At 40.4% G+C, this 218039-nt stretch overlaps 3 protein-coding genes across 20 annotated transcripts; 1 reads left to right on the top strand and 2 right to left on the bottom strand.

The window, feature by feature from the left end:
* Positions 1-39627: 39627 nt before the first annotated feature.
* Positions 39628-159626, top strand: LHCGR (luteinizing hormone/choriogonadotropin receptor). Of its 12 annotated transcripts, none has more exons than XM_023251666.2 (11): positions 39630-39824; positions 58668-58739; positions 60670-60744; positions 63692-63766; positions 65857-65931; positions 66020-66097; positions 75565-75633; positions 80672-80746; positions 84549-84734; positions 88007-88087; positions 93227-95512. In XM_023251666.2, exons 1-11 carry the CDS (start codon positions 39661-39663, stop codon positions 94377-94379), a joined length of 2103 nt encoding a protein of 700 aa, XP_023107434.1. In that variant the 5' UTR covers positions 39630-39660; the 3' UTR covers positions 94380-95512. The 12 variants fall into 12 exon arrangements, with proteins under 12 accessions (XP_023107435.1, XP_023107434.1, XP_044910122.1 ...); XM_045054187.1 differs by lacking the exon at positions 93227-95512 and adding an exon at positions 136907-137454 and having other exon boundaries at positions 39634-39824; XM_023251668.2 differs by lacking the exon at positions 93227-95512 and adding an exon at positions 156737-159626 and having other exon boundaries at positions 39635-39824.
* On the bottom strand, positions 102589-145172 carry GTF2A1L (general transcription factor IIA subunit 1 like). 3 transcript variants are annotated; one of them, XM_011281028.3, is made up of 9 exons: positions 145031-145172; positions 142630-142731; positions 142114-142237; positions 133992-134047; positions 131657-131741; positions 129193-129779; positions 110702-110962; positions 109897-109986; positions 102589-102853 (listed from the first exon to the last, which is right to left on the bottom strand). In XM_011281028.3, exons 1-9 carry the CDS (start codon positions 145049-145051, stop codon positions 102746-102748), a joined length of 1434 nt encoding a protein of 477 aa, XP_011279330.1. In that variant the 5' UTR covers positions 145052-145172; the 3' UTR covers positions 102589-102745. The 3 variants fall into 3 exon arrangements, with proteins under 3 accessions (XP_011279330.1, XP_044910128.1, XP_044910127.1); XM_045054192.1 differs by lacking the exon at positions 102589-102853 and adding an exon at positions 108409-108542; XM_045054193.1 differs by lacking the exons at positions 142114-142237; positions 142630-142731; positions 145031-145172 and adding an exon at positions 141830-141888.
* A 2016-nt stretch (positions 159627-161642) lies between the features above and the next one.
* On the bottom strand, positions 161643-212493 carry STON1 (stonin 1). 5 transcript variants are annotated; one of them, XM_003983974.6, is made up of 4 exons: positions 212404-212493; positions 174852-176826; positions 167002-167204; positions 161643-164681 (listed from the first exon to the last, which is right to left on the bottom strand). In XM_003983974.6, exons 2-4 carry the CDS (start codon positions 176779-176781, stop codon positions 164607-164609), a joined length of 2208 nt encoding a protein of 735 aa, XP_003984023.3. In that variant the 5' UTR covers positions 176782-176826; positions 212404-212493; the 3' UTR covers positions 161643-164606. The 5 variants fall into 5 exon arrangements, with proteins under 5 accessions (XP_003984023.3, XP_019682718.3, XP_019682719.3 ...); XM_019827159.3 differs by lacking the exon at positions 212404-212493 and adding an exon at positions 203002-203572; XM_019827160.3 differs by lacking the exon at positions 212404-212493 and adding an exon at positions 196040-196401.
* Positions 212494-218039: the final 5546 nt, after the last annotated feature.

The raw sequence follows: 218039 nt of genomic DNA, 5'->3' as shown, positions 1-218039 counted from the left end.
AAGGAGGGAAGAATTCCTCCAAAAGCTGACAGGACAGAGACAAAGCAGGCAACCCCAAGAAAGAGGTTTGCTCTACTCATCCCTCGCCACCTCCACTTCTCTTTTAATGATCAGTTTGCCCTCTCTCCTTGGGTATTCACAGTTCCCTTAAAGAGGTCGATCCTATGATGCCCACGGCATCTCCACTTGCAAAAAAGAGGAGACCAATTAGCACCACTGTGAGAAGAAATGTGGAGTTATTTCACAATCACCCCACTTTCACCCACTGAAGGACTCCCATGTCTCCGACCCTAAATACCTACAGGGTGTGGGCTACTTCTCTCCACTAGAAAAATAAGGACACTCTTTCAAAAATGCTAGTTAAGAAACAACAGAGAAACCACAAGAAAAATACCTTCCTGTCTTCCCCCAACTTTGTTTTAGAAGAAACAGGGTGCAAAAAAACCTTGTTTTCAGTCACCAGGGTTTCATAGTTTGACACAAATATTTTTGTTTTCTTTTCTCCTTCCTGTTACCCTATTATTTTCTGTTTCTTGATAGACTACTGTAATGAGTGAAACAAACTACACACTCTGAGGATATAGTCCTCACAAGACTACTCTCACTTCAGACTCCAGTCACCAGTTTGGAGGTCTCCAAGGCCACCTTCACTTCACACCAGCTGACTACAGATTCAAGGGATTCCCACAACCACTCTCAGGTTTGATAATTTGCTAGAATGACTCATAGAATTCAGGAAAGTGCTGTACCTATGACTGCAGTTTTATTACAGCAAAAAGATACAAATTAGAACCCACTAAAGGAAGGAAAGGAGGGAATAACCTCTGGGAAAGTTCCTGTTATCCTCAGAACTGGCACTAATATGTGGCAATTCACATAGAGTATTGCTAACCAGGGAAGTTCACCCAAGCTTTGGCATCCAGAGGTGTTTGTTTGTTTGTTTGTTTGGGGGGGGGGTTGTTGTTTTTAAGCTTTCATTATGTAGGCATGATTGATTAAATCATTATCCTCTTGACTGAACTCAATTTCTAGCCTCACTCCCCTCCCTGGAGGTCAGGCTGACATTACCTACCTCAAAATCCCAACCCTAATCACATGTTTGGTCTTTCTGGTGTGGCCAAAAGCCCCTATCCTGAGTCATCGTTAGCACAAACTATTAGGGGCCCAACATGAATAGCAGACTCCCCTATCATTCTGTAAATTCCAAGGATTTAGAGGTCACCTTGCAGGAGTAAGGACAAAGGCCATATCTCTCTTTGGGTAAATTTAATTCTTCACTGCAAAATTACCTTTTCCCCCAAAATGGGTCTGAAATGCATTAAAAAGGTACAAGTCACCAAGAGTAGATGCAAAGCACAACTGCATAACGCAGTTTAAGATTGTGATAAATGTCAAACATCCATTGAAAAAGTATATGGCTCCAGTGCTTAAGAAGGATTCCAGGAGAGGAAAGTGACCTGCTTTGATTAACTGTATATTTGGCTTTTCAAAAACAGAGCTTCAGCACTGACCTCCCAGATTAGTTGGGAAGGATGAGGGTAGTAAAGGAAAGAAACACGTGTTGTTACCTTGAAACCAAATGGTCTTAACTAAAAACTGATAAATGTCTCCTAAAATATTCAAGGATTTTCTCCTTTTTCTCTGGCAAAAAAAGTAGTAAATATGAAAAATCAAATTATGTGCCCCTTGCAATGGCAATAAAGAGAGATTCCAGATGTGTGCTGCTAGGTCTTGGAAACTACTGGTTTATAGCTCTGTCCTGTGCCTGAGCCACCCATCACAGCCTCATCTCCCCAGTTCTTCCCCTGTATGATGATCCCACAGAAGTATGTGAAAGTTCTTGCCATGACAGATACCCAAATTAGACTCTTGTGAGAAATTCAGCAGCACTGAGGAATGCTGTTTCAATGATTTTGAAAGCATAGTCTTTCTGGTTTGTTTTTAAAGAAAAGTAATGATTCCCCCAACCCTACTTTCCTAGACATATTCCTTGAGTTTCCCAAAATTTCAATTCAACTAAGTTTATATTATGCTCCTAGCATTCTTTAAAAAATAGTAGGGAATCATATAGGAAAGAAGATATGGTCACCACCCACAGGAATTTCCTAATCCAGCTCAAGAAATAATACTAACGTATATAAATCCTGTATCAAAAAGGTAGATAACATAATGAGTAGTACCTTAGGAATTCCAGGTGCAAAAAAATTGATGTTCAACTGATTCTGGAGAAAGGCTTCTCAAAGGATGTAAAATTTAAATTAAGCTTTGAGAAATAACAGGACTCTCAGCCTGTGGGATATGGGAGGAGAGGCATTCTAGAAAGATGAGCTAGTACAAGGGAGAGTGTAGACACAAGAAAGAGAAAAATTGTTGATTATTTGGGAAGGTTTTTGGGGTGTAGCCCGATAAAAAAGTATAAAGGATTGTCCCTGTCCCTGAGGACACTGAAGTCTATAGTGTTTTTTTTTAATATTCAGATTGATATAGAGAAAAAGGATTTTTAACTAGTTTTCTTATTACTAAAATGCACCTGCAAATGCTTATGTGATAGAAAAACAATGAGCAAATATTTGAATAGGTATTTGAATAGGACTATATCTGGCCATTCTATTATGGAGGAAAATTATTTCTTAGAGTAAGTATATTCCTTAATTAGGTGTTAGCTCAGAATATACTTTTCTGACCCCAAGTTCCTGCTGTGAAATACAATACTGGGTGAAATTCAAACACAAAACCAGGTATTCACAAGGCAAATGACATTACAGGAAAAACAACTCACAAGGAGAATTTTAATGCAACAAATGTCCTTCAAAGTTCCTGTTACATTGAGTATAGGCCAACAACTCAAACTAACATTGTTCTGATGTAACAAGTCAGAGATGGCCAGAGAATACACTGGGTGGCAGAATTGGAATTCAAAGTAAAATATAAGATTGTATGATAAGATCATAAGATTGTAGGATGGCCTCAACATAACCATATATATTTCAACATAAATAAACCCAACTTTCAAGCGTAAGATGTAAAGGATATGGCTTGATAACTAACAGCATAAATTAGGAGTCACAAATATAATGTGGCTACCTCTAAAGAAAGCAAAAGAAACTTAGGCTGTAGTAACAGCAAGTCAGTGCCTAGAGCAGGTATGGGATGGTCTGATCCATTCTGCACAGGTAGCACTACCTAGCGTCACCACATACTTTAAACAGGGGTATGGAGATCCAAAGGTGAGTACAAGAACAATCCATGAGAGTTAACCTGAAAAGTATCAGCCTAGGGAAAAGAGAGACATAATGGTTGACTTCAAATAACTGAAGGGCTATTCCAAGCAGAGGCATTAGATTGGTTTCATGCTGTGCAGCTCCCAAACTTTCCAAACCAAAAATCAGGACATATGACAAGATGAAGAATACCCGTGCCACTTCCAAATATGAGAGACATTCTAGGGCACGTGGTTTGAATACTAGAAATTGAAAACTTCCAAGACTTTGTGATGTTTTATAAAAGCAATACATGTTTGAAATCAGATATTATGTTCTAGAAAATCTCAGGCTTATAGTTGCAGAATATAATTACAATGAATGAGTATAAATTCTAGGATGATAAATTCCAGCTCAGTACGAAGGAAAAAAATTTAACAGAATGAGTTAACCAAAGACTAAATATTCTACCTCAGGAGGCAGAGATTTTTGCAATAAATATTTGTGGTGAACTTTTTGTGTAACAACCACTACCCTGCCTTTAAGACATTCAAGGTCTAGGGTGGAAGCCAAGCAAGAGAATAGGCAACTATATACTCAGGGTGAAAAATTGTTTAATAGAGATAAGAAATATGTAGGACAGAAGTCTGGGGAATGGAAGGTAGAGGGAGCCACATCTGAGTTTAATCTCAAGTGTTAGTTGCAGAATGAAGAATCAATTAGACTGTGATCACCCAGAAATCAGAGCTACACATGGAGCACAATGCAAGAAAGAAAGCAATGACCAGAACTAGGGAAGAAGTAGTGGGAATAAGTAATAGTGGATAGATTTAAGAATCACTAAGGAAGTAGAATAAATAGGCCTTAGGTTGCTAAATAATCAGGAAGGGTGTCATTAATAGCTGGTTTCCTTGCAAGATGGTAGTACCAATCCCTAAGACAGAGAAAAACAATAATAAGTTTTACTGAAGATAAATTCAGTCCTGAAATGGTTGAATTTGAGAATAGATATAAAAAGCAACCATATGCAGATGTCAAGCAGGCAGCTGAATATGTGGTCTAGACTTCAAGAAAGGAACTAGAATACTGCACATCCCTCCCATCTTGGCTAAAATGAGTGACTATTACTTTTTTATCAATGACAGATTCATTATCTCTCCAATCAGTCATCCCTATAAATGAGATTTATTGAAATACTCTACCAGAATATTTCAGGGGAGGCCAAGATGGCAGAGCAGCACAGAAGTTTTCTGCTTCTCTTATCCCTGAAATGCAGCTAGATCAGCACCAAACCATTTTGCACACCTAGAAAATTAATCTGAGGATTAACACAATAATCTGAATAACTTGAGTCACAGAACTTGGCAGGTACACTGCGCAGAGAAGTGAACTGGGGGAAACAGAAGTTACAGAGGGTAGAGAGTTGTTTTTGCTTCTGGAGACACGATGGAGACAGCGGGGAGAGTACAGGAAAAGCACTCCCCCAAAAGAAGCTGGAATGAAACAGAAAGAGTGGAAACACCCATAAGGGACCAAACAAGAAAGAGAGAAAGGAGAAAGGAGAGGGTTTAAATACCATTAGGACTCTATAAATGGGGGAGTGCAGAGTCTGAAACTCCACAATTTGATACCTAGTGGAGCTCTGGTGGGAGGGTGAATCCCCAGAGCAGTGAGGTCCAATGGATCCTTGGGCCACACGGGGGGAGGCAGTTCACCTGCTGAGAGGACATTTGGTATAGGCCATTCGGCCTCTCCACAGGCAAAGGTCCCAGCAGACCCTGGAGAACTGCCACATTTGCTGATGTTGAAACAAGGACGTTAGGTGACAGTGAAGACTGGCGCCAGACGTGTGTTGTGATTTACCATAATCCCCGAAACACCACTGCTACATGATCACGTGAACTTTTTCTGGGGCAGGCCAGCACCTAGCCATTGTTCAGTGAGAACCTCCCCCAGAGGTTCGGAGCGGATCCAAGTCGCAGGACCCTCAGAGGTGAGGAGTTTGGAAACACAGCCCCACCTGAGATAAAATTCAGGAGGAAAATGACACCTGGCAGGCTAACAGCTTGGACGCAGACAGGGAGTGGAGGGAAGCGGGAGACAAAGGAGGGGTGCTTGATTGCCAGTAGGTGAGAGCACAGAGTTCTGATGCTAGAGACTGGGAAGGTGAATGACACCATTTTCACCTCACCCATGCATGAGCATACACACCTACACATGCCACAATGATCCACTCCAGTAAGCTAAGCAGCACCATCTAGTGGAGAACATAGACATTACACCAAGCCCCATCCAACTGCACCCACCAAGCTCTAGAGGACTACCACAAGGCTCTCCACCTGCTTAGTTTTTGGACTATAAAGTGCTTCATAATTTAACTTCTAGGGGAAACTGGATGTAATTTCATTCATATTTCATTCTGTTCGTTGGTCCACCTATTCAATTTTTTTTCTTTTTCTTTTCTTATTCTTTGAATACAGAAAGAGAAAAAAATTTTTTTTATTTTGTTTTTGCAAAAAATATTTTTGATTATTTTTTTCTACTATATTTTTTATTTTCATAATTTTTATTCTATTTTACTTTCTTCATTTCATTTTATTCTATTATATTCATTTTTAAATTTTTAAACATTTTCCTACCTTTTCCCCTTTTTTTTTTGTCTTTTATTTCTTTCCCTTCTTCTCTATGCTATCAAGCTTCCTTCAACAACCAGACCAAAACACACATAGGATATAGCTTCCTTTATTTGATTTTTTTGTGTCGTTTTAATTTTTAATTTTTAATTTTTATTTTTTATTTTATTAATTCATTTTCTTCTTCCAAAATGATGAAATGAAGGAACTCACCCCAAAAGAAAGAACAGGAATAAATGATAGCCAGAGAATTATCAACACAGTTATAAGCAAGATGTCTGAATCAGAATTTAGAATCACAATAATAAAAATACTAGCTGGGGTTGAAAATAAGCACAGAATCTATTTCTACGAGATAAAAGAAGTAAAATCTAGTTAGGACGAAATTAAAAATGCTATAACTGAGATGCAATCTCAAATGGTTAACATGGTGGCAAGGATGGATGAGGCAGAGCAGCAAATCAGTGATATAGAAGACAAACTTGAAGAGAATACTGAAGCAAAAGAAAAAGAGGGAAACTAAGGCAAACGAGCATGATATAAGAATTGGAGAACTCAACAACTCATTAAAAAGTATAACATTCAAGGGGCACCTGGGGAGCTCAGTCAGTTAAGCATATGACTTCAGCTCAGGTCATGATCTCACAGTTTCTGGGTTCAAGCCCCACATACGGCTCTTTGCTGACAGCTTAAGAGCCTGGAGTCTGCTTTGGATTCTGTGTCTCCCGCTCTTTCTGCTCCTTCCCCCTCACATGCTCTCTCTCTCTCTCTCTCTCTCTCTCTCTCTCTCTAATAAATAAACATTAAAAATAAAAATTAAAAAAAAAAGGAATAACATCTAAATCATAGGAGTCCCCGAAGATGGAGAGAGAAAAAAGGGGTAGAAGGTTTATGTGAGCAAATCATAGTGGAAAACTTTCCTAGCCTAGGGAAAGACACAGACAACAAAATCTAGGAAGCACAGAGAACTCCCATTAGATTCAACAAAAAACTGACCACCAACAAAGGATATCATAGTCAAATTCACAAAATACACAGATAAGGAAAGAATAATAAAGCAGCAACGGAAAAAGAGTCCTTAACCTACAAGGGAAGACAGATCAGGTTTGTGGCAGACCTATCCACAGAAACTTGGCAGGCCAGAAAGGAGTGGCAGGATATATTCAATGTGCTGAATCGGAAAAATATGCAGTCAAGAATTCTTTACCCATCAAGGTTCTCACTCAGAATAGAAGGAGAGATACAGAGTTTCCCAGACAAAGCAAAACTAAAGGAGTTAATGACCACTAAACCAACCCTGTAAGAAATTTTAAGGGGGACTCTCTGAGGGGAGAAAAGATAAAATAAAGCAAAAAAGACCAAAAGCAAAAAAGACTAGAAAGGACCAGAGAACACTACCAGAAACCACCTCTACAACACAAGGGCAATACAACACAAGGGCAATAAATCCATATCTTTCAATACTCACTCTAAATGTCAATGGACTAAACACTCCAATCAAAAGACATGGGTAACAGAATGAATAAGAAAACAAGATTCGTCTATATGCTGTTTACAAGAGACCCATTTTAGACCTAAAGACACCTTCAGATTGAAAATAAGGTGATCGCTGGGGCTCCTGGGCCAGTTAAGTGTCTGAGTTCAGCTCAGGTCATGATCTCATGGTTTGTGGGTTCAAGCCCCACATCAGGCTCTGTGCTGACACCTCAGAGCCTGGAGTCTTCATTAGATTCTGTGTCTCCCTCTCTCTCTGATCTTTCCCTGCTTATGTTCTGTCTCTTTCTCAAAAATAGATAAACATTGGGCGCCTGGGTGGCGCAGTCGGTTAAGCGTCCGACTTCAGCCAGGTCACAATCTCGCAGTCCGTGAGTTCGAGCCCCGCGTCAGGCTCTGGGCTGATGGCTCGGAGCCTGGAGCCTGTTTCCAATTCTGTGTCTCCCTCTCTCTCTGCCCCTCGCCCGTTCATGCTCTGTCTCTCTCTGTCCCAAAAATAAATAAACGTTGAAAAAAAAATTTAAAAAAAATAGATAAACATTAAAAAAAAATTTAAAGAAAGTAAGGGGATGGAGACCATCTATCATGCTAATGGTCACCAAAAGAAAGCTGAAGTAGCCATACTTGTATCAGATAATCTACATTTTAAAATAAAGACTGTAACAAGAGATGAAGAAGGGCATTATATCATAATTAAGGCATCTATCCACGAAGAAGGCCTAACAAATGTAAACATTTATGCCCCCAATGTGAAAGTGCAAAATCTATACATTCATTAACCACAAACAGAAAGAAACTCACTGACAATAGTACCATAATAGTAGAGGACATCAACATCCCACTTATAGCAATGGACAGATCATCTAAATAGAGAATTAACAAGGAAATAATGGCTTTGAATGATACACTGGACTGAATGGACTTAACAGATATATTAGAACTTTTCATCCTAAAGCAGCAGAATGCACATTCTTCCCCAGTGAGTATGGAACATTCTCCAGAATAGATCACATACTGGGACACAAATCAGCTCTCAACAAGTACAAGAAGATCGAGATCACACTGTGCATATTTACAGATCACAACGGTATGAAACTTGAAATCAACCACAAGAAAAAATTTGGAAAGACAACAAATACTTGGAGACTAAAGAACATCTCACTACAGAATGAATGGGTTAACCAAGAAGTCAAGGAGGAAATTAAAGAGTATATGGAAACCAATGAAAATTATAACACCACAGCCCAAAACCTCTAGGACACACCAAAGGTGTGGTGTGTATAGGGAAGTGTATAGCAATCCAGGCCTTCCTAAAGAAGGAAGAAAGGTCTCAGATAAACAACCGAACAATACATCTTAAAGAGCTGGAAAAAGAACAGCAAATAAAGCCCAAAACTAGCAGAAGATGGGAAATAATAAAGATCAGAGCAGAAATCAATGCTATTGAAATAAAAAAAAACAACAGTAGAACAGATCAATGAAACCAGGAGCTGATTCTTTGAAAGAATTAACAAAACTTATAAACCCTAGCCAGTTTGATCAAAAAGAAAAAGGAAAGGAAAAGAACCCAAATAAATAAAATCAAGAATGAAAGAGGAGAGATCACAACCAACACTACAGAAATACAAACAATAATAAGAGAATGTTATGAACAATTATATGCCAAAAAATTGGGCAATCTGGAAGAAATGGGACAATTCTTAGAAACATATAAACTACCAAAACTGAAACCGGAAGAAATAGAAAATTTGAACAGACTCATAACCAGCAAAGAAATTGAATTAGTAATCAAAAATCTCCCAAAAAACAAGAGTCCAGGGCCAGATAGATTTCCAGGGGAAAACTTTTTTTTTTTTTTAGTTTAGTTTTTGAGAGAGAGAGGGAGAGAGAGTGGGAGTGGGGGAGGTAAAAAGGGACAGCAAGAATCCCAAGCAGGCTTCACACTGTCAGTGCAGAGTTTGATGTGGAGCTCGAATTCATGAACCATAAGATCATGACATGAGCCAAAATGAAAAGTCAGACGCTTAACCAACTGAGCCACTCAGGTGTATCACACCAAACATTTAAAGAAGAGTCAACACCTATTATTTTGAAGCTGTTCCAAAATATAGAAATGGAAGGAAAGGAAGGACAACTTCCAAACTCATTCTATGAGGCCAGCATACCTTGATTCCAAAACCAGACAAAGACCCCACTAAAAAAGAGAACTACAGACCAATTTCCCTAATGAATATGGATGCAAAAATTCTCAACAAGATACTAGCCAACCGGATCCAATAATACATTAAAAGACTTATTCACTACAACCAAGTGGGATTTATACGTGGGATGCAGGGCTGGTTCAATATCCACAAATCAATGTGATATATCAAATTAATAAAAAAAAAAAAGCACAAGAACCACAGGATCCTCTCAACAGATGCAGAGAAAGCATTTGACAAAATATAGCATCTTTTCTTATTAAAAACCCTCAAGAAAGTAGGGATAGAAGGATCATACCTCGAGACCAAAAAACCATATAGAAAGACCCACTGCTAATATCATTCTCAATGGGGAAAAACTGAGAACTTTTGCCCTAAGGTCAGAAACACAACAGGGATGTCCACTCTCACCACTGTTATTCAACACAGTATTGGAAGACCTAGCCTCAGCAATCAGACAACACAAAGTCATATAAGGAACTTTAATTGGCAAGGAAGAAATCAAACTTTCACTCTTCACAGATGACATGATACTCTATACGGAAACCCCCAAATATTCCACCAAAAATCTGCTAGAACTGATCCATGAATTCAGCAAAGTCACAAGATATAAAATCAATGCACAAAAATCAGTTTCATTTCTATACACCAATTATGAAGCAACAGAAAGAGAATCAAGGAATCGATCCCATTTATAATTGGACCAAAAACCATAAAATACCTAGGAATAAACCCAACCAAAGAGGTGAAAAATCTATACACTGAACACTATAGAAAGTTTATGAAAGAAATTGGAGAGAACAAAAAAAAATTGAAAAACATTCTATGCTCCTGGATTGGAAGAACAAATATTGTTAATATGTCAATACTACCCAAAGCACTCTACATATACAATGCACTCCCTATCAGAATAACTCCACATTCTTCACAGAGCTGGAACAAACAATCCTAAAATTTGTATGGAACCAGAAAAGACCCCGAATAGCAAAAGCAATCTTGAAAAAGAAAACCAAAGCTGGAGGCATCACAATCCAGGACTTCAAGATGTATTAAAAGTTGTAATCATCAAGACAGTATGGTACGGGCACAAAAACAGACACTCAATGGAACAAAATAGAGAACTCAGAAATTGACCCACAAACGTATGGCCAACTAATCTTTGACAAAGCAGGAAAGAATATCCAATGGAATAAAGACAGTCTCTTCAGCAAATAGTGCTAGGAAAACTGGCCAGTGACATGCAGAAAAATGAACCTGGACCACTTTTTTACACCATATACAAAAATAAACTCAAAATGGATGAAAGACCTAAACGTAAGACAGGAAGCCATCAAAATCCTAGAGGAGAAAGCAGGTAAAAACCTCCTTGACCTCGGCCGCAGCAACTTCTTACTGAACATGTCTCTGGAAGCAAGAAAAACAAAAGCAAAAATGAACTATTGTGACCTCATCAAGATAAAAAGGTTCTGCACAGAGAAGGAAACAATCAGAAAAACTAAACAGCAACAAACGGAATGGGAGAAGACATTTGCAAATGACATATCAGATAAAAGTTTAGTATCCAAAATCTATACAGAACTTCTCAAACTGAACACCCAAAAAACAAATAATCCAATGAAGAAATGGGCAAAAGACATGACTAGACACTTCTCCAAAGACATCCAGGTGGCTAACAGACACATGAAAAAAATGCTCGACATCCCTCATCATCAGGGAAATACAAATCAAAACCACAATAAGATACCACCTCACACCAGGCAGAATGGCTAACATTAACAACTCAGGCAACAACAGATGTTGGTGAGGATGTGGAGAAAGAGGAACCCTTTTGCACTGCTGGTGGGAATGCAAACTGGTGCAGCCACTCTGGAAAACAGTGCGAAGTTTCCTCAAAAAATTAAAAATAGAACTACCCTATGACCCAGCAATTGCACTACTAGGTATTTATCCAAGGGATACAGGTGTGCTGTTTCAAAGGGGCACATCACCCCAATGTTTATAGAAGCACTATCCATAATAGCTAAAGTATGGAAAGAGCCCAAATGTCCATTGACAGATGAATGGATAAAGAAGATGTGGTATATATATACAATGGAGTATTACTCACCAATCAAAAAGAATGAAATCTTGTCATTTGCAACAACATGGATGGAACTAGAGGGTATCATGCTAAGCAAAATTAGTCAGTCAGAGAAAGACAAATATCATATGACTTCACTCATATATGAAATTTAAGATACAAAACAGATGAACCATAAGGGAAGGAAAGCAAGAATAATATAAAACAGGGAGGGGGACAAAATATTAGATACTTAAATATAAAGAACAAACTGAGGGTGCTGTAGGACTTATGGTAGGGACATGGGCTAAATGGGCAGGGGGCATTAAGAAAGACACTCGTTGGGATGAGCATTGGGTGTTATTCATAGGGGATGAATCACTGGATTCTACACCTGAAATCATTATTGCATTACATGCTAACTAACTTGGATGTAAAATTAAAAAAGAAATGAATAAATCAATCAATAAATAAAAAATAAATAAAATGAATACTTCAATTTGTCATAAAACTTTAAATATAATCTCACAATTTTTCTCATTCCAGGAACATGTAATTTCTTAAGTAAAATTACTAGCATACTTGTCATGCTTAATTCCAGAATTGCGTATAGCTACACTGACTAATACAGTAGCCACTAGGTATATGTCTATCAAGCACCTGAAATGTGATATAAGTGTAAAATATACCATAGACTTCAAAGACTTAGTGCAAAACAAGGTATGTATAATATCTCATTAATAATTTTTATAGGTGGTAATGACAGTATTTTGGATATACTTGTTTAGAACATATTATTAAAATAATTTCACATTTTTTAATGTGGCTAATAGAAAATTTTGAATTACATGTGTGGTTCACAATTATATTTCTATTGGACAGTGCTGATCTATGTAATGCAATTAAATAAGTGGGTAAAGATTGTCTTGGGGCTCCTGGGTGGCTCAGTTGGTTGAGTGACTGACTTCGGCTCAGGTCATGATCTCACAGTTTGTGAGTTCGAGCCCTGCATCGGGCTCTGTGCTGACAGCTCAGAGCCTGGAGCCTACTTCAGATTCTATGTCTCCCCCTCTCTCTACCCCTCCCCTGCTCACACTCTGTGTCTATCTGTCTCTCAATAATAAATAAACATTAAAAAAATTTTTTTTAAAGATTGTCTTAACACTTCATACATACATTACTGAAAGTTTTTTGGTTTTTTTTTTTTTTTTTTTACAAAGATCATGCTGTAGGCTACTTTGTGCCTTCCATACTGGCAAACTATTGCTGGCACATCTTTGATATTTAAAAAGTACTTCTTAACTGTTAAAAAAATTAAAAAGAAAGAAATGGTCTATCATACAATTACCATCCCTTTCTGATAGTATCCTATCTAGAGCAAACTCCACTTCCTTAGACCTTCCCTCAAATTACCCAGCTGAAGTGCATATCTTATAATAGATACATTCTAACGCTCCCTTACAGGGGCAGTCAGTGGTTTCTCCAAGGTATGTGTTCACCTTTACTGCAACTTATTCAACTACAGGGGTGTTCCTAGTGGTTTAGGATGGACAATATTGACATTTCCATAAAGAGACATAAATACATAGCCTTTCAACAAAACGCTTTGTGCCTCTGACTAAATCTGAGGTCTGGAAATGTATACTGTGTTTCCTTTATTAAATGTTTCCTTTTATTTCAAAAAAGTGGGAAAATATTATCATTTATAATGGTTACATTGTGCCTTGGTGCAAAACATGTCAAATGATTGGCAAAATGAATTTTTGAAATGAGTCTTATTTACTCATGACTCATTGGTGGATTAAATCCATATATGTGACTGATTAATCTCCTTCCTGAATGAAAATTTTAACTAATAGTTTATTATATGCTTAGAAATTGACTTAGTGATTAATCTGAGAATCTTCTTGAGGTACATGACATTGATAAATAAAGTTAGTGAGAAAAAAGAAAGGAGCTACAAAGGAAAGTTAAGAATATCTTGTCTTAGTTCTGGTGGGTGGTTTAAACAACAAATACTTATTTCTCACAGTTCTGGATCTCCAAGACCGAAGTGCCTTCAGATTCAGTGTCCGACAGAAGCCTGCTTATTGGTTTGTGGACAGCCATATTCTTTTTATGTCCTCACATGGCTTTTCCTTGGTATGTGCATGTGGAGAAAGAGAGCTCTCTCTTGTATCTTCCTCTTTTTATAAGGGCATTAGGCCCATTATGAGGGACTACTCTTCGAACTAATCTAACCCTACTTAGCTCCTAAAGGCCCCACCTCCAAATGTCATCATGTTAGGGATTAGGATTTCAACCTATGATTTGGGAGAGACATAAATATTCAGGCCATACCATAGCTCATAAAACATAAACAAAAAGACAAATCAATAAAAACTAAGAGATTTAAGACGTCCAGCATCCCAAACTAGGAATTGTGAATAAAGCAATAGAGAAAATACTGGGAGGGAAATTATCAAAGAAAAAAAATACAAGAATTTATAACATGTATTATAGAAGGAAAGGAGTCTCCACATTAAAAAGTATAAAGGCCCAATATAATGACAAAAAATATTCATACCAAGGACATTACTGTGAAACTTCAGAATCCAGAGGATAAAGAAAAGATCCCAGGAAGAAAGAACAAATGATGTGTGAATAATTGAGAATAAGAATGGCATCAGACTTCTCAACAGCAATACTATCAACAAGAAGATAGTGAGGTAAGTCTTCAAAATAATCAAAGAAAATAATGTCCAATTTATAATTCTATACCCAGCCAAACTTTGATCAAGAGTAAAGGTAGAAATGTTTCCTTACATTCAAGGTCTCAAAAAATAGACCTCCTAAGCACACCTCTCAAAAACCACTAGAGGATAAGTTCCTGAAAAACAGAAAAGTTACTATTAAAAAAAAAAGGAGAATATGTGGAAGCCATAGACTGGGGACTCAGGGCAAGAGAGGTAGATAGAATCCACAATATGATAGGAGAGTAAGTCCCAAGACAGGAGTTGAGCAGCCATTTTAGATGGCAACAAGTCCAGTTAAAGCAGAAGCATAAAAGGCTCTGAGAGGGAGGTTTCCAAAAGAAAATAAAACTTCTAGATCTTCTGTCAGGTTTATGGTGTGAAAAACTGGATTGAGAGTAACTTTACAGAGCTATTGAAGGATATGAGAAGACTTAGCAAAAGATACCAGAAAGCTAAGGAAAATTAAAAAAAAAAAAAAAACTACAGGAAAACCAAAAGTTGAACAAGAAAGGAAAGGCATTCCTAACATAATGCTTGGCTGAAAAACTGAACAATGTCACATAGTTATCAATTATGAAAATAATGAATATGAATGGTATCAAATTATGGTAAAATTATATTGGGAACATACAGGGAGATGAAATAGGTATGAGTGATGGATGATTATATCAGACATCCTCTCCTGTGTAGCAAACAACCCCAACACTTAGTGAGTTAAAGTAACTACAATTTTATTTGATTATGAGTCTGTAGATTAACAATTTGGACCTGGCACAAATAAGCAGTTCTTCACTCATATAACCGCTGTTATCTGGGAACTCAACTAGCCTAGAATATCCAGGATTGCCTCACACTCCTGTTTGAGGACTGGTGCTGGCTGCCTGCTGCCGAAAGGCCTAGGGACCTCCACTGGGACACCTCATCTGTGCTTCAGGTGGCCTATCACCCTCCAGGAGGTTAGATCCTGCTAGTTTGCCTGAGAACTTCAGGGCAGTTTTTCAAGAGGGTGAGAGCGAAGGTGCAAAGCTTCTTGAAGTCTAGGCCTATAAATCCCACAGCATCACTGCCAGCATGACTGTTGGTCAAAATAAATCATATGGCCAGCCCAGATTCAAATGGTAGGGAAATAGACCCTACCTCTTGATAGAAGGAGCTACAAAGACACAATGTTAAGGGGTGTATTCTTCTACAGACTATATGGTCAAAATACTGGTGATCTGTTTTAACTGCAAACCTGACTGCATTTTTTTGTTGCTGTTTTTCTAAAGGGTGGAATACAAACTTCCCTCATCTTCTAGGATGGTTTGAAGGGCAAACTCTCTTGCTACCAGGAAAAAAATACCAGTTTCGAATGATTTGGGCTTTGGGCTTCTGGGGTCTATTGTGAATGAACAGCAGGATAACTGGTTTTGGGGTCAAGGAGGTAGAACAAGAAAAGGAGAGAGGAGTATCTCTGAGAAAAATCAAAAGAGAGGTGATTTTCCCCAAACTAAATAAAGGTGAGGAGTTAGTGAATTTTGCTCCCTCCTCATCTAATTAGCCTATTACCTCTGCCCCCATCCACGATGGTACATAACCTCCAAGACAGGTGTGGCCCTCAATGCTGTATGGGGAAGTGGAGAGAAAGCCCGCATCCTTGTGTTCAGATTCAAGAGAGGAAAACTGAGCTTTCTGGAAACCTGTTCTGGGACACAGATGACACCTCTGTTACCTAGGTTGAAATACTGGGCCATAATAAAATAATCTCAGCAAAATTTGATGTGTTTTGTAAAATGTGATGCTATTGATTTGGGAAAACAAAGGCAACTTTGGCATCTATAAAGCTGAACTTTTTTATTCTACCAAAATACCCATTCTTTGTTGATAGCTGGCAAAAAAAATTTCTTCTAACTGTGACCCTTCCTCAGAGACGTGAACCGTATCATTTTATAAATAGAGAAGAGTAAGAAAACAGCAGACAAACACAGTAATTATTCTTATTTTTCAACCCCTTACACTCACAGCCGCATTCGTCTATATTACTAACAGCAAGCAAATGTAATTGTGGATAGTGTGAGACAGAAGAAATAACTATTTAGATGCCATTTTTCTAGCCTTTCTCTGTGGACACTGACCTACCCCTCAAATGACCTTATATCTCCTGGTTCCCCTTACCCAGAAGTCTCAGGGGCAGCCTTGGCCTCTGACCCAAGCAGGCTCTGACCCCAGATCACTCTGAGGTCTTGGAAACTGTGTGTTTCCATGGCAACCAGCCACCATTAGAGAGCCTGCCTCTTTGGAAAGCATTTTATAGCTCCTTTCTGGAGGAATAGGAAAGAAAAAAAGGAAAGGAGAGGAGAAAGAGAAGCAGGAGAGAGATGACAAGGGAGAAGAGAGGAGGGGTATAGCACCAGAATGGCACTGGGGAGGAGGTGAAAACCCATTAAATAGGAACTAAGGCATCAAACAGCCTAAGTATGTAAACGTTTTTCACATTCAGAAAGACTCTGAGGGACCTTTCTGTTATGATTATTTTCTTTTTCTTTCTTTATTTCTCTCTCTTTTTCACCCTGAATTTCCCAGCACCCTGGCTTTTCTCGGTATGTTTTATCTACACAAAAGTTTGCCTTGGAATGTCAATCAACCAGCACTCTCAACATTTTTAACATTTAATATATAAAAATGAGCAGGGGGTCAACCACAACTGGATGAAATCACTAATCATTACAGTGCTCAAATTGCAGCCCCCTGGTGTATGGAAAATTACTTTTTGCTGTGGCTGAACGTGTGAAGGGTGCATCCAGAGCGTTCCTATGAAAAGGAAGTACAGATATTCATAGCACAATCTCACCAGCAATTTTAAAAAACTGGAATGGATCTTCAAAATTTTGCAGAAATAATATACACGTACACACACACACACACACCACAAACACCACAAATACACACACATACACACACTGTGCACGCACGCGCATGCCCACACACGCGCGCGCACGCGGAATTTGTCCTCCAAGCAGTTTTCCCTCTGTTTCTTAATAACACTCACTCTCCCTCTTTTTTGATTTATTGAAAGTGACACATCTTTGCTCCAAAGTTCTTTAGTTCTTTGCTTCCACTTACAAGCAATTACTTCAAAAACTGTATAAAAATTGCAATCAAATATTCTCAATTCTTGAGAATCTGTTACATCTCTTCTGAGGGAAGGTCAGAGAATAGGGGAGTAGAAAACCATACTGGCATTCTCTTCAGAAAAATCTGTGCTAAACAGCATGAGGTGAGAAATAGGCACCTTACATGTTGTAACAGTTAATATTCGTTTCACTTGTGTCCCTTGCAATTTCCAAAGAAACAGTGAGATATTTCTCAGCTATCTTATGTTTGGTTTTAACATAGAAATCTGAAGACATCTGATTTAATGATAAAAGCAAACAATTTTGGACCAAATTAACTGGCCAGGCTATGCTCTACTTCCACACCTTTCAAAAAAAGTGTTGAAAGAAATGTAAAAGAGAAAGAGAGAGCCAGTCCCGTGTGCATCTGCCCCCGCCCCCAGCCTGCACACAGCCCACCAGGGAAATCAGAAATCAGTGAATCCCACAGGGAGAGCATGTAGGGCAGTGGGAGATAAGCATGAGAAAGAGGAGGAAGGCAAGTCCTCCCAGAGTCTGAGGAGGGCAGAAATAAGAAGGGAGGGAGGGAAGGTGGGAAAGAGCTGGTAAAGACAGAGGTGAGTGAAGAAAGAAAAAGAATGGAGTTTTTGAAGGGAGGGAAGGGGGACAGGAGAGAGGAGAAAGGGAAGGAACAAAGGGTGAAAGCAAGTAAGCAAATATTAGTACATGGAAACAGAAATAATCAGAGGAGAAATGATAGATGAAATTGGTAGATAACATCAAATTTCTGACACACCCACACATGCCAATAAGACCCTGCTCTCATGGAAGATGGTGGGTGTAGGAGCCTTCCTTCTGTCGGTCCCTTTGAATACTTGAGCCATGACCCCTGAGGATGATCTGATTAATGAGTGTGGCAGGACCTCACTGCATCTTAATGATTTAGGATTTTCCTTTCACTTCCTGTATGTGGTTATGGATCTTTTATCTGCTTTATCTGTGGAGCCTAATGAATTCCTGCTAAGTCTTTATAGCAGCTGTCCCTTCCACTTAAATCTTCCCCCAATCCTATTTACCAGAGTTTATAGTTCAGAGTGTCCTGTGCTAAATTGTTTGTGTTTTTACAACCATCACTAAATGCTGACTCTGGAAAGTGGTTAAGTTGCTACAAGAAGAATCTTTGGGTAAGGAGTAAATGGAGCCTGATGGATAGGTAGTGCTCCCTTTCCTCTTCCACCTGCTCCATCTGCCGGTCTGTAAGTAGAGATTCAGCATTCACTGAGGGGGCTTCCTAGAATTCACATTTCCCTAAGGTTTGGAGGTTAGGGACATCAGGAGATGGACTGGCAGTCTGGAAGCCTAAATTTGTCCCAGCCATGCCATGACTAAGCAGGTGAGCTTCAGCAAATCATTTGAGTCCTGAGCCATGGTTTTCTCATCTGTGTATTGGGATTAGTCTACCTCCCTCCTCCACACAGAGTTGGGAAAGGATCCTAGTATAATTGCTGAATGATAAAAAGGGAGGTATGGTTGCTGCCGAGGTGATACTAAAATATTGAAGATAAAGAGGAACAGGTAAGCTGGAGCCAGGTAAGAGAGGCCTTGAATCTGTGCTTCCCAATTCCTCGCCTATAAAGTGGGTAGCAATTATGCCAGTTCTCTTCATAAGCAGGCTGAGAGGCTCTTTAGCTCTTTGGATTAAAAAGTGCTAAGAAATCCAGGATTGTGCCCCTGCTCTAATCATCCATACCCTTCCTGCAAACCCAGTCCTTCAATATGTTATCTCCTGAATTCTCTTAGTTCTGCATATGGTCCTATCTCTGTTATGGCTAAGTAGCCCCAAGGAAATCTCTGACTCCTCCTTGTGCTTCTCATCAGAAGATATTCTGAATCGTTTTATCATGAAATTCAGGATCCTTAGAGAATGATGTCGAACACACCTCTGTCAGACAGGTTTGCTACAAAAACACAGACCTATTAAGACAAAACAGCAACATTTGGGGAGACTGCTCTGCTTGGTGAGCTGCCTTTCCTGAGTCTGTTTCTTTCCATTGTTTCTTTCCATTCCTGATCCTTAGAGAATGATGTCGAACACACCTCTGTCAGACAGGTTTGCTACAAAAACACAGACCTATTAAGACAAAACAGCAACATTTGGGGAGACTGCTCTGCTTGGTGAGCTGCCTTTCCTGAGTCTGTTTCTTTCCATTGCTGCCTTCAGAGATGGTAAAGTTCTCAACTCTGGTGACCGTTTTTAGGCATTCCACCAAATAGTGCAATTTTCAGACAGGAAAGATAGCCTGATAATGTGAGTTGTAACATACTACCAAGATAATTCAAGTATCTTACCAGGTCTGTGTGTTTAGGTTCAAACCCACTAGGTAAAATTTCAGGAACACTGGACCCCTAATATTTTGTTGCTCAATTTTTAAATGCTAAAGTTAATACAGTTTCTGGAATACAGGGGCCTACAAAAAATATCCACTGATATGGAATGAAGGTATGATTGATTGAACTAATTACATAGAATAACATGCAAATACCACAAAGAATAGTAACTCATTAAACATTCTTACTGGTCTTTAATGCCTTATTGTGAAAGCAATTTTTAATGGGGGAAAAATGGAAAGGAAATAAACAACAATTATGGAGTGTGTACTATATGTTTAGTGCTGTGCTAGGCTTGTTACACATATATTTATGTAGGATTAATATGTTTAATCCTCACAATTACCCAGAAGATCATCAATACAATGCCTATTTTACATTTGAAATGAGACTGAGAGAGTTCACATGACTTGTCTACAAAGTTGGTAGAAATGGGAAAAGTTGAGTAAAGGGTAGCCAAGAAACACTGAAAAGGGCGATGAGCTGGAGCCCTATCTTATAGCACTTACAAAAATAAATTAAAGACTTAAATATAAAACATGAAACTGTAAAACTACTGGAAAAAAATTAAAAAGCTCCTTAATTCATTCTCAGCAATGATTTTTTGGATATGACACCAAAAACACAAGCAACAAAAGCAAAAAATAAATAAATGGGACCACACCAAACTGAAAGCTTCTGTAAGGCAAGAGAATCAACAAAATGAAAAGGCAATCTACTGGATGGGAGAAAAAAATTGCAAATGATGTCTCTCAGAAGGGGTTAATATTTGTAATATATAAGGAACTCATATAACCCATAACAAATAATAACAATTTGATTTAAAACTGGGCAAGGAACTGAATAGACATTTTTCCAAAGAAGACATACAAATGGTCAACATGTACATAAAAGGGTGCTCAACGTCGCTAATCATTAGGAAATGCAAATTAAAGCTGGGAGTTATCACCTCACACCTGATAAAAAGGCTATTTTTATTTATTTTTTTAAAATGAAGGGGATAGACAAGTTCTTTTTTTTTTTAAGTTTATTTATTTATTTTGAGGGGGTGGCAGAGAGAGAGGGAGAGAGAGAATTCCAAGCAGGCTCTGTGCTGTCAGCACACAGCCCATATCAGGGCTTGAACTCACGAATTGTGAGATCATGACCTGAGCTGAAATCAAGAGTTGGCTGCTTAGCTGACTGAGCTACCAAGACACCCCTAAAATGGCTATTTTTAAAAAAGATACGAGAAACAAAAACACTAATTCAAAAAGATAGCTACATTCCCTTGTTAATAACAGCTTTATAATAACTAAGACATGGAAACTAAGTGTCCATCAATAAATGAATGGATAAAGCAATTGTAGTATATATATATACACATATATATATACATATATATACATATATATACATATATATACACACACACATATATATACATATACATACATATATATATATATATATATATATATATATATACACACACATAGGAATATTATTCAGCCATAAAGAATAAGGTATTGTGCTAAGTGAAGTAAGTCATACAGAGAAAGACAAATACTATCTGACCTCACTTACACATGGAATCCAAGAAAAACTGAATTCACAGAAACAGAGAGTTGAATGGTAGTGGTCAGGGACTGAGGAATGGATGCTGGAGTCACCAGAGCACCTTCCCAGGAATTAAAAAAGAGGGCAGTAGAAAGGGAACAATTGAAGGTAAGAAACAGAGGACACTTGGCAGCTCTTTCTAAAAGATCTACCAGATAATTTAAGGGGAAAGCTACCTTACAACACTTAAAATAGAATTTAACTTGCAATCATTTCATTTTCTACAAAACACATATTTCTAAAACTAAAGTATTCCAGCACTGAACAGTTTGATATCTTAGCTGGTGACAGAAGAGAAGCATGGCCAAAAATTCGGAAATATTCTTCTGTCAAGAGTCTTACTGTCCTGCTAGGATCTGCTATTTAATGTGTGAGTTAGTTCTGAGTATTTTATCTCATGTAAAAGTGCAGACCAGTAAGTAATGACTGATGGTGACCTGATTCAGAGAAGTCTTCACTGAGGCATTTCTATCAAGTCTTATCAGAATTTTTAAAAGTCATGTGACTATCAGAGAGAGAATAAAAGTTGAATGAAACAGCTAATATCTGAGTGAGAAAAATGAAAAGTTTTTATTGAAGCATGAGGCTTGGAAATCTCCACTCCCCATCCTTATTTAGAGAGACAAAGACAAAATATACACATGTTCCTGTTCAAATATGGCCAATAATTTAATCGCTTTAATCTTACTGTGGAACCACAGATTACTATCTTAAATATTTGGGGCTCCAACTTTCATTAATTTAAGCCCCGTGTTTTCATTTGGACATTTACTTTTAATCAGTCTCTGCAATTGAGGCTGATTACCTTGAGTATTAGTAATAAGAATCAACTTGCTAATGACTTCTTTTCCCTCTTAAATTGCAGGATTAAGCACAGCCATTTAATCATATTCATTAGCATTTTTTTCACTGGAGAAACTAAATCAAATGCAAATACAAGAGCTCATTTTTCCATGCATATCCACACAAGCTTGTCAATAAATTTTTCTATTCTTTTTGGTCTTCCACTTTTATCTCCAGGGTCGAAAGCCACTTACTTGCTCTCCAAAATGTACTCGAAGCATCAAGTCAGATAATCATCAGGGAGAGTGAAGGCTGGAGCATTTATACCATCATAATCATCATTAATTATAGCAACAGCTGCTGTTGAACACTCATGAGCCAGGCACTGTTTACAAACTCCATATACATCTCAGATCAAATCTAAGAGGTAGGTACGCAAAGTATTTCCATTTGGCAGATAAGGAAATTGAGACTTAGAGAGGTTGGATAAGGAGCAAATATCAGAGCTCTGGTCTCTCTGACTGCAAAGATGGTGCTCTTAATCACTGGACTGCCCCCACTCACTCATAAAACACTCACATTAAGTCACAGGATCCCTAGCTGTAAGCCCTTCAGAAAGGAAATGCCCCAGGCCAAAAAGTGTCTTGGACTAAATTAAGAAAGTGGATGCCATTCTAAATCCACCCATAGTCAGTTGGGCAGCAGGTGGGAATAAGGGCACCTGAGACATGATTCACATAGCATACAATTCACCCTTTTAAACTGTATAATTTTATGGGTTTCAGTATATTCAAAAAGTAATAAAATCATCACCACAATCTAATTTTAGAACATTTTCATCACCCCCAACCAAAGAAAACCCTGTACACATTAGCAGTCACTCCCTATTCCTCCCTCTCTCAGCCCCCAGCAATTACTAACCTCCTTTGTGTCTTTATGGATTTGCCACTCCGATCATTTCATATAAATGGAATAAATCCACACAGGGTCTTCTGTGACTGGCTTCTCTCACTTTGCACAGCATTTCCAAGTTTTATCTGTTCTGTCGCATGATTCCATACCTCATTACTTTGTATTGCTACATGATATTCCATTAAATGGATATACCACATTCTGTTTATCCCCTCAACAGTTCATAGAAAGTTGAGTTATTTCCACTTTTTAGCTAGTATGAATAATGCTGCTACGAACACGCATGTACAAGTTGGTGCCCAACTCTTTGGGCATTTGCATCTTTGTCCTGGCTCCACTCCTGGCCAGATAAATGGGCCTGCAATAACAGGTCTCAGGCTCCCCTAGCACTGATGTTTTCACGCTGTACTTTTTCAAGGAAACAAGTTCACCCTCCTTGCAGATCTTTCTACCCCCAAGCTCTTTCCAACTCTATCTAATTCTCCAAATATTTTGACACTAACTTCTACTTTTCTGGGCATTGATATTCATGGTGTTGATTCCATGCTCAACAGCCTTGGCTAAGGCCTTGCCACTGAAGGGGTGACATCCTCATCCTGCCTCACCAGCTACACTCACTCCCTTCTATCTTTTGTCCTGGCATCTGCACCAGAGGCCCCTGCCTCTTCACACCACTCATTTCTACCTTCATCCAGTCTCTGCCCACCAGGAGTCTCCTAACACATCTCTCTACCATCACATGCCCAGCTCTTCATTCATCCAGCAAACACTGCTGGATTTCTGTTAAGTACCTAGGCATTGGAGACATCAGAAGATGAACTGGAAAAGATCCCTGGTCTTGCAGAGTCCATATCCAGATCTGAGTGCAGCAGGGAAGGAGGGGGTTGGTTGGAGAGAGTGAATAGACATGTTAACAGACAATAAAGAAACAATGTAGTTATGCAGAAATGACCTATTTGTCCAGTTCTACCAGTGACTCATTCAGTCTTTACAGAGTTTTTTTTTTCTCACTCTAGATGAAATATTTGATTTTTGTGTGTGTGTGTACAGAGAATGCAAAAAAAAAAAATGGTTATTAAGCCCCACTTGCCCCAAGCAGTGGCTGAGGCTGGAGGGTAGGATGCATTCTCGGATTGCCCTGGACAGCCACATCTGCACCCTGTCAGTATTATCAAAATTGCCATGACAATGACCCAAGGGTTCTTCCTTGGATAAACCCTGTAAACATTCAGCTGATTTCAGCCAGACCCAACTGCATGCCCTTGAGGTTTGCATGTTGTAAAAAGAAGGGGGCAGGGAGACCTGAAGCAAGAGAGAAGAGGCCAGTGGAGGCTGCTCAACCTTGTAATAATATTCAGCTTAAACATGCAGGAAACTCACTGCTTACCTCCCTTTAAACATGTTGCAGTAGAACTGTAGGAAGTTCAGAGCACACTGCAAGTGTCTCAAAGTCTCATAACTTTTCCTCACTATTGACCACAGGAGGGTACACCTGTGCAGAACAAATGAATGCATATTTAATTCCCTAAGAGTTCTTATTCGGACAGCTTGGCCTTTGCTAGATTGTGATGTCATTTAGTTTTCAGAGTCCTGGCTTCTACTCACTCAAACCTCCCCTTCCCACCTTGCTCTCTGATTCAAATTGAAGATCAACTTCCCTTGTCCTACAGATGGACCCACTGAGGCCCAGAAAATAAAGAGACTAGATACTCATCACTTAAGATATTGTAGATGAAATGCCTTTGTCAGAAGAAGCCTGCACTAGATGACCTTTAATTCTGTCCCAACACAAAGGCTCTACAATTCTAAGACTTGTCACAAAGGAACCCAGCTATTTAGAGATAAGGCCTGGACCAGAACCCAGGCCTATTCCCTGCCAGTCTAGAAGCCACTGGAGGATGAACCCCTGTTCGTCTTTGCTGATGAATACACTACCAGTTTGGATTTTTCAGCTCAGATCTTAAACATCTGTTAAGTACCATGTAAACATTACCCTCATAATTTTCACAGAAGAGGAGGAGATGGGTGGAAGGGTGAAGAAGGAATAGAGCAAAACATGTGAAACTCTCTTCTTGCAACTGAGATTTCCCTTCAAAGCTGAAAATACAAACACATTTTGCGAATCATGTTCCACTTTTTAACAAAAGGCAAGTGCCCTGTAAAAGGATTTTACTTTGAATTCTTATAAAGGGAACAATCTTTGTTGTAAAGTGAATGGCCACTCCTTAATATGTTAATGTAGGATATTTCAATTTTGATTAAAGTTCTATCTGGATTCTGGTGGTCATTTTACAGATACTAACACCAAGCTCCAAAATGGAGTTATGTCTAATCCAAGAATATCCTGGAACAAACTCTGCACTGACATGACTCTCAAATCCCTTCCTCAACCACCCAACCTCACAGGGAACTTCATCTGATCTCTTCACCTTGCCTACGTCAAAGCCCAGAGCTCCAAGTTGGCCATAACTTGAGGTGTTTTAAGCAAGGCTTTCAAACAACCTTGTGCTGGATACTGGCATGGAAGAATAGGCCCATGTCCCTGACATACAAAGCCAATCTGAGTTCCCCTAATCCCGAAGCAATCCCCTGCCTGCTGGGTCTTATTGCTTAAAAGGAACATAAGCTCCTGTGACACTGACCTGGACAAGTGCTGTGTATTTGAGAAGACAGGGAAAAAGGACAAGCAGAAAACATCTTTAAGCGCATTATCAGCCTGCTTGATTTCTGCAAACTGCTCCAGTCAGCCTGACCCCCATCTCTGCAAGAGGGACCCTTGAGACCACGGGCTGGCAAAGCATGGCTCCCTGGGAAGTGGTGAGATGCAGGAACAAACTGTTCCTTTTCTCAGAACAAGCAACCGAGCACACTCACCCTTACTGGAACAAAAAACATTAAATTATTTTTTTCCTCCCACTTTCCTTTAATGTTACAACCACTGAATTCATGCTGTTATTGACCAGGCCACTCATTTGCCAATTAAGCACATGTGGCAGCTCTTAAAATGTTGTTAGATGCTGATGACTATCTCTTATAAAGGTATCTTATTTTCTCCAAGCTATTGGAGTCTTCTCTCTCCAAGTTGGCTGTATTCTCTTGGAAGACTCAGGCAAAGTTCCTATGTCTTTGCTTTACCCACAGAGTCTTGCTAATGTTTGGGATAGAATTGGCACTCAATACACTTGTTAATCTCTGGGTGAGAATTTTTTAAGGGCTTATAGCCATTATGAATCTCAAGTCTACAAACTAAGGATACCAAAAAAAACCTACTTCTTTATTTTTATTAAATCAAATTAATTTCCATTTTGACTTCTCATCCTCCTAGACTTGCAAGAATTTCGATCTCAGGCATTACCAGGGTCTCCTTCCTCCTCAGCGTCTCTCCAGAATCTAGTATCCTTCCATGGTGCTCAGAAAATCAGGGTAAGGGCCTCTCGACCTCTATCATCATGTTCACTGCTGATCTCCACAGTGAACTATGAAGTCTGGTATCTCTGCTTCAATGACCAGCCAAAAATAAAGGAATTTTGCCTTTGAGAGATAAGGGGTCTAAAGCTAGGCTCTGAAGGTTGATCATTCACCCTCCCTTGAAATCTTGCCACTGCTTTGGGCAAGGTGCTCTCATGCTGCTGAGCCCGAGTCCTCACAGGGCTTTCTCACTGCCTTCCCCCAGTCCTGGTGTCTTGTTGGAGTTCCAGAGAAATCACCTTTCCATTCCTCTTGCTCTTGAGGGCATTCCTCAGTCTCTTCAGTGGGGTCACCAAGGTCAGTCGGGGCAGTCTCTTATTCAGTCCACAATTAGGAAGTCAATCTGTTTACTAAAAGGAGGAAGCAGACCTTTCCACTTTGGGGCAATGGAACAAAGGACAGAAAAGACCATGTATGGAAAGAAAAATAGAGATACTTTGCATATGATTGGGTTCTTTAATTGTAAGCAATTGAAACTGACTCTAAAAAAATACAGACAGAATAATAATAATAATTTGTTGGGACAACAGACATTGGGTAATGTCCTAGAACTGAAGAAAGATCTGAACGAGCAGTCCTCAAGAAGGACAGGAAAGGAACAGTTCCAAGAATTTCAGTCAGTATCTCACAGATGAAAGAAGAATGACTCAGCTCCAGCCACCACTCGCCACTGAAGACTAAACTCCCAGGGAAGAGTCTGATGGAGCTAACCCAGGTCATGTGCTTGCCACCTCTTGGATAAGAGAGTTGAAGGCCAAAGAGTACTTAGACCAATAGGTTAACCAAACACATTAAAGAGGGGACAGAGGGTTCCCCTAAAAGAAAGCAGATTGCTGGTACCAATGGAACAAACACTAAGTTTGCAAGATGACCAGTGACCACCATAGACAGAAGAAACCCTTTCCAAGTAACAAGCTGCCAGGGGCAGGGCATCGTGTGTGGAGGAGAGCAAAACATCCTCACCATAATAATGACATCTGATACTTAAAATGAACCTGCAGATGCAAAAACCAAGAGCTGGATGAAGAAAAATAGTACAAATATTAATATGAGGAAATAATCACCCCACACCATACTGGTAGGAAGAGATAAGAATAAGCCACATCCTGTAGGATCAGGCTATTTGGAAACAGTTGGAAAAGAAATTTACAGAACAGACCAAAAAGAGTACTATTTTCTTAAGAATAAATATTTTATCATTTATCTTGAAAGAAACAACTTGAAATTTATTCAAGAATATCACTCCAAAAACATATGTCATTGCTATATAAAAGTATGTCTAGGCTACCCATGTAGAAAAATACACATAATTCTCAATTATATGTGAGTTCATCTATTGTCAACTAATTTCTTTATGGTCTTCACAATGTCCTCAGTTAAAGAATCCATCCTGCTATTACTAAATATTGATACCCTGACTGGATATCATTCCAGGGAAGATTCCGAGCACCAACATGGGGAAACCAGCTAAGCATGGACACTTAGAGATGGTGTGTCAAGACTTATTTCTCTGTATGTGCACTGCGTGTGCATAAAAACTGAAATGTAGAAATTTAAAAACAAAAAAAAGCTATGTCAGGGCGGTATTTCTCAAACTAGTATCCTACATATTACCTCTCTGGGATTTTCCCGAGGGAAGGGGAAAGAACGGGGTTTTATGAATTAAAGGAAACAGAGCCTAGAAATCAGAAGTCTCCCATTAGAAGACCACTGAGATAGCTCACTGGCCAGGTCTTGAGGACCATGATAAGAAAAGTGACTGAAAACAAAACAGAAACAAAAAGCTATACAACAGCTGAGTGAGGTATCCCATATAGGAAGCAAATCATCAAAGGAGTGAATAGTAGTGACCTAGGGCCTACAGGTCATATCCCTTTGTTCAACCATAAGCTTATCTTTCCTTTTCAAGAGTAACTCATTCAGCAATGATACGGATAAATCTCAGAATAATTACGCTGAGTGAAATAACCCAGACAAAAACAAGTATATGATTCCATTTAAATAAAATTCTAGAATATGCAAACTAATTAAGAGTGACAGAAGGCAAGCCAGTGGTTCACTGGGTAGAAGAGGGTGGGGTGGGTGGAAAGCAGAGGGCTAACTTACAAAACTACAGGGAAAACTTTTGGTGGTGATGGATATGTTTGTTTTCTTCATTGTGGCGATGGTTTCACATGTAGTGATGTCAAACACATCAAACTGTACACTTTAAATATATCTATGTTCCTGTATATCAATTAGACCTTGATAAGGCTCTTTTAAAAAAAAAGAATATGTGAGCTTTAATATATAACAGAATTTCTCAGCCTCAACTATTTGGGGCCAGACAATTCTTGGGGGTGGGGGGCTGTCTTATATCATTGGTATTTGGCAGCATCCTTGGCCTCTACCCACTACTATGATAACCAAAAATTACTCCAGAAATTGCCCAGTGTCCTCTGCTGGGAAGGGAGGAAGGGGGAGAAACACCCCCAGTTGAGAACCACATGTCTGTAAGGATTCAGCAGTTTACAAAGGAGGTAAAGGAAGAGACCAACCCCAGGGAATCCATTCAGACCGAGCCATCGGTGCTGTGGGTTGCACAGAGCTGCAAGTCAGAGGGCAGAGCAGGGGTGTCTGGAAGACCGTGAGGCTCCTACTGGCAATGCTATGAGATGCCAAAGCCAGTGCTAGAGGAGCAGAGAAGCCTTGGATGATAGCAAAGACTCAATGGAAAAGTGGGAAGGATGTTAATATTAACTTGAGCTTGTTCATATTTCCCCGAGTTATTTTATTCATATTATCTTATGGGTCTTTACAAGGTGCATGCAAGGAGAAGAGAGGCGAATATTACTCTCCTCATTTTCCAGACCTAGAAAGAGTGTCCATCAGTCTCTGAGCTCCTAGGTCACTGAGCACAGTGTTAGCAAAGGAGGATTAGATGACCCCTCACCTAGTTAGAGTTGCCAGATAAAAATTCTGAAGGGCTATGATTAAGGATTCTTAATCTCTGATGGCAATCCAACAAGTAAAAGGCTGTGAAATTGCAGGTGAGGAATTTAGTTTAGAAAGTTTAGCTTAAGGAAGCATTTCTGGGGTAAGTCTTACCAGACAAGGAATGTATGATTGAGAGATGTTGAAGAACATCCTCTTCTGGTTCTTAAAAATAGGAGGAACTTACTTCACTGGGATGACTTAAAGTTACTGACAGAGGCAGAACGATAAATCAGAGGGCCCTGCCCAGCCCTTCCAGCTCTGCGCATCTTTGTACAATGTAAGAGGAGGGGAGAGAATTCAGGAGTGAGGGACTGGAGGTCGTTTGAATTGAGATGCTAGATTCATCCTCAGCATGTTTAGGAAGACATTAGATTTCAGTGCATCCAGAACCACCCCTGTTTTCTGCACTCTTTCTTCACAGATATTGAAACCTTTCCTTTGGAAAAACATAATCATTTATATGTAGTGGAAGGTCACAGTGCCCCCCCTTGAACAGAAGAAAGCATTGCTCCCCAGAAGAACTGCAGACCTGTGCAGGAGGTAGAGAGAGATTTGGGGAAGAGGCCTTCATGAACCACCCAGGTGATACCACGTATTCCACGCCTCCCACAGCTCCAAAAACCCTGTTCATCCTCATCGCAGGCTAACCATTGCAAGCAGTACAGTGCTGATCACAGCAAGAGGATTCACTTCACCACACCAACATTCTGGCTGGAACCTAGTTATCAGAATTTAATGATGCTCCTTGGGTGTGTTTATGATGGGCGAATATGTTGATGACCATGCTTTCATTTTTGGAGTGCGTTTCTTCTCAAATAGTTCAAGGAATATTCCATGTGGGCTTTTTAATATTTTAATTACATAGTAACAACTTTATGATGAAATATAAGCAGAATCATCAAAAAAGAAAAATCCCAGCCCTTTTCACCGTAAAACCTAAATGAATGTCAAGATACAATGGTCTCTCCTTCCTTTAAAACTGTACAGATATAATTTTTTGCAATTGCAGTCAATGCACCCATATTATTTTAAGATTTTACAGGGGTTCGTACATAGCAAAGCCATTCCCTCACTGTGATCTATTGAAAGTCAGCCCTCAACATGAGGGTGAAAAACAAAAAAAGACAAACAACAAAAAAAAGATTTTATTTTAGTTAACATTACAGAATCTAGATTTTTTTTTGCCTCCCTACCTCATTTACATATTTTAAAAGCCATGTGGTATTCAGTTTGTTAATACACCAGATCATTTAAACAAAGTGCCATGGTTTGGTCATTCACATTGTTTTCCATAAAAGAAAGAAAAGTCCTAATGAGAATATTGTCGCTATCTCCCAATACTTTGACCATTCATTCATTCATGGAGCAAGATGGCACAGAAAGATGGAAAAACCTTGAGTCTTTGGCAGTATCTTATTGCTGTCATACTGGCTCTGGGCTGCCTACCACCTAAATCCCTACTTCCTGAAGCCACAATAATGAAGTTTTTAGTTGCAACTAAAAGCAATCCTAACTGATATATCCCTTAACCATTTCTTTATGTCCACCTCTCCCTCCTTCCTTTGCTCAAGTCTCTGAGGGGGAGGCACTGCTCTTGCTATTGGAACTAGCCCTCTATGTGCATTCTTGGTCCCCATCCCCTCCCCTGCCTCTGCTTAGACCATGTTCATGATGTCCTTTCTTATTTGCATCCTCTATCTCTCCCTCCACTCTGGCTCCTTTTTATGTCTACTAAGGAACCTGTTAGGATCTCCCTTCCCTTTACCTAGCTCACTCCTAAAGTAATGCTCTCTTCCTCTTCTTCCTTTTGCCACCTAACTTCTTGACCAACTTGTCTGTGCACACCCAATCTCATAGTCTCTTCCATGCTGTCACCCCCAAAACTGTGGAACCAGCAATAAGTTCACCAATGACTTTCCAGTTAGCAAGTCCCACAGCCTTTTCAGTCTCTATCCTCCCCAGCTTTCTGCATATGGCCCTTCAGATCACCTTTTCCTTCTTCTTTAAACTTTCTTTGAAAGTATAAATACATTATGTAGATTTTGAAGAGAGTTATTTTAAATGATTGAAAAAAAAAATGAACACAGAACTGCACCCATCTATTTCCTTTCCTTTCCTAGAAGCCACTACAATGTAGCAAGGTCTTTTTTTAAATACACTCTCTCCACCTTCCTCCAAAAAAAGGAACCATCCAAAGTATAAAGGCAATGAGAGAGGAAATAGTTTCTGGTAGCCATGAGACAGCTCAGGCCGCCGTCTATAGGAGTGTAATTGACCAAGGGCTCCCTGCTGGGTTTTGAAACCCACCTCCACAGCTGAGTTGCCCAGGTCGTGCTTCCCCAAGACGGCTGTCAACTTATGAATGAGGATGGCATTCATAGGACCTCTACAACAGTCACCTTTGGCTACAACAGACATAGGACCTCTACAACAGTCACCTTTGGCTCACGTGTTTCTGCCAGTCTAGCTGACCAGTCTTACACTACACTATGGTCTAGGGTGCTTCCACCCAGCCTCCTTTCCTTCTCTCCCTCATTGCCATCTCTCTGCGATGCTCTCTCAGCCTTTTCTGGCTCCCTCCTCACTTTCTCTCACTCAGATGATTTCCTAACAAAATCCCTGATCGTCAGGGATCATCTTGGAATCTGCCTCTTGGAAGACCCATACTAATTCATAACTGCAGGTGAAAGATTTCAACAAATATTTGGAAGATAACAAGCAGACGGAAGAGCAGTAGCTGATGTAAGCAGTGTGACCCAAAAGCCCAGCGGGAAGGAATGCCGATAAGCATTAAGCTAATTCCACTTGTAGATCCACAGAGTCTCAGGACTTAAAAATGTAACTTATTGCAGAAGCTGAGGGGTGGCTGTGGCAGGGGGTTGGGGGGGAAAGTGGGGCTAAAACAGCTCTATTCGTAGAAAATCTATATCCAGAGAGATTAGGCCATTAGATCCTCTCCCCAACCTTGCCCACCCTCTACCGGTTAACCCATGCCCAAACTCCTGACCCATAGAAACTTATAATAACAACTATGTGTTGTTTTTAGGGTGCTTAATTTGTGGTAATTTATTATACATCAATAGAATATTAAAACAGAAAAAAAACATGTATTATTTAGAAATGAAGCCAATGCCAGGGTTTTAGGTGAAGGAAAGATGATGAGAAAGTATTCTACTTTTCAATATTAGGTATGGCTTTATATTTGGATAGTTCTAGCAGGGATATTACTTTGATGGGAAAAAATTGTTTATTTTTGAGGGAAAGAGGGGATTTGGGGGAAGGGGCAGAGAGAGAGTGGGACAGAGGATCCAAAGCAGGCTCCACATGGGGCTCAAACCCACAACCCGAGATCATGACCTGAGCCGAAGTTGGACGCTCAACCACCTGAGCCACTCAGGTGCCCCAATGCAAAAAAAAAAAAAAAAAAAATTGTTTAAGTAAAATCTTAAACATACTATTAAGTGACTATTCAGGTGGGTGCTACTACCTGAGATTGCCTAAAACTGCAAAAGTCAGTCCCATCAGAGTCTGAGGGGAAGGTGAAAGCCCAGAGCGGGAAAAACCAGACGTGGATATAAAGTGCAAAGGGTCAGAGGTGGTCTCCTAAGCTCCATAAAGAGGCAAGGGGTAGAAGGAAGACTTGGAAATCAAACCAGCGAGGAGGGCAGTTAGGATGTTTACAGAGCTACCCTGGCCACCTGAGATTCACATAACTGCTCAAAACACCAACTGGTATCTGCGACTTGCCTTATACATCGCCAGGCACACAGAGCATGGTGCTGATTTAGACGTGTGGGACTAAGACAGAAAATGACTCCATTCTTCTCTCCTCAAAGGAACATGTCTACATTATTGGACATACAATGTAAATATTGGTTTAGATCCTTTCTTATTTGACATATCCAACTCTCCTATGTTTCTAAATAAGTCAAATTATTACAAATTACTTTTTAATATTTCAGTGATTGTTTCTTTGATTAAGTGAATCATAATTTTTTTTAATCACTATAATACTGGTTAATATTCAGGCCATCTCATATAAATACTCCCATACTGAACATCTTCATTCTCATGGCATTTTTATTCTGTTCAATCATTCACTTTGGAAAAGTCTCGGGTTTAGAATCCCAGGGTTTAGGGGCATATACATATGCCTGGATCTAGATTAGAATTACCATATTGCTTCCCAAAAGGCTTAAATCATTTCAAACGAGTGAGTGTATTTGTTTTACAATTATTACTCACTTGGTGTTTCCTTTAAGTGGCCCTTCTCTTGGCTAATTTAGTGTAAGTCAGGTCATCCATAGGGTTTTAAGTTTTGTATCTTTAATTTCAAGGTAGAATAAACTTTTCTTTTGTGTTGGCCTATCATTTGTCTTACTGCTTGCATGGATGGTCTATTCCCTCTAGTCTACCTTCTGCCTGGCTGTCCTTGAACCCATCTGATGGCTCCCCTGATTCTTCCTCCCTCTGGTAGATATGCCAGGCTGCCCCACTTCTCATCCACCACTCTCTCCCTGGAGTTCATCTGCTATTCTGGAGCAGAGTTTCTCAGAGAGGGGACTGGGGTCCCTTCTCCAAAAAAAAAAAAAGTCACTTGAGACACTTTGAAAATGCATATTTCCTGTCATGATGCCAAAGGTACAGAAGCAGACTCTCCCAAAGTACACCCCCCTAAGTCTCCTTCTCAAGCAAATTCTCTAAAGTTTGAGAATCGCTGATGTAAGATCCCCAGTGTGATTCCGCCATTTCAGTTTCCCTTGCCTGGCACCAGGGCAAGTCAGCTGCCTCCTGGATCCCTCCAGTCAGATGTCCTTCAAGCTCTATATATCATCTCCAGCGCTGCCCACCCCTCATGGGCACCCTCCGAGCCTGCTGATCCCCTTTTGCTGAAATCTGTCCTTCCAGTATGTCAGCCCCACATGCACAATTCAGTACAGATGGCTACTTCCAAACTAGTCTCTGAAGGAGAATCTCCTTTTGATACAGGCCTTGCAGACCCTAGAGTAATAACTGACCTCTCTGTTTGTCCACATGCCACATGATGTCCATAAAGCATAATTCAATGTGACAGAAATTATCAGACAGATATTAGCAGCTTCAGGTTGACAGGCGGGCATCTCTAATGGAGTCCTACCAAATCTCAGCCGCCCGAGCCCCACACCGAGCCCCCTAGGGCAGGATGAATGCAGGAAGGGAAGAGAAGAGGGCTGCTGCCTCCACACAAAGAAGCCTGGAGGTTTCCTTCACTCCCCAGCCTCCAGGCTCTGTTCTGGATACATCTGAGAGCAAATCCAAGATCCTGATCCTGGCATAGGTCTGATGGGAGGAAGCTTCCTGCAGACACTCCCTGCCCTCAGTGAGGTGCCCCTAAGCTCTACACACCCAGCGTCTTCACACCACCTCGGGCCTTCAGAAACTATTCTGCAAGTATATAATCGAATGAAGATATAATGAATCAGATGAAGATATAATCGAATCAATGTGCTCCCACCCTGTGCTTTATTTTCATTTTTAAAAACAGGGTAATATTTAACCTACAGAGATATACTGATAACATTGGGATTTATAAACCCTGAATATCCACATTGAAAGATGGAGGGAGAGGGGCACCTGGGTGGCTCAGTCGGTTAAGTGTCAGACTTCCACTCAGGTCATGATCTCATGGGTTCATGGGTTTGAGCTTCGCATGGGGCTCTGTGCTGACAGCTCAGAGCCTGGAGCCTGCTTCGGATTCTGTGTCTCCTCTTTCTCTCTCTCCCTCTCTCCCTCTCTGCCCCTCCTGCTCGCTCTCTCTCTCTCTCTCTCTCTCTCTCACACACACACACACACACACACACACACACACTCTGTCTCTCTCTCCCAAAACTGGATAAGCATTAAAAAAAAAAAAAAAGATGGAGGGAGAAGAAGATGGATCCAGGCAATCTCTCCTCTCACTACTAAATCCACACATTATATCCTTCCAGTTCAGTGAGGCGGTTCTTTGCCATAAAGTCAGACACCTGAAAATTTGTGAATAAATCCTTTTTCTCAACATGGATTCCCAAGTCAGTATTCTCAAAGTGTGTCCTGAAGAAACATCTGTCCCCGTCTATACTACAGCCTCTTAGAGCTTCAGAATACATGTTAAAAGTTCTCAGAAACTGTCTAGTAAAAACTTTAACTTTTTTAACCCAATTTTTCCCAAATTTCTTCAGTTTGGACACCTTTTCCCTAAATACTGCCAATGAGCATGGCAGGCAACCAGTATCCTGTGGTGTATACATTTTGATAAATTCTACATCCATTTTTTAAAATTCAAATCCTGTTTCCTTGTTGATTTATTGCGTCATTTCAGAAAGTTTTCTCTCCTTCCTTCTGTTGGCTCTACCTAATATTTTAGCTTGAAATTTGATTTCTATACCAAGGTCACAAGTTTACTAGGAGGCCTTCTCTAAAATGGAAAGAAAATGCTTGGTGAATTATTTAGTGAAGTGCAGCTTCTCTAAAAAGAAGAATAACGTGGCTCTATGCCACTACCTCTTTGTGCACTCATTCAGCATTCATTCATTTGTTCATTCACTCCTGCCTCCAGCCCATTCCCAGAAGCACAGTGATAGATACTGTCAATGCAAAGGAGAAAAATTCACTTTGCTTGTGACGAGTCCTATGACGGAGGTAAGAACAGAAAAGCCCCATTTCTTTCCTGAGAGTGGATGGGGGAAGTAGCGAGTCAAAGAAAGGTCAGAGATAGTAGAGATTAGAAGTTTGGGTTGCAGGTAAGAGGCTCAACTCCAATGAACTTGATTCAGCAAAAGAGGGAAGTGTGGACTCATTACTTGGTAAGTCCAGGGGAGGAGCTGGCCTAAGACTATTTGCCCACATAGGTCTCTCGTCTCCATTTTTCTCCCTGTAGCTTTAGCCACTGTCAGAGAGGCATTTTTTTTCATGAGACAAGGAGGACAGCAGCCCCCAATTCATTCACATCACTTCCAGTCACATGATGACCAAAAGGGCAAAGCCCCTTCTCTAACCCTCTCTGTGGGTCAGCCTTAGAGGAGTCTCATGCCCGAGGAACGAGGAACGTCTCACCTACCACTCCCAGACCTACCCTCAGGGCCAGGGCCAGGGCCCCCATCAGCCTGCAGCTTCTAGTTAGTTCCCCCTAAGGCCACACTGGTGGTGGCACATCCAATCACATCTCTGATTCCACACCATGAAGGCAGTGAAATGGAAGACAAAATTTCCAAGCAAACTACAAGGCGGGTTGCACAAAATTTCTGAGTGTAACTTTCAGGGATCACCTTTTTTCTTCTGTTCTGTTTTGTTTTGTTCCAGGTGGTAAGGTGAGAAGCTCACAGGCGTAACTGTATTTTTCTTTTCTTACACATTTTTTTTCCCTCTGCCCTACATTCACCTTTTCTTCTGAGGGAAAGGTAAAACTACTGCTTTTAAGAGGAACAAGTATCTGTTATGGTACTTACTAACAGGACATATGTTCAAGAACCAGAAAATCTTGCCTATTCCACTTGAGGTTTTTTTTTTATTATTTTGTCCACTTCCTCCAACTCCAATCCACCACTAATACAGTAGGAGCTGTCCACAAAGTCCTTGGCATTTTAAAGCTGGAAGAGACTTGGGGTGCCTGGGTGGCTCAGTCGGTTAAGCGTCCGGCTTCAGCTCAGGTCATGATCTTGTGGTTTGGGAGTTCAAGCCCCGTGTCAGGCTCTGTGCTGACAGCTCAGAGCCTGGAGCCTATTTCAGATTCTGGGTCTCCCTTTCCCTGTCCCTCCCCCGCTCATGCTGTCTCTCTCCCAAAAATAAGTAAACATTAAAAAATTTTTTTTGTAATAAATAAAGCTAGAAGAACCTTGGGGATTGTGCACTCCAACCCCCTCTCAGATGAAGAAACTGAAGACCAAATCACACTGTCAATGACAGAACAGAAAAAAAAAAAAAAACCCAGATGTCCTGATGGCCCAGCCCCCAACGATACCCAAGCACAGAATCAAATGGTTCTTCAGGGGTGAATGGAAGCAACCATTCTTTTTACATAGCAGACATGCTTTGAAGTTAAAAAAAAAAAAAGCCACATAAGATGTAAGATTTAAAATAAATACCACTGAGGCACCTTGAGTTATTCATTCCTTCTCTCCTATAATTCAAGCTACATGGTAGAAAGGCTTGAAAAAACCTGGTGCTATTCCAACTTCCCTACCAAAATCTGATAAATTAAAAGAGGAGAGAAGATGTGACCCCAAAGTAGTCATGAGTAATCACCTGACACCTATCCAGACTGATCCAGTGTGGTTGAGAATAAATCAGGCAAGGCTATTTAAGCACTTCTCAGATGATTTACTAAACATAGGCTATAGGTCTGTACTTGGGTTTCATTTTTTCATTCTATTATTCAATAGATATCGACTGAGTACCTACCTACTAGGTGCTAGAATCTATGACATGTTCTAGCAATACTAAGATGAACAGACAGGGGGAAGGACAACTAAAGCTATATCATTACAATGTGTTATATTACAGACTATAGAATCAGGTGTCATGGGCACAGACTCAGGTTGTGTCAAAGAAGGTGTTACAGTGAAAATGACATTGAGCTAAGTCTTAAAGGACAAGCAGGGGTTTCATTAATGGAATATGCAAAAGGAAGAGAAAATCATTCCAGGCAAATGGGTAGCATATGCAGAGGTATGAAAGAGAGGTATGAAGAGAACAAGTAAGCAGTTGGAGAGAGGGGTCCAAAAAAGAAAGACAGTATTATAGACATTAGCTTTGTTTTTTGTGCCATCTAGCACAACATGGAAAAAGCCAATTTTTTTTTAATAATAATTTTTAAAAATCTACCTTCCTTGGGCCAAAAACTCACAAGAGACTGCATACTGGTGACTGAGACATCTGACCTTGAGAGCTGGTTTCAAACAAGAAAGAAGGATATCTGTTCTTTCTTTTCCTGTCTCTAGAGTCTTAGACACTTTCCAGGCTCTCAAAGTCTACCTCTTCCAGAAAGACTTCCAGGATTTCTAGAGTCTAAACAGAGTCATTGTAAGGCAGGGCACGGGGGGGGGGGGGGGGGGGGGATACAGGGGAGGGGGGAGTGCTTTAATGATGAAATTAAATAAGGGAAATTATGCATCCCATAGTTAACCGTAAAATTGTCTCCTTTCTAAATCCTTGGTATGCAGATCATACAGTAATTTTTTGCACTGGTAAAAGAAAGTGGGTGATAGACCTAAGTTCAAACAAGTTTCCACTACTTAATAACTGTGTGACTTTGGGGAAGTCGCATAACATCATTTTTCTGGTTGCAAACACCCTGCTAGTTTGTTGTGAAGCTTAGACATGACTTGAGGGAGGGCACCTGTCACAGGGTCTACCCTGTAAGGGGCCTCTCCGTGGGGCAGTCACTGTACATTATCATAGCATTTTCATTCATTCAACAAATCTTCATTAGAGACTTAACATGTAGAAGCCAGGAACAGACAAATAAATCTGAACTGGATTTTGTCCTCTAGGATGTCACAATCTATAGTGGATATATAGATATAGAACGGGCTCAAATAACTATAAGGAAGAAAGTGCTTACTACCAAGAAAAATACAGAGAAATTGCTTGGTAAGTTGAGAGGTCAGAAATTACTTGTGTGGAGAGAGCTGGTGGGGGAGAAGGGAAAAGAATTTGGGGCTGAGAAGGAAGAAGCATGTGGGCAGAGCAAAGTATCCATCTGCCCCTTTCACAGATGAAATAAGAGAAGTTCCTGGAAGTGACAAGATTCACCCAACTTCACACTCCCTTACAGCGGAACAGCAGAGTCAGGGTGAGGACTCAGAGCTCCCTACCCCTCGTCCAAAGCAGTCACCATTACCACACTACTTCCTATAATTGGGCCATTCGCAGATGTAGAGGTCAAGGCCGACCAGGGAAAGCAGCAGGGAAAGGAGGGGATGGGGTCGCAGGCCACTACCCCCAGGTTGAGGCAGAGCACAGTCTCAGCAGTGGAGGGCGGGCGGGCACGGGAGAAGGGGGAGGGCAGGCCAAGGGGCGGGGAGAGGGGCGCGGGCGGCACTCCGGGGCTGGTCAGGGCACCCGCCCAGCCGCAACAGCCCGCGCTCAGGCTCCGCCAGCCATGGGGCGGCGGTTCCACGCGCTGCGGCCGCTGCTGGCGCCGCTGTTGCTGCCGCTGCTGCTGCCGCCGCGGGCGCTTCCCCGGGCGCACTGCCCCGAGCCCTGCAGCTGCCCGCCAGACGGCGCCCTGCGCTGCCCCGGCCCACGGGCCGGCCTCACCCTACTGTGAGTACGCGGCGCCCCGCTCCGGAACCCTCGCTCGCTCCTCGCTCTGGGCCACTCAGCTTCCCTACTCTTTGGCTCCTTTAACCTGGAAGCTTGGAAAAAAAGGCTGCGCCCTGTCAAACTCCACCACCTTTTAGAGTGATGAGAATGCAAAGCTTGGGGACTGTCTCTGCCATCCCGTGCCAAGCCGCGCCTTGGGTTAGGGCCCCTCCTGCTGGCACCCCCTGCAGCCCTGGCGGCCCCAGGGCCGTGATTTCCCCCACTGGGGCTGAGGCAAGGGGCGTGGAATTGCCCAGAAGCCACAAGGGAAGGCCTGCTCCCTGCCACTGCTGGAAGTCGAAAGTGGCCTTGACCTTTGTGCTAGCCAGGTCGGTGAAGGTTACTGTGACCTCTGACACCCTGTGCTCCACTAGGAATGGGGTGCTCAGGCCCTACGGCAAGGGGTGACCTGGTCACTCGCCTGGGATTGCTGGTTCGCCCGCCGCCTCCCTAGTGTACCGCTTAGTAGGCATACGAGTCACGGCCCTACCCTTTCTCAGACGTACTTGCATTTCAATCTGCTGGTCTGATCAAGGTGTGCCTTATGTCACGCCTCCCACACGCCACCCAGCCCTCCACGTTTACAGAGCGGGTTGCAAAGGAGGTTAAAAGAATTGCATACATCAGCAAGTAGGGGCAGGAAGAGGTTTGCTGAAGTGATGGGGTGAAGAGAGGAGGGGCCTTCTGTACTAGTGTATCAGAGTGTCCCCTGTCTCCTTTCTTCGATTTAGAAAAAGTACCACACATTATATGATTCTATTATATGAAATGTCCAGACCAACAGAAAGATTAACAGCTGCTAGGTAGGGGTGAAGGCCCAGGGACTGCTAATGGCTGTGGCTTCTGGGGGTAACAAAAATTATTTAAAATTAGATTGTGGTGATGATTGCACAACTCCTCCCTAGACATACTAAAAACCATTGCACTGTATACTTTAAATGGGTGAATATTATAGTATATGAATTATATCTCAATAAAGTTGTTAAAAGAAGAAAAGGAAAGAAGAGTACCATAAAAGTAGGTTTTGGTTATGTCCTTTTTTTTTTTTTTTTAATTTTTTTTTTCAACGTTTATTTATTTTTGGGACAGAGAGAGACAGAGCATGAACGGGCAAGGGGCAGAGAGAGAGGGAGACACAGAATCAGAAGCAGGCTCCAGGCTCTGAGCCATCAGCCCAGAGCCCGACGCAGGGCTCGAACTCACGGAGCGCGAGATCGTGACCTGGCTGAAGTTGGACGCTTAACCGACTGCGCCACCCAGGCGCCCCGGTTTTGGTTATGTCCTAACCATTGGCAGTGATGGAATCTCATTCTTGGGGAAGAAAGAGGCAACCCCCCCTCCCCACTTCCATGGGCTGAAACAGTCTGTCAGGGATCCCCCCTTCCCTCCTGAGGGGCTGAGCCTCTCCCCTGAAAGAGTTAGTGGCCTACAGGGAATGTTTGCAGCTGAGAGATACAGTTTAAAGGCTGAGGGGTTTATATTAATTAGTTTCCATTAATTATCTTGTCAGCTCAATTCCCTGAAGGTGAGGACCATGCTGAAAGAATTTGTTTCAATCAATCAACAGATTCATGGAAGCTGCCTTCCTAGTCCCAGCCCTTGTCCTTCCCTGACAAACCTCCCTTCTTGCTCTTATGAATGATGGTGCCACTAACAGCCTTTCTCACTCGCTCAGTACTTATCATAGAGATTTCAAGAAACTGAGATCCAAAGACATGGAATAACTTGGCCATGGTCCCCTTTTGCTATTGAGTAGCAAAGACAGGACTTCATCTGTTAATTGTGTTTTTATATTTGCTTGTCTTTGTATTTAGGAAATTACCTTTTCCTAAATACACACACACACACACACACACACACACACACACATACATGTAAATGTACACACATAGACATACATACATATATACATTCCCAGGTCCTCTCAGATTCAGCTCTTCACTGAGCTCTCTCAACAATTCCTGCTGCCAAACCATGTTGGCCTCAGGAGACTACCTCTTCCCTGGAGAAAGCTGAAGTGGAAAGTACAAAACAAAACAAATTCTCCCACTGCCCCATAGCACAGTTTAGAGAAGCCTAGAACCCCTCAAAAAGATTTTAGGGGGTTGGGGGTAGAGGTGGGAGGCAAGCACAATAGAAGAAATGCTAGCATGCTGAAGCTGGCTAGTCCCACTCCCAAAAAGGAGCTAGTCGCCCCGGCTCTGACACCTTTGGCCATCCCTGAGGGATTCTGGAGAATCCTCAACTTCCTCCCTTCACATCCACTATCTTGGCATCCACACCAAGAGTATCTTCTAGACATTTAGACAAGTAAGGTTGGCAAGCATGCTGACCCTCACAAGGTAAGGCTTCCTGAGAATCAGTTAATTGAGAGATGACCTCCTCCTTTAGGTGAGAACCCTATGGGCACAATAAGGTGACCTCAACATCCATGTGCCAAGAGAAATACATAAGAAGGGATAGGAAGATAGTCACTTTAAGGCAGTGTTACTCAAAGTGTGGTCCTAGGCCAGCAGCGTTAGCATCACGTGGGATGTTAGACATGCATACTCTTGGGCCCCATCCCCAATCTACTGCATCAGAAGCTGTGAGGATGTAGTGCAACAGCTGGTGTTTTAACAAGATCCCCAAGTGGTCTGGTGCATGCAAATGTTTGAGAACCAAGATATTGCTCTCCATGAAGGATATAATCTTATAGAAAGCAAAAGTGTGTTTTAAACTTCCTGTGCCATATACTTCCCCTCTCCATATGCCTCCTCACACACATACATACACAAAATACCTATTTATTGCAAAAGGCACCTATGATCAAATTAAAGCCCCAAACTCTGCTACATATGGAAAATATACAGGATTGAGAAAAAGTTTTGTTTTTGTCTTCAAAGAGGAATAAGGGAAGGAATCCATGGAGAAGGACAGACTGAAGACATAAGGGAGGGGGAAGAATGATATTTGGTGAAGTAAGGTCTCAGTGAGGGTGGGAGGACAGTGTCAGTCTCAGATCATAGAAGAAGGGTTAATCCTAGGGAGAGGGATGCTTCTGAGTCCTAGGAAAGAAGACAAATGGATAAAGGTGTAACTTAACATTGAGGCAGAAGACAGGAAAAGTGAACAGCATCATACTGAAATCCTCTTGATGATGAATGAATGAAATGGTAAACACTAATCACAAGATAGAAAAAAAATGCTATGGATAACAAATTATCAGGAGTTCATAAAGAGGAGAGAGCTGAAATTATGAAATAAGGCACCCAGAGAGATGTGGTCTTGCATGAAGTCATGCACAGGGTCTGGCTCTGAAGAAAGAAGGGGAGCACTCATGTTTCTGGGGGTTGGAGGAGACAAGTACAGCACAGCATTTTAGACTTCATCATTGGCCCCTCAGTAGATGCTAACTTACATTTTAATCATTCCAGGCCTTGGTAGTCCTGCCTTGTAAGATTTCATGTAAAGTCCACTATTTGGTTTCAACAAGGGGAAAAAAAAGGAACATGGAGTGTAATTGTTTGTCATTGACAAGCCCACTGTTTGCACATTTTGAAAATGGCACAGTTCCATCATTCATATCTTTCTATACTTTCCATGTTTTATTAAAAACTGAGGTATTTAAAAACTAAAATATGATACAAAAAATAGCCTCCCACATGCTCACTCATTTTAATTGAGGGGAAAAAGGTAAAAGAAAAAAATTGATTTAAAACATTTCCTTTTCCTTGTCTTATTAGTTCCAGACAAGTGGAAGAAGAGGGGGAAAAAAATTCTCACCTTGCCCATGGTTATATAAAGATCTTTGTCTCTATGACAACAGAAAGGTTGATCTTCTTGATATGGAAACAGCTTCTAAAAAATCTGTTAGTAAGAAAATGCTAATAATAATAATGGGAATTTATTTTTTGCATGTTGTGCCTACTGAACAGAGATTAAACTTTAAGCTTTATTATAAGACACAGGCCAGAGACTTTGAAAAGATAAAATTTGCTGTATCTATCAATCCAGTGTTACAGGAAGATATTAGTCTCCTGACATTGTTCCTGAATGTCCTTCTCCCTCTCCCACCTTCAGTGAAAATCAGGGTCCAGGACAGTGTTCAATGATGCAGAGGAATTAACAGGAGGAGGGCATGGCCCCAGTCCTTGAGAAACCCACAATCTAGGTAGAAACATATGCAAGAGACCAGTGTGGGCAGAGAAAGAGGCAACAAGGGTCTAGGAATTCAGGACGTAGAGCAATTACTATGGACTGAAATGTGCAAGGGAAGGTACCATGGGCAAATGGTTATGGGGCTGAACCTTTAAGGAGAGATAAGAAGAAGAGTCTTGGTGGAAGAAACACAGATTAGAGTAGATTCAGATTCCTGGCTGGGTAGAAAAGAATAAAGTTGAATGGATCCTTCCTTGTTAAAGCCGCTCCCAGGCTTTTGGGGAATTTTTTTTTTTAAGGGAACACATACAAGTCATCAGAAATACTTACATTACCTAGAGGGTTGTGCAAAACAAAAAAAAAAATCCCAGTGTATAATTCTTGACTGATAGATTTCCCACCAGAGTCATTCTTGAACAGCTGATTACAAAGGCATTCAATAAAAATCATGACTTGGAGTCACTTCCCCATGAAGCTCTCCCCAGCGTCTCCCACTCCCATACACACATCATTTGATACGCTGTACTGACCTATATTTTTGCATATACCCTGCCATAAGGTAACCATTTATTCAAAATAAACCTCTTCGGCCAGAGCAGATATCTCAACCACAGCACACTTGACATCTGGGGCGAAATAATTACATGTTGTGGAGGGCTGTTGTGTACCCTACGGGATGCTTAGCAGCAGCCCTGGCCTCCACCCACTAGATGCCAGTAGCACTGCCCTCCCAAATTATGACCACCAAAAATGACTCTAGACATTTGCCAAATGCTCCTATGGGAGCAAAATCCACCCCCCACCCTTGGTTTTGAATCACTGTGCTAAAGTGAGAACCACTTGAAGAGGTCTTATTCAACTGGGGAATCCCCAAATTTCATGGGTATTATGGTCAAAGTGTTTCTTGAACTACTATGATATCAAACTGAGCAGACAGCTGAATAGGAACAATAAACCAATGCAAAAAAAAAAAAATGTGTATTAGTTGGGATGTACCGCATCTAAATGTCATTTTAAAAATCTCCATCCTAGAGGATGGGGAGGTGAGGAGGTGCTATGGGTAGCGGAGGGAGTTGTGTTAAATCGGCATCTATGCTACAGATTTTGCAGACCCCCAGTCTATCCTTTGAACGGGCATAGTACGCATATCAGCTTCAGAGAAGCCAGAATGGAAGCTTACCCATATTGGTATGTCCCATCCAAATTGTTTTAGTTTTTGTTATTTGTTTGTTTTAACTCACTCATTAGAGAAAAATCCATCCTTAGCCCAGGATCCATTAAAACAAACCAAAGGGAGAGACCACCACCCAGAGAGCCTGGAGTGAGACCCATGGGTTCCCAGTCCAGGGCACAGGGTAAAAGTTCACAGGACATAGAGAAGCCTACCAAGTTCTTGAAGGTACAACAGCTTGGCCCTGCCCTCAGCTTCCCTGCAGATGGGCCAGATGACAATAAACCAATCAATCAATCAATCAATCAGTCTCAGAATTCATAAAGCTCTTGTCCTACCTCCCAACGCCACTTCTCCCACACACCCAACCAAAGCAAAGGCCCAAGATAGAGGTTGATCTTGAACCTCAGTTCTGACTCAGCATTCCCAGCTATACCTTCAAGCAATTCTTAAACCTGGCTGTGCCTGTAAACAGACTCCTTGGGGGAAGCTTTGCAAGGACCAGATTTTATTAGTTTAAAAATCATCCTTCTGGGGACAGTGAATGATGGCCCCTAGCAAGACACTAAAAAAGCAAGCAACAGAGTTCCCAAAATCTCAGTGGAAATGTAGAGCCAAAAAGGTTCACACACCAATTCCTCTGGCATCAGACCCAGCTCCCCCCTTGGAAAGCAATAATTCCTTGAGGTTTTTTTCTGCCTTATTTTTTTTTTAATTTCAAAAGCAGTAAGTCCGATTAATTTAGGGCTCCATTTCTTCTCCTTCACCCCCTCTATCTTCTTCCCAAGCCTCTCAGCTTGGCTTATTTTCCATGTCTTGAACTGAGGTACAAAAGCTTTTTTTCCAAAATGTAATCTCTCATTGTAGCTGCACCAGACGGTGTCTTGGCCATGTATAACTGTGATCTTACAGATGGGATTTTAAAGCCCCGTGAGTCATGGTGATAGAGAGAGACCCTGCTGCTCACTTCCAGACCCAAAGGGGCTGGCTCCATGGGAACATATGTATTCTGTTCTGGAAGCTCCCCTTTGGTGTGCAAAAAATCATATTTAATGCAGATTTTAGCAAATTTCTCACCAGCTATTTTTTAAGAGGGGAATTAAAATAATCCCACCCACCAGACAGGTGGGCTTTCTGACTTAGTGGGTAGCTTCTAGCAGCTTCTCTACATGGTCCTCATTTACTCCTACCTTCTGCCGCACAGGGAGATGACACCCCCTCCCAGCCAGCAAACCACACACAGCTGCCCTCTGTGTGGTCATGAACCACAGCTCTTTAATGCCACTTGAGCCAAACTCAGAAAAGTCCAATTTATAAGTAAAACTCAACTTTCGGAATGAAGGGTTTGTTTTGTTTTCCCCTGCTGCCGTTACATTTCTCCTTGACTCTGATGAAATCAGGTGACTCCTGGGTTCCTAATTCTACCTCATGAGCAACAGCAGACAGCATTCCTGAGCCCACAGGGGTAGTGGCTGCTCTGGTATGACAAGGTAGGGTCCAACACAGCCCTCAAACTATGTGAATTGATCAACAGGACAAAGACCGGGCAGACCTGAGTTCTAGCACAAGGTCCCCTTTCCCTAATTTGCACTGTGGGTTCATGCTAGTGATAAAACCTCTGTGCTGTCTATAAAAGGGACATGACTGAGTGGGGCTGACTGTGGTGAAGATACACAAGATGGCAGAGCCAAAAGTACTGGGAAATAAAGGTTCCACATAACTACAAAGTATGATTGTAACAATCTGATGCTACAGAGAAGACTACAAACCCACAGCTGGTGCATGAGGTTGAACAGAAACTACCTATCATCCAAGGGGCAGGCCTGATGGAATAGTTTTCTTCCTGGGAGGTGTTAATTAGAGAAAATGACCCACTAGCTCTTCTCAACTTGGAAGGTGAATAAGTTAGAATCCCAAAATAGCAGAGCTCATTATTGCCTGGAGTCTGATAGGCTAGTCGTGTCAGGCCAGGCTGAACTGCCTTTCAAACATGCCACCTAACACCTGATTATAGGCTGTTTTCTATCATTCCACTGGATTAGTCGTGTCTCTCCAGCTAAAGCGTCTGAGCCTATTCTGGGTCTTTTCTGTTTCCCATTCCCCATCCTCAGCCTCAGGCTGACACACAGAAAACCCTGAGGTCAAACCTGTTTGCCATTGAGGAACTCCATACTGAAATGTACAGGACAACTTGTAGAATCCGTAGACACCGCCCCTGCCCTCCAAGAGCTCCCAGTCTTCAGCCATGGGAGAGAGAGGTCTAATTCTCGGATGACTGCAGGGAAATGCAGAAGGTGATAAAGTCTTGTAGGAGTTCAGAAGAAGGAGCCATCCCTTCTAGTCTGAGTAATGAAGAAACCTCAGTGGAGGCATCACTTGAGCTGTAGATCTTTACACCTTGCAGTGTACCACCTGCAAGACCACCTCTACAGTGGCAGCCAGGCCAACGTGGTCATCCCAAAAGCTCAGTCCTGGTCTTTGACACCAACTTAGGCCACTGGGGACTCATGATTAAGAGCCTTCAGCTCTCTCACTGACCACCAGCACACACCCTATGTTATGGATCCCCAATGGAACAGGATTACTTCCCCAGGAAATCTTAGGTGGGACTCTGATTAAGGTTTTTCTCATTTGTAAGTACCAGAAATCAACTCTGACATATTTAATCATGATAGAAGAACAAGGAGGTAGAAGGATATGGGCAAGATCCAGAGAGAATGTGGCATTTTAGCAGCAAGAGGTCAGTTCCCTTTTCCCAAGATTCCACCTTTACAGTGAATCAGCTCCATGGAGTCCTGCTTATGACAAGTGTTAAATTCCTAAGAAAGAGAATCTGATTGCCTCAGGCCCCACCCCTAAGGCAAGAGCATAGGGACACAGTCAATGAGACACTCCACCCAGAGGCAACCAGCCAGGAGGTGACTCTAAAGAAGGGACATTGTGGGGACACCTGAGTGGTTCCGTCAGTTGAGCATCCAACTTCGGCTCAGGTCATGATCTCACAATTCATGAGTTCGCTGCTGTCAGTGCAGAGCCCACTTCAGCTCCTCTGTTCCCCTCTCTCTCTGCCCCTCCCCTGCTTGAGCTCTCTCTCAAAAATAAATAAACATTTCAAAAAGGGGGGGGCAGTTTTGAGCCAGGCAACCACACAAATTGGTGTCCACCAGAGAGCTGAGGAGTTAGCGAAAATTAAAGGCATACATGCCAGTAATTTCAGGCACTTCAAATCCATCCTTAGATTAATTAGAAGTATGTAGTATTTTAGTTGCAACCAGCTTTTATGGGCTCATTTAAAAAAAAGAGTTTTGGGGGTGCCTGGGTGGCTCAGTCAGTTAAGGGCCGACTTTGGCTCAGGTCATGATCTCACGGTTTGTGGGTTCAAGCCCCACGTCGGGTTCTGTGCTGACAGCTCAGCGCCTGGAGCCTGCTTCCGATTCTGTGTGTCCCTGTCTCTCTCTGCCTCTCCCCCACTCGTGCATGCTCGGGCATGCTCTCTCTCACGCTCTCTCTCAAAAATAAATTATAAACATTTAAAAAAAGGTTTTTAAATGTCTAGAACAGGAGCTTGTAATGGAAGAGTTTCCTGAAGCATATCTGCATTGTCACTGTCCTGACAACATAATATTCTCTGCTTCTAAAAAATACTTTTGAGAAATCATTACAGATAATGCAGACATTCCCTGGGGAGAATTCAACATGTAGTTTTATTTATCAGAGTTAGTCTTGTCATGTTATGTTATTGCTAGAAGAATTCAGTTTAGGGGGTAAAGATTGGGTTATTTTGCTTGTGTCTTTAGAAAACTTTAAATGGGTTTTGAGTAAGGGCTTAGATGTGTTTACCATTTTCCTCTGAGGCTTTATATTTTTAATTTAGTTGTTGCACAAATGACTTGGAAAATCCATTATCTAGGGAATCTTCTTGAAAATCTTGGTTCACAGTATAATTCATAAACTCCTCACAGCTTCTTAGGTGCTCTGGAAAGTCTGTCTTGGAGGAGAGTCTCTCAGGTTGCACTTTCCAATTGGAGTGTTCCAACTGAATGAGCAAATGAGAACTCTGCAGGGTGGCTCTCTAGAGTTGCTATATATATATATATATATATATATATATATATATATATATATATATATATATTTAAACATTTATTTGTGAGAGACAGAGAGAGACAGAGTGTGAGCGGGGGAGGGGCAAAGAGAGAAGGAGACACAGAATCCAAAGCAGGCTCCAGGCTCAGAACAAGCTGTCAGCACAGAGCCCAATGCAGGGCTCGAACCCATGAACTGTGAGATCATGACCTGAGCCGAAGTTGGACCCTTAACCAACTGAGCCATTCAGGGGCCCCTAGATTTGCAATATTTAATGGAAGGTTGTTCTTTATCATTTTTTTAAAGGGCTATCAGGTGACACCTGTAAGAGATACCTGAGCCCAAAAGAAAGGTACCATGTAGGAATACCTACCATCCCTCTCAGGTGTCTTATCTATAATCAGCAGAGAGTCAAGAGTCAGGGACAAGTCACAGATATTTTATAAAGTGTGACCCATGACAAATAGAAGAGTCCATTTCAAAGTACTGAACCCACCCTACCCCACCCCCACTAATCCTCTACCCTTGACAAGGAAGTTAAAGTTGTCACTAGAAGCAACACAGGTAGCTTGAATCTTTCACATTAAGTGAATTATAAGTACTTACTGTGCTCTTATCTTGTGCTAGATGCTGTATTATAATTGTATAAACATTTCCTTATTCAGTCTCAAAAATCTCTGGGGTAGTCAGTGTCATTATTTTATAGATGTGCTATGATTTGAACCCAGGCATTCTGGCTCCAGAGTCTGTACTCTTCACTGTCCCACTGTGCTGCTTCTAAAGAGAAGGCATATGCAATTGGTGATGAAGGCATGTTCTATAAAGTATATAGCACCTGAAAGAGACCTTTAACCAAGGGTAGAATTTGACCTGCAGAGAAGGGTATATGTGCCAGATGGTGTCTGAATGTGAAACGGTGAATGAAGACAGAAGAGGGTGGGGCAAGTTCAGGAAGTACAGTAGTCTGATTTATCCAGATGGCACTGTCCAGTAAAAACATAATGCCAGTCACATGTGTAGTTTTCATTTTCTAATAGCCACACTTAAAAAGTTTTTAAATGGCACAATTTTAACAAAATGTTTCATTTAATGCAACTGTACAAAATATTATCATTTCAATATTTAATCAGCATAAAAGCTATTAAGGAGATACTTTATATTCCTTCTTCTTGCCAAGTCTTCAACATCTGGTGTATATGGTACATGTACAAATGCATCTTGATTCGAACTGTATTTCAAGCACTCAGTGGCCACTTGTGGCTGGTGGCTGCCTGATTGAACTGCACAAGTTTAGTGTACGGGTTATGTGAGAGGAATAGTGGGTGGCAAATGAAGTTTGAGGCTTTATTTGCAGGGCCTGAATGCAGGGCTGAGGCATTTGTAGATAATGGACAGGCAAAGGGGAGGCATAGAAGATTAAGTGAAAGAAGAATAACATGGTAGGAGTTATCAGGAAGATTAATCTGGCCCAGTTAGGGGAAAGCCAGGATAGGCTCAGAGGAAACCAACTCAAGCACTATGGAACAGTCTGGGGTGGAGAAAAGAATGCCCGAGAAAAGTGGCAGTGAGAAAGAAATAAAGGCTGGAAGCAAGAGACAGTATGAAGGTAGAGTCCACCAGAGACTGGGTGTTCAATGGTGGAACAGAGGAAACATTCATACAGGGTACCTGGTAAATTCTCAAATAACAGTACAAGAAAAAGAAAACTGAGTAGTCATTCTTGCTGAGGAAGACAGGGGAAAGAAAGAAAACCCACTCAGGTAGTCCCATGGAGGAACAAGAATTTGAGCAGCATCTTTGAAGTTTAAGACTGTGAGCACATCCCTCAAGAAACTGATGGTTCTATCAGAAGGCTGGGTTTTCACCAGAAACCAGAGGATTGTGTAGCAGAGTGTATCAACAAACCCCCAAAGAAACAGCACTGATGTGCTTTGGTGAAGGACACAGCACAGGAACGAAGCGACCTATGTTCTAGTCCAGATTTGCCACTGAATTGCCACGTGGTTTCAGGGAAATCATTTCAGTTTTCTTAAGATTCTTCATCCATCCAGTGAGGAGCCTTTTCACCCTGAGTACTTGAGTCTAAAACAGTGTTTAAAGGAGTAGCCAAACAATGAAAACCACCTGGATGGCTTTTTTTTTTATGTTTATTTATTTTTGAGACAGAAAGAGAGAGAGAGAGAGTGCACACAAGCAGGGGAGGGGCAGAGAGAGAGGGAGACAGAGAATCTGAAGTGGGCTCTGAGCTGTCAGCGCAGAGCCTGACTTGGGGTTCAAACTCACCAACTGTGAGATCATGACCTGAGCCAAAGTCCAATGCTTAACCGGCTGAGACACCCAGGCACCCCTGGATGTACTTTTAAGAAACATTCCAAATTTTCTGATGTAAAACTGAACAAATTGCACGTCCATCTATACTGACTTAGTATTTCAGGTAACATTGACATCTCAGCTTCCTCTAGGTAAATGCTGAAGACAAGAGGCCAATAAATGAAGACATACCCAGTAATGAAGCTACCAAGTAGATCAATGCATTTGAAAATGCAATGATTTAAAATCATTTGGAATGGGGAAAGCCATTTTTATTTCATTCCAAGATGAAAGCAGGGTTATTATAATTATTGAGCAGCTTTGAAAACAACACAGAAATTCTTAAGTCTCTATTCTATTTAGAACAAGTTCTTATGTAAAAAATACAAAAACATTAATATTCTTTTTAAATAAAGCAATGCTTCCCTCTCCCATTTCAATGAGTTCATTAGGCAAAAAGGCTTTGAGTGTCTCTGATTTCTGTCTTTTCTCCCTCCTTCTGATTTTATAGCATTTTAAAATTCAGGGTGTATAGCTCTAGCAATAAACTAATTGTCTGTGAAAGACAGATGGATGTTTGTAGCTTTCTTAAATCGATAATATAGATGGCTTTTCTAAACAATTAGGGGGAAGTGAATAAAAATATTTCACTTCTGCTGTGCTGGGCAGAAGGATAGGTAAAGGCTCTGTCTGACAAGATGACCTAGAACTCCACCCAGTCTTTGGGGAGTCCAGACTGCTGCAGGACATTTTCCCTGGCTCTCATCTTCCTCTGGCCCTGCTCAGCCTGTGTGCTTCAGAAAGTGGTCCTGCCCTGGAAACCCTTATGCAATCCAAGCTCTTAAAAACCAAGGGGAGGTGGAGAACCTACAGTCGTAATTGGCTTCATGCAATACCTATCTTTAAAAGGAGAGAGTATGTCAATTGAACTCTATTTTCCCTTCACCTAGGGAGTTTGCTATTTAAAGGTACCTTCCACGGAATCATTTTGTAGAACAAAGAATCTTTTGAAAATGCAAATGTATCCCAATTGATAGGTTTTTATAAGCAAGGATTTCTAAATCTTCTGTTTCACTGAAGGAGGACACAACCCTCCAGACTGAAATTCTCCAGCTAACTTTATTTGAGGGTTCATTAACAAGCCAGTGAGTAGACAAACGGGCTCCTACCAAGGTCATCTGTGTTACTAAACTCGGAAGAAAAAAGTCAGAGGGTGTCAAGCCCCACCCTTGAGTATTCCAGAGGCCCTAGGAACAATTAAGGAGGACCTGATAATGTGGCATTATCCCTCTTCAAGGTGACTGAGTTTATGTGAGTGCTATTTGCTTATCTGTAAACTGTCCCCTGGTGCTGATTTCTGACACAGAGTGCATTGGTGACTTGGCAACTGGGGTTGGCTGGGAAGGGGAGTGAGTCTGAAAGAGTGGATGGGAAGGAGCTCTGAAAGTGGGATGGCCCTTCTGACCAGTCCCACCTTGAGGCAAAGAGGCCAAGCCTGGACCCTGCATTGGCCAGTCACTGGATGCATGCTGCCCAGGAGAGAAAATGTGATCTTGGGTGACGTGGCAATCTTTGGCTGAGGGTAATTCCAGAGGAGCAACTCAGCCAGGAACTTCAAGCTGCCCCCTCTCCCAGCCTCTGGGGGAATAAGTGCCTCAGTCCTGAAGGGTGATTTTGGCAGCCCACCACAGCATCTTCTACGAGAACTAACCCAAATGTACTGGCAGCCTCAGCATAGAGTCTCCATCTGTGCCAGGGGCCCAGTCTGAAAGTCAGAACCTAGCAGTGAGAGATACCAGGTTGAACCTAACCAGATAGCAACTAGGAACTGTTCTGGGTTAGCAGTGGCTTCTAAGAGTCAGGAATGTAGGAATCAGGATCTGATGACTAAGGAGAAGGGTGGTCAGGGACTCCGCTTCTAGATGGACTCTGAGGAGACCAGACAGGCTGCAGGATAAGGAATCAAGGAAAAAATAAGGACCAACATGAGGTCAGGGGGAACAAATGTAACTCAAGATACTGCAGGTGTACTCCTGCCCTCTAAATATTGTTAGGTTTAGTGTAGACAATGCAGAAAGACACAGGACTTCACCAGAGTCATGATCAATCACAGGATCCCAGAACTAGAGTGAGTGCTTAGTTCCAATGCTAAAGGGTTGTAAAGAATGCTTCTATGTTAACTTTAACCCATAACCAGAAGGGTTGGGGGCTTGCAGACAGGATTCATGAATAAATGGAGTTTTCATAATGGATGAAACTAAGGCACACTTTGCCATCTTGTCTAAGTATTTGTTTCAACATCTGTGGCAGAGGTGCTTGAGCAAAATGGGATCTGGCCATAATCCAGGTGTCACCGTGTTGTATCATCCATTCATTTAAAAATCAAAATTTTAAATGGTAAAAAGAAAGACAGGAAGGAAGGAAAGAAGGAAGGAAGGAAGGAAGGAAGGAAAGGGAGAGAGAGAAAGCAAGAAAGCAAGCTGTGACATGTAAAAAATACAAGTATCTGGATTGGTCCACACATACATGAACTTCCTTCTCATTCACTATTTAGGAGGCAGAGAAAACTTTCTATCCTGCAAGTTCAACCTCACATTTGCCCAAGAAGCCTGGCTCTTTACCACCATCTGAGCTGCATCATTTGGAAGTGTCACACTCTTTGTCTGAGACAGAAAAGGCTCTGCCCCTCTTTTATTTGTCTTTGCTTTATGAATAGCTTTCATTCCCTTTTTTGACCCTGGACAGCAGAGCCGCTGAATTGTCCTTGCCTTTGGTCTTTTTTTCCCAGTTCTCTCTGGCTGCTGCTCTATATCAAATCATATTGACTAGGCCTTTCCACAAGAGTTCCTGAAGTTCACACAATTCTTGGAATACATATAGGCCTAACTTCAAACACAGAAAAAAAGAAGGAAGTGGGGAGGGAAGGGAAAAAAAGGGAACTCGATACATCAAAACAAAAAACTTTTCTTTTTTTGTCTCTCAGATGCAGACGGTTAAGTCAATCACACTTCTTCCTTCAAGCAACATTGTCACCAGTCCATTCAAAGTCACTGTTTTCAGTTATTTATTTTACCCCCTTCTCTCATTTCCTTTCAACTCGCCATAGGCAACCATCCTAATATGTGCTTAGGTGTTTTCCCTTGAAATGTCTAATGTTTAGTGTGCATGTATTTTAACTCTGCAAGTAGGATTTCGTATCATTACTTTCTTATTGCTCTCAGCACCATGATTCTAAGGTCCACACAGGCTGTTCTCTGTGCCTTTAGACTCCTGCTTCTAACTGCTTCTAACTGCTGACCTGTTAGTTAGGTATGCACTCAGTAACGGACACTCAGTTTGCATCCACACCCCGCCCCCCCCCCCACCATGCCACAGTGCCATGAAGAAAATCCCTACATAGGTTACCGTAAGTATCAGTGTCAGAATTTCTCTGGGGTGTATACAGGAATAGAACTGCAGGGTTATGGAGGCAGTTGTTCACATTGCTAAAAGTTTCTGGCCTCATAAAAGCACCCATCAGAGAAAGAAGCACCTTCAAAGGGAGTACATTCAAATGGTTATTGGCAACCACAGGCCACATGAACAAACGTTTAAATGCAGGAGACAGGCCTTTGAATGCTTAGAAACTGCTGCCAACTGAAGATGAATCAGGAATAAAGACATGACATCTACAAAATAAAAATATAAGTCAGTGGGAAAAACAGCTTTGGATTCATGGAACCACATTCTGCATCTCACTTCATGAGAACACATCTAGCTTCAAAAGCTCAGTACACCTGCGTCACCTCACCTGTCTCCCCATTCCCTGGCCCCCAGGCCCCTTCCTCCCCCCAGTCACATCCACACAGCTACCCACTGTTTGCTCAGTGGCTCCTTTCTGGTAGGAACTTTATTTTTACTCTCATCACTACTGCCTTTCCTGAGCTGCAGCATCAACGTCAACTGCAAAATTTCATCTTGCACCAGGGCTGTTCTGTAGTCACTGGGGACGGTCAGTGCATGAGCTACAGCTTCTCTCACTTCTGTCCAGCCTTTGCTCCTCATCCCTCATCCCTACATCAATCAAAAGCTCAGGCAACCTCCCTGGTCAAATCTGAGCCAAGTGCTCTCCTGGGAACCACACCATACTCCCTTTTGGATGGGGAGGCTGCCTGCTGAGAGGCTCCAGCTTCTGGCTTCCATTTGCATGAATAAACAGCTCTGAAGGGTTCGTTTTAAGCTTTTATGTAAACACTCTCCAAAATATGTTCTGCACTGCATTATCCCTAGCAATAAAGATTCTGGAATCAGAATTTGGCTGTCAGTTTTATTGATGTTGCATGGGGTACAGTAGAATACAGCTTTCTCTTCTGGAAATTTATTGACTTGGCAGGGCAGAGAGCAATAAAACTGTGTTTTTAATCAGTAAGCCAAGCGGACATGATTCCAGAAGAAATATAGGAAGCAAACATGCCATCGTAAGAAGATTTCTCCCCCAACTGTCCCTGTTCTTCTTGGATGCCCTGTTAAATAAGTTTGGGTATTGAACAATGTGCTTGGTGGGACTGTCTTCAAGAATAAAATCAGAGGACCCAGTTTGGATTACTTCCTCTAGGTTGCACCATCTCTAAGAGACTGTTGAGCAAAAGTATTTTTCTGAAATGAAATTTCTTTGCATTAGCCCCTGGAGAGGAACTGTTGGTAAGCTGTTTTGCAGGAGAAATTGTGAGAGTGTGGCATTTCTCCTCTCAAGAGAAACAAGGTCACAATGCCTGTCCCTCCACCTTGCTCAATGAGAGAGAATAGATTACCTGGGTATATATCAGAAGGAAATAAAATCATGAACTCTACGAGATCTCTGTATCCCATGTTCATTGTAGTAGTATTCATAATAGCCAAGATACGGAAACAACCTGAGGGTCCTTCAATGGATGAATGGTAAATACACACACACACACACACACACACACACACACACACAGAGAGAGAGAGGAATATTTTTCAGCCATAAAAAAGAAGGAAATCCTGCCATTTGTGACAGTATAGACCAACTTGGAGGGCACTATGCCAAGTGAAATAAGCCAGACAAAGACAAATACTGTATGATATCATTTATATGAAATCTAAAACAAAACAAACAAACAAACAAACCAAAAAAAGTCAGTTTCCTAGAAACAAAGAAGAGAATCATGGTTGCCAGGGGCTAGGGTGGGGGAAATGAAATATAAATCAAAGGGCACAAACTTTGGTGCACCAGGGTGGCTCAGTTGGTTAAGCATCTGACTACGGCTCAGGTCACGATCTCTCAGTCTGTAGGATTGAGCCCCGCATTGGGTTCTGTGCTGACAGCTCAGAGCCTGGAGCCTGCTTCAGATTCTAGGTCTCTCTCTCTCTCTCTCTCTCTGCCCTCACCCGCTTATACTCTCTCAATCTCTCCTCAAAAATACATAAACATTAAAAAAATGTTTTTCTAAAAGGACACAAACTTTGAGTTATAAGACTATGATCTGATTATCTAATGTACAGCATGGTAACTATAGTTAACAATATGGTTTTATATATATGAAAGCTGCTGACAGTAGATTTTAAGTTTTTTCACCTCCTGCCCCCCAAAAAAGAAGAGTTAACTACGTGAGGTGACAGATACGTTAATTATTTTGATCTCTGTAATGATTCCACAATGCATCTATATATCAAATCATCACATTGTACACTTTCAATATATACAATTATATTTGTCAATTATTCCTCAGTACAGTTGGGAGGTAGAAAGGGACTGGGTTAGAAATCACATACTTTGGCCCAATATCTCACCATAGAAAGAACATTTTGGGCTCAGTCTACTTGCTCGTGTTACTTTGTTTGGGCTACTGAATCTCTTTGTGATCTAGTTCTTCTGCTATCGAAGGGAAATACCCAACTCATACCATTGTGTGCCTGTAAGGTTATAGGCAGGTGTGCACAGCTCATATAGCACCTTATACCATAGCAAGTCCCTTCCAAGACTGCAAGACAGCTCACTGATTAAATGCATTCATGATGCAGAAGATGTTCTTTCCTGGCAACTAAGACAGTGTGCTTCATAGACACGTGAAAAGCAAGGCAGCATCTCCCACCTCCATTCTCATACTCCTGACATTGACTTCCCACCTGAAATGTCCTTGTCCCCTCACCTCCTCTCTGCCATTGCTTGGGCCAAAACACTCAACCATTGTAGATGCTTGATAAATATCAGTTGAACATTCATTCCTGCTTTGCAGACACTTTCTTCTGAGCTATCTGAACACGGGGTTCCTTTAGCGCACATACATCATCCTGTTCTGCTTTTGCTATTGCTGAATAATTGCTCTTTTCTCAACTTTTAGGTAACATATAACTTTTATCTCTATTCCAGGATGCTTAGATTGTTCCTCTGGATATAGGCAAGTACCTGAAGGAAATGCTCTATAGATGTTCTCCCAAAATGGCATGAGATGCCCAGGTGATTGAACCATAGCAGCCAACTGCTCTGGTTGGGAGGAAACTGAAATTGTCTACCTGGGGAAGATGGTATGGATCAAAATAGGGACATGTTCTTAGTGAATCTTTCCTTCTCCTGCCTGCCTGGTGTCCAATTGTATTTTCACCAGTAATTTCTTTACTTTACCCAAGACAGTTTCTTTTCCATCTTCCCAACCAGGCCAATGGGGCCACCCTAGAACTATTTATCAACTATTTACTTGGTGTCAAGCCCTGTTCTTTACATGGCTTATCTTGATTAATTGTAACAACCCTGTGAAGCTGGAATTATTATTCCAATTTTATAGATGAAGAAACTGAAATAGAGGGCTTGAATAACATCCTCAGGATCACCTGTGGAGATATGAACTCCGGTGTGTCTGATCCCAAAGTTGAGCATCTTAATACAAAATAAATATCTTTGATAAAGACCAAGAGTGAGTTATGGCACATGTCTTTATTGATGTAAGTTAAAATTCTCCACCTGAAACCAGTGTCTGGAACTCTGTAGACACACACACACACACACACACACACACACACACACACATATATTCATGAACTTGAAAGGTACCCAGTCTTAAATATTAAACTCTTGGCTTTCCTTTTTTCTTTTCTAGATCACTCACCTATCTCCCTATCAAACTAATCCCATCTCAAGCTTTCAGAGGACTTAATGAGGTGGTAAAAATGTAAGTAAGATACTACATACCAAAAGACATTCATAATTGGAATAATTAAAACTTTTGTAAGAGAAAACATAGTTGAAAGGGGATAATTCTTCTAGAAGAGAAATTGTGTTCAAGAAACCCCAGTATTTTTATCTTTATAATACAAATAATATCTAGGGACCTTTGAGGAAAAGTACGATTTCCAAGAGTCATTAAGTTCCAGATAATTAACCTTGCTTCAATGAACTGAATGCATTTTGATAAGTGATGATAAATTTCTCACATAGAAAAGAAAATAGATTTCAATCATAAAAATCCTCCTTCTGCTACAGCAGTTATTCCCTTGTGTCACATTTTTAGATAACACCCACACAGAAGAAAATGTGTTGGAGGTTTATTGTGCATCAGAAGACAATCTTTATACCTAAAATAGAAGATGTGTATGACAGACACACAGTATTTAGAGCTGTATTGATAAAAGGCCTTTATCAAAAGTATAAAGCAACCTGATAATACAGTGTGATCGCATATTTCTGTCAGATGTCAATTCAACCCATTCTCCCTGGCTCTCAGCTGCCAGGGCATAAGACACCATGCATGAGAGGGAACTTTCTCAGGAATCCAGTATTCCAGCATCCTCCTTAACGTTAGTCTGAGTGAAAGGACCTCAAAGTCCATTTAGTTCCTAAAGAGCATCTCTGATCTTAACAATTCACTGGGCTTTTGAAGCAGATTTACACCTGTAAAGAAGATGAAGATACGGCATCATCAATCCTAGCTCCTTGGGGAAACTTGGACTGCTCTTTAGGGTACCAATACTCAACGGGGATATTAGAAATAATTCCTCAAGACATAGATGTCAGTCTCCTTGAGCCTAACCCTTATTCTTCTGCTCCCAAGTTTAAATGTTGAGCTTTGATAACTTAATGCATTAAGACCTCCTCATGAGAAAAGTAGCCACAGCTAAATAAACAAACCATTAGGTAGGAATGAAATGAATCCGTCCAGCAACAATCCATTACTGTGTTGCTCATAAAAGACATTAACTGCCTTAGGCTCAGCCTTTCTGTGGGCTAAAGCTCTCAAGTCTGAAGGCTTCAGTGAATGTTAACCTTAGAAACACTCAAATGTACAATTTGTGAATTTGAGACCTTTTTCTCAGCTGGTAGCAAATGGTAGCTTATGGTGGAATTTTAGGGTAACATTGATATTACCTGCATGCTTGAGATGGTATATGGCAAAGCTGGGCCCTTTATGTTCATGTCTTTAAAAAAAAAAAAGCCATCCATTAATCCATTCATTCATTGATACTCTACATACCAGGCAATATCAAGTTGCCACAGATTCAGAAGTGAACAAGACATACTCCTTGTCCTCAATTTGCTAAAAGAATGAGAAGAACAGCCAAAGACATAGACACAACCTAAAAAGGACACTACGTGCGGAAGTTGACCACCTTGCAATTACCTCAGAGCAGGATTTTGGGAAAAGCGTAAAGAGTTATGAAACAATGAATGTAACCCAAATTAAAACTCACTAGAATGATGGAATTGGGAATCCAGACATCCAGATCCCGGTCCTGAGCCTTCCCATAAGCACTATTTGTCTCTCCTCTGAGTCTCAATTTCCAAAGCTGTAACACAAGGGAATCTGACTAGATTTCCTCAAAAGACCTGTCCACTTCTAACAAACTGTGACTCTTGAGTCATAAGATAAACAAGAAAAAAAAAACCTGTCACATAAACAGGGGTTACTGAAACCCGCATTTCAACAGCACCTGGGTTACAGATGTCCATCAGTGCTTCTAAAGGGAGATGGCAGCACTTGATGATAGGAGGACAACTTAAGGCATCCCACTGGAGCCCCCAGTTGTTGGGTCACACCCATAGCTTATTATTATGCAGACATGGTCATTTCTTTCATGTTTCTTCCCTTTTTTTCTCTCCCCTAGTGAAATCTCTCAGAGTGATTCTCTGGAAAAGATAGAAGCTAATGCCTTTGACAACCTCCTCAATTTGTCTGAAATGTAAGCATCAGCTAACACATAGTTTATTGCTGTACACTATTACCCTCGCTGGCTGGAGCCTACTCGGTATTTGTATTCAAGCATCCACTGCTAGGAATCCAAGAGGAAAAGACTGCAGCAATTACTAGGTCTGGGCAGGCACTAATTTCTCTCACTGCAGTGGCCTGAAGGTTGCCATGGTGACAACTGCTTCTCCCTAGGAGCTGTATAAACTCTGAAACATCAGAACACAAAGTTGGAAATTAAAATTGACATTGTGGAGTCCTGCCAAGTAGCTCTTACCTTATGGAAGGGAGGATATGAAGTACTTGGGGTAGTGGGAAAATCTGAAAGGGAGCTTAGAGATCATGAATTAGTACATTGGGGACTGTTTGGACATCTTCATTTAATCAGTAAATGATTCTTGGAAACCAACCATGTAAAAGCCCTGTGTGGGACATGTGTATGTGTTTGTTATTCTTACTGTGATGTGTTAGAATTGATTCTTAAAAAGAGTTCTTTCCAAATTATCATTTTCCTCCAATTTACAAAAAAAGATGGGTGAAGACTGGCTCAATTCAGTTTTCAGGTGATGAACCTACAACCCAAAGAGTTTAACTGACTTGTCTGATGTCACACAGCAAGTTAGTGCTAGAGCTGGGGCTAGAAATTGGTTCGTGTAACTCCTAAGCCAGGCTTCTTACTGCTACCTTGTTTGGCTCAAACCTGAGCTTGTACAAACTTCACCTGCACAGGAGTTTTGAAAGTTAAGGGAAGGGGAAGGATGTTAGCAACAAACATTTTCTGCACACTTGTGCCTGGCATTTATTTCCTCAAGGTTGTATGAATCCTCACAGCTACCCTGCAAAGTAGGGTAATTATCCCTTTTGTTCAGGGGGAGGAATGGAGGTTCAGAGGGTCAGTAATTTGACCAGTGTGGCACCGTAGACAATGGCAGAGATGAGATTCCACCCCAGCCTCTCTTTCTCCAAAGCTTATGTATTTTCCACTACACTACAAGGCCTCCCTATGAATGGTCCAATTAGCAATTATCTGAAGAGAATAATTGATTGATAAGTATGTGAGTACCCGCCACATGTCCAACCAAGGGTCACATGCTGCTGGAATACAGAGGAGGTAAAATACAAATCTTCCCCAGGAGAGGACATTATAGTCAGGGAGGTGAGCCTAACTCACCAACCAATTATGGGGAAATCTAAAATAGTGGGTATTCAAATGTAGATTTATAGTCTGGGCTTGGCTATGAAGTAGAATTGGGGGTTGGGGGAGGAGAGAGGAGGTCATTACCATTATAGATGACAGTCCTATCCCACACCTCAAAATCTGTAGTTTTAACAGACTTCCCAAGTGATACAGAAGCACAGCTTATACTGTGAACCACCAGAACAGTTAAGATAAATAAATTGCTTGTAATGCAACAGAAAGAAAAATAAAATGCTCTAACGGAAAATTTATGGACTTTTCCCAGGGAAGGCCCTGAGACTAGGATGTTAGCTCCATACAGGCTCTTTTTGTTCACAGCTGTATCCCCAGTACCTAAAACAATGCCTGACACATGTAGGTGCTTAGTAAATGTTTGTTGAATGAGTGGTTTAAGGTCAGACCACCAAAAATCTTTAAGAGATAAAAGTTCCTTCCATCCTACCCACATGGCCCATGACTGCTTGACTAAGTTGTTGTAAAAATAATTACAACAAAACATTACTCACCTCTAAAGAAATTGAATAGACATAAAAGTTGGAAACAGGCACCAATGGTGGGTAACTATAGTAAGGGGTAATGAACACTAGTCTCAGAGTCAGAAAAACTGAGTTCACTTCCAAGTTGTACTACTTCTCAACTGTGTGACTAGATACAAATCATTCAACACCCTGATTTCACCAACTATAATAATAACTGTTAACACTGGTTAACAATTACTGTTAACCAGTAATTGTGAACCAGACACACACACATTTACTCCTCAAAAACTACCCTATGAGGAAACCGAGCTTTAAATGATGTAACCAAGGTCATATAATCAGTAAAACGAAGATAAAACCAGGCTGACTCCAGAGCCCATCTACCTAACCAATACACTATATTTTCTCTATAGAACTAGAGCAATTATCATTTCTTTGAGTGGTCATTGCATGGGGAAAGAGAATCAAAGGCATTGACTGGCCTTTTATTTAATCCAAAGTAGACAGGCAACTGTGGCTACTTCTCAAAGGGTCAAAGTCACTGGAGAAGTAGGGAGAAGGGCAACCACACCACCGTGGAGTTATGGCTGTACTTACATACTGTACAAGGCCTAGCCTCATACATTATCTCTACCTATTCTATTACTCACTACGTAGCAACCTCTGAGGTAGGAAGGACGCATATTATTATTCTAGTTTTATGGAAGGGCACACTAGCTCAGGGAAGTTAGGAGGCTGGGCATCACCACACAACAAATTATTTATAGAAGGGGTATAAAATCCCCAAATCCAAGCCCCTGGATTGATCCAAAGACTGAATGCCCATCTGGATAACTGGCAGTGCACCTGACAGCCCAACACGAAGAGGACCAGTCTGCCTGTAAGGGAGAGTAGCCAATTTGCTCATCTGTCCTGGGAGTGGAATCTCCCATCACCCCCTAGTGTGTGGGCTCCACTGTAGGGCAGGACCTACTTGGCCAGGAGTCCTGGAAGTTGGTGCTGCTTCATAGAGTGGGGTGGAACAGACTGCCAGCTATGGTATTTACACCTGCCCCAGCAAGAGAGTGAGAGCAGAGCTTCCTAGCAAGAACCATTTGGGTCCCACCATGCAGTTTCCATCCCCAGGCTCTTAGGAGCTCCTCTCAAACCTATGAAAGTCACTTGATTTTTGTTGGTGCCATTTTCAGCCAGCATCCGCTGGTGACCATGGTCTTGTGCATTCCAAACAATACACATCTGTTAAACTGCTGCCTCTCTCTTTACAGACTGATCCAGAACACCAAAAACCTGGTGTACATCGAGCCTGGAGCATTTAGAAATCTGCCCCGGTTAAAATACCTGTGAGGATTTCTCCTTTTTGAGAAACTGGGAGGGAAGTTGGGCATCTGATGAAAATCAAAACAATTAAAAGATTGGAAAGAATTTTTTTAACTATATACTTAGCAGTATTTGCATGTCTGCTTTCAGCCTTCTGATTAAGATTTAATCAGCATTTCTTGTCAGCCACCAGGCTGGGTGCTTCCAAATCCGTTTAACCGGCTCCTGACCTTTTCACTCTCCAAAAAACACACGAGAAGAATATCACCCCCTTTGCAATGGTTTTCAAAACTAACAGTGGGGTTGGGGGTCATGACACTTTAGAGAAAAGGATAAATCAGAAACTCTAAGGTGAGGTGATGATGGAGAAAGAGCTCAGATGAAAGTGGAAAAGGCAATTCTAATTTGACACCCATCCCTAGTGAAGAATTATTGATTCCTTCACTTCATTTGTTCATTTATTCAATAAGTAAAAACTTTTTAAGTATTGCCTTGAAGTAGGCGTTGTGCCATGTAAATGAAATCATTATGTTCTATTCCTATTTCCCTTTAAATCTTATTAAGTCTACTAGTTACAATTATAAATTGAGTACAACTATAACCCAGCAGACTCACTGCCTTGCCTGCAAAATCAAAATTCCTGAAACTTGATACAATCTATAAATTGATCACTATGGATCTTCTCACACGCCAACCAATCACTTGTTCACACAGAAAAATTTAAAGCCCTCTAACATAGATGTTCTCTCACTCTTTTTCCTGATAAGTTAAATTTCATAAAATCTTCAGAAGATGGAAGTTCACAACCCCCACCACCTCAAAAAAAAAAAAATTGGAGAGGGAGGAAGGACATCTCTCTGGGTCTGTGTTCCATGCCATCTGTACAGTCTCGCCCTGGGGCCTCCTCCAGGGGCTGCTGCAGGCACTAGCATGGCTCCTTTGGCAGTTCGAACACTGGATGATTCCCAGCCCAGGTGTTCTGTTTTTCCAGGCCTCTGATGGTCTGCAGGAGACATAAGCATCTGCAGTATCAACCACGTTGGGAAAAACATAAGAAAATCCCAGAACCAAATTTGCCCACTATAGTCCCTTTTTTACCCCCCTGAAGAGTGATATTCCCCCAACCCCAGTACACATTGCTGTCTAAGCTGCACTGCCATCACTAGCCGTAAACAGGGCAAGGATTCAGTGCAGTCTGGAATTACAAATAAGAAGGAGAATCAGAAAGAACCAAAGAGAAACCTGGCTCCCTTTCTTCCATTGCCACCAGAGTGCCAGGCAGTTCATATCAGTTTCTTCAGTCTATGATGGGTGAATTTAAAACTTGTTTAGGGGAGGGGTGCCTGGGTGGCTCAGTCAATTAAGCATCCAAGTTTGAGCCCCGCAGCCCAAAAAAAAACTCAGGGGCAATCCAGATTCCTGGATTCCTCTAAAGAAGTCCCACTCTTGTGTAGTAAAATATCCTTCAATTTAACCTATCACTGAACCCTCTCTCTTCTTTGAAGTTTAAACAAAAGGTAGGAGGAAGAAGAGTCTTGAGTAGCTCCAATAACCAAAAGAATGTTCAATGATTTCAGTAAGTTATAAGAAAAAACTCCAGGAACCAGTAGGTAGCTAAATAAAAAACAAAGATTTTTAATAATGAGGGATATGGATCTCTCACATGGAGATTAATATTCCTAAAATCTTTGAGTTAAAACCTATTCAAAAGTAGAGCGATGCTTTCCAGAACTATCAAGAGCAAATTACCGAAAAGGAATGGAATGGAATACAATAGAAAAATGCAACTGATACAATAGGAAAAGACAGGCTGGAAACATAAATGTAAATGAAAAAGAAAATGTAAATGAAAAACATAAATGTAAAAGTATAGTCCCAGCCCCTAGATCTTTAAATAGGAGCCTTACAGCAACTTCTCCCATAGTGTTAGGGGCTTTAAAATTCTGACAACCTTCAACAGCTAAAAGTGCTACCAATAAAGTCAAACTCAATATTTTTTTAATTTAAAAATAGTCTTTGCAAAGTGCCTTTCTACTGCTTTTACCTTTATGCCTTAATAACAATCACTTTTATTCATTCTCTGCCCACATCCCCACCCTGCCCCCAATCACAGGAGCATCTGTAACACAGGCATCCAAGAGCTTCCAGATGTTACGAAGATCTTCTCCTCCGAATTTAATTTCATTCTGTAAGTACCAGGCTGATTGCTATGCATAGCAGTTTCCTATTTGAAGCTAAAATTTGGAAAGTAAATATTTCTCATTTTATTCCTCAAGGGAAATTTGTGATAACTTACACATAACCACCATACCAGGAAATGCTTTTCAAGGGATGAATAACGAATCCATAACACTGTGAGTAAACTCCCAGATTCACGTTCTGCCATACAGGCTCCTGCTATTCTCACTTCTAGCTTGAGGTAAGCTCTTTCTCATCTTTTACCACATTCCTCATTCACTGGTAAGTCTTTATGACCTAAAATGCTAAGGGTGAGAGTAGTTGCATGGGATTACAGCTGGGTCATGTGTTCACACAACAACCAACTGACCCATTCAGTTTAAAGTTAATGAGATGGACCCTGAGGACTTACAGTGACCAAATTTCCAACTGATGAAATTGTTCATCGCATCATTGGAATGCTCTAAAGCTGGGAGGAGACAGCCTGGAGGGAAATGGCTGCCCTCATGCAAAGAGCACAGAAATTTCAAGTTTCAAATGAGAAGAGTTTGGAAAGATATTCTCCAAGTAGGTAGAATAGTTGATCGAGAGAGCCTGCATTCACTCACTCACTCTCTCTCTCTTTCTCTCTCTCCAATGTTTTTACTTTGCTTCTGAGGAGCACCATCTATACCCATTCCCTACATCCCTTAATACTTGAAAATAATGTCTTTTTATTTGACAATCACGCATCAGGTTACCAGGCTCACAGGCCCTATACCTTTGATGCTCTTTCCTAAGGCATTGTTATTCAAAGTATGATTCATGGACCAGCATCTACTGCATCTTCTAAGAGCCAATTAGACATGCAGACTCTCATGACTCAGAACTACAGACTTGGAATCTGCAAGTTCCCAAGTGATATGCATGCACATAAAGTTTAAACGGCACTGCACTAAGATAACCCAACTTATTATCTTCCACTGTTCATCTGCCTGACTTCCTTCCCTCTGGGATCCCTGCCATCTTCTCCTAGGGCACTCACCTTTGCCCCACCATTCAGAAGAAGAAATCTGGGTACTACATCTCCCTTATATCCAAAGCCCAGTGACCCATATTCAATTCTTCTCCCCACATCCATATCCCTCTCACTTTTTCTGCTTTGGTTACAGCCCAAAGCAGGGCTATACTGAGTCAATAAATGAGCTTGCCCTTAAAGAAAGAGCATGCATTGGATGACCCCAAAATGAGGAGGCAGTTGTGAAGCAAGAGAAAAAACATCTCAAAGGAGTCTCTTTTATATATGGATTCTAAATATTGGTATCAATGTACATTGCATTTGTATAGAACTTTTTACTTTGTGTAGATATAATTCCACACATATAATTGTCATATTACAAAGCTGTAGCCAATGCAGCTCCAACTCAGAGTATTCAGAGTACTGCAATCAAAGAATACAGAGCAAAAGCCAAAAAAAATTTTTTTTTCAAGATAAATTCTTTATGTGCAGCCCTTGAATGCCAGGGAAGAGACAGGAGATAGGAAATCCTAGAAAATCTTCTCTATAGTCTTTCTGCTCCTCCACTTTCCTCACATACTACAGCTCTTACAGCTCTTTATAAAGTATTTCCAACTCACTGCTGAATGTATCAAGAAGTATTCATTTATCGTGTCCCCTGTGAGAGACCAACCAAAAACTGAGTGGGGAGTTACTACATGTCTCAGGATTTAGGGTCTTCCTATGTCTTTATTTAGAACACAAAAGATGTAAGATCCATGTCCCCAAGAAGCTCAGAATCTCAACTATGAGGAAAAGGAGAAAATATGGGGCAAACATGAAATAAGGAAAAAATAATACAAGCTAGTAGATATTCACTGTGAGAGTTTGTATTACACAGAAATGAGAAGTCTTGGAGAAGTCCTCTTGGGCTGGGGAAATCAGAGACAGCTGCATGGTGGAGATGAGACTTGAGTTAGACCTCATAGTATCAGTAACAATTATATGGGTAAATGTGACAATAGCAGCTAATATGTATACAGCACTTAGTAAATGCCTGCACTGTTTTTAACTACTTTTTAAAAACTCATTTGGGGCGCCTGGGTGGCTCGGTTGGTTAAGCGTCCGACTTCGGCTCAGGTCATGATCTCACGGTCCTTGAGTTCGAGCCCCGCATCGGGCTCTGTGCTGACGGCTCAGAGCCTGGAGCCTGTTTCAGATTCTGTGTCTCCCTCTCTCTCTGCCCCTCCCCTGTTCATGCTCTGTCTCTCTCTGTCTCAAAAATAAATAAACATTTAAAAAAAAATTTAAAAAAAACCTCATTTACATCTCACAACAACCCTATGAGGTAGGTGTGGAAACCAAGGCACTATGAGGTTAAGTGATTTGCCCAAGGTCAAGACTTAGACCCAGTCTGTCTTCAGAATCACAATCTTAACCATTATGTGGTCCCACATACCAAGAAAAGGGGAGCGAGTGGTCCCAGTGAAGGGATAGCATGAGCAAAAGCACGGCTGTGGAAAAAAGGAAAACAAGATGAGTCTTACTTATTGGGAATAAACGTCCAGCTAAAGAAACAGGAAATAGGTTTAGATAAATGGCAGGGGTGGAAGGGAAATTGGATTACTGAGTCTTGAAAGCTGGGATACAGGATTAAAAGCTAAGAAGTAACTCTGATAAAAGTAGTAAGAAGAAGAAACCACCCAACAGAGTAGCCTTTATTCAAACATCACAAATGTTCAAGACTCCCTTTGAGTTTGACCTAAATCTAAAAATAATCAGGAACCAATTGGCACTCCTTCCAAGTAAACATGCAGCCATTGGAATGAAGTGGAAATGGAATGAAAGGACAGAAGATGTGGAGAATGATCAACACGGAAACAAATGTTAGGATGATCCACAGGATTCTGTGAGCTCCTAGGATGGGACCACCCTACCAAACTCAAGGAACAACCAAAGATTCCTTTCACACATCACATTTCAGCATGTGCACATGAGAGCTGCACAGTATTTTTATTATGAGGCCATTAACTTATGTTAGTTATGATTTTAAGAAGAATAGTGCCTACCAGCAGGGCATAATTGCCCCACCTCTGAAGTTAATGAGGATTGCAGATCCACCTCTCCTAGGTGGCCCCAGGGGGAGGGGGCTTTGTGCTTCCATTCCTTCCTCACTCTCAGCCCTTCATCTGGAAGGGGAGCAATTAGTCATTTGCTTGGCACTTGTTCTCAGCTGAATGGGCCCTTCTGTAAGTGAAGGATCCCGTGGAGCACCCTGCTGGAAAAAGGGTATTACACTTAAAGAGGAAAGCCTTATTTTCTCAGCTATAAAGTTCAACTCCCTAATTAGAAAATAATGAAAGCAGGCCTTATCTCTTCATTATTAGTAGTATTTGAAATTTTGCTTTTTGTGGAACCTTTCCTGCCCTCCCCCTACCTAAATCTTTACCAACTGTGAGCTCATTTAATGAAAACAGAACACTTCACTTGATGCTAGAGAAGCTCAGTGGGGCTAATGCTAAAACTATGCATTATACTCTTACGTCCCTTTATAGCCACTTTGGCTTTTCATTAAATCTCCTCAAGAGGCCACCTTGAAATGTACCCCCCCGAGTGAGCAGGATTTGGCTGCATTGCACCACCTTTAAAATATTCTAGGTGACTGGTCATACCAGTCTCAAAAAAGAGACAACTTTGATTCATGTCTGAACTCTACAAAGAGAAGGAAAGGTCATGGCAACTAATTCCCTAAGGCCCTTCAGAGAAAGAATGCATGGCAAAGGATGACAAGATTCCAGGTTGCACCTGTCATAAGTCACACTCAAAAGGCTGCTGGGCGTTAAGACAGAAAACCTGGATTCTAGTCCCGGCTCTGTGTTTATGAAACTTAGTCAATTATACCACCCAGACATGCCTCTGTCTCTGTGTATCCAGTGGGATTATTAATACCTTTGGTGCAAATCCAATCGTGTCGTGTCAACTACACAGCATCGCCATGATTAAAAGCTAATATTCAGCAAGCCACTTGTTTTAGACCATCCTGTTTCATCTTTTTTTTAATATTATTTGAAAATTTTTAATGGAAAAACGGAGTCACTTTCCATTTGTCTTTCCAATGATACCCCTTTACATCTTACCTAGATTTACCACCAATTAACAGCTTGCCACGCCCACCCCATCTCTATGTATCTTAAGTATACACAACACATTTCCTTTTGGCCAAACCATCCAAAAGAAGTTTATAGATATTATGATGCTTCATACCTTAAACATTTCAGCATGTATCTCCCCAAAACAGGGACATTCTACATAAGTACACCATTATACCTAAAAAAATGAACTTGAATTTAATGGCATCCTCCAACCCATACTCCACATTCCAATGAAAAAGTCCTTTATAGATTGTTTTTAAACTCAGACTCCAATCAAAGTTTATGCATTGCATTTTCACTATTATGTCTCTTTAGTCCTCCCCACCGCACCTCCACCCCAAGATCCGCTCCCCTGCCTTCCTCTGTTCTGTATGACACCAATTCCTTGAAGGAGCCCAGGCCAGTTATCTGGATTCATTTGACTGTATTGTCAGGATTAGATTCAGGTCAACTTTTCTGCAAGAACATTGCAAAGGGCATGCTGTATCTCTCCCAGTGCATCAAACCAGAAAGCATGTTGTGCCATGCTCTTTGGCCATTTGGTTAAAGTGGTGACTGCCAGACATCTTCATTGTAAGAGCACATGTTTCCCTTTGTCATTAATAATAAAGCATGGTGGGAGACTTTGAGTTGATGCCGCTAGCCTGTTGGCCAATAACCCTTCATCTGATGGTTTCAGCATCTGCTGATTATTCAGTTATGTAGGGTATTACAAAATGGAAGTTTTAAATCTCATCATTCTTCCACATTTATTACCAATGCTCTTCCATAAAAAAAGAATCCTCTCTCTCTCAATCTCGCTCTTTTTAAATATCACTATGGAAGTAGATTTTTCAAAAATTTTATTCAATATATTATAATCCATTATAATAATAATCCACATGAACTTGGCTGAGGGCAACTTGAGGGGGAACATAACAACTCCATGCTGCCAAAACATAGGAGGTATGCCCGCTTCAGAGAGAGGGTTCCCTTGCCATTGGGAATGTGAGACCCACAGAAGGGGGGAATTCTGATGAACATTCAAAACCAGGGTCATGGCAGCATATAGAGATTGGCCTGATGACAGTGACTGGTGACAGTTATCCATACAACCACTGCCAGGACATCCACTAAAGAAGTGTCTCCATATACTTCATACACAAGAATTATTCATACATAAAAGGACTGCAGAAAAATACCACAGGGAGAAGAAAGAGGTGAATTTAGGATCCCTGTTCTTTAGGTAGGTATTTGTATAGTCATTTGATAAAAATTTGCTTATAGATGTACCACCATAGGGCATATTTTCTAAAATAGAAACCCTGAGGCCACTTTTTGAGACCCTGCAGATCTGCAAACGTAAATTAAGCTTTCTTCTTTAAAATCATCCAAAAACTAGGTGGTTATGTGATCTAAAAGGGAACTATGGAAGACCATCTAATACTGTTAAAATGCCAGAAAATGCTTTTAGAGTCCCAGGAATATTAGGAGTTTGTTTTAAGGCAGCATTCACAATTAGAGTATCATCTGTGATTAAGTTCTAAAGCCTGAATCTTATTTTGAATAAAAAGGTGACATTCTCTCTTTTTGAGTCACAATTACTGACATTTGAATAGAGAACACAGACAATGCTTTAAAGTAAGGTGCAGCTATTGTCATACAGGAGAGGGGGAGAAACCATTTCCGTGCCTGTGACTGCATCCCCAAGGCAAAGGAAGCTGTCCTCATTTAATTCTGACACCATGAAGTCTTGGGAAAAAAGTTATCTGAAGTGACTCTCCAGCTGTTTTAAGGGGCATTTTAAAGCATTGTGCAGGCCTGACAGCATGAGGCCTCCCACTCACATTTGTAACTTCTCCAAAGTAAGGAAGCCACTCTTTTAATCAAAACAAGGCGACACATTCTATCGTGCGCGACTGCTAAGAACAAAGCTGAAGAGCAACAACTAAAAAGGAAACGGTGAGCTCCATTCTCTGGGAAGTCGGGACAAGTAGGACCCAAGCTATTAAAAAAGACATGAAAAAATGTCCCAATACAAAAATGTCAATGATGCCAACACAGACCAAAGGTGTCGGCGGACCTTTGGAGAGTGAGTACATGTGGGGCAGCCCAGGCCACTAAAATGACCTCCTCCACCAGGAGCAGGAACACCTCTACCCCATTGAACAGTTCAATTAAACAGACTGCTGCATTTCACAGAAATCCTGTCCAGAGTAGGACAAGGGAAACCCCTGCCCTCTATTCTGGACAGAGAGACGGAGGCTACTACAAGATATAATAATAATAATAATAATAATAATAATAATAATAATAATAATAAATAATAATAATAATAATGGCAACACATTAAGCATTTACTGTGTTCCAGGACTTCTTTCAAAGTGTTTAACATATGTTATGCATTTTAATCCCCACAACAGTCTTTTGGGGTCAATACTATTATTATCATCCCTATTTTCAGATTTGGAAATTAAGACACAGAGAGGTGAGATGACTGAATAAAGTAACTCAGCTAATAAGTAGCGGAGCTGGGATTCAAGCCCAGGCAGTTGGATTGAATACTTGCAACCTTAACCATGAAGCTTCACTTAGAACAATGGCATTGTAAGCCCCACCAAAAAAAAAAAAAAAAAAAAAAAGTACAAAATTCTAATATATATCAAAACTAGGATAAGAACAGCACATAAAAATGACAGAGAATGGGTATCCAGACAACTGCTGGCAGCTTTGCTTTGCTCAAAACAGAGTAGGGGCTACTTTTTTTTAAATTCACTATACATGTAACTCCATCACTTAGAAGGTAGAGACAGTGGTAAGGGGACCGACTCTGGACTCAGTTCTGTCCAGCAGACCATCTGATCTGTATATGGAAATGGTGAGAGCTATATCATCCAATGCTGTAACCTAGGGCAAAGGCCCCAAAGTGGGATGCCCAAGGCTCACTGGGAGAGCTTGTTATAAAAGTGCAAATTCCTGGATACCACCACCAGATTCTGATTCCACAGATCTGCAGTGCACCTGGTCAGTAGGTCTGAGTCTGCATTTCTGGCAAGCAGCTCCGGTTGATTCTGAGTCAGGAGATGAAGGGAAATGCTTTGGCAAACATTGGCTTGGACTCCAAGAAATCCAATTTCAAAGAAGTTCTGAGAAAAGAACAATATGATTCCTTTATCTACAAGAGATTGCTATAAAGGAATTCAAACTCCCAAATGATAAACGACTGCCAAAGAATAATATTCTAAATGTAAAATAAAAAAAAAAGAATTCCAGTGGGATTGAGCTGCTAAGGAGGCAAGAAGATTGTGTGTAACTGCACAAGGCAACAGGCATAAACCAAGAAAGTACCTAGCCCCTCCAATTCTATCATATACATGAGGAAAGAAAACTACTGAAAAAAAATGGCAGCCAGTAATCCTGGCTGAGAGCTCATATGTGAAGTTGTAAATTCAGAATTCTAGAAGAAAGCACATGAGAGCAGGAGAAGCCAGAGAAGGCTCTTCCTCACGTGGAAGGGTGAGGCCACTGCCCCACCCAGCCTTTTGACTAAGCTTCTGCTAGGGAGCAAGCATTATGAGACACCCGGGGGTTTTACAAAATGAATTAAATACACTTCCCCTGTTCGATCTGAACTAAAATTAATAAGGAGACCTTATGAATTATTCTGTAATCTCTGTATTTTCTGAATTCCAGTGTTCAAACATCATGCTTCAACCCTGAGTCCTGCTTATTTATATGCTGGTTTGTCTCAGTTGTGCTGTGGATTGATGGAAAGAGACCCCCACCCCCAAATATACACCACACACACACACACACACCATAAGACAGAATTCCATGTTTGTTTTCTTTAACAAAGGCTAGAGAAACCTTGCAGTCAACAGTCATGTGGAACAGGGTTTCTCAAGTCACACCCACCAGCCCACCCATGACATGGCCATGCAACTACCAGCAACCCCTTAAAGGGAAGCTAGGGTCTTGCCAGATGCTGGAGTTTAATTTGATGTTATACTATATAGCTCTTTCTCACTTGAGTATTACATCATTGTGCATGAAGGACTTACATAAATATTTCTAAGACTGTGCCTTTCAAACTTACCCGGTTGGCTATGATTAGAAATTCACCTTACATACACCCATTTGTTCATCCAGTTCATTTAACATATACTTATTGTAATCCTCCCAAGTGCCAGGCACTACTCTAGATACAGGGGATTCTGTAAGGAACAGAACAGTTTCAAATCCTTGTGCTCATGAAGCTAACTGCTGGGGAAGGTAGATGATAAACAAGTATGTTATAATCCAGGGTCAGATGCTGATAAAGCCACAGAGGAAAAACAACTCAACAAAGGCGGATGGGAATGCAGGAATGCTGGGAGAAGGGAGGATGGTAGTTTAAATGGGCAGCCAGGAAGGGCCACACACGAACATGGTATTTAAGCATAGCCCCCCAGGAAGAGGAAGAGGGGCCGTTTGGATATCTCAGAGTAGAAAAGTAGTAGCAAGCAGTGAAACTGACATGCTGGAAATAGCCCCAGACACCATGTGCTCTGGTCCCATTTCTGCCTCTTGTGGGCTTTCGACAAGCCATTTTCCTTTCCGAGACTCTTCCCTTCTTTATAAAATAAAAGCGGGCCACTTGATCCTCTCCAAGTTTGTTGCAGGCTCCAACATTTCCCGACATCTGTCTTCTAAGGAGCCTCTTGTGTCTTACTCTGAACAGATGTAGATGTTTCTGTGTATATGTGTACGTATACTTTTAAGTATGTAACATACAAAAATGGTGGAACAAAATTCCATAAGTAGTACTACCCTAATTACATGCAACACACTCCAGTATCTTCCATTTTGCCCCATTCTGTTCTATCTCATTTTGCGAAATGCCGATTGCACCCGACTACATTGATCTCGCTATCCACTAATTCATCTTAAAGAACTGTTTACAGGCACGGAAATCTTCTTGGTTATGGAGCCAAATATGGCAGCAACCAAAACACATACTCATCCGAGAAAAGGAAAAGCTAACTCCATACCAGAGCCTTCCTCTGCCGTCTGCTTTCAGCCTCCCAGAAAGCACACATGCCCACACAGGCCTGAGGAGGCAGAGGCAAGACTTGAGCATTGGACGGTTCTGGCCACTGTTTCTGCTTCCGCCGCTGCTTTCTTTAAGCTTGAGCAGACAGCACGACGACAGTGAGACATCGCTTTCTCATCAGTAAAATAGAAATGGCAATGAGGATTAAGTCATAAAATCGATGTCGAATAGCTGGTCAAGTATCTGGCACTTAATAAACACGTAATAAATTGGTGTTGCTGCTGCCAAACTAGAGTGGTGGAGGTGAAGCCAAACTAGAGCAAGAAGAAAAAAAAGAGAAAAACCCAGCTCCCTCTCACCAGGTCCTCAGAATCTAAAACGTTAGACAGAGGTGAATGTTGCGTACGCCAGTAATTATCTTAGTAGTAAATGTCACAGAAGGAAGAATGTGTGATTCCAAAATGTGCTGCTTTCACTGCTAAATCCTCTCTCCTCTCCCTTCAGCAAACTATATGGAAATGGGTTTGAAGAAATACAAAGTCATGCCTTCAACGGGACGACGCTGATTTCCCTGTAAGTATGTGCTATTTCCCCAGCTCATGAATAAAAATGAAATATTACTCTGGCTACCAGATCACATTCAATCTTCAGCAACTAACTCAGGACAAAAATAAACTTTCAAGTGGCTAGTCCTCAGTGTTTCACGCATGTTACTAGGCAACTGGCTGGCTAGAAACCCCAGAGCACCCTGATTTCAAAGACAGATGCAGCCCGGAGACATTCAAGTTGACAGTTTGCTAAAATATTCAACACCCTACTTTTAGTTTCATCTCACAGCCTCCCTCTCTAGCCCCTTCGCTCAGGCTGATGGCATGTTAGAGTCAGCACGATTTCAGTGAAGAAATTCTTCCCCCAGCCCCCCTGCAGAGAAAACTGGCAATCCCATTTACCGGCCTAATCAGCCACAACAAGCACCCTCGCGGTCCCATCCCCCTACTGCTGGGGTGGGGCGGGTATGGGGAGCATTTTCCACAGGGTGAGGGGCCCTTCTGCTTACACCACATTGCACCCAGTCCCCAGCGTTAACAGCATTTAACTCAAGGAGAGCATCCCTACTAACTATCCTTCATTGTTTCCCACCTCTCTTTCCTTCTACGGCTTCTTTACTAAAAGAGTGGCTCATTTACAAAGCCTACTGGGGCTGGGGCCATTTGAACCCTAACAGGTAGGAGTAAGGTAACAATCACCCTACAGTTGGATATAATAAAAACTAAGCAAACTATTGAAAACTTGAGCCTGCAAAGCTCAACTGAAGCCAAAATTAAGGAAAACAAATGAAAAGACTTTTATGATACGTTGTATCAACCGTAGTCCATACCAGTGCTTCTCATACTTTAACACACACAAGAATAAGGTGCAGATTGTTAAAACACAGATTCCTAGGCCCCACCTCCAGAGACTTTGCTTCATTGGGGCTAGGGTAGAGCTTGAGAATTTGTAATTTGAGCAAGCTTCCAGGAGATGCTGAGGCTGCCAAGTTGGGTAACATAAGTCTTTACAACATACTATTTATTTTAACTATACATATTAATTAAATACTCTAGTATATTGGTACCATGCTACAGAGCTTGGTGGTTATGAGAACAGATCTAAGAGTCACTAACTGGGTCTTAAACTCCAATGCCAGTATTTATCAGCTTGATCACGAGCAAGTTACTTAACCTATCCCAGCCACAGTGTTCTCATCCATGAAATAGAGCTATTAATAGGCTTATTTTGAGGATATCCCCACCAAAATGAAAAGGTCTGTTTTGTATCCTCAGTACTTAACACAGTGCCTAGCACAGAGTGGGTGCTCATTTATCATTTATTACATTGCACAGCTAATTAATTACAAATGAATGAATGAAGGAAAAATAATTATATTTTTATGGTCTTAGCCTGAGTCTGGCACATACCAAGTGCTCAAGAAATGATAGCTTCCTATCATGGAGAAAAATTTCCCTCATTTTCTTGTTGACTTGAATCTACTGAAGAGTTCACTCTAGCCAATTGAATCTGTTTCTGCCAAATTTAAATCAGAGGCATATCCTCTCCTGGCACAGTACTTTCAGATGCCTCATGCAGTTATTCACTCAACAAGGGTTTGCCAAGCATCAGCTATGTTTGAAGGAATATGCTACATTTGGGGTGGAAATGAAAATGAGTAAGGCCTGGTGTTTGCCCCACAGGAGCTTACGGCCTAGGAAGAAGCATTGCCAGATGGTATATAAACTGTATACTAAGTAGTAACTAAAACAGAAGGCAAAGTGTGATGCCTCCCCTGAGAGAAGTAAAGTCTTCTGGGATTTCAAAGGCAGAAAAGAAGGAAATTAGAGAAAGCCTCCTGAGAGATGTAGACTCTGAGCTGGGCCTCAGTTGGACAGGTAAAGACAGAAGGAAAATGCATCCCAAGCAGAGGACAACAAAGAGAATGGCCCAGAGGGGGAAGCATGTGTTCACAGAACAGCAAACAGTACCTTTTAGAAAGAACTAGATGTGGGTTAGGGACAAAGCAGGAAGGGCCTTAGATGCCACAGTAAAGGATTAGGACTCTCTTTTATAGAAAATGAGAGGCCGTTGAAAGTTCTGGGATGGGAATGAAGTATGAGGGTGCTTAAAGAAGGTTCATCTGTTGGCAGAAAGGACAGTGGTTGGGGTGGGGGGGTTGTACAGGCTAGAGACAGATATCGGCTATCTGAATAGAGGGGGTAACTGAAGGCCTTTGTGGCTGAGGTAACCTGGATGAGGGGGCAGAGTAAGAGAACTGAATATAAAATTGGGGGACACCAAGAGAGAAGGAAGAGAAGCAGAGCAAAAGCAAACAGAGTGGGAGGAAAACCAACAGAAAACATCCTTGGGAGGTCAGAGAAAACAGGACGTCAGTCAAGAGGGCCTTCATCAGCAGTGTCCCAGCTGCATCAGGGATGCCAAAATGGGACGTGTACCTCAAAAAGTTCAACTAGTCAAGATTCTGTATCCCCCACATCTTACTGTTGCAAGAAAGAGGAAACCAAGAACACAAATCAGTTTGCCAAGAAAACAAATCAATTTCATTCATTTATTCATTCAACAAACATTAAGCATCGCCAGTATATATTAGGCACCATGTTAGGGAGCTGGGTCTGCAATGGCAGAGTGGAAAGAGTCCTTGTCCTCATGAAGCTTCTGTTCTAGCAGAAGAGACAGACAAAAAGGCAAGTAAATAAATGAACTTACTACAGATAGGAATATATACTATGAAGGAAATAACCCATTACTGAGATCTATGAGAGTACAGGGGCTGTCTGGCTTTAGGTTAGGTGTCCATGGTTAGGTGTCCTGGCCATGGATGTAGGCTATCCCTGGGCCATGAAACATAGGCTGAACCCAGAAGATGACAAAGAGTGCACTATGGCAATAGTGAGAGGAAGCGTGTCATGGGAAGGGGGAACAGGATGTGCAAAGGTCCTGAAGTGGCAAAGAAAAGTAGTTGTAAGCTCCAGGAATTAAGAGGAGGCCAGTGTGGCTGGAGGGTCATCAACAATGGGAAACCAGTATGAGACAAACCTAGAGATGGAGAGCAAGCAAACCATGCAGAACTCAGGGGCAATGGAAAAGATTCTAAATTCTCTTCTAAGGGCAAGGAGGTCCCCTGAAGGATTGAAGGGGGGAGTAGGTTTCAAAACTGTCAAGCAAAATTTTCAAAGTGTACCTTCAACCCAGTTTCTACACCTTCCTCACAAATGGGCCTGTCCAAAGTTGTTCAGAATGATGACACCAAAGCCCTACAAAGTTCTTGAATTTTCTACCTAACTAAGTTAGGACAGGGTGGAGAGACACAGCACCAGAGGGTTGCCCTCAGACGCCTCCAGGGTTCTGAGAGTCACCCCTTGTCATTCTCAGAGCACCCCACTTGTGAAAATTTTGGGTGGGGCTCGGGGGTTCTCCCACTGTGCTTCAAGAGGTTATCCTGTGTGTGCTTCTCATACCTGGAAGGCTGTGTCACTTGAGAACCTGAAAGTGACCCCTAGGAAAACGTGGTAGACGAATCTGATTTGTTTTTAACCGAGTTACATACTGCGGAGTTATCAGTACACAGAAAGATCTTTTAATAAAACACGTGAAAAGTTCTGTCATGAAATTTGAGCAATTAATTTGACCTGGCTGACATGACGATTATTTGCTCACAGAGCCCCATTTCGATGATTTATGACCATAACAGAACATAATTAAAACAAACCAAATCAGGGGAAAGAGCCATGGAGGTTTGGGAAGGAAATTTTCTTTTGATTTAGATCTTAAACAGCAATTGACTCTGACAACCTCATCTCTTTGAAAGTAGAAATACACCCAGGGGATAGGACTATGTGAGACTGACGGGTGCATTCTGATGGAAGGGCTGAGGATTTCTGAGGAGAACGCTTAGTAGAAGCATGTGGAAAACAGCCACCCAGGGAGTGAGATGCAGGGGGGGGTTGCAGTTTTTAAATGGCAGGCGTGATGTGGAGACATGCAGGAAGACAATGAAGAAGATGGAGAGCTAGGAGATGAACCAGGTAATTGCCTATGCCTCCTGCAAGGGAGGGGAGAGTGAGTGTTGGTCTATTTGTTTTGCCATGTAACACTGTTTAACAGTGATGCAGGAGAATCCTGCTATGCTTCAAATCATCACATCGACAATGGATGCATTTTCCAGAATGCCCTGAGTCACCACTCTTCTGTTGTAGAGAGAAAGTGCTCAAAAGAAGGCTGGCAAGCCTGAACCCAGGGACCCCGCTCCCAGCTCCCTCGTCCACCCAGAGAGGGGCCTGGGCTTGGAGACACCAGCATGAGGGCCCAGAGCAGGATGCTCAGCAGCACCAAGCTGAGCTATTCCTGAACAGTTCACCCTGAGCTGCTTGGAGCTCAAGGAACAGAAGCCTCGGGTAGCTACTGCGTAGCAGCGTCTGGTCGTGCCACAGCCTTAACAGCAGTGGTCCTCAACACGCACACCTGAGGACTATCATGTACCCAACATGGAACCCCGAGTGGGGCATGCTGGGTATAGGGCAAATTTTCTGCACAGGCTGTCCTTCCTCCCCTTTCCTACCCAGTGAGAATGCATATCTGAAAAGGGTAACTTTGGACCCTACTTTTTCTTTTCAAGTAAGTACTTGCAAACTTCAGCATATTGCTATTAACCAGCTCTGAGGCCTCCAAGGTCAGGGCAGCTGAGCACCTGATACAGAGCAGGCTGCGCCTCCACCCTTCAGCCTTGAACACTGGAGCAGCACTTCCATCCCCGCCCAGCTGTGCGGTAGCAAACCTTCTCGACTCCAGAACAGGAAAGGGTGAGGACTTGAAGCTGCAGGACAAAGCGTTCTACTGAGTGAGGGGGAATCTGCAGGGGAAAGGTGGGCCCAGACACACACGCGGGCAGTTTTACAATAAGCCTGGCACCAGCATGTCTTTTCCCCTTCTTCTACAATCCCCCTTTTCCCTCTACGGCTGAGCACCGCACAGGCAGGCTGCTCCAAACGTGTGCACACGCAGCGGTGACTGTTAACCCACGAAGTGCCAACCCCACTAAGAACACTGTCCTTCCCCACAGGGAGCTCAAGGAAAACACACACCTGGAGAAGATGCACAATGGAGCCTTCTGGGGGGCCACGGGGCCTAGCATCTTGTGAGTACAGTGGTGCTGCCTCCCCTCCCCACCCAGGGGTCCAGCCACACTGTCCCCAGCCCAGTTTGTGGACAGTCAGTCTCCGCATGGGAAAGGGCTGCCGTTAACCAATAACACTAACTGGGGGCACTGAAATGACAGAAATCGACGGTCTCCGTTCTAGAGGCTCAGAGTCTGAAATCAGGGTGTCGGCAGGCTCGTTCCTTCTGAGGGCTGTGAAGACAGGATCTATTCCCGGCCTCTCTCCTTGCTGCTGGTCCTTCCTTCTGGTTGTGACAACGTAACTCCAGCCTTAACAAGGCATTCTCTGTGTGTATCTACCTGCCTGTCCCTGAATTTCCCTCCTATTATAAGGACACCAGTCATCCTGGATCAGGGCCCATCCCAATGACCTCATTTTAACACGATTACCTCCGTGAAGATTTCATTTCCAAATAAGGTCACATTCTGAAATACTGGGGCATTAGGACTTCCACGTGAATTTGGGGGAGACACAATTCAGTGTGTAATACCACGTATGGAGGTCCACCTCATGTGCTAGCACAGGGAAGGCTGCCCACCTGGCATCCACTCGTGGGCATCCAGGGCCAGAGATCAGACTTTCCCGTGACACTTGTCCAAACAGAGCTGAGCTACTGTGCATCAGGCTCCCTGAGGAGGCAAACAACAGAACCAAGTTTCCTCAACTCTTGGTAGTTTTGTGTGAGGACATGCGAGAAAGTGTAAAGGAACAGGAAATTGAATCAAGAGTCTCCTGACAAAGCCTTGGAAAGCCTGAAAATCCCATAGGAAACAACTGTAGCTGTAGTCAGGCCTCGAGGAAAAAGACAACAGGGTTCCAGAGGCTCTACAACTCTAACCTGGGGTGACCTCATCTTTCTTCCACAGAGGTGCCAGGCCCTTTACTGCCTACTCTAGTATGCTGTTACTCATTCACTCAACAAACACTGATTGAACACGTCCCGTTTACCAGGCAGCATGCCAGAGAGACTGGTGAGCATAATAGCTCTGGTCCCTGCCTTTAAAGAGATTAGAGTCACCGAGGGGAGACAGCAATAAATAGGCAAACAAGCGGGTGATTTTGAAATTAGGAAAGTGCTAGAAGGAGAGTGAACAGTGTAATCCAGTTCATTTGCTTGCTTATTCATTCAGTCATTCATCCATTCATTTACCCCATAACGATTTTGTAAGTCCCTACTGTGTGCTAGGTACTGGATTAGGCAGAGAGAGAGAAACAGAGCATAAGAAAAAGATGTCTGCCTTCCCTCACAGAACGGGGGAAGACAGACGAGGATCAAATAAGTAAATAAATTATGTAGTATGCAGATGTAGGTGCTGGTTGTGAGGGAGAAAAATTCAGTTGGCTGAAGGAGGAGTTCTAGGGAGAGAGAGTTACCATTTTGAAAAGGATGGTCAGGGAACACTAACCTGAAAAGTGTCATTTAAGCAAACACCTGAAAAAAGTGAGGGAGCAAATTATGTAGGTATTGACAGGAGGGGCATTCTAGGTAGAGGGAAGGGCAAAGCAAAGGTCCAGAGGCAGGAACTTGCCTTGTGTAATGGAAGAAAAGAAAGGGGGCCAGTGTGGCAGAGCAAGCAAAGAGGAGAGTTCTAGAACATAAGGACAGAGAGGTGGCAGACAGCTGGGTCGTGAAGGGCCTTGTGACCGTTATAAGGACTTCACCTGTGTTCTGAGATGACATGAGGCTTTACAGTTTTGATCAGGGGAAGGAATGAACCAACCCAGTAATTCTTAATCCTCGAGCTCCTACCAGTATCAACTCATGATTTTGTCTACTTTCCAATTCCCACCATTATTAATCCCAACTCTATTTCTTAGTTCTTGCCCCTATCAACTCCTAAATACTTCTTAACCCTTATTTGCTACTAACTCTTGACTCTGCTTCCTACCCTGCCACTGTCAACCTCTGTGCTACTTCCTAACCCCCACTACTGTCAACCCCAGACAGCATCCAGTTCCTAGCCCACAGCACTGTCAACCCCTGACTTCACCTAATCCCCAGCTCCTGCCAGTATCCATTCTGACTCTACTTCTTAATTCCTGCAACCATCAACCCTTGACTCTGTTTACTTCCTAATTCCTGCCACAAAAAACTCCAGACCTTCTCAATTTCCTAACTTCCATCACTCTCAATCCTCACTCTCTCTCTACTCAACCTCATATTTTTGCTTCCACTACCTCATGGCTCATGCCAAGTGTTTCCTCTGCTGTGTCTCAGCTTCTGCCACCCTACCGCACAGGTCCTGTATGTCTCATGTTCAAAGTACACCAGACTCATATCGTACAGGTTGGTTGAAGACTTTGCAGTCTAGCACACCCTGTAGGCAGAGCTCTTAGAGCAAGCTGGCTACCAACCCAGCCACTAGATAGCCAAAGAGAGTTGCCTCTGGGTCAGACACAGTATATGATGAAGTTAGTGTGGTCATAAGACACCCTGCCTGCTAGTCTTTGCCTGAAGAGCTGCTTGGTCCACCTGCTTAGAAATAACTGCGAGTACTGGAGACACCGGCCCTGTCTTGGCCAGAACAGTTGGACCAGACCTAGTCTTATTTCATTAAGCAGCTGTTCTCATTACACCCTTAGAATGTAAGTGGTGTCTAGGAGAGTTCCTTCCACCCACAACCCAAAAATACTTCCCCACTGGTCTTCTACTGAGACTGAAAATATATTATCAGAAATTTTACTCCTCCATGATGAGACCTTGCCTTTTCTACAATCCTCATTTAAAATATATAACCCCGTCAAAAAAAAAAAAAAAACCCATCAGACACACACAAGTTGTGTGCTGTATCCCTAACACATTCAGGATAAGTCTATAAAGCAGGATGAGAACACTGGTTACCTAAATCAACGAGTACACAATAGCAGCAGTAATCTGAAGCCCCTGAGGTAAATTCTTCTGTCTTAACTGTTCCACCAAAGGCCCACACTAGCCATCGCTCCATGTTGTCAAGTTCATCTATCAGTCATCTATTGATCCCCTCCCATGTGCTGGGCACTAAGCATTGGGACAATTTTCTGAGGGGGACTGTGCTGCTGGAAAAGTTTCATGGGGGCATCAGCAGCAACCACTTAGGAGATGGGCAGGATTTCAAAATTTCCACGGACTCTTCTTCCTCTTCACATTTACCTTGTTCTCAGACATTCTCTCAAGTCTAGAAAAGCCAAAAAGTTTGGGACCTTGTTTACAAAACCTAAGCTTCCCACACAGTTCTGCTTGCCCGGCCAAGTGCTTGCTTGCTTGCTTTGGACTGGTGAATCCAGTTTGCCTTTAGAGAAGGTGCAGTCTGCATCCCAGGCAGATGACAGCTAAGGCCATAAGCAGCTCCTAGCAGTATAAGCAATCTGTGCTTCATGAAAACCTACCCTGTGGGGCTTGAACAAAGACGGAGGCATCTGAAGCCCTGAGTATTTCCCCCTGGGATACAGCACAAAAGCTGATGTCACTGCATGTGTCTACTGTCTCACAAAGCAAGTAGTTATTTCATGCCTGCTAAGTGGAGAGAGGGAGGAAGGAAGGGGGGTGGGGGAGAAATGCTAATGAATGTATGACAGGTGTAAGGAGTTACACTCAACCTTGAAAGGAATAATGGAGTGCATATGAGGAAAAAAACACAGCATAGATTTTGAATTTTTATCTTAATGAGAGTAACTGAATGGAGAATTAGGGGGAAGGCAAGATGGAGAAAAGATTCCTCAGAACCTAGAACAGTAGTATTGCTGAGAGGAGGTTTCATCCTATACAGTAAACAAAAAGGCTTGCTCCTTTCTATTTTTCAGGGATATTTCATCCACCAAATTGCAAGCCCTGCCTAGCTATGGGCTGGAGTCCATCCATACACTCATTGCCACATCATCCTATTCTCTAAAAAAACTGCCATCAAGGGAAAAATTCACCAACCTCCTGGATGCCACACTGACTTACCCCAGCCACTGCTGTGCTTTTAGAAACTTGCCAACAAAAGAGTAAGTAAAAAAAGAAAAAAAAAAAAAGGTAGTGCCTGCCAACCTGTGGCAGAAACAAATTTCAAAACAGTCAACTGGTCGACAGCTTCCTGCCCCTTCACTGCCTGCTCTAGATCAGCTCCAAAGCCATGGGGTCACTTTCAGAGACACAAGAAGAAAATGAGGCATCCTGTTTCTTCCCGAAAACTGATTCCAGTCAATTCACCCTGCAGCTACAAGACCTTTGTAGCCTATTCCAGGATAACTGAATTATAATAACCTTAAATTAGGCTATAATTGCAGTTGCAAAATGGAGTATGAAACTGACATCTTAAAGATCAATTAGCTCTAATCCTTATCAGAGAGCATCATTTTTAAAGAAGGAGGGAAGTAGGCTCAAGAGAGTAAATTTCACCTAATGTCTAAATCCTTAATAATAAAAAAAATGGACACAAAACTCTACAGAGGCTTTTTTTAAAGCTATTTCTCTCCCAGCAAGAAGACCATCTTTCATTTCAGAACAGAATTCTTGCTCTCTAAGGATTAGCTCAGTGCCTGAACAAAAAGGGCACAAGCTCCTGGCTGATTTGAGTCCAGTGGGGGGCATCTTACTGATTCCACTGATACATTTCAATCCAGAATGGAATGACAGGGTGTGCAGGATTTCATTCTTTTCTTAAAGATTGTTTTCCAGAATTTTTTTTTTTTTTTACTAAGATGCATAATAAGAAATACCTCTTTTTACGCTGCAAACCAGTACACGTCACATAGGTAACAAATAAAACAATACTTAACTTTTTTACATGTGTGATACACACAGATTTTTCTTATCTATTTTACTCTACTTTATTTCATGTTTGTTTGTGTTTTTAATGCTAGTCTTGTGCACTTTATTGTTTATACGACCCACCAATGGGTCACAACTCACTGTTGGGAAAACATCTGCCCTAAAGTGTTATTACACAGCCTAAGAAGATATTCTCAATTAATTAGATGAGGCACTGGAAGAGTGACACTAGGATGCTGCTGTTTTTGTGTGGAATCAACCTATTTATAATGAATCAACCAACAACATATTACTGTACATCTACTTTGTGCCTTGCAGAGGTATGTGAAGCTAGATCTGAAGCTTTTGATGTAACCAAGAAGACAAAGTACTCGGAGGGCCATGCATCATTAACTGAGCTTCAAAAAAATATTAATTGAGCACTTATCTAGTTCCAGACATTATGCAAAAGTCTGAAGATACAAAAATAAGTAAGAGCTCATTCCACCCGGGAAAATCACAAACAGCTGTGTGGTGGTAACACACAAGAGAGCCGATGTTTAAGTACAATATAGCAAATGTAATGGTAGAGCTGAGAACATAACAGAATACTCTGGGAGCACAAAGGAAGAGTTTCTAAACAGCAACAGAACTTACAGAAGATTTCCTGAGGAAATGACTTCCACTGAGTTTTGGAGAAGGGCTAAGAGGTGGCTAGGCAGGTGTGGGTAAAACCATGCTGAGAAGACAAGATAGCTCATGTGAAAGCACAAAGGCAAGAGACAAAGGATGGAAATCCCTCAGAAAAACTGGAACAAGATGACTTATGGGTACATGGAGGACACAGAGAGAGACAGGTTGTGATGGGCTCTGAGTGCTGGGCCAGGTTGTTCAGAGGATGGGGAACCACTGACGAATTCAAAGCAAAATTACTCAGATTTGCTTTTGTCAAATAACACTCCAGCAGCTCTGGAGGATGGCTTGGAGGTGAGCAAAGCTGGTGAGAGACCGATTAGGAGAACAATACAGACCCTGGTTTATGATAAGGCTGATTCTGGACACCTCAAATTTTGTGGCAAAGAGGGCACATCCCTTCTGAAATTACTGGCATATAAAAAAGCTAGTTCAGGGCTTTTTATTCTAGTACATGAAAGAGACTACCTCTGGGTAAAAAAGGTGGGGAGAGGATTATGCAGTTGTAGGCCAGTATCAAAGTGAGATAGGAATACAGTCACACAGAGGTTGTCTTGATTGGGATTACAAGCTTTAAGTGACTCCCTCTATATCCCTAAAGCTCGAAACCTTGGATGCTAGGGAGATGGGACAGCCTGAAGCTGGGCCAGTGGAATGTTTATGTAAACTCTAAGTCACCCCCCTGCCCTGCAGCTGCTGAGCCTGGATAACACACACAGCTGCCTGGGCAGATGGTCCCAAAGACCTCCTTGGTATCTATGATTAAAATTTTTAAAAAGAGTAGATGGAACTCAGTGCTATGAACTGAAGGCTAAGAACAAACACATTTCCTGTTAACTATAGATTGGTTCACACACAGTATCTCTAGGTATCAGATACAGAGCCAGCATCAAAACACACACACACACACACACACACACACACACACACACACACACACACACTTTGTCCAAATTTGAGGATTTATAAGGCTGACTCAAAATAACAAGCTGATTAATTTTTGAAAGTGAGTCCAGTAGGTCAAATAGTTCTGCTATATTATCAACCTTCCTGCTTTGCATACAAAGTTGTTTGTATAAGGAATTATCTTGTTAATGCTGGAGAAGAATAACATAGAAATCTCTAATTTCGACTGCCTCATTTCTCCTTCCTCCTTAGGGAAGGTTGGGTTTCTCACCACCTTCTCTCCCTCCATTTCTTCATCCAGTTTTCCTGTGTGCCTCCCTTTGGTTTCACCTTAGGAATATAATAAGTATAGGCCCCTTTTAATTTACTGATACTTTTTCCCTTTCCATTAGGCTAAGCTTCTTGCAATGATGGAGGAGTAGAGAACACCCACATATATTTCTGCACATAAGGAAACAAAGCAGAAAATTCACATCATCATGTCAGGTCCAGTATCTTCAAATCCTCACAGAAAATATTTCCTAGTTACAATTCAAAGCCATGAATTCTGAATGGCTATTTGTTCATCACGAGCAATGTGGTAAGGAGAGTGGGGAGGGGCAAACCCTCATAGACCATAAGGGTAGTTTTTAATAAGCATCGAAAAATCTGTGATTCAATATGACCAATTTAAGTTTTTTCATCTCTGGAGCCCACACAAAACACTTAGCATTCAGAAGCATTTTATCTAAGCTGGAAGCCCTCTAATGACAATGCCAAAGCCTTCCCTCTTTCCCGGGAAAATGTTTCAGTCAGGACAATGGTGCAGAACACGACTGGCGTAATGGGCAAAGAATTTGGATGAACAAAGCATAAATAGACATGATCATGTTTAGTTTAAAGACCAAAGGCTCAACTGCTTTTTTTTTTTAAACCTCTTTTCTTTCAGGCAGAATTTTTCATTTTCCATTTTTGAAAACTTTTCCAAACAATGTGAAAGCACAGCAAGGAGACCAAATAATGAAACACTGTAAGTATTTGCATGCAAAGAAACTCAGGAAACCATGTCTCGTTCTGTGTGCACCTTATTATCATCAGTGCCAATGCTTTTCTTTTGATAAAAGTCTTCATTGGAGGGATGTTTGCAAAGCACTTTTTAATAGATTTAAAATGGGAATTTTTTCTTTACAAGTGGCATCCAGTTGAACAGACATTTAACTGTTTAAAAAAAACTCTTTAAAAAAATGTATCTACACATTCATTCTATAATTAAATTCTCCACAAAGAAATTAAAATTTTTATTTGCAGGTATTTTGAGGTCACTTAGGGCTTGTTAAAATGACTTCATTTAAAAAAAAATGACTTCATTTTTAGGAATTTTCACTAGTCAGTGGTCAGCATTCCACAAAGATTAACTGATTGCAAACACGGCTTCTAGAAGCAGTCACTTCCCTTCAAAGAGATTCAGGCCACCTTGACTACTATGCTCTGGAGCTTAAAATTATTCAACCTCAATGCTATCACTAACATACACTGGATGGGAGATCCGTTTCTATTCTACTGACTGACTTTTTTAACATTTTTCCTGGCTGCCTTGGCATTTCACCTACCTTCAAATGTAAAAGATCATGCCTCAAAAGATACTCCCAGCGTCCCTAGGCCACATTTACTGTGATTTAGAAGTTTTATTATTCCCCCCATGTGTCCTTCAGGCTACAAAACCTGATACCTTTCTAAAACACCTTGCCATTCTCCATTCCCTCTTCTACATCTTTTTTCTTTTCTCTTGTTTTTTTTTCCCTATCAATCTGCAAGTTATGTAGAGGCAGCAGGGTGGTATGTTGGAAGGACCTTGGGCTTTGGGGCTTCTCAAAGTTGGATGTGAATCCTTGGCAGTAATGTTCCTGTAACACTGGGTATCCCTGGACAATAATTACCTTTTTTGAGACATTTTCCCTCATCTGCAAGGGACAGCAGAAATATCATTTGGCTTTCAGAGCCATAAAAGTGAAGAGAGTTGTTACAAAATGCAACAGCATCTGGGGTACATTAGAAATACCATACTCTGTATCCTTTTTTCTTTCATTTAGGTCCAACACCAACTGTCCTCCAGTGTTCTTTTTCCTCACCCTCCCTGCTCTTGTCTGGATGGTCTGTCGGTCACCTTCCATTAACTCTTTTGCAACCTGTGGCTTTTTCCTCATCAACAGGAAACGCTTCTGGCTGGAGTCATTGGTAGCCTCAAGGGGTAGTTTTGGGGACAAGAGACGTTAGCCCACTCTCAATCATCCTCATCAGCCCCACCCCAAGCCTTCCCAAAGAAGTCTACAGTCTCGAGTTTCCTATGCTAACACTGCTGTAAAACAAATCCCCTAATGTCCAGCATCCCCAAAACTATGTGAAATTAGTACGTAAACTCTAGGTAAAAAGAGTGTGCTCCCTGTGAAATCCCCTTGCCCCCTTTCCCACCACAATGCTATTCCTAAGCCCCTGGAGGTGAGAAATTCTAGAGCCAGTCACTAAGCCCTACCTACTCTCCCCAAGGTATCAGTGTCCTTGCTGTTATTTATGGCTGGTCCCTTTGTTCTCCTACAGTCCCCGTCTTTCCTCCTGTCTTTGTTCATTGGAACTGGAGTGGCCCCTCCTTCCTCTGACTCAGTGTTGTAGGCCTACCCTTCAGTACTGAAGACAGCTCCCTGCCGGGTTTTGTCAATAAGCATGAGGCTCCCCTCAGGAGCTGTCCCAGGACACAAACCTAAGTAGCAGGTAGGTATTTGGTCTGAAGGCAAATCACCAAGGAGAAAAATTGCTAGACATATGCTCAGTAGGGAAAAAAAAAAAAAAAAAAAAAAAAAAAAGAAAGAAAAGAAAAAGAAAAAAAGAAAGGACAAAGGACCAGAGGAGTGAGACAAGGAACACGTTTGACCTCTTACTGATAGAAATTTATTCAGAAATCATGGCAGAATTTTTCGAAGCTTTGAATTAGTGCTTCTGAAGTAGTTTTACTGGTAGCAGCTAAAGTAGTTTTGATAAGGGGAAAGCAGCAAAGGAAATAAGGCAGAAATAGTTGGAAAGTTTTCACCTGATTTAATAAAGGCTATTATTTTGGAGGAATCCTCCAGGGAACTTGCTTAAAACACAAGTTCCTGGGCTCTGTCCCTAGAGAATTTGATCCAGGGTTTGTAGTCAAGCCAGGAATCTGCACTTTAACAAACAGCCGGGTGATTCTGATGGAAGTGGTCCAAGGACCACACTTTGAAAAGCACTGACAGAGACAGTGACGTATAGGAAAGGCCATACACTACGGACATGAAGACCTACTGATGCCACTAGAGCCTAGTGCTGAGGGACCTTGAGCTAATCACTTGCCTTCTTTAATCTTAGTTTCCTTACTAATAAAATGAGGGGTTCGGTGAGATGTCTTTAAGAACAATTCTAATACTGGGGTGTCTGGGTGGCTTAGTCAGTTAAGTGTCCGACTTTGGCTTAGGGCATGATCTCACGGTTCATGGGTTCGAGCCCCACATTGGACTCTGTGCTGACAGTTTGGAGCCTAGAGCCTGGAGCCTGCTTCGGATTCTGTGTCTCCCTCTCAGTCTTCCCCTCTTCGCTTGTGCTCTGTGTCTCTCAAAAATAATTAAAATTTTCTTAAAAAGAACTTTTCTAATGCTAAGAAATACCCTATTTCCTTACATCATTCTTTATAACCACCACATTGTTTTAAATATTAAAAAAAACATATTCTTTTAATGGGCATGAGATGAGGACAAATGTACCCATATTTAGTAATAAAGCAGGTGAGTTTCCTGTGCAATGTTCTGTACATAGCAACAATCCTTTGCTAGTTCCAAAGTGGTTTCTAAGAATTTCTAGCCTCATCTTGGAGTCCCAGATCATGGATTTCTTTTTATTCTTTTTTTAATCTATGTTATTTCCCTTCAGTAATTGTACTGCTCAAATATGTCATTTCATCCACTCACTGAACTAGGTTCACACTTTCCTGTTCAGAACAGGAGTAGCTAAGTTTTGAGAGTAGAGAAAAATACTCTTTTAATGTATGAGGGACCCTAAGGTAAAATACTATTTGTAATGGCCCTGACAGAAAAATTATGCCCATTTCTCTAGCTAGCAAGATTATATTAGCAGACTGTGAGCAAAGAGAAAATTTGTTGAGCCTACATGCATCATACTGTACACACTCATTGTCCCTGTATCTTTTCAATTCCTCTCAGGGCCAGGATCACCCTGGTTTATTCACTCCACAAGCATTTATTGGATAGTCTGAGCCAAAACTGTGTGAGGCACTGAGAGTTCAGAAATAAATAAGACCTAGTACCCTGCCTCCCAAGCTATCAAAGAATAGCTTCACAGACTATTAAAGAAGCCACCCATCATCACACAACGGCAGTACGGTTTGATAATTACAACAGAACTTAAGTGCAGCCATGGCAGAAAGAAGAAGTGATAAACTCCTTAGGGGTGTGAAATCAAGAAAGGCTTCACAGAGGGGCTTACCTTTAAGAGTAAGAAGGAATTCACCAGAGATGAGGAGAAGGCAAGAAGAAGAAATAGCACATACAAAGACAGAAGGATGAAAGAGTAGATTCTGAGAGCCACAGTCATTTCATGTAACCAAAGGGAAGATTGCACAAGCAATCTGCAAGAGATAATTATAAGAATCCCTAACTTTTAGTGAGCACTTAATATGTGCCAAGTATTATTCTAAACATTCTGTAGGTAGTAGTATAGTTAATCCTTAGCACAACCTTCCTAAGGGAAGTATGATTAGTATCTCTATTTGGCAAATGAAGGAAGACCTTGTGGCACAGAGATGGTAAGTAAACCTCCCACCCAGGTTTACACAGCCTGTAAAGTCAGTCTTGCTCCAGAGCCCAGGTTTCAAATTGTGCAGCACTATTGCTTCTTGTAAATGAGACTGGAGGACGAGGCATAACCCAAATCATTCGAGGTTATCACAAGGAGTCTGGATTTTATCCCACAGACAACAAGAACCTAGCAAAAGTTTGAATTAATAGATCTGTACTTAAGAAGGGTCATTCTATGGGGCGCCTGGGTGGCTCAGTCAAGTTAAGCATCCGACTTCAGCTCAGGTCATGATCCTATGGTCTGTGAGTCCGAGCCCTGCATCCGGCTCTGTGCTGACAGTTCAGAGCCTGGAGCCTGCTTTGGATTCTGTGTCTCCCTCTCTCTCTACCTCCCCTCCACTTGCACTCTCTCCCTCAAAAATAAACATTAAAAAAAAGTAAAGAAAAGCCATCGTAGGAGGAAGGTACAGATGGAGCAAGAGAGGGCCAAAATTAGAGGAAAGATGCTGGGGGGAAACTAATGTAATTGTCCTACAAGAGAGGATGAAAATCTTAACATAATTATTAGCAGTGGGTTTGGGAGGAAGAGGTTAGCAGAGTTGGGATTGTTCCTTCACTAGAGTTGGAACCCCTCTTCAAACTACTCTCTGAATTTGACTCATACCCCTAAGGAGTATCTATTTTCACCATTTCTCCCTATTGTCCATATCTGTATTTGGCTTCAGCTCCTGGGTTTCTGATTGTCCATCCTTGGTTTCCACTTCTTACCTGGGCTATTTGATTAGCCAGGGACCAATGTTGAAGCTAGTCTACCCACAGCTGATAATCTTCGGCAGTGTGAGCCCTTCAGTCCCATTAGTGTTCTACCAAAGACACATGGCTTGACAGCAGTTTGGCAACTAAATGAGATAAATACCTAGGAAAATGCCAAGAAAGGGTTCTTGTAGACACAGCAAGCATATACTGTGTCTCTAAATTTGTTTTCCAAAGAAAACTCATCCGTTGTAAACAGCTTCATAAGTCTGTGCATCAACAGGAGATACATATACATATATACATATATACATATATATATATATATATAGCTTTTCATTCCCTAAAGAAATTCCTATTTCCATTCAGAATTCTAAGATAATTTAACAAATTGTTTAACAATAATTTAACAAATAAACATTATTTGTTAATAATTTAACAAACCTAAGACTGAGGCTGTTGTGGCTTTGTTCCCTTTTGTTTCATAGGCTTAAAAAAAAAACAAAACACTAAGGATGACTCATTTTTTTAAATACAAAGAATCATAGAAAATCTCAAGTTTACATTGAGACAAAATATTCTTCTTACAGTTATTCTGCCATCTTTGCTGAGAGTGAACTGAGTGCCTGGGATTATGACTATGGTTTCTGCTCACCCAAGACACTCCGATGTGCTCCCGAACCAGATGCTTTTAATCCCTGTGAAGATATTATGGGCTATGACTTCCTTAGGGTTCTGATTTGGCTTATTAATATCCTAGCCATCATGGGAAATGTGACTGTCCTCTTTGTTCTCCTGACTAGTCGTTATAAACTAACAGTGCCCCGTTTTCTCATGTGCAATCTCTCCTTTGCAGACTTTTGCATGGGGCTCTATCTGCTGCTCATTGCCTCAGTTGATTCCCAAACCAAAGGACAATATTATAATCATGCCATAGATTGGCAGACAGGGAATGGGTGTAGTGCAGCTGGCTTTTTCACTGTATTTTCAAGTGAGCTTTCTGTCTACACACTCACAGTTATCACACTAGAAAGATGGCACACTATAACCTACGCTATTCAGCTGGACCAAAAGCTGCGTTTAAGACATGCCATTCCTATTATGCTTGTAGGATGGCTCTTTTCTACTCTAGTTGCCATGTTGCCCCTTGTGGGTGTCAGCAATTATATGAAGGTCAGCATTTGTCTCCCCATGGATGTGGAAACCACTCTCTCACAAGTCTACATATTAACCATCCTGATACTCAATGTGGTGGCCTTCATCATCATTTGTGCTTGCTACATTAAAATTTATTTTGCAGTTCAAAATCCAGAGCTGATGGCTACCAACAAAGATAAAAAAATTGCTAAGAAAATGGCGGTCCTCATCTTCACTGATTTCACCTGCATGGCACCTATCTCTTTTTTTGCCATCTCAGCTGCCTTCAAAGTGCCCCTTATCACAGTAACCAATTCTAAAGTTTTACTGGTTCTTTTTTATCCTGTCAATTCTTGCGCCAATCCATTTCTGTATGCGATTTTCACAAAGGCATTCCAAAGGGATTTCTTTCTGTTGCTGAGCAAATTTGGCTGCTGTAAACATCGGGCTGAACTTTATAGAAGGAAGGATTTTTTGGCTTATACCTCTAACTGCAAAAATGGCTTCACTGGATCAAATAAGCCTTCTCAGTCCACCCTGAAGTTGTCTACATTGCACTGTCAATATACAGCTATCCCAGACAAGACTTGCTATAAAGAATGTTAACTGTTTTATCAGTAACCACATTATTGAGTAGTGCTTAAACATGTAAAAAATAATCTGTACCAGTAATTTTAACATAAACAGTTGGTGTTAGGAAACTATTTATTCTCAAGCACATTGAGCAAAAACAAGATATCTACCTAGCTCAAAGTGTTGTCCATGACCATTGCCAATCTAAAAACTACTTGTCATTGGTACATGATGACACAAAATACAAAAACTGAAAGTGTGTGGAAACATTTCTAGCAATTTTGACAGAGTAATTTAATGTCTGTTGAATCTAGTGCTTTTGAATGAGGTGGTATTTTACATATCTTTGCTTCTTTCTCATTTCACCTTTGTAGTAATTTTTACTGCAATTTATAGTACATTACAGATTTGAAATTTAAAATAACTGGTTCTTTTCCTCAGATAGTTTGAAAAACACACTGCAGAGATGCACTGTCCAATCTAGTAGCCACTAGCCATATGCAGCTAAATTAAAATTAAAATGTAATTTCTCCCATAGAATTTCTAGAAGAAACTATAGGCTGTAATTTCTTTGACATCGGCCTTAGCAATACTTTTCTAGATAGTATCCTCGGGCAAGGAGAGCAAAAGTAAAAATATATGCAAATGATATATCTGATAAGGCATCAATATCCAAATATATATATATATATAAAGAAGTCAACATCAAAAAAATCAAATAATCTGATTTTAAAATGGGCAGAGAACCTGAATACACATTTTTCCAAAGAAGATAAAACAGATGGCCAACAGACACATGAATAAATGTTCAATATCACGAATCATAAGGGAAATGCAAATTAAAACCACAGTGGGATACCACCTTACACATGTGAGAATGGCTACATTCAAAAAGACAAGACATAACAAGTGTTGGCGAGGATGTGGAGAAAAGGGAAACCTTGTCCACTGTTGGTAGGAAGGTAAATTGGTGCAACCACTGTGTAAAACAGTATGGGGCTCCTCAAAAAATTCAAAATAGAAATCCCATCCAACCCAATAATTCAACTTCTAGGTATTTATCCAAAAAAAAAAAAAAACACACACTAATTTGAAAAGATATATGACCCCTTTGTTTATTGAAGCATTATTTACAATAACCAAGCTATAGAACCAACCCAAGCATCCACAGACAGATGAATGGATAAAAAAGATTTGGAAAATACACACACACAGTGAAATACTACTCAACCGTAAAAAAGAATGAAGTTTTGTCATCCATGAATGGATGGACCTAGACATGGACCAAAAAGGTACTATGCTAAGTGAAATGAGTCAGACAGAGAAAAGAAATACTATATGACTTCACTTACGTGTGGACTCTAAAAATCAAAACAAACTGAAGAAACTTCCTCATAAATACAAAGAACAAATTGGTTGTTGCCAGAGGGGAGAAGGGTGGCAAAATAAGCAAAATAGGTAAAGAGGATAAAATGGTACACATTTCCAGTTATAAAATAAATAGGTCACAGGCATAGAAAAGTACAGCATAGAGAATAGAGTCAATAATATTGTAATAACTTTGTATGATGATAGATGGTAACTACACTTACCTGGTAAGCATTTTGTAATTTATATAACTGTGAAATCACTATGATTTACACCTGAAACTAATATAATGTTATAGGGTCAACTTTACTTCAATTAAAAATTTTTAAAAAATGTTTAAAAACTTTGTGTGATACTATAATGGTGTATACAGGTCATTATACATTTATCCAAATCCATAGAATGAATGCCAGGAGTGAACTCTTATGTAAATTATGGACTCCGATGAGTCAAAAGAGGTTCACCAATTGTAGGGTATGTGCCACCCTTGTAGAGAATATTGGTGAGGGGGGAGGCCATGTGTTGTGTGGCAGGGGGAGTGGGTATATGGGAAATCTATGTACCTTCCACCCAATCTTGCTGTGAACCTAAAACTACTCTAAAAAATACATTTTACTACAATTAAAATTTTTGAAAGCAAAAAAATTAGAAATTAAAAAATAAAATAAGTTGCACACATCAGTACTCATCAGCCTATCTATACACTTCAGCATGGTTATCACTAACCAAGGCTCAATATTTATTTACATTTTAGGTGAGACTTACACATAGTAAAATGGACAAATACCAAGTATACCACTTAATTTTGAGAAGAGCATACATCCATGTGATCCCAAACCTCTATGAAGACATAGAACACTATCACCTTCAGAAAGTTTCCTCATGCCCCTTCTTTGTTAATCCCTCACTCCCACCACCACCCCAGTGGTAACAATGGTTCTGATTTTTTCCCCATAGATTAGTTTTGCCTGTTCTAGAACTTCATATAAATGGAATCATACAGTATATACTCCTGTGTAAGACTTCTCTGACTCAACACAATGTTTCTGCTATTCATCCAGGCTGTTGTTTGAATCAGTAGTTTTCTTTTCATTGTTGAATAGTCCATTCCATTTTATTGCCAAGTTATATGAATATAACACTGTTTTCCACTCTTCCACTGATGGATATCTGGGTTATTTCCAGTTTTTAGCTCTCCTTTCACATTTTGTTATATAAATGTATAGTCATAACTAGACTATGTATTTCACCTACCTTCAACCTTTATGTCATTGTGCAAAGTGATCCAAATAGATAAAAGATTTCATAAAATTTACAAAGTATCTCTTCTCTGTATGTTTTTCACATTTCTGACTTTTCTACTATATAACTAGTTACTTCTCTTTACTCTTTACATTTACAGATGCAATCCTCTCTGGTAAGCTAGTGTTCTAGAATTTGTCTCAGTGATATGAGAGAATACTAATTAGTTGTGTGCTACATACATACACAATAAACTTTTTGATTAATTCATAAATCCCAGAACCAAAAGAACTAAGTAAGCAAAAAAGAAGGTAAAACAAAAAAATAAAATATATCCTTGTGGAGAAACTACTTAAATTATGTCTTCTTAAATACTCTTTGAGCCAAGGTACTTGGACACATACTCTGAAAATAACTTTTATGGCCTCTTCCACAAATATTTTTTATTCTCTACATTATAATTTAAGTTACAGCATAGACCTACAGTTTACTATCTCCCTCATCCTCTTATCTTTTCCCTCACTAAGACCCGCCAGCTGTTCCTTTCAATTGTCTTCCACATCAATTCTTTATTTTGCATTCTTGCTGTCACACAGACACTTCAGGCCATTCCCCCTTACCTCAGAAGTGCTATCAAATCTCCTTCATTTTTGTTCATATCCTATCTTTGCCATGTCCATACTCTCATATCCACCACTGATTAATCTTCCTAAAATCCTATTTCATCCTATTACTTACATGCCAAAGTCCTGAGCAGCTCATCAGTATGTATAAATTTAAGTTTTAGCTCCTATCCTAACATTCAAAGAGCTCCAGAACTCATTCTCAAAAACCTGCTCACTTGATCTGCTGCTCTTCTTCTGCAGGCAACACATTGTCCTACTTGCCTTTCCTTAGCTGTGCCCCAGGCTTCTGCATTCTGGCACCCATACCACTAGGACCATCTGGAATACCCTCTTCCTTACCTGCCCTCCTTGGGCACCCTTTAAGACCCAGCCACAGGTTTCTCTTTGCTACCAAGTCTTCTTAATTCACCCTCTCCCTAATCCATGGAATTTAAGACACCTCCTTTACCTGAAATAAAGCAGGGCGTAGACAATAAATAAGTGACCCAAAGTGATGTCTCTCTTTGGACTTCTTTTGCACTTGTCGTCCCTCTCACTCATTTTTTATTCTACACGGCTGGGTGTTACTACCTTTACACATCTATCTCTTATTTCACCTATCTTATAAATTTCTTTAGTGATACACTCATCTCTTTCACTTGTTTCTCCCACTATATCTATCCTAGAATCTTACACATATTAGGTGATTAATCATTTTTTTCAGCTGATTCACTTTTACAACTAAAAAATAAAACAAATCCTTATGAAGAAGCATTTCCCTTATGAGATGGTCTTATAGAAAGCATTTGTATTCTTAATCTGTGTAATCCTTCATACATAAATTATAAAAATATCAAACGCTCCAGAAATTTTTTTCTATCTTGTGGGGGGGTTTTATACCATGCTAGAGATTATCATTGGCAGATTGCCAAATGACTAAGAAGCATTATTTAATCAAGAATAACTCATCTAAATTTACAGCATATTTTTAAAAGTTACTTTGTCCTCCATTCCTAACATTTGCTGTAAAGGGCCTGGTTTTAGTTTCCTCAGAAATGTATTAAGTCCAGGGGCACCTAGGTGGCTCAGTCAGTTGGGCAACTGACTTCGGCTCAGGACATGATCTCATGGTTCGTGAGTTTGAGCCCCGCATTGGGCTCTGTGTGGACAGCTCAGAGCCTGGAGCCTGCTTTGCATTCTGTGTCTCCCTCTCTCTCTGCCCCTCCCCCACTCACACTCTCTCTCTCTCTCAAAAATAAATATTTTTAAAAATAGTTTTTAAAAATGTATTAAGTCCACTTTAAAAATGTATTAAGTCCACATGTAAATTAAGAATCTTTATGTCACAAAGATTTCAATAAATGTGTTCCTAACTGGAAATAATCTCTTCTTCAAAATGTCCAATATTTTATTAATATTGAGTTTCTTCCTAAGAGTTATTACCATAGCCTTCCTATTTATAATTTAGCTTTCTAGTTATAATTCACAAAGTTCCCACATGGCATATTAGAGTATATTTACATGAAAACAGAATAATATTAACCTAATAACAGGAGTCAAAAGAAAATCCCCACTAAATTCCCCAGCTCACTACTCCAATTAAATGTTGCCGCTCATTCTAAAGTTATGTATTTTCCTACACAACTAAAATTACTGAAACTGAGTGCTTCAGCCAGAACTGTAACCTCTTTGCCCTGTGGAGTGTGAGCTGTGCAGATGATTATGTGCACAAATTATAGCACATTGAGTAAAATAGGTAAAGAAGGTATTCCAGGCAAGGTCAGTTGGTCAGTCCCTAAGAGACTAACTGTACAAATTCAGCAAGATCTTCTTAGCCTGCATGGAAAGGTGGAAAGTATGTAAGAAAGCACTGTAGGATGTGAGCATGAGAAAAAGTTTGAAATCGGAATTAGGACACATGATACTTTCACAAATTTCATTTAACACAGAAAACTGTAACCTCTATAATAGAGACACTTTCTCCACTTATAAAAGAGTACCGGATGACATTTGCCAAGGTACTGTATTTACAAGAACTTAGAACCTACCTTATGGAATTTTGTTATAATATACAACAAGAAATGCTCAAGCTTGGACATAATGAGTAAAAGTACTAACTACCATATCAAAGCCAAACCTCAGATAAATACCACCTGTAGGATTTATAGAATAATTTTTTCTTTAAAATGTACTAAATAGGATTTGTCTTGCTCTATTTAGCATATGAAATGACAATATTTAACAGGGGTTTTTTTGTTTATTTATTTTTTTAGATTCATTTATTTTTGATAGAGCACAAGTGGGGGAAGGGCAGAGAGAGAAGGAGACACAGAATCCAAAGCAGGCTCCAGGCTCTGAGCTGTCCACACAGAGCCTGACGCAGGGCTTGAACTCAAACCGTGAGATTGTGACCTGAACCGAAGTCGGATGCTTAACCCACTGAGCCACACAGGTGCCCCATTTTTTGTTTGTTTTTTTAAGAGAGAGAGAGAGAACATGTGTGAGGTCAGGGAGGGGTAGAGAGAAAGGCAGACAGAGGATCAGAAGCAGGCTCTGTACTGACAGTAGAGAGTCCGATGCAGGGCTTGAACTCACAAACCACGAAATCATGACATGAGCCTAAGTCGGATGCTTAACCAACTGAGCCACCCGGGCACCCTGTAATATTTTTTTTAACTATGAGTCATGACTCATCAGTACGTAGTGAAATCAATTTAGTGGGTCAAGACCATCAATTTTTAATGCAATAGAACAGAATCAAACAGAAAATATAGGCCATTACATGCTAAAGATAAGAATAATTTTCTGAAACTTTAATTTGTATTAAGTGTGTCTATATCCATGTAAACATATACTGGTTAATTTCTTAGTGTAGATCCTGGCTAAAAAAGAAATGAAAATCACTGATTTAGACAACTTCTCAAGAAGTAGGATTTTTTTCCTAGGATTATTTGAGACTAATAAAAGGGCACCAGGTTGAAAATAGAGAATCTCTTAGCAGCCACCACTAAAACTATCATCATTTATATTAGTATGCCAAGATTGTTAGCTTTGTTTTGTTTTGTGGTAAGCTTACTTTTAAATTGATTTTTTGCATTTTAAAGGATCAGGGGCCTGAGGGCATGCAGAGACACAAATGGGGCAAGTGTGACTTTTTTCTCTAATGATAAAAAATAAAGAGGACCACATAAATAAATAAAGAGGATCAATATAATAATAGTATTTGTGATACACCATTTTTAAAAAATTGCTGAGGCAAAGTGAGATTTTAAAATCCACAGTGGAAAAGAGGAAGGAAATTTTAAAAACACCTGTTATTGCCTCTCCCAAACACTTAAACCAACACATTAAACCCCAATTCCCAAGTGAATGGACCCTGTCAATAAATTCCACCCTTAATTTGCAATAAAGTTTGTCTAGGACAAGTACAGAATGATTGGATGATGCTGGGAGGAAGAAAGCAAGAAGAACACTAGAAAGTATACTCTTCAGTCCTGGATGGGTACATTTCAGGAATAAACACAACAAATGAGTTCCCTCTTTTTGCCTTCCATGTAGAAGAGACAGACATTTCATGGTAGACAACATTCATAAAGAACCCATAGCTCCCAAAGTTCTCAAGAACCAGACAAGGATCTGGGATAGCAGTGGTCATAGGGAAAGGGATAATCACTCTGAGGATGAAGAGGGCATAGCTGGCAAATCTGGTTAGAAGTGCAACACTAGTACTAACTGAATCCTCCTGCAGCTGCCAACTTTAGGCCAAAGACAGCACCCCACAAATGTTGTTCAAGAACCAGAAGAGATGAATGCAGATTTTGAAAAGATCTACCAGTAGCTGAGTCCCTTGGGTAGGACAGGACAAGTACTGGAAATAATTAAACTCTTCAAGTGGGATTGCCTCTGAAAAAGAAATGAGGAATTTGCCCTGTGACCACCCAAACCCAAGTATCTAATCCTTGGGGAGGTTTCAGAGACCATTACCTACTCATTTCACTACCGGTTTTTGTATGAGAGTTACGATCCTGGAGAACACCAATTAGGGCCAAAACCAGGATCTTAGAGACCATGTATACTCTACCTGTTAAGAGAAGCAGAATGATGGGGAAATGTTCCTTTGAGGAATTTGAATCTACTAAGGAAAAGAATATTACCGAACAGCTTACTAAGATATCAGTTTGCTTTGTTTTTACTGCTGCAGGAAAATGAGACCTACTGTGCATTGCATTTTCTCTCCCTGATTTTAAGACAGTTATCCAGGTCTTTCTGTGTCAAATGAGATTGCCTGACCAAGACAGAAGGTTCCTGAAGAATGCATCTCTTCTTGACTTTTACTTTGGAAAACCTAAACTGAATGAGGGGATTCCCTGGGAGAGCAAAGGAAGAGAGATAGTGTCTTTCAGGGGGAAAGAGAATGCAAAGCGGTCTTCCACTGTTACGAAAAAGAGGAAAAAAAAAACAAAACAGGGATAGAGAAAAACCCACCATGACTAAGAAGACAGAAGTCTGAAGTTTCAAGAAGTAGAATGGGAACTAACCACTTCCTCACAACTCTCAGGGAGATACCAACATATGATGAAGAATGGCCTAGCCACATGATAAGCCTAGAGAGGCAGATCCTTAACTCCAGGGATCCTGGCCTCAGCAAAGATTTCCATGTTCAAGTATAATATAGGCTCAACAGAGACATCTGCTTCCAAGGGACCATTTGGGCTTATACAATCAATACATCACTAGTGATGAATGTAGACCAAAGACCTAGAGAAGCTTCTTGACTATCCCTCTACTTACAAGATTCTCCAGGATCTGTTTTAACATGGTTTAGGGAGAGATGGTAGGACACTAGCCCCAATCTAATAACTGATGCTGACTTTACCATGAAGGAGAATTGGAATATGATTTAAATTTTACTTTAACATTAAAGAAATGTGATATTTCTTCATGCTCCATCATGTCTGATTCATCTATGATTCATAATGGCATAGATAACGAAGGCTTTAAAAAAAGGAAAGAAATATAAAATTGTATATTTGTATCTCCATCTGAATTATAATTTTATTAAATTCCATACAGTGAACTAAAAATTTGAGCAGCTCTGAACTGGACTATATTTAAAATAAAAATAAGTTTGACAATACATAATATAGTCCTACTGATGTTTATGATGTATAGAGCTCATAAGTTTTACCACTCTGCATCACCAATGGCTTTTGCAAATACATAGTCTCTCCCTCCAAAACACATAACACCATCTTTCAAATAGAATTTCCATTTGTTCTTGCTTCGATGAATCTGGAGGGAGAAAAACAGTCTAAATTAATTAATTTTACAAATTAAAGGATAATTTACAATACTTTGCACATAACATGGGATTGTTCTGACCCTAAATGGGAGTTCTTTAAAAATAAAACCTCCTCGGTAGGTGATGGGCATTGAAGAGGGCATCTTCTGGGATGAGCACTGGGTGCTGTATGGAAACTAATTTGACAATAAATTTCATATAATAAAAATAAATAAATAAAACCACCTCAAGATAGTATTGATTCATTCAGCAAATATTTGGATTCCTATGTGTCTGTCAGACATTGTTTTAGGCACCACAGATATATCAGTTTAAAAAACAAAAACAGGGGCGCCTGGGTGGCTCAGTCGGTTAAGTGGCCGACTTCGGCTCAGGTCATGATCTCGCAGTTTATGAGTTCGAGCCCCGCGTCGGGCTCTGTGCTGACAGCTCAGAGCCTGGAGCCTGTTTCGGATTCTGTGTCTCCCTCTCTCTCTGACCCTCCCCCGTTCATGCTCTGTCTCTCTGTCTCAAAAATAAATAAACATTTAAAAAAAAACATATGTATAGTCATAAAAATTCATATTTTTTATATATTACTTTGTAAAAACTGGAAAAATTCCTACCTTTGAGTAGTGTACATTTTAGTAAGTATGGGGGAAACAGAAACCTAATAGATACCTAAATTATGAAGAATATTAAAAGACACTAAGTGCTATGAAAAATAGAGCAGGAAAAGGAAGACCGCAAATACAGAGGTGGGTTACAATTGCAAGTAAGACATTAGGGTGGGCCTGACTTCTGAGCTAACATTTGAGCAAAGACTTAAAGAAGGTAAAGGTTAAAGCCAAGAAGATATTGACTAGAGAGAATTCCAGGCAAAGGGAACAGAAGCACAAAAGCCCTGAGGAGGGAGATACCTGGACTGATCAAGAACAGCAAAGAGTTCAGTATGTCTACAAAGGAATAAATAGAGAGGATGTAGTTAATATTATCAGGAATGAAAAAAAGAGGACTTTCATTTTGAAGGAGAAATTCACAGTAAAGCGCTGAGCAAGACCAGAAGATACAGCTTATAATCTATTAGATGCCACTGGCAGTTCCTTGGATCTAATAAATCAGTCTATTTACGGACAAAATAAAAACTAGAAAATCCTACTACCTCAAGAGGTAAGAAACCATAAAATCATTGTTACCTCTGGGTAAACCACAAGTGACTATTTAAAAACCTTATAAATGTAGGATCTGAAATCAAAGGTAAAAATTAAACCCACTTATTTACTGCAAATAGTCAAATCAAAGAAGAAAAGTCTGTGACCAGTATTCAGCTTTATTTTGTGAAACATAAGAAAATATAAATGCTAAACTCCTATTTGTGTGGGGAAAGAAATACTATTAATGGAAAATCTCTTCTCTGAATTTGACTCCCAAATTTACACTAGAACATATCTTTAAAAGTCCCTGGGAACACAACAGTGACACAGAATCCTGAACTCAGCACAGGTAATAGTATCTGCCCAGAATCAGGAGAACAGTAGCAGCAGCAACAGCTCATTCTAGTAACTTAATTCTAGAAATAGTGCATAAATAGTTTATTTATTCTAGAAATGCAACAATGGTTCAATATTTGGAATTTATTAACATAACACCTGTACTACTAGACCTAAGGAGATAAATCATATAATAAACTCCAATGACGCTGACATTTATTTAGAAATGCAACAATGGTTCAATATTTGGAATTTATTAATATAACACCTATATTACTAGACCTAAGGAGATAAATCATATAATAAACTGCAATGATGCTGACAAAGTATTTGATAAATTAATGCATTTTAGATTTTTTTAACTCAATAAGAATCAAATATTGCATCCTACACACGCACGTGCTCGCGCGCACGCACACACACACACACACACACACACACACACACACACACACACCTCCACCTCAGCAAAAAACTGTCTTCATGGTTAGTGGGGAACCCTAAAAGTAATCCCACTAAAATCCCACAGACAAAGATCATCCGAGTTTTTACTCCAGAGGTCCTACCTAATACAATTAGGTAAGAGGAAAGAAAGTACAACTGACACTGGCCAATGCAAGTAGACAAGAAGAAAGAAGCAGAAATATAAAAATTGGAAAAGATAAAAAAGATGCAATGATTGCATGTCTGAAAAACCTAAAATAACCAATTAAAAATTACTAAATAAGAATTCACCATTCATACAAAATTAATACACATTAACTCATAGCCTTCATGCATACAAGCACTGGTCAGCAGATACAAAGAAAGAGCCTTTTTACCGTAACAACAAAAGAGATAAAATAGCTAAGAATAAATTTTTAAAATACTGATCTACACCATTCAACACTCTCTCCTCTTTGAAATATTCTCCTCACTTGGCTTCATGAAGAAGTACTAACTTTACCAGATATTACAAATCTTAGTAATTAAATCAAGGTAGTATAAGCCAACGGACAAACCAATGAGACAAAATGGAAAATCAAGTAGTAGACCCAAATATAGAGAGAAATTTAGTAGATGATAAAGGAATCATTTTCTTATTCGTGTGGACAAAATAGACTTTTCAGTAATTAGGAAAACTGAATAGCCACCTGGAAAAAAAATGTCAGAATCATACGTTACATTATACTCCAAGATAAACACCAAATCAAACAACTTATATTTTGAAAAAGAAACCAAAGAAATACTAGAAGAAAACATAAGTGAATCCATTTAAAATTTTAAGAAAGAACTTTGTATTATGACTCAAAATCAGAAGCCATAAAAATTAAGGTTGACAAATATAACATCTGTATCAAAGAAAGAAAAAGCACTGAAAGCAAACATCTGAGGAAAAGCATTTCTGCATATACCAAGAGCCAATCTTCCCCAAAACAATACAGAGCTATTAGAAATCAATAAATAGACCAATAATCCAATTGTTTTAAAAAAATAGATAAACGTTATGAACAAGCAGTTCACATAAAAGTAAATATGAATGGCCCTTAAAAACATGAGAAGTTAAAATTTTCACCAAGACATCATTTTTACTTTTTATAACAGCAAAGATCCAAATATTTTATTACACTCTATCAGCAAAGCTGTAAGAAAAGCAGCACTCTCAAATATTGTAATGGGAACATATACCGGAAGATAGTCTAGGAGAGCAATTTAGCAATATCTGACCAAATACACTTGCCCTTTGACCCAGTAATACCATTTCTGGGGATTTTTTTTTTAAGATTTTATTTTTAAGTAATCTCCACACCTAATGTGGGACTTGAATTTACAACCCCAAGACTGAGTTGCATGCTTTACTGACTGAGCCTGCCAGGTACCCCACTGGGGATTTTTTTAATAGATATAACTGCACACATAGGAGATGTATTATAGATGTGATCATTCAATAGCAAATGACTGAAAAAGAACTCAAATATTCATCAGTTGGGGATTGGTAAAATAAATTTTAATAATTCTGTAGTAGAATATTATATAATAGCTATAAAAATATTAGCACGAAGATCTCCAAGATATATTGTTGATGTCTTAAAAGACAAGGTGTAGAGTAGAGTGTTGTCTAGGCTATCTTTCAGGTTTGTATTTGAATAAAAACACCCTGTAAATATATTAAGAAACTAGTGTATCTGGTTACTTTTTTTTACGCTCAAAGAAGGGACAAGAAGCTATTGGTAGGCAGCATAGTAGTGAAGGAGTAAGAACCAGACTTCATGGTATACCTTTTATAGTGTTTTGATTAACATATGTGTGTACAGTATCTATTCAGCAAACAAAGCATATATATTTAAAGAGAAACATACTGTGTTACATACTTAGCAATTATTATACCAGCACCTAATAGACAAGGACAGCTATAAACTAAAGTTTGCTAAACTGTTACATGAAGATACAACATATTCAAATGGTTTTACAATGCACTATAGTGTCCTATTTATGGCATAGAACACGCTCATCTATAGTAAAAGGTTTCATTTCACCATAATCTTCCCTATATATCATTATTACTTTAACCTTTATACTAATCTTGGTCATTCTCTAAGCCTCTGAAATAACATTACTGTATCCTTTAATTCTCACTCAGCATAGTGACCAATGACCTTCATTTAACCCTTTTTCATAGCACATCTTAATACTTTCAAAGCTTTCCCCAATTGTTAACTTATAAATTTCAAAGGTAAATTCCATATGGTAGTCAAAGCCAGATAAGATATACTAAAAACAAAAACAAAAACAGCACTTCCCAAAGTTTAATAAGCATGCAAATCAACTCAAGGTCTTGTTAAAATGCACATTCTGATCCAGTACCCTGGGATAAGACTCAAAATCCTGCATTTGGAACTCTCCCAGACAAAGTGATACTATTGGCCTTCAAAACATGCTGACTAGTGAAAGCTCTTAAAAGACTACTGAAAAGTCTTTCAATTTACTTGAGTTTGGTTATATTAAATACTACTTGAACAAGAACTGGGAAGATACCTTTCATAAAAATCCACTGTTGGCAGTGGTCCCTGCCATCCCACTTTGACCTTATAGATACATTTTCTCTGCTAGCTATCTTCTGACTTCATCAGTCCCTTTTAAGACCAATTCAAGGGCTCCCCAGTGCCATGGTTTAAAACATTTAGTACTGTTTTTAAAATAACTCTCAGTTAGGACTATCAAACAACTAGATTTGTTAGCACTATACACCTAATATCACTCCTGTGTACCCCAAAAGTGGTTAAGAAGTAAAAGACAATGTAGGAGAAAACACTTTGAAAAGTACAAAGTACTATGTAATTAATTACAAGCTATTTCCCACAATGCAGTATAACAAAGGATACTATATCCATAACAGTCTAGAAAATTCTCTGTGACTCTATGGAATGCATACATAACTTAGTGCCTTAGTGTTTTCTTCATGGAAGGCAATACACTGCTTATAAGAAACAAAAATAAGTTTCAAACTAAGAAACACTCTCTTTTATATTACCTATTTCTTCATATGCTTATGTTTAACAGCATCTAAATTGCCATTTTCTATCTATATGAAATGTTATAAAGGAGAAAACAATCTTATCTTTAGAGAAAAGGATTTTTTTTATAACAATTCAAAACACCATCCTCTATTTCTCTTGAGTATATTGGAATTGTTACCGAAAAAAAGGCAAAGATGTAAATATGCATTAGTCATCAGGGAAATGCAAATCAAAACCACAATGGGATACCACTTCACACCAACTAGGATGGCTAGAATCAAACAGATAACAAGCATTAGTGAGAATGTGGAGGAATCTAAACCCTCATATACTGCTGGTGGGAATGGAAAATGGTAGAGCCACTTTGGAAAACAGTCTGGTAGCCCCTCAAACTATTACCACATAACCCAGAAATTTCCAAGAGAAATAAAAATATATGTTCACACAAAAACTTCTATGTGAATGTTTAAAGCAGCATTCTTCATAATAGCCAAAAATGGCAACAATCCAAATGTCCATCAACAGATGAATGGATGAACAAAATGTGGTATATGTATTCAATGGACTAGTATTCAGCAATAAAAAAGAATGAAGAACTGTCACATGCTATGACATGGATGAATCTTGAAACACTGTATGGAGTAAAAGCAGCCAGTCACAAAAGACCACATATTACAGGATTCTTTTCATATGAAACTCCAGAACAGGGAAATCTAAAGAGACAGAAAGTAGATTAGTGATTTCTTAGGCCAGGGGTGGGGATCGGAAGAAACAGGGAAATATGGGGGTGAGAACTAAAGGGAATAGGGCTTCTTTCTGAGGTGATTAAATGTTCTAAAACTGACTATGTTAACAGCTGCACATATTCATGAATATACAAAACCACTAAATTGTACACTTTAAGTATGTGAGTTGTACAGTATGTGAATTATATCTCAAAACTGCTAAAAAAAAAGATGTAAATATGCATGAATTAAAGACAAAAGCTGGCCATTCTACTACATAATCACAGAGTATTTAAGAAGAAGAAAAAGCAGTATTATATTTTAGTTGCTAAAGTTGAATTTCTTCTAAATTAATTTCTATGTTTGAAAACTGACACACCTTCAACTCTCTTTGTTGATCATTTTCTAACGTCCAACTAATCATCAAGTCCCCTTGATTCTTCCATCACCATCTCTGACTCTTCTACGTTCTACACTGCCATCCTTAGCCTGGGCTCTCGTTACTTCATTTCTGCGCTATCCCTGTTCTTACCATTTGCCTCTGCTTAATAAGCAAATATGGCCAGTGTTAAACCCAATTACAATTTTTTCAGTAACATTCTCAGAATGCTAATGTCCACCAAATCGTTTCAATTTCTCCTACCAGGATTCTAGGTTTTCCCATCTGCTGTGAACTGTCCCCAACCCAGACTCATTTCCTAATACATCCAAAAGAACACTTTATTCAAAGCAGAGCTGCCTCTTCACTGTCCCTTGTACATTCTACATGCATTCATTTCTTTTATCAAGCTGTTCTACTCAGAATGTCTACTCTCCACACTTATCTATATCTTACAAATCATTTAAGACCTATTTCAGAGTTCCGTATCACCCATGAAGGATTTGTGGAGAACTCCAACTATGAACTATTTCTTACATTTCCTAGCTACTTTTTGGACTTACTGTCTGTGCCACATATCTTAGCATTTGATTTACATGCCACTCATCTTAGCATCTGATTCATATGTCACATATTTTAGCATTTGATTTGCCTGTCACATATTTTAGCTTCTGATTTACCTACCATCTTATTGTGCACCATTCTTTTATTACATATAGAAATATCCTGTTTCAATCAGAAACATCTTGTTTCAATAAGATAATTCTCAAGACAAGAACTATCACTTTTTTGCTATCTCTGAGACCACACAGTGCAGTGTTAGACACAAAATATATATAATTAATTAGTTTTTTCAAGATTAAGTGTGAACTGTAACTCATCATCTTATTTTCCATCATTTTACATAGCTTTCTACCATAAATGCAATTAATAAACCCAAAGTCTAAAAGGTGAATATGGTACCTTGTCATACTGGCAGACAATTACATTATCCGTGTCAAACAGGTCTGGCACATCCTGCTCACTAACATCATCTCCAGAATTTAAAGGGTCCTAAAGATGAAAGACAGTTACATTAAGGAATTTAATGATGCTCTGAATTTTTTAAAGACACAGATACACACAGAAATAAAGGAACTTGGGGAGAGAATAGTATCGTACTGAAAAAGTAAAATAGCCTGAGTTTGAATCCCAGCTTGGTCACGTAAGAACTCTAAGACTGACCTTTGTCAATTTACTAAAACTCCTCATATCTCAGTTTTGTCATCTGTTAAATGAGGTTGGTAATAAGGCCCATAGATAGGGTGGTGGGAATGTTAAATAACGTAAGATAGGTAAGACTTAAGTATGGTACCTGGCACATCCTTAAGGCCACCATAAATGACAGTACTACTTACATGCTTCCTAATTACCACATTCCACAAAAATTTTACTTCATCTATCAGAATCAAAGCAGACATTGCATGCTTCTAACCTGGCGGCCTTCTGTACCTCTACTCCCATCTTTTAAACTCCCACTATCTCTAGTTAAGACCAACAAATAGAGTGGCCAATTCCCAAATACTTAATACTAGTTTGAATTATAGTTTACAAGTTTAAATATTAGGGTGCAAATAAGTCTCATTTTAAAAGACTAAACACAGAGTTAACCTTAATTGTTATTCCTCTTGATTAAAGTATACTTTAATATACTTTAGATTAAAGTGCAAAGTATATTAAAATACAAATGCTATAATTTTAAAAATTTCATCTCAAAAGTGATCCTCACCTCTTCTACAACGTCTATTTGAGGGTCTTCATTATCACTACTATTGGCAGTTGAATCTTCATTTGATATACTGTCAGCTTCTTCTTCAAGTACCTTCAGGTCTCCTGCCTCAACAATCCCCAGAAATTCGTTCTCATCTACATCTCTTGTACTTCCTATTTCATCGTTGGAAGATGTATCACCGGTTCCATCTATTTGAATTATCTCATTAATATCATCATCAGTTACCTGATTGCTTAAATCCATCTGAGAACTAGACTCCTAGAAAGAGAATGAAATGTAATAAAGTTTTTCAAGTCAAAAAGTATGTAACACTGAATCACATGAAATATAAAATTAGTTAAACATTTCACAAGTGATCTTAAAATAGATTTCAGTTCTATATTTCCTTCCTTTCCTATATATGTTCTCTAATTTTGAATTCTAGAACAATCCCAGAATGTCTATGCAACATGGGAATAATTTTTTTTAAGTTTATTTATTGATTTTGGGAGAGAAAGTGCAAGCAGGGGAGGGGCAGAGAGAAAGGGAGAATCCCAAGCTCACTAGTTTCAGGTAATAATTGCCAATTTTTATACATACCACCTTAACTTTACACAGTACCTATTAGGTTTTAACGATTTCATTTTATTTTAAACAATAATTTGGAGTAGAAAGGACAAGTAACATCATGCTCACTATATAAATTAAAAAGCATAAAGGATTGAACTAGCTGAAATAAGCTAAGCACAAAAGGACAAATACGAATCAAAATGGATAGAACTGAAAAGAAAAATGGACAAATCTAATTATAGAGAATTCAACATTCCTCTTTCCGTGATCAACAGAAAAGTAGACTTAAATTTAGTAAGGATGTAAAAGACCTGAAAAATACAATCAAACAATTTAACCTAATTGACATAGAATACTCCACCCCAAAATAGCAAAATACACACTTTTAAAGAGCACACAGAATGTTCACCAAGATGGACCATATTCTAGGTTCTAAAAAACAAACCCTGAAAAAACTAAGACACACAAAGTATGTTCTCTAAGCATAAAGGAGTTAAACCAGAAATCAGTAACAGAAAGATCTGGAAAAATCCCCTGATATTTAATAATTACATTTCTAAATACCCATGGATCAAAGAGTGAGGCATGAGAGAAAGCAGCACATAATTTTAACTGAATGCAAACAAAAACATAACATTTCAGAACTTATGAAATGTAGCTAAAGCAATGCCTAGAGGGAAATTTACAGCATTACATGATCATATTAAAAAAGAATTAAGTTTCAATCAATGGCCTAAAATTCTACCCTAAGAAACTAAAAAGAGAAGACTAAATTAAGCTCTTGGCAAAAGAGAAAATAATAAAGATAAAAAGAGAAATAAATGAAATTGAGCACAGAAAAAAATTAAGTCAGACAAAGTTCATTCTTTAAAAAGATCAATAAAATTGATAACCCTCTAGCCAGACTGACAAAGAATAAAAAGGAGAGAGGGAGAAAAGAAACAAATAATACTAGGGATTAAAGGAGTGTTGCCATAGATTCTGAAGACATTAAAAGGATAAGGAAATTGTCTTCAGCCATTTGAGCTTCTATAACAAAATACCATAGACTAGGTAGCTTATAAACAATGGAGATTTTTTTTTCTTCCAGTTCTAGAGGCTAGAAAGCCCAAGATCAAGGCATCAGCAGATTCGGTATCTGGTGAGAGCCCACTTCCTGGTTCACAGGCAGTGCCTACTCACTGTGTCCGCACATGGTAGAGAGACTACAGAATTCTGTGGAGTCTCTTTTATATGGCAACTAGTCCCATTCATAAGGGCTCCACTTCCTAATTACCATCACCTTTCAGGGACACAAACATTCAGACTAATATAAGTCAGTTTACAAAAATTAATTGTATATCTATATAGTAGCAATAAATGAATAGAAATTGAAATTTTAAAACAGTACTAACTAAAACAGCAATAAAAAGAAACTCATCATATACAAGAGATCCTCAATAAGGTAACAAACAGAGTTCTCAGCAGAAACTTTGAAGGCCAGAAGGCAGTAGGATGATATGTATTTAAAGGGCTAAAAGAAAAGACTGTCAACTGGGAATTCTATATCTGGCCACACTGTCCTGCAAAAATCAGTGAAAAATTAAAGCATTCTAAGATAAAGGCTGAAGGAGTTTGTTACCATTGGACCTGCCTTACAAGAAATGCTAAAGGGAATCCTTTAAATTGAAATGAAAGGGAACTAGACAGTAACTCAAAGCCATACAAAAATATAAAATTTTCTGGTAAAGATAAATACATAAACAAATATAAAAACCAGTATTATAATTTTATTTATAATTCTACTTCTTATTCCCATATAAGATTTAAAAGATAAAAACGTATTTATAATTATAAATCTATATTAAGGGGAACACAATACATAAGGATATAATTTGGGATATCAATAACAAAGTGAGGGAGGGCAGAGCTAAAGAGGAACAGAGTTTTTTTATGAGATAAAAGTTGAGTTGGTATCAGTTCAAAATAGATTCTAATAACTTTAAGATGCCATAAATAATCCCCATGGTAACCACAAAGAAAATACCTATAGAGTACACACAAAAAGATATGAAAAGGGAATCAAAATTTGTCACTCCAAAATCAACTATATACAAAGGAAGACAGTAAGAAAGAAAATGTGGGGCAAAAAAGCTAAAAGACACACAGAAAACAAGTAGCAAAATGGCAAAAGCCCTTCACTGTCAGTAATTACTTTAAAGGTAAATGGACCAAACACCCCAATCAAAAGACACAAATTGGCAGAATAGATACTTACTATGTTGTTTATGAGACTCACTTTAGATCTAAGGATGCACATAGGTTGAAAGTAGAAGAATGGAAAAAGATACTCTATGTAAATATTAACCAAAAGAGAATTGGGATAGTTATGCTATTATCAGACAAAATAGACTTTAAGTGAAACACAATTAGAAAAAAAAAAAAAAGAAAAACAGCATACAATCAAAAAAATAATCAATTCACCAAGATGTAACAATTATATACATATCTGCACCAAATATCATAGCTCCTAAATGTATCTAACAAGCACTGACAGAATACAAGGGAAAAATAGATAGCTCTAAGATAATAGTAGGAGACTTCAATACCCCACTTTCAAAAATGAATAGAACCACCAGACAGAATACCAATAAGGAAATAAAGAACTTGAATATTATGGACATATAATACAGACGTAAGTATAGTTGGACCTAACAGACATATACACAACATGCCACCCAACAATAGCAGGATACACATTTTTCTCAACTGCACACAGAACATTCTCTAAGAAAGACCATATGTTAGGCCACAAAACAAATCTCAAAATTTAAAAAGACTGAAATCATGCAAAGTATCTTTTCTGATCACAATGGAAAGAAGGAAAACCGGAAAATACACAAGATGTGGAAATTAAACAACAGACTCAAAAAGTCAATGGTTCAAAAACAAGAAATAAATAACCAATTTTGACCATATAGTTGTGGGTTCATTTCTGGGTTTTCTATTGTTTCATTCATCTGTGTGTCTGTTTTTGTAACAGTACCATACTGTCTTAATCACTACAGTTTTATAATATAGCTTGAAGTCTAGAATTGTAATGCTTCCATCTTTGCTTTTATTTTTCAAGATTGCCTTGGCTATTCAGGGTCTTTTGTGGTTTCATACAAAGTTTAAGATTGTTCTGGCTCTGAAAAATGCTGGTGATATTTTGATAGGGATAGCTTTAAATGTCTAGATTGCTTTGGGTAGTATAGACATTTTAACAGTATTTGTTCTTCCAATCCATGAGCATGGAATATTTTTCCATTTCTTTGTGTCATCTTCAGTTTCTTGCCTAAGTGTTTTACAGTTTTCAGAGTACAGATCTTTTACCTTTTTGGTTAAGTTTATTCCTAGGTATCCAATGGTTTTTGGTGCAATTGTAAATGAGATCAATTCCTTCATTTCTATCTGCTGCTTCATTATTGGTTTATAGAAATGCAACAGATTTCTGTATGTTGACTTTGTATCCACAACTTTACTGAATTCGTATATCAGTTCTCAATTTTTTGGTGGAAACTTTTGCATTTTCTATACATGTTATCTGCAAATAGTTAAAGTTTTACTTCTTCCTTGTGAATTTTGATTCCTTTTATTTCTTTTTTTTGGCTGCTTGCTAAGGCTAGGACTTCCAGAACTATGCTAAATAACCATGGTGAGAGTAGACATCCTAGTCTTATTTCTGACCAAGCTCTCAATTTTTCCCCCACTAAGGATATTAGCTGTGGGTTATTTCACATATGGCCTTTGTTATGGTGAGGTATGTTCCCTCTATCCCTACTTAGTTGACAGTTTTTATCATGAATGGATGTTGTACTTTGTCAAATGCACCTATTGAGAGAACCACAGGTTTCATATTCTTTCTTTTATTAATGTGGTGGTCAACTAATCTTCAACAAAGCAGGAAAGAATATACAATGGAAAAAAGTCTCTTAAACAAGTGGTGTTGGGAAACTGGACAGCAACATGCAAAAGAATGAAACTGAAACACTTTCTGACATTATACACAAAAATAAATTCAAAATGGGTTAAATACCTAAGTGTGAGACAGGAAACCATCAAAATCCTAGAAGATATGCCATTTGCAACTACATGGATGGAACTGCAGGGTATTATGCTAAGTGATATTAGTCAGTCAGAGAAGACAAATATCATATGACTTCACTCATGAGGACTTCAAGAGACAAAACAGATGAACATAAGGGAAGGGAAACAAAAATAATATAAAAACAGGGAGGGGGAAAACATAAGAGACTCATAAATATGAAGAACAAACTGAGGGTTACAGGAGGGGTTGTAGGATGAGGGATAGGCTAAATGGGTAAGGGGCACTAAGGAATCTACTCCTGAAATCGTTGTTGCACTATATGCTAACTAATTTGGATGTAAATTTAGAAATAAATAAATAAATAAATAAATAAATAAATAAATAAATAAAATGTTTTTGAAAATCTAGAAGAGAACACATTGGCCAAAGCAAGTTCTTACTAGGTATGTCTCCTGAGGCAAGGGAAACAAAAGCAAAAATAAATTATTGGGACTTCATCAAAAGAAAATGATTCCGCACAGTGAAGGAAACAATCAACAAAACTAAAAGGCAACCTTTGGAACAGGAAAGGATATCTGCAAATGACATATCTGATAAAGGGTTAATAACTAAAATCTATAAAGAACTTATAAAACTCAACACCTAAAAAATAATCCAGTTAAAAAATGGGCAGAAGATACAGACATTTTTCCAAAGAAGACATCCAGATGGCTACCAGACACATGAAAAAATGCTCAACATCACTCATCATGAGGGAAATACAAATCAAAACTACAATGATGTATCACTCCACACCAGTCAGAATGGCTAAAATTAACAACACAGGAAACAAAAGGTATTGGCAAAGATACAGAGAAAGGGGAACCCACTGTAGGTGGGATTGCAAACTGGTGCAGCTACTCTGGAAAATATAGAGATTCCTCAGAAAATTAAAAATGGACCTACCCTACAATCCAGCAATAGCATTACTAAGTATTTACCTAAAGGATACAAAAATGCTAATTTGCAGGTATACAAGCACCCTCGCATATATAGCAGCATTGTCAACAGCCAAATTATGGTAAAAGCCCACATGTCCATCCACTGATGAAGAAAGATGTGATATATATACATACAATGGATTATTACTCAGCCATAAAAAAGAATGAAATCTTGCCATTTGCAACCATGTGGTTGGAGCTACACAGTATTATGCTAAGTGAAGTAAGTCAGTCAAAGAAAGACAAATACCATATGACTTCACTCATGTGTGGAATTTAAGAAGCAAAACTTTATGAACATAGTGAGGGTGTGGGGAAGAGAGGCAAACCAGAAAACACTCTTAACTACAGAGAACACACCAAGCATTGCTGGAGAAGAGGTGGGTGAGGGGATGGGTTAAATGGTGAAGGGTATTAAGGAGTGCACTTGTAGCGATGAGCACTGGGTGTTGTATGTGATAAATTACTTAAGTTCTACACATAAAACTAATATTATACTATATGTTAACTTGAATTTAAATAAAAACTTGAAAAAATACAAAACAAAAAATCAGTCTTTTAAGATATAAAATATCTTAAGACAAATAAAAATGAAAATGCAACATAGCAAAATTTATGGGATGCAGCAAAAGCAGTGCTAAGAGCAAAATTTATAGCTATGATTGTTCACACTAAAAAAGAAGAGAAGTCTCAAATTAACAACCTAAATCTCCACTGGAAGGAACTAGTAAAAGAAGAACAAAGCCCAAAACTACTTTAAGGAAGGAAAAAATAATAATTAAGGCAAAGATAAATAAAGAACAGAAAAACAATAGAGAAAATCAACAAAACTAAGAGTTGGTTCTTTAAAAACAATCAACAAAATTGATAAGCTTTTTATTACACTGATGAAGAAAAAAATAAACCCAAATAACTAAAATCAGAAATGAACAAACTTTACTACTGATTTTACCAAAATAAAAACAATTATGAGATAATACTATAAAAATATTCATGGGAGACTATTATGAACTGTATACCAACAAATTGGATAACCAAGATGAAACAAATTCCCACAAACACACAATTTACCAAGAATGAATCATGAATAGAAAATCTGAATAGATCTGTAAGAAGATAGAATTAGTAATCAAAAATCTCTCAACAAAGAAATTCCCAGAATGAGATGGCCCCACTGGAGAATTCTACCAAACATTTAAAGAAGAATTAACACCAATCCTCAAAAATCCTAAACAAAATACTAACACAAACAGAATTCAACAGCACATTAAAAATATCATACACCATGACCAAGTGGGATTTACTCCTGTAATGCAATGATGATTCAACATATGAAAAATCAATCAATGTAATAGAATATATTCACATAATGGGGATGGGGGAGGGGGACACACAATCACCTCAATTGATGCAGAAAAAGCATTTGACAAAATTCAACACCATTTTATGATTTAAAAAAACCACCAGGAATAGAAGGAAATTGCCTTAACATAATAAAGGCCATCTATGAGAAATCCTCAGCTAACAGCATACTCCATGGTGAAAAACTAAAAGCTTTTCCTTTAAGATCAGGATCAAAGCAAGGATGCCCATGCTTGCCACTTCCATTCAACAATGTACTATAAGTCCTAGCTAGGGCAATGAGGCAAGAAAAATAAATAAATAACAGGCAACCAAACTGGAAAGGAAAAAGTAGTATTATCTGTTTGCAGATAATCTCATTTATGTACTACTTCATTTATGTACAAAACCCTAAAGATTCCAGACACATAAATATAATAGAACTAATGAATGCATTCAGCAAAGTCACAAAAGACAAAAATCAACACACAAAAATCAGCTGCATTTGTATACGCTAACAATTAAAAACCTGAAAAAGAAATGCAGAAAACAATTCCATTTACAATACCATCAAATAGAATAAAATACTTAGGAGTAAACATAACCAAGGAGTCAAAAGACTTGGTCACTGAAAACTACAAACATTCCCGGAAGAAATTAAAGAAGCCAGAAATAAATGGGAAGATATTCTGTGTTCATGTATTTAAAAGAGTTAATATTGCTAATACCACCCAAAGCCATCTATTCATTGCAAACCCTAACAAAATCCAGATAACATCTTCTGTAGAAATAGAATATCCATATTAAAATTGCTATGGAATCTCAAGAGACCCTGAAAGAGAAGATATAAGTTGGAGGTCTAACACATCCTGATTTTAAAACTTACTCCAAAACTATAGTAGTCAAAATAGGGTGGTGTTGGCATAAAGAAAAACAACATACTAATGGAATAGCATAAAGAGCCCAGAAACAAATTCTCACATATATGGTCAAATAATTTTTGACAACAGTGACAAGCCCATTCAAGAGGAAAAGGCATCTTTTCAACAAATGGTGCTGGGAACACATGCAAAGAAATGGAAGTTGGACCCTTACCTTACACTACATACAAAAATTAACTCAAAATGGATTAAAGACTTAAACATAAGAACTAAAACTATCAAACTCTTCCAAAAAAATCATAGAGGAAAATCTTCATGACATTGGACCTGGGAATGATATTCCTTAGATATGATACCAAAAGCACAGGCAAAAAAGGGGTGAGGCAGGGGGAAATACATAAAATAGACTTCAACAATATTTACCTTTGTGCATCAAAGAACATTATCAACAGAGTAAAAGGGCAACCCACAAAATGGAAGAAAATGTTGGCAAACCACATATATAAAGAGTTAATATACAGAATATATAAATAAACCCTACAACAACAACAAACAACTTGACTTAAAAATGCACATAGGACTTGAATAGAACTTTCTCCAAAGAAAATATACAAATGGCCAAAAAGCACACTAAAAGATGTCCAATATTACTAATAATTAGAGGAATGCAAATCAAAACCACAATAAGATATCACCTCACACCCATTAGGATGGCAATAATCAAAGGAAAAAAAAATGCTGGTGAAAAAATAGCGCTAGTGAGGATGTGGAGAAATGAACCCATTGTGCACTGCTGGTAGGAATGTAAAATGATACAGCTGCTATGGAAAATAGTATGGCAGTTCCTTAATTTTTTTTTTAATAGAATTGCCATATGGATCCATCAATTCCACACTTGGCTATATGCCCCAAATAATTGAAAGCAGAGACTCAAAATATTTGTACACCCAAGTTTACATTAACATTAGTCAAAACTGCCAAAGGGTATAAGCAACCCAAGTGTCTATGGATAGATGAATGGATAAACAAAAAATATAGATAGGTAGATATATAACAGAGTATTAAACCGTAAAAAGGAAGGAAATTCTGACACGATTCAACATGGATAAACACTGAAGACATTATACTAAGGGACAAGGGAAACAAAAGGACAAATACTGTCTGATTCTACTCTTATGAGGTATCCAAAGTAGTCAAATTCAGAGATTGAAAATAGAATGGTGGCTGCCAGGGATGGGGTGAGAAAAGAATGGGGAGTTATTATTCAATAGGCATAGAGTTTCAATTTGGGAAAGCAAATATGTTCTGAAGATGGATGGTGATGATAGTTGCACAGCAATGTGAATGCACTTACTGCCACTCAAGTACACAGGTAAAAATGGTTAAAATGGTAAATTTTTACGAGGAAAAAAAAATCAATGGTGATAATGAACTGTCAAGTAGGTAATAAAACAATGAGATACACAGGGCACCTAGGTGGCTCAGTCAGTTAAGCATCTGACTCTTGATTTCAGCTCAGGTCATGATCTCATGGTTTGTGACATCGAGCACTGCTGACAGCATGGAGCCTACTTGGGAGTATCTCTCTCTCTCTCTCTCTCTCTCTCTCTCTCTCTCTTTCTCTCTCTCTCTCTCTCTCTCCCTCCCTCCCTCCCTCCCTCCCCTGTGCACTTGCACACATGCTCTCTCTCAAAATCAATTACATAAACTTCAAAATAAATAAAATAAAATACAAAACAGAGTGGTACAGAGTGCTGGTAGCAGGAAAACTGGCACAACCTCTGGCAATATACGTAAAAACCATGGAATTTTCAGTTTGTCAATAACACTACCTTTAAAAACATATTTTTAAAAGCAATGCAAATAAAGCATAAAATATGAATAAAGTTGTCCTTGATAGTGTCTTTTAGTACTATTTATAATTGCACTTAAAACCATAAAATACTTAAATAAAAAATACATATGATATACGCATGTTGAGAATTACAAGACATTAAATGACAAAAGTCAAGACCTAAATAAATAGAAAATGTGTCGTATCTATGAACTGGAAGACTCGTTGTGGTGATGTCAATTCCTCCCTTGATCCAACACAAATCACAACACAAATCAAAGTCCTAGCAGTTTTTTTAATTGACAAGCTCATTCACACATTTATATGTAAAAGAATTAGAATAACCAGACAACTTTGAAAAAGAACAAAGAGACTTGTACTCTCTGACATCCAGACACACTATAAAGCTATGATAGTTAAGACAGTGTGGTATGAGTGAAAAAGACACATGAATTCATGAAACCAAGTCCAGAAATAAACCAACACATATGGTTACTGCTTCTCATTAAAGGTGAAATGCTGTAGACACTCAGTGAGCTTCAGACAGTGATGCTAAAACAACATTCATATGCGAAAGACAAAAGAACCTAACCTTGTACTATATACAAAAATTAACCCAACATGGATCACAATCCTAAATGTAAAACCTATAAAATTTTTTAAACATGTGAGATCCTTGCAATCTTTGGTTAGGTAAGATACATAAGCAGAAATTAAAAGGAAAAAATAAGCATACTTCATCAAAATCACAAACTTTTCCTTTCCAGAAAACAGGATAGAATAGCAAAGATGTGAAATAACTACAAATCCTATAAATTGCTAGGAGAAATGCAAAATTCTACCATACATTGCTAGTGAAAATATAATGGCTTTGAAAACGAGTGTGGCAGTTTCTTACAAGCATATATGTATCATATTACCTAAAAATCCCATTCCTAGGTATTTACACAAAAGAAAAGAAAATCTACATCCACACCAAAAAAAAAACAAAAAACAAAAAACAAAAAACAAAAAACAAACAAACAAAAAAACCCGCACATGAATGTTTTTACAAGCTTTATTCACAAAAGCCCAAAACTGGAAAGAATCCACATGTCCAAATGGTGAAGGACTAAACAAACTGTGGTACAACTGATATACAAACAACACGGATGAATCACAAATGTATTATACTGAAGTTATATGTTGTAGGATTCCATTTGCTTGACATTCTGGAAAACGCAAGCCTATACAAAAAAAAAGCAGATCAGTGAGTGGCTGAGAGGGACTGGAAGTAGGGAAGATACAGACTATGAATGGGCATGAGGAACCTCTTTAGGGTGATGGAAATGTTCTGTATCTCAGCTTGGTACTGGTTATGTAACTTCCCAGGTTTGTTCAAAATTCATAGCGTACACTATAAACTGTACCTAAAACGTGTGAATTTTATTGTATGTTAATTCCATCTAAAAAAATCTGATTTTTTTAAGTAAATTATGATTAGGCCTAGGCCCAAACCACATAGTGGAATTGGCTCTTTTGTTTTAATGGTGACAAGTACTGGGAACCTCAAACCACAACATCTTTCTGTTGCAATCAGAGCTCCCAGAGTACTTTTCATGAATATTAAGGCTTATTGAGAAATATTAAAGATTCCAGGACTCTTCTGATTGAATTAATGTAGCATCATGAAACTTTACTTAAGTCAGTAAGGTTCTCTTTACTTTGGGAGAGGAGTAAGATTACAAATCCAAATTTAATATCAGTAACTGCAAAAGGGTTTTGTCATTCTCAACTTCTTCACAGAAGCACTTCCACCAAGCAAAGTTCGTGTGCTTATCTGACTCTAATCTCCTAAGGTGGTGATTTGACCAAAACAGTTTCGTAGCAACATCCAAAACTGATACTGCAGGATCATGAATAGAAAGATGTAAGCCTTTCATATAGCCAAACATCCACCACACAGATCATCAATGGACTTCTCCCTGTCAAACTGTTACGAGGGGGTTTTCATTCTCTCTCAAAAATAATCAATGTCTCTCCTGGGATCACTTAACAATTTCAAGCATTGTCCTTTGAAAAGCCAGAAAAATTCTGTGTGAAGAATTTAACATTTTGCCCACATTTTTTGACAAATGTCTTGGAAAAGGCAATAATTCAATACTTTCGCTCTAATGTATTTGAGTTTCATGGCAGCCTATGAGACTTCTCTTAGAATTATTGGCTGTGTCTTAGCATTAATGTATGCCATGTGCTGAAATAGATAGCAGTGCTCTCTTTACTGAAGCAGCAAAACCATTTGTTGCCAACCACCTCAGAAGCTCCATCAGTTTAGACAGTACCAAATTGTGCTAAGAAAAATATTATAATAATAATGTTTCATAAGATAGCAACTCTTTTGATGGTGCCAATGTGCAAATGATGATTAAAATCAAATGCTAGCTGCCCTGAGGAGCATTCATATTTTTATCCTGTTGAATGTTAAAGGCAAATTACTGCTGATTCTTCTATGAATTCCAGCTGAATGAGAAGAAGTGTCAACCATTCTAGTTCACATGACGTCATCTGACAGAGGCACAGCTTCCATTTTCTTTCTCTCTATAAAACAAACCAGCTCAATAATTTCTAAGATTCTCAGTTTCACCAAGGTCTCTTCAATTGTATATGGCTTCTGTGCCTGGGTAGTACACAATAAACAAATGCATCAGATGCTTCAAGATAAAGTTCTGTTTGCCCAATCCTGCTTCCAACACTTTCCTTTTAAGTTTTCTTCTAAAGAACAGTATTTTTCCAATGGCTAGTAAGGACTGATAGAACTTCATACCTATTGAGATAATAAATATAGAAAAAGAGAAACCTAAGATCTAACACACTTTCTTTTCACATTTTCAAACTAAACTCTGTGAAATTGAATTGCCTATAATCATAATGGCAGGGCACATCCTCTTTAATTCTTAACAGAAATTTAATCCAGGTATTTACCATAATGTGGTGGCAATAATGATTATGTATTACCTGACCATGTACAGTGACAGCCCATGCCACTCTACTCTTACTTGGCATGAAATATACCTTAACATATTTTGACAAATACACAAAATTATTTTGTTAAATTGGTTTTTCTATAAGGAAAAATATCACATATCTTGTTGAAAAATCTTTGATTTAGAGATATTAATTTAGGAGTGACACATAGTGACTCAAAAAATATTTGCTCAGTTAACTGAATTCTGAATTCAAATAACGATGACTTTTTACCTTTCAGAGGAGTATCAGAATGGATTTGAAAGAAAAAATAAAGCTCTTAAAGTTATATATTCTTTTAACTCCCTCACTCCATCCATTTTTCATTCATACGTTGACTGTGAGCTAAATCAGTGGTTCTTAATCTTAACTACATTATTACAAACACCTCAGAAAGCTCTTAAACACTAATGAGCGGACTCCATTCCAGGACAAATTATATCCAAATCCCTTGAGGTAGGCCTGAACATTATTTTTTTAATGCTCTAGTGATTCTAATATTTAGCCAGGGTTGAAAACTACTAAGCCAAATCAAGTAATCATAGATCTTTTTCTTCAAAAGCTTAATTCTAGGGGTGCCTGGCTGGCTCAGCTGGTAGAGCATGCAACTCTTCATCTCAGAATCATGAGTTCAAGCCTCACATTGGGCACAGAGCTTATTTTAAAAAATAAATAAAATGGATGGAACTGGAGGGTATTATGCTAAGTGAAACAAGTCAGTCAGAGAAAGACAGATATCTTATGTTTCACTCATATGTGGAATTTGAGAAACTTAACAGAGGACCATGAGGGAAGGGAGGGAGAAAAATAGTTACAAACAGGGAGGCAAACAATAAAAGACTCTTAAATACAGAGAACTGAGGGTTGATAGGGGTGAGGGACAGGGGGGCAGGGAAAATGGGTGATGGGCACTGAGGAGGGTACTTGCTGGGATGAGCACTGGGTGTTGTACGTAAGTGATGAATCGCGGGAATCTATTCCCAAAGAGCACACTGTATATACACTGTATGTTAGCTAACTTGACAATAAATTAGAAGGAAGGAAGGAAGGAAGGAAGGAAGGAAGGAAGGAAGGAAGGAAGGAAGGAAGGAAAGAAAGAAAGAAAGAAAGAAAGAAAGAAAGAAAGAAAGAAAGAAAGAAAGAAAGAAAGAAAGAAAGAAAAAGAAAAAAGAAAGAAAACAAACTGAAGAATACATACTCTACAAGGCATCAAAATGTGAAAGGCTAAAGTTGCAAAAAATAAACATATGTGCATTTTTATCTTTAAAAATAAATAAAACAAAAAAAAATAAAAGCTTATATTCTAGTATACATGAATGTGTATATATTCTTAGGTGTTATGTGTACAGAGATTAATAAAATGTACCTCTCAGTACAAACAGGACACTTTAAAGTATCTTTTAACTACATTATGACACACACATGCTTAAGGTGCAGTGAGAACACAGAAGAGATATAACCAATCCAAAAATGAAGGGGGAGGGAGTAGGTCTAGAGGCACTGAAGTAAAATTTCTTAAGTATTAAGTGGATAAGCAGTCATTAACCAGAGAGAAGGATGGGGAAAGAGGGGGATTCGGGCACTCGGCAGAGGGGATAACAAAAGCAAGAGAGAGGTAGGCTACAAGGTTAGCAGAGAATTATAGTTTGGTGTTCCTACCAAAGTAGTAGCCATGAAATGAAGGAAAAGAAACTAAGAAACTCTGGCAGAGAGAGAACATGGAAGTCCCTGCATACCACATTAAGGAGCTTGAACTTTACCTTGTAGGCGATAAGCCATCAGTGACATGTATAGCAGGCTGCATTCTGGGTAAAGCTCTGGCAGCCATAAGAAGCTATAAGATAATAGCTAACATGCTCTGAACACAACCATGTGCTAGGTAGTGTGCTGCTGAACACTTCCCCCTGATCATCTTCTGCAATCCTCCCACAGTGACTCCATGGTAGACACCACTACCTTTATTATGAGTGAGGAAACAATAGGTTGCCAAGTCACATAGTTATTAAGGGAAACAGAAGGGATCAACAATTTGGTCCCCAGAAGCCTAGGCCTTTAACCTCTAAAATGGATCGACTGGGAAGGCTAGAGTGAAAAAAAAGCAAAGACTACAGACTAAAAATTTAGTTAGGAGACTATTACATTATCTCAAATGAGAGACAATTAGGACAACAGCAAGAGATGGAGAAGAGGGAAAAGATTCCAGAAATATTTAGTATTAAAGTTATAAATAAATAAGTTATCAAAATGACATGATTCAGTCTTAAAAAGGAATGAAATTTTGACACATGCTATGACATGGATAAACCTTGAAAATCTTCTGCTAAGTAAAATAAGCCAATCACAAAAGGATAAATATTTTATGATTCCAGTTATGAGGTGTCAAATTCATAAAGACCGATAGTAGAATGGAAGTTATCAGGGGGTAAATGAAGGGGTTAATGGGAAGGTACTGTATAATGGGTACAGAGATTTGGTGTCAGACAATGAAAAAGTTCTAGAGATGGACAGTAGTGATGGTTGCTCAACAATGAATGTACTTAATGCCACTAAACTGTATACCTAAAAATGGTTAAAATGGTAAACTGTATGTTGTATATATTTTGCAGCAATTTAAAAGAACATTTTTAAAAAGCACATGATATAAAGAGAATAGGGGGAAACAAAGAGTGCAAAGGTCACTGTAATCCTTAGCGTGGGAGACCAGCTAGGCAGTGGTACCATGCAGTGTCTCTGATGAGGGACAATGAATAACATTCCGGTAGCACTGTCTAGAAGGCAAAGAGACATGAGAATGAAGCTCAAGGGAGTAACAGGGTTAGAATCATAGTCATCAACAAATAGATGGTAGTTAAAACCATAATAATCCATGAGATTGCCCAAGGAAAACATGAAGTAGGTAAGAGGAGAAATGGTCTGAGGACAGAACCTTAGGAAACAGGAGGAAGACATAAAGAGGATCTCACCAGGAAGGTAAGAGGATGCAGTCAGACAGGTAAATAAATAAAAGATAAGGCAGCAGAAGTAACAATATTTGGAAGTGGTACCATGAGCATGATGCTAAGGCAGGTAAGACATAAAAAAGAATTAAAGAAGATACATTACCCTACCATTTCTCTCCTTCTGCTCCTACTTTTTGAAGTTCCCAAAAAGACCTCATTTTCTAGTTCTCTATAGCATTCTGAGATTATAAACCAAAATTCCCACACTGAAGAATAACCTAACATAGTAATACACACTTTAAAATAGGAGCACATCGAAAATTGTGAGGAATATATTTTATACAACAGTAAGAATGTAAACCTATAAACCTACATGGAAACTTTACATCTTTGGTAGTCTACACAGGACAAGTAAATATGTGTACTTAATTGTACATGTGTAACTTGCTTTAAGCAATAAGAATTTCCGAAAAGCTACTTAAAAAAAGAAAATCTATGTATAATTCTGAAAATTTTATCAGCATTAACTTTACCAGATTACTAATAACTATTTTTAAAGGTCCCTTACTAAGTATTAATTAAAAAACACCTTATAAAATAAATACTTTTGACTATCTGGATTTTTGTGTTTTAATATAGCTCTCTTTTAAAACTAACCAAAGAGTTAATACGGAAAGTTACCCAATTTATCACATGCCCATAAAGCACAACAGCACTAATCTAAAGCTTACTGTGGTGCCAGGAGCTATTAAAAACTATACAAATCATCTCTGATAGTTCTAAAAATTATGAGGCTGGTTTCCTGCCTACTTTACGGACTGTAACAATTTCAGAGACTTACATTACATAGCTTGTTTGTAAATGGTGACTCTGGAATTTGAACCTATTGTGGCTTCCAACTTAAGCTCTCGACCACTATCCCCTAAACAATTCTTGATAATTTCCCTTAACTAATCTATTTCCCCATATCAGAAGTACAAGGTGACATCTAATACGTAACAGTAGAGTAAGTCCTTGAATCATCACACCAAATATCTGCAAAGTTCATACAGAGTTCAGGCAAAAAGTGCCTCCAAAAGTTTTAAGTGATAAAAACAAACACTTATTTTAAATGCACAGTTATTTTTTTTCCTCACAAACAAATGTTTCATAATTATGAGGTTAGCCTACACTTCTTAAATTTTATAAATAATGTGGAAATAGAATGAAAAAAATACTGAAAACAACATTTTAATCTTCATACTCTAAACCCAAACTCAACTTGCTAAAAGAGACTTGCTAACAGCTTTTGAACAGGCTTCATCAAACATCTGAAACATTCTCAAACAGGTCAGTTTCTGATAGTCCCTGTCTTCATCCACTGCCCTTCACTGCACCCTTTATCCTTCCCTTCTACCTAGGAAAATGTTTTATTTTTTTTTTTTAACGTTTATTTATTTTTGAGACACAGAGAGAGACAGAGCATGAACGGGGGAGGGTCAGAGAGAGGGAGACACAGAATCTGAAACAGGCTCCAGGCTCTCAGCTGTCAGCACAGAGCCCGACGCGGGGCTCGAACTCATGGACCGCGAAATCATGACCTGAGCCGAAGTCGGCTGCTTAACCAACTGAGCCACCCAGGCACCCCTAGGAAAATGTTAAAGTAGCACTTAACTATGCATTGCTACAGATCTGTACAGCAGTTCTAGACGACCACTGAACTATTAGCTAGAGACACAAACATTTAATTAGTTGTCATAGGTCACTAAACTGTATAAATAGAATCAGCTTTATTACCTATTTTACATTTGTAAAAAGAAAGCAAGATTTTTAATTTTTAAGATTTTTGAGAGAGACAGAGAGACAGAGCATGAGTGGGGGAGGAATAAAGAGAGAGGGAGATACAGAATACAAAGCAGGCTCCAGGCTCTGAGCTGTCAGCACAGAGCCCAACATGGGGCTCGAACCCATGATCTGTGACTTCATGACCTGAGCCAAAGTCAGACAGTCAACCAACTGAGCCACCCAGGTGCCCCGCAAGATTTTTTTTTTAATTTTGCCATCCAAAATTCTCCATGAATTGGTCTTCCTTCACTATGAATTCCTTGGAAATTAATAATTCAAACCTATTTTTCACATGCAAAGTTAATTAGAAGCTATTTTTTTAGTAGTCTGAATTTCCAAAGATATTAACTGGTATTTCAGCAAGCAGAGAGAAATAAAATATTAGCAAGATAAGGGAAAATTTTCATATGGGAGTTGCAGAAAATTTTGTAGAGCAATTGAAAAAAATACTTTGGCTCTCTTTTATGTATTAAGTACTACAATGAATTACCTCAAAATATTCATTTAATTACTAGGATGGATTTCTGAGTCTTTTAAATTTATATGCAAACAAACATTCTCACAATGTAAGGAAGAGGTAAAATGGATTACTTTAAAACAAATACACTTTCCTTTAAAGAATATTCTAGGGGCGCCTGGGTGGCTCAGTCAGTTAAGCATCTGACTTAGGCTCAGGTCATGATCTCATAGTTTTTGAGTTTGAGCCCTGCATCGGGCACTGTGCTGAAAGCTCAGAGCCTGGAGCCTGCTTCGGATTCTGTGTCTCCCTCTCACTCTGCCCCTCCCCCGCTTGCACTCTGTCTCTGTCTCTCAAAAATAAGTAAACGTTAAAAAAAAAAATTAAAAAAAGAATATTCTAGTTCATTAACTGACATTCAAAGTGTGAAATGCTGGGCATGAATACTTTCAAGAACTGATAGCTATATTAAAAAGAATAATAAACAACCTTCTAGAGGAAAAAACAAGACACATGTACTTGTGAGTACCTTACAGCTTAAAAATACTCAGGATGTCAAATCACCAGCCACTGTCTATCCCCTAATACCATTACACTGAACATAGAACTACCTTTTCTGAGACAGGCAGGCTGCTGGTCTCCTCTGTATTTCTTGGCTGCTTTAAAGAATCACATCCAAACATCCTATTTTTAAGAACATGAAGCTGAGTATCAGTCATGTGCTGGTGCTGGGCGCCTGGTCGGCCCGTGGAGAGGGGCCCACCATTCAGATTTTGAGTCACACCGGCTGAAACACTGAGCACTGGCTCCACAGGAGAACCTGTCTGAGAGACCTGTGGAGGAAACATAACACCTGGAACACTGATATACTGAGAGCTTTCCAGCTGACTCAACAGAGCTTCAGACATGATTTCACGCTCATTTCCAGAAGGTACAAGTATATCACTGGTGGCATTTTCAAAATGTTTCCTATGCACTAGCCCAGAATGAAGAATTGGAGGTTGCTGGGGCACAGTTTCTAGTCTCTGAGATTTTTCAGCAGTTGCTTGGAGAGAACATGGGTTCAATCGTGGAACACAGGTCTGTATCATGGAAGGCTGTCCCAGCTGCTGAAATACTTGCTGAACTGGATGAAGAATACTTGCTCTTCCAGAAGTCTGTGTCACCATAATTGGTACACTGACTTTATAAAGGTGACCTTAAAAGGGAGAAAACAAAACCATAAGTAGGATAGAAACCTAATTTCGTTGAAAGAAAGAAAGAAAGAAAGAAAGAAAGAAAGAAAGAAAGAAAGAAGAAAGAAAGAAAGAAAGAAAAAAAAAAAAAATAGGAACCCTGGCAGCCCTTTCTGCCCTTGAGTCCTGTCCCTGTGCTTTAACAGAACTGTCTTTTTTACAATGAAAAAAATAAATAAAAATAAAAATTTTAAAAACTTAAAAGAAACCCTCAGGCATAACAAACTGTCAGGCAATACATCAATATGTTAATAATGGTTATCTCTAGGAGTTTTTATTTTATTCTTCAGATTTTCTGTATTTTCTACAATAAATATCCATTATCATTAAAAATTAAAGAGGTCTCACTTTAACTCTAGTCTTTTCTCACTATTGCTCATATGGCACATTTTGCGATACATACAGGCCACCAGTATTTAATCCACAGAAGTATTGCATTGTTTGATAAATTACAATGTTACCAACCCAAATTGGGATTTTAACAAACATAATCATGGAGAATGTATTTCAGATATTTAAGATATACCATGTAATGACTCTAAGACAAGGCTATCCAAAAGGAGTTTAATAATTTCAAACTCCCCTCCCCCCGCCCCCCACATTTTCATCTTTTTTTCCTCTTTAAAATAACACTGAAAAAGGGGTGTCTGGGTTAAGCATCTGACTTCAGCTCAGGACACAATCTCCTGGTTTGTGAGTTCGAGACCTGCATCAGGCTCTGTACTGACAGCTCAGAACCTGGAGCCTGCTTCAGATTTTGTGTCCTCCTCTCTTTCTGCTCCTCCCCGCCTTGTGTTCTGCCTGTCTGTCTCTCTCTCTCAAAAAATGAACATTAAAAAAAAATTAATAAAGTAAAATAACACTTAAAAGGAGAAGGAAGAAATTATTTTTTTAAGCACTCAGTCAGGTGCTTTAAACTTTGTGACAACCTCAATAATAGGTATGATTCTTTTTCAAATCAAGAAATGGTACTCTGGGGTACCTGGGTGGCTCAGTTAAGTGGCCAACTCTTGATTTCACTTCAGGTTGTAATCTCACAGCTCATGAGTTAGAGTCCCTTGTTGGGCTTGGGATTCTCTCTCTCTCCCTCTGTCTCTGCCCCTCCCTCTCTCTCTCTGCCCTCCCCCACATGTGTGAGCTCTCGCTCTCTCAAAATAAATAAACTTTAAAGAAAAAAAAAACAGTATTCTGAAAAGCAAAGGATGGTTCATCTCTGAACTTCTTGTATATTCTATTATACTATACAATCTCCAGTAAGAAAGGAGGCAAAAGTTGATCAAGGTAATGTTGAGTTTTTCCTGATTAGAGCTAGCAGAGACACAGAATGTTATTTTGTATTTGTCAAAATTTTTTTTAATATTTATTTTTGAGAAAGAGAGAGTGTGAGCAGAGAAGGAACAGAGAGAGGGGGAGACACAGGATCCAAAGCAGACTCCAGGTTCTGAACTGTCAGCACAGAGCGCAATGCGAGGCTCAAACCCACGAACTGTGAGATCATGACCTGAGCCAAAGTCACTTAACTGACTGAGCCACCCAGAGGCCCCATGTCAAAATTTAAATAATTGATTTGAATTAGAGAAATACATATAAAGCATCTTATACAACATTAGGGAAGATAACTGAGAATAAGTAAGAGGACAGGCCTAGTACAGTGTCTTTTATGGGAGAATGCCTCCAGAACAGCAATAACCACCATTTAGTATTCCTCTTAAAATAAGTTGTAGTAAAACTTCCTATAACTTCAATAACTTCCAGCATACAGTTTATTAAAAATCATGAAAATTAACATCCAGTAGTCAGTACCAGTGCTAAAATAAATTATTCGGGGCTATACTCTTACCAGATGCAGTCTGTAGTGTCACACCTGCTGGTACATGAATAGGATAACCAGGAAGAGTGAAGCCTGCACTAGAGTTTGAGGCGCCCTAGATATGAGAAATTTAATTAGAAAGTTAGAAAAGGGCTTTACTTCTACCTTTTTTTCCTGATATCATGAGGGTAAAAAATAATCTGATTCAGGATAAAAGGACAATGGTTGGACCACACTTAACATTAGTGCTGAGTTCTTTGAAAAAAACAGCTTTTCAATATTTGATTTAGATTATCTCAGCAAGGATAAAAGGAATTCTGTTCTACAGCTATTAGCAATGAAGTCAGTAAGTCTTAGTAAACAGCATGAACACGGACTCATACAACTTGCCCACTACACAGCTTTCCCGGAGTCAGTGATTATCAAAATGTCAGGTGCAAGAACCACAGCTGTTCACAGACTCCTCTGGTCAGTAAATTGATCACTAATGATATTTTAAATTAGATAACACAATAGTGTAGAATTTTTATTTTAGAATAATTAAACCTCGGTTTTCCATTTTTTTAATACTAAATCAAAAGACAAAAAAGTTTTGCCTACCAGACATGCAAATATTTAAAAAGACTGATGTACAACATTCAATGTTGGTAAGTGCGTGATAAAAAGCACTTTTCTCAGACCACTGCTTACATGAGTGTGTGTGTGCCATCCTTTTGGAGGGCAATTTTGCAATACATAACAAAATTAAAACACGCATAATCTTTGACCCAAAAATTCCACTTCTAGGAATATACCCTGATTACCTGATTGTCATGCAAATTCACAAAAACAGATCTACAAGTATAATCAATGGAATGTTATACTAGAAAAAAACGAAATAATTTAAATGTCCATTAACAAAAGCTTAATGAAACTGTGATATATCCACTATGGTTAATCAATATTTAACTGGCAGTGAATAAAGATCCATCTATATTACTAAAAAAAAAAAAAAATTACAGGGGCACCTGGGTGGCTCAGTGGGTTGAGCCTCTGACTTAGGATCAGGTCATGATTTCACTGCTAGTGGGTTCAAGCCCTGCATCAGGCTCTGTGCTGACAGCTTGCAGCTTGGAGTCTGCTTCAGATTCTGTCCCTATTTCTCTGCCTCTCCCCTGCTCATGCTCTCTCGCTCTCTCTCTTCTTGAATATAAACATTTTTTTAAAAATTACAGAAACAGTACAGAGATTAAGCCTACTTTTACCCTGAAAATTAATTTAACTTTCATCAAAGAAGATTAGATGTTCTATACCAGGTAGATCCTAAATGGATGATCTTGATGTTTTATTTTCTGATTTTTTTTTTTTTACCCAAGTTGAGCCACATAATAATTCTTTTTATTTGAGTGGAATATTTTGGTCATTTTTTACCTTTCTGTTGTAGAGGTTTAGAGTATAAGATTTGGGGCAGAAAATTAAATTACAACCTGTATGTAGAAAATTGAGTAGCTAGAGGGATATACATTAAACAGTTAAAACAGTTGTCTTTGGGGTACAATACTGCAGGGCTCTTTTACTTTTTACTTTATAAATCTGTTTTTACTGTTTACAGTATATTGTTTCTTTAATCAGGAGAAAAAGTAGTTCCAAAAATTTCAAAGGCAGAGATATTTTTCATTGGTCTCTTATCAAAAGCAGCACCATTCTTCCCAAAAATCCTAGTAAGGGCTATGGCTTTGTTTTTAATGAAGAAATGGCAATTAATGGCCCACCAAACCTTTTGCCTCAGAAAGTGGGCTGAAAGAAAATGAAAAATAGTAGATTATATACCATCAGAACCATGGAAGAGAAAAAGTGCTATTTTTCTCTACCTGAAAACTACTCAATTTTCTAGATACAAGTTGTAATTTAATTTTCTGCCCCAAATCTTGGGGGGGGGGGGATCCTATACTCTAAACCTCTACAACAGAAAGGTAAAAAATGACCAAAATATTCCACTCAAATAAAAAGAATTATTATGTGGCTCAACTTGGGTAAAAAAAAAATCAGAAAATAAAACATCAAGATCATCCATTTAGGATCTACCTGGTATAGAACATTAATGGTGTGTTAAAACTCCATAGAATTTAACTTCAGAAATTTCCTAACCTTGGCAGATGCTAACAACTACTCTGGAAGACAGGAAGAGTTGATAAAGAAAACGTCAATTCTGGAACTACAGAGTTTTTGCAACATCCATGTTACAGAAGTCCTGTCTCCCCATCCCTTACTACACCCTTTCTCATTCACCTGAGGGAATATGAATTATATCCATGCCCAGCATTCTGCTACCATTCGCTAAAAATGAAGCATACATTTAAAAATATATCCTTAATAAGCTACATACCAGTTCTGCTGTAGTAAAACTGGCAAGAGGTCTACCAGCAGGAATAACTAATGATGCTGCATGGAAAAAAATAAATAAACATTATACATCCATTACAATTTACCAATTTAATAAAATTGCTAAGTCTAGCTTATTTTTAAAAATGTTTTCCATCACTAACATGTTTGACCATGGTGAATCCAAACTTCCTAATTCCAAGGGAGGTAAAAGAATTATATTTAATTTAATTATATTTTTCTCCAACAGCTTCAGATAAAGACTTTATAACTAACCTATTTTAAGTACCAAAAGAAAATATCTCATTGTAATCAAGTATACCGTAGTATAGAACCCCATAAGAAAATACTTAGGTTGTTTTTATTAAGTCAGTATAACTCTAAATCTCTATAACTTTTCATTGGGAAGGAAAAGTACTATTCATTCAAGTAGCACATTTCCAAAGACTACACTATTGAGCAAAATTGTGTACCCCAACATAAACCATTACAAATTTTACAGATTCAGAAGAATTTCCAGAGGTGCCTAAGTGGCTCAGTCAGTTAAGCAGCTGACTCTCGATTTCAGCTCAGGTCATGATCTCACGGTTCATGAGATGGAGCCCTGCGATGGGCTCTATGCTGACAGTGTGGAGCCTGCTGAGGATTCTTTCTCTCTCCCTCTCTCTCTGCCCCTCCCCCACTCATGTATGCACTCATGCTTACTCGCTCACTCTTTCTCTCAAAATAAATAAACAGGGGCACCTGGGTGGCTCAGTCGGTTAAGCATCCGACTTCGGCTCAGGTCATGATCTCACGGTCTGTGAGTTCGAGCCCCGAGTCAGGCTCTGTGCTGACAGCTCAGAGCCTGGAGCCTGCTTCAGATTCTGTGTCTCCCTCTCTCTCTGACCCTCCCCCATTCATGCTCTGTCTCTCTGTGTCTCAAAATAAATAAACGTTAAAAAAATAAATAATAAAAAAAATAAATAAACAGAAAAAAAAAAAAGGATTTCCAATTCATTCATTTCATCAAAAGCGATTTATAATTCTTTGGCCAAATAAAGCCAGCACAGCTACACAGTTTTAAGAAAAATGATTAAGAACATGTTTCCAGAAGTCTTTGCATGAAACAAGTATGGCTACTAAGAAAATTACAAGAGGACAAATTCTTAGGAGAACACCAACCTAACCTGCATTAAAGTTGCCATGTCATATATCTTTTCTTTATTATCTACCAATTTTCTTGGCTATCCCTTTACTTATAATCCAGCTAAAAGGCTGGCCTAATGATTGTGAATGTAAGCATTAAAAAAGTAAGTGTAAAGAACAAATAGTAACTCCAACAGAAAGACCTCGATTGACCAAAGTAACCTTAAACTTTGCCTCAAGGCTCATTTTAGCTGAACGTGACTCTTAGAATACCACTCTGCCTTTTCTTTAATAAAAATAACAACACCTTAGCATGTTTATGCAGCACATATGTATTAACTGTAATGTTTATTAGGTTCTTTTTTCACACACCACATTAAATTGTCCCAAAGATCTGCTTCTGACACTAGAACGGCTCCATAATAAACAAAGGAGTTCAGAAGAGCAAATATTTTTTAAACTAACCATCCTTCCCACATTGAGACAACAGAAGTGAAGCTACAGAGATTGATGATTAATGAAGTAGAAAATTATTTTTATCCTCCGTTCATCTATGGCTTTGCTTATTAACAGGCATTCTTTTAGAAAGGCTAAATTAGAAAGAAGTGGTGGGGCAGGAACACAATGGTATTAGTCTTAATTAGCTGAAGTAAGCGAAGCTTAAGCTGGTACAGCTGAAGCCACAGCCTTAGAGGAAACAAATATCTGTTAATACACTGTCTGAAGCAATTAAATGAATTTCTTGAGGAAAAATAGCAACAATCCCCCTCTTTTAAATACCTTGCAATAAATCCTAAAGGATACTTTTCTATACTTACATAAATCAAACAGAGCCAAAAGAGAGTTTTAAGAGTTTCTTTATAGCTTTCAGAATAAAAGCATTGAACAGTTTTATAGAGAAGTTCCTATAAAACTTCTCTATACTGCTCCTACTTAATTTTGATACTAAATGCACCATTTACATACTTGCACAAGTTATATATACTATTATATGTGCCTGAAACATGCTTTTTAAAATACTCAAGATGTTTTCAATAACCAATTAAGTTTTAAGTGAATATGTGTTCTTAATTAAAACTAAATGTCAGAATTTTGGCCTTCATGTATATATTCTAGAGACATTAGATTTCCCAAACAATAGGCTTTACAACATAGAAATAATTCAATCCCACAAATGTAATTTAAGAAATTCTATAAAAAGATAATATTACATAACATTACTAGTGTATTTTTTCCTATACACTAAGAAGTTTTTGATACTTTAAGGCAGTTAGTAATTTCATAATTCTTGGTCCTGCTTTGAACCATTCCTAATCTTAATATCCAAGTCACATGACTCAGGAAGTGAAAAGACTGGTCTATCTTCTTCTTTGTCACTACTCATTACCATATGCATGTCTCCTGATAACCAAACTGAATATTCTAACGCAAATTACATCAAGAACCAACAGCACTGCTGAAATTTTCACCAGATTTAAGTTCAGGAACAACTGGAAATATAGTTTGTACCTGAAGTTTGGGAGTTTTGATGCTCAAAGATGAAAGCCATGACAAACTTCTCAAAATTCCTATTTTTCCTTTTCTTGCTCCCCCAAATGACTAATGAGTTTCAGCAAAAAGACTGTGTAACATGAATACCAAATAGCACAAACTGATTTGAACTGCCCTAGAAATAGGGCATAGACCAAGTGACTCCATGTTCCAGTTTACCCAGGATAGTCCTAGTACATACCTATTATTCTGAGGTTATTATTAATGGAATCCCATTTCTCTCTCAAAAATGGATTACAGGCAAAGACTCAGAATAGCCAATATGACATTCAAAGAGGAAAACAAAGTTGGAGGACTGATAATACCCCACTTCATGACTTACTAGAGAGCTGCAACAATCAAGACAGTGTTGGCACTGGAAAAAGAACAAATAGATCAATGGAACAGAACAGAGAGCCAAGAAACTGATCCACCTAAATATGGTCAACTGGTCTTTAACAAAGGAGCCAAGGCAATACAGTAGCAAAAAGATAATCTCTTCAACAAATGGTGCTGTAACAAGTGGCTATCCAATGCAAAAAAATTGAAACTAGACACAGACTTTATACCCCTCACAAAAATTAACTGAAAATAGATCAGACATAAATGTAAAATGCAAAACTACAAAATTCCTACAAGATGGAAGAAAATTTAGATGACCACATGGCAAAGACTTTTTAGATGCAACATTGAAGGCACAATCCATGAAAGAAATAACTGATAAGCAGGGCTTCATTAAAATTTAAAACTCTGTGACGCCTGGGTGGCTCAGTCAGTCAAGCGGCCAACTCTTGATTGCTTTCAGCTCAGGTCATGATCTCACAGTTCATGAGTTGGGAGCCCAGCGCTGGGCTCCATGCTGACAGTGTGGAGTCTGCTTGGGATTCATATTCTCTGTCTCTCTCAAAATAAATAAATACGCTTAAAAAAAATTTTTAAGCTCCTTTGCAAAAGACAACGTCAGGATAATCTGAAAAGCCAAAGGTTGGAAAAAATGCAAAATACTTATCTGATAATGGGCTGTTATCCAAAATACACAAAGAACTCTTAAAACTCAACTACAACAACCAAATTAAAAAATGGGCCAAAGACCTAAACAGACACTTCACCAAAGAATATACAAATGGCAAATAAGAAGGTGCTCCATATCATATGACATCAAGGAAATGCAAATTAGAACAGTGAGATACCACTACATCCCTATTAGCATGGACAACGTCAAGAACATTGATAACACCGGACGTTGGCAGGAATCTAGATCAATAATAACTCTCACTACTGCTGGTGGGAATGTAAAATGGTACAGTCACTTTGGAAGACAATTTGGTGGTTGCTTATAAAACTAAGCATACAACCTAGCAATCACTCTCTTGGGGAGTTGAAAACTTATTACATCCACACAGAAACCTCCACACAGATGCTTACAGCAGCTTTATTCCTAACTGCCAAAACTTGGCAGCAAGCAACCAAGATGTGCTTCAGTAGGTGAACAATTAAACAGTGACATATCCAGACAATGGAATATTATCCAGTGCTGAAAAGAAATGAGCTATCAAGCTTGAAAAGACGTGAGGGAATCCTAAAGTCATATTACTAAGTGAAATAAGCCAATCTGGAAAGGCTACATACTACATGATTCCAACCATAGGACATTCTGAAAAAGGCAAAACTATGGAAATAGTAAAAATATCAATGGTTGCCCTGAGCCGGTGTGGCAGGAAAGGATGAACAGGGGGAGCACAGATTTCCCGGAAAATGAAAATACTCTGTGTGATACTATAATGACGGATACAGGTCATTATAAATTTGCATAAACACATAAGACATGAAAAACCAAGAGTGATAATATAAACTATGGACTCTGGGTGTTTATGATGTGTCAGTGTGGGTTCATCAATTGTAACAAATGTGCCACTCTGGTGGGGGAATGTTGATAACTGAAGAGACTATGCATGAATGGGGCTAAAAGGGGTAGGAGAAATCTCTATCCCTTCTCCTAAATTTGTCGCCAATGTAAAGTTCTGAAAAAAATTATGTCTTTTTTAAAAAGTGGATTTTAAACTATATATAATCACCCTAAAAATAGAACAGCAGTTCACAAATTAGACTGTGCAAACCCTTGGGGGTCCATGAGACCCTTTTACGGTGTCCACAAAGTCAAAATTATTTGTATAATACCAAAACAATAAAAATTTCATTTTTATTCATTTCTCACTAAATTTTGTTTTTTGTTGCCACTTGCACTTACAGAGCAAAGCACTGATGAGTAAAAGTGAAGGCACATTAGCATGAATTAAGGCAGCAGCACCAAACCTGACCTGGCCACTGTATTTATTCTCCACTGCTATTCACTCACAGTAAAAAAGACAAAAATAATAACAATAAAACTGTTCAACTAAAGAAGTTCCTTAATGCAACCATAAGCAATTATTTTTATGAAATTTCAACACCCAAGTATACATCCCTTTAATATTCTGTGGGATGAAAGGGGAAGAACACATAAAGCATGTCTGCAGCATCCACCAGTACACGGAAGTACACGGAAAAGCACTGGTGCTTTTATTTAAGCTGGGAGCTGTAATCTAGCCTTTGTGTTAAACACTGTTTTGCTTGAAAGAATAACTGACACAAACTACAGTTATTCAGACATGGATATCTGGCAGACATTTTTTGAAAATGAACTAAGTGTGTCCATCGCCTTGACGAAACGGACAGTATTTGACAATGATAAAATTCAAAGTTTCATCCCCAAATCTCAATTCTGAAAACCTTACAGCCACCACAGTGAGCTTGATAGCTTCCCAATATTTAAACACTTTTCTGATGAAATGTGGAAATATTAATATGATTTTTTTACCTTGCATAAGGAACAATATTTCAAATGCGTAACTCAGTGAACCAATTTTTTCCAAATAACTAATGTATGTTACAAAATTACACACAGGTTCAAGAGCCATTCAAAGTGTAAGACACACCAATGAACTTTAACATTACAAAAAAGTCTTTTGGTCAAGTTTCAGATTCCACCCTGCAGCTAAGTTCTCAGAAACCACCACTTGTGGAGTTTTAGTGTACTATCAAGTTATCTGAAAATGCTATTAAAATACTCCTCTTTTTCCAATTATACATCTGTGGGAAGCTAGGTTTTCTTCATATACTTTAGCCAAAACCATATATCACAACAGATTTAATTCAGATATAGATATGAGATATTAAAGACATTTGCAGAAAAGTAAAGTAACACCACTCCTGTCATTAAACATTTTTTATTCTGGAAAATGCTTACTGCTAACAAATATATGTTATGTTAACATATGATCAATTTTTTTATTATAAACCAACATTTTTTAAAAATTTCTCAGCTTTATTTTTTTAAGTAGGCTCCATACTGAACTTACGACCCTGAGATCAAGACCTGAGCTGAGATCAAGAGTCAGACACAACCAAGTGAGCCACTCAGGTACCCCTAAATTTCTCAGCTTTAATTTCTGATATGGTAAACATATATTTACAACTTCCGTTAAAAAAAAAAAAAAGTTCTTTGAGGCCCTCAATTTTAGAAGTACAAAGGGGTCCTGAGACCCAAAAAAAAGTTGATAATTGGAGATACTGGAAATTATTAAGCAAATGGATAATACAGTCAAAGAAAATATGACAGGGCAAAAAGCTCTAAAGATGGAACAAAGGCAAATGACTTACTCCATTGTAGATTTAATTTGAACTTGTTATCAAGAGACAAAAAGGTTGCAGAAGTAAGTTAGTTTAGGTTATTTTAATCGGGCCTTTAAAAGCACACAATGAGAAGGTATAATTAAGAAGTACTTCAATTTTACAAGGCTATTTACTTCAAGAATTTTATTGTAGGAAACCTAGAAATGAAGGGGGATAAAAACAAGGCCTGTAATGCATTTTTAAAGGATCCATGTACTTCCTCCTAAACCTTTTCATTACAAAATGTTGTAGAAGAGAATAAAAACTGTCTTGTTTAAATGTAATTATTTCTATTATTCTAACTCTCAAGACAGAATAAGAATCAAGTGCTGAGTGAAAGCCAGACAGACATATTAGTTGCAAGACTATTTTGTGATTTAAATCACTGGTAATATTACCATCTTGCGGCAAAATCAAGTATTGCAATTTTGAATGACAAAGAACCTGTAAAGTGTTAACTGCTTTTGATAAAAGACAGTCAAGTCTTTTACTCCTCCACGCTGGCCACTCTCCAAGTCGCTCCTGGGTAAAAAATCTTTAAAGTTCTTCAGTAAAGAATAAAGAATGTTATTTCAATAAAGAAATAAAAGGGATGACCTAATAAAATAGTTAAGTTAAAAACAGAAGCATAACCAAAACCTAGTAACTGATGTAAAATGTTTCAGTGCTTCAACTTGGTAATTAAAACTGCCATGGTTAATTCTTATAAAGCAAAGTTATACTTTATAAGCATAGCATTAGCTAAAATCTGTTTGGTAATGCAATATTATTAACTTACTTTTTAAGTTATAATTGCTGCCACACTTAAATTCTCTTGTTTTGTCATAAAGAAGGTACTAGCCTCCCTACTATTTTCTCTTCACCTTGGTCCATTTGATTTTGTTTGGAATTTTCCCAAGGATGCAATGAACAACCTAGTTATTACTGACAATCTAATCCAAAATCTACCCTTGCTTCTTGCAGACACTGATCTATTTAATTTCAGCTAAACACAGTAAAACCCATGTCTGTGTGTGTCTGCATGCAGACATATACATATACACACATTAGGATAGCATAAAAATTGTAAGAATCAGAAAAGAATAAAGGATAGAAAGATATCACAGCATTGTTTATCTTTTCTTAGCTACTTTTTTCCAGTTTAAATGGATATATATATAATATGGAAAATTATTTCCCTTAAAAGCAGAGGTTTAGATGAAGTCCAAGAATAAAGACAAAGTGCGCAAGATGCATTTCTAGCCATTATATAATATCCAAAACAGCGAGATAGTCTGAATAACCTCTATATTCTTCTTAACTCTCCATTTTGCTTCCAAAACAATAGCAGATTTATAATTTATACAAGCAAGAGAGAAAGAATTCACAACCATGGAACAACCCATCTTTCCCTCTGCTTTTTCAGCAATGGTGGCTGGGTTGTTCCGTGACTCAACCCAATCACATTCTCTGAAATAACCAATGGATACTCACAATAGCCCATCAACTATGTAACTTGTTCCTCCAAAGTAACACTTGGTCACCTCTGCAGACTTTAACATTAAAAAAAAAAAAAAAAAAAAAAAAAACTAGTTTGAATAACCTAATTTTTGTTGCCAATAATTACATGCAGTGACGATTTATTGTTTATTTAATAGTAATGATTTTGAGGTCCAAGCCCTCTCACCTTAAGAAAATTACCCTAATTCAAAACCACCACCAAATGAGAATTTGTTCTGAAAAATCCAAACAGTACTAATTTACTAGCTGTATCCAACCTGTTGATGACTGTAACGTTTGGTGCAAGCTGTTTGGCAACTGAAGGGTGAACATAGGTGAATGTGTACTATTTCTGAAGAAGTCTTCTGTTGCTTTAGACTGCAAAACCTTTGTTTCCCAGAGCTGCAGAGACAAAAATGTTTGCTTTTTAAAAATAAAACATTAAGGTATTTTTTTCTTTTTAATTTTTTAAAAAATTGTTAGCTCAAAAAAAAAAATTGTTAGCTCAGGGGCGCATGGGTGGCTCCGACTTCAGCTCAGGTCATGATCTCACAGTCTGTGAGTTCGAGCCCTACATCGGGCTGGCTGCTGTCAGCACAGAGCCCACTTCAGATCCTCTGTCCCCCTTCTCTTTGCCTCTCCCTTTCTTGTACTCTTAAAAATAAACATTTAAAAACACAAAATGTCAGCTGATGGCAATTAAGGGGTTAAACAATTAAGGGGTTAAAACTATAATTTATCAGTTTCTTAAGATGAAAAAACAACAAAAAAGGAAACTTGTATTGTCTACAAACCTGCTTCAAGACTTTTAAAACTTGCTCCTCTATACCTTCTTCAGCAAATAGATCCCGCACTCCTTCAATTACATCTTCAATTACAGATCTATAGAGTTTAGGCTAAATAAAAGCAATTGTTAAAGTTTTAAACTCCCAAGTTTGAATGTATTCAGCCTTAAAAAGACATGCAGTGTACATTTTCTTATGGTTTAAAGAAAAACCACCATAAGGATATTGACTGGTGCAATCTACTCCCAATATAGCCTCAGCTGTCCATAAATTGTCAGCTTCTGACCCTTAGCCTCATTCTATCTACGAGGCTGACTTACAGGACTACAATCAAATATGAGATAATAATCTTATCAAGAGGTTAGGTTACAGTTGGGTTACTTGATTTTTCTGTCAGAATTTAACCCCCACTCCGCCTTTTAAAAAGGGAAGTTAATTTAAAGCAGATGGAAATCAACCTTCTGTCTTCAATTTACTTTTTTCTCAGAGGCCAAAGTAGCTTTTTTTAAAGTTCACTAGATTACTTCCACAAATGTAAATTGCAAGTCATAAGATTGAAATGAGCAAGCACTTGGGGCACCTGGGTGGCTCAGTCAGTTAAGCGTTCAACTTCGGCTCAGGGCATGATCTCACGGTTCGTGGGTTCGAGCCCCGCATCCGGCTCTGTGCTGACCGCTCAGAGCCTGGAGCCTGCTTCGAAATCTGTGTCCCTCTCTCTCGCTCTCTGCCCTCCCCCACTGGCTCTCTGTCTCTCTCTCAAAAATAAACTTAAAAAAAAACTAAAATAACAAAAATAAAAGATTGAAATGAGCACTTAAAATAGAGTAACCAAAGCCTATCCCACTTCCAAAATATATGTAGTCCAAAAAAATATTCTGAACCACTGCCAAGGAAAAGTGCAACTGCACCAAAATGGAGTCATAACAGAAACTAAGGAGGACATGAATGAATTATAGCCTTCCACAAGACTGTGGCGATAAAAACTCTGACATTCTAGGACTGCTCTTTCATACTACCCAGTGAATACTCTAAATACTCCTACTCACACCAAGAGTAGCTAGGTCTTTAATCCTTTTAAACATCCAGGATAAGCTTATGAATAGGCCAATCAGTAACATTTAAATAATACGTTATTCACAGGCATATCCATTAAGATTAAGTGCCCTAGATTAGTTGCTTCTTTTAAAACAGTTTACCCTGATAAAGGCATACTAAATTGATGCTTCAATGTTAGTTCCAGCTAGTGTGATCACATTTAAAGCAAGAAAAAAACTCTTGGGGGCTAAAAATTTCTTTTAAGATCCACCCTCAGAGTATAAGAGGGCATCAAAAATAACCCATTAGAACACAATTTTTCAAAAGCAAAATAGGTATTGAACATACTTTCTCTTCTGGAACTACAGTTAGACTTTATACTCTTTCCCTGCTATCTTTATTAAAACTATGTATAGTCCAGGAAATTCATCTTAACCTCTTGTCAATTTAAAAGAAAACACTCACACCTTCCTTGGGGTTCATCATCAGATAAAATGGTATACATGGTAAGCTTATATTCAAGCCTGACATATCTTAAAATAATTAACATAAAAAAATAGACACACATTGAAATAATAACATGTCTCTAAAAATGGGCCTTTTTATGCTGCATATGTATACATTGAAACCCATAAAATAACAGCAACAGAGCTGGACAAGCACACTGCCTTTCACCAAATGTGAAGTTGTTCAGGTGAACTGAAAATAAAGGTGAATCCTTGTTTTTTTACAATTCAGGTTTTTTAAAGTGACAGAGCGTTTCACAAGTGCCATTTAGCCTGTCAATTCTCATGGAGAGGTTTACGTACCTCTTAAGGGTAGGAGAACAATGTTGGTGTTTAATTCCAATTGTATACTTAAGTATTAAGATGAAGGATGGGGAAAAGGCGGGGGAGGGGGGGGTGTAGGCAAGAACTCGAAAAATATGCAGTAACACGTTAGATCACATTACTTGTTATTTCAGATAAATAATATAGCTTAGAATCAACAATGGCCATACCAAAATTAAGAACTGCAGTTAGAGCACAACTGAACTTGGGAATTTTCTAAACACAGAGGAAACTAAGAGGGTTAATCTGAGTTCCAGGTGTAACCACTTCTTCCAGATAGCCTCAGTGTGGGTGAAGAGGGAGGGAGGAGAGGCCCCGGTTCCTCTTGCGGGGGCCAGTCCCAACTTCCGGCTGAGTTACTGATCCTCATCGGCCTCCTCCAACACTGACCCTCACAGCCGGGGCCGCTAAGGGAAAGGGTTTCTGAAAATCTGTGAAAGGCCAGGAGGCAAAAAAGAGTGTGTGGAGCCGGGCCACCGTAATCCCTGGCCCCGCCCTCCCTCTACACAGAGCACAGGCCAAGGGGCCAGGCCGGTCCTCCTTACCACGGGGTTGACGCAGGCCATGATAGCGGCTCCGGTGCCTCCCCCCTCGCGCCTGCGCAGCACGCGGTACTCTGCCGAGGCCCACTCCCCGCACGCTTTGAACGGTGGCCAGTGGCTTGCACGTTGCTACGCAGGGACGCTGGGGGCGGGGCAGGGGAGGAGAGAATGTGGGCTGAGCAGGGTACACCGAATAGAGGGGAAGAGGTTGGCAGGCTTGAATGAGCCAAGAACCCAGCTAAAATGGTCCGATTAAGTGTGATCTAACCAGCTTTCGGCCATTCAGCTGACCCCTGAAGAAACTTTATTTTCTCAATCTGTAAAATAAGGGCTAAGAAAATAGGGGAGACACGATGCAGTGGTAGATTCCAGTTCACCTTCAGCTTGGAAGGGGGTTGGGCTAGGAAAGTGGGGAGACTAGTGGCATCTGCCCTCACCTTTTACCAATTTTCACCCTTCCTTCTACGCCCCACTCACAGCTGAACTCCAGTAAAAGTATAAAAGAGCTAAATAATTCTAAAATTGATTGTCAAAGTGTAGAAGAGCAACATTAGCATCATCTGGGAACCTGTTAAAAATGCAAATTATTGGGTCCCACCCTAGACCTAGTGAATCAGAAACTCTAAGGATGGGGCCCAGAATGTAACTTTAACAGGCTCTCCAGACGATTCTGATGGGTGCTGAAATGAGATTCACTGTCCCAAGACAAAGATTCTCAGCTTTGGCTGCACATTGAAATCACCTGGAGAGTTTAATAACCATTTGGCACCTGAGTCTCACCCCAGAGACTCTGATTCCACTATGCAGCTTAGGTAGAGAAGGAATGTTAAAGTCAGCACCCCACTACTACCCAGGCTCTTTTCCTTCTCAGGTAGAAATCACCATCTCTTGACCTGCAATAATTCCCTCCCTCCCCTGAAAGGCAGAGCATCTAGGAGCATACCTTGACTAGGGCTGAGGATACATCTAAGCATAGATAACGTGGAGTCTTAAGAAAGAGAGAAAGTCATCTATTGCCACTACTCTGCCTTTTAAATAGCCTTTTTAGTCTGCAGATAGGTCCTGACTTAACCAGATGGCTAAGTTATTTAATTATTAAAAATCATATCAGGTTTTAAATTGGCTGTTTATTTATTTGTATAAGTTCAGTAGAGCTATTTATGCCCTACACTCTGTATTCACTTTGCCTGGGCCAGGTACCTTATGATTTGTGAGCTTCAAGCAGCTGATTTATATGGAGCCCTTTAGAAGGCTTTCTGAAATTAAAAACTATCTGAAATTTCTTTTACAAAAAGCCAAGAATTTTAAAGAGTAATTTCTAATGATAGTATCTCTACCTGGCAATTTACTACCAGAAGTATGCAAAATGATTTATTTGTCACCCAAAATACAAAAGCTAAAAGCAGTCATTGGATAAATCCAATTAAATTATTGAAGCTGAGAAATAAGAAAGCTGAAAGATCTCTTGTTTTCCAACCTTTCATAGCCAAGTTTTAAAACCTTCTTCTTAAATGCATATGATTGGTAATCACCTAACAGCATATTGTTTTATATTACTTCCTTGTATATTTTACCCTTCTCAAGGCTATATTGTAGATCATACATATTTCTGAAATTAAATTTGAACCTTAATACCCATAAGAAGTGTCACTAAGAGTTGAATTGTTATTGCTTAGTATACTTAGTAGACTCAGGTCAGAGAGGCATTATGTATCTTTGGCAGAGAAATGTCAGCAACTTTCCATTTGCCTCTTGTGGTCTTTCTGGGTGATCACTAGTAGGTTCAGATATAATTTGTTCCCAATAATAATAGCTTTTAGAGGAGGTATACTTTAACCCATGTTCTAGGTGAATCCATGTTGTAAAATCTGCTCTGGATCTGTGGTAGCCACCATTCATGATGGCCCTAATGATCCTCACCTCCTGGCATTCACAACTTTGTGTTGTCCCTCCAACACTGTACCATGGTTTGTCTGGGTAGCAAATAGGATAAAGCAGAAATAATGTTGTATCACTTCTGAGATTAAGTTAAAAATGACTGTGGCTTCCTTCCTTGAGATTCCTTCAGATCATTCACTTTGGGAGACAGTAGCTATCATGTTGTGGGGACACTCAGCCTGTGGAGAGGTTTGTGTGGCAAAGAACTGAGAGTCCAGCCCATAGCTAACAAAGATCAGAAGCCTGTAGACAATCACATGAGTAAGCTTGGAAATTGATCCTTCCCCCTTTAGGTGGTCCAAGGTGACAGTTTGACTGCATTCCTTTGAGAGATCTTGAAACAGAACCCCCCCTCTAGGCTCTTGTGATTCCTAGTCCTGAGAAATTGTGTGAGATAATAAACACACGTCATTTTAAGCAGTTAAATGTGGGGATAATTTTTTTTTTTAATTCTAGAGAAAGAGCAGACAGCAGGGGAGAGGGGCAGAGGGAGAGTGAGAATCTTAGGCAGGCTCCATGCCCATCGGGGGTGGGGTGGGAGAGAGGGGTTGATCCCACAACCCTGTGATCACAACCTGAGCAGAAATCAAGAGTCAGATGTTCAACCAACTGAGCCATCTAGGCTCCCCTGGGGATAATTTGTTACACAGCATGAGATGCAGGGCCCATTGTCTGATTGGATTGTGACTAGTGAAGGCTTAGTTCTCCCTCATTGTAATCTCAGCACTTAAAACTTTTTTTAATACCCTCATCAATCACAAGAGCATTTGAAAAGTATGTAAAGGAATCTTTATAGACTGATATCTGGTGGTGTTGACCCCAGGTTATCATCAAGCAAGCAAACTCTTATAGTCATGTAATGATCATATTTCTTTTGTAAATTTTTCAAGCCCACTGGGGAAGTGTGTTGCATACACAAAACACTTTTGATGCTAAAATTTAAATTTCAAGATCCCAAAACTTCAGTGAGGCAAGTTTCAGTGACTATTTTTTATGTTAGTAAATAACCTAAAATGAGAATAAAAAAGGAATGCTGAGCTTTGGTCCTTCTTTGAGTATTCGGTTCTTTGAAATTATACCTGTGGCAAAGCATGAAGCTCTTCCCTAGCTGCCCATCACAATTTGGAACACCAGGTTTTCATTTTCTCCTGCTTTATTTAGAGACTATAAACATAATATTTCATTTATGATCGATGCCTGTTTTGCAACATTTAAGCAAATCTAATAATTGGATTAATTTCTTTGTATTCTATATACTCTAGTTATTTTTGCCCAGAGGTTTCAGTGCTACTATTACAAAAGTAAAGAAATAATTTCACTTTGCTTATTGTGAGAAAAGGCCAGATCTATGAAGTCCTTTCTCTGAATGAGAATGTTTTCAAAAAAATGTATTTTAGAGACAGCCCATTATCTTTTACATATTAAATTTTACAGTCAAATGCAGAGCATTTCAGTAACTGTACAGGCTCTAAATTATATATTTAATCAGTAATGAAAAATACAAGTTAGTCTCTGAGCACATGGCTTAAGGCAGCAACTATTCATAATTAGTTTTTGAACATTTTGCAACCACTGCACTAAACCCAGCAGTATTTCGCTTCTCTATCTGTTTGATCCTTCACATCTTCCAGGAAATGAAAATCCAGATAATCTCTGCCCCACCTTGTAACTTTGAAATTGTTACAGGTAGTTCTGATTTATGTATATTCTGTACTTCTGTAACATTTTCCATTTTCTAATCCAAAATCAACTTACATTATTTGAACATCAGATATTGCTTCACCATGATGAATTCCCTCTCCCCACCTCAAAAGGATTTCAGTTAAAATGACTGTGTCACAATGCTATGGCCAGCTGGTGACGTTATCACACAGTGTAATGCTGTTAATGATCACAGTACTGCCTATCTCAAAATGTTTTCACATTAAAGAGATGTATGCGTGGTGCACGTATGAAAATTAGTGATTATAATTAACTCACCAAAAGTATGGAGGATGACTTCCAACACAATGTTCCCCATGGCTACTTTTTCAACATTCTCATCAGGGGCTGATCAGAATTCAGTGACTTTCTAGCTAACGAATGATTCCATTTTCGTTCTTTAAATCACAATGTGTATAATCATATATGAACATGAATTATTACCAAGGATAATGTCCATTGTCTTCAGTTAATTTTCCAAACTACATTTCTACTTAGAAACGAGGGAGGTAAAGACCAATAAAACTAGCTTTGTTCCAACAGTACTGTACTTTTCTTCTTATCTAATTTGTCTCATTTTATGAAGTAAATGGCAGCATCTTGAGTATTCTATATTGTTTTCTTAGGGGCTTCAAATATCAGGGGAGGCAGGGAAAATATGGAGTAGACACACTTCTTCCTATTCCTTCCACTAAATATAGCTAAAAACTCTAGGTAATGGATATAAAACAAACACAAGAACATCATGAAAGGTAGAGAGAAGAGCATAGACCAGTTAGGGAATTTGCAACCCAAAGAATGACACAGCAGTGAATTCTCTGGTTTTTCTTTTTGTCTCATGTATCCCGAACCAGGTGCTGATGAAGCTGGCAGCCCAGAACACCAACAGTCACAGACAAAAAAGAACAAAAGCCTCTCTTTCTAGCCAAAGAACCAAGAGGCAGCAAGACAGAAAACTCTTTTTTTTTTAAGTTTATTTATTTATTTTGAGAGAGATAGAGCATGCACACAAGTGGGGTAGGGCAGAGAGAGAGGGAGAGAGAGAGGATCCCAAGCTGGCTCTGAGCTGTCAGCTCGGAGACCAACGCTGAAGAGTCAGATGCTTAACTGACTGAGCCACCCAGGTGTCCCAAAACAGAAAACTCTTAAACAACTGCTCTACTAGAAAAAAAAAAAATGGCCACATCCTAAACCTGTCAGCTAAGGCCAAGTAGACTTCCACTCTTGTCCACATATAACAAGGTGCAGCCATTCCCATGATGTCATTGGGTACCATACGTGATGCCTGGATTTGCACTTCACCCAGCTGTAGAGAAACATCCCTACCACCCACTGGGGTTGTCAGAGAAGGCCAAGATTTTAATTCCTGCTGGTGATAGTGAGACCTGTCCCTTGCAGTGTAGCAGAGGTCATGTGAGAAGGAGCAACAAGGCACCATTTCCTGTCTCAGCTGGGGTGATGTCAGTGGAAGCCTGTTGTGAAGCATGAACTTCCCCCCTACCCAATACTAATGAAAGCTCCCCCCTCCCCTGGGGTGTCAACAGAGGCTAAAAGGAGAACCGGTCCTTCACCTCCACCTGGAAATACCAAGATGGCACTCTCACCTTCCCCCACTGACCCACTGTCACAGAAGACCTGCTAAAACAGTTTTAAATAAGATCCAGTCTCATAATAACCAAAATGTCCAGCATGCAACTGAAAATCACCTGTCGTCCAAGAACCAGGAAAATCTCAACTTGAAAGAGAAAAGACAATCAGTAGATACCAACACAGAGCTGACTAAGATGTGGGAATTATCTGACAAGGATTTTAAAGCAGTCTTACTAAAACTTCTTTGATGAGCATTCAAGCAAGCAATTAAATGAGCACTTTAAACAAATGAAAAAAAAGTCTCTACAAGGAAATAGAAGATACAGAGAAGAACCAAATGGAAGTTTTATGACTGAAAAATAGAATAACCAAAGTAAAAATTCTATGGATGGGCTTGCTATATGTTGGATTATATCTCCCAAAAAAGGTAGAGTGAAGTCCAAACCTGCAGTACCTCAGACTGTGACCTTATTTGGAAATACAGTCATTGTAGATACAATTAGCTAATATGAGGTCATACTGGAGTAGGGTGGGCCACTAACCCAATATGACTGATGTCTTTTTCAGAGAAGGACAAAGACACACAGAAAGAAGACAGTCATGTGACAAAGAGGCAGAAATTGGAGGGATGCATCTACAAACTAGGAATGCCAAAGATACCAGCAAACACCAAAATCTAGAAAAAGCAAGGAAGAAATTCTCCCTTACAGGTTTCAGAGGGAGTATGGCTGGGTCAATACCCCAATTTCAAACTTCTAGCCCAACTTCAAATCGAGATAATCAGTTTCTGTTATTTTAAGTTACTCAGTGCATGGTAGTCTCTTACAGCAGCCCTAGGAAACTATACAAGGCTCAGCAGCAGAATGGAGAGCACAAAGCAAAGAATCCGTGAACTTGAAAACAGAACAATAGAAATAGCCCAATTTGAACAATGAACAGAAAAATAGACAATGGAAATATAAGTGTCTTTCTTGTCAGGAACCATAAAGACCAGGAGGAGGTGGGCTGAAAAGAACTGTCAACTCATTATCCCAAATGCAGTGAAAATATCCTTCAAAGAAAAAAGGGAAAATCAAAATATTCTCAAATGAAAGAAAACTAAGATTATCTATCACCAGCAAAGCTACCCTAAAAGTATGGCTAAAGGTAGTTCTTGAAATAGAAAGGAAATGATAAAAGGAGGAGAGAAAGAAAGAATGAACTAGAGAAAGAAAGAAAGAAAGAAAGAAAGAAAGAAAGAAAGAAAGAAAGAAAGAAAGAGAAAGAAAGGGAGAAAGAGGGAGATAGGGAAGGAGGAAGGAAGGGGAATGAAAAATACAAAATGTGTAAATGTAACAGACTTTCCTTCTCTTGGCTTTTTGAATGTAGCAAAAGCTACAAAGAGAAATACATTAAAACATACTCTAGATAAATCAAAATGGAATTCTAAAAAAATGTACAAGTAACCAACAGGAAAGCAGGAAAAAGAAAAAAAAAAAAAAAAGAACAGAGGGAACAAACAGAAAAATATAGGCACAAACCTGTGTTGGCAAGAATGTGAAGAAAGTGTAAACAGTGCAGCTAGTTTGGAAAACAGTTTGGCAGTTTCTTGAAAAATTAAAAATACATTTCCCATATGACCCAGCAATTCCACTCATACCCAAGAGAAATGAAAACATGTCCACACAAAGATTGGTACATGAATATTCATAGCAGCACTGTTGATAATAGCAAAAAAGTGAGGAAAACCCAAATTTCCATCAAATGATAAATTGTCAAATAAAATGTGGTATAGCCATACAATGGAATACTATTAGACAATAAAAAGGAATGAAGTACTGATACATGCATGAACCTGGATGAACACAGATACACAATATGAATGAGCTTCAGAAACATTACAGTGGAGCACCTAGGTGGCTCAGTTGGTTGAGCATCCAACTTCGGCTCAGGTCATGAACTCACACTTCATGGGTTCAAGCCCTACATGGGGCTCTATGCTGACAGCTCAGAGCCTGGAGCTTCCTTTGGATTCTGTGTATCCCTCTCTCTCTGCCCCTCCCCTGCTTATGTTCTGTGTCTGTCCCTCAAAAATGAATAAACATTTAAAAAAATTTTTTTTAATATTATAGTAAGTTAAGGAAGCCAGAGACAAAAAACTTCTATTGTTTAATTCTATTTATATAAAATGTCCAGAAGAGGCAAATCTATAAAGACAGAAATTAGATTAGTGGTTGCCTGGGGCTGCGATGAAAAAGAGAAGCAACTGAAAATGGGCTCCAGGAATTTTGGGCGGAGATGGGAATGTTCTAAAATTGATTGTAGTGATGTGATGGTTGTACAGTTCTGTGGATGTACTAAAAATCTTTGAATTGTACACTTAAAACAGGTGAACTTTGTGAGATACAGTCATCAAGAAAGTTGTCAAAAGGTATCAAGGTTTCAGGGGAGTTAGGGTGGACCTAATTTTTTTTTAATTACGGTAAAATAAACATGACAAAATTTGCCATCTTAACCATTTTTAAGTGCACAGTTCAGTGGTATTAAGTACATCTGCATTGTTGTGCAACTATCACCACCACCCATCTCTATAAGTCTTTTCATTTTGCAAAACTGAAACTCTGTGCCCACTGAACAGTAGTAACTCTCCATTTCAACTTGGAGCTGCGATTTATCCTTGTGTGGACAGATCTAGGAAATTAAGCAACTGGTATTGTTTCAAATGCAGGAAAAAAAAACTTTCTGAAGCTACAGAATGGTTCCAAAATATGTTTAACAAAAGACAGATACTTTCATTTCACAACCAAAAACACCACTCCATTGGGTGTTGGGTATTCAGTGAGAAACCATGACTCCTGGCCCATAGGAGGTGCTAAAAGCCTACGAAGAAGGCTTCCTTCTTCATTTTCAGCAGCTTTTAAAAATAAGATGGAATCAAATTTTAAAACAAACACTTTATTTTTTTCATCCTCTTGAAGATATATGTGTTTAGTAAGAAAAAGTATATTTATATGTGTGATAGATTTTAAATTTCTTTGAAGACTGGGGCTGTGTATTATTATCTTTATATGTCTCCATAGTATCTCCACTACAGAAATCATTCATTGAATGTTACTGATTTGAATTTTTAGTTAAACTGCTCTAAAATAAGGGCACTTGGGTGGCTCATTCAGTTAAGCCTCCAACTCTTGGTTTTGGCTCGGGTCATGATCTCATAGTTCATGGGTTTGAGCCCTGCATTGGGCTCCATGCTGGCAGTGAGGAGCCTGCTTGGGATTCTCTCTCTTCCCCTCTCTCTCTCCCCTTCCTCTGCTCATTCTCTCTCTCTCAAAATAAATAAATAAACTTAAAAAAAAATTTTAACTGCCATAAAATGGAATTTCTAGCCTATTTGTGGGGAAAAAAATAGGGACCAAAATAAAATTACCAATAGGAGAAGTAGTGCACTGATCTTCATTCATTCGATATTTTTTATTCAACATATAGATCATAAACGCTTGCTAAGGGATCAGCACCATAGCATTGACATTGATACAACCATTGCCTACCACCACCCCTGTCTGTGGGCTTCTTCCCAGAAAATGGGAAATTACTGTAGGCAGAGTCACCCCAATCAAAATCCCAGATGGGAGAGAAGAAAGAAAACTACACAAGCAATTACAATGTAATGGGTTAGTAGTCAAAATTACTTATGAGGAGCGCCTAACTTGAACAGGGAGAATCAAGGCGGCTTCCTGGAGTAGGACCCCTCAAGTTAGACTGTGGAATGAGCAAGGGATAAAGGAAGGGGGCAGGGAAGAGTGTCCCAGGAAGAGGGCGCTGTACAAGCCAAAGCTTGGCCAGACAAGGGAAGACATGGTGGGTTTGAGAAAATGAGAGCAGGTCAGTTTGGCCAGGGGATAGAGAACAACATAAGTTGGCAAAGTTAAGGCTGGCTGGTCAGTGTCAGATCGTGTGCTCCCCACTGACTGCAGCAGGGAGTGTGGATTGGAGGACAGGCACACTGGAAGCGGAGGAGCAATTACAAGTCTGTGGGGGTAAGGAAGAATCAGCAGCTCTGTTTGAAAAGCCTGCAGCAGGCGCAGAGGAAGAACACAAGAGATCGATGTTGCTGTTGTGTATCCTTTCCTGGTGCTCAGTCATATAAGGCAAAGAGGAAGAAAGGGGTAAGACCTCAAGAGACTTGAGCAAGTTTGGGTGGCCGGGGTGTGGGGTGGAGATCCACCAACAGGGAAAAGGCAATAAAAAAAAGGGTGACAAACATCATTTAGTTCACAGTTTTACCTCAGGCCACTTCTGGTCCCAGTGTGAGTTTAATATAGAATTTGTCCTTTTCCACAATGAGTACTCAGCAAAGCCTTTGAAAAGTGTTTCAGAAGATCTCAAAATTATCCACTGGAGAGGCAGGCTCTTGGCATTTAACAATGCCACTGTTTAAAGATGCTCTTTCCTTGTCCTTTTCATGGCACTTGAGGACCTTGGGGTGGAATTCTCTCTGAACAGTGTGAAAATATCAAAACAAAGCCCTACAGAAAAGGACAAGCACTTCTACTGGCACCATCGCCCACCCCCACACAGCCACTCACAGATCTACAGCATCTCTCTCAGAGATGAGAAGCAGAAAAAGAGTAAATTCTACACCAGCCACCACTGGGTTTCCCCAATCTGAACATGCATTCTTTGTTAGCGGGATTAATAGTCTTCAATTCCAAAATCCCAAGAATTTCCCCATTTGGATCAGTATCGTTGATATTTAAGCATTGCTACCAGTGAAGAACAGAAGTTGAGAAATACATGACTGAACTATTCAAGAAAATAAAATTAAAGTCAGTCTTTTAAAAAAAATTTTTTTTTGTTAACGTTTATTTATTTTTGGGACAGAGAGAGACAGAGCATGAACAGGGGGAGGGTCAGAGAGAGAGGGAGACACAGAATCTGAAACAGGCTCTAGGCTCTGAGCTGTCAGCACAGAGCCCGACACGGGGCTCGAACTCACGGACCGCGAGATCGTGACCAGAGCCGAAGTCAGACACTTAACCGACTGAGCCACCCAGGTGTCCCTAAAGTCAATCTTAAAGGGGAGTCACAGATACCCCTTCTCTGTGGGAGGGTGAAAAGCTTCTGAATTCAATTCCATTTCTGGAAAAAAAAAAAAACTAAAAAATGATACCTTGGATACATATGCCTGCTTGCATCTGTACCCATAAACTCTGCCTTCCCTCCTATTTGCAATGGGTGAATTTTTCATCCCCTTATCTAAATCAGCCCCCCACTAGCACCTCAGAGTCTATCCCCACTGTCTACTCAGAGATATGACCCTAGAAATTTTCTCTCTGTCTTTGGCATCATCCATTTTTCTTTTGCCACCGGATCACTGCCAACATGCAGACATCCACTATCTAGGGGTATACCAAAGGTTAAAGAGAAGGTGGTCAGTCCCGGGTGCAGGTAATAGCGTGTGCATTGTCTATAGAAAGTTTACATACAAGAATGAAAATGACTTTTAATCCGGTTGCTTTTTTCTTTTGCCACGTGCTGGCAATTCTAAGCAATATCTGAGACACAACATTCCCCCACCCTGCTCCCGGCAACTTTTCGTTGGTACAGTGTTCTAAACAACAGCTGGAATCACTGTTGAGTTTTAATAACACACACATAAGCTTCAAATCAGCACATGTTAACTTCTTACCATTTCATGAACATAGAAGTTAATCTGAAAAATCCCCAGTTATACAGTTAAACCCAGGACATACAGGGACTCAGATATCCATATTCATTTGGGGAATTCCTAATGGTCCAGAGTCATCCAAATTTGCTTCAGTTCCTGTCTCCATTCCCTTTGGAACTACATATTCCTAGGTGGAAACTATCAATTCACAATAAACAATGACCAGAAAGATGAAAAAGTAAAACTTGAGTTACTTCATTTTTGTCATTCTGTGTGACTCTCCTGTGTGCCATTTGTATCTTTAAATTTAAAAGAATGAAACAGTAGGATGCCTGACTGGTGCAGTAGGAAGAGAATGCAATGCTTAAACTCAGGGTTGTGAATTCAAGCCCCACATTAGGTACAGAGATTACTTAAAAATAAATAAATAAACTTAGAAAATAAATACAAATAAATAAATAAAGAGAGAGATACAGTGTGAATGGCCAGATGTAATAATTTTTGCTTGAGAAGTTTTGTTTGGTTGCTCTATACATGAAATATTTATTGTATTTGAGTAATAATACCTTTAAAATTGAAGTCTATTCTTCTATTTTAATTATTAATTATTTTAAAACTGAAGAAGGAATTAAGAAAACAAAACATTTAATTAGCATTGCCTAGATTGTACCTATTGCAGCTATTTTTGTGTTATTAAAATTCATGTATTAGTTACTGGACAACTATTTACATAGAATGTTATTATACCAGACTGTAACACAGAACCAAAGTACAGACTGTTGGGTAAATATAAAAACTACCGAATAAATAGTTGCATTGTTTTCATCCTGCAGGAACCTAGAGGAATTTGTGGGTGTTCACAAGACTGTGAAACTAGCAACTAGTTCATAAACATTCTGAATTTCATAACAAAACCTGAAGTGAGATCTCCATACCAACATGAAATAACACTGGCTGGTGGAGACTAACCAAGAAAAATTTTAAAGCAAAATAAGAGGTGATTGAAGCAATGGCTGGATTTATTTCAAAACTTGTGATGCTTCCAACACCACAAGTACAGTTAATGGAAACTCTGAAGAATGCAAGCGGGCACATCCAAAGCACCTGATAGAAACAATGCAAGATTCAGACGACATGGACTGAAAGATGACAAGGAATCACTTCCTAGAAGTATTGACAATGAGGAAGAGAAGTGAAATTTTAGTAAGAGTCAACATCAATCAGATTTACGAAAACAGGACAAAGAGGATGGACTTTGGTCTCAAGGCGAAAGGGTGTTAAACAGATCTCATCCTCACCAGCTACTGTCCCAATGTTCTTATTTACAGCAAAGCTCCTCAAAAAAGCCATCTACTCACGGTCTCTACTCCTACTTGAGTTGTCTGCCAACGTCACCGATGATTTCCACGTTGCTAAATTCAAAGACCAATTCTTAGTCCTCGGCTTATACGGTCAGCAGCATTTCAGGTAGCTGATTACACTTATTCCAGTGAGGTACTCTTCCTCCATCTCCTTTACTGGATCATCCTCGTTTTCCTGACCCCTAATGTTACAGTCCAAAGACTCAGTACCTAGACCGCTTCTACTTTTTACACTCACTCGTAGGCAATCTCATCCAGTCTTACAGCTTTTAGTGCCAGGGTCTCTAAACATCCCATCTCTGGCTCAACCCTCTTTCCTGCCTGGTGTATCTACCTGGATGTCTGATAGGCCTCTCAAGGTCAACACATTCAACCTGCATTTCTGATCTTTCTCCCCAAACTTTCTCCTATAACTCTTTCTCTTCTCCATAAAAGACAGCTCCCGTTTTTAGTTGCTCAGGCCAAAAGTCTGGGAGTCAGTTTTGTTTCCTTCTTTCCACCACACTGGGAGCCCAATCCAATCCATCAGCACACACTACTAGCTCTGTATTTCAGACATGTCCTGAGTCCAACCATATTTCACCCCCCATTACCACTCCCAGGTACCATTGCCTCTCACCTGGATTATTGCAATAGCCTCCTAACCACGCACTGCTTCTGCCATTACCCACTTTTATGTCCACAGACTCATCATAACATGTAATTCAGTTCATGTCACTCATCTGCACAAACCTTCTAATGGCTCCCGTCTCACTCAGAATAAAATCCAAGTCCTTCCCAAAGACTACGCCCTATGTGATCTGCTTCCCTCACCCACCCACAACCTCTCTGATCTCTCCCCCAGCCACCCTCCCATTCATCTGCTCCCACCACCCAGCAGCCATCTGCCCTCCTTGGTGTTTCTCCGATAGGCTAAGCACACTCAGACTTCAGTGCCTCTGCAAAAGCATTTCCTTCTGCTGGACACACCCTCCTCTGGGAGATCTTGGTCACTTGCTTTCTCACTTCTTTCAGGTCTCTGCTAGAATGTCATCTCATCAGCGAGGACTTCTGGGGCCAACCTATCTAAAATGGGTTTCAATTTTCTGCCATTCTGTTGCTTTTTTCCACCCCCTGCACAGCAATAATCACAACACGGTATCCGTGTACTGTCCAACTTCCCCATTATTAAATATCTTCCACAAGAAGAGGAATTTGCTGTTTGGTGATTGCGTATCCCCAGTGCCTAGAAAAATGCAAGCACACAGTAAGCACACAATAAACATTAGAGTCAGCAAGACAACTAATTAGAACAATGGTCTCATAGCATTTTGAGGTGATTCAAAGTGAACACTTAAAGCAGCCGATGTCAAGCAAGCCTTTTGTACTTCAGAGTGTGGAAGACACCTTAGGGAATGCCTGATGTGTTTAGCCACATTCATACACTTACTCGTGGAAAAATATTGTTCTAACAGGCTTTATAAGAAAATTACAACATCCACCCAGAAAGATTTCTGGAAGACAGTGCCTGTCTTAAAGAGACAATGCTCATTAGTAGTCTCTGAGGACTATACGGGGTGAAGGCTTATCCTTGAGTCAAGACAGTATGGTATAGCCTCCTGAAAGCATACATTTGCTTACCTAAGAAGCTAAAAGTACAATCCTGCACTAGAGCTTTTTACAGACCACACCCAACTTGATACATGGCAACTGAAAGCTCAGAAGTCAAACAGGATGGACCCACTGTAATATTTTTAAAATATTTTAAAGGAAGAAGATTTAGAGTTTATTAAGTTAAACAAAAATTGTTTGAAATCTGTTGAGAAGCAAGGCGCTATATTTTTTTTGTCTCTGTAGTACTCAAAAATATTTAGATATAAGCATGGTATTTAAATCTCTGGGATGTGTAAAATTGTATTCAACAGCATTTTTAGACAGGGCATTAAGAATACTTAAAGTGTTTGTCTACTGCATTAATTTTAATTATACTCCACTGGACTCACAATGGCTTGAAATGCTTTACAAAATGCCCCCAAGATCTTTTATTAATCATAATACAAGCACCACCAAACTCAAAAGCTCGAACTCTGGGTAGCAGCAGCTTGCCTGCGAGCGCCCTCTTCTGTTTCAAAAGTATATGGCAAATTTCATTACGTGGAATTCACAATTCTGGGCAGCACAAAATGGGCTTTTCAGGGAAATGTCGACAAACACAATCATATTATTTAAATATACTGTCCTCCCACCTGAGGTTTGTCAGGCTGTTCTGGAGCAGATAGAGGAGGGGAAGATGAGGGGAAAGTTGCAACCCCAGAAGTTAATGGTGATTTGCATTTCATCCCCGGGAAATCTCTGAGAAATGAACTTTAATCTAAAACATGAAGCAACGAGTCTAATCTGTTTTCCTTTTCCTTACAGACAGAATCCGATTTTAAAGGCAAAATATTACCTGCAGCTTTTATCTAAGGTATTCTCTGTAACTCAGCGATTTGCTTTCTGACTTGCAATCCTGTCTTGCTTTAAAAATTAATGTACAAATTCATATTTAGATGCTAGTTCTAAGCAGGAACGTACTAATGCAATTATAATCAGATAAACCTTTTGTTCCATATAAACTGGGAAAATATGCAGGGAATGAGGTTGAACCTTATGAAATTGCCATTAAGAATGGGTAAATATTGCCCATTTCATATGGTTCAATCAAATACACCCAGTCCTGTGCTTTAGGACCCTGGATAAGAGCACTAAGAGGGGCTGAGAGAGACATAGCAAAATCTAGTGGAATCATGGTGTGTCTACACACAAAGGGGGCTGGGTAGTCTAGGTGGAGTTGATATAAAACAGGAAAGAACTGATTGATGTGAATTTGAGGGATTTTATTAGAAATATAATCAGCTTATGCTATTTGATTCTTTTGTTGTTCCTGCAGAACGAGCCAAACCCTGCTCATTCCAGTAGTGGCTAAAACAGTGCTTAATGATCTGGCCACTATGAGGTTTATTTCCTGATGCAGTTTTGAAATTTAACTTCTATAGCTAGATAAAAATTGAATTTCAACACATGGCAGCTTTCTTATAAAAAGGGCAAGCAGAGAGGTCGTTAGGTTGGTTTTTATTAGAACTGATGTATCTTCATATCTTTTATGGCCTCCCACCCAACACACACCTTATCTGAAATATATTCTGTACAGTTGCATAAAAATCATTTATGAAACTGAAAATAGATTGCTTTAAATGAGTATCATTTCTATAATAGTAGTTGCCAAAGTTTGAAAATTCCTTAAAATTCTCCTGTGGACAAAGTTTGTATTGGTGTCAGGAAAAATTAGGAGAGACTTTTTTTTTTTTAAGACTTACTCATTTTTGAGAGACAGAGTGTGAGTGGGGGAGGGGCAGAGAGAGAATAAGACACGGAATCTGAACAGGCTTCAGGCTCCGAGCTGTCAGCACAGATAATGACCTGGGCTTGAACTCACTGACCCCAAGATCACAACCTGAGCTGAAGTCAGACACCCAATGGACTTAACCACCCAGGAGCCACTAGGTAAAGCTTTCTTTCAACAGCAGGTGCCCTATTAGCTCATTTATCCAGGTTATCAACATCTTTCATTTTCTTTGAGTTATTGTCCAACTCTGTAAATTTTAGAAAACTGGTATTAATGTCCATGATCCTTGTCCATACAAATGCAAATTAGGGGCACCTGGGTGGCTCAGTGGGTTAAGTGTCCTACTTCAGCACAGGTCATGATCTCGTGGTCCATGAGTTCCAGCCCCACGCTAGGCTCTGTACTGACAGCTCAGAGCCTGGAGCCTGCCTCGGATTCTGTTTCTCCCTCTCCCTCTGAACCTCCCCTCCCCTCTCAAAAATAAATAAATATTAAAGACAATTAAATTTTTAAAAATGCAAATTACTTGTAGGTAAATTGATTGTTGATTATTGCCCTATTGATAGGTCCATTTTGCATCTATTTATAAGCGGATTTCAGAATCCTTATTGCCTGTGTCTCTGCTCTTTGAATTTTCCTTGGAACCAGATGTAACATCTTACCAGTTCCCTCATTACTTAATGTAATGAGCTAACTTAAAACTTGGGCATGTCCATCCATATATATATATATATATATATATATATATATATATATATGTATATTTTTTTATGAGAGTAATGACTATACCCTCTTTTAAAAATCATCCTTTCACATCACAGATTGTAGTTTGATGGTGTTATTTTTCCAGAATGTGCCAAGATTCTGTGTTCAGTGACTCTTTAATAATGAAGCAGTACACATTTGCCTGACAGAGAGTCAACTGTTTAAGATCCTTGAAATTGATTTCATACAAAAAAAAAAAAAACAGTCCCAGACCTTGCAAAAACAGATATAAGTCCATTGCACAGCAAGAACCATTTGAAATACATCTTTAATTTTAAAAAATCAATATGCAATCTACAAAATATTTTGTTACATGATTATTAAGGCTCAACCTGTTTTATATTTGTATTGCTATGACATAAAATCATATTTTGAGTAAGATATAGTAATACTTATTGTTAAGGAAGACCTTCTAACTGAATTTATAAGAAAAAGAGCTGTATCATAAATACAGTTCCAGAATGGAGGAAACTAAAACCCTAAAACTGTCCCAATATATAAATCAGGTCAAAATGCTAGCCTTTATTTATGTGCTGCAAAGTAATTATTTTCATACATTTTTAATGGATCAACTATTTTTATTCTCATAGAAAAAGGACATGTACTTAAATTCAGACCTGTACAAATGATCAGGTAACCATCAAGCCATGAATTCATTTACACGGTTAGTATGATCCTTTGACTGGTAAGGCAACCAGAGCAGAACATCTAGTCTCATACTGGTCAACCCCTTGGAACTCTGCCATTGTATCCATCAAACAACTGATCCCCAAATGGTCAAACTCATAAAGGGTTGATCTAAATGACCTAAATTAAAACGCTAGAAAGGATTTCCTCCTTCGCACACATCCTTCCTCCCTCCCCAACCTTAAAAGCAGGGGGGTTGTTGTTGTTTTGAAGATTATCATTTAGTTTCTGACAAAGGAAATTTCACTTCTTAATTTGTAAGTCTAAATGAATTCCACCTGATTTTTCACTTAGAGCACCATGGTCACATTTGACCTTCTGCCATTTCTGAGGTCAGAAGAATTGTATTAAAAAGCCTCTCCTCCCTTCACAGAATGTTAATTTAACGCTAAGTAATGAATATTTAAAGATCCTAATAGATGTGCAAATTAACAATTATGCTGTAGCACCCTGCTGTTAATGCTATCAACCTTTGCATTGCTGCAGAAACCAATTTGAGCTTTAGTCAGCCTTTTTGTTACTGCGTTTTCAACACTGAATCTTGAGATGCTCCAAAGGCTGGGTGGCTGGTGGGTAAATGACCCCAGCAGTGAGGTACCCACAAATACTGGGCAACCTGTGAAGCATGAGAGGTGATTAATTGAACACTTTGCTGAAATTATTTGGAAGTGTAAATATTCATTAAGTTCATCTGAATCAGACTCTGAGTTCTTTACGGGCAGGATGCCATAAAACAGATTTAAAAGGAATGGCAGTAATTAACCCAGCTGACTTCCCTGGGATCATGGAACAGCATCAGGTCCAGCCTGCCTCCATATTTGTTCTGAGCATGACTGCAGTCACTCCAGAATGTGTCACACCAGATGATGGGGAAAGATAGTGGAATTTTTTTTCTAGTGACACACACACAAATTTCCCCTCCCATGCAATCAACAGTGAGTCTCCAACATATGACATTATGCGCACTGTATCAAGCGAAGTTTAAAAGAACAATACCAATTCATTTTAACAGTCAACTTTTGCATTCTCTGTTTTTAAAATAATGATGAGCAATAAAATCCGCTGATTGATACAGATTATCAGAAGTGTTTGTTTTTAATCTGTTTTGAACAGATTAAAATGAATGTAGTACAATATTAAATAAAACATATGACATCAAGTCTGTGGGCCAACAAATAAATGCTGTTTGAAAGAACATTATTATATCATCAGCTCTGACTCAAAAGAAATCTGGTAAATAGGGAAATATGCCTCCTAATCATATTTAAGATTCAATATAAATTGAAGGTGTATAATACCACATGGAGGGCATTGTTTTTTCGGACTAAAAAATCTGTAGAATATGGAATTCATAGATTTTAAGTCTGACCTTTCACTGTAAATATTGAAAGAAAATTATAAACAGAATTTGAACTGCTAATGCTATTGGTTTTTTATTAGAAACCAAGCATTTACCTGACTTGGAAGAATAGAGATGTCACCTCGTAAAAATTCAGGTAAAATAATCTAGTGTCTTTCATTTTCTTCATATTTTAAAGAAAAATACTCTAAATTAAGCAGAATTAGCATAAATAGCATGATAGCAGTACACGCATAAAATAATCATAATATCATTTAGACTTCTACTCAAGAGAGGCTTATGTTAATTACAAATAATACTTTATCAAAAATACATTCTTAGAGCCTGTACTTTTGGGAGACAATATTCATGAACTTTAAAAATTCATCTCTAATATACATAAATATTTTAACTAGTGTCCAATACCATTCCATTCTGAAAGGAATCTCTCCAAGCAAAAGGCAGTATGTCTTAGTGACTTGTACTAAAATATGTATATCAACAGAAATAGCTTCTTTGCAACACACACCAGAACACAAATACATTTTGAAAATGATAACGCTGTGGGGAAAGACAGGTACCAAATACAGTCGATGATTACTCACCAATGTAGGAAGAGGACAGGAAGATAAATTATTCAAAATCAGATCCTTCCACATCTCCATTTTAGCCTGTGGTTTCAGCCTCATTCTACACCTAGCCACATTCCAGAGATGAGCAAGAGGGAAAATTGAGTATTTCGCTTTATGTCTCCTTTGAATGCCTCACCCTCCAGTAGAGGTGCTAAGAAGAGCAAGAAGAGACGGGACTGGAAGATAATAAATGTGGCCCCCAGGTGATCCAGAGTGCAAAACAGTGAGCCACTGAGTAATGAAAAACTCCAAAACCCTTTAGCCAAGCTGGTTGTCTGGTAACACATTGAGTAACAGTGACTCTGAGTTTTAATGGGAAACAAAGACATCACACAAACTATAGACACATTTTAGATGAAACTCCTGCAGCACAAACATATCAAAAGCATAAAATACAGATTGTTTGCTTTCAGGTCTCCACTTCTCTAAACAAGGCCACTGGACCTGTCCGAACCCCTCTATAAAAAAGTCATTTCCACAGCACAGAGCAGATCTTTGTATGGTTTCTGTCAATTGCATATTTGAAAAGTGGGTCATCATTTACTCTTGCCACTTCTACTGAGTTACGCAGTCACCAGCTTTATCTGGGTCTTCTCCATCGATTTTAATCCTCTTCTTTTCTATTTCAACCTGTATGCGAAAGTGAAACATGGCAGCATTAACAAACACAGAACTAACACTGTTCAGTCCTACTTCATGCATGTGGCAAGGACCGCAGCCACCTCATCCTTTGGACACACAGTGCCTCCACGGTGTCATGCTAGCCCCGAGTGAGGCAGCCTGTTCTCCTCTTGAGCTTTGCAAATCCTTCCCTCTAGGGTCAGATCTTGTAGAGGACTGAAACTCTCCTCCCTTCTAAGTCAGACATAGGGTTTAGAAAAGTACACAGAATACATACACTCATAAGACATTTAGAGTCCTGGATAGATGTGTGAACAACTATACCCCCAAGTATCATATATGGAGCCTTTGGCCCCCTTGAAATTTATAACTCACCCAAAATCTTCTAATTAAAATGAACTACTTTACAAACTAGTAAACCAGATGGACAGAACCATCCACCTGTCCCTCATCTTTTTCATTTCATCTCATGTGTTACTGCTTCACAGAGAGGCCCTCCTGGACCACCTGAGATAAGGAAGCCCTCCATCATTCTCTATCTTAGTCCCCTATTTTATTCTCTTCTTAGAATCTGTCACTATGTGAAACTATTTATTTGTTTACAAACTATGTTTTGTTCCCCAACTAGAAGGTATGCTTCACGAGGTCAGGGACCTGTGTCTTGTTCACTTTTGTGTCTTCAGCATCTAGAGTGGTACCTGGCACTTTGAAATTGCTCAAATACTTATTAAACAGAAGGTGACATTTTGAAACCGCCTGTCACCAAGTGTGGATCAATTAGTAAATACTACTAAAGCAGCAGGGACTCTGTTATATAATTTTGGGCTGTCCTCTAAAACAATAGGAAACTGGAAGGACCCATACATAGGAAAATAGGGATCAATGAATTCTCCATTGTATTTGACCCACATTTCAGTCACACCTAGTGCTGATACACCTAGTGTGACAGGTCAGGTTCTCCAAGAAGCAGACTCTGAGATGGAGACCGGCATGTGGAAAGTGTACTGGGGAATACTGTCGGGGTCAATGTCTGTTGGGGGAGGAAAGGGAGGGAAGGAAGCAGACAGAAAGAAGTCGGGCTGTAATGCAGTCACCATAAAGGCTCTAGCCAGGTGAGCTGGAGCTAGGAGGGCTGCAGAGTTAACCCAAGCTGAGGCAAGAGGGTCTTAATACACCTGCATCCACCAGGAAGGGGGTGTGACCCAGGCCAAGGCAGCTTTCTTCAGCAGGGCAATTCCCAGCTGCTGAGGGACTAAGTCCTTCCATCCCAAAGGGGCTGCACACAATGGTACTCACCCATAATTAATTTTATCAATAGAAAAAAAAAAAATCACTGGTCCCAAACATATAGGCTTATAAACAGATGGTCCAAAATAAAGAAAAAACCCTGAATTCTATTAGTATATCATAAACCCACCCATTGGTGTTGATGATGTCTTATATAATCACACCATTTCAAGACACTGGGGGAAATATGTGACAGAAGTTACCTCTATTATTTACTAACTTTGAAGATGAAAAGGAAAGGCAAGTTTAGAAATAGGTGCAAGGAAAGAAAGAAAGAAAGAAAGAAAGAAAGAAAGAAAGAAAGAAAGAAAAAAGAAAGAAAGAAAGAAAGAAAGAAAGAAAGAAAGAAAGAAAGAAAGAAAGAAAGAAAGAAAGAAAGAAAGAAAGAAAGAAAAACAGATGCAAGCGTATGTCACTCTTTAACTCATCTGGCATAAAAATGCAGAAGAGCTGATGGTAAACACTTAACATTGGTAGAATAACTCAGTATTTCCCAAAGGGTGCTCCACAGAATACTATTCCAGAAGATACTGACAGGTGTTCCACATGTACATGCCCATAGAGACAAGATTCAATAAGCAATGAGTTGGGAGAAACTGAGTTAAGTCTAACAAGTTTCTTTATTGCAGGACTTCTCAGAGCCTTCACTTAGCATTAATTTAGTGTATAGCATTCCCCAACTTACTTTTCTCTTGGATCACTATGTGTGTTCCATAGAACACATCTTGAGAAATGTTATTCTAACATAATTTTTATTACAAAGATGCTTCTGGAATGTGAATTTGTTTTTAACTCCCTGTTTTTCATCGAGTGCTGAATTAAGTGGCACTGGTGCTCAAGCTCCTGACATTTTCTAGAACTGAGAGAAACTTGGCTTACTGGTGACCATCAGGTTTCCAGGACGGGGCTCTTTTCTAGGTCACATAAACACAAATACATATACATATACACAGTCACTCAAAAGGGCAAAACAAATATCTAATGCCAAATTAGGCCACAGCTCCAGAAGCTTCAACTTCAACCAAAGAGCTTTGGGATATACCTGAATGTTGTAGCAAGCTCTCTGATGAACATGTTTCTGTGGCTGGAAATCACTCTCCACACCCAGAGACCTGACCTCTGTCCCTGAGGCACAGGTGTCAAGCATTCCAAACTGAACAGTAGCAAATGGATACCAATCAGAGGGAATTTCTTGGTCTGATCCAAGTTCTAGTTTGTATGACAAGCAATGGGGATGATCAGGACCTTGAAGAAAAAAGCAAATGATCAAAGGATTTCAATGGCCATTGAACATTTCTCCTAAGCATAAGAAGTATCCATCCCTCTCCTTAATAAACAATTCTGTTAGCACTATAATGAAAGTGGCATAAATTCCATTTAAACAACATACCATCAAAATTCACAATTTTGCACCAACTAGGGGAAATCTATCTGCATTTTATAACTACTAGCTTTAAAAGAAGTACAAACTCATTACTATATATATGATATATTAACTCCTAAAGTGTTTTTAATTAAAAGCATATTAAGTTTCTTTAATTACATATGCCTAATATTTATATTAAGCATCATTATTTGGCTATAATATACATGGAATGTGTTTAAAAAAAAAAACTCTTTCCCTTAAGTAGACTGAATAAGCTCTTACAATAATTCTTAACTTATTCATTTTCTCACCACTGTTTCTTGATAGATAATGCAAAGGTAAACTTCAGCCCAAATTGGATCACATCATTAAAATTTCTAACTTTTTAAAGTAAAGTTTACAAAAATTGCATTACATTTTGGAAACTACTCTAGGCCAAGAATTCTTTTTTCAGTAGAATGGATTATTCTTTACTAGGGTAATTCTCGCTCACCCTCCAAAAGCTTTGCCTGGAATGGATGTACGGTGTAGAGATAGGCATATTTGCTTTCAGTACTTCAATCTAATATTTGTTTCCACTTAATTCCATTTGCCATGTATTGAGCATCTAGCCTCTGCTAGGCCAGGCTCTGTGCCAGACCCAGGGATATTGGATATACGCAACGATTTTAAGTGGGGCCGTGTAACATGTATGTATGTGTGTGTGTGTGCACGTGTTACCATAGATTTAAAAATATATATATTTTCAGTGCAATCACTGTAGTAACTCTACAAAGTTGTGTGATTCTGTTGTGTCGTCCACAGCACCTACATATCCAGCGCAGCTGTCTTTACTTAAATAAATGTATGAGATGACAGTTATTTGAAAAGCCAGATTAAATTACTTTACCACTGACATACCTCAAGAAAGAACACTTCCATCAGAATATAGCTCTAGGCACAAAAACAAGGGTTTAAAGGATTCCACTTAATTCTTAAAAGATAAATTGCCTTTCACGCCTTACAACCTGTTCCTTGTAGAGAAACTAATAGAATTCTAAGGCTGTAAAAGGCCTTGAGAAGTCATCAATCAATTAACCAACAGCTGCTCATTAGCCATCTCCACCACTTACATGTAGCGCAGGACAGCCACGGCCTCTGAGGTGCTCTAAGCTACCCAGATCACTGCAGGCAAGTGAGAACTTTATTCACACATACACACCCAGGGGAGATTCCATAATCCATTACCCTTTCTAGTCTGCAGTCTGCAGCAAGGAGGCAGTAAACTTATTTAAACTTAATTCAGGCACTCTTAGGTCCTTTATGGCACGGTGGCTAAGAACACAAACACTGGACCCAGATTGTGCACAGCCCAATCCCAACTCTGCTAATTAATAACTGTAATCCTAGGCAAGTTACTTGGTCTGTCTGAGCCTGTTTCCTTATCTAAACACGGGAGTGATGAGGGGCGCCTGGGTGTCTCAGTCGGTTGACGTCTGACTTTGGCTCAGGTCATGATCTTGCAGTTCGTGAGTTTAAGCCCCGCGTTGGGCTCTGTGCTGACAGCTTGGAGCCTGGAGTCTGCTTTGGATTCTGTGTCTCCCTCTCTCTATCCCTTCCCCGCTCATGCTCTGTCTCTGTCTCTCAAAGATGAATGAACATTAAAAAAATTTTTTTTAATGGGAGTTATGATGTTGGTGATCATAACATGAACCTTACAGGATTGTTCAGAGGATTAAACAAACCAGTGGGCACACGTGGAGCATGAGAGCCATGGTATACTATAGCTGTACAGAAGTGCTGGCTGCATATGATTACTTTGCAAAATGCTCTTCAATTATAAATCCACTATTTTTATTTAGTTACTACAATTTTGATAACGAAGGGACCGTGAATTCTATACTTTCAGACTGGAAATGATATTGGAGATGGTCTAATTTGATAGTCACATTTTATTTTTTTAATCTGTCAGATTTTTTTAAGTTTCTTTTGAAAGAGAGAAAGAACGTGAGTGAGCAGGGGAGGGGCAGAGAGAGAGGGAGAGAGGAAATCCCAAGCAGGATCTGCACTGTCAGCAAAGAGCCTGACGCAGGGCTCGATCTTACCAAACGTGAGATCATGACCTGAGCCAAAACCAAGAGTTGGACACTTAACCGACTGAGTGCCCAGGTGCCCCTGATATTCACATTTTAAAGGAAAAAATTCTTTTGGAACTTTTGCACTCGAGATTACTCACATTGAAGACCTAGTAGTATTCCAAAAATGTTAGAAACAAACATTTTCTACCTGCTTTCCTAAAAAATTGGTAAAAGATAAAGAAGAGCATTTTTCCCTTCAAGTTTTCTGGCACGTTTTTCCTGGCTTTTTAAAACTCTAAATACTCTACAGTGTTTAATCACACACTCCCCCTTTAGACTTTGATCTCTGTGCAAAGAGGTATCATATCTGTCCTTAGCACAATGTCTGGCACATTTAAGGCTCAAAGGATATTTGTCAAATTCATGAACAAATGAATAGAAGATAGAGGGAAATCAGGTTATCTATCTCAGTAGTTTCCAGCAGGGGGCACTCTAGGGCTTTGGTAATGGTTACTCTCCAAATTTCTTCGGACTGGGAAGGTAAATCACAAACCACCTCGGTCTACTAAGTGTACGGTCCTTCTTGAACTAAAATATTTCACATCTGGAAGTGAATTGTTGAGAGTTGGAGGGAATGAATGGCAGGAGGATGACACAAGTGGGGAGAGGGCAACCAATGTGCAGATGACAGCATGAAAACAAGCAAGCTTTCTCTAAAAATTGGTAACACGGGAAGGTAAGAGACAGATATATTAATTGGCACCCCCCTTACCACTCCCACTCCCCTAATTCTATGCTCTCTGCACCTCCTGTGACTAACCAGTGTTCCCATCTGTCCTCCCCACCTCACCCCCACCCCCACAAAGGATGGGGCTACCAGGCCATCCTTTGCTGTGAAATCAAAGACCTGCCCACTTTGTTAAAAGAATATTAAGCACTGGCATGCTGGTAAAAGGCCAGTAGCCCTTCCCACCTCCCTTGAAATCACATGGAAGTGAAAAGGAAAGGTCAATCCTGATCTCAAAAACTCACAGGAGGAAAGGCATTATATAAACTAGTAGACTAGTTCATATATTCTCTTTCAGTTTCCAGTTTTAAAATATTTTTTTCTAATAGTACTGGTTGTTCAGAAACTTGCTTAAAAAGGGTAATGTTTTAAAGACTTTTTAAAAAGATCCTATTCTTTAAACACCCAATTGATTTAAAAATTGTATAGAGAACTAGAGATGCATTCAAATAATCTGCTACTCTTTGCATGGCCCGTGAGCCAGCAGCATTTGTATCGCCTGAGCAGTGTGGGATTCAGGGGACCTCAGTCTACATTTAAAAAATTTTTTTAACGTTTATTTATTTTTGAGACAGAGAGAGACAGAGCATGAACGGGGGAGGGTCAGAGAGAGAGCGAGACACAGAATCCGAAACAGGCTCCAGGCTCTGAGCGGTCAGCACAGAGCCTGACACGGGGCTCGAACTCACTGACCGCGAGATCATGACCTGAGCTGAAGTCGGACGCTTAACCGACTGAGCCACCCAGGCGCCCCATCAGTCTACATTTTAAAAAGGTGATTCACAGGGCACCTGGGTGGCTCAGTCAGTTAAGTGTCCAACTCTTGATTTCAGCTCAGATCATGATCTCATGGTCATGAGGTTGGGCCCAGCATTGGGATCTGAGCTCAGAGCCTGCTTGGGATTCTCCCTCTCCCTCTGCCTCTCCCTGGCTCATTCTCTCTCTCTGTCAAAATAAATAAACATTTTTTTTAATAATTCAAATTAAAAGCAATTCACATGCACACAAAAGTTTAAGAAGCACTGTCTTAGGATAAAGATTTCCTCTCTACCCCAACCTTACTCTTTCTACACTTCTCCACAGGCAAATTGCCAGGCACCCTCTCAGTCTTTGCATTACCCTCCCCACCCACACGGTGAAGCCACATGACAGACCACAGGATCACCAGTGTCCTGCTCCAGCCCAGCTTCTCCCTGCCCCTCTAGACTGCACCTGACACAGCCCCCCTGCCTTTTGTCTAGGCCCCCTTTTGGCCCACAGATCTGATCTGAACAAAGCATCTTTGATCCCAAAGGATTTGTTCTGTGAATTATCACCATATAATTGACTGGAATGCCTGGTGCTATGACCGTCTTCTAGAATTCCTGAAGGCCAGCCTCTCTGGGAACATCCACTCTTGTAACTGTTCGTAGCGAGCTCAGCTGCTAGCAAATGTGGGTGGTAGGTGAGAAAGACTCAAGGAGACCCAGGGACACAGAGCAGGGGGGAAGGACCTGTGCCTAGAGGACCAGAACAGGTGTCACAGCAGAGCTACCAGGTCAGGGGTTCTCAACCCTGGCTGCATGCCTTTTACGAGCACCAGTATGTGGGCCTCACTCCCACAGAGCCTGATTGGTCAGGATGGGGCCTAAATACGGGTCTGTTTTTAAAGCTCTAATGATTGTAAGGACTCGAATATGCTGCCAGGGCTGAGAAACAGATTTTAAAAGGAGTAAAGAGAGGATCCCAAGTGATCTCAGCCAATGGCACTATGGATCACCTATTCACCAAAGCCAGAGCCCTCAACCTCCTTGCACCCCTTCTGTCCCCCATACCCACAGGTAATCTGTCCTTTTCATGGGGGCACCTCCTCTGAATTTCTCAACCATCCCTCACTCCTTCTGGGTGCTCCCACTGCCACTGGCATTGTTCATCAGGCCTCCCTATGTCTATAATCTGCTCCTGAATTTCTCCTCTGCATTGTACGCCTGACTTCCTAAAACAGAAAGGATGGATGAAACATGGATGATTCTGTCACAGTAGTGCCTGAAAACACTCCAGAAGCCTTGCTGGCAAACTCCACACCCCAAAGCATGGCTCACAGTGTCCTTCCTGCCTCAGTCCCAAAAGATAACTAAGATCCCCCACCTACATGTCTGATTCTGCTTTTTCTATCCCTGATAGAATCCTACTGATTCTTCCACACCAGGTTTAACTCTAGTGTCCCCTGCAGTTTATCACTCCTTTCTCTGGAATCCCTACTATATACACTTGTACATGCCTAGCATACAGCACACTTCCACATAGTGTATTTTCATACTTGCTTCCAGGTCAGTCTCCCCTACTAGGCTGCTACGTTTCTGGAAGTGGGAAGCATGTCTGCATCTGTCTCCCAAGCACCCAGCACAGAGCCAGTACCTACAGGAAGTTTGTGGAATGAATGGGTCTTCTTCTCAATAAATTCTTGGTGAATGAATCAATTAACTATACCATTAGCTCTGGGAAAATACAGGTTATAAACAGGATCATTTTCACAAGAACATTTACATGTTGTTCTCTTTCCAAATAAATGATTCCTATGGGTTCTCACTTTGAAAAATAAGCATGGTTGCCCTGATTGGGTCTAGCAGGAGTGTCTGCTCTGAGGCAGAACAGCTGGAATGGGTTCTTTGTGAGCCTGTCCTCCGTCCCTCTTGACCCCACCTGGACAGGCCAGCAGGATGAGCCCCTAGTGCTCCTCTCTGAGGCATAATCAGGAGTCAGGTTATCACCCAGACATCAGGAGACATGTATGGATTGAGAAGATTACAGTAGGTATTCCAGCCTGCCTTCCTCTCTTTCCCTTTGCCTTTAGTAAAATAAAAAGCAATAATATTATGATTTCTATAACCCCTTTCATCTAAAAGTAGCACAGATGACTTTGAGAACAGATCATTTGGAACTTTGTACTCAAAACTTCAAAACTTGTTTCCCTAGGATGAAGATAACCTGAGAATGGTTTTAACTTGCTTCTCCAGCAAAGTTATAAAAGGCAGGAAACATCACCTCTGTGGATTGTGTCACGGAAGATATTCCCATCACACAGGAGTTGACCAGGAGGCACCACTAGAAGCCATCTGTTGTGACCATGCCACCCCATCACCACCTCACCCTGCCTTAAGCCTGAGCTGTCCTTGATGTTCCTTGGGACTAGAACCGTAACTAATATGAGTCATGAGAACACTGCAGAGCAGAATTCGCCATCAACCGAGAAGTGGGGGCGGTGTCAGGCAGGACGACTGCGCAGGGGCTTCCCTTTTGCACAAGGGCCTGGGGCTCTTCAGCCACCCGGCTGTGTCTCTCGCCTACTGGGCCCTGTCCCTTGCCCGAGCTACAATCAGAAGACAGGTGTTAAGCCAGCAAACTGCAAGTCAGACAAGGTGGTCCTGCACTCCCCAAAGACATGGTCCATGCTACCCCTCAAATCCATCATAGTCTGGAGCTTGCTCTTCCTTCCCCCAGAACACTGCAAGGCCTGCAGAGCAGTGTCTCTCAACCCTGGCACACATCAGGTTCACCTGGGGAGCCCTAGAAACATACAGGTGCTTAGGCCCCTCCCTCAGACATTCCAATTTAATTGGCATGGAGTAGAGGCTGAACATGAAAATTATTTGAAAGCTCTCAGGCTATCCTAACATACAGCCAAGTTTGAGAAACACTCCTATAGGTCCGCCCCTTATAAAAATGCTTCTTCTGAAGTCCACAGCCTGAAGGGTCCTAAAATGAAATTAATTTTCCCTGAAGGACTAGATCAGCTGTGAACTATTTAGAAGCAGAGATCAGATCTTATTGATCTTTAGCCCCGGCACCCAATGTGGCACCTGGTTTACCTGATGTGCTCAATAAAGGTTTGACTGAATGAGTGAATACATCAACTCAGATCCCCCAAATTAGCTCCATAACCCAATGTTCTGCTAGAAATAACTGGACTAAAACAGGGAGCAGCCTTAATTTCAAAGTTTGCTTTTTTGCTCTATTATATACACCCACAACTAAGTTACTATTCTGAAATAAATGCGGTGCTAGGACTCTATTTTTAAAATTCTGAATTTCTAGATTCATTGTTTTCTTGGCAAAAAAATTTAAAAATTAACTGAATTTTTAATGCTTGGGCTGTTGTCTACTTAATTCTGAAACAACTAGCCAATATGGACAAATTAATTCAGCTAATGAAATCAATTTGGGTAAAACTGAAAGGCAATCTTATTTTGAAATAGAAGGGAAAAAAACCTAAGGAGAATGTGGTACTGGCTGAGAATACAAAAAAAGTTCAGGTATATTCACAGATGAGAGATCTTTAAAGGTTAATTGGGGAATCTTAGCTCTGTGAGCAATATTTTTAATATTTGAGGTTGGTGGTTGATGTCAAAAAGACCAACTAGAAATTTTCACTCAGTGCCACCATTCACAACAAAATCTTAGCTTAGGATTTTTTTTTTTTATGGTATTAAAAAATTTGTTTTAAGGTAAACTTATCTGGTAGAAATAGGCACAGAGAACAAAAATAAATCAGCTGTTTGACTAAATGTTCCACCTCCTACCAGGCGATGGTAGGCCTCAATGGACTGAAGTTATCTATCTCAGCCTGGTTTCAACCCAAGGAGACAAGTGAAAACGTTTAAGCTATTTCATGTGAAAATCAACTTGGGGTATTGAATATTTACTTGAATTTTTATCAGGAAGCCGGTCTATCTTCCATACCACGGCCCGGTAGGCACTCTCATATTTTGCTGACCCCACAGTGACCTGTATAACAGGTTCTGATTCAGGTTCATGTAAACTCCCTAGACATGCCCGGCGGTTCATTTTGGCTTTCAGGGACTTCTGCCTCTGGAGGTTCATGGTCCAGAGGGCCTTGATCCACTGTGATGGGACAGGAAAGTGTATCATTATGTTGTCACAGGACCTCAAGGAACTGGCAGAGGAAGATCTCTGAGCCAATGGGGCCATGTTGACAAAGGCCTGAAGCTCCACATACGCCCCCTGGACAACCACTACAGACTTCAGGGAAAAGGGAAGATCCTCCCCGTTATACAAAGTCTTAAAACGCATCAGTTCAAACCGGCAGGCGTCCAGCGGTACAAACTTAATGATTCTTGATTGCCCGAATTCTTGTGCTTTCACACACTTATGAAAATGATAGTCGAGAATATCAATCCCCTTCTTTTCTGGGTCTTTTTCAAAGTAGCGATCGTTTCGCTTCTGCAGCTCGAGGTCATTCAAGGTTAAAAAGCATTCTGTGTTCCCATTTACAAAAGAGAGGCAATAGATCTGAGTTATGACAGCACTTTCAACCAATTTTCCTTCTTCTTTAGTGATTTTGCCCCAAAAGTTGTCCACAATTTCTAGGGAAATTTCTTGTTCCTCATAGTTCTTTTTTGGTTTTGAACCAGCTGGCAGCTTTGTCAGCTCCTCCTCCACAGTAGTCAGGAAGTCAAGGAAATCGTGGTACTCTGTGGACCCCAACTTCAGCATCTGTTCGATGTCTGGTTCATGAACTACTTCTGTCTTAGAATGGTATTTCCTTTTTTCTGTGTAAGACACATGTTCAATCTTCACAGTATGGATTTTTCCTGCCACACTACAGTTCTCAACTTTTGGTTCAGAAAGCCTGCAATGTGGATCGAGCTGTAACTCCTTAAATGGTTTTTCTAACCCCTTCTCATAATACATTTGCAAAATTCCTCCAGGTAAGACTTTTAGAAAAATTGGTCCCCACTGACGGGAAGACATCATGTTCTTCTTCTCGGGAATTCTCAACATAAAAGACCATCCGGGTTTTGGCTGACTCCTGAAGAGCATGGCGGGGACAAAGGAAGAGGCAGTGTCTTCACCATACAGAGACTGCATAGACAAATTTCCATATGAGTCTTGGTTCTCAGCTGATTGAAGATGTTCAAGCTTCTCACAGATATAGTTGAGTGAACACTGATTTAAGCTTTTTTGATCGATAGGCATCTCTTTGTCTCTTGGTGGGTAAGCCTTTCTGCTTCCTGGAGGGTCAAAGATGAACTGGGAAGCACTGCCTTCATCTTTCCAAAATGGACTTGAAAAAGCACAGTCCTCCCGAAAATACTGAAACTGGGGAGTATCACTTTGAAACCCTAGGCTTTCAGCCTGGGGAGGGCTAACTTCTTCCAGAAGACCCACTTTGGGAGCTGGATGTGTACATGAGTGGTCACTGGGTAAGGAAGCATGGGATAAACAAGTTGGTTTGCTAGGCAATAAGGAAGAGCCTGCTCCTGATATTGTAAGTGGACTGTTTGAGGATGATTCTGGGATAGGATAAAGCATATGAGTCCCTGCTTTGGGGATGCCAGGAATACCTGGGAAGTCCTTCGTAGGTGTAGAAAGAGGAGAGTTACTTGGAGGTCCTGGACTAAAGTAAAAGTCTATGATGGGAGAGGAGAGGGGGGTATTGCTGGCAGAGGAAGATCCACTGGGAAACTCCTTAGCACCAGAGAGGTTCAGCTTAAGTCCATTTGGCCTACAAATGCCTTGATTCTCCAGAGGTAAATTCTTTGACTTTTGAGAAGATTGAAAAGCAGGGTCATCATCAAATGTGACCCAGTTGCCTGGGTTTGTGGAACACATCTTTGGAATCAGATTGTGGTCTTGTCAATGAATCAGATATGGTGTCTGTTAAAGGAGAAAGAGATAATAAGAATATTAAATGAGGAGGAGGAGAAAATTCCAGTTACTTTAGTTCTGAGAAATAGGTGATTTATTTTTTTAAATTTTTTTTTTTCAACGTTTACTTATTTTTGGGACAGAGAGAGACAGAGCATGAACGGGGGAGGGGCAGAGAAAGAGGGAGACACAGAATCGGAAACAGGCTCCAGGCTCTGAGCCATCAGCCCAGAGCCCGAAGTGGGGCTCGAACTCACGGACCGCGAGATCGTGACCTGGCTGAAGTCGGACGCTTAACCGACTGCGCCACCCAGGCGCCCCAGAAATAGGTGATTTAAAAGCAACCAGGGGCACCTGGCTGGCTGAGTCAGTAGAGCATGCCACTCTTGATCTCGGGATCATGAGTTCAAGCCCCCATTCTGGGCATAGAGCTTACTTACAAAATAAATAAATAAATAAATAAAATAAAATGTTGCCACAAGTAAAAGTTCAAAAACAAAAGAATAAAAATAAAAGCAACAAGATTTACAGATTGACTGACTTCAAATAAATGCTTAAGAACTGTAATACTTCTGATGGCCAAATGGATTTTTTTTTTTAAATGCCAAGATCTAACCATATGCTGTGTACTAGAGACTCATTTGAGATTTAAGGACACACTTTCAGTTGAAAGTAAAAGGATGTAAAAAGATATTCTGTACAAACAGAAACAAAATGAGAGCAGGCAGGAGTGGCCATACTAACATTGGACAAAATAGACTTTACATCAAAAACTGTCACAAGAGACAATGAAGGACATATATAATGATAAAAGGGCCCGTTCACCAGGAAGATATAACAGTTACAAGTATATATAAAGCCAACATCAGAGCACCCAAATATATGAAACAAACACTAAAAAACTGAAGACAGTAATAGCAACACAATAATATCAGAATTTCAATCCTCCATTTTCAATAATGGATAGAACATCCACAAAGAAACAGAGGACTTGAACAACACAACAGACCAAGTGGACATTTCCACACAACAGCAGCAGAATATATGTTCTTGGGTCACCTGGGTGGCTCAGTTGGTTGAGCTTCCAACTTCGACTCAGGTCATGATCTAACGGTTCATGAGTTCTAACCCTGCACTACTGACAGCTCAGAGCCTGGAGCCTGTTTCGGATTCTGTATCTCCCTCTCTCTCTGTCCCTCCCCTGCTCATACCCTGTTTCTCTCTGTCTTTCAAAAGTAAATAAACGTTAAAAACAATTTTTTTTTAAAGAATACATGTTCTTCGTAAGCATACACAAAACATCCTCCAGGACAGATCACATGTTATGTCACAAAACAAGTCTTAACAAATTTAAGAAGACTGTAATCATACACAATATCCTGTCTGACCACATCAGAATGAAACTGGAAATCAACAGATGGAGGAAAACTGGAAAATTCACAAATGTAGAAATTGAACAACACACTCTTGAACAACTAATAGGCCAAAGAAGAATCAAAAGGGAAATCAGAAAATATTTTGAGGTAAGCAAAGTGAAAACACAACAAACCAAAACTTATGGATGTAGCAAAAGCAATAAAAAGAGTGGAGTTTATTATTAAAAAAGAAGATCTCAGATAAACAACCTAATGTTACAGCTCAAGGAACTAGAAAAACAAACTAAGCCCAAAGTTAAAGGAAGAAAAGAAAGAATAAACATTATGGCAGAAGTAAATGGAGTAGAGAATATAAAATAGAAAAAAAAGGAAAACTAAGAGTTGTTTTTTTTTTTTTAAAGATCAACAAAATTGACAAACTTTTACCTATATGGAGAAAAAAAGAGAAAATCCTCAAAGCCAGAAATGAAAGATGTGACATTAAACTTATGTCACAGAGGGGCGCCTGGGTGGCTCAGGGGTAAGCATCCGACTTTGGCTCAAGTCATGATCTCACAGTTTGTGGGTTCGGACCCTGCATCAGACTCTGTGCCGACAGCTCAGAGCCTGGAGCCTGCTTCGGATTCTTTGTCTCTCTTTCTCTCTCTCTCTCTCTCTCTCTCTCTCTCTCTCTCTGACCCTCCCCAGCTCACGCTTTCTCTCTCTCTCTCTCTCTCTCTCTCTCTCTCTCTCTCTCTCAAAAATAAATAAACATTACAAAGAATTAAAAAAAACTTATGTCACAGAAATAAAATAAATGATTATTTTATTATTTTATTATTGACCATTATGAGCAACTATATGCCAACAATGTCGATAACCAAGAAGAAATGGACAAATTCCTAGAAACATACACCGACAATGACTGAATCATAAAATAACAAGAAATCTGACCAGATCTGTAATTAGTAAAGAGACTGAAGTGGTAGTCAAAACCTCCCAAAAAATAAAAGCTCAGACCCAGATGGTTTCACTGGAGAATCTACCAAACATTTAGAGAAGAATTAACACCAATCCTTCTCAAACTCTTTCAAGAAACTGAAGAGGAGGGAACACTTTCACACTCATTTTAGGAGGCCGGCATTGCTCTGACACCAAAGCCAAAGACACTACAAGAAAAGAAAACTACAGGCCAATATCCCTCATGAATGCAAAATCCTCAACAAAATATTAGCAAATCAACTTCAACTACAGATTAAAAGGATCATACACTATTACCAAGTGGGATTTATCCTTGTGATGCAAGGATACTTCCAACATATGAAAATCAACACAGCAATACATCACATCAACAGAACAAAGGATAAATATCACATGATCACCTCAATAAATACAAAAAAAGCACCTGACAAACTCTAATGCCTTTCCATGATAAGAAACCACTCAACAAACTGGGAATAGAAGGAAATTACTTTAACATAATAATAAAGGCCATCTATGAAAAGCCCATGGTAACTAACAGCATACTCAATGGTGAAAAACCGAAAGCTTTTCCTCTAAAATCAGGAACAAGGCAAGGATGCTCACTCTTGCCACTTCTATTCACACAGTACTGGAAGTCTTAACAAGAGCAATTAGGCATGAAAAAGAAATAAAAGGCAACTAAATTAAAAAGGAAGAAGTTACATTTTGTCTGTTTATAGATGATCTGACCTTATATGTAGAAAGCCCTAATAATTCCACACACACACACACACACACACACACACACACACACACGTTAGAACTGATAAACAAATTAAAGTTGCAGGATACAAAATCAACAAACAAAAATAAGTTGCATTCTATACACATACAATTAACAATCCAAAAACGAAATTAAGAAAACAATCCCATGTACAATAGCATCAAAAAAAATAAAACACTTAGAAATAAACAAAAAAGGGCAAAAGACTTTTTTTTAATGTTTATTTTTGAGAGACAGAGACAGAGCATGAGCAGGGAAGGGTCAGAGAGAGAAGGAGACACAGAATCTGAAGCAGGCTGCAGGCTCTGCACTGTCAGCACAGAGCCTGATGCTGGGCTCGAACTCATGAACCTTGAGATCATGACCTGAGCCAAAGTTGAACACTCAACCAACTGAGCCACCCAAGTGCCCCAAAAGACTTCTTTTTAAGTGTATTTGAGAGAGATAGCATGCATGTGCACATACAAGTGGGGAAGGGAAGAGGAAGGGGCGGTCGAGAGAGAAAATCCCAAGCAGGCTTCATGCGTGATGTGGGGGCTTGAACTCATGAACCACAAGACGATGACCTGAGCCAAAAGCAAGAGTCAGACTGAGCTATGCAGGCGCCCCTGTTTTGTTTTTTTTTAAGGGGCAAAAGACTTTTACACTGAAAACTACAAAGTAATGTTGCTGAATGAAACTAAAGAAGACATAAACAAAAAGATATCTCACATTCATAAATGGGAAGACTTAATATTGTTAAAATGTCCACACTACCCAAAGCAATCTACAGATTCAGTGCAATCCCTATCAAAATGACATTTTGCAGAAACAGAAAAAACAATCATAAAATACATATCGAATCTCAAAGGTCTTTGAATAGCCAAAATAATCTTGAGAGAGATAAAGGTGGAGGCTTTACACACTCTAACTTTGAAACATATTACAAAGCTATGGTACTCAAAACAGTATAGTACTGGCATAAAGGCAGATAAAGAGACCAATGGAACAGAATATTAATTCCAGAAATAAACCCACACACAAGGTCAAATGATCCTCAACAAAGGTGCCAAAATTATACAATGAGGAAAGGATAGTCTCTTCAACAAACTGTGTTGGGAAAACAGATATTCACATGTAATAAAAAAAAAAAATGACATTGGACCCTTATTTTATATCATACACAAAAAACAATTATAAATGGATTATAAACGTTAAGACTTAAACATAAGACCTGATATTATAAACCTCCTATAAAAAAAAAAAAAGAGGAAAAGCTTGATGACATTAGTCTTGGCAATGATTTCTTGGATAGGGTACCAAAAGTACAAGAAACAAAAGCATAAGATTTAAACATAAAACCTGAAATTATAAAACTCCTATTAAAAAAAAACAAGAGGAAAAGCTTGGTCTTGGCAATGATTTCTTGGACAGGATACCAAAAGTACAAGCAACAAAAGCAAAAATAGACAAGTGGGACTACATCAAACTAAAAAGCTTCTGTACAGAAAAGGAACCAATTAACAGAGTGAAAATCCATGGAATGGGAGAAAATATTTACAAACCATATATCTGATGAGGGTTTCAATCCAAAAGGTATAAGAAACTACTGATCAATAACAACAACAACAACAACAATTTAAAAATGGGCAACAGACTTGAGTAGACATTTCTCCAAAGAAGACACACAAATGGACAACAGGTATATTAAAAGATGCTCAACATCACTAATCACCAGGGAAATGCAAATCAAAACCACAATATCACCTTATACATGTTAGGATGGCCATTACCAAAATGAACCCAAAATAAAACCAAACAAAACCAAACAAAAAACATAAAATAACAAGTGTTGACAAGGATGTGGAGAAATTAGAACCCTTGTGGATTGTTGGTGGGAATTGAGAAAACAGCATAGAGGCCCCTCAAAATTTTTTAAATAGAACTGCCATGTATATGAGCCAGCAATCCCACTTACATAAATTTATCCAAGAAAATTGAAAACAGGATCTCCAAGAGATATCTGCACTCTTCTGTTCATTTCAGCATTATTCCCAACAGCCAAGAGGTGGAAACAACCTAAATGTCCATCACCTGATGAATGGGTGAAGAAAATGTGGTATATATACATACAATGAATATTATTCAGCCTTAAAAAGTAAGGAAATTTTTTAAGGAAATTCTGGCACATGCCATAACATAAATGAACCTTAAGAACATTATGTTAAATGAAACAAGCCAGTCACAAAAAGGCAAATACTCTATGATTCCACTTACATGAGGTATCTAAAGTAGTCAAATGCAAAAAAGAGAGAGAGAGAAGGAGAGAGATCAAATGCATAGAAGCAGAAAGGAGAATGGTGGGGTGGGGCGAGGAGAGGGGAAGGGGGTGGCTGTTCAATGGTTACAGAGTTGTAGTTGTGCAAGATGAAAGAGTTCTAGAAATTTGTTGTAGAACAGTATGCATATAGTTAATAATACTGAACTATACACTTAAAAATATGTTAAGAGGGTAAACAAAGTGTTAAAATTTTGTTATTTTTTACCACTACTAAAAAAAACCTACAACACTTTTTCATCAATTCAGGAAGTATATGAATGAGGACTGTGTAGTCAGACCTTATTAGTGTTGCAGAAAATACAGAAGATAAAAACCCAATTTATAATGAACCTATAACCTATTGACAGCCCCCCAAATATGTGAGGTTTATAGGTTTGAAACATTTTGAGATTCATGACCTAATTTATCAAAACAACCCTGGGAGGTATGTATCATTTCCATTTCATAGCTGAGATTACTTGGGTTTAGAGTCATTGCCTAAAGCTGTCCCACTGATAAGAGACAGAACTAAGATTTTTTTTTTTTAATTTTTTTTTCAACGTTTTTTATTTATTTTTGGGACAGAGAGAGACAGAGCATGAACGGGGGAGGGGCAGAGAGAGAGGGAGACACAGAATCGGAAACAGGCTCCAGGCTCCGAGCCATCAGCCCAGAGCCTGACGCGGGGCTCGAACCCACGGACCGCGAGATCGTGACCTGGCTGAAGTCGGATGCTTAACCGACTGCGCCACCCAGGCGCCCCTAAGATTTTTTTTAATAACAACTTTATTAAGATACAATTCACACACTAAAATTTATCCTTTTTTAAAAAAAATGACAATTCAGTAGTGTTTAGTATATTCAGAGTTGTATAGCCATCACCACTATTTCCAGAATGTTCTTATCACCCCCAAAATATACCTGTACCTATTAGCAGTCACTCCCCTTTCTCCCGACCCCTACCCCCAAGTCCTGACAACCACTAATCTACTTTTTTAATTTGCCTGGTCTGAACATTTTATATAGATAGGATTTACAACATACGGCCTTCTATGTCTGATTTCTCTCACTTGGCATAATGTTTTCAAAGTTCATCTGCGTTGTAGCATGTATCAGTACTTCTTCATTCCTTTTGGTGGCTGAATAACATTTCATTGTGAAGATAGTCCCCATTTTGTTTATCCATTCATCAGTTGATGGGCATTTGGTTTATTTCTATTTTTTTAGCTATTATGAATAGTAAGTTTTTGTATAAGTTATATATAAGTTTTGGTGTGATCATTTTTCTCGGGTATATACCTAAGTTTGGAAAGAACCAGGATTTGAGCACAGATCACTTCATCTTGAGCTAATACAATATAAACTATTGAGATCATTCTAATGGCATCAGAAGCAATGAGCTGTATAGGCCACAGCACAGACCTGGGGGGTTGGGTACCCTGAATGCCGGGTGCTGCTCTGTCACTCACCAGCTATGGGGCAAAGCCACTCTGGACATTCAGTGATTCGAGTAGAATCATCTCTAAGGTAAGTCCTTTCCCACTCTAAAATAATTCTATGGTGGTTGACATCCAACCGAAATTTTTTTCAAAAGCAGAAATTGTGCTACTGCTGGGAGTTTTGACCAAACTTCCAAACTGACAGAGAGAAAAACTCCATGAGATGTACTGATATGAAAACTCAAAACCTGCTGGAACACAGCCATGAGAAAGGCGTATTTTTCTCCCTCCAGCCAGCCTTCCCGCTTCCCCTTGTGGATAATGAGGGCTCAACCAGTGCAATCATTCAAGCCTGGAAAAGAGCCAACACAGAGAGAGCAAGCCTGGGGCTCCACTGGGGACAGGGCACATTCACTGTTGTCATTTGCTAAATCCGCACATTCCTGAGGGCACAAAAACACACAGTAGAGCAGCAGTCCAGGCCAGCTGGCTCTCTCTGGAGGGCATTTCACTGTCACTGCCCTTGGGCTGGAGTTCCACAAAGCACTTTCCCTTCCAAGCAGGCACAGCCTGTTTCAATGGGATACCACCAGGAGGCACAGAGGCAGGAAATCAGCAGCAATGTTTCTTGACCCATCCCATTCCATTCTCTTTAGGGTGAGAGATTGTGTAAATATTTATGTTAGTTGGGTTTATTAAAAAGAAAGAAAAAGAGAAGACCAAGAGAAGAAATAAGTACGCTTTGGATGGAATCTTATTCTGATCTACAGAAAACGTTTTGGCTCATCTATTTTCCACTGCTATCTTCAAAATTTCGAGCAGTGATACTGGTTTTATCAGAGCTTTTGCATATTATCAAAAAAAAGTGATTTCCATAAACCAGAGAAATCAATTCCATGACCTTTTAAGTGACCCTTGAACTTTAAAGAGAACACCTTGCAAGAAAACTCCTACCTTAAACACAAAAATCTATGCAAAGTATACTCTTCCCCTGTATGCAGGATTCTTCCATAGAAGGCACTCAGCAAATGTAATGTGAGTTTAATACAACCAAACGGAATTCTGCATTGTGCCCAACATGAGCCCAAACCTTTGTCCCTGTTTAAAAGGTGGGACTTGGATGCTCTTGGAATGAGGGGCTAAGACTCTGGCTCCCTACGGTCAAGTGCAGGTGTGTTTCCCACTACTCTCTTCTTGCTCCTCTTCCGCATCCCTCTTGCTGCCCTTCCTTATCAATCCTCTTCACACTCATTTCATTTCTCTCTGACCTCTTTTGCCCCTTCCTTGTATATGACCTCATCTTTCTATTCTAGTCTCAAAGCCCCCACCGTCATTTTTCCCAAAGTCAACAACTAGAATCGATTCCATCTAAGGCTTTCCTTCTTCCTCCCCTAACTCACCCCCACCTTCAGCAGGGAAACAGCCACATCCTTTCCAGAGCCTTGGTCTGTCCAAGGCCCCCTGGGTCTCAGGGAGGGATGCAGTAGCCCAGAGTGGAGAGGTCATGAATATGTCCTGCCTTAGTCATCTGCAACTTCACCATCTCCTTCAAGACACTGGAACCAAAAGTACTCAAGCAGCAACACCTATTTAACCTCAGGATTTTTTCTGCATTGCAAATGAGGCAGGATGTCAATATGTGTCTATGCCTCCCAGGGCACCCTAAATCCTACCGTTTGCAGAGCCCTGTCACAGGCAACATCTCATTTAAATTTATGACAACCCAGGGGTGCTTGGGTGGCTCAGTCAGTTAAGTGTCCGACTTTGGCTCAGGCCATGATCTTGCAGTTTGTGAGTTCGAGCCCCGCATCGGGCTCTGTGCTGACAGCTCAGAGCCTGGAGCCTGCTACGGATTCTGTGTCTCCCCCTCTCTCTGCCCCTCCCATGCTCATGCTCTGTCTCTCTCTGTCTCTTGATAAACAAATATTAAAACAAAAAAAATTTTTTTTTAATTTATGACAACCCAGAGTATAGACCACAGCATTGGCGGCACCTTCTCTAAAGTCCAGGTTCCGTTTAGTGCAGAACTGGGAACTCAGGACCCCTGGCACTAAGTCCCCAGCTGCCTTCCTCCAAAATAAAGGTTCCTCTCATTGGCTTCTGTGTTTTTTTCCTCAGGTGTGGACTACATCCTACCCCACATGCCCTAATCCTTCCAGAGGTCTGTTTTCAGTCAATCTGGACTATCTTGCTAACTCCTGGAAGACAATGCCAGACAAAATACAGAGATAGGACAAGACACCAAGACTCTGAATGAGGTGCAGATAGGAAAGAATAATGTCTTATGGTGGAAGCTTCTAGAAACCAATCTCTGAGGTTTGAAGGTTTCTAGGGGAGTGTTTGCTTCTCCTGTAACTATTAGACATCCTTTGGGGTACCTGGATGGCTCAGTCGGTTGGGCACCCGACTTTGGCTCAGGTCATGATCTAATGGTTCATGGGTTCGAATCCCATGTTGGGCATTGTGCTGACAGCTCAGAGCCTGGAGCCTGCTTTGGATTCTCTGTCTCCCTCTCTCTCTGCCCCTACCCTGCTCATGCTCTCTCTCTCTCTCTCAAAAATAAACACTTAAAAAAATTTTTTTAATAAAAAAAAAAACTATCAGACATTCTTTTGCACTGCCAAATACAGTGAATTCAAGAACAAATTAAAAGTGCGCATGCCTACTGACACTGGGAACAACAAGGATGTAGGTAGACAGTGGTTTTCAACCTTTTACCTCAACACATATGACAGATGGCATTCAGAAGCCTAGCACATTCTCTTGGGTGTACCCAGAGTTTAACAACCCCCAAAATATCGAGGGACATCCTGAAATAATTATCCCCACCTTTCTAAATGTTGGATCAGCAAAGGTAGGCCACAGGCCATAGGAAACACAAGAAAGTCCACACTTACATACAATCCGAGACTCCACCCCTTTCTGCCACTAAAGAAATCATCCTGGAATTCTTATGAGAGTATTGTGGAGATAATGAATTTATTCTAAATTGTTTTAAAAAGCAAATCTTTCAAAAATAGCAACACCTTATATATTATTAGCAATATTGCAAATTACTTGCAATAAGCTTATGAAAAAGCAGTACTTGTATGGAATAATTACCTCACCAAAAAGAATTGACACTAATAATTATCAAGTTTGTGAATCAGACTGAAGCTTTTGCAGGGAGGGATTATGTCTCATTCATTAGGACATCTTCCACATTGTCTACAAATATCTGACATCACTATGCAGTTCAATACGTTTTTGATAGAATAATTTTAAATCGTCTTTCCAGTTTCCCATAAAGTAAATCTCTACATTGCCCTCCTCAGTTCAAAGAATCACTGCATTTCAGAGTCAGACAGAAATTGGAGGTATTCTGCTCAACGAACATGTATCAAGTACTTGCTATGTACTCAGGGTATGCTAAGGGCTGGGTGTGCATTTAATCCTCACAACCCCATTAAGTAATAAACATCACTTTGTAGAAGAGTAAAAGCTACTTGCCTAAAGTCACCCAACCAGAAAGAGGCAGATCCCAAAGTCCATGCTCCAGACCATCCACCACCCCAGAGGTCCCAAGAGATCCAATGACTTGCTGGCGTTGGTGTCCTTTGGGGACATTCCCAATGGGGACATTCCCATTTCCGAGCACTTGCCACCACTCCACCTTCACTAAGGAGAGTTCCTGCAGGGAGGCACTGTCTAAATTGGAAAGATTCTATTCTCACCTGGAAAGAGCCTATTTCTCCACAAAGCCCACCACGCGTATCTGCCGCTTGGACATCAGGCTGTGGGAAAGACAAGCTCAGAGAATGTTTTCCCCATGATCGCTCAAGAACAACAGCTCAGTAGCAATTTGGGTCAATTCTGAGACTGGCTTTCATAACTCAGCCTGTCCCATTTCCTGTCCCTTTTCAACTGCAAAAAGCTACCCCGCCCTTAGCGATGAACAGTATTTCAGACTTGCTGCCCAACAAATACACTCGGGTGCCACCCTGTCTTCTAGGACAGGCCATCTTGGAATACATTGAATTCCCCAAACTTCATGTAACTCCCTGCCTCGTCCTTCCATACCACCCCACCCCTCCCCCTACTCTGGAGGATCTACTCCTGCTGTTCTTCACAGATTTCCTTTGCTTTTCTTCAGAAACCATTCAAATAAAGTGTAAATATGAAGTTCTACCTTTTCCTGCAGATTATCACAATCAGATTGGATGCATTCGGCTCTTGAATCAGCATCCCTGTTCGTCTGCAGCTGAAGACTATCCTCCCTTGTGGAGAACAACACCCTCTCAGATGGTCCCTAGGATCTGGCTTTTCTGTAGCTGCCAGATCCTGGGGGAGGATGGACATTGAAGAAGTGTTCAGCTCAGGAAAGCATCACAAGTGCCTAGCAGTAACCTCCTGGAATTAGCTCCACCCGACTGTCGTTGTCAGGCTGACTCCCACTCAAGCCTCAACACCTCTGGACCCTCAACAATGCCCCTGCCTTTGTAAAAGGCTGGATTTAGTCCTTTTATGCCTATGCCTCTTTTGCTCCACAACAATGCTGCCTAATCTAGAGAAAGAATGTCTTCATGTCAGTATCTGTGTGGTTTCATTGGCTGTCCCCCCAAAGAAGGAATTGTCTGACTCTCCCAGTGCTGGATTCCTCAATTGCAACACTGGAGCTAGGCTGGGGCAGCATTCGCAAAGCCTCCCTGTGATTGTTTGGTTGGAGGTCTGCAATCTAGTTACCCTCCTTACTATTCTGGGATGCGTATCCCAGAAACAAAGCCAAAGACAAGGACAGCCCAGTGTGCAAAATGCATCCATGAAGGTTTGCTAAGACAGTGTTTAAAATATCATTCCTGTAGAATTTTTCCCTTTAAAAGGAGAACCAAACTTTTCAAACAGAAATGAATCATAAGGCAACACAAAAACCCTATGTGAAGTGAAAACGCTTGCAGAGCACACCCTCACCTTAGGTCACAGAAGTGCCCGCTGCATGTACTGCCTGTATTATTACCACAGATGTTCTGCAGCCCATCATATTTAATCACAAACATGTGTGGTATTTAGTTCAGCTATGTGACAGGAAATACCATTTGTAAAATACTAACCCACAGCAAAACCTACCCGTGCCTTTGAATATTATCTGTGCTGGTTCCAGCTCAGCTCCCCAGCGCCACTCCCCACCCCACCCCACCCCCCACTGTGGATTTAACCTCCACTTCTCCAGGATGAATCTGGGTCCTGGCCGTTTTTTTAAACCTTGTTTTAATAATCTTCTCATTTCCTAAATCTGGAGAGTAGTATAAATAGATAGTAACCCAAACTAACTAGTCCCAGGAGACGGTCTTTATGTGAACAAAGAAAAAATTTTGGGCTGGGTGGGCCATTCTGATTTCAGAATGTTATTCTCACCGTGACACTTTTTTATATTTATTTAGTTACTTTGAGATGGGGGGAGGGGCAGAGAGAGAGGGGGAGAGAGAGAGAATCCCAAGCAGGCTCTGCACTGTCAGCACAGAGCCTGATGTGGGGCTCAAACTCATGAACCATGAGATCATGACCTGAGTGGAAATCAAGAATTGGGTGCTTTACTAACCGAGCCACCCAGGCGCCCCTCACCATGACACTTTTATGGAATACGTACACCACATCCATATCACTGCCATAAATGCTATGGAATTTACTAAGCAGAGACCTCTGAGCCTCACTTTCTTTATCTGTGAAATGGTGATATTTGCCTCATATGTAAATTGCCACGTTATGGGTACTTGGTACATATAGTTTTCCTTTCTCTTTGTCTTTCTCCTTTCTGTTTTCCGTCTCCCATTCTAGCCTTCCTTTCTCAAGTCAGGAAGAAAGGAAAAAGCCCAGACTCTGCAGTTTGCTTTATTATCAGGTCAACTTGTTACAAATCCTTTTCTAGAACTAGGTGTCCATTCTGTCTGGCACATGACTATGCCTCTATCCTGCTCTCCAGATGTGATCTGTTCCTTAGTCCCTTGTGCTTGAATCCCTGCTCAGGGTTTCTCCTTGAAGACGGAATCTCTCAAAACAGAAAGAAGTTAACAGGCTTGGGGAAAAGACCCATGGTCAAATGTGTTTGAGAAACCTTGGTTAAGCAAGGGTTTACATGTCTCTTCATGGCATTCCTTCCCAGAGCCTTCAGAAGCTAACCTTCTTATGGGCTCCAGGATGGGATAACAGGAAGCCATCCTCAAAGACCCACATGGATGGTTTGCCTCAGAACATTCTGGAATGTGCTCTTTTTTTTTTTTTTTTTTTAAGGTTTATTTACTTTTGAGAGAGAGCAAGAGCAGGGGAGGGGGAGAGAGACACAGACAGAGGATCCAAAGCAGGCTCTGTGCTGACAGCAGAGAGCCCTACATGAGGCTCGAACCCACAAACTGTGAGATAATGACCTGAGCCGAAGTCAGACGCTTAACCGACTGAGCCAGCGAGGCTCATGGAACATGCTCTTCTAAGAATAAAGTGTCTGGGGCTAGGAAACACACAGTCCACCTTTAATTCCTGATGCCCTGGCCTTTTCATTCTGTTGCCACCACTGTCTCTGCTCTGACCATGAAGATTGGCTCCAGGCCCAGACAGCTTCTCTAGTTTAGCAGAGTCTCAGCATCACTCTCAGAACAAGCAAACCCCAAGTTCTTCCCCCGGGACACGAGCAGTTCTCATGGAAGGACATACCCCTTTTGCTTACCCAGACAGGAGACCAAAGAGCTTCCAGATAGGCCATGACTGGAGTGAACTCTTGCCTTTGACCTCAGCAAGCATATGAGAATTTTGATCCCCAGGTCATCCTCTGGCATTGAGGGTGGCATCTGGCAGCTCTCTTCACTGGCAGCACTAAAGCCTCCCACCCCAGGTCCTGGCCTCTTCGGCCAAGGCAGGGAACCCACCCGGGTCTCAGACCCTCTATGGGAATCAGGCTCTGGAATGCTGCATGATGCCCAGGGCACACTCCACCCCTAGAACCGTGGAGCCTCAGTCTTTCTCTCCCCAACCCCACGAAGCCCCAGCCCAAGGTCATCTTCCCTTCACGGGCCTCTGGGACCTTCCTCAGTCTCCTACTACAGAGGGTCCAGGAGGGAACAGTGTGGGGCTACGGGCCAGGGCCAACCTCTCATCTGCCCTTTTAGTGAGTGGCACTGAACCCTTGGGCTATTCTCTTAGGGAAGAGTGAGCACCCAGCACATTCCACAGCCAAGTCTTGTCCAAAGTGTGAAGGAAGGAAACTACCTCAATCAGAGTCTTCTTGGTGGTAGACACAGTGCTGGGACTCATGGTCTCAACCAGCCATCTGCCTGCCCTAAAGGTCTGTTCTCTGTCCTTAGGACCTGTAGGTGGCAAATGGGGACCTCTTGAGCCACAATTAAGAGGAGCTCCTTGTGCATGGCCTCCTGCCCTCTAGTCACAGCAAGGGCTCAACCCATAAAGGTAGAAGAGCATGGAGGTCTAGGGGACAGACTCTCACACCCAAGTCACCTGGCCTCTCATCTCACTTCCTCTACTTACTATCCCTGACACATGTTGCTTAACATTGTCAGGGTCCTCATCTATAAACTGAAAATGAATCACACCTACTTCCCAAGTTCTAAATAAGTTAATGCCAAATTAATAAGTAAAATGCTGTATCATAGGCACTCAAAAAATAGTAGCACAGTGCTTACAAGTGAGGAGTTCTTGAGTCAGCACTGACCATTGCTAGCAGCCCCAGTCCGAGCAGCAGGCTGGGCCAGGCCCGCAGGTGACACTGATGAGGGCCCAGGGCTTCCTGCCTAGTCCTAAACTGGTTCTCCCATTCTATGGCAAGAGAAAACCAAGATGCAAGCCCAGCGTGTACTGAGCTGTGAAATAAAAAGCACAACTTAAGCAAGTCAGCACAGCACCTGAAGATGGCAAAAGTAATCACGAAAAAGACTGATCAAAAATGATGTAGGGCTTTTCTACGTGTGGCTGACAGTTGTAAGGTGAAACCCTGGGACCACACTCATCACCCATACCGGAGACTCAGCATGGCTGTGTCCCAGCGATCTTCCACTGGCATGACTCAACTCCCCAGGGGACACTTGGCAATGTTTGGGGACATTTAGTTGTCACAACCAGGGGCAGTGGGTACTACTGACATCGAGTGGGTAGGGGGCAGGGATGCTGCTTAACATCCTACCATGCACAGCACAGCTTCCACAACAAAAAATTACCTGGCCTAAAATGTCAATAGCACTGGGGCACCTGGGTGGCTCATTTGGGTAAGTGTCCAACTCTTGTCAGCTCAGGTCATGATCTCACAGTTTGTGAGTTCAAGCCCCACATAGGCTCTGTGCTATTGGTGCAGAGCCTGCTTGGGATTCTGTCTCTCCTTCTCTCTGCTCTTCCCCCACTTGTGCTCGCTTTCTCTCAAAAAATTAAAAAAAAAAAAAAAAAAAAGTCAATAGCACCAAGGTTGAGAACGCCTGCTCCTTGTTGAGAAGGCCAGTGAGCTGAATATGCCAAGCAGGATATCTGCCCTTCTGCATCTGTCTACTTTGTAGATAATCCATTGGAAGCTTAAGTTGGGCAATGTGCCTGAGGTGACACAACCAGAAAAAGGTGCTGTCAGAATCGAACCCTGTCTGAGCCCCAAATCTGATGCCCTTTCCACTACACCACACTGATTACCAGGGCAGTAGTCACAACAGGAGAGAGGGCAGATAAAGTTTTTATATAGAAGACTTGCCAGGATTTGGACACCAAAGTGATCTCAAAAAAACACAGGAAAAGGGGGAATCTGGCACTTAGAAAAGTAGAGCCAGAGGAAAGGCAGCAAGAGGGGCAGGTCTGAGGTACATCCAAGTGGAAATATCTAGCAAGGAGCTAGAAACACAAGACAGTACTTGGAGAGAAAACCAGAGGCTACACATCTAGAGCTGGGTCTCTTTCTAGGCTAGGTGAGAGCAGAATGCAGGAGAAAACAGGGGAGGCCACATGGCATCCAAAGCTGAGGACTGCTCACTTTATAGGAGGAGGGGAAAAAAGGGAGAAAGGGAGACACACCCAAGAGGTCAAGGTAAAACCTGGAGGTGAAAGGATCCCTAAGGCAGGAAAGAATGTCCTCATGAGGCCTTGAAGAGCAGCAGAGGGCAGGGAAAACAGAGGTGAGAGACATCTGGGTTTAGTGACAGGGTCTGTAGGGATGGGGTGGGAGCAATTTCACCAGTGGGTGGGGGTGAGGCCAGGCTGCCAGTCTGGAAGCAAAGGGAATACAGATGCTGGGGCCCACAGGCAGCGGCTGCGGTTGGCGGTCCATGTCTTGGCCACCTCAATCCCCCAGCCCCCAGTTCCCGGTTTGGGCAGCTCTGGGGCTGCATTGTTTCCTGGGTGCACTGGTTTCTGGCAGCCCTAGCAAAAGCCCCCCTTTTCAAACCCTACCTACACTCCAGTCTCAGGAGCACAAAAAGGCCCCAGGGCTTCCCACTCTCCAAAAAATCCAGCCTACCCCTGGCCAGGAGAAGGAGGCAGACAAGTGAGCCTTCGAGCCTTCGTGCAGGCGAGGGCCAACAAACAAGGCCTGCTTTCAAGGCTGCCTTCTGGTATTTATGTTCCTGTGGGCTCTCCAGTGGGAAGAGCTAGGCACTCAAGAGGAGGAAATGAGAAAGGGCATTATCTCCTCAGGGGCCCCCAGGGCTGGGCGGGGGTGCACAACGCTGTGGTTACTGGATGGTGGCTCCCGGGTTTCAACTCTGCATTCTCAAAGGAAACCTTGAAAAAGATGTGGGATAAAGTCAGCTGGAGGGGCCTGGCTCAGATCACACGTCTTAAACATGCAAATCTCCTCCTTACCCTCTTCTCTGCAGGCCCAAGGGCCCTCCTGAAGATAAGCAGAAAGTCCTGGAAGTTTAAAGAACTCTCTGGATCCAGGATCTCTCTCTGGACTTAAATATTGGGGGTGGGGGACAAAATCAACCACTTTGCTATGAAACCTGGTCAAGTAATTTATCTTAATTAGCATGTAATTATTTTTAGTGTTTTCAGAAGAAGCTGCAGCTAAATGGCCCAGAAAGGATATTTAATGCTTTAGAATGTGATTCCCTCCCACACACTAATCATGCTGCGTTCAGATTGGAATGGTCTGAGAAGTTAAGGACCATCACATGCTGGGAGAGACCCAGGACCTTCATCCTTGGATGCTGGGGCTCTTCTGCCGCATGTTCTGGTACAAATTCTTGTACCCCCAACCCCTGCGCATTCACTCAGCAAATAGTGTCTTCCAAGTGCTGGGTCCTGGGTGAAACACCATGCAGACAACAGAAACCAGTATGACCTGATTCCTGTGGTGGGGAAAGAAGGGTTTAGAAGTTAGGTTGTGTGTGAATCCTGGCCCCACCACTGACCAGCTGTGTGACAGGGGCAAGTTACTTTAATTCCCCAGGTGTGAAAAAAAGCATAATCATAGTTAACTTTTACTGTTTGTTATGGGCTGAATTGTGCCCTGCAATTCAGCCCTAATGCCTAGTACTTCAGAATGTGACTGTGGTTAGATAAGGGCCTCTAAAGAGTTGTTTCAGTGAAAATGAGACTGTTAGGGTAGTCCCTGAGCCAATCTGACTGGTGTCCCTATAAGAAGTGAGGACATACAGACAGACACCAGAGAGGAAGACACAGAGAAAATGCCACGTAAGGACACAGCCAAGGAGAGAGGTCTCAGAAGAAACCAAACCTGCCAGCACCTTGATCTTAGGTCTCCAGCTTCCAGAACTGTGAGAAATGTATTTCTGTTGTTTAAACCACAGAGGCTGTGGTTTTCTGACATGGTAGCTAGAGCAAACAGAGAGAGGGTTCTGGAGACACTAAATAAAGTAACACCTATAAGATGGCAGGTGCATAAATAGAGGCTGTTCTCACTAGATTCCTGCCCCCAAGCTGCTTATAACCTAGTAAAAAAGACCAGAGGTAACAACAAAATGAAAGAATGTGCTCACTCTCCCGCACTAAAGCATACTGGGAGGTTGGGAGAGGACAGCCCTGGCTCAGAGGCAGGCAGGCTCTCTGGGGAGGGGACACATGCTTGGGCAGAGACATGGGGCAGCAGATGAGGCATCAGTGACCATACCCTCTTGCCCATGTTTCTGTGCATGTGGGTTACACGCCAGTTAATACGAGCATAGGGGACTGTCTCCTGCCTGGCTTCATCCATGAAACCCAGTTGTGCACAGGCTGACTGCTGCTACGGCAGGTCTCCCCTCCGTAGCTGCCCAAACTGGACCACAAGCCCCAGAGACGAACGACATCAGAAGTAATCCAGGCTGTGTGCAAGCCTCACATCAAATGCATTTTGGTTTATCTGTGGCCAGTCCACCAAGCGCACCTGGAAATGCCCGAAATCACTGAATACATAGGCAGGAACCACTGACTTACAGAGAACCAAAGCACATTTGCTTCAATCCTCACCATTCCCCGCAATTCAATGAATGTACATGTATAAATATGTAACTTGAACAATTCTAAGATTTTAAAAATCACTCATGAAAGTCCTATTTACAAACTAAGTACACAAGATCAACCTTTCACTTGGGCCCTTGGGTCTCAAATGCAGATATCACACACAAAAATAATATTTGTGCCTCTCAGGCTACAGGGAGTGCACACAAAGTATTTGTGAACTTTACTGCATTTCGAAGGCCACTAAAGGTTTTAACAAAGAATTTTGCACTTACAGCAAAGTCTGATTAGAAACGTGTAAGTAGGGGGGCACCTGGGTGGCTCAGTCAGTTAAGCGACTGTGGTTCAGATCATGATCTCACAGTTTGTGGGTTTGAGCCCCGCATTGGGCTCTGTGCTGATAGCTCGGAGCCTGGAGCCTGCTTCCAATTCTGTGTCTCCCTCTTTCTTCGCCCCTCCCCTGCTCATGCTCTGTCTCTCTCAAAAATAAATAAACATTTAAAAACATATATTTAAAAACAAAAAGAAACATGTAAGTAGGTATAAATGAACAGATTTGCCCACTGACATTCTCAGCGATGGGCATTAGCTTATATTTAAACTTACACATCACAGGGTGCCTGGCTGGCTCAGTCAGAAGAGCATATGACTCTTGAACTCAGGGTTGTGAGTTTGGCCCTATTTTGGGTGTAGAGATTATTTAAATAAATATATAAACTTAAAAAAAATCTTATGGGGCGCCTGGGTGGCTCAGTCAGTTGAGCCTCTGACTTCGACTCAGGCCATGATCTCACAGTTCATGAGTTTGAGCCCTATGTTGGGTTCTGCGCTGATAGCTCAGAGCCTGGAGCCTGCTTCAGACTCTGTGTTTCCCTCTCTCTGCCCCCCCCCCACCACCACTTGTGATGCCTCTCTCTCTCAAAAACAAATAAACATTAAAAAATAATAACAACTTACTAACTCTACATACCAACCAGGGTGCTTGAATGGCTCCTTCTTCTGGACTCTGAATCTCCATGTAAATGAGTAACTCCCAGTGTCCTCTCAGAACACCCAGGTGCCTGTGCATATTTCTGCTCAGTGATGTCCATGAGCTCCAGACAGCACAGCAAGGGGCTCACCCAGCTCTAAGATGCAGGCCGACCTCCGTGGATATGCCCAGGGCCTCTCTCGCCATACCCCTCTCTCCACCAGACCTTCTACTATTGCTCACAGCACAAAAATGTGCCTCTGGGTGAGGTCTCCACAGCTGTTTGCCCAGCCTGGAAGCCAGGAGGCCAGTGTTTAGGAGGTTTTGTTCCAGCTCTGCTTCATTTTGTCTCTGTAAGTTAGAACAAGTCATTGCTAGCAACTGGTTTCAAAAAGTCCTAACAATTTATGAAGATTAAAACTCTACCAATCTGTGAAGATGAATTCTCCTGAAAAAGAGGTCGTACAAAGAAGTGTGTGCCTCCCTGAAGACCCGTTCCTATCCAGTCTCTTTAGGACTCCTGCAACCATGCTTCAGGATGAAAGTTTTCTAATGGTGGTCACAACAGTATCTCCCACCTAATGCTCTTCTAAAAGGCCATGGAGCAGAGAAGCTCTATTTCCCCTTCCCTTGAAGGTGGGCCTGTCACTGTTCCCACCAATACAGTGTGGCAGAAGTAACACTGTGGCAATTCTAGGCATAGGCCTGAACTGCCCCAGAAGCTGCCCCTCCTGCTCTGTGGGAGCACTGAGCCACCACAAAAGAAGCCCAGGCTACGTGGGGGAGCCACACTGAGGCGCCATCTTGGACATCCGGCCACCTTACCTTTCAGTGATTCCAGCCTTGGCTGCCATCTGACTAGAACTATATGAGAGACCCTAAGCCAGAACCACCCAGCTGAGCCCAGTGTACCCACACGACCAGGAGAGATCATGTTAAATTGTGATCTTTAAGCCTCTACATGTTTTTGTGTGGTAAAATACACATAAAGATAACATTTACCCTTTTAGCCACTTTCAAGTGTAAAGTCCTGGTATTAAGTACATAGTTGTGCAACCATCACTACCATCCATCTTCAGAACTTTCCATCTTCCCAAATTGAAACTCTGGACTCACTGAACCCTAACTCTGGATGCCCCGCCCCAGCCCCTGGCCACCACCACTCTACTTTCTGCCTCTGTGAAGCTGACTACTCTAAGTACCTCATCTAAGGAATTGTACGATATTTACCCTTTTGTGACTGGCTTATCTCACTTAGTATAATGTCTTCAAGGTTCATCCATGTTGAAATACATGCCAGAATTTTCTTCCTTTTTGAGGCTGAACAATATTCCAGTGCATATGTACACTAGTCTGCCTGTCTGTTCATCCATCAATGAAAACCTCTACACTTTGGAGTGGTTGTTCTACAGCAATAAACAGTCGGAGCACTGGGCAATGCAGGCCTGGTACAGCAGAGCAAGGCCCCTAAGGCAGATGTCAAGAGCTGGGAAGTCTGGCAGAAACACAGAGCACCAGGGCACTAACCCCCAGGGTAGATGACTAAGGAATCCAGGCTGGAATTCCCAATAGCACTCATCACAGCAAGCTGGTTGCCTCCTGGGGTCTCCATTCTAGGCTGGGCACCACCCCCAGACAGGGACTGGCAGGACCCTGTTCATGCCTGGGTGCCTGCCCTGGCACAGGCTGATAGATCCAATAAACATTTGGTGAATGAGTGAAAAATGTACATGACATTGAAGCCAGGTTCTGGGTCATATCAGAGTCTCCTACAGGTTCCCTATAGGGCAAGAACTGTGCCAAGGAAAATGCAGGAAAACAGCTGCTTCTGGCTGGAAATGGAAGGGGGAGGTAGCAGCAGCAGGACAATCTGACAGGGGAAAAACCCACAGCTTCCCTGGGAAGAGCAGGATCTCCACCAAAGTACCACCCTGACTTCTATCTGAAGAGGAGGCCCCTTGGGAAGGGTGTGCTGGGCATCAGCCTGAGCCAACAGGATGAGGTATCTTAGGCACCAGCCCTGCTTAGCATGTCAGCCTCAGTTCCCAGGGCTCAGGGCAGTAGAGCTCTGTGTGTCCATTACAGGAGCAGGAGGGGTTAGAGGAGCTCGGCCCTTTGGCCTGGCACAGGCTATGGTGGGCTGTAAGGGAGACTTGAACTCTGAGCTGAGTCACATATCTGAGCCCTGGGAGCTCTGAGACAATGACCTTCCTTCACTACAGGGGGAGCCAGGTTGGTTGTACCATGACCCCTGCCCTCTCACCGGTAACTACTTTGCTGAGGAAAGCCAACATTCTCTTCCTGCTGCACTGCTCCATTTGGTCACGTAACTAAGGTGCCCGACACAGGTCAGGATGCACCAGAGCACAGAAGCTAATTCCAAATCTAAGAAGAGGACTCATTTCTGGTTGACTTAAAGAGTAACAACCATACAATGCCCACTTGGGGTTTAACAAAAAGGGCTCGTTATGTTTCAACTCTGCATTCCGGTTTTCCAGCCTTTAAAGATAAAGCAAAACCCCAAGTAATAATTACAAAGCTGTTTTTCTCTATTTCTCTTCAAAGCATACACCTTGAAGGTTAGAAACTGCTTACATGTGGAAGGCAGTTAGAAGTACCAATAAAAGAGTTCAAGAAACATGGATTTTTGAACTTGGCTCAGCTTCTAAGTAATCATGGGGCTTTAAGCAAACTAATTACCCTCCCTGGGTCTCAGTTTCATAATGATAAATGAAGGAAAATAGTCTGTACTCCCATGATTTGGTTATGTGCATTAATGAGAATAACTATATGTGAGATGATATATAGATACACACATATATGGGAAGTCGTCATAAGAAAAACTAAACTATAAATATGTTAGAGATTTACTTATGTTCAGTAGGTGCTTGCTGAATAAATGGCAAAAAAAACCCAAGACAATAACAAGACACATTTGGTGAGAACAGTCCTTCTTCACACTAGGAAATCCCCACTAGTGCATCTACCAGATCTTAGAAGACCACCTCTCTCCGCAGGAGGCCGAGCCCTTCTCACCCATATCTTAAGAACCAATTCTCAGGGCATCTGGGTGGCTCAGTCGGTTAGGCATCCGACTTCTGCTCAGGTCATGATCTCATGGTTCGTGAGTTTGAGCCCCACACTGGGCTGCTGTCAGCACAGAGCTGACTTTGGATCCTCTGTCCCCTCTCCTTGCCCCTCTCCTGCTTGCACTCTCGCTCTCTCTCAAAAATAAGTAAACATTAAAAAAAAAAAAAAACCCAACTCTCCCAGCCTGCACGCTCCCCTCCCATCTGGTCTTATATTCACCAGCCTGAAATCCAGGGTCAAAGCCTGCCCCAGCCCCCTGGCCCAGCTCTCGCTCCAGTTCATGACACGAAGCTACATCTTAGGCCAACTTCCAAACTCAGAAGTCTAGGCCTGCACCATGGGTCTCCACTGCCTTTGATAGCAGAGGGAAACAACTTACACCCTCTTCCTGGTTTTCGTGAAGCACAGCCATGTGGAAAATTTGTGGACCAGGAGCTCAGGGCCTCCTCCCTCGACCTCAGACCTGGACTCCACTCATGACCTTCCCCTGCAAAACAAGGCTTGCACAAGTTCTTCTACCTCAAAGGGCTTTGGGGAGCATCATATAAGGTGAAGAACTCAGAAGTTTCTCTGAAAAATATGAAGCACTATAAATTCTTTTGCTTTTGTTACTCTTGCTTGTTTACTTCAATATGGTCTCAGATTAAGAGTCACTACGGGCCTGGGATTGCTCCCCCGGGGGAAACTCTTTTGGTACAATGACCACACACAGAGAGAAAAGCTTGATGCCCTTTGCATTTCCAGTGCTAAGAGCAAATGCAGTATGAGCTCCAGGACAAGGGATGGGACAGAAGTCAGGAAACCAGGTTCCGGGCCTCTTTGGCCCTGCCAATAAATTAAGCGCATCACTTAACCTCTCTGGGCATTTTTCTTCATATGCACAATGGAACTGACAAGCCACCCGCATTCCTATTCACCAGGATGCCAAGAGGGCAAAGAATCTGAAAAGAAAAACACTGCACAAATAGAAATGTTGTAGTATTCAGTGGGCTTGGAGTTGAGAAAGAAGAGATGGAAAAGAAAACTAAAGGGGGGAAAGGAACAAATAATAAAGCAAGAAGACATCTGGGGTGAAATGTGAGGCACTTGAGAAGCCCCAGATGGAATGCTATGGAAGTTTCCAGTACAGTTAGTATCCCCCAAGCCCGAGAGTCTGTCTGGATTAGAAGCTCCACCACAGAGACATCTGAAGTTCAACTCCAGCAGAGAAAAGTGGATGGAAGGAAATGAAGTCCATCTACCACCTGCAGTGGCCTGAGACATACCAGAAGCCCAGGCTCGCTGCTGTTTGCTTTTATAGCCCAGCTCAGAGTGAGAAGAGAGATGAGGAATTAATAGGTCTACTACCTACAAAAATTGTGTAATGTCCCCAGAGAGGAGCTGGCCAGGCCACATCCTGGTACATGACGTCCAATCCAGAGTGCTCCACTTTAAGGGGGACAGTCAAAGACTACAGAGTTCCCAAAGGCTGGTCACCAGGATAGTGGGGTGTGCTGAAACCACATCACAGAAGGATGGGCTATAAAATCTGAAAGTGTGTCCCTAAACAAGATTTGTGGAGAACATGAGAAGCAAAGGCTCTCTTAGAATCAGAAAAATACTTGAAACATCGTCTGATCCAACCTTCACAAGAGAGGAATCTCTAACACAACATCTCTGCAGAGGAATTAACCAGCTGCTGCATGAACTCTTCCATTAATGGGGACCATGTCACTTTATGAGGAGTTCATCTCATTATCACTGGGGCACGATTAAACTCTTCTCCCTCCTATTAACCCCAAATTAACCTCCTCCTGGCTTTCATTTGTGCTCTGCAGGGACACAAGCTAAATCTAAACACTTTTTCACCTGCCTATTCTTCACAACACTGAAGACAGCTGGCCTTGATGACGTGCATCGGGTCTTTGCACAGACTTGCCCAGGAGGAGCACACGCCCCTGAAACACATCTCCAGGCCCCTCCAATGCTTCATTCCTGGTCATCTCCAGCCAGCTTTGACCTCAGGCTGCCATGGAACGCTGACTGCTGCCCCTGCCTTGCTCAGAGCATGGCATCCTGGCCATGGCCCCTAGTTGTGTTTGCTTTCCAAAGAGGTCTTGGCCTCCTGCCCCTTTGGCCAAACTCTGGTCCATCTCTTTTCTTGGCTCTGCTGCTGTGCCCAGTGCTAACGGCTTATCATGAACATCTCCACAACGAGACCAAAAAATGAGAGTCTCAAATTCATGCCACTTTGTAGAAAGCAGCTGGTTATTTGACTTTAGTCCTTCTAAAGTAGACTGAATCTAGAATGTTCAATAGACATTAAATGTATTTTCTAACACCTCATTTGACAGATGAGGAAATAGAGGTCCAAAGGGGTAAAAGGATTCACTCAGGTAACACAGCCAAGAAGATGAACTCTCATCTTTGATTTTTCAGTCCCACATTCCTTCTACTGCAGTTAAGAGGAAGTGGAGTTATCTTATGGCTCTCTTCTCAGTACATTTGGGGTAAATTGTCCATAGTTTGTGTGTATGTGCATTCATTCTTTGATTCAACAGACCTTCGCTAAGCACCTACTAAGTGCTTTGGAAATATTCTCAGTGAGATTTGAAGTAAGCGTCCCATAGGGAACCACATCTTGTTGTGTGTGAACACGTAGTGTGTGTGTATATAAACTAATTAATTCTTTCATGCATGCACACATTCACTCAACAATGATAGCTGAGCACACTTAACACTATACTACACACTGGTACAAGTAAAAATAGTCACAGTCCCTTACCCCAGGGTATTCTCTGTCTAGTACAGACAGTTCTCAAACGTTTTGTTAATGCAGGCTACTATGGGGACCCACAGCCAGGTGCTTAGTTAAGATCGGTGAGAATGATGGCTATGTGTCCGTAATGGATGGTATGCGTACGTCCGTGTGGTGGGGGAGTGATGCTGCCAGGACTGAAAAGGCCTCTGAAAGAGCAGGCTTATGAACTGAATCCTGAAGGCTGATATGAATTGATCAGGCAGAGCAGACTGGAGAGCGGTGAGTGTTTGTGCAAAGGCGGCAGGGGAGTGGGGGGGAGGCACAGAAGAGAGCCTGATTCTGCAGGCAGAGGGGCCCAGCTGGAGTCAGGGCCTAACATGGCGCTGCCATAAAGAGGCAGGTAGGTGACTAAGGTACAGAAGCCCTTCTGTGTCACGTAAGGAGTTGATTTTATCCTAAAGGCAACGGGATTCAGTGAAAGAATTTAGAGAAAGGAAACAGGATCAGATCAAAATTTCAGAAAGAAAGCTCTTACAGTGGAGGATGGACAGGAAGGCAGTGAGGCCAGGGGCAGGGAAACCCGATAGGAGGCGATAGTTAGAAAGCAGGAGAAAACCAGGGCTGAACCTGATAGCTCCTGCCTACACACACACTTGATTTAAGTCTAAAATAGGAGAAGAGAGGAGAGACTGTTTTTCATGTACCTCTCTCATGGCACGGGGGCAAGTACCCCACAGCTCTGCAGACACACATCATCATCACCTTTCTCCACAGTGACTTGCTGGCAACAGAAAAGTGATCTCAGCTGTAGCTTCATGACCAGTCTCGATGTGCAGGAGCCTCAAACAGAGCAGCCACTCAGGAGGTAGTGGCTGCATGCATGAGCCACATATATCCAAAGGGAGGTGGGGGGGGGGGGGGAAGCAGTCCTAAACAAAGTAAGATCAGGGTCTCAGAAGCACGGATAAGTCAAGTCCAAGCAAGGCAACGAGTCAGAAACAAGACAAACAGGAAAAGTTCCAAGAGGAAAGGTGTTTTAAAAACAAAAACAAACACAAACACAAAAGTTTCTTCACAAGAATAGCAGGCGAACAGCTCGGACAAACTAGGAAACCCAGAAAGGAGCCAGCACCTGTCTCAGGCGGTGAGAGTCTGTGGGTCTCCTGTCTCTGGAGGCAGCCCGCTGCTGGGGAAGCCCATACAGTGCTCTCATGAGAATCCAGGAAGGCGCCTCCTCTGGCCACACGGGCAACAAGCAGGCTTCAAGTGGTGGAGTTTGCAGCAGGGTGCCCGAACACAGCCCACTAAGGCCTGTGTGCACCTGCGCACGGGCACATGTGGGCAGGAGAGGGGAATGTGTGGGCGGGAAGCAGGCAGATCCAGACAAGCAGGGGGCTGTTTAAAGCTGGGTAAACCCCATCACGTGTGGTACAGAGCCATTCCCACTGGGAGCTGATAGTCAAAGAAAAATGATAAAGGGGATGAGGTTGGAACCCTAAAATAACAAGTTTCTGCCTTTGGGGCGGGGCGGAGGGGGGAAATGTTCATCTAGGCAAGTCTGAGCTTTCTCTGGACTGGAAGATTCTGACATTATCACCCAGTTCCCAGGAAAGCCTGATCACTTGTTTTCCCTCAAGATAATTTTATGAAAATCAGAAGCACCTGGTAAGTAGCTGCCTTACTACTTACAATGACCCCAACGAGGCACCTTCCACTGAAGCTAGACTGGCAGCCACCAGGGGGATTTTCACAAAATTTATGAGGTTCTGCTTTGAACCACAAACAAGCAAAAGGCCTAGAGCTGCACTAGGGGAGTTCTCAGTTGTAAAGATGTGAGATTAAAACATTTCTCTATGTTGGTATTAACGCTAAACTGAGGCCAACAAAAGCAAGGTTTGTAGCATCAATTACTGTCTTCTAGTGCCTCCAAACTTGCCCTGAATATGCATTACAGTGAGCTAGGGGAGAAAACTTTCAAAGGGATGAACAGAGGCCAGTATGACAGTCCCGTCTCTGAATTTCTGGGCCATAGCTGTTTTAAATTAGATTCTCAATGCTGCTTCTGTGAAACTCTTGGCTTAGCTCTGCAATGGAAAAGTTATTTTTATGCTCCAGGCCACAGATATTTATATGGAGGCACATCCCCATAATTCCAATTATGTTTTGTTTTCATGATGCTCTTTTCCTCTACTTAAGAGCCATCATAGATATCATTATTATTTCTGATAAGACACTTGCAAAAAAGCTCTGGGCCAAGTACAGATTCCACAGGGCCCAGACAAATGATGTTGTAAACAGGCAGATTTTAGGTCTTGTGAAACCCTCAAGGAATACCTTCAGTTCTTCTGCCCACTATGGCTGCCTCTCCTTTGTCGATTCCCCACCCCCAATGAAACCCTTTAATTACTCAGGAACTTCATAATCCCTCCTGGGAAAACCTAATCCCAGAAGTCATTTTGTTATTTATTCCTTATATACTCTCTCTGGGGTCTTTGCATTTAATTTTTTTAAGTATATTTATTTATTTTGAGAGAGGAGAGCAGAGGAGCGGCAGAGAGAGAGAGAGAGAGAGAGAGAGAGAGAGAGAGAGAGAGAAAGAATCCCAAGCAGTCTCCTCACTGTCAAGCAAGGAGCCTGACATGGGGCTCGATCCCAAGAACCACGAGATCTGACCTGAGCTGAAATCAAAAGTCCAACTCTCAATGACTGAGCCACCCAGGAGCCCCCTGGTCTTTGCATTTAAAATGCTATTTTCCATAATGAAATGAAGGGTTTTTATCTTCAGAAGGACAGGAACACCAACTACTAAAGCAAAGAGATACTTGTGGTTAAGAAAGACACTCAAATAACAACACAGTTATTCTATAGAAATGTCCATCAACATGTTGTGGGGACAACTAAAAGCTGTTGGTACAAAAGCAAAAGCAAAATGGTGATTCAAGGCTTTAAGGAAATTCATCCAAGAGAAATCTACAAGAAAACCTAAGTTATTATGAGGTGTTCCCATGGCCTCTCCCTAAAAGTCTCTCTGGTTAGACCTTCTGAAGCACAATCCTGATTTGAAAGAGACAGAACAGTGGAGGGGAGATAACAGGAGACCACTATCTATGAGCTTTAACATATGCCAAGAACTTGGTCCATATTATTTCTTGTTATCTCACTTAATCTTCAGAACAACTTATTGAGGTAGGTCTTGTTACTACTGTTTTATAGAAAAGGAAACGTAGCCTCAGAGATGTTAAGTAACTTGCCTAAGGCCACTGTTATGATCTGAATGTTTGTGTCCGCCTGAAATTAATATGTTGAAATCCTAACCCCCAAGGTGATGGTATCAGGAGATGGGGCCTTCGGGAGGTAACTGAGTCACGAGGATGGAGTTCTCATGAATGAGATCAGTGCCCCTAAGAGGATGTAGACAGATCTCTTGCCCCTTCAATGGTGTGAGTACATAGTGAGAAGATGGCTGTCTGCAGTTCAGAAGAGGGTCCTCACCGGAACCATGCCAGCACCCTTATTCTGGACTGCTAGTCTCCAGAACCATGAGAAATCAATTTTTGTTGTTTATATGTCACCCTGTCTGTTAAACTTTGTTACAGCAGCCCAAATACACTAAAATAGAGCCACACATCTAGTTGGTGGCAAAGCTTAAAATCAAACCCAGATCTGCCGGACTCCAAAGTCCATTTCTTTTCCATTATCACCTAGGGCTGATGTGAGGACCAGGGGAGAAGGCCAAAAGTGTCTGCTGATTTGGTTCTTTAAAAGAATAGATTTGTTGGGAAGATACGGGAAAGATATGCTTGCATAGATCTCCTTAAACATTTCCTATAAATAGCCTCAGCTGATACCAAACAACATTCCCGGAGATGCTGCCAGCTGCATATAAAGAATCGATCATTCAGTATAAATCTGTCTGCACTGTTATAACAGACACAAGTAAATACACATGCCCAACAGAGATAGAACATCACCATCATGACCCAAGGGAACACATCTGCTTCACAAAGTCTTCCTTTCAACATAAATGTGAGTTAGGATGCTGGTTGGTCAGCCATCAATGTTATTATTGAACATTGTACTGAAGGGTCTACCCAATGCAATAAGACAAGAAAAAGATCTAAGTCACAAGGAATGAAAAGACAAATTAGTATTGTTTTGTAATTGTCTACATAAAATATTCAATAATATCTACATACAGACTCTTAGAACTATTAAGAGAAGTCAGCTTGGATGCTAGATGCAGGATCAAAATCCCCAAATCAGAAATGTTTCTATAGGCCAGCAAATAACCAATTTGAAAATATAATAAAAGATATGTAAAATATCAACAAAACCTATAGGAAATTAATACAGCAAAAGTTGTGTAAGACACTGATAGGGGAACTCACCAAACACCATCCACCTGAATAAAAGGAGCAGATAGAAAGACCTAATATTGTAAAGGTATCGGTTCCCTGGAATATAATGTGAATGCAAGTTCAATAAAAATCCCAATGTGGTTTTCTCTTTGCGTGTGACTAGACAAACTAACGTTTATATGAACTAGTAAAATCTAAGAAAGCCAAGAAATTATGAAAAAATAAAAATAATTCTAAAAGCTAGAAATTATTGAGTTTCCTTATATGGCAGGCAATATTTTGCATACATTATCTCTTCACAATTATCCTTGAGGTGGATATTATTATCTATTTTATAGACAAAGAGACTGAGAGAAATTAGGTAACTCGTCCAAGGTTACTTGGTACTCTTAGGAGTAGCAACAGACGCAAGAAGACAATGGTACAATATCTTCCCAAGTACTCAGGGGAAATCATCGTAAGTCAAAAATTCTACACTCAAACTCTCCTTTGTAAGTGCAAAATAAAGACATTTTCAGGAAAACGAATACTTTCAAGTTTACCAAAGCTCTTTTACGAAAGAACTTCTTCTAAACTTACATTCACATGAAGAAAAATGAACTCAGAAGGAAGAAGTGGGGTGTCTGAAGGAGCAGTCTCCAAACTGCATTGAATTGATGAAACAAAACAATGCACAGGCATACCTCATTTTATTGCACTTTGCAGATATGGCATTTTTTACAAATTGAGGGTTTGCAGCAACTCTGCATCGAACAAGTCTATTCGCACTTTTGCAACAGCATTTGCTCACATCACGTCCTTGTGTCACATTTGGGTAAGTCTCACAATGTTTCAAACATTTTCATTACTATTATATTTGTTATGGTGATTGTGATCAGTGATTACTACGCACTGAAAGCTCAGATGATGGTTAGCATTTTTTAACAATAAAGTATTTTCTTAATTAAGGTATGTACATTGTTTGCCTCGACATAATTATTGCATACTTTAATAAAGTACAGTATAGTGTAAACAAACTTTTTTTTTAATGTTTATTTTTGAGAGAGAGAGAGAGAGAGAGAGAGAGAGAATGTGAGCAGGGGAGGAGCAGAGAGACAGGGAGACACAGAATCTGAAGCAGTCTCCAGGCTCTGAGCTGTCAGCACAGAGCCCGATAAGGGGCTTGAACCCACAAACCGTGAGATCATGACCTGAGCCGAAGTCAGATGCTTAACTGACTGAGCCACCCAGGTGCCCCTAAACATAACTTTTTTATGCACTGGGAAGCCAAAAAATTCATCTGACTCACTTTTTTGCAATATTCATTCCACTGCAGTGGTCCAGACCAAATCTGCAATATCTCGGAGATGTGCCTATAAAGTAGGTGAGGAAAGTGGGACCACAGGAAAAGTAAAGGTAGGAAATAGGAGGTGTCTAATAAATAACATTATTAGTTATTGAAAATACAGGCCATAAAGTCCTACACAAATGTGAGAAGTAGGCAACTAAGTTGGCTATGTGCTTCTTTTTAGCCAAATAAGAAGTGAGAAACATCAGTTAAAGGATTCACAGCATCCACAAGACAAAACAGCCAAGTTGCTCACAAGAACTGTTTCTCACACTGAGACCAGGAAGACCTTTCCCATATAGTTAATGGGATACAAGATCTGGGACATTGGTCTGAATGTGATAATTTGGGAAAGGGGTCCTTGACTCCTACAATTTTTTTTTTCCAATAAGAAGTTGCTTTAGAAGCATCAGCCTTCCTGGGGTACCTGGGTGGTTCAGTCGGTTAAGTGACCAACTCTTGGTTTTGGCTCAGGTCGGATCTCATGGTTTAGTGAGTTCAAGCCCCACATCAGGCTCTGCCTCACAGTGCAGAGCCTGCTTGGGATTCTCTGCCTCTCCCTCTCCCTCTCTGCCCTTCCCTCACTCGTGCTATCTCTGCCTCTCTCAAAATAAATAAATAAACTTTAAAAACAAAGAAAAAAAGAAGTATCAGCCTTCCAGAATCTCTTCCTTGAAGAATAGAAGAGATAAAGCCTCCTACTTAAAGGTGTGTTATTTGAATGACCATGTTTTTAGAAAAGCCCAAGTTTCTGTGGATCTTTAGGTATTTTCCAGGAGGAAGATGGATAAGGTGACCTTGGGGGGCCTGGCTCCTTTTGAGGGTGCATTGTGGTACAGGATGTGGGTATTTTTTCCCAAACCACCCCCAGAATCACTCACGCTGAATATTTCCACCTCCACTAAACCAGTTCATTTTGCCAATGCATGGAACCACTCACACAGCCAGGCTTCCGAAAAATAGTTTATTGTTGTGCTTTTTAGTAACAAGCATCAAGACATAATAAGCTCTTCTTTCCTGTTCAATGGTAAATCCATGACCTACCTATCCTGACACACCATATAACACATAGGCAAAAGCGAGCCTGGGAGCTTTCCCCGCATCTTCCTATCCATCACACTCCCCTGACAATGCCAAGAACAACGAAAGCCCATGTGGACAGAGCTTTGAAAACATAACATGCCTGATCTACTTTAAAAATCCTGCCTTCTACCAGGACTGCTCCAGAATCCCAGGGGGTTCCTGGAACTCCAGGCTGCCTGGGAAGCTTCAGAGGAATTCTAGATACCTTTTTGGGGTACAGCTGACTCTTCTGGGAAGGTGAGCTACCTCTGGCTAAGTCTGGAGCAATTCCCAAGGACTTCCAAAGAGAAGTGACAATGAGACACAGAAAAGATGAGAGGCAGAGACATTTTACAATTAACCAAAACATTAGTTCTTACTAAAGTACAAAATACTTCACCTTTCCTTTTCTACATTTTCTTTCTTAATGTAGAATACATGGCAGGAAGATTGTAGACAGTAGTGATTAAGATGCATAGACTTTGGTCACTGACCTGAATTCAAGATCTCATTCTAGTACACAGAGGCCATGCAGCCCTGGCAAGTTACCCCTCTGATTCTAGTTTCATGAGAGTAACAGTTTCATGAGAATAATAACAGTATTTACCTCACAGAGTTTTAAAATGAAACACCATACCCAAGTGGTTTATACTCAATAAATGTTAGCTATTACTACTGCAAAAACTTGACAAATACTGGCAAGAAAAAAAAAAACCTCAAAAGCACCTGTAATCCTACCATGCACTTTGATGTTTGTAATTCCAGTATTTTTTCTGATGTATTTTCAAATAGTGAGATTATAGTACTTTCTATTTCATAACTTGCTTTTAAAACTTAACACCGTACCCTAAGCATGTTCTATGTAAGTCAGTGTTCTTGTACAGTACGATTTTTAAAGGCCACATCATAGCCCTTTGGGCTATTTTACTTCTTAACAACCCTTGCCCTTCTTCCTCTCTGCAGGCCCCACACTTCATGTATTTCCAATTCATCTGACCCTCCCAAATGATAACTGGCTGCTTTCTATCGGCTAATTGGGGATGCAGACTTCATCTTACCATCCAGATGACCCGCTCCTTAGCCTTCACTTTACTGGCCTTCATTCATCCCCATCATGCAGAGGGGCCTGTTGGGCTACACAGCAAACATTGGTGTCTGATGCCAAACCACTCAAGATTCCATGAGGTGGCACAGAAGCTAAACAAGGCAGAAAGGCAATTTCTTTCCCAACAGTATAAGGCTGACCTCTAGGGCATTAAATACAGTATTAAAAATCCTCAGGAAGAGGAAGAGACAAAAGATTTTTATCTGTGTGCATTGTTTTCCTAAGCAACAGAGCCAAACAAGTTCAAAACTTACAGGCTTTCTATTTGAATGAAAGTAACAACACTTACTTATCAATGACATTTTAAGACCACAGTAAAACCTAACTAATTCATACTAGTGGGGAACTATCAAACTGCATCAGTTGAGAAATATGAATTTACATCCTTTTTAAACTAAACTTTATTTCCAGTGAAAAAAAGTTTTTTTAATGTTTATTATTTTTGAGAGAGCAAGAGACAGAGCACGAGTGGTGGAGGGGCAGAGAGAGAGGGAGACACAGAATCCAAAGCAGGCTCCAGGCTCCTAGCTCCAAGCTGTCAGCATAGAGCCCAACGCGACGTGACATGGGGCTCAAACCCATGAACCATGAGATCACGACCTGAGCCAAAATCCTACGCTTAACCGACTGAGCCACCCAGGCGCCCCTCCAATGAAAAATTTTTTTTAAGAAATCTTTATTTCCAGGGGCGCCTGGGTGGCTCAGTCGGTTAAGCATCTGACTCTTGATTTCGCCTCTGGTGATGATCTCATAGTTCATGAGTTTGGTTTGTGAGTTGGAGCCCCGCATCTGGCTCCACACTGACAGGATTCTCTCTCTCTCTCTCTCTCCCTCTCTCTCTCTGCCCCTCCCCCGAGCACGCATCCTCTCAAAAATAAATAAACTTAAAAAAAGAAATCTTTATTTCCAAATAGTTCAACACTTTGACCTGTTTTGACAAGTTGTTCAGAGCTTGATCCTAATACATTTGTTACAACCACATTTAGCGTTCTTATAGAAACAGAAACAGCTGAAGTTCTTAAGAAGAGCATTCTCCCTAAAGACAATAAGTGTTCAACACCCCCTGCGATTCTGCTCACACAGCTCACCCCTCAGGGAAGTGTTTTCTTCTTAGTCATGTGGACGCAAACCTCAGCTCAGGCTCCCTCCCACCTCCCTCCAGTTCTGAGTGAGTGGGCAGATGCTTGCCATCTCAACCCAGATCAAACCCTAAAACAAAACAAAACAAAACAAAATCCCTCCAAATTCCAGACTCGATCTGTCCAGACCCATCTGAGAATTAACGAGCTCCTTCTAAGCACCCAGAGAACTAAGCCTGTCATGGAAACACTGATTCAACCATAATGAGAACCGACATAAAACCGCACAAATGAACTAAACATTGTTCCACCCAATCGGAGCCAAGCTACATTAACAGCCTCAGGAATAAAATAAGCAAGGCTGTTTTTCTTCTTTGTGGTCCTAATCATTTTAGCGCCTTCCACCGTTGTCTTCACAACTGTTTATGAGAAAGTGGGAGCGGGGGAGTTGGGAGAGAGATGGGGAGCCAGCATGGGAAACGCCAACAAACACTGCGGTTTGTGTCAGGCAAATTACAACTTCTGGCCTGGGGGAGGCCTAACAGTCTGGGGTAGTCTGAAAACGAGCCACACTGAACTCCCATCTCCCACAACAGTTAAGTGTGGAATGAAGTCTTTATTTTCCAAAGATCAAGTTCTGCTCAGTATTTTTAGCAAGCATTCTTTTTATCTCTTTATTATTTTTAAATTTTTTTAATTTAATTTTTTTTCGGAATTAGAAAGGTTAATTATACGAAGTAACATTATTAATGGAAGAAAGTATATAGGAGGAAAGGCTACAAAAAAAAAAAAAAGTTCAACCAACACAAATAGTAAAAACCTAAATAGAGCCTAAGTAGGAATATATTTTAATTTCCCCTTGGACCCACCAAGGGAGAGTTTGTGAGTCCAGGGGACCCAACACCAAATCTCAGTGAACGTCACTGTCACTCCTGCAGGAAATGCTGGGGCAAGTGTGGAGGACCCTTGCGACTGCGGCCGCTGGTCCTGGGTCATCACCTACTAGAGCTGGGAGGGGACAGCGGCCGCTGGTCGTGGGTCACCACCTACTAGAGCTGGAGGGGACAGCCGGCCGGAGACACCAGCTGTGGCCCGAGGCAGGGGGACCAGAGCCTCCCGCGTAAAGGGGCGGAGGAGGGGCTGCAGCACGAAGAACGCGAGCCAGGAAGAAGGCAGGTGAGAGTCCTGGGGAGGTGGGGGGGGGTGGAAATCCACAGCCCCCGAGGGAGGGTGACTCAGGTCGGGGAGGCCCGGACTGCGCACGGGTTACTAGGCGCCCCCCGCCCCCGCCCTCGAAAGTGTGTCTGGATTTGCTGTTTGAGTTTTCTCTTTACAGCCGGACCCAGGTCCCAGCAGCCCCAGGGCCGACGTGCGTAGGGGAAGCCCGGTCGGGGCCCTCCCGGGATGCCTCTGGGGGCGGCAGAGGCGGAGGGAGGGAGATGGGGCGCCCGCGCACGGCGCCCAGAGAGCCCGGGAGATGCCCGCGACCCGGGGGCGCGCGCGCTCCCCGCCCGCAAACTTTCCCAGCCAAGTAGGTGTGGCCCCACCCTGCAGAGAAGGATCCCCTTGCCTGCCCGACTGTCCCCTGGGGCTGGTCACTCACCCGCAACGCCGCTGGGGCTCCGACTCCGGCGGCCGCCATCCACTACGGAGAAGGAGGAGCGGGAGGAGGAGGAGGGGGAGGGGATCCGGGGGGAGGGGGGAGGGGGAGGGCCCGGAGCCAGCAGGAGTGGAGCCTACAGGAGTGGCGGGGAGGGAAGGGGGCGGCCACCCCGCGGGGACTCCAGTCCCCGCCCCACCTCCTCTCCGTACCCTGCCGGCCCCCTTTCTCTCCCCACTCTCTTTCCAGCCCTGGATCCCCCAAAGTCTTTTCAGGTGTCCTATTCTCATTCTCTTCCCTCTGGCGCATCTTCCTTCCCCTGAGTCTCCAGCCCCCAAGAAGGGGAGAACACGCTCCCTCCAGCAGAAGTTGGTGGGGAGGGGAGTGTGGGAGCTACAGTATATATGAGTGTGTGAGCCCCCTTGAAGCAGATGGCTGGGACCCTTGGCAGGTCTGAGGCCAACCTGCACTTTCTGGGCCTTTGTCATCATTTCTAAGTGGTGGGATGATGGAGGAGGGGGTGTCTTTGTGGGCATGCTTTCCACGTTGCTCCACTGATTTTTTTGGTTTATTTTGTTTGGTTTTCTCTTGTGATTAGGAGAACTAAAGAATTATTTTTGAAGTCTCTGTTGAGTGCCTCCTCTTTTCCCTTCAGGTGGAACCAGCACTGGTCAGGATAAGATGAAAGGTACAGTCAGTCCTTATGAGGAGGACCCTGGATGGCTTGTGAAGGGCCAAGCTGTGTGGATGGGGCAGGACGGAAATATTTAAAGATGCCTCCTACGTGCTGCCTGCAGAGGACATAAGAGATAAGGGGAGTTTGTCTCCCCAGGAGAGGTTAGAGGGGGCTTCCAGTCCCTACTCCATCACCTGCTAGGATTTGACTGCAGGCAAGTCAGTCATTGGGCTGCTCAGCCTCTTTTGCAAGTGGGGCTGCCTCACTGGGAGCCAGTAAGAATTGAAAGGAGATCTGCCTGTGTGCCTTTTATCCTGGAGGGATACCCAACCCCAGGATGGGGTGTTTGAACAGATACTGAGGGGAGAAAAGAAGACATTCCAGGCCCTGGGTCTAGTGCTTTGGATACTGGCAAGACTGGAAAGCTTAGTGGTGGAAAATGTTTGGATGATGGGAAGGTGAACATAAAGCATGAAACAGGAAAAACATGTTTTTAAGCAAAGGAATATTTTGCTCCAGGAGGTGTCCTATTCACTCTTGGATCCCCAAAGCCTAGCATACAGTAGGTACTAGTAAACCCTTGTGGACTCAAAATGACAACTGAAGAATATTGACCTAACATTCTGAAAGATGAACTATCCAGCAAGGGAGAGCTTGGGCCCAAGGAGAAAAGTTAGGGGACCCTAGTGAACATGTCAACTTGAAGTGCTATGCCTGGATGGTAGAAAGGAAATGAGGGAATTAATTCCCTGGATACATCCTTGCCTTGGCATAGCAACGTGATTCTCTTTTATATGCTCTTTCAAGTGTAGGCTTGTTTTTGACCTTGGAGTTCTGGGTGAAATAAAAAAGATACTCAGTATTGTATTCAAAAACCATCCTGAAACTACATTCAGAGAGGACACAGGCATGCCTGAAGTCACACCACAGGATCTACTTAGGATACTTTTATTCTCAGATGAAATTTCCAGTGGTTTTTAGGCTTAAAATACCCTCAACAAATAGAAAAAGGGACCGGGTCCTCCTCTTTTCCCTAGTTCCTCTGGCTACCATCCCAGTGATGGTCAAGGGTTGAAGAAGGTCAAGAGAGAGCCTAGGGAACAGGAAGTCACCTGATAGGCAACTTTTCAGAGACTCTTCTGTGGAACCAGACAGGTAATGGCCCCAAGTCCACCTTCTGGTAAGGAGCTGAGAGAGGTGCAGAGCAAGAAGAACAAAGGAAGAGGGAAGCAGAGGAAGGGAAGCAAAGGACGCCTTGACCCTGGGCATTCTGGCTAAAGCTCCAAATTGAACTTCCTAGGTCTGGTGAATAAGCCAATAGGCCTTGGGGGGGGGGGGGGGGGGAAGCAGCCTATCTCAGAAAATGCCACAGGTAACAAGTTAAGAAAGGCTCATACTGGAAACAACAATACACTTGACAAATGTCAATCATTGTTGCATTTAAATAGAGTTTTGAGTGCACCTTTTAAATTCTACATCTTTGGATAAGTAGTGTGGCTTTGAATAGTAGGTTGCCCACCTAGTGAAAGAAATCTCTTTGGAAACTTTGACACTATAGGCCCATAATTTTCTAAAGACCAAATATAGTTGGTTGAAAACCATTTATATTTTACAAGGGACTGTCCCTCCCCTTTCTGTGTGACTCAGCGTTGCCCCAAAGGTTGCCACTTTCATGAATGCAGATTTATTTCTTGAAACACCACCACATATTTCCAAATCCTTTCTGGTAGTGCCCCTTTGTATCAAAATCTGATGGTAAACAGCTCAGTCTGGCCTCAACAGCTAAACTACCACAGCCCTCTATCACCAGCTGTTACCCCATTTTACTCCACTTCCTTTTCTTTCCCTTGCTCTATAATAAGTAGACCTTCAGACTAGCTCATTCTCCTTTTTATTTTTTCTTTTCCTAGCAGCTTTTCCACGGAAATCATTTAAAACTTCCAAGCGGTTTAACAAAGGCTCCCCAAAGTGTCTGTACATATGACCTAGTAGATTAACTTGGAATTCCTCGAAACTCAAATCAGATGAAGCAGTCAGGATCAATTAATATAAACTCAAACCAGTTTGCAGATATGCCCGAAGGGGACGTGGTTGGGAAAAGTAAGGACTTCAGATTTAGGACAAGCTTAGCCCTCAATGCTTGATAAAAACATTCTTCTCTAAAAACTTTACAAGTCACTATTTACAACATTCATTGAAGATAGGAGGAGGGCTTTTGGAAAACTATATTCAAAAAAAATATTAGCCAGAAGATGGCTTCAATAAAAGTGAAGATTAAACAGGGGGAAATAACCACTATTTTACCTACGTGATTGCATTCAAGCCTGATGTTTGAAGAACACACTATTTTTAAACAACTTTCTCCATGAGGAAACCTGAATACTCTTTGGATAGAAATTTCCAGAGATAAACACATCCTCACTGAGCATGTCAAAATCAATGATAGTTACGGGGATGATCACTTATTTCAGAATGGCCTGAGATTGGCTATCCTTTATCCTGGGGATGGGACACTCTTAGGTGTGGGGCTTGGGCTACAGTTGGCCAGTTCTTTGGCCGGCTTCCTAAAATGTATCCAATTAGTATTTTGACCACCTGCTACAAAACACTGGGCTAGGCATGAATGGTTCCTGCCTCCCAGCATCTGTAGCTGCTCAGGGAGACTGCACACATGATGATGATTGCACGCGGTATGTAGATAGTTGAACACAACAGAAGAGGTGTCCTGAAGATATAAATGAAAACTGAGAGAGAGAATATTCCTTAGCATCTGAGCAAGATGTTAGTGACGTTTTGTTCTTCGTTAGTTAACTGAACTGTGGAGTTTCTATTCTTGGACCTATAGTATGTCACCACTCAGCTATTCCACTGGTGTTTAGGGAGGAGCGGGGTTGAGTTCGGATTAAAGCTCCTGGTAAAACAAACACAAAGGTTCCAGGTGGGGGAGGCGCCTTTTGAGCCTCCTACACCCACAAATGAGACAATAGCCCCCAGCCTGTTTCCACCAGGAGTCAATTCTTCTAATCCACTCCTTATGAAAAGTTACTCTGATGTTCTAGAGCCTCTTCTTTCAAAGACTGGGAAGAGCTATAATGGGTTTTCCTGCTCTAATGCTTTGATTGCCAGTGAATTTCCTAATTTGGAGCTAATTACTAAACTGCTTAAAAATTTAAGGCACAGGCAACCATCTACTGACAAGCTTTCCATTTATCACCATGGTGTCTGAGGACATGGCCCTTAGCAGAGAAAAGCAGCTTCCTTCTCTATCACAGAACAGATACTTCCTTGTCAGTGTGGTTCTGCCAGATTAGATTATTTAATAGCCATCAGCAACCAAGTTGCTCTCTTCATATGTTAAAGTGACACAGGAGCTTGAAGACTTTTAAGAGCTAGAAGCGACTCCCAGGTTTAATGCTGCATAAAACAAAACTATAAACCGCATGTTTTTTCTGTTTAAGGATTTTTATTATAAAGAAGGCTTTAATTCATAGACATTCGGAAAGAATTTTTTTGCTCCCTGTTTTGGTGGCTCTCCCAGCTAACTGGTTCCTCATTTTTATTTTTACTCACATTTTTGTTCAGAAACAGTGTGGCTGAGTTTTTGTTTTATGTTTTGTTTAAACAGATAATGAGTTTGGAAAGTGGTCATGTTATTAAAAAGCATGTTAGTTTCACTGAGAGTTTCTTACCAAAAGCAGTAGAGAATCCAGCTTAATCTGCTTGAAAGATGAACAGTGTTGCTTACAACATAATGAGGGGTGCTATTTAAAATGATACAACAAGGCACATGCCCTTTGTCAGTTTCTCCAGCTGTGCCTGCGGGTCTTCTAGCCAGGGGCTGCTCGTGTCAACAGTGCCCCCTTGAGTTATGCAGCCGACTAACCAACCACCAGCCCCTTCTTATTAATGAGCCTTTTTCTCTTCACTTGGAATTTCTTACAATCCCAATTTTGATTAAAAACATACATTTTCACATATGCATGAAAAAAGGGCAGGAAGAAACAAAAATATTAATACCTGACTCTACCAAGAGATGCACACTCTTGATACTCTTTCTTGCTTCCAAATTTTCAACAGTGAGCATGCAGTACATAATCAGGAGAAAGTAGGATATATGTCATTTCATTTCTGAGAACTCGGTCTTCCCCAGGAAGCAGTGCATGATTAAAGACCTTCCCCCACCTTTTTTTTTTTTAGTTTCACTCCTACATGGACTTCAGGTAACCATCTAATTCCCAATTCTGTGCCTAAACTAGAATTACCTCTCACTTTGCACTTCCCATGGCACTCAGGCCTTCCCTGAGAGGTTTACACAGAAGAGACAAGTCCTTTGAGAGGTAGGCTGCAGTGGTGAGCAGAGGAAAAAGGCAGTCCCTAGAAGGACTTCTCTATCCCAAACCCTCCAAAGGAGGAATAGAAATAGACTAGAAATGCCATAAGGACTCTCACAGAGCACTGAAGGCCTGGCAGGAGCTGGAAAGCCTAAGTTTATGAGGGAGCTAATCAGAATGGTTATTTGATCTCTTTCCCACAGTGCTTGGGGGCCTAGGCGCAGTTGCAGTGAAAACAGCTGGCTTAGCTGTTAGAGACCTGAAAATGACGTCACAGAAAACAGAAAGGGGTAAGGGGCCTGTGCCTGGACAGGCAGGGAAGAATGGGACTGAGCTGATTCACTCAGAGGTCCCCAAGGCAGGATCCAAACAAGTCATTACTGTGAGCTCTGGGTCTCTCTCTCTCTACAGCAGGCAGCAGAGGCCATGGGGCGGAGGTCAAGGAGGTGGCCTTTGTGCTGAGCACAGAGGGAAACTGGTGATGAACTCTCAGCTAAACCAGAATAAGGCATTTTGGAAGGTGGCTAGAGAGGAGGCCCAAAGGAGATGCAGCAGGCAGGGAGGCGGGGAGGAGGGGCTTCAGGAACAGCTGAACTAATCTCGGGGCTTGGACATGGGGTGCAGTGGGCTTG

Source organism: Felis catus, chromosome A3 (assembly GCF_018350175.1).
Source record: "Felis catus isolate Fca126 chromosome A3, F.catus_Fca126_mat1.0, whole genome shotgun sequence".
Classification (NCBI taxonomy): domain Eukaryota; kingdom Metazoa; phylum Chordata; class Mammalia; order Carnivora; family Felidae; genus Felis; species Felis catus.
This window is presented reverse-complemented; position numbering and strand designations above follow the sequence as displayed.

Excerpts from the sequence above, each read along its gene's own strand:
- LHCGR (XM_023251666.2), top strand. The coding sequence starts at position 39,661 with ATGGGGCGGCGGTTCCACGCGCTGCGGCCGCTGCTGGCGCCGCTGTTG. Across the intron at positions 84,735-88,006 it reads AGAAACTTGCCAACAAAAGA|GCAGAATTTTTCATTTTCCA; the intron begins GTAAGTAAAAAA and ends CTTTTCTTTCAG. Across the intron at positions 88,088-93,226 it reads AGACCAAATAATGAAACACT|TTATTCTGCCATCTTTGCTG; the intron begins GTAAGTATTTGC and ends TTCTTCTTACAG.
- GTF2A1L (XM_011281028.3), bottom strand. The coding sequence starts at position 145,051 with ATGGCCTGCGTCAACCCCGTG. Across the intron at positions 131,742-133,991 it reads GTTTTACTACAGCAGAACTG|GGCGCCTCAAACTCTAGTGC; the intron begins GTATGTAGCTTA and ends TCTCATATCTAG. Across the intron at positions 110,963-129,192 it reads GCCTGCCTGTCTCAGAAAAG|GAGTCTAGTTCTCAGATGGA; the intron begins GTAGTTCTATGT and ends TTCTCTTTCTAG.
- STON1 (XM_003983974.6), bottom strand. The coding sequence starts at position 176,781 with ATGTGTTCCACAAACCCAGGCAACTGGGTCACATTTGATGATGACCCT. Across the intron at positions 167,205-174,851 it reads GCTTCCTGATAAAAATTCAA|GTCCTGATCATCCCCATTGC; the intron begins GTAAATATTCAA and ends TTTTTCTTCAAG. Across the intron at positions 164,682-167,001 it reads GAGCTTGCTACAACATTCAG|GTTGAAATAGAAAAGAAGAG; the intron begins GTATATCCCAAA and ends TTTCGCATACAG.